At 48.9% G+C, this 284,111-nt stretch overlaps 1 protein-coding gene and 1 long non-coding RNA gene across 3 annotated transcripts; one reads left to right on the top strand and one right to left on the bottom strand.

Moving 5' to 3' along the window:
• The first annotated feature begins 92,709 nt into the window (after positions 1 to 92,709).
• PLXNA2 (plexin A2) lies at positions 92,710 to 282,699 on the top strand. Of its 2 annotated transcripts, none has more exons than XM_068918140.1 (32): positions 92,710 to 92,866; positions 114,554 to 115,809; positions 118,096 to 118,278; positions 178,236 to 178,370; positions 210,643 to 210,743; positions 215,498 to 215,621; positions 215,967 to 216,120; positions 217,381 to 217,477; positions 221,871 to 221,985; positions 231,038 to 231,238; positions 233,768 to 233,864; positions 234,118 to 234,311; positions 240,571 to 240,722; positions 242,724 to 242,841; positions 246,652 to 246,788; positions 251,148 to 251,315; positions 252,676 to 252,769; positions 255,851 to 256,090; positions 256,568 to 256,711; positions 257,883 to 258,117; positions 259,919 to 260,061; positions 261,798 to 262,066; positions 266,931 to 266,997; positions 268,095 to 268,241; positions 268,771 to 268,930; positions 269,486 to 269,589; positions 274,786 to 274,885; positions 277,254 to 277,444; positions 278,114 to 278,283; positions 280,466 to 280,678; positions 280,966 to 281,116; positions 282,249 to 282,699. In XM_068918140.1, the coding sequence occupies exons 2-32, from the start codon at positions 114,622 to 114,624 to the stop codon at positions 282,342 to 282,344; spliced, it is 5,688 nt and encodes a 1,895-aa protein (XP_068774241.1). In that variant the 5' UTR covers positions 92,710 to 92,866; positions 114,554 to 114,621; the 3' UTR covers positions 282,345 to 282,699. The 2 variants fall into 2 exon arrangements, with proteins under 2 accessions (XP_068774241.1, XP_068774242.1); XM_068918141.1 differs by lacking the exon at positions 92,710 to 92,866 and adding an exon at positions 98,769 to 99,169.
• LOC138062103 (uncharacterized) lies at positions 260,923 to 263,102 on the bottom strand. The gene is made up of 3 exons (XR_011136116.1): positions 262,951 to 263,102; positions 262,121 to 262,296; positions 260,923 to 262,028 (listed from the first exon to the last, which is right to left on the bottom strand). It is a non-coding gene; the product is annotated as an uncharacterized lncRNA (long non-coding RNA).
• Positions 282,700 to 284,111: the final 1,412 nt, after the last annotated feature.

The following is a 284,111-nucleotide window of genomic DNA, read 5'->3' as shown; positions in this document are numbered from 1 at the left end:
CCGTCACGTCATCTTTGCATCTGTCTTTGGGCCTGTGCTGTTTGGGAGAGGCACTCCGTTGGAAAGGAGATTGCCACCTCTGGTGTCAGGCCCAGGTCTCTGCTGCTGGCCAGGCACTTCTAGCCATAGCATTTCAAGGGCTCTTACAGTGTTAAGAAGCTCTAAAATTCAAGCACACACATGCTCCCGGCAGCAAGTTGGAGCCTGAGCGTGCCGAAGTGCTTTGATAAATAGGAACGTTTTCTCGTGCGTTTGTGTCGGCGGCTTGGCGATGACTTCTGCGTTGCTGTCTTTGAGGAGTAAAAGCTTGGCTTATGGGGCTGTGCATCTGGAAAGGAGAGATGGCTGGAAAATATATAACATTAGACTTAGACAATTTACCATTTTTCTGTGTTCTGCTTTGTAAAAGCAAACAAAAACAGGTTTGAAAGATTGAACCCATACGTATAAACACTAACCAAATGAGTAGTGAAAGGAGGCACCTTTCCCCTTCCCGGCATCTCGGGGGGTCCCTTCTCCAAAGCATTGCAACGAGCCAAGCCCACGAGTGCAGCGTGAGTGAGGGACCGGAGGGAGGCATGAAAGGGAAAGGACTGTTTGTGGTTTTGTAATATACCTAATCTTTCTCTAAAAATATCATTTATTAAAAAGAATAAGACTTTAACAATCTTGTCTGTCAGAAACAAATTGTTACCACAACATCAATGTTCCCTAGCTTAGTTAATGTTTATTTAAATGACCATTTTATAGAGGCAGATAAAAGATTGAACCGTTTTGCTGCTATTGTTGTTTTTTAAAGTCTTTGACTATGAAGGCGCCCGAAGCCAGCATTTGATTCTCATTATGTTATGACATTTTTTCCCCTGCATGATTTGAATAACACTCTGTTTAACTCAACAGCTGGAGGGATATGGCCTTTCCTTTACATTTTAGAAAGTGGAGCTAGTTCTGTAAAAACCTCCAGTCTTCAATGTGACAAAAAATAAAAGGTCTAGTGTGGGTAGCAGCGTGCTCATTTTCCCTAAACGCCCCTACAAGGTTCTGGGAATTATCACCTAGGGTTTTTATTTACTGCAGTGATGAGTATAGCATAACCACTCAGCCAGGAGAAAAGTGGCTAGCACTGCGGGCATTTTAATGGCATGCACACCTTCCCATTAGAGAACACACTGGTAGTTACCCACTCTTAGATTTCAACCTCTTAAGGGATCATTATGATCAATTAGCCTTTCCCCGCCCAACATGGGCGATAGGGTTAAAGCTAGTGAGTGTGCAGCACCCTCAACCTCATCCTAGATTCCGTGTTTCGAAAGAACTTCAGGTCGGTAACAAAGCCCAAATGCCTGCAATGACAGGCCTTTTAACCTCCCAAAGACAGCACGACTTTAAAAATGGCATTTCTAGGGCAATGTAGATATTTTTACCAGCGTTTTTGTACCATAGCACGAAGCCCTCCTTCCTCCTTGACCGTATGCAAATTGAAATGAAAATCAGAATTGATACAAGTTTTCTTAAATTTTACTTCCTACTCTTCCTCTGGGCACATTATTGAAACTCGCGACACTCTTCCCCATTTCAGGAGTTAATGAGACTCGTTTTAAACCCTTGCAACATACTCATGGTTTACCCGCTATTTAGAAAGGTATTTCCAATATCTCTCAAATAGATTTGCTCTATAACATAGTTTTAAGGAGCACTTAAGTGTGGCATCTTGCTAAATGACTACACTGCAAATCCTGGCATTCCTACATCATACTTTGCCTCTATGCAAAATACGTGTGTCTCAAAGTTCATGTGGTCCTTAAGAAGATCACTCCAGACTGCCTTCAGCCACATTAAGATTGCTAATTGGAACTGGTCACCTTAAAGTCAAGGTCAATATGCAATGATTTACTTTAATTTTGCCTAACCTTGTGTCTCTTTGCTGGCTTGTGTTTTCTCCTATAAAGGCCAAGTCTGTTTTGTTTTGTTAAGAACTCTGACAACCCGTAGCAATAGCGTTGATTCCAGATCAAGCCTGTTCCGTGTTTAATAACTCTTCCCCTACGCAGCGGCAGGCTGCCAGGCGTTGCAGGGGAGGCTCTCGCTCCGCACCGCACCCGGCTCCATGCCCGGCTGCAGCCAGGGTGCAGCTGGGTGAAGGGCTGCCGAACCGCTGCTCCTGCGTTACTATCTGGTTCTTTTCTTTATGTCACCGTTATCCAAAAGCCACGTAAACATGTCAGTAGAAAGAAAAAATTACTGTAACGCTTCATGATTTTATTTACTTTCACACTAAGTCTCACTTCACAAGTCGTGGAGCACTCAACAGCTATCACAAAAGTCAGTGGGAGCTTTATTTAATTTAAGTAATTAATCTATCAGCTGAAATGTTTGAAGAGAAATGGAAGAATACAGCTAAAATATAGGATCTAATCATTGCTCTGTTATGGCATACAACCAATAGCAATTTTGCTCAGGAAATGATTTACGGATAGGGTGTAAGGTACCAGGAACAAGTGCCCTAAAGCTGTAAAATAAGGTTGCTTACTGGCACGGCTGTGCTTCAGACTGACAGCAGTTCACGTTGTCTTAAAACACAGAAGTCGGTGTTAAAAGGAGCTGCAGCCACTAAGAAGCTAGTCCAAAACTGCCCAGCATCACTGCAGCGCAGAGGAGACGGGCACCGCTTCCGAGGCACGCGCCGCGAGAGGGCTACGAGCAAGAGAGCTGGTAGAGCTGTCCTCTCTCTCCTGCACTGACACGTTTCCTTATCTTACCAGCTAGTGGAATTTGTCACGTTAGAGGTTTATTATTAGGACTTGCATACCTAAATTCCGCTGAGAAATGGTGAGGGAAAACCTGCTTTTTTAAAGCTTAAGTCAAAGCCAGGAGAAATTCCCTGGTCTCATTTTCGGTTTAGGGACTTCTTTCAACCCAGCAAATACCAGGGCTCCTGACCCACAGAACTGAACCATTTTTTTCATGCCAGGCTTTAGAAAAGCTGCTGTCACTGGGAATGGCTAAGCGTGAGCGTTGCCCGCACCTCGGGCTTTTCCATGAGCCCTGTGGTACGCGGCAAGCGGAGCGCTGTCTTCTAGAGTCCTGTTGTTAAAGTAGAATCTTGTATTTCATTTTATACTTCTTCTAGCAAACCTCAAAAAAGAGGGCTTCACGATTAGAGGAAAATTATAAAGAGTCTATCGGTTTATTTTTAAATGCCGCAATTTCCAGCCAAAGGTATTAATGGGAAGTGTGGGAAAGGGAGATGGGCAATGATTGGTTTTATAATTTTCAGCGTTTAGCAGTGGTATTAGTGCAGTGGACTCAGATTTTGCAGTGGCCCTGTCTCACAAGACTCAGATAATGAACCAAAAGCTCGATTGTTTGTCAGAACCTTATCTGAGCCTGACCATCAAGCTAGAAATCGCACCTTCACAGGGTTTTTGATAAGATTACCAGAACTTCCTTCTGGGGGTCAGCCCCAACACGCTACAGAAAGATCCTTTCTCACATTACTTGGGGTTTTCATTTCCATTTCATTCCATGAGCTCTTGAAGTGTTAGAAGCTGAACGGAAAGTGAAAATTATTTTTATCCAAATTAATCAGAACCTTAAAGTAATGCTGGGATCAGAGTTTGTGTTTATGTTTTCTCCTAAACCACTGGCTCAGAATAAAAAAAGAGGTCAGCAGCCATCATTTCTCTGACCTCTGAATTGCTAAAACTCTTTACTTCTGACTGTCTCTTGCCAGCTCCGGAAAAAGTAAAAGGTTCGCTAGTAAATCCTTTGCAGGGCAAGAAAAATATCTATTCCCCAGAGGAGGAAAGGCAGCAAAGGAGAAAATAAACTCCCAGATTAAATTTAAAAATTGCTTTATTAACATTTTTTTCTTTTTACACCTTGATTCTCCTATGACCATACCCATCTTGAAACCTTTCTATTTCTTAATAGCTCTCTCTCATTTAAACCACAATGAAAAGATAAACGTTGAGGGAAGAAGAATGAATGTGTCTGCAATTCCCCCTTAGCCCCTTGCTAAATTGCTATGGAAACAACAAACTTAATATTTCAATGGACATTATGTATTCATATGGACAACACTTTATTTTCAATTGCAAACATACTGAAATTGCTGCACTGGATAGAGTCCACGTAGGAAAACCTCTCTGCAAAGACGCTAACTTGGGACCTTCCCGGGTATCTGATGCTGAGAGTTTGGTTCACATCCACCTTTAGTAGAGTGGCAGACTCTGACTTTTTTGCAAAAAAAGCCTAGTAGCAGTAACTGTCATAGATGTGACAGGCTGTGCTTGCATCTTTTGATAATTTCCTGTGAAATAAAAATAATGAACACAAATTCATTCATAGGTACAGAAGAGCTAATTGCCTGATTTCAGCCCAGAATCTTTAATCAATGCAAATGAGCACACCTTTCTTTTCTTCCTGGCAAGTCACTGGAAATACCTGGAGGTATTTACACGGTGTTGATGGGTCATTTGGATTATGGTGATATTTTCTGCTTTGCCATTCAGGCACCTGAGAAGATTATAGTTATTATAGCACAAAGCCACTCAAATCACTATCTGTTCTGGGTACCGAAGCGGAAGCAAGCCTAATCATACGATGTTCAACTCATATCTCTGCAAATGGACATCATAACTTCATTTATCCTCGTTGGTATGTGAACCTGGGCTCTGAGCGCTGAATGCAGCTGTTCTCCTAGTAGCCGTAGGGAATTCTCCTGGATTCAGCCCCCTTTGCCTGCGAGACCCTGGCTCCGTCAGTGCTTACTAGGGGATGACAACCACCTCCATGTCACTGTCACTAATGAACAGACGCTGTGTCTTGAGCCGTCTGTCTGAGAGTGAGAGACAGTCTTGGATGTCTGCAATAAATCAGCAGCATGAAAAGACACAGCCAATAGGCAGCGCCTGCAATATTTTCTGACAGAACAGGTTTATGAACACAACCACCTGACACTATCCAGTTCTTAACCATCAGAGCTCTCCAATCTTTAAAGCATCATAGTACGTGTATTTATTTATCCTTTCATTTCCATAGGCTGTGTGTGCTCTGCACACATCATTGACAATGATTAATGTCTTTCACAGTTTGATTCCATAGAAATTGCCTGCTCCAAAAAGCTCAATGTACTTCCTTAAACAAATCAAGCTTAATAAATATTAATGCATATTGTCCTCTCTGTATATTAAGTCTGGATCTTCACAGCTAATGATTTGAATGGCTGATAAAATTGTATTTAAATATTTTATGCAGAAAGAAAGCTATAACTAGGACAGCATGTACATAAGACAGTAGGTGCAGGTATGCTCACAGCTATTCATAAATTTGCACTGCGCTCACAAAGACATGCGTGCACGTAGGCCAGTGGATTTTCACGAACAAGTTTGCGAAGCTGCACCAGCGGTGTAGAAGTGTCAGGCATTAGGCAGGAATAAGCGGCTCAGCTTTGCATGAGTTTGTGGGAACAGCTTTTAATTCAAACTAAAGGCATACTCCCATATGCAGTCCAAAGCCTTGGATATGTCTTCACTCCAGGCAGCTGCGCAAATTAAGAGTCCAACGCACACAATATTTGGCACTGACCGGCCTGTGTCTCTTTGTCTAGCAACTAAAGATCTCACTTTGTCTCGGCTCAGGACTTTACAAGAAAGGGGAATGCAGGAAGGATGTTGCAGGCTGCTGCCTCAGCACCCAGGAGCTCAGCTGAAAGCAAGGAGCCTCAAAACCTTAGCTTTGATGTTTGACTGTTTTTTACTGCCTAAGGCCTAGATCATCATCCTATCCTAAAGCCCCCAAGCTCTCCGAAGGCTGGCCCTCCCTCCTGCCCTGCCTTTCATTTGTTTAGGCTACCTGTGCTAGACAGCGAGTATTATGCAGGTACCAGCACCAGGTCACTGTACTTTGAAAGAACAAAATGCGTTTGCCTTGTAGGCAAGGAAATCTGTGGTGGAGCCATACGATGAGGTGGAACTAGCTTTCTCTAGATCTTCCTTTCCCTGCCTCCAGGCTTGTCTTCCAGCTAGTCATGGTAGCCCTGGAGTCACGCGCTAAGCCAAACAGCATGTCACCTAGGCTGGTAGCGTTAGCATCTTCCAGTATGTCTTTGACTTTGCCATTTTTACCTTCTCTTTTGTGACATCTGGAAAGGAGCATTTTAACAGGGCCGGGGGATTGGAAACAGTGTGCTGGAAGGCTGGTTTAAATCTTGCTCTGACGGTTCTGCAGTCAGCAGTGACAACGCCTTGCAGAGCGATCACATGTTAAGCCTCGGACTTGTCCCTGGACACAGCTGCAGGGTGCTGGTTTGCCTTCTTCTGGGGTAGGTTTGTGTCCTTCCCAGTTATTTTTGTACTGTTTTTGTGCCAGCTAGAGACAAAACAGCACAGCAGCCAACGTCCTCTTTGTGCGACCTGCAGCGTGAGCCGCAGGAAGGCAACGCTTGGGCACGTCCTTTCCAGCACTGCTCCCGCCTGCCAGGCCCTCTCCGGCCGTGGGAGCAGGGTGGCACCAAGGCTGCCCACCCGGCTGCTCGTGGCCCTGCCAGGCTGCAGCGGAGCGGGCGGCTCGCCGTCCCGGCTGTTTGGGACTCCACCAGCCTCCCCTGCATGGGAGCCAGTGGCTGTTTCCTCTGCCATTCCCAGGTGTCTTAATCACTGAGTTAATTTGGGGCCTTTGCTGGGTGCTGCCTAGCCAGACACTGCGCAAAATTGGTGATGCTTTAATGCAGCCTGCTTGGCCTAGATGGGGATGTGGGTTGTAGCTCAGCTGGTGCTTTTGCTCGGTATTTGCAAAGGTGCTAAATGCACAGAAGACGTGTGCGTGTGGAATACAAATCAAGCACACCGGCGCCAGTATTGGTGCTTTTTGGTATGAGCTTGCTGCTTTCTTCTTTCTTACGTATTTTCATGGTCAGTCAATTTGCAATGAACATTTAAGACCTGAAGAAAGGAGGAGAAAAACTGTATTTAAGTCGTAATAACTGAATATCACTATGGGAAACATACGCCAAACACTACTTTTTGCTGTACTTTTTTATGCATTGGGAAACCACTAGATGGCTTTCGGTTCAAACTTCAGAATAAAATGAAATACTAGCTACGGAGAGAGGTGAAGTAAGTGGAATAGTCTTGGGAAATTTCACCTGGCAAATAATTTCAGAGGCTTAAATCCCTCTGATTTCCTTGGCTTCTCAGAGTTACAGGCTTAGCTGCAGCTTTAGTACTAGTTCTTGATATCCTGAAAATCCACCATGAGGCTTTCAAATGAGTCAGAGCATGGAGCATATCCATGTGTTGGAACGGGACATATGCGGAGATGCACTCATGTTAGCTCTCAGCTACGCTTATCAAAGTGTCCTGCCCTGATGCAATCCCTCTCTCCTTTTTGAATTTCAGATCTGGGTTGAGAATTTTTTCCCTGTGATATATCCATTTCAAATATTGACCCACCAGATTCTGTGATTGATAGGCCTTGAACATATTAATCCTGTTACATGCTATGTATTTTAATTAACTTCAGCAGGTGATGTTAATCAACTTTAATGCTAAAGTATAAAGCAGCTAAATAAATGGAAGGAAGATAGAAAAATATCCCTGTACTTTATTTGTGTATATGGCTCCTACTACCAAGTCAGACAGAACATAATTTTTTGAACCAAAACCTGTACATAGAACACTTGATGTCAGGTTACCTCAGTTTAAATTACTAGAGATGTTCCAAGGGTACAATAGTTTTGTCAAGTTAATAGTAACATTGAAGAGAAGTGCTAGTTAAAGCAATGATGTGTCTAAGAAAGGGTCCAAACTGCCAGGAAATTCGGTGCGGGGCTGTGCTTTTGTAAGGCAGTACGTAAACCCATACTTAAGCCTCATATACTAGTGTTTGTGAGGTCAGCAGCTGATGGGAAAAAAGAGATCATTCTGGTGTCCTCAGTAGCCAGTGTCCTAACTTTATAATCACCATCAGAGATGCTTAAAAGGAAGATAGACGATACCCCCCAGCTTTGGGGTGCACATGCGTTCCCCCGCATGCACTCACAGGAAATATATTTTAATATTTTGAGGTTGCTTTACGTCCTTGCAATCTGCCTTAATGTCATTACCATACCTTTGCATATTCCTCCTAGCCATATAAATATCCAATCAGTATTTGAAGTTGTGCTAAACTTTGACCTTTGGTAATAAAAGAGGTCAGGATTGCTATGTCAAGAAGAAGAGTCTCACAGTGGTCTAGTATACGAAACATTTTCAGCAGGTGATTCATCTCTCTTGTTGAGGGACTCATTGGTTCATTAGTTGATGTACCTGGTTCAGTAGATGGCACATTTGATTAAATCAGTGATGTATTTATCATTTTGGTTTTAAATGAATCATTCATTTTTCCACTGGATAATTTACCCACTGCTGAGTAGCCTGTGTTCAGTTCATCAGACAGCGGGTCTATGATTTTTTCAGTGAGCCTTATATAAGTATTAGCACTAACTGTACCTGCTTGAATGGCCAATATATCCACAATATTATCAAATTCTGCACTAAGAAGCCCTTTATATGCAAAATGTGATGTGAAAAATGTCCAATATGTTATGCAAATAGGATTTGCTGTTTCTGAACTTGTAAAATGCACAAACATGAAAACATTGGCAATTTATTTCAAAAATTCTTATTTCTGCTTTGAAGTGCGTGCCTGGAAGATACGGTTGTTGTAGGACTGTTGCACAAAGCCATTCATCCCTGAGGTCAGGATGTTCCTGGTACATGTGGAGGAGCCTCCAAGGACAAAAATGTGATGATAAAAAGAGGAAAATATTACAGAAGTCACTAGAAGCCAACATGGCTGATTTCCTTTGCAGAGGCCAGTGTGTGCCGATTATGAAGTGTGCCATTCTGTAACCCAGGGAATAGTCAGTCCCTCTACTGCTGCTACTGCCATTCTGGCCGCCTAAAACGTAGCCATTTCTGAACGTGGGAAGTAGAAAAATTCAAGAGCACAGAGCGATGCCCAGCTCCGGTTAGGACAGGCAGGGAGCACAGCGGGCCCAGCTGGAAGGCAGACGGCAGGGAAATTGCCTGTGCTGGCATTTGGCCAGGATCCCAGGGCCAGCCAAAAAACATCACTTCCAATGTAGTTTGGTCTAGCGTAGCCAACTGCACCAAGCCTAGTAACAGCATCGCCTCGTCTTGCAGCTGTATAAATCATTCTGTCTTTAATTAACTGAAACATGGTATTACATACATACAGCATAGAGTAATCTCGGATAAATGGAACTTTGCCCTGAAATTAATACTTAATCTCCAGTTTTGCTGAGTTTTTTCACACACTGAATACTGTGACCTTGTAGTTCATGCTGTTCCTGGGACTCCGTTCCACATTAGAAGCTGTTTTCAGGAGCAGAAATTGTGTGAGAAACCCAGGATTTTACAGCAGGGAGATTTAATTTAGATAACAGAGGCTGATCATTGAGACGTCTTTTGTACGATACTAAACTTTCCATATTAACAGCTAACAAGCAAGCAGCAACCTTGGAGCAGAGCGAATGCAGAGCGCGGTACCAGGCTGCTCCCACGGACGCGCTTGACGCTTCCTAACGGGAGCCGTAGCTGTTCCTCAGCGCTGGCCGACGGTCCCCGGGGCCGCTGGGCTCCTGCGAGCCCTCGCCCCTCTCCGTGCCCCGAGCGTCTGCTCCAGCCCGCAGGCAGCGGCAGACTCCCAGCACGGGGACGCAGCCTTCGCCTTTCGTCGCCTGGCCGTAATGCACGAACCTTGCCTTTGAAAGGCTCGCTCCAAGTTAGGCTGCCCACTTGGGGAAGGAAAGGCTCAGGGTAAATTAAGCCCAGTCTGCCCAGCCCTGGAAATCTGGGCTCCGTTCCTAGCTCTGCCACGGACTCTTTGTACAATTTCAAGCAAGTTACTTAATCTCTCGCTGGCACCTTTATCAAATAAGGATCCCATCTTTCTCACTTCCTCAGCCATTGTCTGTCTTTTTTTTTAGAATATAAATTTATCAAAGCAAGGACTGTCTTTTCCTATGTGTATTGAGAGCATCTGGCACCAATTAGGAATCAGGCTTCTAAGTGCTTAAATACTATAGATGCGAACCAAAACTGCCAAAATCTTTCTTTCTCTATGCAGCTGGGTGAATTTCTGCCATCTTGTTTTCATAAATGACCTTGGTTTTGACTTTGTGATTTATTTGACACAAATTTAGTGGGTGCAAAAATCAAGTTAACTCCTTTGATACTGCCATATGAAGTGCTCAGCACTGCATATAAAACACTTGCACTTATTTCTCCTGATCAATTTGCTTGGCAGCCTCGAAGCTGTCAGTATTCCGATAGGTTTAACTTCAGACCCAGAGATATAACTATTTCTCAAGTTTAGCCAAACTTTCTTTTCTTTTCTTAATCTCAGTAATCAATAAAATGCAATTGATTTTTACGGGCATAAATCGTAAGTGGCTCTTAGTGCTCAGAGAGTTCCTTCAGTCTCAGCAATGAGCCTGAGCGATCTACCCTTTGTTTTGCTCTGTGAGCTGTTTGTCATGGTGAAGAGGCTGCTGTGAATGACTCACTTCACTTTGAACAGAGATGTATTTTTATAAATGATTATTTCTTTTCTTGCAAAAAACATCTCTTTCCCACTTTGGAGGTATAATTTAAATTTGTGTTCCTGTGAAGACTGCAGAGGGTATGACTGCAAGGGGGTTGTCCCCACAGTCCTTGCTTGTTTTGCTGAGGAAGGATTCGGCTGTGAAGAGGCTGTAGTGGCCATTTGCTCGGAGCAGCCACACGGCGCAGGCTGGGCGTCACGGGCCGGGCGACTGCAAGCGCTTCACCACCACGTAAATGCTGGCATCACTTTTGGGGGTGTGCACACATGCACACACGGTCCCTCTTTGTCCCTGAAAGCGCTGATGTAAATTATTCCCAAATGAAAAGAAGGATAGGCGATACCAGTGCAGAGTATAGTATGTAGCAATATAATCTTTCTACCACTCTAGCAATACGGCTTATTTCATTTGAAATAATTTACAGCAGCCTTTAGAGAGCCATGGGGTCGGTTGCTTTTTTAAAGCTTTGTACATCAAAACCATCTGACTGATGTAAGTCCTTGGAGGTGGCTGGAGAGCGCATAGTCTTGGACGCCAAAAGCTGAAGTTGCCCATGTGCTCTTCCCCTCGCTGAGCTCTCCTCCATGGAAAACAGCCCAGCTGCTGCTGTTATTTTATAATAAAATTAAGTATCTAGTTATTTCAGGAATCTGTTCATTCGCAATTTGTTCATCACTATCATAGGACTTTTGTCCTAGTGAGAGCTGTAGAAGCAGGCTCTTCCTTTGAAATCCATTGATATAAAAAGTAATATCTACCTTGTCTGGGATCTTCTCCCTGACAGTGACTTATAACTGATGTTTCAAAAAATATGCAAAAATTCCTGCAATGTCTCTAGCCTGTCAGCAATATATGCAAGAAAATTGCTTCCTGACCTCCATCATTTCATAACCTGAAGCATGAGGACTCATAATCTCAGCAACTGTGTATGCTACAGTTCCTGAAGCTGCAGATTCTCATCTTATTATTATGGACAGATTGGACTCCAAATAGTTATAGCTTAATTTAAATGTCCATTCTAATCTTTACTCTTTACGTCCTCTCTATCGTTTATTGAAGTAAACAATTTATTTGCAAAATGAAATGCTTAAAACAAAATAGGACGGTTTTTCTGTGGGGACATTTAGATTTAGAGATATTTATATTAACTGATGAGAAAGTGGTAGCTGTGTTTGGGAAGGTAGAACCTTTGAATTTGGGAAGTTAGAACCTTTTTAGTCAGCTTCTTTCTTTTCCTTCAGAACATGAATAGAAGAACAGAGCAAAGTTTGTCTTAATGTTTCATTGACAGAAACTAACAATCTTACAGCTTTATGCTAATGAGTAGTGTGTTAGAGGTTTACATTTCGTTTTAGATGGCTGTTTGCTTGGATTTTTATGTTTGACTCCCCTGCCCATGTCATTCACAGCAACGTATCAGCTCCAGTCGTCAGGTTTTGAGCGAACTCTTATAAGCCGTTCTTCCAAGTTTTGTTCAGTTTTAACTGCCGTCTTGCTTCCAGGTTTGTTAATTTTGCTGAGCCCTGTGGATTTTGCTACGCCTGTCCTTTCTGTGTTGGGCGGTTGAGGGCACGCTGCCAGGTACTGCAGGACACTGTCCCTGTTCCAGTGAGCAGGGAATGTACAAATTAATTTCCATGTCTGCTCTGATCAATATTTATATACGTTAATATTTTGTTTCCAGCACCTAGCCAATAAGGACGTGAATCTTCAGTGATTTCTCCTATACTCTCCCTTTTGGGTGGCATTTTAATGCACAGGCACCACCTATTAGGGAACATTTACTTAATATTAGGTAAATGTTTGCAAACTATTGGATGAACAGGGATTCATCCCTGGTTTAACAGGGATGAATAAATCTACCAAAAGCCTAGCTTCTTTTCTGTTTTCCTAAGCGGAAATGTTGTCATCCTCTTCGACAAATTATTAATGCTACACACAAGCATTTAATAGAGATTGTGTTTTTTCATTCAGGAATTTTGTCCTGATAAATGAACTAGCACATACAAGTTACCCATATCATTGCAGAAATGTTTGCCTTTAAACTCAGCCAAATTCTTGAGAGCCACTGGCCTTCGTCCAGAAGACCCCTGTCATCACTCCTGGCTCCTCCTCTGCTATCCATCATCAGTGACCCACCACCTCCGCGCCTACCGAAGAAGTCGGGCATCTGGCACATGTAGCTGTCTGAGCCCAGCTCCTCCTGTCTTGCCTTTATCTTCATGCCTAGCTCAAAGCTGCTGAAGCAAATGGGGTGCTTTCTGTTGAATTCAACAGGCTTTAGATTATGCTTTTCTTTCCTAAATATGTCCTCTTTCTAGGTAATTTTTCATGTTGCTTTAGGCTAAGTGTAAGGGAACAAAAATTAACCTTCTCTCTATGTTTACTTTATGTCTTTACTTCATCTAGGCTATACATTGTTTTTACTGATTATTTATTTATAGCTGTTTATTTTAGATATTCCTTATCCTCAGCATTTTCCTTATAATGAGATGGCTTGTGAGGGCTGGTAATTTATGAGATACAGAGCATTTCACAGCTAGGTCAGCAGTTCAGATTTAACCTCGTTCAGTGGTGACTAGAAGTTATGAAAACCTGCGTTGCTGGCTGGTCCCGTGAAGCAGGGCGCTGCGCCAGCCCGTGACTCCTCCGCGTGCACCCGGCTCCCGCGCCTCCTTGCCGTCCGCCTTGCCCGGCTGTACGGATCCCCCTCTGCTGCTGGGGATTGCTCTCGCGGCACGCAGGGAGGAGAAGCTGGATATTTTTTGGCACCCTCGACAGCTGTGTGATACGGACAGCGGGAAAGGTTATGCTTCGCGGCACAGGGTGGCAGCCCGGGTGACCGAACACGTAATGGCTTGCAGACCCTCTGGTCACCCTGTTTGACCTGGCAGGCCAGGAGCAATCTCATTCATCACCATGTGCTTTTTGCTCAGGAGACAGAGCCAGCATTACCATGCAATTATATATCATGCAGCCCCGTTGGAAAGGAGAGCACCCCTTGGCAGACACCACGCTTGGAGCCCAGGACACAGCCCAGCATCCTCCCTGGCTGGTGTCACGCTCCCAGCTGGAGCTCACTTCTTCGCCTGGCACCTCCCTCCCAGGTGCAGATGACCAGCAGCTGCTTCTGCCCTGAAATACTGCCCTGGGGGCAGTGCCTCCTCTTCCTCTAGCCCAGCTCAGGGTCATTACCTCTATGGGGAGGTGCTGGGAGGTCTCTTGTGGTAGCATCCTCTCTCCCACTCTAGCTGTGGGTGATGCAAGCTGAGGGGAGGCAGGTCTTGCCCTGAGGAATTTATGGTTTGGGGCCTTTGTGTGAGCTCTGGGGTTGCTTTGGGCCATCTAGATAGTGGAAGGAGGAGATAGATAGACTGCAGGATGTGAGAAAATGACAAAATACACGTGAAACGAAGGGAGTCAAATGCCTACCTAGGTGCACACGTTGCTCCTGCCGGTGCTGTGCTTGCCCTGGCCGAGGAGCCTAGGGCTGGCTGCCTCCTTCCAACAGTGCAAAAACTGCCAGGAAGAAAGAAAAGTGTGTGCTGCCTCGATGCCCGCAGCGGGCTCTGCGTGCGAGGAAGCCGGCTCTGTGCAGGAGCCCGGCTCCACGTGCGAGGGGACAGCCCCGAGTGCAGCAGCGCCAGGCACCGTGGCTGTGCTCCCTGATGCCATGTGTAAGTAGCAGCTTTAAATAATTCATTCTTTTGTCGTAGTTTGTTTTGTATTTAGTTTGACATGATCTAGGGGTTGGAGTAATTTTCTATCTCACTGAATGATCTGTTTTTACTCTCTTAAGCACCTTCTCTGTCACATGAAAACAATTTTCAATCAAGAGTACAAAGCACCCACTTGCAGCTGATGGACTTTATTTCCTGTGAATGTAATTTAGCAGCCTTCGATACATTTCATTTAAATACATTTGCATGGTGAGGCCAAGTTAGCCTTTGACTTAGGGTGAACCAAACTCCTTTCCATGCAAATACTTACAGAAGGGAGCGACCTCTGTCGTGTCTAGGTTAAATACACTTCTGCATAATGGTTTGGGCTATGAAATGCAATTAGAATATTTCTTTTCTTCTTATTCCTCTTTTTTTCTTTTGGGTGGGGGGGAAGGTCATTTAAGTAAAGTGTCTGAGTGTGGGGTTCCCCCCCCCCCCCCCCTCAAGCCATGCTGTACGACTAGCGTTGCAGTGGAAATTGCCCTGCTGGCAGTGCTAGTCAGTGAGCCTGCTCGGAGCTCCTTCCCCGGGTCAGCTTGACGAAATGAAACGCTCGCAGTGTCGCTTTCCTCAGATTCTCTTCCACTGAGTAATTTATTAATTACTGCATGTCCACTGGAGAACAAAACTTTGGCCTACTTTTGTTTTATGTCGTGGGATGAGACCTCCCGTAGTAGTTAGCAGAAAGTGTAAAGACCAGGCTGTAGCTGGACAAATGAGGTTTGGGAGAGCAGTATTTGCTAATTTTCATTTAGAGATTTCAAGGCAACTTACTGAAGTGTGAAAGGGCCATTTTACAGATTGGAAAACTGAGGCACAGAGAGCAGAAATGATCCAGTGAAGGTCACAGAGGAGGCGAGAGTCATTGTCCAGAGCCCTGGGGTTATCCCCTAGAGAGCTTTGTTTCCCGTGCTCATCTGCTCTTCTGGCTATAGGTTATTACCTCAAAAAAATGAGGAGAGGGATGAAAATATACAGTCAGTGTTACATAGAAGGGTAGACGTTGTCACAGATTTTTGGCCTCAACGTTTACAGATTAATGAAATATCACCTGGGCTGTGGTGAGGTTCAGAGATGCTTGATCTGTCTATCATGTAATCAAACTTGCTAGATTTGCATGTTTCTTTCCGAAGTTGTGTTTAGATGTTTTCAAGAAAAATTAGTTTTTAATCTTGTTATTTGCACTGGTAGCACTTTTACCCAGCCATAGGGCTAAAACGAGATCATAAATTTGAAGTAGAAATGAAACAATTTATACTCATGGAAAGCCCTGAATGGCTGAACCACTAGTTTAATTAGAAATAAATAAAATAAAAACCTGTCAAAAAGTGTGAGAGAGTGGGCGTATCTGAGAAAATCGAGACTTGCTCTTGCAGAGCCTGAGAGAAGATGGAAACTGAATTTGGTCAGTTACCTTTTCAAATAAATTTCTGAGCTGACAACTGTCCGTGTTGCTCAGATAAGCACTTAGAGGCAGTGGCCGTCCTTTAAAACAGTTTCTGTGTTCGGCACCTTCTACCGAAGAGATTTGAACTTTTGTCTGTAAGCACTAAATAAATAATGATTAAGAACCTGTCACATTCTATGAAGGCTTTAACTTGCTCCACGACAGCAGCTGTTGTGGACAGCAGTATTTGGCTATGGCTTTATGAACCTGCGTACCGAGGACTTGGGACGTGCTGGTGGGTGAAGCCCCGCGAGACGTGCACCGCGCCAGGGCGCAGTGGGAAGCACGCTCCGCTTGAACCCCTTCACAGCCAGCAGGAGAGACGATCTGGCTCCTACAAGCATTTGTTTCCCGTTCCCATTCGTTTTACCAGGTGGTAGGCACCCAAATACCTTGAAATACCTTGAACATAGCACTTTCATTTTGCTTCCTGTAACGTGGAACGCTTCCAGTTCCTGTTGTTTCCAAAATCACTGCGGATAAATCCATCTAGCTGTCTTTATAAGCCTGGAAGGTGCTCAGAGTCGCCAAAGTGTTCATCACTTAAGGGAGCGCCTTCCTTGTGCGTGGGGAAAAATAAATTGATGTTTTCAGAAGCACCCAGTGAGCAGACTGTGCTCTGAGCTAGCGTTGCAATTGCAGTCTCGTCTCTACTCGGTGATGCCAGCCATCAGTTTTGATTTCATAATCCATGTTCTTTCAGTGGGTCAACTGCGTGACCCTAAAGCTCAGGAGGGACACCATAGCGTAAGTTTAATCTACCTAAAACTGGCCAGGTCTGAAATACTGAGTGAAAACTGAAGTACAACTAGTCTAATATGTATTGGTTTTCTTTTATTATTATTATTTTTAAATGAAAGTTGTCTAGGAAATGCTGCAGATTAGGGCAAAAATAACCAATTCTTTTGTTTGTCGGAAAACATGAATGATATTCTGCTATAATTTCACAGTGTTACGTTCTTTCCATAAGTTTGGAAAATGTGGGAGTGTTTTAAACCCAAGTTAGATGGCTCCAAACAACTACTTTCTCAGGTCTGCTTGTTTTTTTTCTTGTCTCTTTGAAGAAAATGTATGTGGGTAACTGAAATCATCAGGATTTGGTAGCTCCCCTGAAACAAAAGTAACCAATTTCTAATTTTACTCTACTGCAAAAGGACAAATTCGTTGATGTTGCTCCTATCATCTAGTTGTAGCTAAAGATCTGCTCATGTGAGGGCGTTCAAGTCTATAGGTAAAATTTTTGAAAGTTGCTTCTTGAAAATAGGGTGAAATTTGGGCTCCTAAACTACAGCTCTGAAAATGTTCCCTTCAGGAATGAAGCTAGGACAGACTCTGTTTACCTCAAGTGCTATTTGGAGAGTTAAGCACTAAGTTTTATGACATGTCACTTTTTTATAATCGTAAATCAGAATAAATGAAATTCCCTGCGGGTACAGGCTTTGCATTAGTCAAGTCCTAGGGAAAATCCTCCTGCAGTCGGGAAACGTTTCTGACAAATGCTGCATGATTTTTTTTCCCCTCTCTTATGCTTATCTGAGTTAACAAAACTTTTTTTTTTTTTTGCACTTTTCCCAGTCAGCTTTCACTGTAGCTACATCTAGTAACTCCAGATAGAGCTAGAAACATGAGCTCTAAAGGCATGTGAAAAGCAGTGAATGCTGCTTTCTGCATGTAGCCACAAACCTGAGCTCAGTCCCAACTGTACAAAAGGTGGAAGAGCTGGTCTGAAGTTCATAGAAATCCCTGCAGCGTTTTAAAATGCAGAGTGATGTGCTAGTTCACACCCAATAAGATTTAATCTGGGGTATTAGCCATTGTCCTTCCTGCCAAGCCTATACAGAAACTCTACCCGGAGATGTTTTCCTAAAGAATGCTTCTAATAATTGGATTTCTGCATGGTAAGATAAAACCTCTGAGAATATTTTGCAGTATGTTCCCATGGAAGATGGGAAGTGGTGTAGCTATTGTGTTTAATTAATCTTGTACCTGCAAGAGGTTCTTATCCTCTCACCTTTGTAATGCAGTTCAGGTCATTGTACTGGGATTTTCCCCCATGTCTAGTATTAATACCAATTCAGGGCATCAGTTCAGATGAGAAGATGGAGGAGTTCAGCCTGAAGGTGAGCTGAGGTTATGCTGTTCGGAAATGCAGGAGGTCTTTTGCTGAATATAAATACTACCTCCTGATTAAAAGTCATGCAGAAGCCCTGGCCCATTCATCCTGCGAAAGGGTCCCCTTCATCATGCTAACCTTTCCAAAGCTGCTTCTGCTCCCCTGCAGGGTATGTGCTCGTGATGTCTTGGGTATGATATATTTCTTCCAAATGCATTACAATGCACAAAAGCAGAACAAATGGTAAAAGATTTTCTTGGTCTTTTGTATTTCTTTTCCCATTTTTTTCTTCTGTGCTCTGTTTTCTCATTTCTTCAAGACCCCCTCGTCTTAGCCCCTACCTCTGTCTTATATGCAGTTCAGGCAGAAGTTTTCAATGGAGTGCATGATCATGCCAGTGATGTATCTTCCTTTTTTGGGCCATCATCCATTAAATACTTGCATTCTAATATACTGTGCCTAGTCTAAATCAGAAGCCCATTAGAGTGATGGGGATCAAATGCAGAATTTGGATTTGATTCAAATTCTGAACCATGCTAAACAGAGGCTATTATTTTCTGAGCTTTTAGTTAATGTATTTAACTGAAGAAAAAATTCTGCTACTGTGGTTGCTTTACACGTAACAATGAGATTTGCGGCAATACAGACACATCTCCTTGAGTCACCTGCTGTAACCAAGTCTCTTACTCTCTGTTCTGAATTTTCCCATCACTGAAAAGACATGAATTCAGCACTTAGCTCCTATATCTTCCAGGTCAGAGCTGTCCAGCTAGCCATCAAACAGCATATTTAAAGAACTACTAAATTAAAGACTTCTAGACTGATTTCTTGTCCTTAGCCTGAGGCAGTATTTCTAGGTTCGTGTACAGCTTGCCTTTTCCAAATTATCCTCTTGCAGAAGCTGGACGTTTCGTTCTCCAAAAAGGAGCCTCTTCACCATTAGGTAAAAATCTTTAATTTAGCCTTTTTGTATGCTATTTTTCTTGTTTACCATAAACCCCAGGACTGGAAGAAGGCAGCCTGGGTGCGTGTGCAAGCCCCGCTGTGTGCGGGGGCCGCAGACGGTGTGGGCTGGCCGCGCTGGTGTGACTGAAGCCAGCCCTTGGCAGCCCCAGCTTCTTCTGCAGAGCTGCTCTGCTTCAGAGGGGACCTCTGACAGATTCAAATCTAGATTTATTTGCTGAGCTCTCAATAAATTATCATGGCATTGGCAAACCAGCTGAACTGAGAACACTTGGGGAAATAAACAAATACGCAGTAAGGAATTTATGCCGCTACATAAACCGTATGGATGATTTATGTCTATCTAAATATGGCCATTAATTGTTAACTTCTATTAGGTTTTCCTTGCGTTGGTGGTGGGATAGCATAGCCCCTAAAGCGGGTGTGTACCTGGAGATCAGCTTGTAGATTTTACGGGGTAAATGGAAATTTCCTCTGCTAGGATGGAGGCAAAGAAGCGAAAGTCAACTACGAGCTGTTAACGGAGAACCTAAAAGTTGCTTTACCTCTTTGTGCTTTAGTTCCCCTGTTTGGAAGAGAAGGATAACTTGTTCTTTTCTCTGACTCTCTGTCCATCTTGTGATCTTGACTTTAAGATATTTGAGCCTTTACCTCCCTTTCTCTTTTTCTTCTCTCTCTCTCTCTCTCTCTCTCTCTCCCCCTCTGTATAACAACTAGGGCAGTAGATTATCTACCTAAAGCTACTGTGATACAAATATTAAGAGGGCTGCCCCTTAGAACAGCAAATGGGAGAGCATGTAAGATTAGGCATGCAAGCATGTCCAAAATTGACCAGAAGTTGTCTGGAAATAAATCAAACACAACAAATCTGTTCCTGGGACCACTTTCTCCCCTACGACAAAGGGTTAAAACCACAACCATCTACTGAAAAGAAGCCTTTTTCTGGGTAGATTGGCCAAGGAATACGTAATTTAAACAAACCTCCTATTTTCCAAAGATAACTGAGCCAGCAAAATTCTCTGAGAACCCTATGTGCTGTGTCAAGTAGACATCTCATCAATTTTAAAGCATAATTTTAATTTTTTTTCTGGGAGTAAAGAATGCCCTTACCCACCCTCCTTCTGCAGAAACAAACACCTCTTAAAACCAGAGGAGCTTAGCAAACTAAGAAAATCAATGAACTTTCTTTTCCCTACCATATCTAAATAGACATTTTTATGTGTGTTTTACATTGCTAGCTGATGAACAAAAGGTCACTAGTGATTTGAAGTCAGACTTTATAACCCAGATGGTTTTCAAAGGAAAAAATTTTTCTTTGGCTTTTCTTTCATCAGAGGACAAGTAAAAAGATAAAAGAAACAAATGTGCATATCACTGTGCAATGTGATTGCAACAGCTCTGTAGGAAAAGTCACGCTGTTGACAGATACTCAAGGTCCAGCCCCAGCAGTGAACTTGCGTCTTGGGCAGCAGCACAATCTTCCCAGGAAACAGAAACCTGACTGATAACAGTCATGAGTGGCATCGGTCCATAGATCCGAGATTTATAGGGAAATATTATAAAACCAAGAATCTTTTTTACCTCCCCATGTTCACGTCTTGGTTTATGTGACAGCAGTGGATTTTATCTTAAGCTATTCCTTGGAAATGTATCCTACCAAAACCAATCTGCTAAAAGTGCAATCTAGATCTGAGCCAAAATTAAGGAGAATCAGGCTTACACTGAAAGAGGAAGCAAAATTTAGTGCAGTTAAACTGAACGTACCATATAATAAAGTAGAATTGCCTGTAGCTGTCTTACGTATATGAACCAAAACTACCATGTTACTGCAATGTAAAGGCTTATTTTTAGTTACAAGCAAAGGCGTTATAGCACAAACAGGAAAAACTCCCTGGAAGCGGTTAAATTGAAGAGTGATTTGTGCAAATTATGTTTCTCCTTTTGTCACTCTGAGCAGTTCCTAGGCTTTTATACCTGGTAACCGTTTTACATATTTATCTCCAGCAGCAAAGTTATGATGTGTTTCCAAAATAATGTTTGATGGTCAAACAAATAGGAATGCTTTCCAGCAAGCTGTTTGTCTGAGGCATTTCAGTTTCCATCCTCCTGAGCCATGTGACTTGGGGCTGTTTCGGAGGGTGGTTCTGCTCCGGGTTAAGGCACTCGTCCGGTTCGTGCTCGGATGGGCGCTGCGGGAGGGGGGTGCAGGGTGACCGCCTCGGGGCTCGCTGCTGGCCCCGCGTGGGGGCCTCCGCTCGCTGCTCCTGTTCACAGGCACCTGAAATCAAGAAGCTTTGCTGCCTGACAGCAATAAAAATAAACGAGCATTTAGACCAGAGCTGTTTGCGATGTAACAAATGCATCCTTTATAAAAGTGAACAACTGCCTGGCAGGAGGAGAGACGAGTGCAAGTGACAAAGGTGAAATTCTGGCACAGCTGCAGAAAATGATAGGTTCTTTCCCCCCCGCTAATTTCAAAAGGGCCAGAGTAATGCCTTAGGATTTTTAAGGGTGGCACGTCCCTTGGCGGAAATGCAACAGAAGACCTAGCTTTGTTGACAGCATCTCTCCTACGTGACAGTCAATCATACAGCAAAAGCACCGGCTGCCAATTGCGCGGGACCTGTTCCTTGCTCAGTCCCCCGACGAGGCCGCGGGAGCCCCGAGAGGTCTCTTGGCGTGTCTCCTTGTCCCGGGCAGGACCAAATCCCAGGGAACGTTTCTGACAAATCTTTGTCTAACCAGCATTTAAAGGCCCCCAGGGATGCATATTTCATAGGCTCCACAAACAATCCCTTAATAACCTGCTACAAAATGAAAAGCAAATTTAATGAGGACTCCAGCAGCTCTCAATTCAAATATCACTTTAGAAAGACAAAGAAGTAAAAGAATTGAGTCAATTTGCATATTTTGGCAGGAAGTGTAAGTCACTGGAAGGAAAGAACGGCATCTAGTAAAATACGCTCTTAGTATGTAGCAGGGAAGGCAAATCGGCACAGCAGCAGCTGCATTTACCAGCTGAAACACGAAAACCCCTACTAAGTATGGATCTCCCAGTCAAATGGTATTTTAAACCTATATGGATATGAGAGCTAGAAATGCGTCAAAGATATCTAGAAAGAGATCTTAATTTCTTTAAAAAGAAAGCATATAGGAAAATGCATACGACTGTATCAGAGTAAATTCTTCTGTCAAAGTTTATCCAGAAGAGGAAAATATTTATACTTAGGATATTTGGGAATATTTGTGATGTTTGTAATGAAGCCAGTGCATAGGGGAAGGGGGGGGGGGGGGGAAGAATCCTGTGGAAAATAAGAAATACAGATAATAATACCAGACACAGAAAATCTAAAATGCTAAGCATCAAAGAGGTTGTACAAAATGCAGTCCAGGATATACTGGGATGGTACATCCATGTCCAGTTTCTAGGTGGATTCGGATGGCATGGGGAGGGCACAGATTCTCTGTAGCCAACCTGAGCTACAGTTAGCATAGGAAAAAAAACACATATTTCTTCCAGGAGAGAAAATCCATGAATTTTTTTATTGCTATTATTTAAATTAAAAAAATCTGCAAAAAGGCATAACATAAGAGATGAATTAAATCATTCCTTTCAAAAAAAAAAAATCCTGTTGTGACATCTTAATGTGCCTTAAATATAGTAGGCTCTGAGCTGCTTGCTGTGGCTTACCCATAGAATCGATGATATTAATCACACTCGTGATGGGCATGCTGCAGCTACGCTCGGGACTAGTTCACTCCAATATGATTGCTCTGTCTGGTGGAAAAAAACAAGTTTAATGTGACATCATCAATCTAAGACCAAGAATGGGATAGATTTTCTGATTACGAGGTTAAGTGATGCATCAAGAAAAAGCAAAGTGTGGTCATTGCTAATCATTTAAATTTAAGAAGACTGAGGACCATGACATTATCTGGCTGGCATTAAAGGGCAGCTCTTTGATACCAGCCATTTATATGTGTCCTTTCTTCATGATTATATTTATTATCTAAGCAAAAGGATAAATAAGCTTAGGGAAGCCATTCTGTTTAGTCTTTTGGTCCTTAGTTCTGTGTGGTTGGTATCAGCAACATGGTGTAATCCAAAAATTCAAGAAATACTTGTGAACGGACAGGCCTGAACACAACACAGATTTTTCTCTCAGTTAGATCAGTGCAATCTCATACTTCCCTCTTGGTTTCAATATCAGGCATAAGAGGAAATTTGGCAATAGATTTGCAAAGAATTCTTAACATGATTATCGTTTTAAATATGGCTCGCAGACTACAAGAGGGCTTTCCGATTCCTACCACCACCCCTGTGTATACTAATGTCTTTGGTATTTTAGGACGAGATGTTCTAGTCCTCATGACATGACTGTACCTGGGTGAGCTGGTGCCCTTTGCAGCTGTGCTAACCCCAGCGTTGCTTTTTGAAAGACCAAGACGAGCCCCAGATCAACTGTTAGAATTTTGTCTTATTGCTGAGCAGAGAGCAGCTTGGGAGTGAGCGATCCTCTGAAGATGGATTGCCCCCACGTTCCTTCTCCGTTACAGAACTTTCTTCAGGCCAGTCCAACAATTATTGCATTAATGTGCTTCACTTCATATTTTCTTAAATGACCTACCTGAGCTGAGGAAAGCCCTCAGCCCTCAAAATTCAACGAAGGGAGTAGCTGAATCAAGGCAGACTGTGTTTAGCTGAGGTGCTGTCTCTGTTTCCTCTGGCAATAATCCTATCATTAAACCACTGCTTCCCCAGTTCAGAATGTCATATCTTAGTGGAAAATGAGATTCCTCTTTCATAAAAGAAAAAAGATAGACATGGTTGGACCCTCCAGAGTGGTTTTTAATTATTTTCAGATCTTCTGGATCATTAGGAAGATGAAAGATGGCATCAGTTAAGATGCAGGGCACACTGATATAATTGATTTTTACATATATTTAACTGATGATTCATAAAATGTGATATGGCTGAAGCAGCACAGCTTAAGTGCAATATGAATGAAAGGTCCAAGCTCGTAATGCAGAGATTACTGGGTCTTTCACTTCGGAAGGCGAGAGCCTGAGGACTGGATTCTTGACCTGGGACATCAGCCATGGAGTCTAATCCTGACTCTCGCAATACGTGCGGCCCAGCCTTTGTTAGATCAGTTTGGTTTTCCGTAACTTTTTCTCCCCCTTCTATAAAAACATTATAAAAGGACTTGCCACCCCCATCAAAATATCATGAAATCTTTAGATAAAAGACACTGTTCAGCTAGAAGGCGTTACAGGAAAAATTACCCAAAGGTGTTATGTGTTTTGGAAAGTCAAACCTAAATTTCAGGGGCTCTGGCTTCCTGGTGGTGGATGCTGCCACAATCGGAATGAGGGCGCCGGCTGCACCGCGCGGCCCCGGGGAGCACCACGAGCTGCTCCGGCAAGAAACTGCACCTCTTGCCAAGCTCAGAGCATTCCTGGGCAGCAACCTGGAGGCCATTAATGGAAACAAGGCTCCTTTGCTATCTAGCAGCCTTTTTTTTTTTTTCCTTTCTGTTTTTCCTCACTATGAAACTGTGCTGTTTCACAGCACCAGCTGAACTGAGAACATGTTCAATATGCAGAAAGGTAGCTTTACTCGTTACAAGAGTACAGCCCGCGCTCGGGGTGAGACGAGTTTTTACTTAGCAGCTCTGCTTGGAGGATCAGGGAAAGTGATGAAAATGACACAACACAAACCAGAACTGATATGAGGAAATACGATTTCATCTGAGTTTTAATTTGCCATGATGTAAGCGTCAAAAACTGTCGGGCTATGCTTTCCCTACTCTGAATATCTCATGTTAAGGAGGGGGTCACAAGACTGTTTCCAGTTAAGCACATATTGGAGCGCTGGTAGCCTGCACAGTGCGTGCCCTAGAGGCGCTGGCTCCTCGGCGTGGCCGAGGGTCTCCCCCCGGACGAGGGTCACCGTGTCGGTGACCGCGGGTGGAGCGCAGCGGCAGTCTGTCTGGCAGCCGGCGTTTGTCTGGCTGAGGAGCCGGAGGATTAGATCTGACAGTCAGCCTAGAAAACCCGTGCAAACATTTCTCATCTCTGAGATGTTCCTGGCTTTGATAGCTTCAATTTTTCATTTCAGGGACTTGTATTGATTGGTTTAAGAATTACACACGTACCCACACACACACACACATTCACTTTTCGCACAGTACAGGAAAATCAGAGCAAACTTTCCCAAACAGTTGCATCCCAAAGGACTGGGAAGGATTGATTCTTTTTTTTTCTTTTTTTTTTTTGACATGGTCAGCTTTTAGGCTATTCACATCTCAATCCAGACAATTTTCTTTCAAGAGAGTCCACTACAGTCCACTTAATTGTATTTTCTAACCAAGCAATGGAGAGAGATTTGTTGGCTTTACTGTCCAAAGAAGACACAAATCTTTTCTTCCAATTTGTTCCCTTGAGTTGATAATATAGCGAGTGAATTTCTGACCCTAAAAGCAATAAAACAACAAATTGTTGAGTCCAACACCGTAGGGAAAAAGATTAGTTGATGGAGGAATTTAAAGACTTGGAAAGGAGTACCTAGTTGTATATTTTCTATTTTTTATTGGATAGCAATTACTCTTCGTACAGCTTTTGAGGTTGGTCAGGAGAGTGCGTTAGGTCTGTGCTTCGTGAAGTATCTTAAACCCAGCTGCAGTCGGGGAGGCTCTGCTCGGCGCTGGTGTGTTTTAGAGGGGCCGGAGGGAGCAGCGGGGATGCTTTGGCTCGGCTTGGCTCGCCGCGCCGTCCCTTCCCGGCGCGGCCGGGAGCGAGTGGGCAGGGGCGCCGAGCCCTGCGCGCGTCTCTGCACGCAGCGTTGTGGCAGCTAATGGTAGGTGAGATTAATCCAGTCCAAGAGATGGCAAGATGCCTCCTTACACTTCTGTGCCAGTTCTGACCCGATTTTGACAAATTCAAAAATACGTATTTTGTTTTCTGGAGCTCCAGTTAAAATCAAACTTTTTTGAATATAATTTTATGACAACAGAAGGTCATTTTGGTTAAAATATTTTACTAGTTAACAAATACAATTCCTAGCAAGTTCTCCCAGCTTTCCTAGAAAAAGACCCTGCAAGTGAACCAAGCGTACAGTTTCAGCCCAGTTCACTTCTTGAAACAGACACGTTAGATCCCGTGGGGGAAGAAAGTGGGGTGCAGTGAGCGAAGGGCATTGCCCCTTGAACGTAATGTTATGAGCATGAAGTTGTACTAGCGGTTACTGCGAATAGTTGTTTATTCCATTCCAGCAAAACAAGCAAGTAAACTGCCGATGGTGGCTGGAAACTTCATACAGCGTAATATTCCTGTAATGGAGTGCTTTTAGAGAGGAGTAATAAAAATAAATTGAAAACTGCTTTTCTGCTGGATACAGCTGGCATAAGCACCATCTGAACAAACAGGATAACACCAAGCTTAACTTAACATCTCTGTTTTTTATTACTCAGAAGCGACAGGTCTTATAATAGCATAAATTCACTTAAAAAATTGACTTTTTAAAAAGCCTTCTGTGTTAATTTTGAGCAGTATAATTACAGGTCTTTTTATGATTTAGGTTAGAGACCAATTAGCTTGCTGCTGAGACTCTTGAACGACTGTTCTTCCCGTTCCTGTGCAGGCCCTACTCTGCTCTGAATTCATACACGTGAAGTAGCAAAGTGAAGTTGTTCATAACCAAGGGAAATAACTGTATCTGTTGGCTTGGCTTGGCTTTAAGTGCATTTGCTGCAAGATGGGTGTCATTAGAAGTGCAAGTCAGAGGCACTTGCTTCTGCGAGCAGGCGTGCGCAGCACCGTTGTTCGGTCCTGGGAAAGCAGCAGCTTTTTGCAGCCTTCTCAGTTGTCCCTGTGTCATTCCTCCCTGTTCGGGAGCTGGGTCTTCTGTACCACATTTCCACCCCAGGCTGAGGGTCTGCCCAGTCTGAGCCATCAGCGCTACCTGGCCCCATCAGTGTCGCCTCAAAGCATGCCCATTTTGAATAGCTAAGGTCTCTCAAGGCTTGCATGCGGGACACTATACATGAACACATACTGTCCTTTGGAAAAGATGATCCAATTCTTTCCCAGTTTCTGCGTATAAGAAAGATGGCATGTCTTGTAAGTGGTTATATAAGGAGTTGCTCGAGTTCGTGTATCTGCTTGCTTTTATGTTGTTTTGCATCTCTCATCAAAGAACCCAAATGTGAATGTAAGTAGGTTGTATGTGGGTTGCAGAATGGTCTTATCTAGCAGTTGCAGAGCTAGTTCAATTTATCTTTGTCAAAACTGAGAAGCATGTCATATTATGTGATTATAGAAAGATAGAGTGGAATTCTAATTGTTGATCAAACTACTTAGCTTTGAAGCCAGGTCTTTAGCTGGTATAAGTTAGTGGTATTCTTTTCCTGCTCTGTTTCCTTGCATTTCCTGCCATCCTTACTGTCACCTGTTAACTGCTATTCTGCCATAACGTGGACTCATCTTAATGAATCCAAAATGGGATTTTCACTTCAGCTTTCACATAAAAGTAAGAGCATGACCTCATTGCTTAAAGTTGCTCTTTCAAATAGGGCTCTAGTCTTCAAATTTCCCTTCAGAAGGTCATAAAGAATAAAAGCTGTGATATAGCCCAAGGAAACTACAGCTCTATGACCAAATCTTTTGCTGCTTTTTTTGCTAACCAGTGCATTACACTTTATTTTCTTTGCCTCGTGCTCAATAGTATTTGATGATAATTTTTATAGTTCTTTGAATTCTAGCTAAAGACTTTTACATGTCCATTAAGGGAGTTGCTTCATCACTGCAATGCAGTGTTCTCTGGGACAGACTTTGTTAGCTGTTTAATAGTACCTACACACAACAATTCTAAACAAGAGGCAACAATTCTGTTATTAATATATGACTAAGTAGCCCAAGGGATCAATAATGTCTTTCTCTTCAAGGTCATCAGTTCAAATACAACGCAAGCTGGAAGTGGAAGTTAATACCATTTGATGGCTTTTTGTTAATCTGTATAAAATTAAGATCGCACATCTTGCACTTCAATGGACTTTCTTCAGGACGTGCTTAATGTCTTACATGTGGAAGAAGTATCAGACATCCAGAATGATGTGTCGCTTGGTCCCTTAGCAGTGAACAGACACACTTCACTCGCACACAGCCACTTGCTGCGGTGCAGAACTGATGTCAATTATTTGCTCTTTTCCGAGGCATAATCATGATCTCTGTTCTGCTCTTCTTTCTAACTTTTGCAGCTTCTGCATACCAAGTAGGTTATCGTGGATATATTGACAAAGATTTTATGGGGAAATGCAAGCTTACTCTGCCTTTCTCTCCACACTGAACTGGCGGCTGTGTTGTCACTGTTAGTGGACTATCGAGCCCGAACTAATAATTCCAGTGAGATTTTGAGTTCAGTGCCATGCCAAGGCACAGCTTCTGGTCATCTGGAAACGCAGACAACTTTTACCTGCCCGTGAAAGACTGTGAGTGCACAGCTGGCAGGGACCAAAAATCCAAACCCTGCATCATTGAGACATGACATTTTCTCCAAGCAGTTAGCGATGCATCAGAACAAACGGTTACAACTAAACAAGGGCATCGAAAGGGAAGCGCATCATACAGCTGAGGTGGGGATGTAACATGGCTGCTTCCAGCCCGTAGTCGTGGGAACAAAATTCTTGTGATAGGACTGCTGTGCTTAGTCAGACCAGGCTTGCCAAGGGCATGCTGCAAAGCAAAGCAAATCTCTCCTCCCTGCAAGCTCTGGGAGCGAGTAGCAGAGCAGAAATGCCTTCACGTCTTTGTGAAGCGACATCCCATGGCCCCTGTGCAAACACAAGCTGAAGGGAGCTACAGCAGAGAGCCTGCCTGTTTCTCTTTATTACTTTTAATCGGCCATGCAACTCGGGTGATTGGGTCTTTAATATGTGACAAACATCTGATCTGTTCCCCATTCCTCAGGCCTGTCTTGTTTCCTTTCTTGTTACAGCAGAGTGATTACAGAGCACTTTGTCAATAAGCCCACAAAGCTCGCGTAGAGCCGATCAATGGCAGCAGGTTTTGCCCAAACTTGCCTTAGCTGTGCGTCTGGAGAATGCCAAAGGGAGGGGTATTGCTTCGCCACTTATCAGAAGACATTACCCTTAAAGATATTCCTTCCTGTCTCTTTTGTCTCTATAAAACCTATTGCTACTGATTGGAGTCTAAGGGCTCTGCATAAGAAAAGTCCCCTGAGGCCACTCCTGCTATCCATCAAGTTGTTACGTGGTTGGAGCATGGGCCCACAGGAATTCTGGACGCGACCGTCCCTTCGCTTTCACGTGGTGCTGGCGGGTAGCAGAGACAGCCGCTCCCCCACAAAGCTTGCCATCAAAGCACTCGGGGCACAAACAGCAGGATAAAATGCAGACGATGATCTTTTTCATGGTAGAGGAATTGGAGGGCCAAGAGGAAGTGGGTGGTCCAAGATCACAGGTGGGATCAGCGGCAGAGCAGGAGACGCAGTGCAGGTCAGGCCTGCTCTGCCCCCACCAGTGGGGCAGGGCTCTGCGTGTGTCACTTTCTGAGACTGCACCGTTGGCGAGATTTAAAATGATGAGGAATATTAAGCTGTGAGGTGTGCCTCCTGCAAGCATCCTGCCTCGGGCTTTTCTGGCTTAGTGGGAGGCAGTTGCCGGGCGCAGAGCTGCCCTTGCAGAGGAAGAGTGAGGCGCTCACAGAAGTAACTCAACTGTTTGGATCTAAAGAGCCTTCCAGGTTCACTCGCTGACGACTGCTCAGTGACTATTAGCCGTTAGATTTCTAACTTGGAAACCTCAGTTAAGTGCTTAAAGCTTGACAGGATGACTTCGAGCCCTTATGTTTCTGTTTTTACTCTTTTTAATCTTTTTATGATTCGGGGATGCTAATCTGTCCTCTTGGTGGCAGGGAGCGAAGGCCCAGGGAGGTGATGCTGCAGCATTTCTGTGTGCTGGTACCACTGTGCCGCTGTCCCCTCAGTGAGCAAAGCTGTGACCCGTGTTCACTAAGCCTCTCTGTGCTGCAGCCTTCCCATCTACAAATCAGGAGATGAAAGTGGTGATAATATCTCTGGTGTACATGCTTGTTGTTTAACTTAAGAGACATTTTAAAAACGTGGATGGAAAATGCAGGGGGAAAATAAGTATTTTTATTAGCTGTTTGGAAATCTATAGAGGATGGGGCAAAAAGGTCCAGCTGACAAGGTTGTTAGGAGTAAGCGGATGCTTCTCCAAAGGAGAGGGCAGAAAGGAACTTGTATAAAAGAAGGATGTGCTGAATTTAAGATCCAGGGATATGGTGTCCAAGGACAAAGCAGTTTGACCTAAATTCTTCCATGTAATGGCAGCGCTTGCAGTAATGAATTCTGTCTTATCTGTGTGATGGGGTGATGATTTGCAGACATCAAAATCTGTAATTCAGTGAATGCTTCTCTAAACTTGGGAGGGCTGCTAAATAAATAAATAAAAATTGTCAATGCAGAATAATGTACTTGCACATGGTTAGCAATAGCCAGGAAACTCTATATCACAGCAAAGAATAATGTCAGGTTTTGGAATCAGATAAATTGCAAATAACAATGGAGAAAGCAACTGAACCTTGAGGAATATCAGCAGCTGAACTGTATGAGGTGGCTGTAAAGAGCCGTTGTTGGGAAAAGAGGAATAGAGACCAGTAAGAGAGGGAAAAAAAATGGGGAGGGAACAGCAGGCCATAAAGCTCTGATCTGCTGCAGGGGAGTTGATAAAGGGCCATGGACAGCCCAGAAAAATATTAAGAAGCAATAAAATGCAGCATCAGTGGAGATAAGATGATAATTTGTTATTCTCGGCAGAGCCGTTTGTGCGCTGGGTCGTCTCCTAGCCTGAAAAGGCAAGCTCAGTTCTGCTTGCACCTTGTGCAGTGATTTACACCTTAACAACGCAGGTGTTCACCAGCAAGAAAGAGTGGATATGTTTGTGTGTGGGTGTGTGTATGTTTTGAGGGGTGCAATTTAATTTTGATAGTGCTTAAATTTAGCCCCGAAAGGCATTGAAGGGGGCTTCTTTGGCCAGTAGAGTGTTGTGTAGTTGCAACCTCAGTACAAATGAAAATCAGACCCACTTTTCCCTGGGAAAAATGACTTAGTAGGGCAAATGGAGATGTGAAAACCAAATGCATCATGATAGCTAATAGGAGAGGTAGTACTGACTCACACACACGTGAGGAACAACATATTGCACACCTGTGACAGCCTTTAAGTCAGGTAAAGGATTTGGAGGGATCCTTGAGCAGTGTGACACCAGGCAGAGCTGGCCGTTTCGGGGAATGGTGGAAAGCTGTGGAGTCTGCCCAGGCCCAGCAATGTGCACGCGTTCACTGTACGCCCACCTCGTTTGTTCCCAATTGCAAAGGTGCTACAGTTAAAGTTCAGCCACGCTAGAACTTGGTAGTTTGAGAGAATTTTGACTCAAAGTTAGGTAAAATATAATTGGGTTTGGCTGACTGTTTGAGACGTAAGGTTAGTCTCAACATTAAACCAGGCACACAGAAACAGATTGGTGCAGATCCACGTCTACCAGAATGCAGAACCACCTTGAGGACTGTAAGAAGCAGACTGAAAGACGAAGACACTCTCGTTACAGCAAATGCATCTAGGACCTGGATGGAGGAAAAACGCATGGAGCTATCTCTCAGCCCCATCTCTGCGTCCTCCAAATGGCACAGGCATTGTTCAGCAGTTTTCAAAGATGCTGATAACAAAGATACAGATCCCTGGTACTTATTAAGCTGATGGCTTTTAAACATTAATTCCCAGCTATAATTAAATTAACTGAAACTGGTTTTTTAAAAAAAAAAAAAAAAAAGAATTCTAAGCACTCCCTAGTAACATTTAAAAGGTGAGGGAATTGCCTGCAGGCCTAAATAAGCACTGCTGCAGATTGCATCCAAGACTAATTCCATAGCTAATGACTGAAGTAGTAGTCAGGGCACTGTGGAGGAGAGGGGGAAGAGGGAGGAGGGACAACCTTCATGATTGGGGAGGGTTTGGTGGTGGTGGGTTTTTTTCGGGGAATGGGATTCCAGTGCAGCCTCTTGCAATTCCAGTGAATGATCTGCAAAATGACATGATCATCCTGTTAATCAGAAAGTTGTTTTTTTACAGATCTGAACAGTTTTATATAATCCTCTGGTACAGATCTTTCCAGCCTACTCTCCTTTGCAAAGATAGCCTGATTGCGGGGTAGTTGTCCACCACAGAACAAAAACAATTAATCATTCCAGCGTTTTTAATACCTTCAAGAATTTCTTTTCTTCTCAGCCCTGCAGGTGGCATTTGGGAGAGGAGGAGGGGGCATAGAAAAGATAGGGAGCAAAGAGCTTGGTTGGGTACGCTGGAGTCGTGCAATGGGGTCTGGTAGGTGGAGAGCAAAAAGGCAGGGTCCTGGGCGGCGTGGGCTCTGCCAGCACCACGCTGCCTCTTTGGGCTTGGTGTCCTGTGGGCTGGAGACGCCTCTGATGGTGGCCCCAGGTCACAGCCGCACATCAGTATCGAATGCCTCATGGTTGGAGTCCCTGGAGATGGTCAAATTTTGAATGAGGAGGGGATTTCCCTTTCATGCTAGCGTGGCGAGACTGCCTGGAGTGGGTTTCCAAAGGATGTGGGGCAGGGAGAGCTGTGCACGAATCTCTGATGACCTTAATTTGAGCGTAGCCAAGCATCAGATTCCCGAACAGTCAGCCTGGGAACCCTCGTGAGCGCAGAAATCCATTTTTAGAGAGAAGGGCTGAAGGAAATGACAAACTAAGTTACATAGACTCTAACCCGGCTTGCTGTTCTGTATTTAAATCCATTGTTATAGCCTCAGGCGACCCTGAATAATTACTTCTGACGACTGTCTGTGACGTGCTGCGTTCGGGTTTGGATGATGCTGCACACTGGCGGAGTTTAATAATGCAGCCGAGGGCCGGAGCCGGCTGCGCGGAGCCTGGTCCCGTTTGGGCAGTCCTAACCGGCGAGGAAAGCGCAGCCGCGGGTTGGCTTTCACAGGCGAAGCCCCAGAGCTCCGGCTCCTTGTCTGTTCGCGTGAGCGTCTCCCCGCGCCCGGCCTTGTCTCTTCTCCCTGCGTACGTGTTTTACATGCGCGCGTCCTACTCGGTGCCTCACCGGATGCAGTGCTCTTCGCGCTGGCAGCCCAATGCCAGGCCTGACGTGCCGTCAGCCAGCCCCGCCGACAACCCCAGGCTCCTCTGCTGCAAGTTACTATACCTTTTTTTTTTTTTTTTTTTAAATCAGTTTTCTGTGAAGGCCTCTGTGCTGATTCAGCCAGTTTCCACTGCAGCAGCACTGCGAGGCCGAGCGGCCCTGCAACGGGACAAATGAGGAGCATGTTCCTTACCGGGAAAATTAAGCTTTGGAGTCAGCAGGCCTGAGAAACACCTCCCGTCCTGGTTAATCCTCATGCTGACGAACAAGCCGATCTCTGGTTCTTGTTTATGGCCCTGGTAGGGGAGGATCCGGCGGGAGCGCGCTCCCCGTGGGGGATTTGGCCCAGCGAAGCTCCGCGGGACGCGCTCGGCCGCGCGAGCTGTCGGTGGCGCTGCCCCGAGGAGGTCGCGCTGGGAGGGCAGCCACCAAATTAAACAGATCATGTCACGGACTGGAATTTCCCCTTCGCTGTACAGACGACACGCAGTAACGCAGAGCAAAGACACGGGTGCCTTGCCAATTCCTTACGCGCTAAAAAGCCTATTTTCCACAATTTAACGTGCTGAAAAAGACTTATTGTGTCATTACAGTCTGACACAAACTCGAAGGAGTTGTACCCAACTAAGAAAATGCTGGGCAGGAACCTCAGGGTACAGCTTGTAGACCGGGGTAGCTACGTCTAAATCTGAGTAATCGCCAGGGAAGGGGAAGCGCGTTCTGGACTGAACTTCTTTTAAGCTCAGCTGGGACTTGTGTGGTGGATGAGCCTCACGCTTGTACCTCGGCACAGGGGGGCATTTGACCTTTGTAGTTGGCTTGGAGAGGTGAGAATAAAAGTGAACGTAAATGGAGACTTTGCCCTTGGCTTTGTAGCAGAGGTTCTGAGCTACTGCAAATGCTTTTGTCAGATCATCTTCACCGGGGTCACCTCTGCAGAAATCACTTCTGAAAGACATTTAACATTTCTGTTCTGCCTTTGAAGCTCCAATTAGATTGCATTCTGTTTCGAAGGAATCGAAAATATACTTGTTAATATAATAGATGACTGCCTTTGGCTGCAGGATTTGTCTCTGTTAGGCACATCATTCAAGAATTATCTATTGTGGTTAAGAAATAATTTCAGGACATCTGGATTTGTGCTAATGTCTGTGAGCAGTAAGTCTTAGATTTTCTTCATTCTTCATTACTGGCGATCCCCAAAAAGCAATCCTTTCTAAATCAGGGCTTGTTTTCTGCTGTCAGGTTATTGTTCATCATGATGTATGAAGCAACAAGAGGGCATTTTCTTTATTTTTATGAGTTAAGCTAACCATCCACTGCTGACAACCCCATTAAAACAGAGCAAGTTGAATGCTTAAGTCATAGAGTTTTATATCAAATCTATCATTTTGACAAAGAGGACGTTTTTCCTTTCCTCTCTCCCTCTGAATTCTTCTGCAGGTTGAATATTGTAACCAGCGGTTAGGGAGGGGGCGATAGACACATAGAAGAGCAATAGACTGACAGGGTCATCCTGGCCCCCGTTCTGTGTTATGGGTATATGATTCTCTGATCCCTAATGAAAGACAAAAGGGCTGCAACCTTGGAAATCACGTTCCTCTGTGTCCCGTTTCATCTGCCTCTGACCCTCTGTGAGATAATGACCTTCTAATTCATCTCGAGGAAGGCACTGTGAGGATTAATCATTTAACATTAGCACAGCAGTTTGGGTAGCTGAAGTGCTACATACCTGCTAATTAACAATGTTTGGACCATGGAAAATTAATGCATATTTTATTGCCCAATGTGAGTTTGACAACACTGGCAAGAAAAGGATGGCTGCATTATGAGAAAAGGGACAGAGAACACAAATTCCTCTCCTATGAAATGGCCTCGGGCGTCTGAAACTCTCCAGGCTTTCTTTTTTCCCTTCCTGCTGTTGCTTTTTCAGATTATCCTCTCTGCTCTACTTTGGCTAAATAGATTAATGCTGCAACATAAAGGTGAAAAGCAAAAAATCTCTGTTGAGGCACTAGGTGAAAATGCACTGAAGTCAATGAAGATGCGCCCATATAAATCTGAAAATTTAACTCAATAAATCCAAAGTGAGACTTTTTTCCCCTTATCAGACAAGTTGCTTTCGTTCTTCGGATCTGAGTGTCTTTGCACTTCCATTTTGTAAGTAGGCATAACCTACTAAACCTACTAACAAGAGCAACATCCAGCGATTTGATATGAGACGCAAGGCAGTGGGGGGCTGCAGCATACCTCTGTGCTAACATAGCGCTGTTTTGAATTGAGTCGTTTTGGTTTTCTTATCTGGAAACCTGTGTCCTCACATCTGAGTTTTATGCGCTGATGTAGCATGCCAGAAAAAAAATATTTAATGAAATGTTAACTAAAAGTGAAAAGATCGTATCTCTTGTAGCCACCAAGCAGTGGTTCCTTCTGTGCTCCTGACCAGTTAATGCCGTAAAGTTTATTTCCATTAGTTATATTATTGCCCTTTATCTGCTTTTCCCCAGGGCATTTACTGTAATGTCAAAGCACCAAATGTATTTTTATGAAATTGCCCTGTAAAAAAAAATTAAAAAGCAAGCAAGAAAAAAGGTGATGGATTGGATGTTAAGCCTTAGAACTGCTCCTTAGACTCCTCTCTGCCGCTGGCTTCGTTTCTGTTTCAAAATGTTTTGTTCCTTTGTTCCCCTGCTTTTCCGTGCTCTGTTTTATTATCACTTTTGTTACAGCATTCATCTAACACTATATAAAGTGTGTGGCTCTTGAAGTGCACTTTGCAGAAAAGATGGCGAGGAAATTACATAACTCCCCATCGCCGGTAAACAGGCGTGCGTGGGGATTACTGAGTCAGTCTTTCACATTCGCGTTTAGTTTTGCCAATTGAGGTTTGCCATTCAACTCTCAGTCCTTGTGCTGGAACAGAAGGTCAAGTGCTGCCAAACAGATCGAGATCTAGGAGTGCAGAGCTTCCTCAGAAGAATGGCTTTTTATAGTGGTCCCTTGGCTATTTCATAACCAACACACTGTCCGCAGCTGAAAAACAAAGATACACTATTAAATTTCCACATAACACCTTAAAATTTACTGCACATTCCCAGACAATAAACTGTGTTAAGTTATAAATTAAAACAAATATTCCTTTAAAACATCAGTAGTAGAATAGCATGGTGGGTGCTTTAGAAGGAGAAGCAGGTAATATTCTGTTTTCTAGCTACATACAGAAGCAGCCACTCAGCTCTCCAGTTGTATTTCACACGCAGAATCACCAGCGGAGAGGCAAGAGTTTGGAACAAAAGTTTCAGACTGTGATCACATGGTTTATTTTCCCCCCAAAACTTGTTTATTTAGATATTCATTCACCAGCCAAAGGTCACATTATCATGGCATCCCAAGAAATAATCTCATCCAAGAGGCAGAGCTGCAATTCCTTCCAGCTCTTGGACAGGTTAAATGCCAGGGGATGTAATAAATGGGGCCAGTGAACATGTGGATGTTGAGAGCTTTTTTCACAGATCGGTGTAACTTAGTTTTCTTTTGGACTGTGAGGTTTATCTACCACAGTTAAAAAAAAAAAAAAACCATAAAAACATTTCTCTTGCAAAACGCAGTAGTATATGTGGTTTTTCATTTATCCACGTTTAGGAGGTGTTAAATGTACTGGAACATGGCAATAACTACAGACTGCAGCTGTATCCCAGGCTGAATTCATTAAGGCAATAGGTGCTAACACCAGAGACTCCAGCTCCTCTCTTTGTGTCATGCCCAGAGGGAGGGGATTGTTTAATCCCAGCAAAGGGCTACACTTTAATCTGAAACTAATGCTCCTTTCCTTGCCAGAGGTATCCAACATGGAAAGACTCCAAACCACAAAATGGTCTCAGTCTTCCCACTCTCTGACACAGGCCTGCCAAGTCTTGGTCTGTTTGGACCATCTTTATCTGAAAAAGGAATATCTCTGTGCAATTTCAAAGGGGCATTCAGAGCCTTGATAGGATCTTTGAAACAGGTTACTCATTCTAGATGCTTTAAACTTGGCAGTCCAAGCCCTACTCTACATCCCTCTTTGATGTCCTTCTGCTGCCTTGGCTCCAAAAGAGCATTAGTGTATTTCTGTATAAAATTATATATGCCAAAACTTGTATGAAACTGATTTTATTGCGTTAGTTGGCAATCTTGAAGCGGTTCAGTGTTACGTATCAGTACTGTTTATGCACTTTAAAACAGAAATGGCGACTATCTTCTAATTCTGCATGCAACCTGGTGAAAACTTTGCGCTTTCTTGGAAATGGAAGTTTTTTGTTACGTTTGGAGCTCCCAAGCGTCTTCCAAAATTATGATGATTTCTTTTGAAACCCTGAGAAGCTTTAAATTCCAAGCGTAACTTATGCCTGGTTTTTCCTTCCTCCTCACTTTAGCGCATGACTAAGAGCAGAAGTGACTTTGGGCGAAACTTGCTGGGATACAGAAATGCAGGCTTTCCCCAGAGCAGGATGAAACCACCCCTTATTCTTTGGAACAGCTTGTTCCTACATAAGGCTCTCCAGCTTATATGTCAGGCTGTCAGGAATGGGGGAAGCAAAGGAAATACAGGCTGTATCACTGAATTAGAGCTGAAAGCTGATGTTGACATTTGGCCTTGTTTAGGAGCTTCAGAGCAGGGATTCTGAAAAGAGATGGAGAAAGAGGCCTTCAGTCTTTCTTCAAGCAGGATAAACCATCTTAAAGACACTATTAAGAAAAGAGCTATTGATGATAAAGGCCAATAAAAATGTAGCTGAATCTTTATTCAGCTGGAGAGCTACTGAGCCAGGAGAACCAACAAAGTTGATTTTTTTTTGAACCTTTCTGTTTCATCTGAAAGTGCTGGATTTGTGTTAAGTTTGGCTGGAAAGCTTGGTCCCACGTTGCTCCTTTGGGAAATGGATAAAATTTGTTTTAACAAGGAGGAGTAACCCAGCTGATGAGAGGATATTTTAAATGGACATGCTGGGATGTAATTAATCAGATAATCAAATCCTGCCATCTACAACTCTCTTAACGATGGAGACAAAAGTTCAGCCAGCCGTATTAACCCCTTAATTAATAATCCTGACACTTAACTACTCTGCTGTTACCCATTAAGGTTCTGTTGACATTGATGGAGTATCAAGACACACTGTCTGTGGTAGGTTCGGTAGCACTAGTGGATGGTGCCTAGGTATCGCTGGCGCATGACAGATGCTCTGTCTAGGGTGTTCACCTCCCGTAGTAATTTCCCTAAATGTCAGAGTTATCCTGTGCTTCTTTTGCGACTTCGACTGAAATAATAAAGCAGGGTCTGTTACTTGACTCCTGCGTATATAAACCCTCGAACTGTCTTCCAGTTATGCCGATGCTGACTTCTCCATGCCCTTGTAGGATAGCAGCAAAGTCTGTCTCAGTCCCCAGAGAGGTGGCATGTCATGATGAGGGAATCTCCATTTTATCAGTGATCTGTGATTCTCTGAGGTTGAAGTGAGAAGACGGTCTGCCATCCAGATGAAATCTCTGCAAGGGGAATTGAAGAAGGCCATGTGTTCAGAAGGGGTCATTGTGGTAAGTGGAACTGTCTTGTCACTAAAGGGACACCAAAAAATGAAATAGCCCATTCTGAAAAATTATGTCCTATGCACGATGCAGTAAAAATACAATATACAAATTCCAGATGAGCTGAAGCGTGAGCAATTTGATCACTGATTTGGCTCATGACCTTTAATTGCTTCTAAATTTTTAGATACTGCAGCGTGTAATGTGACACCCTGAATATGACAAAAATGCAGTGTTTCATCTTGTAAATGGTCCAGATTATAGACCGTCTTTTGTATTAGAACAATCCTACTATGTACTTCTTTTCAAGTATTTCTAAGTAAAATTGAGTCGATTCAAAACTTACAAATCAGCTAGCTACTACTCACCTGAAATTTTAGGGCAAGAGTCAGAAGGGAAGAGATAAGAATTTCGTAGTTTTGACTGAAGCATAGAAATATTCAGTAAGGTTGAAAGCACCCTGCAAGGCATCTGCACAGCACTCAATTCCAGCTTAGCACTAGGCTGACTCTCTCATTAGTATTGCAGAGCTGATGGCACCAAAAGCAGTGAGGTATTCATGAGTAAGTTTTTACTTAACAGAGGGGGGTGTGGTCACTTGATATTTGCTATCTTATACTTGACACGGTTGGGACTTAAGCAGCACTTAGGCCCCGTGCAATATTTTTTCAGATACACCATTTCCACTTAGCATTCTTTGATAAGTATTTTTGTTTAAACTCTCCTGCCGTTACTTTTCCAAAGTGCAGTAAGGTACAGAGAGTTGTTGCTAAACAGCAGAACTGTGTCTCTGTTAGTACACAATGTCAGTAAGTGGTGCACATCGGTGTAGCACAGAACCAAGAAAATTCATTGCACGTTATAATGAGGATGTCTTCCTCTGCTCTTAAGAGTTATAACAGATACAGCTTTCCAGAAGAGTGCTGAGATGCAAATGCAAATTCCTACCAAAACTGCATTTTCCTACTGTATCTTGTCATCTTTTGTGTAACTTGTAGTTTCTATCCCTCTGAGAAACTAATCCTCTCTACTATGCACTAATACAGAGAAAGTCAAGAAGACAATAAAGGAAATCTTTTGTTGTCTCTAAAAAGACAGTCAAAAGCCTGAAAGAGTCACTGGTGCTCTTTTTCACTAGGTCTAAAAAACATATAGATTCCTTACTCAGAAAAATCCATGGAGACGATGAAAGCTTTCTACAGACCGAACGCTGTCTCCCATTAAGGTGTTTATAAATAACCATAAATATCTTGACCTCATCGCTAAGCAGACTATGGGCTTGTCCACAATGTATAATTCAGTAAATAACCTTGAGCAGAAAAATGAGATTCTACTCCAGAAAACTCTTTAATCTCCCTTGTTTTCATGGATCAGCAAAGGTGTCAGACGCTTGACACTCTAGATAATTGAGCTCTTGCATTTAGAGCACAGCCTACAAATAATGGCAACTTTGCTTTGAAATAGTCTTTCTAAACTTTGGTTTGACAATTAGCATTTCAAAAGGTTGCATCTATGTAGCTGCCATCACCTAATGCACAGTTTGAATCAAATGTAAGGATTAATAGCACAGCACTAAAAACAGCCATAAAATCTACCTTCCTTGGAAGTATTCCTGCTAGCTCTCTAATAGATGAAAATCCCAAGTCACATAGCCGTGAAGCAGAGCTGCAATTGGCCGTGCTGTGTGTGGGGTGAGAGGAAAGTGCCATTCACCTTCCTGCACAGACCAAAGCTCACTGCGTAGGACTGTTCTCCATCCCAGAGAAGCGCTGCTTAGACATGGACTAATTTGCATGAAAAAAGCATCAAGAGGTTTCTATTCAAAAGACCTCTTTGAGTATTTCAAGGCATAGATGGTAAAACAGCAGCTCTGTCCTGGAGAGCAATGTTCTCACTTGTGTGCATGTGTTGCACATGGATATCCTGCACGGAAGCTGAACTTGGGAGCTGCCAGGTTGGGGGGGGGGGGGCGCTGCTCAGCAGTCCCCAACTTTCTGCACTGCTGGTCGCTGGGGTCAGGGATAATGATAATATCCCTTTTGGCCAGTACAAAAACAGAGCTAAGTCAAGGCCACAAACTTTGATCAACCACTCTGAAGCTGTCAAGTATTTAAGATATAATCTCAGCAGTGGAAGTTGTACATATGTAGAGAACAGCAAAAGGCTAATGTGGCAAACAAGCTCCTCTTAGTCCTGCTTTGAAACTAGCCAGGAATTCAAGGGTTTATCTTCAAGGGTATTCGCAAATTCATCACTAAAATATGAATTTAGATGACAAGAGTGACATATGATCAAGGCTAAAGCCAACGCATGTTCATGCTTGGAGTGCGCAGTTACAAGAAGCCGTGTGTGTAGTACACTCAAGTGTGCCAGGCAGCTTAAATCCAAAAAGGTCCTGCTCCCACTCATACGCAAATGCAAAGCAGGCATCAAGCTAGCTTCTGTGCTTGCAAACCACCAGGAGGAGAATCTGTTTGCTGCTTTTCTGGATTGCCTAATGCTAGGTGGAAATGTTATTATTAGGGGCTTTTTTTCTCTTCTTTAAATGAATGCAAACAACAGGGGTTTTCTTTCCAGCTCATTCTTTAATAATTTGGGGCAGTCATAATAAATCTGTTCTTAGGGTAGGATTAATATAAGATAGTAATGGTGATTAGGTAATTAGCAAGTATCAAGAGTATTTAACCTTCCTGGTGACAGCATGTCTGACATCACCAGAGCTCGCGCAGATTCTCTGGAAAGAATTAACAATTTTAAATTACCCCATTTAAGTTATTAATTATGAAATATAAATGGACCAGAAATGACGCCAGTCTTGCCCAGGATCCTGGTGATTTTACACCTCTGCATATCTTATATCTATGTATTTTCTGTGTTCCATTTCATTATAAATTGAAATATGATTGCAAGCCTCTAAAGACATCTGCACTGTCAGCCATTGGCTATTCACAAATATCCTTGCTCCCATGAATGACCAGGAAGGAAAAAGGTTTCCTTTTCTGCTCCGCTTGATTTGAAAATTCAATTAATACTGAAATGTTATAGTGGCCAAATATTTTGATTATTTTTATTTTAGTGCTAACATTTTCATTTGGAGCAATATTCCTTTTATTCTATAATGTTGTTCTTTCTTCCTCACACATGTCACCGCAGTAAGTTATTGAGCTGCAGTGATATATGAATTGATTTCTTTGCATTGCAGTGTACCATCTCCCAAAGTGTCCACCTGGACAGGGGCAAACAAGAACCTTTATTCCTGTCTCCAGCAAACAACACTAAACCAAACACCCTCCAAACCAGCTCTGCCAACAAAAAGATTTTTTTAGAAAGTAACTCTTGTTGAGAGGTTTCACAAGCTACTTGCCTGAGGTATTTATATACAGACATGAAATCCTGTTCCAAAGGAAGTTTGCCGAAGTCTTCCTCCCATAATATATGTTTACAACTTTGGAGTTTGCTTTCATAAATTTTCTGTTTAGTTATTTCATGGATTGTAAATGTGCACGCGTGATTGCATAAATCTGTCTGTGTACGCCCAGACATATCTATAGGTATCTATCTATCCCATTCAGGTTGACGCTCTTTCTTTAATGCAGTTATAGCTCTTCTCCAAGTTCCTCACGCTGCATTACAGTTTCTCTTTATTAGCAGCCAATAATGTATTAATACATTCCTCGGTGGGAAGTGTGCTCCTAACTATTACCTTGGACACTCATTTAGTTGAATTTGATAGTGACAACACATTGACATTGGTAAGGTTAATGATCCAATACTTTATTGCACTGAACAAGTTGAACAACATTTAGTACATTGTTCCAAAATGTCCTAGAGAGCTGTCTGCTATTGCTTTAATAGTACTATGGCATCTTTGCCCTTTAAGTAATTGGTGCCATGAAAATTTTCTCTAGATCCTGTCACAATTGATTAGTATTGCACTGAATTACAAAAAAATTACTTTTATTTTCCTTTTTCAATCTCTTTTCATGGAAGGAGGGCAGAATTTGATCTTCATAGATGTGAAGGGCTGACAGCACTGCAAGTAGAGCGAAGAGAAAAAGTACCAGGGCTACTCTGATTTTTTGGATCTGGAGCCAAAACAAAATTCTCCCATTTCCTTCTCATCCTGCCCTGCAGAGTTCATCCTTTCTGGATTTCACAGGAGCTAGTGCTGTCTCTGCTTTTCTGGCCAAGGTAAGCAATACTCAGTAATTTTGAGCACGTTCTGTATTATTCTGTGCCCCAGTGTGGTTGGAGGGACATCCAAGGCTTAACCACATTGAACAGTGTAGCTGCAGAAGAGCAACTTTTTTGAGTTTTGTTGGCAGAAGGCTGGTCACCTGCAGCGAACCATGGAGCAGACCTTGCTCCAATCAAAATTCTTCCCCGTTTACTGCTTATATTACCCCAAACAAGGTCCTTTTCTACCCTTGATTTAAGCCACACAGAGAACTTAAGTCATTGATGTTGCACAGCATCCTTGCTGGTTCATCTGTAAGACCGTCTTTCATAGGAGATGAGTATTTGTGCTTGAACGTTCTAGCAGGGAGGAGAAAACAAATATGGGTATTAATTTAGCTAGGTGCTGGATTAAAACATGCTTGACTGCCATTTTGTCTCTCCTGCTGGATTTGGTGGTGTGATCCAGGAGCACTTTGCATTCTTTTTGCCAGCCTTACAGAGTCTGGAGTCGTAGCTCAAAAGCACGGAATTTCTTCATCCTCAAAAATAGTTAGAAGATTAAAGGGAACATGCACCAAAGTCTCTGTTTAGTGCAAAAACCAATAGCACAGCTCTGCAATTACAATACCTGAAAAGAGAATGGTGGCATTTGGTGGCAGTGACCTGGAAGGCAAGCAGAGTTTTATCATTGGGGCTTGAAGGTACAAAGTAGAACATCATTTTTGTGTATGTACCAACAACTACAGATTTCTTAATGTTGCATTCATTTTGTCCTTCTATCACCTTCCCCCCTCTCTTTTAAATTACCCTTGATTGTACAACATCTGTTCCCTTCATGCTTGCATATGCCTCTCTCCTTAAATCTGCATTTCTGTCTAGGGGCTGCATACAAATAGCCAACTGAAAGTGGTCTGTTGAAGATCCACAGTTAATCAAGCAGGCAAGTTCTGTTAACAGTGAGGCAGAGTTTGTAACTGAAGTGACCAGCTCATCTGTTGTTGGGCTGGTTACTGATACTGCTTCTAGCAGTAGAGTATCGCCAGCTGCCAACTCATATGTGCACGTACCATTTTGTTTAGGCAGTTTTTCCTTCAGTTGCCTCAGAAAACAGGCAGGGAGGGTGTAAAAGAGTTCTTGGCCCTGCCACCTCACAGCCTGGACAAGGCTGTGAGGAACAGGTCTTCCTGAGCTGTACGTGGGACGCCCCTGCCTTTTTCAAGTAGCTTTCTAGAGGTGCTGTACCTGCAGCTGTGATCGTGCAGACCTTGTCTGCCGGGACCTCCAAGCTGTGCCTGCCCACAGCCTTTCCGTCCCCGTGCCGGGTGGGTTGCTACCCAAAGGACAAACCGTTGCCCGCGTGGGGCTGGCAGGTGGGTAGGACAGAAATCTCTGCTGCGCTGCAAATCTGCTCAGCCTAACTATAATTCACCTTGGATCACAAATGAAATGACTCAATCTATAGCTATTATATACACGGACCATCTTACTCTGGAAAAAAAAAAAATTAATATCGGCAGAACTGTAAAAGCTAACAGCATGCGGGAAGGGAAGTAACCGTGCAAAGGAATTGTAATGACGAGTGTCAAACAGCGACACTGGCAAGAACCAAAGATGAAGCGAACTATGGATCAAACCCCACATCTTCAGACAGGTGATTGTATTTCATTCTGGTATTCGAAAAATAAAATCCTCACAGATGTAAAATACTGAAACATGAAAGGAATGTAATTTTTTTTATGCTCATGAGAAAAATTCCTACAATTAATATGCTCAAATGTCTTCTCAACAGACATTTGCTACCCAGAACGCTAACCAAAGATTTTTGACAAAGCTCAGGATTGCAAGCGTATAAGATGGCAAGATAAAGGCATATTTGCCTGTGAGCCTTATTTAATAAAAAGTTATCCCTCTTTTGATTTCAAACTTTAAAAAATAACTATAAAAAATGCAGCACTGTCTTCTGATCATCTATATCTGCTTACAAGGTAGTTATATTGTATTTTCTGCTCTCGTTATAGGTTGCATGAGGTGGCTTCTGTTGTCATGGTGGAGGAGATAGATTCATGTATGGTTGAACAAGGCTGACTTTCAAGGGTTAAAACATAGAAACTTCAGAGTCCTTATTGACTTACAGTATGACTGTAGACCACTGATTTAACTTCTCAGTGCATTGATCTCCTGAGTGGTGAGTAGCTTGTTTATCTCGTAATCAAGCCCTTATTTTATGCCCATCGCCATGCATCTGATTGACTTCTATCACCTGTACTCCATGGCCTGGAGGTCTGAATTGCCCAAGAGCGTAGCCTGGATCCCCTAGCAATAGCACACAGGGGATACTCAGGAATAATTGTAGATAAAACAGTGACAGTATCACAAATACTGTGATGGAAAATTAATTCTTTTTCAGTTGTCTGGTCATAATATTTTTTCTGCTTCAAGGGAGGGGCGTTCCTGCATCATTTTTTGGATGCAAGATTCTTTGATATTCTTCAAAAATCTTACAAGTTGGAACATGATTTGCTGACAACTTTCTATGTTCCTGCCATAGATTATGATTTATATTGTGTTGCTTAACCTGGATTGATTTCCCAGACTTCTTCCCACCATGTGTGGTAGCTGAGATGCCTCCAAGGAGAGGTCTCCATGCAGGAAGCCCAGGGCAGCTCTGAGCCCAGCCCTCTCTGGACGGCACTTGCCTCAGCGTGGGAAACAGATGTGAATGCTTCCCCACATCACTTACATTTAACTTTCTTCCTGTCAAGAATATGCTTAATGGTGGTACTTTGAAGTCAATATTGCCCTATCCTGCAAGACACTTGATGCTTCATGAGACATTTTCAGCATCCCAAATATCAAGTAAGATGATTGGGGAAAAGGATGTACAGGATGTCCTCGGACCTGGACTGGGGACAGCTGCGTCCTGCATGCTCCGAGGGAGCAAAAGCTGGTGTGAGAGGTGTGCAAGATGTGGGCTTGTCATTGGGGCGGGTTCCCCAGCCTCTCCTTCTGCTGGTAAACCTTGATGCAGGGGCTGAAGAAGCTCTTGTCAGTCCACTCAGCTCCAAAGCCTGCTGTTGGACAACAAAATCCAGTGTCACAAGGTGAGAGAGAAATATTTATCTAATGCTGCAAGAAAAAGGCCTAGTTAATTTATGAACATGGTTATTCAGTTTTTTTGCTAACCTTCTTCCCTTCTGTCTTTCTTCCCTGCAACGCACCCCCTGGCCCTTTGCCTCCATTCCCCAGCTGAGCCTTTCTGGAATATACTCTGTATTTGTCTCTTGCTTCCCTGAACACCCATTACTAGGTAGAATAATAACGCAGGAGCTCTGCTCAGCACCTCTGCTCAGTGGCTCCAAGTGGGCTGAACTGTAGCCGGCGGCGGGGGGTGATAAATGCAGCGTAAGATGCCTTTTCCACAGCAAACTGCAAATTGCCTCAGCAGCACGGCCCACAAAAGGTTCCTGCGGAGCAAATTTATCTCCCATTGTCGGCCCAAGGAGGAGAGCCGAGAGGGCCCAGGCGTTCTATTTTTAAAAAGTCACATTTGATCTTGTTCAGGCTCAGAGTCCAGAGTGTTTTAAAGGACTTTTCATGGAAAATGCAGGCCTGAGAACGCTGCACAGATAAAGGGATTTATTTTTAACAGCAGCCGGGGTTCATGACCATGTAAGCATTTCAATTTTAAGCCACTCAGTTTGAATAATATATTTTGCCCAAGTGAATGTTATGTCATCTAATAACTCATGGGTGGGAGGAGGGATGGTGACTGGGGAAGGGGAGAATAAGACTGTTAGAGAGAAATTACCCTCTAAAGATTATCATACGCTCACTAAAAAGGGAGGGGGGGTGGAGAGATACTGTAGAGTTTATCTATCCATTCAGGAGTTTATACTACACTTCCTCCCATATGGTTCAGCCCTGAGATAGCAGCATGATGGACACTGTAGAAGAATAGGAGGTGATTGATATATAGTTGGAAGCCTACAGTGATGGATGATAGAAAAAGAGAGAGGGGAACATTTGGTAGTTGATTGATGGCAGCACCACAGCTGAAGTATCCACAATTAATGGTATGAGTCACCCTGATATATTATAATGTTAAATACCTTTGTATTTGATGCTCGCTTGTCATGTTTCTACTATACTGTCCTTCAAATGCCAGGTAATAAATTAGAGGTGGATATTTAGTATTAGTTTGTTGAACTTATCCACAGGGCCAGCTGCTAAGGTACACGGGGCAACCAGGGATGGAGGAGCCCTCTGCGCCTCTCCTGAGCATTTGCTGCTGCCAACCTGCCTCGGGATTCTCGCCTGGATCTCAGCTGGGATGACTGAATTTATGAGTATGTTTCCAGAAATATATGCTCTACTGCCCTTAATTGTGTCCTTCATTAGCACCCTGGAGTTATTATTTGCTTTATATTAATTGTTAGTATCCTCTGCAATCAAAGCTCTGCTTTGCTGAAGAAGGGCCAAGCAGAGCAGAACAGCTCACAGTCATCTTCGACTGAAAGAAAAAGGGTAAGAGGTAAAAGCCAAGGTCCTAGGCAGTTACCGCGAAGTGCTTGGGAATACCCAGAGGCAAAAGAAAAAGGCAAGACTCAAATCCCAGCATCCTCACGCTGTTCTATGCCTTCCGTATGTGCCAAATCCCACTTTGAAAATTCGTTTTGGTTGTGTTCACTCAACGTTAAAATTAGATTAGTCATTTCTAAATCTGATGTGCGCTTGCTGTCTGCATTTCCAAAGCAAATTAGTAACTGCAATGGAATTATTCTGGATTTAGGAGTGTGTAAATGAAAGTGGATTAGCTCTCTTTGCCTCAGTGTACCTATTTGTGATATAATGTTAAGTAAATACTTTAATGCTGGTGTGAAGTCAGGCTTAATTTATTAATGTCTTGCCTAATTAACATTTAAAGATCCTTCCTCAGAAAGAGGATTATTATTAACAATAATATTATTATTCCACTAGTGTTGATTTTAGCTGAATTCACATGAATAGGCGATTAGTACCTTTAAGCCAAGAATTTATTAGTGGAGCCTGACGGCAGCCTGACCAGCATCAGGTTGCTGATAACAGCTAGACAAGACACTGGGGCCAATTACAGAGAAGGCACGTGATTGTTTTTAGAGGCAAACAGTCAAAGGAGCTAATAAGAAAACAAGATCTAAAACAACTTGCACTGTATGTTCATTTTCCCCTAGCTTAGTTGAAAACAGACCAACCTATTTACAATTCAGAGTTGAATTTGAGGGCTTAGAACCTATTTTTCTGTGTTAACATAATGAAAAATAAATATAAAGTTGTTTTCTTTTTTTCAAATGGCCTTTAAAGTTAAGGTTTATTTATACACTGTATGTTTCCCAAGGACAGAATTAAAAAAAAAAAAAAATCACTCCTCATCTTTATATAAGATATCTTCATATCTTTTCCCATGAAAATAGTTCATGTCACTGAGAAAAAAATCTTCTATGAATCACTGATGAGTCTTTGATGCTTAATGTGCTGTCCAGCATATGCATGGAGTTCTCTTGAAATTTAGTTTAACAAGAGAATCTGATTTTCTTCCTAACATCATTAAAGTTTCCCCTTCAAATTTCACTTAACAAGCAAATGAATGTTCTCCTAGCATAATTATAGATTCTTATTTGAATTCCATTAAAAAAAAGTCAGCCTCATCCATTCTGTGTTTTTACACAACAAGGAACCAAGCCAGCTGAACCATGCTGTGAATTATTCCAAATATGGCCTGTAACATAGTTTAAAACATAAGTATGGCAGGGCTCTCAGGGAGACAACCTTCCCAGTGCTCAACGAAACCACGGCAAAAACAGTCATATATGAAGTTGGCTGCTTTCTCAACAGCTCTGTATAGAAAGCCATATTCTGCTAAGTCAGCTTTCATGTAAATTTATTTGAAATTTGCATGGTTGCTTTTTGGAAAGTCTTTGCCATGGCCAGTGAGTGTTTGGCCATGGGGAGGTTTGGGCATGACGGCTCTTTGTTCAAACTTCCATGTTTGCTTCCCAGCAACCCCATGCAAGCCTCAGGAAGCTTCCTCATTATTAATATATGTTATTCTCTGTCCACCAGTAATTGCTTTTGTTTGTTGAAAGTTTTGCCAGTTTTCACTGCATTGTTAATCTTTATCAAATGTCACGAGATTTTTTTGATACAATGCTGAAAGTCTCGATGGTTTATAGAGAGTCAATCAAAACTGACCAAAAAAACCTCTGGAAGTCATTCACATGTTTGAAAACTGCCAGTGTGGAAGCTCAAATTCGGCAGCACAATCCTGAGCAGCATTTTAGGGCTCTGAGAAGGTCACCGTACAGAAATGCAGGGTTTGTCACATCTGCTCCATTTCCTCCTCAGTTATTTTCCTCCAGAGTGGCTGATGTGGCCTCAGCCTCTGCCGTCGCAGGGAGAAGGGAAGGAGATTTTCCCGCTCGGACCTGACAAATGAGCCAGGAAGCCTGAGATCTGCCACTGCCGCTGTCCTCACATGTGTACCTACATGTGTTGCAGCAGACGTTATTACCCTGATTATTTTCCCCATGTCAAGTTCTTCCTTGCTTATTATTTTCCCAGTCCCTCATACCTTTCTGCCTTGCTGGCAGTTTCTCTCCACCGTGTTTAAGGCCCTGCTTTTCTGTTTTTTTCTGCTGTGGGTTTGCAAATCATTTTCCTTCAGAATAAATGGCATATATCCCTAACATCTGAACTGGTAGAACGTGAATAATTAGAGTCGAGTGCAAGTAATTTTTGAGTCAAGGCCTTAGTGTGTCATGGGTTGTAAAATTTAATCTGCCAGCAGCTCCTGGCCTCATATCAATTACATACAGTAAAATGAGGGAAAGTGTCCCATATTTCTGTGCAGTTATGGGAAATGCCATGCTTGCGTTTCAACATCACATATTATCTCTGTTCTTATCTGTATTGCTAGGTCACTTAGCCAGAAGTGTTAGGAATTGTTTCTGTTATATGCAAGTGTGGAGTTATTTTTTTTAAAAGCACCCAAGAGGGCTTCCTCTTCCTCCTCTGTGCCCGTGTGCATTCAGTATTTATTTTTGTACTCCTTTGTTACTGATAATAGGAATTGCAGATCGGTAGAGACCTAACCCCCATGTGCAGAGCACCCAGGTCCCAGAGCAGCGATTCTGTCCCATTTGCTGCATAGACAACTGGACTATAAGTCATTACCAGTGAGTAAATTACTGGAAGGGGCAGTCAGCAATTCAAATGAAGGCAATGGGCGATAATGTGGTCACCTTTTGACTTCTATCCTGCTTTGTTGAAGGTGTGATGCAATCCAAACAAAAAAATCAAGCATTAGAAATGGAGGCAGATGAAATAGATGAAGTGATCCAACTGGCAACACGCCGCAGGAAGACAGTGCCGGGTTTCCAGCTCTCACGCTGCCACGCAGTAAAATAACCAAGTGGCTCCAGGCATCTCTCCAGCCTGGGATCTGCTCCTGCCCCAGGATGGGTTTTTGGAGCAGCCTTTGAGTACGGCCGTCATGTACAGCTGCATGAGCAAGACAAGGTAGGAGGTGAACTCAGGTGCCTCAGCTGCTCCCTACTAACTGTATATATGCATGCTATTACCCCATTAAACATAAAGGAACTGAGTCCTCATTCCCCGTGGGGTCTGCTCCCTCTCATTAGCTTACGTTCCCCAACAGTTCAGTTTGCACGTGAACTTTTGCCTTGGAGTAGCTCTAAATCCAAACCCACTGTTGCCCTGTGTTTGCTCAGGCTGCAAACCTAGCTCTTGCTGTGTGTTTGCAGAATGGTTGCTACAGTACAAACAATAATAAAACATACAATGCATCTCAAAGTGCCAGAGAGGGAATGAATAATTAACCATATAATAGAATATATATATATAAACAGAAACTGCATTAAGACCAGATGAAAGTACGTCGGGAACAACGTATTGTTCCAAAGCTCTTTTTTCTCCCCTCTCTCTCTCCATCTGAATATGTCTGGGGATGCTTAAAACTTACTCTTGAGGAAAAAAAAAATCTTCTCATTTCTACTCTATTTGTATGCTACCATAACAGTTTTGAGAAATTAAAAATAATTGATACATTTGAGAAAGCACAAGCAGTAACTACTTCATATTTTAAAAGCCTTGCAAATATCCAGGAAAAAGTGCTGTGCATGCAAAACACTAAAGTCTGTTCAAAGTGATGCAATGAAGTCCTCTTTTATGGAAATAGCTACGACTGCATATAATAAACCAGTAGATGGAGGTTTTCTGTTGTAATTGTGCAGAACCTGGAATGATCCGTCTTTGTAAGTACTTGAGCTCTTTTTCCCGGGCTGGGAATTGGTTTTTCCTTCAGTAGGTAGAAGTAATTTCAGAAGAGCTCCTGGCCATCACCCATTCTGCTAAATATGGACTCATTCTGTAATGACAAATGCATTAATTACCAGTAATTTTGAAAAAGACTTGATGGCTGTGCGTGTATTAAATGGAACAGATTAAACCTGATACTAGGCATTTCTGTGTGATACCATGGCAGCAATTTCATACAACGTTTTTGATGAATATGTAACACGCAAGTGCCCTCAGCTCTATACAGTACTCTGCATTAGGAGCAATCACGCAGAGTGGACCTCTAAAGGAGACTGTTTTATTAGGTAAAAGGGAATGAAGCACAGAAAATAGAATTAAAGATGAACAAAAGCCTCCATTATTTGGCAAAATTAAATGCACTTTTCCAAGTAAAGAAGGCAAAAGTCAGTCATTATCTGTCTGTAATACATCACAGCAGATAATAAAGAGAGATTTATGATCTCTGAAAGCAAATTAGAGGATATTTAAACAACACATCTTTCTGTGAAGGAGAGATAATTACAAAATCAGGTCAAAATGCAGAGCAATCTAACCCTGCCCCATGCTAATGTTACTTGAATAAGCTGAAATCTCCCATATTCTCTCTCGAAAGAAGGATTCATTTGGGATGCAGCTGTTCTCATTGTTGTTTGTCATCTGGACTCTCAAACCCTTGTTAGTGTGTGGTGGTGCTTGTCAAAGACGCACGCAGCCTTGCATCGTGCCTCACCGGTCAGGCCCGCGCTGCTGCCTGCCTGCTCACGCCTGTCCTGTCCTGCTGAGCTGGCATACAGCACAGCATCTTCCACTGTCACCTCTTCCAGCATTTTTGGGTGGGAACTTCTCTTCCTCTACCTTATAAAGCAATGTGGATCCCACTACCAATATACACGTAATCCGTGAGTTTAGGATTTGTTTAAATGAGGAGACGTGATCTTCCATGAACTTGAGTAAACTTTGGATCTTTTCCAGTGTTGTATCCATATCAATTTCCTTTTTTCTTTCATACCTTTTTCTTCATATCCTTGGGTGGTATCTCTGGAAGCCCTAGGAGTTACAGCAGTTGCTGAGGATGTAGTAAGTTCTCAGTATAGACATAATTCTGCTCCCACTGAAGTCAGTGGGATTTTTAACCTTAATTGTCAATATTGGTGAGAATGCCAACACGGAGCACATTTGGAGGCTAGATCCCATCTTCACACGTGACAGATTCTGTATGATTTTGAAAGGCGAAAGGAGCCGGATTCTAAATCCTTTAAGTCTCTTTTGCTATGTTACTTGTAGTCCACCCTGCAGTGATCTGCCTGACGCCGCGGGGCCAGGGCGACGTGCTCGCGTGGCAGCAGCTCCACGGGGTAAGTCTGCCTGCAACCCTCAACCAAACACGCAAAGTGATCAGTTCGTCTTGCTGATAGGCATAATGTTCGACCGAAACAAGCATTCAGATGCAAGGCAGCTCTTTTCTATCTCCCCAGCATACAAACCCTGAATTTGCAAGCATTCAGCAAAATTCTTCAAGTTCCTCTCTGGTTTAGCTGGGAACAGAATTTTGCTGATCATGACAAAGGATGAGCCGAGTCCCTAGACTTTGCTCTTGACTAATCCTCTGTGACCCCCAGTATGAAAATTAAACTGATGGCAGCGTACTGTGGGAATCCCACCTGCATCTGCCCCCCAGGGAAGAACGGAACAGCCAAAAAGGTCTTTTCCCTGTTCTAATTTCAGTGATTTTTTTGATTCACTTTGCTCTGCTATGAGAAGAAAAAGGAAAAGGCAAAGCACCTGGACAAATTGTTTCTAGCCCTGGATGCTAATGAAAAGAAAAATGTCAGAGTAGATGAAAATGAGGTCGTTCTTGCTGAAGGAGGGCAGCAGATGAGATCAGAGCAGAGCCGTCAGCTCTGTCTGGCCCTTCATTAGCGCCACAAGAACACCCAGGCTAATGGGAAAGGCCACAAGTGGCATCACTTGACAAACTGAGATACACTCAGCAGAGGGAAAAAAACACCCTCTCCTCCTCCCTGGGGAAATCCTGGCTTGTTTTTCCTTATAGCCAAGAACTGGGAAAATCAGAAGCTTCCAACCAGCTCTCAGACCAGGTTTTTATGTTATATTGCTGCCCAGAGTCTGCAAACACCACATTTCAGCTCTATGTTGCCTGCCAGTTTGGCTCTGGCAGCACGTCCACATGAGAGTCGGGAGCAGATCGGATGGTGATAACTGTGTAGGGGTGTTTGTAACTCCTGAGACTCTTTGCCTGTGTTACAGAAAAAATAATTGTAGCAGCTAGCATTAAATAATGAGATATGTTTGTGCTGCATATATATTTTTCTGTTACTTTTATGGCACCTGACACTCAGTACATGTGTTGGACAAGAAAACATTATTGAAGAGTCATTCATAATTCACCGTATGTGAGAAATTCTGATTAAAGTTGAGCTGAACCTGAAACTGTGAAGTGTAATCCTCTGGATTATACCAAATCAGTATTACTGACAAAGCAGTTCTGGAAGAGCGGTGATGGAAGCCAGTGGACAGCCCAGCCAAACCCGTGCTGAAAACAAACCAAAGCCCAGAACTTCCGGGAGGATTTGTTTAGATTTGGAATTTTTCCTAGTAAAGATAATGGGAACACATTAACTTGAGGCTCATAGTCCTTCAGAATTGTCCAAAGAGAAGCAACTTTAAAAAAAAAAAAAAAGTAAGTGTTAAGGCTAGGTTGCATCTACAAAAGGGTGTATGTTGTAATAATGCCAAGCAAATGTACACTCAAATTTAAGGTCAAAGATGACTCTAGAAGATCCTTGCTCCCGGTCACAAAGAGGTTGGCATATTTCTTCCTTTTGTTGTTGAATAAAGGGGAGAACGAAAGGCAACACAAGGTAGACAGCTAGACAAAAAGTATTTTTTTCTTTCCTTTTTCACATTCCTGTGTCCCGGCCGTCGGCACTGCCGGGCGCTCCCCGGTGGGCTGTGAGGGGCCGATCGTGCCCGCTGCAGATTTGCCGTTGCCCCGAGCCTCGTAGCAGCTCTGCGGCGGCTGCCCCACTTATTCTCACGGCGGGCGTGTTCCTGTCTCTGGGACAAGGGGTTTTTCTACAGGGATTTTTTCTGCTGCTCTTTAAACAACTCTAGCCAGGTTGAGGAATCAAGCAAGAAAATAAAAAAGCCTAGAAAATTCCTAAATACTTCTGCAGCGTTTAATCGAAGGGCTTCCTTTCTAGGTAACAGCCAGAGCAGGGAACCATTTTCTCCATTAAACAGTGTCATTTGTTTGTGATTATTTGTATAGGTCTTATCAGGTGCATGCACACTGGTTATTTACTTTTGCAGCCTATTCTGTTAGACATAGTTTTTAATGGATTTCCATAGGAGTAAAGGGAGGAGAAGAGACTGACCGCTTGACGCTCCTGAGTTCCTCTAATAAAAACTCCACAGACTGGTGTTGTCACTAGGGGCTGTGGCCCAAAGTTTAAAGCCTGGGTGCCTGCCAATGTGCAGTACTTAGTTATTTTAATAACAGTAGCTTCAATTTTGGAGGTACCAAGGAATCGCTGGAATTATTGGGATGCTTAAATCAGAATTACCTATAGCCTCATCTTGGGAAGAATATCCTTGTGATTGTACTTGTCTGGCCTAATAAAATGCGATTGATTTCAAACCAAATCTCCCTTGAGATGATGGAGAAAGCACCTCAATTTGCATTTCTCAGGATGAAACTTAAAACTGCCAGCAGTTTGCAGAGAAGAGCAAGGGAGCAGGACGTGGCCACTCACCTGCCCTCCAATGGACAGAGCTGGATCCCAGCAACCGATCCCCAAGATAAAAAGAATTATCTGAAGTCACAGTGCTTTTCTGTAACCTCATATTTCCTTATGTGTCTCTCCAGTTAATTAGTGATGCTCTTCTTCCTGTTAATTAGCTCAAAGAAAAACAGCCCTTTGTACTTAGCCTTATAAATTACAGTCTTTTACTGTCTTATATTTTACAAGAGATGACACTTTCTGCATTTTCTTAGCAGGGTCACATTTACAATTCTTAAAGGTTTGGAAAGAAACTCACTTAGCCATGCGGTGGGGAAAGGCATTTCAAAGTTACCTTGATTTCTGTAAAAAAAATAATCAGAGAGACTAGGAGAAAAATTTGTGAGGATCAAAGAAGATGAATTCCGTTTAAAAAAGACTAATGGAAAAAAAGTTACTGAAAAAAACTGCATGAAAGTGGCAAAAAGAATTTCAGATGTTCCTAAGACGCCATCTGAAAAACTGGCCAATATTCAGTTAACAGGTTGTGGGATGACAGCAGGTTGCTACAGTCATTTTTATGGTTGCAAGCACATGGGAAAAGCTCAGATGCATCTTATTAAAATAAATAAATAAAAGGGATTGCTGCTTTTTAGCCCCATGCTGGGCAAGCGGGAACCGTGAAGCCGAGTCAGGTTTGCAGCAAATCTCGGCAGCTTGGGGAAACGCAGCCCACCCAGGGAAAGGTGCAGAAAGTCGCTCTGCCGGTGCATTACCTCTGTTTAACAAGAAGTTAAAGGCTGGCCACATCCAGCATCATGCCAGAGCCCAGGGACTGAAAACCTCGTCCTTGTCGGGGCTTGGTGGGTCTGGGCAGCGTTAGGAGGAGGCTCTGTGGCAGCAGCCATCTCTGCTTGCCCATCTCCCCGAGCGGCCACCTCTCGTGCAGCGACTGACGTCTCTTCTCCCTGCCCCTGTGCACAGGAAGGGGGGAGATACTGCGTCATTTCATTTCGCGAGTTTAAGAGAAAAATGATAAAGTTGGTCCCAGTGACAGCAGGAAGAAATACTCAAGGAAATTTAATGATTTTTTTAACTGTAAACAACAATAAGTTATCAGTATTAACATTTGGAGCAAGAGATTTCAGAGAACGAGATCAATTCCCCAGCAGTCAATAGTGTTTATTCCTGATTTACGCCAGGGCACGGCTGCCCGCAGCTGACCCGGAGCGCGTTGCCGCTGGACTCGCCATCCGTCAGCCGCCGCTCCCTGCTCCTGCAGAGCTGCGTGATCGGAGATGGGCTGCGCACCTTCTCCCCGTGCTGCCTCCCGCTCTGCCCCATGCCGCCGTGGAGCACACACCAGCAGCTTATATGGGCATCTTTCCGCTACGGAGACACCCGGTCACATGCATACACAAGAAGTACACGCAGAAAATGCTGTGTTAACATTGTGTCACTGAAAGGATAAACAAGAACGTAGCTTTTTGCAAACTCCATCTCAACGTTACTGACTGATTTTTTTTGCAGCACTCCAGCCAGAAGTGGTGCTAAGCACAAAGTCTCCCTGAACTGTGCTTGCTGTTACAGAAAATAGTTCATGTGCTTTATCATCTGTTTGGACCTTTCAGGCTCATTTTGTAGAATGGACATTGATTTCCTCAAATAGCAGTCAGAATGCATTTCTTCTCTTCCTTATGCCATGACCTTCTCAGAGGTTATCGTGTCACATTACAACATGAAGTTTAGGCTTGTTCTTTTTGCCCTTACAGCCAAGCCACTCCATGTCAAATAGCTGTCAGGGATTGAATTCAGGGCAGAGTCGTATATCAGCCCGGCACTGATGCTGCTGGCAGTTAGCCTTGCACTGCTGTTAACTGACGGAAAACAGGCAGAATCTGCCCAAGAGGGGGACAGCAGAGCTATGGTTTGTCTTTCTTACTGATTGGTCCATCCCCCAAAAGTGAAAGAATGTAAAAGGAGAGTTTAGATAATATGAAGGTGCTCCTTTTCAAACCAAACTTAGTGTCACAAGAAATCCTGTAATCGTTAGTTTAACTCTTCCATGTCACTAAAGTTTCACAGCATCAGATAATATACTACGCATCGGTCAGAAACTTCGGCACTAAGCCGGACGGTAGCTTGAAAGCTGTGCCCTTGTAATGTTGTTCCGCTCAGAAACAGGGGAAAATCAAATCATAATGTAGTAAATTTATCTAGCGCTAGTATTTGTGCTCCATCCTCAGTTGTTAGGAGAACAGAGAAACCCTACTGGATGGAGCAAAGCTAAGGTTTACCATGACAAATTCACAGACCAGCTGATCTCACCTTAATGTCATCTGTGGATAAAGCTACATAAATCTCAGTGGCTGTTTAGTGCTCAGCTGCAGGACCAGCATGTATTGAGAGATTAGATCAGAGTGAGGGAGAGGGGGGGAGAGAGAGAGAGAGAGAGGAGGAAAAAAGATTCAAAAGCAATCAAGATCTAAATCCTACCAGCAGAAAGCTGGAAGAGTTTTCAAAACAACCGCACAGCTACACAGTTTTATGAGGAATGAGCGTGTTTCTGATTTTGGTTGCGGTCGGATGAGCTGGAACCGACGCGCTGAGGTGAGCAGCCAGTGCTGCCAGGGGCTGGGTGTTCATGATGGAAAAAGGCTGCTACTGTCCAAATAGACACCAGCTGCTCTCCTAGATCTTCCCCACTTATGGGACTCCGCTCCAAGCAAAGTCTTAGTGTTTGGAGATTTGGAACCAAAAGATCTGAAAAAAATCTGATCTTACTTGAAGTGTCTCTAGGAGTCCAGTAGGGAAAAAAAATTTTCCTCTCCCATCCTGGATTGTGAACCAGCTCAAACATAGGTCTCTGGCAGAGAAATAATAATTCTCCGGGAGTAATTCTACGGACAATTTTTAGGTTGTAGCCTGTCCTTTAATTATTTTGCAGGTTCACCCACAGACATCTCGTTCCTCTCCAGCTCCTCCCCCTCCGTACCATCTGCTGAGGCTTTTGGGGTGGTCCTCCCAGCAAGGCTTCTGCAGGGCTTGGAGCAGGGGAATGCCCGGCTTTGCAGAAACAGGTTTTGTTCAGGTCATTTTGTCATGCAGCACTGGAATTCTGGAACCAGGTAAAAAAATCTCAGCCTTGTATTTTTGGAAATGAGCCTAAACTCCAAAATCCACACGGTTCCATCTCCCCTAATTACAACCTGTCTAAGGCTCTAATGGGTCCCAGCAGTACCATATTAATAGTAGAGAATTATTACATTGTACATACTTTACATTTAATCTAGTTGTCTAGGTTATTGGACAAAAAGGCTCCATAAAAGGACATCAGCCTGCTGCTGTTGGATTGAATTTTTCTGGATTATGGATTGATTTTTTAAGTTTAATGCAAGGAGATGGTTACATGGTACAATATGTATTGTAAGCATCTATTTATTAAAGCTGAATTGCACTAGAACAAGTTCAAAAGTATACATGGTATCTAAATGAATAGCAAATTAATTCCCCACTCTCTCTGCTATTGGCTGTTGTTTCCTGTGCTGTGAGATCCAGCAGGTGCAGTAGGTTAAAAGAATTCTCAACCTTCTATTTAATACAATAAACTTTGTTAGCTGTTACTGTTTTCGCTGAACGCTGTATCTGAGTGCAATATTTGCACAAAAGCCTCACTGATTCCTTGATCAGTCTAAGTTGGGTGGAAACAGGCTAGAGTAGTACGGAGAAACTGAGCAAGGTAGCTTTTATTTAATTTAGTTAAGTCAGTGCATAATGATAGGCATTAAAAGTGCCAGCGAATTGAGTAAAACAACATTTTTTGCATGCACTGTGTCACCAAGGGCAGTCTTGGCCAGTCTGTCGGAGGCGTGGGAAGCGGGGAGCGCGCAGGCCCCGCTCCGGCCACGCGCCTGCTCTGGGAACAGCTGAGCTCCTCCGTTCACACCCGCAGCCCTCCAGGGAGAAACGCATGTGCATCGCCCTGCGGCCGGCTGTTGAACGGGTCAGACTCAGGGAGAGTTACGTGAGCACAAATAACTGCATTTTTTTTGCCGAACATCTATATTTCATACAGCTGGGTTTCAGAAAGTGGCTGCAGCGTTGGGGTTTGGGGGAAGCACCGCCGAGCCCCTTGGGAAGCAATGGGCACCCGGGCCCTGGCAGCGCGGGGCGGCAGCAGCGGGGCCCTCCCAGCCACGGGCGTAGAGCACATCGCCTTGCAGCTGCTACGAGGCGGGACGTATGAAAGGTCACCGCGTACCGGTTGCTTTAAAAGGACTGAACAAAAGAGTGGAGTGAAGCGAAGATCCTTTTATCTTGTTTCTAAACCATCCCCACTCTGCCATTTTTCAGTTTTCTCCTTGAAAACACTGACAAAGGCAGCAAATCTGCAGTGACTTCAGCTAGGGCGGAGGTTCTCCAGGAGGTGGGAAGCTGCTGGGGTAGCTGAAGAGCTGGGTGGCATCTTCGGCAATCCAGCTGGATCGTTATTCATACCGAATCATCTGCCAGAGGCTGTAGCATACCTCATCCATAGAAATGATAACCACCGTTGCAATGTCTAATGGCCTGAGCACCCAACAAATGAGGCGCCCCTCTGCTTGCCAAGGAAAGAGTTAACAAAACGCAGTTGGCCAAGAGTTTCCCAGCTGTGGTCCTCGCTGCTGCCGGGTTCGCCAGCCAGCAGGGCTGAGCCCAGCTGGAAGACGTTAATGAATCCAGCCGGACTGTCAAAAGGTGCGGGAGCAAAGGGTGCTGGCCCTTTGCCCTGCCCTGCCGGCTGGCCTGTGTCCTGAAGGTCTGCTGAGTTTCTGGCAGAGGGTTATGCTTCACAAAGAGATTTTTTTGAAAGGAGAGGTAGAGACTCAGCGTTGGCTTACTGAAGAGCAGGCTGCAGCAGCAGCGTACCTCCTTCACCAAGGAAAAGGTATGGCAAATACAAATATGAAAAAAAATCTTTATACGGTGAATCACTGCAAGAGTACAACAGTTCATTTTTAGGTTCAACTGGCAAGAAATCAGTGCTGTGTGCAGCCTTGAATTGTTTAAAGCAAATATTTGGTCTTTCACTCAACCTGGAAAGTTTTGAGGGGGCTTATTGGAGTCAGCCGTTGTGAGGGGTACCTGCCAGGCTGCCTGGAAACAGGCTGGAGGTGACTCGGTCGCTAGCAACTAGTGGAGGGTGTGTCACAGCAGGTCTGGGTTAGGGGAAAAGTTAGGAAAAGGAGTTTTACCGGACAACTGGTATAAGGTGTCAGTCACCCTGTCCTTGCCGCGACCCTGGTTAGCCCGCGAAAACCTCCCGTTGCCATGATTTAAACCCCTTGGTGGAGGGCTAACGTGTGCCCTGAGAGCGGTTCCTGTCAATCACGGGGAATGTTCCAGAAGGAAGGCGGGTCTGCAAGCAGGTCCGCATGATGAGTAGGGGTTGAAAACGGGCCAATGAGAGTGGGGGGGGAGGGCCTAGACAAACTCGACCAATCACCCGCCTGCGGGCCCAAGGCGGATAGGTATAAAAGCGGCAGGTGGCCGAGCAGCGAGGAGTCACTGTGTGGTTGAGGCTGGAAGGGGCTTCTGGAGGGCACCTGGCCCGCTTGAGCAGGGTTGCGTCCAGCTGAAGTGACTCGGGGGGAAGCAGCCGTTCTCGAGGCTTGAAGGCGCCAGGCAGCCATTTTCAAGCCTTTCTGCCCTGAGCGGAGCTCTCCTCCCCAGCAGGCCGCGGGACAGCCGTGCTCCCGCCGTGCCCCTGGCCTGGGACGCTGGGCCGGGCAGGTTGGGACCCCCTGCCCCTAAGGTCGGTGGGCGCGTGAGCATGCCCCCAGCCCCGGCAGCAGCGACTGAAGCGGCACGCCGAGGCGAGCGGACCTCGTGGAGCACCCGTGGTGGCGTGCCTGTAGGTACCGCAAACGCTCTCGCGCGTGGAGTTTGGCTGTATACTTACTGATCCGTTAATTACATGCTGTTATTACTACTTCTTAATTGTTATTACTACTGGTGATGCATGCTGAATTTTGTTACTTGTTCTGGGCTGTTACTCGTGAACGTGCTCATCAGTGACAAGGACACCAATGCCGCCCCTGCGAACCCTTTCCTGCAGCGTGGAGCGCTGTGGGGACCAAAACATCGGGATGCTCCCTGGTGGGCTCAGCCGACCCCCCCTCCCCGCCTCCCGCAGCAGGGTCGTGCTTTTCCTCTGGGTGCGCCTAGTTATTTCAACAACAACAACAAAAAATACGGTTCTTTATTTTTGGGATTTTTCACTGTATTTCTTAACACAAGTTAGCCTGCTCTGTAAAATGCACCTTGTAGGGCAGGGGAGGTATTTTCCACAGCTTAAGTGCTCAGGGCGGGAGGAGTGAAGGGCAGTTGCTGCTTAGGTTGGAAAAAGTGGCTGCGCGTGCTCTGTGCAGAGCCCGTGGGCCTGCCCGTGCCACCCCTCGGCCTGCCGGAGAGCTCTGCCCCAACCCCTTCCGAAACAATACTCCCTTTTTTTTAAATTCATGGTGTTTAGAAACTGCTAGGGGTGGCTGGGAATGTTATGTGAGGTGGGTGGGAAAGTTAGTTCCAAAGTTTGACCTGACTTACTCTTCTGGGAATAATAATAATTCTTTGAGTTGAAAGTCTGTGTGTCAAAGTTCCGGCTCCGCTTGAGATGCCTGAAAGACAAATTCCAGGGGAAAAGTAACACTGGTTGTGTAATGGACACGCTGATAGTCTTTAAGGAGAACAGTTTTCTCTACCTTAGCACCCACTAACCGAAATTATAGGCTGGTAAAAAGCTGCGTTTTGTGTGATCAGGGATTGTTTGCATTAGTGTCCATTAGGAAGTAGAAAGGAAAAAAGAATTGGTGGATTTTGTTAGCTTTTTAAAGCTTAGACTGAAAGGATTTCAATCTGGAGTGAGCGAGCTATGTGCAAAAATAATAGCTTTGACGGCGTGACCACTTAAACAAGTGGAAATCAGTACTAGAAGAGTTTGGGATGCTAATGTTAGAGCAGGGATACCTGGAAAATTACATGCGTGATTTAATATTTTTTCTCTGAAACCAAGCCTTTAAAAAAATAATTTTGGCTCTTATTTTCCTTGTCATAGGACCTTTGAAAATCAAATGTACTAGTTCACTTGCTCTTGACTGTTCTCTGTGCCTTGGTGTAATTTATCACATAGGAGTAAAATGTCCTGTGTAAGTCACGGCTGAATATCTAAAGAAGCTGTCCAAAAAATTATGGAGATCATCAAACATTTTTTTATGACAAAACATCCATTTGAGAGCTGTTTCTGATAGTATGCTGGGTGTTTTTTTATTGAAGATTTAATTTCAGAAGCTTTAGATGATTGGATATTGAGGGTCTCTGAGGGTTAGTTTGTGAGAATAAGAACAATCGATGAAACCTGGATGCCATGGTAACTTTTTGCTGGCGCTAATCAGTATGGGCAGTTGGCACGGGACATGGTCTGAGGCTGCACGTTGGACTCCAGCCGGCAGTGGTTTGCTCAGCCCGGCACAGACTGTTGGCCATTATGCCGTGCAGCGTAACACGGTTCATATACTGTGCAAAGGCTGCATGTAGCTTCTAGGCTCAGATCTAAAAACGTTTATGTAGGTATTTAACGGCATCTCTTAAAATGGGCCCATTGGCTTCAATGGGGAGACTGGCACATAAAAGTTGAGCATGTGCTTGACTGGAGATCAGAGTTGCAGGTCTCCACTGAAAGATCCTGGTGTGTCTGTCCTGCAGCACCCAGGTGGAAGATGGGGACCTTGGATAATGAGAGTTTCTGCGCCGTATAGGTAGTGTCCAGGTCTGAGCCCAAACAACGTGCTCCTAGTTGGCACTGAATTTGCTTATTTAGGAGATCCAGTTTGGCTGTGGTTTTTTGATTTCTTTGCTTTTTTAAGAAAAACTAAGATATGCAGAGTCCATATTCCACTTTCCATTAATGTAAGTGTAAATCGGGAAAGTAGCCTGCCTTATGCCGTAAAAACTCAATGTTCTTCTCTGCAGCTGCCCATTAAGCTCCCCAAATGGCTAAATAAGAAACTGAAACATGTCATTTAGTCATGGCACTTGTAAGATGGGGAGGAGCACTATAAATTCATGGGCACCTCAGGCTTTCGATGCCTCACTAGGTGACCTGGAGCTTCATGGTGGCTGTGCTGGGCCACGGATCCTGTTGCTTGAACAGCCCAAGCCCCTTCCTCAAACCGGAGGAGCACTGCCCTTCACCCTCTGCCATCCAGTGCCTGAGCAGCTTGGGGAGTCGCATGCTCTCGGCTCGCTTCCATCGCTCCTGTTCTGTAATCTCACTTTTGCAGAACCTGTGCCCCTTAACTTCTCTCTATCTTACTGCTTTGAACTCCGTAGGTGTGTTTCTTTACTATTGCAGTATGGACTGCAGGAATGAACAACACAGTAAATAGGTCATATAGCAGTAATCCTAAAAGTAACAGGAAATAAATGAGAAGGAGTAGTTACTTAATTTTCCCTGTGTGCACTGTGTATGTGGAAGGGAAGGGGCTGGTAAGGGTTAGCGGAAATGCACTAGGAATAATAATAATTAAACTTGCAGCTCATCATTATTGTAATGGAGCTAGGGGAGTGATCTCTGGCCTTTAGGATTATCTGTCCAGCCTCATCACAGCTTTATGTAAAGCTGAAGGCTTGGAGAGAACAAAATCTGCAATAGCACCAGCATACATCTCGGTCTCTGGATAACAAAAAAACGGGTGATTTGGTGATTTGAAGGGGTTGATGTATGACAGAAGTGCCTTATGTGCTCTGCAGCAGAGCCCAGTACTGAGGGGACAAATGCAGAGGTACATTTCACAAAGAAAATGATGCAAATGGGAAAAGAATCCCTCCGGTTAGTGAAGTTATTCCAGCAAGTGGCTATATAAATGTCTTTATATTGTTATTTCCGATATTAGTTTGTTGTTCCTCCATGAAAGCTGATTTATTTGAAATGTTATTACTCGAAACACCCTAATCTTTTTGTAATAATTCATATACTGGAGATTACAGTTTTGGAAGGCAGCCCAGCTCTGGCTGGAATCCTATTTATGGATTAAAGGATTTGAACAGCATTGCAAGCTAGATCGCCGAATAGCAGGATAATGTAAACCTGGTTCCATATAAAATGCTTTACCTCTGCAATAGTAACACCATTAAAGGCAGATTGTTGGAGGACGTTGGACAAGAGGACTTTCATTACAGTAAAGCAGCGTATCTTGCACCCCTGAAGAGCAAGGATTTTTCGGAGCTGAGTCTTCCCCTTGTTAAGATGCCCTGAGCTGCATTTTGTATCTCTTCCCTTCCTCTGGAAGCCATCGTGCCAGCTAATTACAGGGTCTTTGTGGTAGACTTGAACAGACTTCTTGTGTGACTCTTCATGAAAGCAGTATTGTTTCTGGTGGGAACTGAGCTACCACAAAAGGCAAATAATGTCCTCAGCAAAGTGCTGCTCCCCTGCCCCACGATGGAAGGAGGCAGTTGGAAGCTGTAGTACTTTGGCATGAAAAGTGCCACAAGGGCCCACCCCATAATTCGTAAGGTTAGAGGGATGGTCCAACCCCAGGCAACTGTCAGCTCTTGGAAATGTTGTCAGTTTACTGCTTGCTGCAATAGCATATGGGGAACCCATCACCAGCTAGAGTGCAGTTGTGTTAATAAGTGCTGCACAAATTCGAACTAAAGGATGGCCAGTGACATAATTTCAAGTGTGCTTGTAATGTGTGAGAAGATAAGAACTAGTCTAGAAAATAATAACAGTATCACTCAACACTTAAAATTAATGGTTTCAGGACACAGGCAGTCTATTCTCAGGCCTCTTCCCGCATTGCAGGCAGCGAGTCCTGAGACATGGTTTGAAGGAGACAACTGAAATGCTTTGTGGGCATTTACAGGCAGCTCTTCCTGTAATCCTCGACTGAGGGAACAAGGTAGGGTGAGGACAGTGGTGGGGAGCGAGAGGTGGTAAAGGGAGGGCAGGCTACAAAGGGCTCTGAAAGCTGGAAAAAACAATGATGCAGTTAGGAGGGATGAGCCAACATAGAGGTGCACAGAGAAGGCTGCTGTAAGTAAAATCAGCTCATGCTCTACCAAAGATGAGGATGATGTGCTTGTTGCAATAGTTAGGACACAAGATGATGAAAACCTGGAGGCTAGCTGCATGTCCTGGAGAAGGCTGGGACAGACGACGCAGGGAATCTGCAAGAGTTCTCCATGCTGTGGACGTAAAGCCCCCAGGAGTTACACTTGATGCTTAGCTTTTTGGTATTAAATATTGCCTATAGAAATTGAGAAGAACGTTTGGGGCACATGCTTAGGAGAACAGTAATTTTTTTGGGGGGGGGGGGGAGGATTTTTTTTAACCTGTAGGTGCAATGCTAACATGGAGAGGAGATGGGGAGAGTCTTTTTTGGTTAGGATTGTAGGGCGGATTAGAGGGGGAAAAAGATAAATATCGCCCTTTCCAGAAAATCACCCTTTCATATTGTGAAAATACTAATCTGTGAACGCAAAGTGAATGTCAGGTTGCAATAAACAGTTAAAAATGGGGCACTAAATATGTTGTGTATTTGTAGGCATTTCTTTATATCCGTCCATTGGAGTGTGGTTTAAAAGAAGTGGCATGGTTTGTGGAAGTGGAAATAATTACAGGCTCCCCTCAACTACAGCATTGCCCTGGGCAAAAATCACTTCATTGCTCTGGATCTCAGCTTCCTCTCCAATGGAATGGGATAATATCATGTGCATCCCAGAGGATTTGAGCATTAGTTATTATTTCTATAGGGATTTGAAGGTTAATAGCGTTACACAAGCCTAATTAATTGCTATTATTTAGTTTAATATTCTAGCTGGGTGGTTTGTCCACACAGCTAGCTCTACCATCCTGCCTGTAAAAAGACTTTGGAGCTGCGTGGTTCACCTATGCATCCACAAATGATAGTAAACAGTAACATTTACGTGTATGTAGCATGCCACGTTGCTTGCTGCTCAAAACATGTTGATGCAGGCAGTGGCAGAGCAGCTCCTTAGTGGAGAGTGCAAACTCGGATAACAAAATAAACAAGAATAACTAATTAACTAACGCTTCCTCCTCAGATGTAAATCATCTTAACCCCGTTGACCTCACTGGCTGTTGGTTGACTCCTCCTAACTGAGGATAGGACTGAGAAATTGGTAGCTCTAGAGTTGGCTTACTTTTGCAAGGGTAAAATTTCATGTCTCTTCTGCTCTGTGTTTCTGGTGAGCCCAAACAAATTTTTGCAAGAAAACTGTTCTGTTAATGCTTTTGAAATAATTCATGAAGGCTTTTGATGTGGTCATGTTCTGGCTGACAGCCCTACTGCTTAATGGAGTCTGAGACTGAGCTTTGATGGATGCTTGTACAACTCTGGATGCTTTTGCATGTAAACAGAACCAGCATGATTCCTGCTGTAAACTACTTCACTTAGGCCTGGGCTAGGAAAAGCTTTTCAAGCTGCTGTGTTGGATTCGGCTTTCCAGCCCCTGTGTCCGTTTAGCCAGGGAAGTCAAGGCACGGGGGGCTGCAGGCTAGTTCTGCCATTTCGGTCATACTTGTGGGCGTTTGCTACCAGTAGCACCTCAGTGAGGACCGAAGGTGATAAGTCTCATCTACAGTGAGGTAGTTTTCCAGAGGGGAGGCATCATGTGAGGTTAGAAGTGGGTGGTGTGTGGGACTTCCTACAGCTCCCGGAGAAAAGCACCCGTGGTGTCACGGCCCTCCATTGCAGTGGTGTGGCGCAATGAAAAAGGAGGCTTGACAGTGAGGAAAGAAATAAAGTAGTCCCAGCCTGCGCATGGGATTTCAGAGGATTTGGCTGTTCTCTGCATCATTCCTGCTAAACAAAGTGGGAACATTCTGTTCTTGCAGAGCCCAGAATTGTGGCAGGAGCTACGTGCTGTAAAGGGACTCACTTGCCAAGGAGGAAATCAAAGCCATTCTTTTCAGTATCGGAACAGGATCCATGGACCAGTCTTGATAAATAAAACGTGACATCCTTAACAAACAAAAAAGAGAGCTTTAATGTTAGTGCTTGAAAACCTTGTGATAACAAATAAAGAATACTGTAATGTAATCCCATTTGAGGGGGGACACAGCATGTCTGAGAAGAAAGATGGCATGCATTGTATGCCTGACAGTAAAACTAATAGCTCTTGGATGAGGTGTTAAGTATATCATAAAATCGGTGTTAGCCATGTTCCAGAAGACTCATTTGAACTGAGTTTCAACATCCTGTATTGAGTGTCCTGACAGCACTAAATGGACCCTTGTAGGCTGCATTCATCAGGAGCAGCAAGCAAGGTCACTTAAAGACCTGCTCTCCAGAGTGCTGACCTGAAATAGCTGGGGATGTATCTAGATGTCCACAGTGCTCCAGGAAAGGAAGGGCTTATTGCTGTGGCCCTCCCAAGATGTGTGCCAGGAAACGTCAGCCAGCAGCTCCCAAGTGCAGATGCCTCCCATAAAGTCAAAGCGGAGTATACTTCTTCCTAAAGGCACCTGTTTTTTCTAGCGACAGGGAAGCCGTGAAAACTCTTCATGTTGTTAATGACCACTGCTGTTTTCTTGTTGACAGCTTTATTTTAACCGTTTTCAGGTCCTTTCGCTTCTCTTAAGGGTCTGTGTTCAGCAGACCTGCAGACAAATTGGGAATTACCTAGGTTTACATAGGCTGATGTGCAAAAGGCAGCCTTGTGTAAGGGCCAGATGTGCCCCTACTAACCCCAGGGGGATATTCCCCATTGCTAGCAGCATTAGATCCTCTTGGTGACTCTTCCCCTGTACAAAGAGCTTGCTATGAAATAGCAGTTTAAAAGAGAGGTTTCATGACAGCAAGCGTTAGATGTCTCTGTCACCTTCAGCTGGAGAGACGTCACATTCCTAAAATGTCTGTCTCGTTGAAATACGAAGTACATGAAGCAAAAACACTTCCCTCTCTGAAGCTTCTGGTGGTTGCCAGGTGAAGTGAACTTTTTTTATTCCAGGAAGAGGTAATTAAGCAGGAACAATTAACTGAGGGTTATCTGCTGCTGGGCAAGCAAGAAGGGGAGAAAAAGGAGCAGCTCTATGAACAGTGACTTCTTTAACCATTACCAGCCCTTTCTTGCAGTTTAGGATTCAGCTTTGACTTCCTTCATTACAGCTATTTCTGTGTGCAGCTTTCTCACGGTCTTGCGACTTGCCCTGGTTGTGAGTGTGGAGCGCACAGCTGGGAGAGGTGAGGCCAGGGCAGCCCACCTGGCTGCGGAGGCTGGACGACGCAGTGCATGGTGAGCCAGATGTTAGGCAATGCACAGAAAGATGTAACCTGTTCAGCAAGCAGATCATCGTTCTGGGAGATAGCCCGATGGACTCGGCTGTAGCCTTTTGCATTCACGTGGGCTCTGGGGCTTTGCGGGACTATATCGCTGGCATGCTAATACTATTTGATAGAATTTCTGTTACAGATAGGAGCTCGAAAACAGTGAGATGAGGAATGCTGCTTGTTTTTTGTTGATTCATTCCCCCCAAGCCACATGAACACTAGTGCTAAGAAGATACTGTAAAACCTTGAATGCAGTTTTTTCTCCCTCTTACTCGTCTGTTAATGACCCCAGACCCTCCCTCTTCTTGGGTAGCCAGTAGCTGCTATCGATCATTCAGCTGCCCCTGAGGAGGCCTGGGGTCTGCTCTCCTGGCCGCAACTGACTTTTGCTGCGGAACTGAATCCCCCACTGGAGCAAGGGGATGCGATTGCAAAAGCTGCCAAGGGCTTCCAGTAGCGCAATTTCCCCAAAATAACTGCCTTCACTACTTTAGTTCTTGACTCAGTTTCTTTCTCCTTCACTCCATGGCTCCCAGCAGGTCAAACAAGTACAGCTGCGCTGCAGATTTCTTCTCCTTTGCTTTGATTTGAGGGAAGGTGACTTAGGTTTTTCTTGCAGCAGCTTGCTGGAGAATTTAGGCACGTTCGTCACGGCAAAGGGCTGTATCAACACAACATGCCACCAGGCTGAGCTCTGTGGAGAGGCAGAATTTTTCTCCTTGTGCTCTTGGGCACAGAAATGTGCTTCAGCTGATCTTTCTTTGGAGCCACCACTTCCAAATGTCTGCCAGGAGCTGTCGCAGGGTGTATGAGAAGGAAAGTGTGTCTGTGCTTGTACCGTGTCAGGGCAAAGCCGGGCATTTCGGCTTTTGCCAAGGGAGTGAGTGGAGCTGGCCGGCGTGGGTGCCCACGGACTGTCCTGACCCCTGCCGGTGCAGGGGTTTCGGCAGTGTTGCGTGCGGGGCAGACGCGCCCTGCTCCAACCTGGAGAGCCAATGTGCTGCTGGACTTCAGCCGCAGACGGCGTCTCTGTGCCAGCCTCTGGTGCGGTCGAGCAGACGGGGACAGCTTGGGGGTCTTGTCATCTGCCCAAATCAGGGCATTGCTGTCCCAGCAAATGCAATCTGTGACAGTAACAGTGGGAAGAAATCTCTATAATGCAAGACCTAATGGATGTGCAGGGAATAGATTGCTCTGAACTGTCCAGGGAACTGGCCGCTCAGCTGCGACAGGGAGGGCTGTTCCTCACCTGTGCCTCTCTTCCTTTCCAGATTTGGCACCCAGATGGTGCTGGGGTATGGTGCTGCAGAGCTGTGCAGCACGGCGCGAAGGCAGGCAGTGCTGCAAAGTCACTGCTGGCAGCAATACTGTAGACTGAGACACCTACTTAGCATAGGCAGTGCGAGTTCCTCACTCCTTAAAAAATTAATTTGGGAATGCATCCCAGATTCTGCATCTGTCCCCTAGGCTCACATTTCACGCGACGATAGGAGAAGGTTATGCGAGGGGGAGGGATGTACTAATGCCTTGAACGTGCTCTATGGGAGAGATGAAAAAGATGAGGAGGAGGGGGGGAAAAAAAAATCTGTCTCTGCCTTCAGCTGCTGCTTGGATCAATGCTGAATCCAACCCCCACACCCCAGCAGACATGCTGTGCTGCTAACGCAGCTCCAATGCTTCTACGTTGACTTTGTGTTCCTGTGTTAACGTGATGGACGCTGCCCTCCCCAGTGCACCTCCTCCATCTCCTGGGGTGCTTGGGCACCATTGAGTCACCAGATCTTGAAGATCCATCTCCAAGAGTTTCTTGGCTTACTATAACTCATTTCCAAGTAGGTGTGATAGTCAAATGAGGGGTGCATGCAGCGCTCAGCCTACCTGCCCCTCTCTCTCACAGAGCAATAAGCAACAGGCTCATGTAGATGTTGACTCACTCGACACTGTTAGTCCTTTCTGAGAAAAGTGTTGCAGATCTGGGACTTCTGAAATCTGCAGCTGCCTGCACTGCCCTCTGAGACCCTACTTAGATGGGCTGGCACCTTGGCTTGGGGCTGCTGGCTGGCTAAGTGCAGGATCAGCACCGCTGGGGCCCTGTCTAGATTGCAAGGGGGTCAGGAGAAATACATGCTTAGAAAAAGCTAGGCTGTCTTAGCAAGGCCTCCTGCTTTCAGCTGGAGTCTCCTTGCTGGGTAGGGAAATGCAAATATTACTTAATCTAGTGCATCCCTACAATTCACAAAGCTGCTGTTGAAAGGGCTGGGAGCAAATTTCGATCCATTTCTGTCCTACAGCAGAATCTGTTTGCACTGGTACAACCTCCGTAACATCTGTGTGGTTCTTCCTGTCCTGTGTTGGCAGAAGGAAAAAAGAGTACCTGAAACATAAAGATATAATTTAAAAGTGTACCTGGCTGTGTAAATTTTTTATGACAAATTAAAAGCCTGATTATAGAAGCTTTGGGAAGGAGATGGATAAATATTTAATATTTATTGAAATATTCATATGCTACATGTTTTTAATCTTGAATAAATATTTTTGGATAATCAGTTGCACTTTTGTTATGCTGCAAGTTTGCATTGTATATTCAACCACGATTGATTAAAAAGGAAGTATTGGAATTCTATTAATTATGTAAATAACACATGCTGCTCAGGACATGGGAGAAATACATATATGTTTTTCATAACTAGAAGAGTTTTATCAAGGTAGTTTTCTTACTGCAACTGAATGAAAGCTTTGATTCATGTAATTAGAGCGAGATCTCTGCCTCCATCTCTGAAAATGCAACTTTCAGGATTCGTGCGCAAACCCGGCTTTCAAACAAGACACGAGAAGCAAGGAACGACCCTCATAGGGGACTGGGAACGCCTCAGAGCTGGGTGCAATAAGGAAATGCTCTATTTCATTTGTCATGAATGTTTAATCAACCAAGATGCCTAACTTAACCTTCCTGTTGAAGGCTGGGATGCTGCAGATGTTTACATCTGTCCAAACATCTATGCACAAGGAAGGTCTCCCGGGCATTGAGGCATTGCGGTCACAGCCTTGCCCAAAGGCTTAGTTTCCACTCCAGCCATTAGTTATTCACACTTGTCACCAAAGGGAGTGGTTACTATGAAGTAACTAACTTACCAGTGTTATTTTCAGGATTTTAAGGCTGTTCTTGGTACTTGTTGGACTCGTATGTTCTCTGAATGACTTGCAGAAGCAGTTTCAAAGTGAACGGTGCTCAGAGCATGTTTTTTGTAATGAGCCCTGATGCAAGCAGCAGGGCTTGCTGACCCTGCCTCTGTGGCCTTATTTATAAGCTGCTTCGTACTCTGTCACTGAAGCTTAAGGATCCCTTAAGTCCCTCCCCTTTTCCCCCCTCTGTGAGACAAATAAAAGGCTGTTATTGGAAATTAGAATGAAAGCCAGAGCTGCTAAAGACACCAAAAACAAAACAAACCAACCAAACAAAAGGATCGTTTGGTTTTTTCATTATTATTCTCAGTAGAAGGGTTATTGTGTGTGTGTGTTTGTTTGTTTTTTTTAATGAAAAGTTCATCCTGCAGGCATAGGCGGTTGCATTAGTTTAGCAAGATTGAGCTGTTTAAAATTTCAGGGTTGTCCGCCAAAAAAATAATAATAGGAAGTTGTATAGAGAGGAATGTGCTGACAGCAGTGATGTTTGGGTAATAATTCATGTGTTGTAGAGGATGCTCTGGAAAGCTGCCCAGCTGGCTGGTGCAGACTGGGGAGGCTCGTGCTGATGGCTGTACAAGTGATTGGCATTTCTGCTCGATCATGAAATCAGTTTGCAAATGAAATGGAGAGAAAAGCCCATTTCAGGCACAGGTTGTCTGTTCCAGACTCAGGCTCACCTTCAGGCCCAGATCATCTGGTAGCACAAAAAAGGGCAGAAAATTCTTGTTTCTCCCATTGTGGGAGCCTGTTCATGTGTTTCTCCACAGCCCCACAATGGGGATTGACCTTTATGAGCAATTTGGTGTATAATAAACTCTATCAGGGGGACTTAATACCAGGCACGTCATTGGCAATCTGTCACTCTTGTCGTTAATACCATGATAGTTGTAATTATCGTTTCTCATGAATTCTTATCTCCAGAAAAGGTTGAAGTGCCAAACAGCTAACTATTGTGTTATCTTGGTTCAGCGAATGACGCTTAAGTCCCGTACGCCTGAAGTGCATGTTATAGAGCACCGGCAACTCTATTGCGTCGCTGAGCTCCGAACCACCCAGCGGGTGAGCGCTGAGAGGGGCAGCGCTGTCCTCAGCAGCTCCGGGGCGCCGGCCATGCTGCGGAACGGGCTGTGGGGCGTTTACTGGCGCTGTATGAAGCATCTTCAGAAATAATTAAAAAATAAACACCAGCTGAGGAATAACTATGTTTCTGGACACAACTACCTTGCTCTTTACTGCATTTTATTGGCATAATCTCTGCTTGATGGCAGTCGCTGAGAAAGGGGCTCCCGGCTACCGTGACCGCTCCTGCACGAGCCATCACAACTCTGGGGATTAAAAATAAGCATTTACTGAAGTGCTGGGTTAAGGAGGGCCTCGCTCCTTCTGCAGTGACCGAAACAGGTTCATTTAATAGCCTGCTCCCAGGGTGGTTTCTGAGGGATGCTCCTTGGGCCGGAGGTCCTAAAAACACAGGCTCTGTGGCCAGAAGCTCGCTGTAATGATTGCACCGACCTCAGCCTCTGGGTGAGATCCCCCACCTTGGGCAAAAGCTTTAGCTGTTAATACTCCAATTTGGTGCCTGAATGCAGCGCATGCAAGTAATTTGGAGGTTAATATTTTTCTTGGCAGTTATTTGGAAGCACAATTGAGATCACTGGGGTGTCTGACTGCCTAATTACCCCCTGTAAATCTCCCCTCTGAAGTCTAAATAACTTTATTCTGGCATTTGCTGGTTTCCAGGAATTACAGGCACAAAGTGTATGGTCCTTCAAAGCCTGACTGAAAATTTAGACTTAAGCCCCTAGAAATAATAAGAAGAAAGCGAAGAGCATAGGAAAGGTGCTGAAAAGAGTTAAGGAGGAAAAAAAAGCCAGCGGGGGTGAGTAATTGTGGCTGTACGTGATGCGGCGATGTAACGCTTGCGCTACCAAAGGAGGCGGGGAGCTACTTTTAGGTGGGCACAGCCGTTTTTGTGTGTTCAGTCCGTAGCCGTTCTCCTGTTGTTTATGCTGATGGTGCGCGGGGGAATTGGGAACGGCCCCTCGTGACGCCTGTGGGCGCTGGCCCCAGCCTCTCCCTGCGCGGCAAGTTTTCTAAGTTGATGTTTGAGAGGATGCGGCACCGGAGAGCTGAGTGGAACCTCTGAAACATTACAGACAAACAAACAAAACGTGACTTTCATTGAAAATGCTGACTTTTAAGTGAAAGTAGCAATAGCGTGTTTTCCAAACAGTCCGTTCTGTTTCTTTGCCAGCCCCCTGGGAGGGCAGTGCTCTCCGCCAGCTTGGCTGCTGCGGGGGGGACCAGGGCCCTGGGGCGGCTGGCGTGTCGTCCCCCACCCCAGCATCGCCACCTGGTCCCCTGGTAGGCGCCTGAGCGGCGGGGCATATTAAAAGGGTTATAAACTCATCTGGCCGGGGTCTGTGTTTTGGAATTGATGAGTGTGATCAGCAAACTGCTCAAATGAGCACTGTTACTGCTCCAGCCCCGCTAGGAGCAGGGTGACACGCAGAGAAACTAATGCAAAGCAATTTCTCCTTTGTCTGAGTCCTACCCAGTTTTAGCGTAAGCTAAGGACGTTAGCGTTTTTAATCGTTTCTCTGGGTGGATTGATGGCTTTTGTGTTTATGTTTGTCTGCAAATTGGTATTTGTCAGACTTGGGGGAAGAGGCTGTGCGTGTGCCCAGACGGGCGCGTGGCTGCAGCCGAAGGCATCTGAAACCTGCCCAGGGCCAGGACGGGAAGGCTGCGGTGGAAGACCTAGCCGCTTTCCCATTGTTAATATCTACATTTTTATGAGCTTGGATGTAATATAATTCCCACCTACTGGGACAACTCCTGAGCTGTTTGACTCAAAACCAGATAAATATTGAATAGACAAAGCTCCCAGATTTGTAAGTGATATAAATTACTATAGCTGCAGTGGCTTTGCTGGAGCTATTGGTAACTTTTATCAGCTGAGGCTTGGATAATAGCTGAGTTTTTACCTCACCCATGTGATGGTTACCTGACACCTGGTTGTACTCCATTTGTGTCCAAAAGTTAGAATAGGATTTGGCTTGTGCTTTTGTAAAATCGGTAATGGGTTGCATGGGGTGACTGCAATAGAAGAGCAGCTCCAGGGGACACAGCTGTCCAAAAAAGTTTCTCTAGATATTTCCAGGACATTTCCAATGTCCTTCAGCTTTGCTTCACCCTTTTAAAATAATATATTTGTATTTTCTGAATGGCTTGAGATGATTTTTGTATAATTGCAATAACAGAGAAGCCCCTGACCAACAGCAATTAGCCAGTTGGAGAACAAGGCTCCCAAGTGCCTCATCCCAAGCCTGGTGGTTTCATTGCACATTTGAGAATTTTTGCCTGGCTTTCAACACAGAAATACCCCACAAGGACCACTATACAGGTCACTTTTGATGTAATCAAAAGTAATCATCAGTTTCCGGGGGGGTGGGGGGGGGGAAGCTAGAGAATGAAGGATTGGGGAAGAAAATGCACAACATGGTGTGAGCAAAACTCCCCTGAGCAGCCAAAGGGAGCTTTGGGTTTCACCCTGCACAGCTGCATACAGCTTTCCCACCACCATATAAAGCCAGATTTTATACAATGATACAGAAATATAATTCATTGCTGCTTTAGTTCAAGGGCATTTGAAAATGTAATGTTTAAAATGGGAAAGCCTTATAGCACAGGTTAAGATGCTGGAAGGATGATGTCCAACAGATGCTTTCCAAATGCCACTTCTTAAAGCTGATGGACACTTAACAAAACTCTCTCCGTTTATCTGCAAAACTCATGCAGATCAAGCCCTATGAATTATTAGTGTAATGAGATTAGGCATACATTTATGCTACATGGTTTTAAGTTGTTTTAAATTCTGAAGATGAGGTAGGGTCAAGCATGAAAGGGCAACGCTGCAGGAGCTGTCAGCGGACCATGCGAGTGGCTTGTCTCCCTATTAACGTTGTAGCGTCCTCTTGGGCGCGTTTCCAATTCCCCTCTCTCCCTAAGGGCTGGCTGGAAAACATGAACTCTAAAATTGACAAGGAAAAAAAAAAAGCATGTTTGTAAGCACCCCAACCTGCAGGAAGAAGGGGAAAAAAAGAAATAAGCATCCCCGAACCACTGGGTTTTTGCTGAGCCCTGGTACAAGTCCTTAGTCTCGATTGCACTGGTAAACGAGGATCTGCAAAGTGTTTTTAAAAACAAACCTACCTAAAGTCAGGGAGGAATTTTTAGCCAAGTTCTGGAGAAGGTTCAGTCCCTTCAGGAGAGGGGAAGCTTAACTGATGCTTTCTGCAGGCATTTGTCTATTCCAGCAAACAGTTTGTCTTGGAACTGTAGATCAGGGTGTCCCCTGGGGGGAGGGGGTCATCGCATGGAAAATTGTGTGCCAATTGGCAATCAATAAGTCACGCTTTTTCATACTTAAACTACACGCACAAGCAACTTTTCCATGTACTAGTCTTCCATGAAATAGTCTTTCTTTGGTTTAAAAGAAACCAAAAAACCCAGAAGGTCATGCTCTAACCCAGAGAAAACGGTCACAACGCAGGCTCTGAGGCAGCGGCTGCAAGCTCAAGCTCAAGCTCCTGTAGGAGGGACTCACTGCAACAGGCTTTCTCTGCTGCTGCTTTATCTACTTAACGTTAGCTGCTTTCAGATGTGATTTTGGTTTTTAGCAAGAGTGATTGATTTCCCCATCCTACTGCTTTGCTTTCGGCGAGACCAGGAAGATAAGTGTGCAAAATTTCTCTGTGTACTTCAATTTTCCTGCCCTCCGCTCTTTAAAGCTGTTCACCTTGAAGGTGAATGCTCCTCTCCAGTAACCAATTAAATATGCATGCTGCAGCATTCCTGGTGGGGTGCGTAAGAGGAGTAATGAGGGGAGGAGAAAGTATTTTAAGATGAATTATAGATCGGGATGTTGATAAAAACAAGCATTGCTGTATCCTGTCTGGCTGTGTGGGACTATATTTTCTGCAGCCCTTCCGGGGTTAAAGATCACCATTCGCTGTCTGGCAAACGCATCTTTCCAGAGGGTCTGTGTCCTAAAACAGTGTCCACCAAGAAAAATGAAAAAGGCTTAAAATATAACAGCTCCTAGGATATTTTGGTAAACGATCACGATGTAGAATTGTGTAGAGATGGATGGGTGAATGGACAGACGGCTATAAAGTTAAAGAAATGATGTCTCTGAAACTAAAGTAACGACACCTTGTAGATCTTTACTGCCTTCCGTCTGAAGAACTCAAGCCGACGGAGAGGCACGCATTAATTGGGCTTCGTTTTACAAGAGCGCAAGCTGAGGATGAGACGATCAGCCCATCATAAGTCATATGCCAGTGATGGAGATTGCAATAAAAAACGTGAAGCCCGGTTCTCAGTCGCCTATTTTAGGCACGTGGCAATGCTGATCAGAAAGAAGAAATAAATCCTGCGTGGAGGTGAGAATAGCATGTGGCTCAAACAGGATTTGTTTTGCCCAGAGCTGGAGTCTGTGAGGCACGGCCTGAGGCAGAAAGGTAACAAATTCCTATCGCAGGTAAAGCCCTAAGTAAAACCCCCTGGGCAGGGTAACCCTGCTGCTGCATTAATTACAGCATTGCGCGTTCTGCAGATACACACTGCTTGGTTCGCATTTATCTGAACTACCTCGTAACGACGGTGCTTAATAGATAATGGACTTTTATCACGCTTTCTTTCCTTTCTTCGCCTTCATTTGTACCTATTTCTGGCTTTAATTAAAAACAAAATATTTTAATAGAGGCAAACAGAGAAGAGAAGTGATGAGATGCAGGGAAAAGAAAAGCGACAGCAGCAGAAGGCAGCGATAGGTATGAAGGGGTCTGCAGAGCTCCTGCTGCATTTCATTTAGCTTTGGGGAGCCATCAGGTAAAGTTAATTTTTAACAACTTAGGCTGTATAGAGTAATTTCTGTGCTGGGACCAGACTGGATTCTTTCTTGATCGAGTTCAACAGGAAAGGATTTAAAATGAGGTTCCTGAACTGCGAAGATAGTACGTTAATCTAAACCATTGCACAAGCCAGAAACAAAGTCATTTTTTTTAGTGATGAAGTGGAAGATATCCCCCCCAGACTGACGTGCTGCCTATGACCGAGTCTACATGGAATTAACAAAATCCTATTAGGGGAAAAAATTACAAGTTGACCAAAATTGTGATTAGCTGCTATATGGCCCATGTGCGTGCGATAGCGAGCGGCACCCGGATGCGGTTGCGGGGACGTGGGTGCCTGTAACCGGGACCCGCCGTGCGGCCGATCGGCAGGCCCAGAACGGCCCCACGTGCAGCCTGCCGAGCCGCGCTGTTGGGCGCCGCCGTAATCGTCTTCTGTTTGGGCACTGCGCTCGCCGTGACCGTGTTTGGAGGTGATAACGTGCCACGAGGTAAGGTTTGCTCAGACAGAGCAATAATTCCTGTAGAGCTAGAGCCAAAAATAGAGTCTGCTACCAGAATTATCCTTGCTTTATCACAGATGAAACCTTTCCTGGTAGAGACGGGTTGTTTGCTAGCTCCCCTAGAGCTCCTAGGAAATGCAGCTGACCTGTGTAGCTCTTAGGGGTTCTTACTGTGCTGAATGTTTCAGTGCTCAGTTCATTCTTTCTTGACCAGAGTTTTACTCAGTTAAACAAAAAAACCTCCCTAATCAACCACCTGCCTTGTTCAAACGAGGCAACTATTTAATGGTATGAGAAGGATCAGACAGCGAGCTTGATATATAGCGCTGGCTGAATGGTCTTAAATAGAGTTAACCAGATTCTGGTCGCTTCTGTACTAGCGCGATTCCACCAGCCTCGGCGTTACCCCGACTCCTGGTATCTTCCCAGGTAAACGGGGGCGCGTTCAGCCAGATGCCAACTTCACTATTTAAACGCAATAGAATGGGAGTTAAATATTAGTTTCCCTTCTGACATCCAGTTCCCCTCCACCTTTGAGGAGAGTGACCACCACGTTGGTGGTCTTGCTGCAGGTTTCCCTGCCTTGCCCTTCATATTGCCGAGAGTGGGCAGAAGTGAAACCGGGGAATGCCTCTTCCCCGCTGCAATGGCCGTGCTGTGTCATGTACCAGCATCCTCTGGCCTTTTCTCCCACCGTTGCTTCTACCCTGCCCCTCCAAGGGCAGGAAGCACCTCTCTGTTGGGCTAACATCCCGGGCTCTGCCGTGAGGCTGCCGTGCTGTGGTACTTCCCAACATGTTACCGTCTCCAGGCTGAGAAAGAAAATGATATTTTTTTCCTGACAGTAGCAGGAACTTTGTGAAGCAAAATCACTGCACAATCTAAAAATTTACCAAGACTCCAGTTAACAAGCTGGGAACAGTGCTAGGAAAGCTTGTGGCCAGGACTTGGTTTTAAATCTTACCTGAGCGACAGCTACATACTGTAATGCATAATATTTCATTTTAATGGAGAATCTGTAATACCTGTGTTCCCATCATATACCTCACAGACAGAGTCAGTAGTAAGCCTTTAGCTTAATTTTATATAGCTGGAGAAGGTTGAGTAATGCGAAGCTGCTGTGGCATACAAGGAGGTTTGCTTACACACTCAAACTACTCTTAGAAATGATTGATAGTGTTTAAGTATTGGCATCCAGCTGACGTTCCTGTCTGCTGTTGAAAGCAGACAATATTTTCTAGGTTACTTTCCATTTTCCATATTAGCATACAGAAGGGGAGAGATCATGCTTAAAGGACTTTGTGTAGCTTTTAATAACATTTTTGAACAAACTTAAGAATCACACCAGCACTTTTGGCCCAAAGTGATGTAGTTCAGGTTCTGATTTAAATGTCTCTGCTTTTGTTTGGGGGTCAGATTAGATCATTAGTAGTATGTGCACATAGCCTACCGTTTCCGTCCTAGGTAGAAGTGTTAATAGAAATGAGCTTTGCAATGCGCATCGAGCTTGGGTCCCGTATGGTGATTCACTTGCTAAAACGTGCCTCAGTTCTGTACCGTTCCTCTTTTGGGGATCATTTTACATGTTATGAGTCCCCTAACCAGGTTCATGCATCTTGCAGGTGGGAAGATGCACAGTTCTCTTCTGCTGGTCAGTCCAGAAGGAGTCAAGGGTACAGAGAGGCTCCAGGAATTTCTGCCTTCTGTCACAGATTTAATGGATAAAAGTGGAAGGTGATGAACTCAGAAGTGCAACATCAGAAACTTGACATGGGCATTGCTGATACGATGATTTAACCCATGGAATCATACATAACATGGCTCTCCCGTCCTCACCCGGTGCTGATGACTTCTCACCCGGATTATTCCTCTCTCAGCTCAGCATCTCTTGCTGTGCTATCCTGCTGCAGACATTCACATCTAAGAAATATAGATAATCAATGACTTCATTTCAGTGCTATAGGACTTTCCTACAGAATTCCCCTGCCCAGTCAGTTAATAGGGTTAAATTTCACATTACTTAACATCGAAACTCTTAGAAGGCAGAGTCCAGGATCTCCACCTGTGTTTGCTGGGATTATTGTTTAAAGGTGGCTTAGTTACTAAGCCACTGCTATAAAAGCACCCTTAACTTCTTTACTTGTAGACGCGAGTTGGAATGATTTTGGTACCACAAATAGAATAAAGAAACCCGACACCTTTTCCTCAAGCGATTAGATTTTGTAAAATAAACTATGCATATTTCATTAAGGAAATGGATTCATCAGCACTGGGAATACCGTTTATGAATACTTCCTTGTAATGGAAAAGTGAGCATGTTGACAGGATGAATTATTAGACATATTTACAAACAGCTGTTAAAAAGCTCATGTATAAGTCCCGACTGTATTTTTTTTCTTTTTTATGTGGGGTTTATAGTGGTGATAGTTTCAAAAGCCAGCTTGATTGGCTTTCTAGCAAAGAGAGGCAAGCTTGATTAATTTATTCATATTCCGTGAGACTGCAATCACAACTAGTGGAACAGTCTGTCTGCCGTTCATACATGACTGGAATTAACCCAAGGGTAGACGCCCAGCACGAGGCCTGTGTGCTGTTTAATTACATCTATTGTGTAGCCCTGATACCGAAATCAATGACTTTGAGTCTTCCCCCAATCACACAGACGTCTTGTGGAATTGTTCTCCTTCACCGTAGCCTCCAGGAGAAGCGAGATGAGCTCATCAGGGGGATTTTGACTGCATACAAACCAGAGGAGAAGGTCGTGCTGGGATCGCAATTGCACTGTAATTGATCTGGCGTGGTTCGCTCCAGGTTTGGCATAATTCCCTCTGTGATTACTCTAGGTTTGCATGAACAGGTAGGGAGGAAGGCTGAAGATCGAGGCATTGCCAGCTGAGGTAGTGTTAATGCTATTGCTGAAGTTGGCAACTAGGATATATATATACATATATAGGAAATACAAATACTATGGCACAAGGCAGACTACAAAATATATAATGAGATTACTGCCAAGACTTTCAGATTTTTCTCATCTGCATCCTGCTGTCACTTCACCTACCTGCGTCTTTTGCTTCTTGGTCAATGAAGCAGATACAACAGCTCCTCCTGGCGAGGTGCAGCCAGGGTCTAGGGCTACCCTCAAAGTGCTTTGCAACTGGGGCTTACGTGGCACTGCAGAAGTAAAAGCTTAACCTGAAAATAGCTGCTTTTCCCCAGTTAGGCTTCCCCAAGTCTCTCTGGCCAGCCTCTCGCAGATTCTCCTTTTTCTCCTCGACTAGACGCCATGTGGAAAGTTCCCTGCGTTGTTTCCATCTGACTGCAGCAGCATCTGCTGCCGCTGATAAAACTGCTCGAAGAATTGGGGAAGGAGCAGCTTTAGCGTGTGCGCTTCGCTGTTGGTGGCATCGGCCATTTGGTGCACCCTGACGCAGCCTTTCAGCTGGCAGAAAGTCTTGGGAGCGATTGCCACCCATCTTTGCATGCCTCGGCCTGTTGGTCGCTCCATTTTGACCCTAATTGCAACGCACTCGGGCATGCGCTCAAGTCCATCTCTATTTAGCAAAGCCATGCAGCATCTTCTTGCGATAATGGAGTGCCTGTGCTTAAATGCAAGTGCACGCTTTAGTGTGTTTTCTCTTTAGGGATCCTCTGCAGCATTGGATTTTAACTACCATCCACCCTTCAAGGAGGTACAGGAGTTTTTAATCTCTCTTAGTGTCTTTCTTGTTTTTTGCTTTTGGGACCAGTCTGACCCAGGGAGAGACCTGATGTGGGAGCAGAGCATGGGGAGCCCCCATGAAGGCTTCGCTTCAGAGCTCCTGAGACCTGCCTGGAACAACTTGAACTTTTCCTGAGTTGTTTGCTGCGGTTAGTTTTCAGGCTGACAGAATTCAAATTCTGCCTCAAATTCCCCTCCCCTGGCTCCAGCATTTATTTGTCGCCATAGAGGATTTCAGGAACGATATCGTTCCTGGTTAACACAACAGATGATGTAATACAAGCTGTATGACTCTGTGTATTTATACCCATAGTTTTAACGTACTTCTTTGAGTAAGCTTAGTCTAAAGCCAGCTCCGTTTGTACACCTCATGATTCTCTGAGTATTTCGGTCCTTTTTAAGGTAAACCCGCAAAACCAATATGGTATTTTTTTAAAAAAAATTAGAGCTAATTAAAGAAATGGGAGTATATACCTCTAAAGAAGTTAGATGTGGCATAGTGTCCATATATAACACACCTAATTTCAAAGAAAGTATAATGGAAGGGTGCGTTCTCTCTGGGGTGCTTAGGTTGATGACAAACCTATTTGCAAGGAAGAAAGACTTTTGAAATGGTTGAGAGCAATCTGCTGCTGCTGCTTTTCTTTTTCTTTTTTTTTTAACCAGGTGATTTATTTGGTCTGTGGGTTCATCAGATCATTGCTTCTCAATAATATAATTTTGCTTATCTATTTTACATATGATCAATATGATAAATGTTATGGAAACATGGAAGTGCCAACTAAATCATTTCTGGCCGTAGCAGAACGGCGAGGGGGCATGCTCCAACTTGCACTATGTGCCTTGTGAAGCAGAAAAGCAATTCAGCCAGACTAAAGGCTACAGATGAGGCTGTATGTTCTCTGCAATAAATGCAAATGATTTGAATTCGTTTCACTGGTAAGAGAAGAGAAAAAAATTAAAGCTAAAGATGTTGCAGATCAAGGAATTCAACTTTAAACAGACACAAAATTAACATAAAAGAAAACATGGCGATTAAGAGAGGAGGGAAAAGAGATTTCACTAAAATAATCTATGTTAATGAATAGATCCTGATCTATTTCTGAAGTAGCTCTCTGTGGCAGTGTCTTTTTTTTTTTTTTTTTTAGTTTAAGAGCATGTACAATAGCATTATGGCCTAGCTGCAATCAGTCTGCTGCGAACAGCTTGTATGTATTTGGATGTTCACTGGCCCATGAGAGCAAATCGTCCTCCCTTACCATCAAAGACTTTCTTTCCTAGTTCCTTTATTAGGTAACAAATGGTTCCCATTTGTTTTGTTCTTCAATTTGAAGCACATTCAATTTTTCTTGCTCTGTTTTACTATTTTTGTTTATATTTGTTAATGAGTTAGGTTTCTTTATTGTTTGTAAGGGAAGGTGTTGTGATCTCGTTTTCCACTAAGAAACACTATAAAAATGTCTTATAATGAAGTAAAGCCCAGAGCCTATCAATGCAGAGTATAGACCTAACAAGAATTCTTCCACAAAACATTCACTACAGCATATTGTAGTCATGTTTCTAAAACTTCTTTAACAGAAAGTAAATTCTTACTTAACTTCTTCATGGCAAGTGCTGTAAACGTTAAATAGGTGTACAGGGTCTCCCGCACTTGGTGTATTTCCATTTTTCTCGGAGGCCACAAAGCAATAAATGACAAAATCACCTTAAAATAAGATTTTCAGATTTATGGCTAGTCTGCTTCAGTCTTTTCTTGTTTAAATTTAATACGAATTATTTCTAGGCTAAGGAGTTCTGTGAAGGAGTTGTCTTCCGCATCCCAAGAGGCGAGAGGGGGAAAGGCCAGATCCTGGTGGCAAAGCTCTGGGTGCCACCGTGGGGAGCGCGAGGGCCCCAGAGCGGGCGCCAAGGACGGGAGACACAGGCGAGGACTCTGCTGCCGTGGCAGCTACCCCTGCAAGAAAAAAATGGGATGTGGGACTTGTTTTTGGAGTCACGATGAGTAACTTGAAATGATTGGAGCTCCGAAAACGCCGGGGGAAATGGAAGCCTGAGGATACTGCTGTGCCAGAGTTACTGAGGAATTCAGAGAAGTTGATCGGATACTGGCAGAACTGCATGTATTTGGCTTCCCCCTGCCCCTTTTTGCTTCTCTTTGATTTAGATTTCAGGCCCAGACAACATCAGAAATCACACGACAGAAATATCTAAGCATCTGTAATTGGAAACAGTCCTTCCTCTTTGTCTGAGATGGGTATATTTAACCGGTCAGATTCCATTGCCAATAAATATTTGCCAAGGAAAACTTTCTCATTTAAACCTTCTGCTTATCCAAATAAAGAGAGAGGAGCTGGAAATAGGTCTTGGCACAGCCAGAGAGGGATTTCAGTTGGGAAAAATAATACACTTTGTCTCCTTTTTTTGATCTAGTCCATTCCTATCACTTTGAAATAGTGAGTTGCTTTGCTTAAATATATGGCCAGCAGGTGCACAGCTTGGAAAACACATGGTATTGTTTCTGATGTCAATCACAGAGTAAGAGTAATGCAGTTTTTAGAAGGATGTTTTGTTATTTCTTTTCTTTTCCTGGTACCTCATCGCAAATACATCAACATAGATATGCTTCATTATGGCAGCCCAGGTACCCTGCCCACCAGGTTGGCACTGGTGAGATGCCATCACCAGCACCCTGTGTGACCTTCTAGGAGAAGCAGCATACTGCTTTTTGACCTTCTCCAATGAGAAGGAACCTGTGCTTAAAAAGAAATCAGCTCCCTAAGGCGACACCAGCACTGTCATCAGTGGAGACCCAGCAGCCTCGGAGGACGTTCTGGAGAGCTTTCTCCTGATCTTGGCACGCGTGTCTCTCCTGCTGTTGCAGTGCCTTCCCCCTGTTGTGGGGAATGCTGGTCTCCACCTGTGGGAAAGAACAAAGTGTGGGCAGCTTTGTGCAGCCGGCCAGCATGAGGCTGAGCACCACCAAAGTGCCGGGTAGACTTCCAGACTAGGACAGCAGCTCTCTCTGGGCTTTCTCCACCAGCTCGTCAGTCCATTACTGCATTAAGACCTATTTTTGAATGCTGAAGTGGCACTCCAGTGGCTCGCGATCGTAGGTTTGCTCTTGGTCCAAGCAAACCAGAGCAGAGCGTGGTTTCATCCGTGCCTAGGCCTGAAGGTTGGGCTCAGCATTTGAAAGCCTTCATCCGGACTCCACCGAGGGCAGTAGGTGGCTGTCTTCAGAGCTGCCATCGCTGCCAGCTCTCTTTAATTAAAGCAAAGCAAACTGGCTGCGAGGGAGAAGGTGCCAGTGAATGTAAAAGAAGCTCATGAAAGGGAGCAAGGAAGGGAGAATTATTCACATAGCCCCAAAGTTTACTTTCAAGAGTTTTTTTTTTTTTTCAATTTCATATATTTCCCTTGATCATTTGAGAGAAAAAGATCTGCCTATGAACAGATCTCCAAAGAGATGATTATTTTTTTCAGCATTGCTATTGCTTTAATCTGTGGACTCTTCAGACAGGGAATGTTTAATTGGTGCACTGGTGAAATAAAATGTTTAAATAGATTGAATGGCAGTCTTTTTCCCTCTGTTGTGACATTAATCCCGCAATATTCCCTTGCCCCTTGCTGGGTAGAGAGGCAAAGAAAGGAACCAGAGGAGGTCCCTCTCTATACGTCTGCCTGTGATGTGAAAACTCCCTGGATACACTTATCATACCTAATCCAATACGTCAATTAAACCCAAGACCTTTCTGCAATAATCACTTAACACACACAAAATAAATCACTCTGTGATACGTCTTTTTTGACTCAGGGCAGACTTTTCTGTGGTCACGATGATATGGGGGACGAGGGGGAAGGAGGAGCCGTTTGTTCATGCACAAAGCTCGGGCAGGCTGGTCTCCAGCAGAACGTGTCCTGGGATGCGCTCAGTGTTATTTTCCACACGCAGCCCTGCCAATACATGTATATACATGTATGCTGAGGGAGATGGAGGGAGAGTCTGAAGAAACAGATTAAATTGAAAGCTAATCTTGCCAAATTACAATATAAATTAAAAGGCTAGTGCTCCTGTGGTCTTCGTTTTGTTTTGTTCTTTGTTTTTGGTTTTTCTTCAGAAGACTATTCTTAATGGTTGTCTCAAGGGTGATGTTTAAAATGAACCTGTGCCTTTCCTGCCTCTCTGGCTTTGGCTGAGCTTTCTGAAGAGAAAGGAGCTTCTTTAAACTTCTGAGCTTCTGAGCTTGCATTTGACTATGAATGTCTCCCTCCCCTCCCCTCCCCTTCCTAAGAAATGCCGAAAATCCAATGAAAGAGTATGAAATGATAAGCAGACTTTAGGCTGTGCATTCCTCAGTTGCTTACAAAATGCTTTGCCGAATTCACAGCAGAAGATTAACAATCATATAGCCACAAATCAAAGGATTTGCAGCTTCTTTCCACCCTCCTACCCGTTATGCAGTGAAAAAATCTCAATCTCTTCAGACAGGAGGGAAAAAACAGATGAAATTAGGGTTTCAAATAATTTAGTTTTTCATTGTTAGTAATACACACTGCCTACAGAAAAATTAAAAGAGATAATACTGTAGAATAAAAGGCAGAGCTACAGCATGTTTTGACAATATGCTTCATATTTTATGTTCATTAGGACAGTGAGCCTGAAATACTCATTTCTTTATGACGAAGGAACTAAAGATTTCCGATGAACATGCTGCAATGAACATGCTGGAGCGATTTATTGCTAAAATAGCTTGTTAATCACAGCGGCCACCTTTCAGGCGTGACAATGCAAGTAACTAAGTTGTGTAGATGCTTCTCCCCAAAGATACCCCCTTCGATATACTGTGGAAATAGAAACTCTGTAAACTTCAGCAGACTGAGGAAATTCAGATGCAGATATTTAAACCAGAGCTTCTGGAAAACACCCAGTCACCCATGGTTAAAGCCTTCTGTAGAGAGCTACCACTTTGGATACCTAAATCTTAAATTGGGCCGTTTGTGTCACAATGGGCTCTGCTGCAATTTTGGGGGATTTCTGCAAATCTCCTAGCTGCGGGTACTAGGTGTGCCAGAAGCTGTCTTCTAAGGCTCTCCAGCAACATCCTGGGATGCCGGCAGTGGGAAACGTGACTGTTCAGATGATCAGCTGTTTCCAGTAATGCTGGCACATGCACCCTGGGAAAGCGTAGAGCTCAGTGCAGCGCAGCTGCCTTCCCTTTGAGCCTCTCCCTGTCGCTGGAATAAACCTAGACCGTGAATCTTTGAAGGCAGCCTCAAGCATGGTAGGCTTGTTTGTAACTGAGGTGCTAGTAGATAATTAATAATGTAGCTGACCTAATGATGGAAAAATGCACTTTTTTGGTGCGTTGGCTTCACCCCATGAGCACAAGCAAGTCGAAGCCTGACCAAGATATTCCCTGGTTTCCGGTGGCAAACCAAGGCCAGAGCCATGGAAGAAGAGGGGCCGTTTGAAATGCACTTCCCGTGTTAGTGCTGCTGCACCAATCCCGACACGCAGGTGCAACGCTGTTTCTCCAGATATGTGTTAGTGTTGGCGTGTAGTTCATGACACACTGAAGGACAGCCACGACCAGGAAAATGTTCTTGCCTTGCTCAAGAACTTGCCTTTGATTGACAGCAAAGCAGGCGCGCTCGTGTCAGAACAGGATTTGGCCCTTAGGAAATCATTAAGCTGTAAATTCTTGACATGACAGGCTGGAGGAACGCCGGGCTCCTGTTTCATGTCAAGGGCTGCGTGGAGGCTCCTTAGCGAGATGGTCGATAAGTGGCTCGGTGGCCTGGAAGAGCTCGCTGCGATCAGTCACAGCCTGTCGGGTGGCTGTGGCTGGTCTTGCTCAGCAAGTCGCCTGGCTGAGCTCTTCCAGGGACCCTGCAGCACCCACTGCCTGAGCAGGACCTCTCTGTGCCTTCAGGGTCATCTCAGCAGCTTGTGGGGCTGCTATGGGGCTAAAAGACATGACGGTGCCTGAAGAGGAGGTTGATTCCGGGGGTCAACATCTAGGCTGGGCAATGTGGTCACAAGTGCTTTGAGATTCATGATGTCTCCTGCTTAAGGCTTGCTTTGCAATGCCTAGGCAGGACTGACAAGGCGCACCATTTCTGGAAATTTCTTGTCACCGTGAATTGGTCAGGGGCCCTTTCTTTGGACTATTTGGCACACTTGAAGAGACACGTGCAGCCCCAGCAACGTGAAATACAAGAATGCAACAGAACGTTTATGAAAAAAACGGGGATCTGCGTGTCGTGAAGACCGTAAGTGGTCACATTACTGAGCTGTTTAGGGGGTCAGAGATGCAGAAGACACGGGTGTGATTGCAGGGAAGTTTGGCATGCAGAATCTTCTCTTCGAGATTCAGCCAAAATAAAAGCTGCTCTGATTGAATTTCCTCAAATTGCAGAGTGACAAAGACACCGGGTAGCGCTGGAGTAAACCTGCAGTGATCGCGACAAGGGCCGAGGCAGGTCCGAGGCAAAGGGGAGTTCAGTTGCATCTCTGGACTCCTGGGGATAGACCAATGTGACAACGGTTTCATGTTTTATTCTTTTGCAATAGCTAAGTAAATAAATACTACTAGTGTTTTGCAGGATTTGTGCCTTTTCCTGTAAAATCCCTTTCTGCAGATGCGACAATTTTTAGCTGTAGGAAGCTGACTAAAAATGGCATATTAGCTGCACCTTGAATTTCTGATATACTCTCAGCGCATAAGTTGTTGGCAATTGTGTTTTTGACAGTAACAAGACACCCTATAACTCAAGATTTGGAGACTTCCTGTTCTCCTGTCTTTGGACTTTCTGAATACATAGTTTGTATTAAAAAGAGGAAACCCTTCTGTCTTAATATCAACTCTGTTCAGATCAGGAGATACAGAAGCAGGCACCAAAGCTCACATTTATGAGAAAATGTTAGGAGGAGAAAGGATAAAGTGGGTTAGGAAAAGAAAAATCCTTTCAGTTTTCCAAGAAGATATTATGAACAGGAGAGAGAGAGAGAAAAAAAATTACTTGACAAGGTGCTTCGAAAGGGGAAGAATAGCATAAAATGCTGGTTAAATTCCCATTGATCTTTCACTCAGCTTCCCATATACATGTGGGCTTGACTATTTGATATTTCCTTTCACTGTCATAGGTAATAACTGAGTGGAAACAATCATTTCTAAATAACTGCCTATGATTCTTCTATTGTAGTGATTAGTGTTGAATAATTATTAGCTCTGCTGAATATTGCATGGATAGCTATGATGCTAGTAACTAAAAGCTGTCAGGAGCTGGCGTCTGCGTTATTGACGGAAACTTGGCGGGAGCGAGCGCGGCCGGGTACCCGGTGCCTATAGATGGCGTGCGCTTCTCTTCGCACGATTTTAGCAGCCGTTTTAAATCAGCATCAGCTGCGGACCAGAGGCCTGGCTTGTGTTTTCCTGAACTCAGAGACGTGTCCTAAATGGACACATGGAAGGAAAAAAGCAGATTTTCCTGCTTTGGAAATTAGTGAAGAGCAGAATCCATTTCGTTATCCTTGGAACGGCAAATACAGAGAAAATACCGGCGTCTGCTGCTGCATGCCTCTGCAGACACCTGGCGAGCCGCAAGAGGAAGCGGGTAAAGCCGCGTTTTCCAGGAGTTCGGGGGCATGTGAGACGCTGAGGGCTGGAAGCGCTGAAAGGCTCGTTGTGGCTGTGTAGCCCCTCGGTTGCTCCAGAGCGTGGCTTAGAGTAGAGACAGTGCAAAAGGAGTGGGGCGGCCCTGCAGCGAGTCTTTCCCAGAATATCTTCCTAGCTTCCAGCAGACAGTGATGTAGAGACTTCCTGAGCCAGGGGTGGTATCTAGGTGTCATGTTTGGTAGCTGTTGATGAACTTTTTTTCCCACTGGTTTGTCTTACCCTGCTTTGAACCCATGTTGCTTCTGCTGTCTGCCATAGCCTGTGGCAACGAGTCCCAGAGTTTTAGTGTGTGCCATAGGCAGAGAGCACATTTAACCATCCCCCGTCCTACGGCAGACTGGTGATACGCTCAAAGAAGCAACACAAACAACACTTGGGGCTGTGGCCCCCGAATCCTCCCCTCCGGGCGCTGTGGCATATTCCTAGGTGGAATTCCCTGCTCCAGCCCAAACCGATCTGATACAGCGTGGCTCCAAAGTGGAGATGGCCCCCTTTTGTGTCCACGTCCTGGCTGGAGCAGTGGCCACAGATCTTTGGTCGGGGGCATGGGAAGCCCCCCTGGAACGTGCTTCCTTCCCTGCCCCGTGCCTGGGGGGAGACGTCTGCCCCTGCCCTCGACGCGGTAAGATGTAAAACTCGGGTCTAAGCAAGGGAACGCGAGCAGCAACCTCAGCATCTCTGCGGGGACGCGGGTGCCGGCTGACGTTTCTTCCGTGAAGCCGTGGGTGCGTCGGCGGCTTGAGAGGCGCGTGGCCCTGAGCCCGCAGCAGCGGCGCGCCTCGCTCCCGCGGCCGCCGGGCTGCAGGACTGCGCACTGCTGCATCCGCGTCCGTCCTAGGGCCCTCGCTGTCACACGCAGCCAGCGTCAGGAGCTCAGAGGCGTGAAGCAGTGGGGATTGTCAGGCGTGAACTAGCGTCTGCACTGCTGGCTGTTAAGGCTGTGTGTCTGTGCGGTGACGCTGTGTGTGCATGTGTGCACGTGGGCAGAGGTTGTGTGCACACAGGGTTGCGTGCACACAGGGTTGCATGCTTATGTGCATGCACATCGGCCTAAATTTGCTTAACTTGTTACTACATGTATTTGCTACCATATGTATTTGATTAGAGGCAAGTTCTTTCATCTGTTACGGGTCCCGACTTCGATTCCTTAGGCCTATCACCAGTTGCATGAAAACATGGAAACAAATATCCACAGAAGGATTGTTTAAACAATATTTAGAGCGCACAGACAACTCACTAGGCAAGAAGCACATCCATCACCTGAACAAACCCAGGTGAATCGCCACCTGTTTTGTTTGCTCCCCACACCTGGGAACAGACCTCCATTCCTCGGCACTGAGCGTGAGCTGCTCTGCAAGTCTTGGGGCTGCTCCCCTAGCCAGGCAACCCTGTAATTAGCTGGAGACAGACTCTATACAGGAACATAATTGACCATCAATAAATAATAAACAGAAGGCAGGATGCAGATGGTCCTGCAAAGAGGAGAGAAATGGTTGTTGAGACACTGATCTGCCTTGTATGGCCTTCTGCAAAAGGAGAAATTGCATTAGTGGGATGCGTGCTTAACCAAGGATGGTATTTGTAATAGGATTTAGTGCCGTTCACTGTGAACGTATGACACAGTAAGTGTATTAGGGACAGAACAGTGAAAGGGGAACGCTTGCTAGGGAATGAATGCTGCCATCCACTGAGTGTCTTCTGTTCCCTCTCCTGAGCTAAACAGCTGCATCCTATGTATCTTTTCAGGATGTCAACATATCCTGCCCCAGGGCTTCCAGCGAAGTCAGGGGACCCTTTGCGTGGGAATGGGCCTGGGCTATTGGCTGTGACATACAGGCAGGTATGCCCACGCTCCGCTGAAAGTTATACAGGCAGCGTCTGAAAAGTAAATCCGTCTCTGAAGAACGGCAAACAGGACCAGGATGGGGGGAGATGGGAGAAACACAATCCAACGCGTGGTTTTTCCCAGGGGGGAAGGGGCAGGTTTTAGTTTACAGCCCTCCCAAGAGGGGGAAATCCCTTTGAAAGGAAACCGCAGGAGATGGAGCCGCACAAGTGGGCGCGTAACCGCTCTTGGAGGGCACAGAGACTGGGGAACTCCATGCGCGTCCAGGTACGCGGGCCCCGGCAAACCGCGAACCCAGCGTCGCTCACGTCGCCTCCCCTGCCGTCCCCCCGAACCGCTCCTGCGGGCAAGGGGAGAAAAAGCTCTTCTTTCTGACACGCGCATGGGCCTCTCACCCCTTTGCTTCGCCTGGAAGAGGGGCACAGAAAGAGGTGGCTTTCCTCCTTTCTGGCGGTCCCTGCAGAGCGACCTACCGCCAGAGGGCACTTGGAGAGCCCCCGCCGGGGAGCTGCCGCAGGTGCTCGGCGGTTGGAGCAGGCAGCCCGAGATCAAAACGAGAGAAAAGTGGCTCCCCGGCCTCAACAGTCCGATTTTGGCTTTCACCTGTAGCTGAGAGCCTGCACCTGTGGGAGATGCCCCGGCCCCGCCGCGGCGCGGCTATGAGAGCCGCGGTCCTGGGGTCCGGCCCGGCTGGCAGCAAAGCCGAGCCGGGCCGGGCCGGGCCGGGCCGGGCCGGGCCGGAGCAGCGGGCAGCGGCCGCGTACCCGCCCCGGGAGCCCCGCCGGGCTGAAGCTGCCGCCCGGCTGCTTCGCGCAGCGCCCCAGGTTGATGGTTGTTATTTTCTCCCACAGTTATTCCAGTAAGTTGTGGGTTTTAAAAAAAAAAAAAAAAAAGTCGCGATGGCAAGAAACGCCAAACGCTGGCGGCGTCCGCGGCGTTACCGGCTGCCGGCCGGGGCCGGGGCCGCTCGGCGCCCGCGTGGGAATCTGCCCTGGTGCTGCATTGCAGTGCGCGGGCGCGTTCTCCAGGCCAGCGCTCGCAGCTAAAACTCCTGCGTGGAGGCCGAGTGCAGGTAACCGGCGTGGGTCCGGGGCGGGGGGGGGATAGCGTGCGGCTCGCTCCGCGCGACCGACCGAGCGCTCCCTCCCGGCTGTTCCCCCTTTCCTCCCAGCGCTTCCGCCGGCCGGGCGGCGGAGGCCGGGCTGTTGGCAAAGCGCCTGCAGGGCGGGCGGTGTCGGCGGGGACCCCCGACGCAGGGGGCTCGGGAGCGGGGGCCTCGGGGCGCTGCGACGCGGTGCCTGCTGCGTTAGGGGCTGAGGGGGCTCTGTGCGGGGGGGGGGGAGGGGAAACCTTAGCTGTCGAGCTAACGCCTCTTCGTAAGCGGGGAAACTGAGGCACGGGGTGGGGGGGGCGCGGCGGAGGCTCGAGGTCCAGCAGCGGCTCGAGCGCAGCCCCGGGGCGGCCGCGGCAGCAACGCGCGGCCGGGCTTTGTCTGAGGGCAGAGCGGGGCCGGGGGGGGCGGCGGCGGCGGCGGGGGGGGGGGGGGGGGCGGAGCGGGGCGGAGCGCGGCGCGGCGGCGGCGCAGCGCAGCGCAGCCCGCGGATGCCGGGGGCCGGCGGGGAGGGCGGAGGGGGCATGAGCGGCTGCCGGGGCTGAGCCGCGCCGCGCCGCGCCGGGGGAGGCGGAGAAGTAGCGGGCGGATGTCGGCGGTGTCGGGGCCGCGCGGATCAGCCCGCCGCCAGCCGCGGAGCCGGCGGCACCGGAGCGGCCAGGTCTGGTGAGTGAGCGATTGAGCGAGGGGCTTGCGCCGCCGCCTCCTCCTCCTCCTCCCCGGGCATCCCCGCGGGCCCGGCCAGCCGGAGCTGCCCCCCTTCCCCGGGCTCGGGGCTGTGCGTGGGTGGGTGGGTGAGTGGGCGCGCGGCGGCCAGGGCTGCAGCCCCCCCCGTGGCCCCGCCGGCGGGGCTGCGTCTGCCTGCCCAGACCCCGCGCGCGGGGGGACCTGCGCCGCTGGAAGCGGCTCTGCCTGCCTGCCGGCAGCATCCAGAGGTGTTGCCTGATGCTTGTTGCAGAAGGGGGGGAAGAAATCCCTTTAAAGTCCCTCGTTCCGCGTTCCCTCCCTCCCGCCCCCGCTTCTGTTTTATGTGCATCCAAATATATAGATGTCTGTGTGGGTTCTTCCCTTCTTAAATCTGCGTCTTCATTCGTTGCCGTGGTCTGGAGCAGGCAAGGCTTTGGAATAAAAGAATTGCTTTCTGTAAAAGTTGCCGTTGACAGGGAGAGACTTTTTTGAAAGCGCTCCTGCACCTTCAGAACCCCCCCCGAAACTTTCCCTAAACCTTGCAAGACCCTCTATGAAAGGGGAGGGAGGGCAAACCAGCCTTTGCTCCCCTCAGGGAAATCCGAACTTGTGTGCGACGGTCCAAGTCTTCCCGGCTGGTGGCTGTGCGGATGCGGTGTGCGTGCGCGTTGATCGCAGGAGAGGCTGCTCTGTGTGACGACTCCAAGTGCCACATTGTCCTCTCGGTTCATGACCTCGGTTTAACCTGGCATGGTCAAGCGTTACAGGCTTTGTCTGCGTTCGAGCTATAGCCGATACTTCCACGTTCCTGGAGGTGAAGTGAATGATGTTCAATTAATCTGTGTTCTAGGGGGTATCAGAAAGTCAATAGGTTAGTACTAAGTGAGGTGAATAGCAAGCGATAAAAGAAAAAGCTGTACTTCTGTGACCTGCAGTTCAAGATACTGGCTCAGAGGTGAGAGAATGTGAAGTGAGCAGAGTACCATGACACAAAAACCTATTGCTCACAGGGTTTCCCCTTGATTTGCTGAGCACTTGATGCTTCACTGGTGGTTTGAATCTGTTAAATAGATCTCGGCTGACTTGAGGGAGACGGTCCTGGCTGTCCTTCACTGCATGGCTTCATTGATACAACGTCTCTAAAAGTTAAATCAAATGACCTACTTCCTACAACTGAAAGACTGATGCCTCAGAAGAAATCTGTGCGGTCTTCAGAACAGATGTTTATCTCTTTTTTTTTTTTTTTTTTTCCTTAGACACTGAGGTGTTAGACCCTTTAAAAAGTGATTTGTTTTTCTTTGTTGCAGTCTTTTTGCCATTTGTTGTCAGTTTGAGAGGCCTCGAGACTGAAAGGCAATATATTGAGTTGGTGTAGGGAACCAGATAAAATAGCTTTGATTGAGGAAACTTGGCGCAAGCAATGAGTAGCATGAATGCACAACTGCTGTTGTAAATGACCCGTATAGCAAAACAGTCACCTTACTCAATTTTTTCGAACCATCTCTGTGCTTGTTGGAAGAAGATAAAGTAACCTCATTTAGTCTTCATTGTCTTTATAGTGTTATTTGATGTAATTAATTGTGGAGTTTCCCCCCGGCTTATAACAAAGTTTGCGTGGTGGAAGCAGGTAACAGATGCTGCTGAAGATCTGCACGTAATCTACTGATATGATAGAACCAGCTTTTCCCTGCGCTCTTATCACGCGCTGTCTTGCTCTCCGTGTTAACCCTGAGCTTTCCCCTGCCCCTTAGCAGATGGGAACTTCCCAGATTTCAGTTTGATGCGAAAGAGAAAACAAAGATCCAGGCTGAATATGGGAGCCTAGAAAAGAGGTGACTGCAACTGCCCTGTGCTCTTTAACTCTCTTCAGCAAATTGCATTAGTATGTGACAAATTGGCTTGCAAAGCAGCTAAATGGAAATGGCATTTGGAGCGGTTACTGTGCAGACCCTGTGGTGTCTGGGGGAAACATGTGACTTGCAGTATCTCCCCGAGATCTCCGATTTAACTACTGCTACGAGGCTTTCCAGAACTTACTTTGGGAACTTAGGTTGCAGCTAGACCTGAGGCTCCAGGGCATGTCTCAAAAGAATAGCCCAAAAGCTGGAGCAGATACAAGCACAGACTGTCGCACGCAGTAGGCAACTTGCGTGAAGAACTGAGCGGGAAAGCAAAAAGAAATGCCTGCAAATTGCCTGGGATATGTGGCAAAAGAAGGTTTAAGGAGGAAAACCATGCTTGCTATTTGGTGCCGGCGTGATGCTTCCCGTAGGGAGCTGGGTTGCAGCTCGGCAGTACCTTTGTTCAGCTGAGGCTGTTTTGGTGGCTCTCGGCGGAGCGAGCTGAACTGTGCTGCAACAGGAAAACGTACACCTGCTTCTCTCATCCTGTTCCTCTGAGCGCATACGCGTCTGTTTGAACGCGGCAGTGATCAAGCCGTTTTAATTGGCCCCTCTGCAGTTTGAACAATAAATATGCAATGGGGAGGAGTGTGCCCCCTCCTCCACGCGCTTTTGAGGCTGTCGCCGCTGATGGGGACGGGTGCTCTCTGCTCACCTCCCCCTGCGCGCGGGCACCGCACAGGCCCTCCCGCTCCAGTCCCCGTTGCTTACGGGGGGTGAAAATAGTGTGCCCCCCCCCCAATTTGGCATCCTTAAAAAGAAAAAAAAGATGAACCTTAGCGTGCAACGCTCCTGAGACAGGCCCCTTCACATTTCTAAACACTCCTGATTATTCAGCTAATCTTTATTTCATGCGCATGTTACAAGAAACACAAACGGGGGAGAAAGTGGAAGGCGGTGACACATTTAAAATACACAAGAAAAGCGCTGGCAGGAATATAATCGTTCTTATTCCGGCGATATGAAATATTTATGGGTCTAAGTTGTGGCAAGATTCTCTCCCCGCTCCCACCTGACCCCCTCCCAAGCGCGTTGCCCGGGACGGTAAGGCGTCGGGCCCGGCTCGGTCGCTCGCGGAGCCGTCCTGCCCCAGCTGTCTCCGGGGCGCTGGGGCAGGGGAGACCCTCGCCGAGCCGCCCGGCGCGGAGCGGGACCGGAGCCTCGTCTTGCAGTCTGCTAACCGGACGTAATGCAGAAGGGTCCGTTTGGGGAGCCGGTGACGAGCCCCCGTGGAGGTGCCCGGGTTTCGTGGGAGCCCGCTGCTCCCCTAGGGCCTTCTGCTGCTAATTCATTAGATCTGAGGGTTTTTCCCTCCGTAACCCTCCCCCCCACACTTCTCTTCTGCTTTTTTTCTTCTCTCCCTTTCCCCAGCAATTCAAACAGTGATGAATGGACAAAAATCCCTCAAGGGAAACATTTTTTCACTTAGTTACAAAGATTTCATGGCTAATTAGAGTAAATGTGGTTTTTAGAGTGTTAATCTCTTAACCAGCTTGGCTAGGAGGGCCACCACAAACACGAGCAAGGGGAGGGCAAGAGGGAGCGGAGGGGGAAAAGGTACCGTCGAGTTTTTCTTGGGGCTTAGCCACAAACCCTCCCGGCTGACACTCCGCGCCTTTATGATTACCACCGAGAGCATCCTGTATGTGACCTATTTACAGCCGCTAATTCACTGCCCCCCTCGGATGCCCGCACCTCCTGCCTTGGCGTTCAAGGCTGCTTCCCGCCTTGCGAGAGCAGAGCTCGGCTGTGCAAGACTTTCAGGCGTTTCGGTCTGAGGAGGCCGCAAGTTCTTTGTCTGTGCAGAGTGGTTCAGGGAGCCTGGAGGATGAAAAGAAGGGTGAACAAAAGGAGAATTCAGGGCAGTGTATTGTTCTTGGGAGGCAGAGGCTGCTGCCTTAGGGGGCTTGATGTTCACATTCTTTCTCTGCAGTTGAATTATATAAATGTATTTACTGGTGCGTTTTTAGTGCCAGCGAGGGAGATGGCCGGAGAGCTTTTGGCGCACCCAGCGAAGGGGCAGGCGGCTCGGATGCCGTCCCCGAGCGTGCCGCTGGGCTGAGCTGGTAGCGAGGCTGCCGGACGGGCCGTCCCGCGGCCGGCCGTCAGGCTGGCCGCAGAAGCCTGCGGTCCGACCTGCAGGTTACGATCGAAGGCGGAGGTTTCGGACTGTCCGAGAAGTCGTCCCCGCCTTGCTGTCGGGAGGGTGGTTCGCCGGCAGCGTGCGCTCTGTTCTTCCTCCCTTGTCCCCTGCCTGGTCCGCCCTCCCTGCCTGCGCTTCCTCGCCAGCCCCGGCGCCTGCTTCTCCGGGCCGGCGTAGGCTCGTCCCCGATGGCTCTGGCCAGACGGGACTAGCGGTTCCTGAGCCAGCCCGGCAGCGCGCTCCCCTCTGCGGCCCGCGGCCGAGCGACGGGGTCCGGGCAGGGAGAAGACGGGAGCGAGTGGGATGCGAGCTTGAAATACCTCCTCGTCCCACTAGAGGGGATCCTCCGGATCAGGCTGGAGGAGCCAAACCGGCAGCCTCCACGCACGAATGAAAATAAAAACAGCTCCTGGCAAAGCTGCGCTGAAGCGCGGCCGCTGGTTTGTGTTAGAGCCACTGGTCCCTTGGAGGGGGACAGCGGGCCTTACGTGGCTAGCAGCGGCTGCAGGTGTGACCCATCGGGGCGCTGGGCCCAGCTGGTCACTGGAAACGGCGGCATGATTTTACTGCTTTTCGGAAATCCCTGGCCGAGGCAGGCTGGCTGCCCCCGCTCCGCTGCCCAGGAGAGGGACGTGAAGTTGGGCTCCCCCAGCGCGGCTTGCGAGGGTCTCTGCCCGCTGCGGTCCCGGCGCGGGCAGGGAGAGGGTCCCAGGCGGGGCACGGCCGCTCTAGCGGGACTTGCCCGAGAAAACGCAAGGGCGGCAGCGCATCGGCCGTGCGCTCTCTGCTGGCTCTCCAGTCTGATCTAGAAACCCCCTGCGCGTTTCAGAGGGCCCGAGAGCTGTTTTCGGCCGGACTTGGGCGCCTGTGCGGCGGGGGGTGGCCGGAGGCAGGGTGCGGGGGAAGCGGTGCCCTCCCGTGTTTTGGTGTGATAGATGCCGTCTCGGGCTTCTCGCTGCGGTCTCCGCTTCTCTGGGTGAACCTGACCTGGGAGCTGGGGGGGGTTGGAAGGAAAAGCGAGATAAACTTATCGCGTTACGAAAACTTAATCCTGCTTTGCCTGGGCCAAAATTGCATTGAGAGCAGGAGACGAAAGGCATCAGAGTCGTGGTTTTTTTAACGACAAAGTGGAGACCGTCCTAAAAGGCAGAGCGGCCGGCGGGTGGGAAGGGCACCGCCGCCGGCGCGGGTTGTCCCGCCGCGCAGCTCACGCGCTTCTGCTTCGGTTCTCGTCTGCAGCGAGGTCCCTCGGCCGGCGGGCGTCCGTCCGCCGGCGACCCCGGCGTAGCGCCGCGGCCGCTTCCCAGGCAGAGCAGGATGTCTCTGGCCGCCCTCTTCCCGCTTTGAAGCGACTTCTCTGCTTCATAAAAGTGAAAGGTGCCGTCTGAGTAAATATTGCGCCGACCTCTCACCTCGCCCTCCTGCTGCTGCTCCTTTCTTGTTGCTCGTTGACGGAGCAATCGGTGACCCGGGACCGCGCGGGGGGGGCCGCTCCGAAACGCCGCCTCGAAGCGGGAAGCGAAAGGGGAAGGAAGGTCTCCTTCGCGGGCGCTAGCTGAGGGCCCGCGCCGGCTCTCGCGGCCACTCTGCACGCCGCGCCGCCTCTGCGCCTGCAGCTCGGGCCGCTCCTGACGCCGCTTGGGAGCGAGGGGAGGTGCTGCTTTGTGATGTTTTCATACTAGCAGAAGCCTTTCCGTGGAAACGTTGCAGCAGCAACCCAAAAAAAAAAAAAGATCCGTGTTAGCGGTAGACGGTTCAGGAGCGCCCGGCGCAGGCAGGAAGGGGCTGAGCCCGTGTCCGGCCTCGGCCCCTTCTCGGCGGTCGTCTCCCGCCGGCTGGGGCTCGGCAGCTGGGCTGCACGTCGTAGCCCGTTTGGAGAGGGGCTTTGCTTTTTCCTCGTGAGGAGGTGGCTGCGTGGAGGCTGCTCTCGGAGGGGCCGCTCTCTGTACGTGCCAGGGCAGGTTAAAGGAAACTGCTTGTTTTACTTTCAGCTCTTGGCTGGCTGAAAAACAGCAGTTAAAATTCGCCCGTCAGCAGCGACAGGTCGCGTCGGGCTCTGGAGCGCCGAACGCCCTTTACCTTGGCTCAGGAAGCTGAGCAACGTTAGGGAAAACAGGAAAGCTCTCGGGCGCAGCGTGCGGGGCTGGGAAGGAAGCTGATCCACCTCGGCTGGTCCAGGAGCCTCTGTCAGACCCTGACTCAGCTTGGAGCGAGTTACTCATGTTATTTCCAGGCTCGGTGAGTTTAGATGCCTCCTAGAGACATCTACGAGTAGTTGTTGCTTTGCAGCAGTGTTTCACACCGCTGCTGAGAGGAAGCTAGGACTCGCTCGCGCGCGCCGGGGCGCGCGTCGGGTTGGGGAGGAAAGCCTGCGTGCGGTGCCTGGGGCTCCCGTGGTGAGGCTCAGCATCACCCAATGCCCTACTGCTGGGAGTCTGTCAGGAGAACAGCAGAAACCCGGAGACGTATGGAGGTACGGGGGAAGTTGTCTCAGTGTTTGTGCTTACAGCAGGCTGACTAGTTCGTTAACCTTGAAATAACGGGTGCAAACGTATGAGGAGTCAGAATCAAATTTTAGTTTATAGGACTCTGATCCTGAACGTAGGTCACCCGTTCTGTTGTCTAAGCAGAACTGTCAATTGTAAGCATTCAGAAAATGAGTTTGAGCTCCAAGATTTTGAGGTAATTTATAATACTTAAAACAGAGAGGCTTTGAATTCTTTTTTTTTTTTTTTTTGGCTTCCTGATTTCTGGGCTTTCAGTTTGTCATATCAAGAGTTTCTTCATAACCTAAAGTGACCATTTTTTTCCTCCAAGGGTGGAAGGCTGAGATTCTAGTGGTTATAGGAATGAGCTTTAAGAAAAGCAAGTGCTGTAATGAAATTGTGTGCATCGCTATCATTATTAAAATTTCCCAAGTCATGTCATTGAAGTGCAAGATTTTTCCTCCTCTTTGAGAATACTGCAAAAGCAGCAGTAAGTACCACAAACTACGGCATGCTGGTTGCTTGTCAAGGTAGCCAGATAGGAGGAATTCCTGTGTAGCCAGTTCATATTAAGATCTTTGTTCCCTGTGGCTGAGTAGATTTATTGATGTCAGAGCAGAAAAATGGTAAGTTGGCTGCTTAACAGGGATGTTACAGTTCAACTCCATAAAACATGCAGGCTGTCTCCTTTACTCATTCATTTGCCAAGTACCCAAAAAGTCGCAATGACAGGAGTGGAGGATGGAGCACTGCCCTCATGATCATATTTCCTGCCTTTGCTGGTTTATGTCACAGCCTGTTATTTTATTTAGAAAAAAAAACACTTGAGAATTTCCTCTTCATTTTAGTGGAAGTGCGAAGAGGTGGGGCAGGGGCAGAAAAGGGAGCATGTCAATATGTTTTGTAACCAGCTAAGTTAGTCTTACCCTGAAGACTTGCCATTTTGCAGGTTTTAAATCGGAACTTAAGCTAGAAAATGGGAGTTCCTGCTCTCCCGGGTACTTGAGAGAAGCCTACCGCGGTTGCGGTCCTGGAGCGTTGTCACAGTATGACTTCGTAGCGTAGTGAAGTCCCAGCATCAAAACCTAGATCCAGATTTTTACTTCGGTTACTGAACTGTTACCACTGGGAGACCCCCAAATAACGTGTGTGATTCAGGGGACATCTCGGCACAGCTGTGAATGCTGCAAGTGTCCGAGTCATCTTGGTTTCTGACAAGAAGTGATTGTGTGGGTGGTATGGTCACCTATCTTAACAGCATTCAGATGGACGAATGAAAGCGTTGGTTAGTTAATGTACACAGATACAAACTTTATCTGTGCTAATGCATATTTGCATGGGAAATAAGTTCTCAAAATCTGGAATAAGTAAATTGGGAGTAAGATCTTCCTAATATCCACTTTGGAATGAAAAACATTTTCGTGTTTGCTCTTGAATCTGTTAAATTCTGGCCTTTGTTGTGGGCCCATCTGTCTTTCTGACCACTATATCAGTTTAACATTACGGAGGTATCATCTGTTGTCTTACAGAAGTTGGAAGGGCCAGATGAAGGACATTTGCAAGTAATCTGTTTGGCTGAGATAGGATACAGCAACAAAAGCTTCACCACGGACTATTTCTTTCCAACAAGTTGTTCTGAAGTTTCCTTTGCAGTTAGCAAGGAGTTAATTGCGGGAGCAGTGATGGGCCCTTCTTTGATCAGTGAGCTGCCTTGCGTTTGGCGAGACTGGCAGACGAAGAGCCTAATGGAGCAGGAATTGTGTTAAAGGCCCATTTGGTGGTAACAGGTTTAGGCGGTCTTTAAAATCTCATAGCAACCAGGGAACAGGAACAAGCGCTCCAGAGTTCACGGGAAGAAAGAGGTAGGAGCCCCTCCGCTTGTCCACGGCTATATAATAAGGCGCTGATATAAGTACTTGCATAACTTGGCTTTTCAAGGCGTAAATTGTGTGACAGGGGCAAATCTGTTACATCAGTTCCACCAAATAAATTTTCTGACTTGGAAGTGGTCACAAATTGTCTTGGGCTGAGCTGAGAAGTGCTAGAACTAATTCTCAGAGCCTCTGCTTTTGTTCCTCTCCTTTAAGGGCTTCCAAGCATGTTGTATAACTCCTTTTAAAAAAAGGAAACATGCTCAGGGTATTGGGTCCCTGGAAGGCTTAACTTCAGGAGTAAAAAACTGGGCGGGATCGGACTGATTTTGCAGATGGAAATCACTTCTGAGCGTGAATTCTGCAATATGAATTTTCTTACCATCCATTTCTTTGCGGATTCATATGAAATGACTTGTATGTCAATTCTGTTCTTGGCAAAGGAGACCTATTTTACTTTTAAGAGGAGTAGTGATTTTGATAGTCAAATTAAAAGAGTTAGCTGCTTTTAAAATTTTCTGGGCTGAGCAGCCCAAAGTTGTGCCATGTAGAGTCAGTGTCAATACTGATTTAGAAAACACTAAAGTGTTTCTGAAGTTTCAAAACCATTTTTTAAGAGACGTTTGAGCTCAAAAGTTTGTAGAGATTGATCTTTTGCCATAACAATTGTGGCTGAGATATGCAGGTGATTTCTGATGTTCATGTTAAAAATACTTTATTTTATTCAACATCCACTCTTGGACTACTATTTTTTTTTTCCAAAGCTACTGAATATCTAGAAGCTTACATAATAATGCTTATTGCAAACCTTCTGAGAGCACAGCTGTGTCCCTGTGATGAGAAACCAGTACGTGCACGCTCTGCCCTGGTGAGCAGGTTGAAGTCGGTGGCCCGCGAGAGGAAGCGGCCCACAGTTCCCATGAAGTGGGAAGCAAGTATGTTCTTACTGGGTACGTGAGTGTTGTCAACACGGGGATTTGGGAACCTTGCCTTCCCTGGCTAGCTCCTGCTCTCACATTGTTCTTTATGTGAGCTGCAAATAGCAATTGGAAAACAAACAACTTTGGCTTAATTTCCTTCTCCTTTTAAAATTAACACTTTTTCCCCCCCTTATAAATAGTGCAAATTTAAACCTAAGGAAAAGCAAAATATTGACTCATTTGTTCATCCCTTACAATTCCTGTTACATTCTCTGCAAATTCCCATTATAAGCAACATACATTGCCAGATTATCTACACTAGCCATCTTGTTACTGAAGAGGATATAAAGTTAACTTCCTTGTAGTTTAGTTTTTCTCACGTATTTGAGTTTGGCTAATGGTGTTATGAATCTTAAGGTAGGTCAGTTGGCGTTGGCTTCTGACCTCTAAAAAGATGGTGGAAGCAGCACTGACGTGATCTTAGAAAATCCACAAGTTTTCCTCGGAGCCGCACGGAAACACATCTAGCGTAGAGAGTTTCTTTAGGCCAAGCATCTTGATCCTATAGTTTTAGTGGAAGTTCACCAAGCTCTCAAGCCATGTATAGCTGAAATCATTGAGTTTTGCCTTGTTTTTATCCTCACCAATCCTCCTGAATTTTGCATAAATGCCTCGCGGAAAAAATTGGAAGGACAGTCTGTGCTTGTTTTAAAGGAAATACAACACTGACCCAGGTGAAAGTGGTCCTGCGGAGAGAAACCGCACAGCTTCTCATGCGTGGCTGCCTCTCCTGTATTTCCCAGAGCGAACGGTCCTTTGCAACTGCCACGTTCCTTCAGTGTGCCAGAATATCACTGAAGTCCTGCATCAAGTCCTGCTGCAGCTTATTGCACTCCTGGATCTCCAGATGTTTTATGGGGTCAAGGAAATTTCATTGTAGTTTTTTTAACCCACGGCACTTGGTTGAAATCGGCTCCCCAGTCATGCGTCTGGTCAGGGCAGTGTATGCTGGTGTCCTTCTGTATGGGCTGCGGGTGCTGGTGTGTGCTTGGGCTTCTGCAGTGCCCTAAAAAACTGGACTGGCAGGGACAGGGGGTACTTGTGCTCTCAGATGGGACCGGGGCCAGAACAAGGCAGCTTCCACAGAGGAGTGTTGAATTAAAGGGTGTGCTAGGAATTTTCAAAGTAGGCAGACTTTGCTGCATTCCTGTGAAATATGGCCTTACAAGTCCTTGAAGGATTTATTGTTTTCCGGGCACTGCTGGATCTAGTCCGATAGGCTGGATATAGGAAGGAAATGACTCAGTTGCTCTACAGACAAGTGCAGCTTTGAAATTCAAAGAGGCAGGAGACAGCTGAGAGGCTCCAACTCATTCCCGTCGGGAGTTGGGTTCTTGTGTGTCTACTATTCTTTTGTGCTTAGCACTTCAGGGTCGCAGTCAGCAAACGGGGCAGAGGGTAGAAAGGAAAGAGGCTCTGCTAGGCCATTATCATGCTGGCTAAATGAGCCAAGGCTTCAAAGACCTTCCAGTGTGAGGACACCATGAGAGAGCAGGTGAAGGCAAATGAGGCTGGGGGAGGGACGAGGGGTGCGAGAGAGGTGCCATCGTTGTTGCAAGGTCTGTATTTGGTTTCAGAAGCAGCTGCTAGGCTGTGTCTCTGCCTAACCATTGCTAATTGATTGCTATGCTGGGGGCACCGTGCGGGGCAGAGTTTGAAGACAGATGTGTAACGGCTTTCAGGTTTTCTGAAGATCGTTCTCCCCCCACTCGCAGAAGTTCAGAAGCGCTGATTCTCCCCAGCGATGAGCTGTATGAGGAGTCCAGGCAGTCCTGGGTGGTTTCTACTGCAGCAATTCATTCTGCTTGTCTCTACTCCTGTTCCCTTATCTCCTTTCCACTCACCCGTTCTGTCTGGAGCTGGGCCTTTGCTGGGTGTTTGTGTGCTGAGCTGCGCCGAGATTTGCCACAGAAAGTGGAGAGAAATATTCATGAATTTGCAGGACAGGTTCAGGCTTTTGGAACTTCTTAACCAGCATCAAGCTGCCCAGTCCCTTTTAGCTAGTTTCTGCCTTGTGCTGTAACTTCTGGCTGTTGTCAGATGTGGACCTAAGCAGATGCTTTCTCCATCCTGTTATCAGCTTGGCTGGAGAGAGAGAGATGGTTTTTAAATGACAGTAAGATCCTTACCAAAGAAACAAGAGTCAGTGTTAAAAATAAAGAAAACAAGACAGCTTGTTTCATCTAAACAGAAGGGTTATTAAACAGGCTTGAATTAATCAGTGATCTGCCAGAGCTCTGAAATTGAAAAGCAGGGCTGAGGAGCATGGCGTAGATGGGTGGAAAGGAGACGCTTTCTCAGGTAGACATTTGCATCCAAATGCTGTAGGAGAGGAGACAATGTTCGACTGATGGTGAGGCAGAGCTGGTGGGACTCTGGGCTCCGGAGTGCAAAACCTGGGGGCGTCCGTCCGTCAGCACATCAGCCTCGTGGATGCTAACGAGCGTTAGTGCAGGAGACCTGCTGGGCCCCTGCAAAAGACCAACCACTGTCCCAATGGCTGTGGGCTCTGTAGAGGTTGCTGGCTGTTGTATTCTGCAGCAGACAGGGAAGGAAATGGAAATGCTTTACGTTGCCTGGGATTTAGGCATCTCAAAGCACTTTCAAAAATGCATCAAGCACCTCAGTGATGCACTTTCAAGGGTAGGCCTATAGAGGCAAAGGAACTGATAAAGCTGATGTTGATTATACTTAATAGCATCTACTTGCACTAAGAGACAGACCCAGTGCAATGCTATTTGATGGTTTCTGAAGTGTTCTTTAATGCTAGATGAGTTCTCCCCCATCAGCCTACCTAGTTGAGGTTTGTTGTTCATTTAAGGGCTTTTTGTTGGTTGCATTCTGCCTTCCCAAATTCTTGTGATCTGATGGTGGCATCTGAAAAACAATTTCTTCTGCAGTGGAAACCCCAGCATTTTGACTGGCAGCTGGAATTTGGAACGCAGGAGTGAGCCTTCTGCACGGCCCAGTTCTGACTGCTCTGGTCACGCATAGCAATGAACCCCTCCGCTTACGCGTTCCGCTACTTCTCTCGTCCCTAAACTTCCTCCTCTAGTACGGTGCCATGTGACCTCTACCCTCACAGTGTGATAAGAAAAAGAGCAGTGATGGCCTTCATTTGTGCAGGTTTGACTTGATGCTTACTGCCCGTAAACGGAAAAGATAATTCCATTCCAGAATGAGATTATCATGTAACTGGTAAACACCTCCCAAATGGGGAGAACGTGTCTGAGTGTGCACACAGGCAGTTGCATGTTCTTAATTTCAGTGTGCTACTGGCTGAGTGAAATCTGTAGCTGCACAGTTGGGGATTCAGCATTTCGGAACATAATTTTAACAAATGTACGATTTCCTGGTTTACTTAGGTAACAGCACTGTGGCTACTGTGTAAATACATCTGGCTGCCGTAGGGAGTACTGGGGATAACGAACGCCACTCGCTGTACAGGGCTGGCACAGCCAAAGGAGTTCTGTTTCAGGATTTTTGTTTAATGGAGTGGCTGGGGACCCATTTAATTTGAAGCGGGGGTTCTTCACTTGCCTGTGGTGCGCTTGGAGTGAGGCCAGGAGAAGCTGTGGCTTATTTTTCTCCTCCAGTTCGGTGGCCGCTCTGTGATCTTCCCTCGTGCTGTACGGTAATATTCTCTTGTAATAAACTGCAGCTGGAAGTCACCTGGGGGAGAGAAGGCTGGGCTGAAGCTCAGGAGATAAAATTCCTAGCTTTGCCACTGGGACCTTTTGACTAGCTTTGGGCAAATCATTTAATCTGCTTGCATCTGAGGTCACTAGCCATTAAATTCTGTTTTGCTGGGGATAAAGTCCGTCCATAATCATAAGATGCTCAGATACACAGGTGATGTGGGGCTGTATAAACCTCAGTCCATCAAGACTCAAGTGAGACACTATTAAAAGCATTTTCTAAGAGAAATACTGGCATAGACCGCCTGGAGAGGTTGTGGACTCTATTTTTGGAGGTCTTTAAGGACGAGTTAGACAGCTATCTCTTGGGAATGATAGCTACACGTTACTCTTGCAGCAGGAGGCTGGATTAGACACTCGCAACTTTCTAGCCATGAATTTTATGATTTACTGTTATACAAACCTGTTTATGCAGGTTTGGATGAAATTGAGATTTCCCAAAAATTGAATAAACCGTTTATGAAACTTAAGAAGTGATGAATTTTCCCTTCCCTTTGTATCACATTTCAAGGCAACCAGGAAAACGTGGGTCTGTTCTGCTCTGTGCTCCGATGCATGGTGGTGTTGCCTTCCTGGATTCTGTCCTAAGTGACTGTATGTGAATAAAGTCCTCTTCCCAGCACCTTTTCTATTGATGCAAGATAATTTAGAAGCTATTTTGCAGCAGTCTACTTAAAGCTCAGTAGCTGCCAGCTGTAGTTTCTAAGACAGCAGGTGTAAAGAATCAGCACAGAGAAAGAAAAAGGTATCTGTTTTCTGCCACCTAGGTATTCTAGGTTGATTATGAATTTTGCTGGATGTCTTTTTAGGGTGGTTGGCTAATTGTCTCCAGCTGCAATGAACACCATGCTGGAGGATGCATGAGTCGTGCTGGAGCCCCAGCTGGAATCCTGCTTTAGGCCTGCCAAGGGAGCCATGGCTCCCTTGGAGACGGTTACAGTTTCATCAGTGTTAAGGAAATGTCTGCTTGCTGTGTCACATGGGCATTTAAGCATTCTTGGGTTGCGGGTCACAGAGGAGCCGTGTCCACGTTCGCTTGTCATTGTTATTAGGGGAGAACAGCTTTGCTGTGCTGAACAGTCTCTGCCCAAAGAATCTGTGAACACAAAGGCGCTGAGAGCTGGAGAGGAGCTCTACACTGCTGCCTTACCCATGCTTTACTACCGTAGTTTATGCCTGATAGCTCCCCTTTGATTTCAGAGTATTTCCATCCTTTGAACATTAAATTACATCACGTTTGAAAGCATTATCCCCATTTCACAGGTGAAAAAAATGAGGCTAAGAGTAATATGTCTTGCCCAGGTCTATTCAGCAGGTTTGGGACGAGGCCAGGAATGAAAAGTGAGACTGTCTAGACCACTGGTCAGGTGGCTACACTGTGCTGTCCAAAAAGCAAGTGCTAGGATGAGACTTGCACTGGGTGTCTCTCCGTGGGTTTTTCTGCTGCTTTTTACCCTAGATTTGTTGGTATGTGGATGTCCAGGAGGGAGATGGAGGGGAAGAGGCAGCTCATCCGGTACGTGTTGTATAAACAATATCCAAAGTCTGGACAATATGAACAAATTTTGCGCATAATTCATGCAATCATGTTTGTTATCAGGGAAATGCCTTTTCAGGTCTGGGTTTCATTCTTCCCCTCCTCTTCCTTGTCCCAGGACTGGAGGAAGCAATAATCACAATACTGTATTTTGCCCTCTTAACTCTTTCTCAGAAAGCTGACAACAAGCCTGTAAAATACCGTCCCGGTGAATAAGCAGCTTGGAGGAAGTGGGCGGGCAGTGGGGACGCAGCTCCTAAGGACTTGCAAACTTAGGGATTCTGGCTGCTCGCGTTAGCTGTGCTGGAGCACCGCTGGCAGCCGCCCTGGCTGCTCAAGGGGGAAACGGGTACTGTGGACAGGCAGCCAAATAAAAGGGTGAGGCAAAGAGATTGTTTTTCACCTAAAAACCAAGAGGTTCAGTGTTGCAGATTACGCTTTAAAAAGGCACAGCGTTCATCCTTGCTGTGGTTCGGTAACCTCTGCGTTGGCCTCTCTCGTGGTGGGGAAACCATGGAAAACGCTGGGCTTTGCAGCTGCCACAGTTGTCGGGAGCTATCTGGCTTTAAAAGCACTTGAAGCAACAAACCTGGTGGAAGGTTTTTGCACAAAATCAGAGATGTAAACAGAGTTTTTCCTTTCCATCTGGAGATAGGAGTATTTTCAGGATGAAAGTGCAGAACCAACCTTACCTCTAGCAAAGCCTCTCCTCACTGGGCGCCTGCACAGCAGTGTGGATGAGATGATCACATGTTGATAGTAAGATTTTTCCAGCAGCTGGACGTTTGACCGGTCAGGGACTCGCATGCAGGGGGTTGCCAGACAGCTCACTAAAGTGTTGCAAGTTGCTTTGAGTTTTGTTACAGCTAAAATATTCCAAAAAGCCTCAGCAAAAGACTCTAGGAGCGCTAGTTATTGTTTTGTATTACAAAAACATAATTACTTCACATCAAACTGTGGGTAATTCCAGTTGGTGTCAAATTCTGAGGTAAGTTATTGAGCTGGCTGTTAAACACTATATGCTGCTGCACTTGATTGGTGCTGACGTGAGCCATCCTGCACCAAAATGAACTGCGTCTTCCAGGCCAGCGCCCGCCTGCTGCGGGAAGAGCTTGGTTCCTTGGCTGCTGAGGCAGGTTGTCCCCACAGCCTCTCAGCAGCTTTGCTCCCAGGAATGCATGGAAAAATTGGTTGTTTGTGTGTTAAATGTGCAAACGAGGCATTCATTACTAGAGGAAGAGGTGGTAGCACTCCAGCTAGTGAAGGAGCTTGCTTAAGAGGTTGTGCAGGTTTCAGAAGGACTGTTAGAGGAGAAGGAATTCTGCAGAGTGGTCTTCATCTCCTGACTGCTGTAGCTCAGCCTAGGAGGCAGGGCGAGACAAACTTCAGATCTGGCCTGGAAGGTTCCCAGAGTTCAGAGATGCGTGCATTAGATGGTTTGGCTCAGGTCTTTAGTCCAACTAAAACAAAGCAAAGCCCTATTAATTTTGCTGAGGTCTGTCTCTAGCTGACAAATGGGTCTTGAATATCACTTCCTCAAAGGGGATAAATCGCTACAACAGCTTTAGTGGTTGGAAAGTCATTTCACAGAAGAATTCCTGATCAGCTCCAGGAGGGATGCAGACCAGGCAGATGCTTTCTCACTGACGCCTTAGGAATGGCCAAGCTCTCGACCGTTTTCCAGCATTCCAGTTGGCAGATACTGTGCAGAGTCAATGTAAAGGGAAGGGGTCAGGCTGGTACAAGGGTGAGGTTGTCCAAATGGTTTGTTCTTGTATTTTAGTTTATATAGTGTAGCCTGCCCTTTTGGTGACCCTTTCCATAATTCTGGGGAAATCCTGACAGCCTGATGACCTGCAGAGGAGGTCAGCAGAGTGAGCCAGCCTATCTCCCTGCCCCGGCCTCAGAGCAATGAATCTTATTTGACTATAAAAAGCAAAAAGGGCAGAATGCACTTTCAGCTTAGAAAATAATTATAGGCCAGTTCTCACCCTCTTCTTAGAAGGCTTCAATCTGTGAGACAACTCCCCAAATTGTATCATCACCTTAGGAGAAAAAATATAGTGTGTTTTATTGTCTGCTCTGCTTTTCAGGAGTCTTTGAAGACTCCTTATGGCTTCCAGGCTGTGAGTGCAGCATACTGGGACAACCTGAGGAAAACACATGGTGCTTTGATGATGAAAGCTGAGGCCAAGAGTGCAGAGGTTAGGAGAGGGTTGTTGTCAAAATGCCACTGCATCATTTTCATTCACCCTCTCTGGCTGTGGCCAGGTGGGCAATGTTTATGCGCTCCGGAGTGCCTGTTGTCCCCTGTAACGTGCAAAGGAGCAGAAACAGCAGCAGCTGTGAAATGCGGCGCTTCCCCACTGATACATCTGGACCAAATCTCCTTCGCCCAGCAAAGAGGAAAGGCAGTGCCTCACTTACTCTTGGGAAGCAGGGTAAGGGGAAGAGTGACAAGGAGCCCTAAAAGCAGAAGTCAGAGGGATGGTTGGCAAATGAATGTGCCCCTATCCTAGCATCCTCATTTGCTCTGTTTTACAGAGATGCAGGAATTGGAATACTTTTCCTCTAAAGATGAGAAACGGTACTTGGGTCTGTGGGATGTGACCCTGATCCTCAGTCCCTCCGTTCCAGCTGTTTGCAAGTGAAGGCTATAGACAGTTGTGCCAAGTGGAGCATGGAGCTCGTACAGCAGGGCTCGAGATGAGGGATGAAGCAGATCCTAGCTCTTGCTGTCTTCATCTCTGCCTTGGCCATTTGGACCACAGCGGCGATGCTGGAAAGCCTGGCACAAAATATGCTTGCATGCAGCAGGATAAGAAGGAGCGTGAGCCAAGGTGAACCAAGCCCTGTATGAGTCTAAAAGCAGTTTTAGTTTGGCAGTAAAGAGTCGGGGAAATGCTTTTCCTCCATTTAGTGCCATTGAGAGAGCAAGACAGCGGCCTCCTCGGGAGTACGTTTCCAGCCACTTTGAGCAGGTATAAATGATCCTTCAAGGTGCTGCAGTGTGGTATTTAGGATCTTTATGATCAGTAGGACCCTGGTCATATGATCAGACAGAGCTGGAAAATTAAATGGAAGCTGAACAGAACTGATCTGTGAAGGCAGGGTGGTGATGGCCGGAAGGGAAGGGGGTCTGCATTAATTACTCCTTACAAAACTAACTCTATCCTGAAAGAAATACTAGCTCCATAAAGTGAAACGCAGCTGCTGCACTGATGACATCAAAATTGTTCTTCTGATCCGTCATTTTCCACAGGAGATTCTCCTTTTTTTGCTTTAATTTTCCTCTTTTTTTTTTCTTTTTTTCATGTGCATAAAATAACACTAATGACAAACTGTGGTGCCTGTGAGTGAGTGACAGCTGAAATAAGAGAAATGACTAATCATGCCTGCTGAAGCCCTGTCGCATGGAGATTAAATGAGCCCTTTTTTCTTCCCCCCAAATGAGAATCGTGGGCATTTGAATAATAATATTATAGTCTCCATTAGGATGACAGTGGGGGAAAAAAATCGGCTCAGGCCTGTGATTATTCCTTCAATCTAATAATTATTTAAATACCAGATAACTCCTTTCAGCCTAATTGAGGCCTTTCAGCTGCTTGGGTTTATATTGTGTCCCTGAATTTACTCTCTCTTTCACCTTGCGTTACTAATAGCTTCAGATTGCTTTTAAGGCCATATTTTAAACTCGCTTACAGGAAAAAAAAATTTTAATGGTCAAATAGTATTAAGGATTGGAGTTAAAATCACCCACTCTCTCATTTCCCCTGGTGTTTAACTCCACCAGCTGTACCGAGCCATCCCCAAACTTCTCCTGTAGGTCCTGGCTACCAGGTAGGAAGCAAATTTCCTTTGGTGTTTGACCTCTGTGTTGCTGAGCCCTGTTGAATTCAAAGGTGATCTGCGGTGGCCTGTCTGCCTCCTTGCAACCCCTGGTACGCCCGGCCTCGGGCATCACCTGCCTGGGTTTAGCTCGAGCCGCGTGGCTGAGCGCAGCTGATCGGGCCAGTGCTGCCGCGGGGTGACGATGCGTAGCTGGGGCAGAAGTTCTTCCACTGGCACGTTTGGGTGTGGAAGACGATGTCAGTTCGTGGCCGTGCTCTGTCGTCTTCCAGCGTTATTTGAAGCAAGATTCTTCTTCCTGGGCGATCTTTCTTGCCTTTAGCAATGACTGCTCTCAAATACTCTGCAAAACCCTCATTGTGAGGTACTGCATAAAAGTTGGACCTCAGCTGACAGCTCTGCTTCACAAAGGCTCAAACCTGGCTTTTGGTTTTATACCGTCTTTGAATGAAAGTGCTGTAGGGAAAAAATATAAAATTGCTGAAGTCTAAGTGAAGAGCTCCTGTTGCCCCTTATAGGTGTATATATAAAACATCTTTAATTTCCCGTTTGCACTGTTCTTTTCTCAGTTTGCAATGGCACCACTTTTTCAAAATTTTGGAAGCTGCTGAGCCGGAAAACCATTCTGCACCGGGCTTTATAGCAGAGTCCCCTTAGGTACGAAGCTCCCGGGTAATTTCCTTGCCGAACTTCCCTTGAATGTGAGAGCCCTCTGCCCCAGAAACCTCCCTCCCTTTAAGGGAATATAGAAACTGAGGTAAGCGTTATTTTTGGACGCCTGTTAGAGAAAGAGAGGCTTTGACCTTCGAGGAATTCCCGCTTGTGCTGCTCGGCCCGGAGCGTCTTTTCTCGGCGCCCTTGAGCGGGGCAGCCGTCGGCTCCGCGGCCGGCGAGGGCCGGGGCACGGCGCCCCTCTCGTCCTCCCAGCCTCGGCGAGCGCAGGTGGCGCTTCCTTACCAGCCTAGGCTTCTCTTATTTTATTTATGCTGCTGGGAAAAAAATAAATAAATTAGATTATAAATACCAAAACCAAGATCGGCGTCACTCAAATCGGGCCAGGTGCCGGCCTGCGGGTGGAGAGAGCCGAGCGGGGGAACGGCGTCGTGCGCCTCCCCGCCGCGCCGGCAGCTCTGCCCCCTCCCCGGGGCGCGGGACCCTCGCGCACTGCCCTTCCCTGGGCCCGTTCGCCTGGGGCAAAAGACCTCGCGGCAACGCGCCCGGGAGCGGCGGCGGCAGGTGGGAGAGGGCCAGAAGCTGCCCTGCCGCCTGGGGCCGTGCCCGCCGGAGCCCCTCTAGGCGAGGCGGACGCCGGAGCGCGAGGGTCTTTAATCCGCCCCCTTTGCGGAGGTGCTAAACGATTGGGTAGAGCAGGCAGAGAGGCTATACGTGTCCCCTTAAGCGGCTGTTGGGTCTGTGCGTGCCCGCGCTGACCGGAAGGGCGGATGAAACGCTTTCTGATGTAAACGTGCCTCATGCAGGCAGCGCCTTTCCAAGGCGAGCTCCTGTTTCCTAAGGAAATTCCAGGCTTATGATTCCTAATGCAGCTTGACTGCCGACGGTGCGAGCGTGGATGGAGAGGAACGGGGGGGATGGGGTGTCAGCGCGGCTCCTGCCCCCTCTCCTGCTGCGAGGCCTTCCCTCCGGCTCAGAGGAGACCCAGCTGGTCTGCAAGCACCCACTGCTGAGGTTCAGCAGGTGTTTTCAAGGTGCAGAAGGTCCATGGCTGTGTTTACAAGTCAGCTGCTAAAGAGGAGGGAGGAGTAGGACCCTGCTGGTCCTTCAGCCCTTTATTAAGGGTTACACATAGGTGTATCCTGTTCCTTGAGTGGCCAGAACGGACATAAGGAGACATGCTGTTTTCAAGGTGTTGGAGTCCTGGTGTTTTAAATGCCCTTTTAGCTCTCCCTGCGGTAGCGAGTCCCTCAAATCCATCCCTTACATCATTACCTCCTCTCCTCGTTTGCTGATTTAGTTGTTACTTTTCTGCTCGTTGTGCAGAATTTCCAGTGCTGTTCTCCAGGCCCTGCCTCTTGGTGATCCTGTAAAATGCAAATATGTGTCTGTGCGCTGTGCTTTTCTTGTCTATCTCTTGACTCGCCTCCTCGCTCCACACGTGCTCTCCCTCTTCTTGTCTGAGACCATTTTTTATACTGCTGAGCTGCTATCTGCAAGGATTTCAGGTGGTTTGTGGTAGGAGGGGAATTCAAGGGACCCTATAAAATGCTTCCCCAAATAGACGTTTTCCATTAAAAAAATCAGTCTCTTCCTTTCACGCCTCACTTCCGCATAGATTTTGGCCAGAGCTCTCCGACTCACGGCTGACCTCCATCTCCTTGTCTGTATAGATGAAAGAAAACTTGTCATTCAAAGAAGGCTGTACTTTTGACTTTTATCTGCAGCCCCGTTGAGAGGGGCACGTGGGCAATTTGTTTTGCAGCAGGTCTCTTGGACGCAGTGTCCAAGCTGCTGCTTTGTGTGGGTTTTAATCATCTCCTGGAAGTGTCATTAGAGTAGGACATTTGTACAAGCCTTCTAAATTGGTAGGTTCTCCCTGGCACATTGTGCAGCTGACTGTGTTTTGGTTGCTTATCTAACGGCCGTGTGCCTGCACTGTGTTTTAGCTATAAAGTACCTTGCAAAAGCTGTGAAATATTTCAGACTGAAAAGCACCCGTATGGGTCCCTCTGAGCTTTGGGGAGTGGGAGAAACCAGTTACTGCCAGCTTTGTTGTGTGTATGCTCAGTGCACTTGCCTATGTGAGACTTCTACCTCAGGGTTTTAAATTAAACCGTAGAGGACTTAAAGGTAGCAAACACCTCTTATTTCCTCTGTTGCTTCCAGCAACATACCCTGCAGGAGACATCCTTTTAGCCAAGATTGCAGATTGATGGTTGGGTGTGTGAACTGCAGGCTTTGTCTTGGGTTGACGCTGATTATCCCCTCCCATGGCTGAGCAGAGTGCATTATAAACAGCTAAACCACATAACAAATTAACACGCAGAGGCTGAACCAAGTGGCAAAACATCAAGACTGAACTGTTTACCAATAAGTAAGGAGATCTGCTTAATTCTTGTTGGGCTCAGAGACGTCCTCACTTTATCTCAAGGACTGTATAATTAGATAGCCTGCTTTGAATTCTCTCTGCAGGGCACGCTGGATCTAATCCTTTGCTCTGTATGTTGTTTTTTCCCTTTCCCCCAGAACCATGTGAGGAACATTGCTGGGGCAAAGGACGCACGCGGGGAACACGGACGTTTGCCTTTCCCAGGATGGATCAGAGGAAGAACTGGCCTCGGGTACTGGACTCCGACGGCTGGTCAGTGGCTTTAGTCTGTCTCTTCTTGGCATCGCTTTCCCGGAACGTGTCCAGCAATGCCTTGTTCAGCACCTTCCACTCTGAGAACCGGGACTGGACTTTCAACCACCTGACCGTCCACCAGGGCACTGGAGCAGTCTATGTTGGAGCCATCAACCGGGTTTACAAGCTTTCAGGCAACCTGACCATTTTGGTGGCTCACAAGACTGGTCCTGAGGAGGACAACAAATCTTGCTACCCACCCCTCATTGTCCAGCCATGCAGCGAGATCCTGACCCTCACCAACAACGTCAACAAGCTGCTGATCATTGACTACTCTGAGAACCGGCTGCTGGCTTGCGGGAGCCTCTACCAGGGGGTCTGCAAGTTGCTGCGCCTGGACGACCTCTTCATCTTGGTGGAGCCCTCCCACAAAAAGGAGCACTACCTCTCCAGTGTCAACAAGACGGGCACTATGTACGGCGTGATTGTGCGCTCAGAAGGTGAGGATGGGAAGCTGTTTATTGGCACGGCAGTTGATGGGAAACAGGATTACTTCCCCACTCTGTCCAGCCGCAAACTTCCACGGGACCCAGAGTCATCAGCCATGTTGGATTATGAGCTCCACAGTGACTTTGTCTCATCCCTTATCAAAATCCCCTCAGATACGCTGGCCCTTGTTTCGCACTTTGACATCTTCTATATCTATGGTTTTGCCAGTGGCAATTTTGTCTATTTTTTGACTGTCCAGCCAGAGACCCCAGAGGGAGTCTCCATCAACTCTGCCAGTGACCTCTTTTACACGTCTCGTATTGTCCGTCTCTGCAAAGATGACCCCAAATTCCATTCGTACGTCTCTCTGCCCTTTGGCTGTGTCAAAGGGGACACAGAATACCGCCTCCTGCAAGCTGCTTACCTCTCAAAGCCGGGAGACGTGCTGGCCAAGTCCCTCAATATTACAGCCCAGGAAGATGTCCTCTTTGCCATTTTCTCCAAGGGGCAGAAGCAGTACCACCAGCCACCAGATGATTCTGCGCTCTGCGTCTTCCCCATTCGCACCGTCAATGCTCAGATCAAGGACCGCCTGCAGTCTTGCTATCAAGGGGAAGGCAACCTGGAGCTGAACTGGCTGCTGGGGAAAGATGTTCAGTGCACTAAAGCGGTAAGGACGCTTTCAGCAGTTTGCTGTGATAGCCCTTGAGAAATGCGGCCTATTGGTAGAGGGAGCTCCAGCAGCCCAGAACCTGCTTTGAGCAGAGGGACCGTTTGGGGGTTATGGTGCTGGCTTCAGCAGAACCAGGATCAGCTCCTGACTTTATTGCACATGGGCATGTAGCATCCAATTAATCTCTTAGTGCCTCAGTTTCCCTGAACGTGGAGCAGATATAGTAGTCCTTTTCATCTTTAATCCTTACTGTTATTAGACAGGCAGTTATGACAATGAAAGGAAGAGACAGTATTTAAGTAGATAAATAAGAGGTGTATGCTGCTTGTTGGAAGTGTTCTGCTGTTCTCAACCTCAGGCTCTAAAAATCTGAGGAAGCCAGAGGAAGGCTGTCTCGCCCTTCCCACAGCAGGAGGGTAGTACAAACAAACTAACAAGATAAATATAAATGACAGTTACATCTTTCGTGTTTTTATTCAGCTGATTTCTTTAATCTTGATTCACATGCAGATTGTTCCTGGGCTGACTTGAGAATCCCTGGGGCCTTCTTTTGCCAAGCATATTAAGTTTGGCTGCTAGGAGAAGATAAATGTAGCTTAAACGAAGTAGAAGGAGGAAAGTGGAGAGGAGCTAGAACGCTGGCTGGTACAGGGGAGAGTCATGGGACAGAGACCTTTCCCCATCTCGGCTGCAACTAGATGTGCCTGAATATTTGGTAGCTACTTAACATCCCACATGAAAAATGAGTGAGTGGAATTATTGCCATCATTGGCAAACTGCAACCCATATCACAGCCCTGCTGCCTACTCCGTGTAGGAATTTACTCAAGCAATCTCGGCTAATATGACTTAATAACACTTACCTGTTAATGTAAAGATTTTCCCTTACTGGTGACAAGTGGTGTTCCAGGGAGAAGCCAGTGTCCATATTCCCAGTTTTGTAGAAGGGAAGCTGAGGCACAGTGAGGAGACTTTTTAAAAAAAAAAAAAAAAAAAAGCACATCTGGACAGTGGCAGGAACAAGAATACATCTTGGACCTCTGGACCTCAGCCTAGTGTTCTCCATTACACATTCTGCCTTGATAGCAGAGCTTGGATGGTGGTCGTTCCTCTAGCTTAGGGAATTAAGCTGTGTGGGCAATTACTGTGTGGGTAATTGGATATCCTACCTTTCCAGGGCAGCCCATCTAGCGCTTTCCACCGGCTGCATGTTTGCTTGGGAAAGCTAATCAGGAGTTCCAGAATTTAAAATCTGCCCTGGAGCTGGGCTGTTTGTACAAAAGGGAGGTGGCTGTTTCCAAAAGGAATGAACAGCAGTGAGCAGGAAACAGCAGCTTCCTCTCCACTCTCGCCGTGCAGACTCAGCCCACGCCTGCCTTTCCTCTGGCTGGCGCTGCTGATCCAGACTTGCCCCATGCAGCACGTGGCAAGGCCACCATTGCTGTAAGCTGTCAGCAGCAGCAGGGCAGGCAGCTGGCACGAGCCCTCTCGCTGCTCCCAGCCCCTACCTGCTTGGAACTGGGGTGCTCAAAAAAAAAGCAGGAAGGTGGGTTTTTTTTTGTGACTGGGTGTCAAATGTGATGTGAGCCAGGCTGGGAAAGCATGTTCTTGGCTCAGCAGCACAGGCTATAGAGAAGTTTCTTGCACCCCTATGTGAGAGAAAGTGGTTCACCCCTCAGCTCTTAGGTCAGTTATGCTATGCTGCTGTTGCCTCACGTTCAACTACTGAGATAAGGGACGAAACTGGAGATACAGGGGAAAACAGTTGGAGTTGCTCTGCTGTGATATCTGAAGGGGCTTATGTGGTCTTCGAGGGAAGTCTTTGCTGATGTGGAGATGTTGAGCACCTTTCTGCTTATAGTGCTCAGTACCTCTGGAATTCAGGGCAAGAGGAGGTGAAACACATGGAGGAGACAGCTCCTGCGTGGGCCAGGCATGCACAAGACCTAAATCCATGAGCAAGCTAATGGACTTTGAAAACCAATGGAAATATCTACTGGTGAACTTGGGGTTCTACCTCTACCCTGTCCACACACACTTTTGGAGCGGCCAGTATGTATACACAGTCCATGACCTGGCCCAGGCGGGCTGCAGAGTTTCTTGGCCTTGAGTGGCAAAGATGACATACTGAGGAAGGCGACCGAGCCTGGGCAGGGGGTTGTGTGGCTGTTGCTCCCACCCTGCTGTCAGGACTGGGTGCTCTGTCCTGCATGAGCCTGAATGTGTGTGTGCGCCCTGTGGTCTTGTATTTCACTCATGGTTGCCCCAAACTTTGTCTTTCCAGCCAGTTCCTATTGATGATAATTTTTGTGGGCTCGACATTAACCAGCCTCTAGGAGGCTCTACACCAGTGGACGGAGTGACTCTCTTTACCTCCAGCCGGGACCGGATGACTTCTGTTGCTTCGTACGTCTACAATGGCTACAGCGTGGTGTTTGTGGGGACTAAAAGTGGCAAGCTGAAGAAGGTAAGCTTATTTCTGTGGCTTTGGAGAGCCAGGATCCACTTCTCATTTCCTTTCTCAAGAGTCTGTGATGCATTTGGCGTGCGCCATAGCTGGCGTGTGCCATAGCTCTTGCTCTTTCCGTGGGCTTATGCGTGGGCTTATGTCTCTTTATCCCATCCCATATCTACAGAGGCTGTCTCTGGAGGAAAGACCGAGTGCAAGAACGCTTTGGAGGGGGGGGGTATGCTTTGGTGGTGGCAAAATTGCTCGTTTTGGCAGGACTTGCATGTTTGGTGACTGGAGAGATATGAATGGGTTAACTTGGCTACTCTTGGAAACTGAGCCGCAGGGCAAAGTCCCATTGCTTCTCTCTGCCTCTTACCTCTTGCTCTTCCCCCAGACAACTGGGTGATTGATCAGCCCTGGAAGATAAAATTCCTCACCCTTTACTGGGGCTAGTTGCCCAGGGCAAAGAAACGCTCCCTGTTCGTTTTCCCTCTCAGCAACAAGAGGTGGGGGTGATGGTGCGTGAAGTCAAACTGGACGTTTTCCTCCTTTGTTTCCTCTGCGCCACTCTTTTCAGTAAGTGAGATGCAAAGTGTGGTCAGATCCAGTCACGCTTCTGTTGAGCGTGGCCTACGCTAGTTGTATCTCAGGAGTTCCCAAATTTAAAATGAGCCTGGAGATGGACTTGTGGATGTGTAGCCAGGCACCTTGCACGGACTCCGGAGTACTATGGCCCAGGCATGCTGGAAGGGAAACTCACCTTGCTATTGCTCTTTAGTGTTAGAGCTGCAAATGGAAGTCCTGATTAGGCCCTTCCTCAGGACGAGAAGAGGGGGCTCTTAGATCTAGAAGCTTTGTGTGAAATAAAATGTATGTCAGGAGAACATAGCGTGTTGGAGGGGATGGATGATATGGGAGGTTGAGGTAGTAACACAGACGTTTGTGAGGAGAAGTCAAACCTCATCACTTGTCCTGGGATTACAAGGCAGCAGAGGTGTGCGGGAGTTGCAACAGAGATCTGTTTACTGAAGCTTTCATGTGGCCCTGGCTTTCAGCTTTGCCAGTTCATCAGTGTGTGCCAAAATCTGATCTGTCATTGGCAAAACTAGCCTTATAGCTGCTGCCTTGGAAAACTGAGGTCCTTAAGTTAACCTAAAATGTAAATGACAGCATTAGGCGAGCCCCCTAAATGCAAATCCTACTTCCCAGCACCAGGGAAAGAGTTAACAAATGTAATCAACAGCAGGTTGTTAATTTTTTGTGTCCTTAAGCAGCAGGGAATTTCTTCCTCATCTATCCAGGAAGATACAAGGACAGGCAGATATTACAGTTGAATGTCTGCATCATTTTAATTACATCAGTTCATTAATATTCATTCAGCACTTTACAAGTGCTGAGTAGTAGTAAATTAGGTGCCTCCCTGGTGCCTCTCAAGTTGCAGTGGGGCGGTTTTGAACATTGCAGAGCCTGGGCTCCTAAGCCAGAATCCCTTCTCCTCCCTGCCCGGCCGCACACCCACAGTGGTGCGCGCAGCTCCGTGAGTTTTCTAGCTACGTTGATGGAAGAAGCGCCCTCAGCGTGTTGCAAATGCATATGTTGTCAGGTTTCAAGCCAGCCATGTAACATGCTATGGTACTTGCTGTTCACAGTGTTTGGGGGGGGGGGAGCAGGGGAGGTGCCTCATTTAGACACAGTTAAGGCAAACAGCTTGTGCCTGCACACTAGGTATTTACAGTAGCGAGCAGGATTGAATCCTATTAATTATGCAGGATTACAGAAGCAGCAATCTCTCTGGCATGGTTTAATTCCACGTGTGCTACTCGTACATCGAAGGCCCATTTAAACATCTACCTTTTCCATGCAAAGTAAAGCCATTCATGTCTATCCGTTTCCCTGTGCTAGGAAGGAAGGGATCTGTGTAGGGGTGGGGGAGATGGTGGAAAAGAGGTAAGAGGAATAGTTCAAATTTTACCTGTTTGAGCCAGTGGTAAACAGGTGCTGAGAAAATTGGTTCATGTCTCCAGTGAGTTCATTCTAGGCATCCGCTACAGTCAGCCTTTCATGGCATCTGCCAAGCAACCTTATTTAACATTTATCAGCCTTATCTGCAGCGAACTAGACCTGTGCCTCCTGTTATCGTTAGTGGGAGCTATTACTGTCCCATCCAGTGCTGGGGGGCGCTGGAACTGTTGTTCTTCTCTATCTTGTGGTCCTGTCCACACGTTCAAAAATTCTGTTCTTTTTTTGACATGTTGGGATCCTCTCTTGCATGACCTGAGCGAGGATCAGGAAACAGCTTTCCCCTGAGCTGTGGGGGTGCTCTCAGGACGTTCGTGGCAGAGGAGGCACTGCAGAGCTGGTGGGAAGCGAACAGATTGGCTCGGGGTGGGGAGTGTGATCCAAGACTAGACATGTCTTGAAGTTGGTGCGTAGTCAGGATGCTCAGTACCATAAACGTTTCCGTGTCTCTGCTTCCCCTTTGGTAAAATGAGGACGGTAAAAATGTGCACACCTCTGTAAAGTGCCAGAGATTTACGGACAAGCACCTTGTCTCCCCCGTCTCGCCACCTTGCACATCTACCTACACGATTAACGTCAGAAAGCTCTGTCACACCTATTCCTTCTCCCACGGTTGTTGATTTACTTACTGCGGAAACAAGCTGGTGGGCTCAGCCTGGGGTTTCAAAGATTTTTTTTTTTTTTTTTTTTTCCCCTGCAGCTTCAGGAAAGAAGCCAGGGAGCCAGCTCTGAAATTTTTTAAATTTGCCTGTGCTTCCCCTGTGAGCATTCATTACTGCAAATGCCGTGTTATCGGCCTGATGTCCTCCTTGCCATTAGTCATTCACCTAACGGGCTCAGGTGGAACTCCCAGGAGGGCGTCTGCTGCCTCCTCCGCCCCCCCCTTCCAGGGGACCAGGCTGCCTGCCGTCCCCGAGCCCTCGCAAGCCCTTCCCGGGCTGCCTGCCCAGCTTTCTCCCAGCAGGGTGCGATTAACTCCTCGTCCCCGGGCTTCCTCCGTGGCCGCGGCAGCCTGAAGAGCTCAGCTGGAGGTTTTTTGGTCAACTTAGCCAACTTTTCTCCCTGGGAAAGTTATACTTCTCAGTCTTTAGCAGGACCCTCTGAGATAGCGTGAATAGGTGCCGTGTGCTGTAGGTTGAGTCCCGCTCTTCTGGTTCGGCCCCCGCTTTGCCCAGTCGTACCCCTTGCTCTGTTTCCCGTGGCGTATTTGAAGTCCCTTTTTGGCTCCCCCTCTCCCACCCGCAGCCCGCTCCTTTGAGCAGCCAACACTGACTTTTAAAAGGAGGAGAGAATTTTTTTTTTTTTTTTTTGCTGTCCGCTCTGAAGCGGAGCGCTTAGCGCTGCGTCCCCCGCAATGAGATGGGCGGGCTGCCCGGGCGCCCGCCGGCGAGCTCGCTGCCGGTCGTGCCGGAGCGCGGGCGGCCGCCGGCGGAGCCGGGGTGGAAACGAGGCGGCGGGCGGGCAGGGCCGTCGAAACTCGGCATCTCGTCGTGCTTGTGGCCGTCCGGGACCACGGGCCGCGTAGCTGTTTGGCCAGCTCCTTGCCCCGCTGATGAAAGGCGTGCGCGTGCACCGCTCCGTCCTCTCCTGCCATTGAAGTTCTAAGGGAAAAGGTTTAATCAATAAATCTATTCTCCATTAAAACCCTGTGCTGGAGGTAAAATTCTCTAGCGCAGCACTGATTCAGCCGGCCTGTACATGGGGCATGCCTTACGGAGAGGGACCCGCCGTGCGTTTAGTATGTGAAATGGCTCTTTCCTTAGGCTGGATCCCCTCGCTGCTGGCCTGGGCCCCCCACGCTTCCCACCATGCGCTAGAGCCAACCTGTCATCCATAGCTGGTCCCTGGCCACCTCCTTTTTTTGAGAAGTATTGTTCCTCAGCAGCTTTCTCTAAGAGAGTAAAAAGCAGAAGCGCTGATGAGGCTGTGACCTTCTGGGTCAAGTGCGGGTACTTGAGATTGTGTTCTCCATGCGACTTGGTAGTCTGTTTCTCCTTTCAAAGATCCCCGCCTCCTGACCGGGGCAGGAAGTGGGGCAGGGGGTTGTATTATGGACATAACTATTCAGGATCGTGGATTCCTGGAATAAAGTAATTTTCATGGAGCAAAATTAGAAGAGACATTAATGCAACAGCTAACTGCAACTAACTGCTGGGGGGAGATGTGTCCGCTTGCTTGTTCTGTTTATGGCCTTCATACAATTCCATCAGTATTGATGTGTGATGCCTTTGGTTTTGACACTAATCATTGCTATGAATTAAATTTGCAGCCATATAATTAGGACTGCTATTAATAGGGCCTCAAGCTAAGTACTGCTGTGCTAGTTGTCTTTTTCCTGATGGAAAACGGCATCCGTGGAACTGGGCTCATGTGGTTTGCCTTGTAGATGCTGAGGGTGATGTGAAAATTCCCCTCTCGATATTTAGAGGGGCTCTTCTAAAAGGCGTATGTGTGGGAAGGGTCCGACTCGGAGGTTTCCTGTGAGGGAGAACCACACCGATGTTGCGCTTAAACTTCATAGTAGTTTGCTGCTTGTCTCTTAGGACACATAGTTGTAGCATGAGAGAGAGATGCAGGAAGAAAAGAATAAGCCTCAGTTTTCAGGTCTGAAGGGATGCTATTGCCAGTCTTATTTCCGTGTTAGCTGCCCTTCCTCATGCAAATCTTTCCATTTATTTCTCCTACCCTATGCTATTTCAACTCTTTCTCTATCCCTATGCAGTCCTGGTTTCATCTCCCTTAGCTGAGTAGAGTGGCTAGGATAGCAGTATGGCTCACCACCAAAAATCAATCTTGTATTTCATCCCAAGAGGTGTGTACCTTATTAGATCTAATAAATCAGTGAAGTGCCCTTCATTCAGCTTGTCAATGGAGGACATTGTTTGTGATCAAGAATAAATAAATGTCTCTTCTGTGTCTGACAGTGCACAGTCTATGTATTATTTTACCATCATGCTGTTTATGCCTCCTCTAAGAAAAATGAAGTTTCTGTAGTGGCCTGCAGCCGTGCCATCACCTACCTGTGATCGCAGGAGCTAAGGATGTTTATGGATATACGCATGGGATGTCTCCGAAGGAAAAGCAAGAACAGTGACTTTGTAGCTGGTGGTTTTTGCTCAGCGCTGAGTTGTTCCAGTGGTGACAAGGCTGTGATCTGTAGCGCCCTGTGCTTGAAGGTGCATAGGGATTTGGGGTATGCTTCTCAATGCTGACTGTATTAGAGTTACCCAGGGTACACCTAAAAGCTGGTCTGTCTGCTTCCAGAGATTGCCTGTCCAAAACAAGCTGAAGGTGCTCTGCACTGTCCATCTTCAATGTAAACTTTGGTGCTACAGGCAAGAATTCAGTCCTGGAGGTGTTGGTTATTTCTGACACCTGAAGTGAAGGGTAACGTTTGCATCTTAATTCACTCCCGATCCTCCTAGATAAATGAGTGTCGTTCATTGTTCTGAAGTAGTGCAATGCACTGTCCCAATTGCAGCTGCGTTTGTACGTGGCTTGAATCAGTTTTGGCATGCGAGGTGACCTGTGAAGAACTGTGTGGGATCTCTCTGGGGGAAAAGTGCTACAGGAAAAAACAAAAAAACATATTGCTGTAAGTAGTTTCCGTGATTACAAATGCATTTTTATTTACCTGTTGAATGCCCGAATGCACAGTGCATGGTGCTTTCTGTCCTTGTTTTCAGCGAAGGCTAATACTCCCCTTCTGTAAGGAGCAGCGATAACTGATCGGATTACTCAGTCAAGGGAAAGGCAAACTTTAAATGTGTTGTTACTTCTTGGTATGTGATAGTTTTATTCAGCTTGGCTGATTTAACTTGTTCCATTAGTGGGAATAAAATAGGTCTCCACAATGAAATATACATCAGAACGTGTCCTTATCTGCCTTCATGCTATGGATAGTTATCTTATCCTTTTAATTTACCCTTAATTATCACCCGGGCATATTCTTTAACACTTTAGGAAATAAGTCAGTTGCATCAGCATGTAGAGAGGCCAAGAGGACATCAGACAGTTATTGAACAGGTGAAAATCACCTGCTTGCCAGACCCCTTCCAAAGGAGTCTCCTAGTTTGGGAAATGGGTTGTACCGTTGGATGCATTGCTGACTGTGCCCTTCCCGGTCAATCCGTCGCCCTCGGGAAAGCAGACCTCTGTGTCCCAGCAGAGCTGTCGGATTGCAGATGACACTTGCTCGACTGAAGCAGCTGTTTACTTGTGAAAGCCCTGAGAAACAGGACTCTGTTTCTTGCCCTAAGATGTGGAATAAGTGGGTACTTATATGGTATGATATTGTTCCTGATTTATTCTGTTGTGATGAGGGAAGCTGGAATTTTTTTCCTCCCTAAACAAAGATTTTCCAGCCTCAGACAGCAATTTCCCCTTCACTCCTGTTGTCTAAAAAGTGTACTCTGGAATCATGCACCCAGCAAATGAGGCCCCTGAGCAGTGCCCCCAAACTACCCGATAGTCCCTTGTGCTCGTTAACGTTAGTAGCCAGAACTGGAGTCTTACTTTTTGGCTGGGGTGTGTGCAGGGAAATGTGAGAAGGGCTCGAAGCTGAAGGAAAATGGCGTTTTTCAGGGTAAGTCGTAGCTGACTGATCAGTGCTTAAAAGGAGCCAAATTTGTCCATCAGTACTGATGTAGATGAAATGGGAGCAAGGATGACAGAGGAAATGGAGTGCTTTCAGGAGAAGAAACATTATTAATTTTCTCTTCCTTCAGCTCCTTAGAGACACGTCTACTTAAACGGCCTGATGAGCATTTAAACTAGTCATTGGAAAGCAGGAAAAGGTGAACTGTGTTCGCCGAGGGAGCGGGGCACGGTGCAGCGTGCCAGGGCCGAGGAGGAAGCCCCGGGGCCGACGGGAGGCTCCAGGCCAGGAAGCTGCCAAGGCTCTTCAGGCTCCGCTTTTGACGGAGCCGTTCAAGAACCTCCCGACCACCCTTAAAGGCATGAAATCAGCCTCTTCTCGCGCTACCTGCCACCTAGCAGAATATGTAAAATGAAAAACTGAGAAGTTGTGACGTATTTTTATAGCTGTTGGACAGCTAAGGTGCAGGTTCGCAGGAAATGCTGTGCGAAATCGAGCTGGAAGGGCTCAGAGCTGCTTTCATCTGTTTCTTGGCTCATGACGGGGTGGTGCCTCTCTTGGTTCTGACTCAGATGCAGACACCTTGAAAAATCAACTTGAAATTTTGAGTGCAACAATTACATTTAATTTGTATTATGAATTATATATTTATTCTTGGGTGTTTTAGGCTGAAACCTCTCTCTCTTTTTTTTTTTTTTAATAAACCAATTATCTCCATTTTTTGAGGCAAATAGTTGAGCAAAGTTCAAAGAAATTGTTGGGTTTTTTATGCAGCCAGGAATAAGGTTTGGAGCGCCATGTGTAAGGGTAAAAGGAGTTTCAAGGTGCATCAGCCCTTGTACCCTGTAGAAAAGAAATAACTCGGTTGCTGCGCAGGGCTGCTGTTCCCGGTTGTGTACCTCTGTTTTTTCTTTAAAATATTTAGAAGGTAACTAGTCCTCACACCTTTTATAAGAGGCATTACCTCCTTTATGCAGAGAAGGAAAGTGGGACAAAAGTTGCATTTTCATCGAGTTCATTAACTTATTTCTTGTTGAAGTCTTCTTTTCTGGGTTAAAAAAAAAAAAAAAGAGTATTAGGAAATACCAAACTATTCTATATAAGTTCATGTTAGTTTTTCTGAGTGTAAATCTGAAGTTAAATTCTAGATGTTGTATGATATGGGGGTTAGAGTCCTGCATTTCTATTTGTGAATCAAGAAGTTTATGCTTTTTTAGTATTTTTTTTTTCCTGCAGGCTTTTTAAATTCTCCCAGAGGTCAAAATAGCATGAGTTCTGGTCCGTTCGTAAGACCTTAAATCCCAGGGTGGCAAGAAATACTGTGAGAAGACCATGCTTATAGAAGCAAAATATGCTTCTATAAATGCCTTCTTGAAGCAAAAAGAATGTATGTGGAAAACATAAACATCAAGAGAGCGACTGGGGAGTCTGAAGGGGCCGTGCTGCGTGCCGGCACGTTGCTCCCGGCCCCTGAGCCGCTGGTACAGGACGGTTGGGATTCGGGAACGGGGGAAGAGATTGGAAGGAATATACGGAGCAGCTAATATAGGAAAGGAAGCTCCTTGCACGCAGGCTTGCCTGCGTGAGGATTAATGAGAATTCTTGCTAATTCAGGAGAACAGTGTGAGGTCTTCTGGGATCTGTCCTGGTGTGGACAGAAACAGCCAACCTGATCAGCTGGTAGGAAAGGTGCGCAGGCTTGCAGGAGGTGTGCAAAAGAAATTTACACCTGGATCGGGCTTCTAAAATCCCCACGTTTGGTTGAAGACTGTTACCCTTTTAGCGGTATGAGGGAGCCAAGGAGCTGTATTTTTGGCTTCTGCCCTTGAATACCTTGCGAACCTTTCAGATTGAGAGGAACAGAAAAGCTCACCTCGCCCAGAGCTGCCAAGCGTGTGCCGTGTCGCTGCTTGCGCACGCGTGCGTAGGCGCGTACGCGCTGCCGCGGGTGGCGTGGACCGAGGGCTGCGCAGCTCGGCTTTGGGCCGGGTGCCGCTGAGTTTCCTTCTCTGCAGCGAGACGGACACACGTTACACTCCTTAAGCTGGACTAGAAGGACCCAAGTTGTGTTTCTGCTGTAGCCGTGGACCTTGGGTTGTCCATGCCCCGCAACATAGCGACAACTGTCAGGCGCTGCAGTGCCACCGATTTTTATTGCGGTGTCGGCTGTGTACATCTGGCTTTTTCCAGCTGCCGGTTGGGGAGCCCTTTTATGTACAAACATATCTTGGCACATGGCTGGGGCATGAAAAACCAGCGAATTAAATCCCACACAAAAATAAGCACTACCACCATAATTTGTGACTGGACTTGCAGTTATACTCTACCTTGTTCATCTGACAGAACTGAAAAAAATTAAAGGAGGTATCAGTGATCGAGTTTGCTATCCGTTGTTGTTACGGCTGCTTTTTGCCATTGGCCAGGGCAATGACAGTGTTAGCTATGCTGTAAAATATTGCATGGTTTGAGAAGGCAAATTCATCACTTGAATGTCTGTCCAATATTTATGGGAGTGCTAAACAGGCCTGGATTGGATGCAGCCAGTCTGTATATTAGCATTAGTCCATTACGCCTTTTATGATGCATAGTCTCCCCACCTCCCCCTGCTTTTTATCGCCGTCTTTTCATTTCTGAGGAGACGCTTGGAATGGCAGATGCCTACGTTTCTCAGGTCTTCGGGGAGCTCTTTGTAGGCAGCCCAGCTGAGTAATAAACAAGGGAGATAAACCCCAGCATGTGGTATGAAAGCTCCCAGAGGCTGGAGAGTGCAAAGCTAAGGATGATTGTGCGCTGTAGAAGTCCCACGTGGTATGTGATGGGGTCACGGGACGTTGCTGCCGCAGCCAGCGAGAGGGGAAGTGGAGGAAAGGCTGTGGCTTGAATGAAAAGGGCAACAAAATGCCGTATCTAAATGTGACCACCAGCTACTACCAGCGATGGTGGAAATTCCTTCCTTTCCTCCCAGCTGTCCCAGCACACACTTTCAAATGGCTTACTGACTGGGCGCTCTGCTTCCCTTCTTGAGGTGGAAGCTACGTTTATTTTGTGTCTGGGCTTTTTTTTTTTTCCCTTCCTTCCCCCTCCTGCCATCTTAATCTCCTGACTCAGGGGCGTTATGTGATGTCTCCTCACTCGTTAGGTGTGTCTCAAAGAAATCACAGAGGATGATAATCAACCAGGAAGGGAGCCACATCTAGTGGCTAGGGAAGAAAAACGTGAGGGTGCTGTGAGGGCAAGGGTGCCTGGGTTATTCTCGCTCTATCCACTGGTTTTATTGATCTGACACAGACTATATTACGGAAGCTTTTCATTTTCAGCTCTGTAATCTGCACATTGTGATTTACACGCCCTGCCGTGGCAATAGCGGCGCTTGGTCGTACGCCTGTATCCCGCCCGGCTGTGGAGGCCGCGAGAGCCCTCCGGACGCTGAAGGAGATCTGCGATCGGGTGCGCGGATGTCTGGACTGGGCCTGAGGAGGAGCAGCAGCAGTTCCCACCTCTGTCGCGCGGTTCGCTGGTTATGGGCAGGTTTCCCTGCACGTCCGTTCCCTGTCTGTGAAAGGATAAAACTTTCCGCGCGCCTTCAGCGCCCCGTAGCAGCTGGAGCGGCGAGTTCTTCAGGTCAGGCCTTCTCGCGCGCGGCGTCGAGACGCTGCTGCGCTACAAATAGCACCAGTCACAAACACAGTGCAGTCCTAATGAAATGGGGGCCGGCGGCGGCGGCGAACCCGCCTGGCGCGCGGCTGGAGCGCTGCTCACCCCCAGCTTTCGCCGCCTTCCCCGGTAAGCGTGCCGCTAAGCCAAGGGCGGCCCAAGTGAGGTTCCCGCCATGAAGGGCGCCCTGCTGGGGCCGGCGGGAGGAAGGTGGAGGAATAATTGGCTGAGTGAAGGATTTAAGATTCCTCTGAAGCACACGTGCAAACAGAAGAGCACAGACAGAAACAGCAACCCAGGCAGCCGGGAACGATCAGTAACGGGATTCACCAGGATTTGTCCTATGATCCTTCTGCCTGCGTCTTAGCAAGGGTTCCTTCCCCCGCCACTTTTCCCCTCTTTTTCTTTTTCTTTCTCTTGTTTGGTCTCATGTCTCTGTATCAAATGGATACATGCAGATGAAAGTGATGTGCATTTAAAATGAATGTACACATCATACAGCCTAGCTATCATACAGTGTGGGATTTTTTGTGGTAAGCTGCTAAATTATTTATTGTGTGCTGGGCTTTAATCTCATAAACCTGCCTGCAGGCCTTACGCAAACCAGCCTGAGCGTCCTACAAAGCACAGACGCCAGGCAGCACAAAGCCCGGCAGTGACTCCAGGTGGTAATTGTTCATCTCTCCTCGGCCTTTTCCTCCCCCTCCTCAGCTCGTTAAAAGCAGTGGGGCCTGTTAAGTTGGTCGTTGCCACTAACTTAGAAATTGATTTGCATTTGCTGCTTGGAGAGGATGCCAATCCGGAGAGCCACGTTGGTCGGAAAGAGCAGGAGTCAGTCCCCTGAGCTGCTCAAAGTAAAGAAAAAAGGGTGAGGAAGAGAGACACTCGGGTGAAACGGGGTCTTTCAAATAAACACTGATGTGCCTCCAGCTGGGAGCACTTACCTTCCTGAGTGACTAGCGAGCGTTAGCAGCCCAGCGGCCCCGAGTTAACATTTGGCTGACTAATGCGATGTTTGCTTTTGCTAGTCATCCTGCAGCCAGTGGCTTATTAGTGGGGAAAACAGAGCATCCTTTTTGCTTGCTTTTGGTTTCTGTGCTTCTCGGATGCTTTCTGCTTGATGCTTTTAAAGCTTCCTACTCTGAGAGACTTTGTACCATAAATGCAAGTGGGCATGCAGAAGTGAAGGGGCTAGCCTGGTGTTACACGCTTACATTAGTAAATGGCAGAGTTGTAATGAAAGCAGAGTTTCTCCCCCCCCCCCCCCCCCCCCACAAACACCTTCTCCTTTGCTTTGACTGTCAGGCTGATTGCACCACCTCAGCGTATTTGGGCTAAATCCTACTGCAGAGCTTTGAAGCGAAAGGAAAGCAGGCTGATCCGAAGGTTTTTGCAGGAGGCTGGAACTCGGGATCCCCATGCTGCATCTGGCACTTGAAATTGTTACTGTCCTGGGGAGAGATCTCCTGCTTCTGACAGCACTGTCCAAACCGGTATATGAGTCGGGTACTCGCCCAGCCTCGCTTTATTCGTGCCGTGACAGGTCGCAGTATGAGGCCGCGCGCTGGGGAAGGGATGGAGCGTGTCCTGCCGGCGCTCCGGCCAGCGGGCGCTTTGCTCCTTCGCTGGTCTGCTGGCTGGAGCCAGGTCCTGGGAGCAGGGTCCCCGCCAGTGCCACCGCCCTGATGGAGCTCAGAAGCGAAACCAGTGCTGGGAGCATTGCACCTTCCAGCCCTTTAAGAACAAATAGGCAAATGCTTCTTGCGATGACCTACAAATACATGTGTATCTTCTAGCTCTAAATTTCTCCAATTTTTTTTCATGCCTTCTTTGTCCAGAGCGTTCTGCGTTGGAAACTTGGTCTTATTATTGAGAAATGAATAATTAGAGTTATCTAGAAAATATAGATTGAGGTGTAGGTACAGTCAAAGAATGATAATTTGAATGATGTGGGCAGGCTGCTTTCTGTCTGCAGTTTTCCTATGGGCAAAGGGGTTAACGTTGCTTTCTAACTTTCCAGGGAGCTTGTTTGAAAATTACTTTGCAACCCTAAGTGGAAAAAGAACAATGTAAATGCTGAGTTTCGCTGTTAGTAATCAACTGATAGATATGTTTGAATGTCCTACACTTCAGTACAAAACGCATCCCGCGGCATAGGGCGTAGTTAATATCTGCCCTTGACTTTTTTTTCAAGACTGCCAACTTTAGTGCTTGGCTGTACATAAAATCAACTCATATCAGCCCACCAACTGGTTTGGGTCATCCTCTGTTTTGAGTTTGTGTGCACTGGGTAATTAGTGATGGGGAGTCGGGGAGGTTTGGGGACAGTGGGGGCTTGCAAGATTTGTCATTGTGCTTTGTGACTCTGTCCTCCCCCAGCACCCGCTGTGTTAATAAATTTTACCTAACTTGATGGAGAGAGGAGGGAACACTGATTAAGGGATAAGTTCAATGGATGCATGTGGCTGTTCGGGGGTGTATGATAGTTACAAGTAAAAGATGTTGTACTGTTCCCCTACTCTTGGTGCATGCGTATGGATTCACCTCTCTGCTATGGCAAGTTATAGGGCTTTGGAGTCGGTACGTACCTAAAAATCCCACTGGCTGGTGGCTCAGCCGTGTCTTCAGAAGAGCCTGTCAGTCGAAGGAACTGCTAGCATTTCAAAAAAGCAAAAGGTACCTTCAACTCCAAGGAAAACTCAAGACTTAACCCAGGAGTGAGGCAGTTCTGCTGATTTAGAATGAGCTACGTGATTTTATTGCACTCAATCTGTCCTTTCATCCTTTTAACTCCACTTGTTGAATCGTTACAAAGGCTCTATTCGTTTCCACTAGGACAGGAGAATAAATAAGTTTCCTAAAATGTGCTTGGGGTTGGATGTGATTGTTTGCCTGAGAAGCCTACACCTCCTGGAGAGAGGTGCCTGAGAGTATCCCCAGCTGTTCCCTTTTGGGCTGAGGCTTCCTCGCCCGGCCCCGGGGCGAAGGAGCCCCTCGCCAAGGCTCCCCGCATCTCGGTGCCTCTCATTGCACAACGGGTCAGGGCTCCTGGCTCTAACAACGTCCCTGTGTCCCAGTTTTCCGAGCAGTGGCATTGTACTGGTGTTTTGTCTGTAATGCTGTTTCTCTGCGGAGCCATTAGAGAATTTCTTGCAGCGTTCTTGCTTTCTCCTGGAGACCCGGAGATTTGTCGCTGCAGCTTGCGCTTATTAATGAACAGCTGAAGTGGAAATTCCCTCGGCTTACCTCAGCCCAGCTGCCCTGAGAGCTCACCCTACGTTTCCAGCACTCTTTCCATTGAACTAGTAGGACATTTAATCAAGATACAACAAATATGTTTTCCTGTTTCCCTGCTGCTTATTAGACTCAGCAAGTGGGATGCTGCAGCGTGGGGAAGCTCCTGAGGACTCCTGGGCTCCCTTTCTCCCTCTGGAAAGTTGTTTAGGAATATGACCAGGGAATTGCTAGGTGTAAACTCTAGAGGCTTAACTTGGGACTTATTTTTAGCACAATCTGGACTGGGTTTTCTTGTCCCTGTCGTAGGGAAGCACTGACCTTTAGAAAAGCTATGCGGCTTAAGTGATTATAGCATGATCGGAGAGAAAGGCATCCATATAACTAATAAGGGCAAAGTGTTCGATATTGATAGCTGAGAGATGGCAATCAACTTGTCTGCGTACAGATATATTAGCCAAGTCTGGGAACGCTCCTGGAAGTGGCAGCAGAGGCCGAGGAAGGTAAGAAAGGTGGTTTGTGAAGCTGGAAACCAAGTGTCTCTGGTGTTGCCGGGCCTGTCGCTTACCTAGCTAGGGCAAAACCGTGCTTTCGTCGCCTTTTTGAGAGAGAGGAGAGGAAAAAGCGCTCGTTCTTTCATCTTGCGGCTAGCCTGGGCTAGCAGGGGCGGTTCTGGGGAGGAGGGCCAGCGCGCGGCGGCTCGGCGCGGAGCGGGCTCAGCTCGCAGCCCCTTGCTGTGCCTCCGCTGGCCCGGCCGCGCAGGCTGCGGGGCCGTTTTGGCAATCAGGGCTTCACGTTGCGTTTTCTCCTCCTCTGCCCGTGAAGAAGCGCTCGCTCCCACCGTGGCCGGCAGCGGGTAGTTGCTGGCCAAGAAGGTGGTTTTCCACGAGGGCTTCTCCTGCGGTGTCTCCTTGCCAGGTGGGGAGCTGCCAGGGGGCTGGGGGCCACGCAGCGGCTATCCCCTCCTCGCGCACGGCCCTGCTCTGCAGCAGCTCTCCATCCATGCCTGATAGGAATTTAGGCAAAATGAAACGTGACGCGGGAGAGACCCTATTACAGCCTAAGCGGTGGTAGGCCAGTACCAACAGATTCAGAGGCCAGATTTTCATGGAGATGGGACAGGAACATCTGCAGAAACTGTGTGCAGAGAAACAAGGCAAACAACACAAAATGCCAGTTATGGGCTATGAGAATAGTGGCTCAATATTTGTTTGGGAAAACAAACAAGCTTAATTTTTTTCAAGTGTGCTGCCTCTAGACTGGGGTTGTTAAGAAACCTGTGACCAGAGGCACCGAGTAGCCGAGGTTCAGTGAGATCAATGTGTTATTCCTCTAGGAGCGTTAAAGAACAGCTGATGCCTTCTGGAAAATGTTGATAAAGCTCTCTTTTTAGAATCATTTCTGCTTCCCTAGCACGAATGTAGTATTTCTTGTTTGTATGTATTGCTTTCTTCACTCACTCTTTTATTATTTGGGACATTTACATGAAAACGGCGTTTTTTGCTCTCACAGCATGTTCCCCTATTGCAGCTGCACTTCCTCAGCCCTTGAGATCTCCACCTTCTCCTGAAATCGGGCTGCCCTCTGTCCTGGATGTCATTGTGTTAGCAGTCACTCAGGGACACGTGCGTGCGCACGGTTCGTCTGAGAATTGTCTTGAAGTAGGCTCTGTGCTCCAGGCCCCCCTGCTCCAGAGAGGGAAGTCACAGTTCCTGGTTTATTCCTCGCTCTCTAGTCTCTTTAAGCCATTTTGTAAGTTGGTTGGGATGCTCGGTGCATTCATTTCTCCTGTGGATAGGAGTTATTCTTACTCTTTCAACAGGAGAAGAAATCCCCCAGCAGAAAAGAAGCCTTTCAGGGTCTCCCCAAACGACTAACTTTGGCTCTAGTTCTTTAGGCAGTAGGAGAAGCAATTTTGGAAAGAGCTAATGAAGATCTATGGCTGATAGTAGGTACATGTGATAAGCTCTTTCTTTTTTTAATCTATGTTAGGGCATAAGCGATGACATAAATAACGTGGGTTGGTATATTTATTCATCCGAGACCCTGCTTGCAAAGAGGCAGTGTGAGCCAAGCTCCCTCGGTCCATATGGGTCCCTGGAGAGCGCGGGGTGGCGAGGGCTCGCCGGGACGCCCGGGCAGACCCAGACATGCCAGTTGTGGGAGGGCGGTGTCACTCGTTCAGCACGTGGAAAATGTAAAATCCACCTATGTTAAGCAGCTCTTTAAGTACCTTTGGCGCTCTGTTTCTGCTGTAGCTTTGCTTTGGGGGTTTGGCGTTTAGGTGCGTTTTTGCTGCCATCTTGGAAAGCAAAAGGTAATCAACCGTCTCGGAGCGAAACCCGTAGGCGAGCAGAGAGCTGGGGAGCTGCCGTGCCGTGCGGGGGGGACACCCTCGGCAGGCTGCCGAGAGCCGGGGGGAACGGCCCCCAACGGCGCGCGCCCCGGGGCTGAGTGCTCAGGGCAGGACCGTGGCTAATTCTGGAATTACTCGTGGGTGCAATTTCGTTTCAAACTGTCACTTTTCTGTAGGTTTAATGAACTTTCCTTTAAAAGTGGGACTTCGTAGGATAAAGCCGCTCCAGGTGACGTGGTAGCTTCTCCTATCTGAGAGGCGTTTGGAGCCGGTGCGTTTCCCCCAGGACTGAAGCGGAAGAGCAGAGGTGAGCGCAGGGGCTCAGCGCGCACCGGAGCGCTCGGGCGCAGGAGGTGCCTGGGCCGAGGTTTCGTGCCGGTGGCAGGGCTTCGCCTGCGCAGCAGTTCTCCCCGCCGGGGCTCAGCTGCGGATCTGCGGATTCAGCGAGACCCAAGGCAACGTGGGGAGAGGCCAAGCTGGGCGATACCCGTGCGCCCTTCGGCAGAGCAGCTGAGACGGTCCAGAGCCCAGCACGGGGCAGGTCCCAGCACCCCAACATTGAGAGGAAACTCTTCACGCTGCTGTGCAGACCTTAATTTTGCAAGCTCCTGGCCAAGATTTTGTTTGAGCTGGTGGCGTGACTTTGCCCGGTGTCTGAATGCCGCAGAGCTCCCCATCCGGCTGGCGAGCGAGGGTCTGCTCCCGCCCCGGGGCTGCGTTCGCCCTCCCGCCCCCGCTGCTGGCAGGAGCCCCGCGGCCGCCAGTTCGTGGGAAGCAGACGGTTGGAGAGAGGTGGAATTCCTGCCTTCTCTGCTTCTCTCGCCTCTGACCCTGCTGCATTTCTTCCTTGCGACCCCTGAGTTTCAAAACTGACCTTTCGTATCATGGGGGCAGGAGGGCAAGGAAAGGTCGGGATGAATTTGGCTGTGTTTGGGGGGAGGACATGAGAGGAGTAAACCGAAAGCAGAGGGATGACTGTGAGAGGGCTGCGGGCGCGCGGCTGTGCGCGTGCTGGGAAAGGAGTGGGTGCTGCTGGGAACGCTCCATCGCGCAGCATCGATTTTTAATACTTGCCAGTATGTTTAGTGTCCTGAAATGTAAAATACAAATGAACAGCTGAGCTCTTGTGTTTAATCATCACCACCCTGCGCTTACTCTTACTGCCCTGCCAAGTGGTCTGCCCTTCAGGGAAGTGGCAAAAAGCATTACGGATTACTGTTAGTGTGGGGCAATAGCTGTGGTAGCGCGAGGCAGGCTGAACTTTGCGTGCTTGCTGATGGCGTTTGGCTTTTCATGTGCCGGTTCCTGGCAGTTCGGGTTTCCAAGCTCCTTGGGCAATTAGTGCCAGGGAAGTGGGATATGGCTCACCCTCGATGGGCTGTGACATTTCTATGTCTGAACCTAGAGAAACGTGATCTGCTCGATACGGGCCTCCCTGCCCAACGCAATTCTGTCTTGCTTTTGGCTGCTCCTTCCCTGCTTTGACCATCGCGGTGCTCCTCAGGACCATGCCCTGGTGGCAGCCAGGGCCATACGTGCACAGGACCAAAGGCAAGCGTTTCCCCACTGCTGGGAGAAGGTGCTGGTAGGGCTCAAATGCCTGCAGGTCCGTTCTTTGTTCCTCCTTCTGTGTGTCTTCTCCTGTGGGCTGAAGAGAGGAACAGCCCGTGATGGAAGAAGGCAAGAGGGGGAAGAGTTGGAGCACCCTCCTCTCCTCCCTCTGTGAACGCGGGGCATGGGGCTGTCCAGGCCTCTGTCTCATCCAGTCAACCAGGTGGGTCAGAAAGCAGGCCAAACCTCACCACGTTCCCACCGTGTTCTGCAGGGCAGTTTGCCTGCTGAGAGCTCGCGGACGGACGCTCTGCTCTTCTAATCTTCGTTCTCTGTGGCAGCCTTAATGGCTTTAACCACGCGGCTCCCAGCAGGCTGGTCGAGCCCCCCGAAGCCTGGCTGGGCTGGAGCCCCCGCCGCAGCTCCAGCATGTTTCAGAGTTGTCCCTGGTGGCAGCAGGGGCCAAGGGCTGGTTTCCTTAAAACGTGTTGAAAGGTTTAATGCAAGATAGAGATGGAGCAAGAGTCAGGGATGGTATTAGCTGTTCCTTGTTTGCCCTGTATGAAAGCTTTGTGGCTTTTAGTTTCTCTTTCCTATTCCCTCTAGTAAACCCCTGAGTTCATGTTATGGCTGAGACAGAAGTGGATATTTCAGACTCAGAAAATAAGCAGCTTTTTGCTGGTGTGCTTGAGAAACACTGCAGCCTTTCCTCTACAGCAAAAGAGGTGCTGGGTGAGACCATGGCTGGGCTCCCTGGTCCACCACGTGTGCAACCCTCCGCGCATGCTCTCTGCACCGGTTCTTTTGTTACTTTGCACGGACCAGACTGTACTGAAGGGCAGGATGGGGCTGCGTTGGTCCTGATCAGCGCCCTACCTCTTTGCGGACTGGCAAGCAGCTAATCCGTAACAGCCTGCCCAGAAGCTCCAGGAGGGTCTGAGCGCTGAGTCTGCCTGCCTGCCCCCGTCATGCCCGCAGCAGGCTCTTGCTGGAATACATGCCTGCAGCAGCCACATGCAATTCCAGCTTTGCCTGGGGATTTCCTGTCCTTGGCCCTATCTTTGTATCTGGGTCTTGCAGAGACTTGGGAGCTAATGCTGAGCTGCAAATTCTCACCCTTTTAGAGCAACAAAATCAAAGTGTGCTTTTTCCATCTGGAATAAAAGAGCAGAGGACCAGACTCTGTCTTGGCTGAAGGAAACGTTTTCGGGGCCCTGAGGGTACAAATAGGCCTTAGTTTTCCTGACTGGCCTCATCTGGGACACCTCCACCACCTCTGCTGAGGGTCTCTACTTCAGCTCAGCCCTGGACCCTCGGGCTGAGCTACCTTTTGGGTGAGCTTGCCCCTAGCCCTGTTCTTGAGTCGCTGTTTGGATTCCCGGCATTGACCTCGGAGGTGGCTTGGGCCGTGTCTTTGATGATCTCTGGTCTGTGGGCAGGAGCTGGTGGCACGGGACTGCCCCGCTCGCGGCTCGCCTGCCGAGTACGGGGAGCAGCCCCGCTCTCGCCGCTCCCCGGCACGCGCCACGCTGCCTGCCGCCTTCGGTGGCGTTTGTGCCTGCGTCGGGGAGGCCTGAATTGCAAATCCTTCTCCCAAGGGCTGCTGAGGTCTTCTGTGGCCGGCGTTTGCTGCCGCACAGCTGCCGGTTCATGACTTCTAGCCTCGGACGCGTTGCCTGGGGCAAATAGCCCCCCCAAAAAAAGAAAAGAAGAGGCCCTGCTGTCTCGTGCAGAGGCAGGACCAGCGTTGTGAAATGGCCCAATCCGTCTCCGTCCCCGCCGGCGCGTTGTTTGCTCTCCGAGCCCCTCGGGAAGGCCCCGGTCGATAAGGCGCTGCATCCTGTCGGAGCAGAGGCGAGTCCCCGGGAATGGATGCGGCGGCTGGGAGCGTTCAATATCCTCCCTGACAGGTAGGGCCCCGTTTAATAGGGTCCTGCCGCATTCATTACCGTGGCAAAGCGGCCGTCCGTGAGGAGCGCAGGTGCAGTGCGGAGCCCCCTCGGCTCCCCCCGCCCCGGCCCCTGCCTGCACAAAGGCTCCGGGCGAATAAGTACGCCGTAAACGTCTCCCTCTCTCAGATTTATTCCTTCATTAGGTATTTAAATACATTCGGCTGTACAGGACGCGGCTGCGAGGCTGCGGCTTTTCCTCGCGTAAACGTTGGGAGCAGGGGAAGAGCTCGCTCCCCGCGCGCGGCGGCGGCGGCCCGGGGCTGAGCGCCAGGAGGGGCGCGCGCGGCCCCTCGCCCTCCGGGCCGGCTCAGAGACCAGCTCGGGTCCTGGCACGGCTCCTCCGTCCTGCCTTTCCCGCCGAGGCCCAGCCCGAGGCGGGGAAGAGCAGAGGCACTAAAATTAGCAGGAGTGCCTCAGGCGGAGGGCCACCTGGGGCTCTGCTTGGTTTTACGCTTAACTTTCATCTCTTTTATTTATAATTTGCTGGGGGGGTTTTTTCCCCCCCTCTCTGAAAACAAGGCCCCGTCTAATTCCTGCAGAACGCCAGGCAGCTTTTCCTCCCTTGCTGCCTTTCCTGCCCCTAATTCTGCCGTTTTTCCTCACCCGCGAGCAGCAACGTTTTTTCGCTGGTGCCGTCCTCGCTGAAGACGCGCGCCAGCGGGCCCGAGGCCGGCCCGCCACGTCTGCTCCCCTCGCTGCTCCCTCGCTGCATGCAGGTTTTGCTCGGTGCCGCTCCGTCCCGTTCTGTGCCGCGTCCCGTCGCTCGCGCCTCGGCCTCGCGCGGTGATTTAAGATAGCGTCACCCAGTTGTCTGCCCGTGTCTCAGCTGCTTCAGCTCAAACCTCCATCAGTGATTTAAATTGATGTAACAGGCTTTGTCCTGGGCTGCTGAAACAGATGTATGTTCTTTCCACTGATGCCTCTGGGCTTGTAACCTGGGATTGTAGCTTAAAACGCATCAGCAAAATTTGCTCGTTTGTTAAAGTCCTGATCCGTGGACCCTCCAGGCTTGTGAGGTCTAGCTGCTAATTCAGTAGCAGAATGTTATAATTGGGTTAATATTTTCCAGAACTGGCTTTCATTTGAAATATTTAGGTAGCTGTCTTGGGCAGCTAAAAGGAATCTGATTTTTTTTTTCTTCTTTTTTTTGATGATCTGAAGACCTAAGATTTAAGGGAAGCTGGAGGCGCTAACAAATCTGGTAATGAAGCTCTGAAGTGTGAAAAGTGTCAAATTCCAATGCACCTATTTACCTATATCCAGATAACATTATCAACTGATATTTACTGATGGAAGGACATTGTGCCACGTATAGCTTTCTTTTGAGGTGTCTCTCCTGCTAAGTGGTGCCTGCGCAACCTGTATTCCTCTGCTGTTTCTTCCCTATCTTGGTGTGTTCGGTCTTCCTGTCCTGACGATTTGCCACAGCCTTGTCCCAGAGATGGCAAAGTTGTGGGACGGCAGCTCTGCTGCTGATAGGAGCAGTGTGCCCACAGTAGTCTAGAGAATAAACACGCTCTCGTTCAGCACTGGTCAGCAAGGAGATTTTTGGGTGAATTCCAGTCAAGTAGAAGCTGGAAAGGATTTGAATTGATGACCTAGGGGTATGAGGTTTAATAGTCCCTTGCAGACCCCAAGCAGAGCATCCCCCATCCTATTCATTATGTAGTTTATTCTTCTAATGAGTGTTGCTTCCTCTGAGCTGACCCACTCTGGTTTTTGTTGGTGTGAGGTGGCTTGACCTCTGTCTCACTGAATCGCTGTTATTGCTTTGCTGCCTTCCCAAGGGCTTTCTTCTGACCCTGGCTTTCAGTGCCTTTTGCTGTAGATGAATTCACATACAGGAGCGGGACGCAGCCTGTCCCCTGTTTGTCTCAGCATCTCCTCTACTAAATAGGAGAGTGCAAGACTCAGCCTAAAAACTTTTCAGCTTCTTGCAGAACATGGAGTGAAGCGTGTAATGTCCTGGGGCAGACTGCTATATGGCAAGTCGCAAGCCGGGCCCGACGTGGCAGTCATGCTATAATCTGCCTTTGTATCTGGAAGATACCAGAAAGTTTGTTCACCGCTACGTATCTTGCAATTGGAAACGTGGGTGAGCAGAGGAAAGAGATCCGGAAGCCCAGGGCAGGAGCATGGAAGGCCACAGGCATTGCCAAGGGATCGACCATAGTCGGAGTTATAACGGAGGGATAGCCTAAATGGGAGTCAGAGCCCAGAGTCTAGCTTTAACAGATTTCAGTCTCCAGTCAGTGTGGATCAGAAATTCCTTTCTCCCCTGGGAATGGCTCAGTAAATGAAATATTCATCTTAAAGAAGGGTGAATTTTAAAAGCCTAGAAAATGCAGCACCTTCCACTGATCCATTGTTCTTCCCTACTGTGTCTCTGGCTAAATTAAGACTTTCTTAGAAATGCACAGGTTAAAAGTTTAAAAGCTTAAGGTTTCATTCATAATTCACGTATCAACGAAGCTTTGATTCCTCCTGGGGAAGAAGCAGCCTTTATCTGCAGTGCATGTTGATAGGGTTACCCCTGCGCCGGAGTTAAGGACCTGTTTGGCTTTCCTTTCTAAGCTCTTTTTTTCCGAGGCAAAGCAATGGAGGATGGCTCCAGGGGCTCCTGATGGGGAAAGTGAAACCCCTTCATTTTGGGTCATTGGTTTGAATGTGACCCAAGTCAGTAGTTGCCAAAAGTCATTAACGCCCAATGGCTGCTTAGTGCCCTGTGCAAACTGAGTCACTGGGTCCTGCTCCCATTCCCGGTATAGGCAGGTATATCCCAGGAACTTACTAGCACTGCTATCTCTGGTGGCCTTGAGTAGGTGAGTAAAAGATCAGCTGGGCCCTGTGATAAACACCACCTATTTTTTGGGCTTTAGGCTGGTGCAGCTATTCTTACCAGCACGTCCCAAATTGCTTCAGAGAAGGTGAAGCCTTGCCGTCCTCTTGTTACAGAGGAGGAAACTGGGCTTTCAGGAGGTGCGGTAAGTGGCTGGAGATCATGGTGCAACAACGCAGAACAGCTGCTCTCTGGACTCGGCTTGTACTTCAGGACGAAAGAGTAAGAGACGAGTAAAACCGTATTAGAATAATGCCACTTTTTGCATTTTCTCCTCCTTTAATAAGTGGCCGTGTCCTGATAGGTGCTACTAGAGCCGGCTGGAAGGAAGATCAGGTGGCAGTTTTATGGACTACTGCAAGGAGCATATACCTCATATCTCAAGCAGCAGGACCCAGCCCTGATGCCGGTGCTGGTGTGGCAGACACAGAGCAAGGAGCGAGGCACGCGGCTGCTCATGAGCCGGGTTTGCCATGCAGCTGGGGTGAGACTTTGCCTCCGCGCGGCTGTTGACCTGTTGCGTTTGACCTGCACGCAGGGAATGCTGTGTTTTAGCTGGCGCTGTATCTTTTTGGGTTCACAAAAACATGTCGTGGGAAAACACGAGGATGTTATAATGTCCTTGTCTGAGCGGGGAGTCATGGCTCATTAGCTGCTTTTAACAGGAGGGAAATAATACTGTTAATTTGAAGCAATGATAGAGCATTTGAGAGGGGAGGCCAGCTGCTGTCATCTGGGAGCAAACCTGTACTCCCCATCGGAAACCTTCCCTGGGCGCAGGAAGGGTTGTGTAACGAGCCAGGTCGTCCGTGCCAGGAACCCTGCGAGCCCACCACCTCTCTCTCCTTGAGCCTCAACTTGTTGAGAGGAGGAGGGAGGAGGGAAGGAGATGCTTCCGAACAAGCAGTTGGCAAGACCAGCCTTCCCCCGCGCAGCCCGGCTGCGGCTGAGCGGACGCCCTTTCAAGTAAGGTGCTCTTTCTCTGTGCTTTCCCATGGCTCTCCCTTGGCACCCTGCCCTTGCCTCCCCTCGCCCAGATGGTCTCTGCATCTCCTTGTCAGGCATCCAAAATATTTCCAATGGTCTCTTCCTGATCTTTTCCAGCAGGCTCCTCGCCTGGCTCGGTGCTGTGGCCTCTCGGCCTTTAATCTCCTCTTTGTGTCTCTGAGACACCTCTGCGGTATTTGGCTGGGATACTGCGTTTCAGAAGGCTTCTGCTCTTCTGCCTTTTGGGTGAAGATCATCCCCCTCCCCATACCTACACGCACAGATACGGTACTGACAGTTTTGAGAGGGATTAAAAGAGAAGTGAAGGAGCCTAGCAATTTGGCTTGAAACTTGTCCCTTTTGAGAATCTTTTGCCTTGATTATCTAGTAGATAAATCTGTTTTCATCTGCCTTTCTGTGCTGTGAATGGTAATAGCAGGCAGCAGCCTGCTGAGTTAATCCTGCCCCTCCGCCACAGGTGCGTTGCCTCCTCTGCGATGCCCTCGTCCCCGTTGGGCCGTTCAGCCATTAGTCTAATGCTGCTGGGTGCTGCGTGCTGCAGCCTGTGTGCTGGGCTGCTCGCTGGTGCAGAGTTGGAGAGAAGGGCTGGAAGCTTGTGCTCTATTCCCTTGGCTCCCCAGTTATTTTTCTGCAAAATAAAATTCATCTGAGATACTAATCCCAGGAAGGAGAGAGGGTTTTTTTTCCCCCCCCCTCCTTCTCCCCCCCTCTTTTTTCTTCCCTCTCTCCCCCCGAAACTTCACATAAATATCTATTTGCAACAGCCGCTCTGCACCAGAGGGGCCTGGAAGATGCTTGGCAGGCAGTTCAGCAGAGGGGATTGGGTTGCAGTAGTAGAAATCTCTCCACACTGTGTGCTTGGTTTTATTCTGCCATGTGGCATCTGGCCTCAAAGCGCTGGCTGTTTCCTACCCAGATCAAAGATGATGTCTGTCACACCCTTTGTGTTCGCCTGCCTGTGGCCTCCTCTGCTCCGCACTCTGCTCTTTCAACTCAAGAAAGAGAGTACTGAAGATCTTGTGCGTTAGAGCTGTGGCTATTCAGGTTTCTTTAGGTGTTTTTTTTTTGTTTTTTAACCTCTCCAGATCTTTATTAAAAATCTCTGCTGAAAGATGAACTAAGGCAGCTGCTCTTAGTGCTGAGCCATCTTTGGCTTAAAAGAGCACCAGGATGGGTAGGCAAAGCTGTGTGTTAAACCTAGGACTCGGCAGATTCCGTTTGGGGGATTGAGAGGCCTCAGCAGAGGAGTGTGAGTGCATGTGTTTAAATGAATGCCTGGTCTTCCCCTGCCACAGTCTGCAGGAGCTGTAGCAGGGAAGGAATCGGCATTCAGGAGCGTTGTCGGAGCTGTGTGCGAGAGTCAACCGCGAATAAAGCCCCAAGCATGGCTGTAAGACCGGAAGTGCATTGACTCAGGGAAGGCTTTCAGGTTTCTACTGGGGTTGCATTTGATATTTGATCTTTCCTCCATAAAAACTCCCAAATGGATCACATGCATTTCCTTTCACCTTCCTGGAGGTGCTGCAGCTGGCTCACCTTTCTCTGCTGCCTGCAGGCAGCGCCTTCCAGAGAGCCGAGAGACGTTGCCCTTTCTGTCCTCTCTCATTGCACAAATGACCATCTCCTCATCCAAAGCTCAGCTAATGTTTCGATCTGTACGTAGGTTAACTGCATTAATGCATTTAGTAATATAGCCCATACATTAATATATGCCTATCTATTTCATTTTAAGAGTGCAAGTACCAAGGGCAACAAAAGAAAACCCAGCAAATTTCCCCAAATGGGAAAGGAAATGCACAAATCTGAGCCACCCTAGAGACATGGGGAAAAGTACAAATCCCGCAGCATGCCCTGCTGCTCCAGAGCTTTGGGCTATTTTGTATCTAAGAGGTGATGCAAGTCATTTCCAAAGTCCTCTTGCAGAAAATGCTGCTGCTGAGCTGTGTGTTGCTAGCCGTGCCTTCCCAGTGTGCTTTTCCACTGCAGCCTTGGTCTTCTCTGGGTGGCTCTGCTCTGAATGGCTCCAAGCATGGCACAACATGGGCTCATCCGTATGAATGCCTGATTTCCAGCAGCCTTGAGTGACTCCAGTCCCAGCTGGAATGGTGGAGATTAGAGCAGAACCCGTCTGGGCTGGCAGATGCTGTGTTAGCTGATCTTCTTGGCGTTAATGCTCCACAGTGAACCTTCATAGCCATTCCTTCAGATTTTTCCAGGGGTCAGATTGATAATGAAGGGATTAATTTAATTCCCCCTGCCTTTACCCCAAGCTTCTCATGCAGCTGGTCTATGCCTGTTCATCTGTTAGTGTTTTCATTGGCGTAATTCAGTCTCTGGCTAGTGTTGAAGCTCATGAAGTCACTGGGCCCCTGGTCTTGTTACAGCTCTCCCAGCGGACAAGTTGCTGTGATGTGCAACTGTACTGTGCTGGACGCGGGCTGTGTCGCGCATCGGAAGCTAATCAGTCTCTGAACCAGTCGATCCTTGGGTGCCTCAAACTGGGTGTACTGGCAAAAGCTGTAATTTTGATGCTCTGGGAGGCAGCACTGCACGTTCCCCTGTTGTGATGCTGATGCAGGCCCTGTTGCTGAAGCAGTGGGCAGCTGAAGCGCAGCGGTGTCATCTCTCCACTTGCACCTTCTTTCTCTCCTTTCGCTCTTCACTCAGTTGTTGCTGCAGAGACAGACTGGGGGAAGGAAAGAGGGGGAGGGTAGACAGAAGCAGCCCATACCTCTCTGAGGTTACTCAGAAGCAGGATCCAGCTGGAACTGAAGGAGCAGCTCGCTTGAGAGGCGCCGATTCCTTCGGAGAAAGGCAGAGCTACAAAGCAGCGTCTGCAGTAAACAGCAGGAGCACGTGCAGAGCTCGGCTTCCCACATCTCGGGTTAGGCTCTGGTTGCGGGCTCAGAGCCTCCAAGCAACTCCGGCTCTGCCTCGACACCTTGCTCGGCCCCGGCAGCGGCTTCCCCCAGCAGCGACGGTGCTTGCGCAGAGCCGCGGTGGCTCCGCGCCGCCAGCCCCGGCAGGCGTGGAGGGCGGCAGCCGGAGGCGGTAGCGTGGAAACATGGTGCATGTCCGAAGAGGCAAAGTGCATCGGTCCTAACTGCAGCATGAATTTTTTGTTTGTTCTCAGCAAGCTGAATGTTTAGCAACATATTTTTGGGTAAAAATACAGCTCTTGCAGAAAGTAGCAGTAGTGTCAAAAATGGCCGTTCTGTGGAGCACAGTCCCGGATTGTATCTCTTCCTTCTTTTTTTTTTTTTCCCCCCTCCTCCTGTTGTGGAAAAAAAAAAAATCTCTGAAAATCCTATAATAATTGAGAACATGTTGACGTTTGAAAGCGCTTACCAGTTTAAAAGTTAGCCTCCTCCCTCCAGCGCTGCATGCAGTGGATACAAGCAGGACCTATAACTGAAAGAAGTCTGGAAATGCATATTTCTGTTTTTCCAGCAGCATGACAGCACTTTGTGTAAAACCGGTCCCCTCTGGTATCATTTCAGTTCAATTCAAAGGGACTTATTGGCATTCAGACTACCCTGGAGCTGCCAATGTGAAAAAAGCAGCCCTCCCTCGTGTGTGGGGGTAGTGTGACCCTTTTGAGAAAGGGTTATGCAGAGCTTCTGGATTGTAATCCCCTTCACCGCTGGCATCTGCATGGGGCCTTTCTGAACGTTTCTAAAAATAGGAAAGCATCAATGTAAAAGCAGAACTACAAGGAAGGAGACTGAGCAGCGTTTTGGGCTGAAATGTCTTGGAAGCTAGTCTGGATTGGATTTTTTGCCCCAATTGTTTGTGTCCGTGTTTGTGTAGCAGAAAGCAGGGCAACTGCATTGAGATTCATTAACTTGTGCGAAGGGTGTAAGGAGTAATACACCAGCTCAGCATGAGGTTATTTCAGCTGTTTCTGAGGAGCGGGAGGCTGGACCAGGCTCTGCTTAGCACCGCGGAGGGCCAGTGTGGCACGTCACAGCTTGGCAGGGGATTTCAGCCAGAATTCCTGCGGTTTGGGGTCTCTCGGACATGCTGTGTGGCCCCTAGAGACCACGTCCCTTCTCCTGGATGCTTGGTACCCCTAGCAGCAGAGCAACCCTTCTAACGAACCGGCAGCTCCGTTGGCCGAGCGATGAGGTCTTGTGGCGAGGCTTGAGCGTGGGTGCTGTAGCTTGTGTACAGGAACAGATTCACCCTCACACACCACCGAAGGGGCTGGAAATTCCCAAATTACGGCAGGACTGAGGGGAGCAGCCAGGCACGCTCTTGGTGCTGACCTGTTGGGGACAGCGAGGGCAGCGCTGCATGCCAGCGTCGCTTGTGCTTCACGGCCAGGTGTGTGGTCCCGTCCCCTGGCAGCATCAAGCAGGGTCCTTGGGAAGAGGGGGCGGATTCTCGGTCTGAAGATGGAAGTGGCAATGAGCACTTGAGAATGTCTTTGGGAAGAGGAGTGCGGTGGGTAATGGAGAAATGCACTTTAGTATTGCACGTTGCAGCTTTTCCTCCTCTGAGGAGCTCTTGTCGGTGGGTGGCTGCATTTTTGTTTTAATTCTATCCCAAACCTGTTTCAGATTAAAGCAAACGCTGTTGCATATCAGTTTGTCAGTCTCTCTAAACCTAATCTCTAAAAATAATCTCTTACCGTCCCTCCTTCTCCCTCCTCCCAGGCCCCCGGATGGGTAGTAATTGTTTCAAGACATGTCAGCCTTTGTTTAAAGTTACTTTCACGTTTTCTTGAGATTTGTGGAGAAAATAAAGGTTGTGTTGTTCCTTTAAGGGAAAGAAAAGAGCTACTGAGAAAATATTCGTTGGAGGGAGCTGTAGATAGGGCGAGAAGATAAGAGCAGGCGCTCCATGTGAGAAGAGCACGTTTGACTGGGCCTCTGGCAGCCTGGTAGGGCTGGGAGCAGTTTACCTGCCAGCCCCGAAGGGCCCAGGGAAGCTGGGAAACAAAGCGGCCTCTGTAGAGGGGACGCGGAGGTGCGGGAGGAGGAGAGGCGCTGAGCAGCGGTGCTCCAGCCCTCCCGGCGCGGGAGGAGAGGGCAGAGGAGCCTGCAGCTGGTCCTCAGGGGGTTTCCATGGCTTGCTTTCAGGAACGGGGCTAACCGGAGAAGGTCCTGCTTGTTGCTTGCTAAAGGGTGAAGGAGGGAAGATATGCCTGAAACAACACAGAAATAAGAAAAGTCTCTGCTCTCCTTTGCTGCTGCTCGGTTTCTCCTCAGGAAATTGTTTCTCTGTCTCCTCCCTTACTTGTTTCTGAGCCTCCTCCTTTTTGGCAGACCTCAGTTCACCTTCCTAGACTTTGGGTCCAGCAGGCACGCAGTGGAGATCTGCCCCGGTGCTGTGCTCAAAGAGCATCCCTTTGGCTGGCAGCCCGGAAACCCTCTGAAGAGTCAAGGGCACCCAAAATAGCCAGAAATTTCTCCTAAGGTTGAAATGTTAACACTGCCCCAAATAAAACCCCCATTAGGAGAAAGGCTATTTCGCCTGTGAAAGAGACCTTCCTAAATCACTGCTACTTGGGAATTGTGTCTTTTACAAATAGTAGAGGGACACAGTCCTTAGCGTGTGCAGATGGAGACCGTGAGCAGGAGGAAGAGGAGTAACCTGCCTCTCGTGCTGGGGGAGCACCTGGGTACCTGGTGCGAGGGCTTCCTGGCACGGCTGCCCGGCCGAGGAGGAGCCAAACACACCGTCTGCGAGATGGCCCGTCTCCAGGAAGAAATTCCCAGCCCAAATCTAATCAAGGTACAACAAGGAGCAGCAGTAAAATCCATGAACAAGTCCAGGCTTGATTTCTTACTGAGTATAAGCATAACTCATCGCAGTGAGGGCTGGGCAGACCCGCAGCCAAACGCAACAGATGCCCAAGGGGGCTAGTGCTGCGCAAGGGGTCTGTGACCCCTCTGGGGCCCTGTAATGGTAGCGGATTTACCGACATGCAGAGTTTGGGGAGCAGCAGGTTAGACTGATGTGCAGGCAGCTGTGCTTTTTAGGGATGGCTGCTGTCATCAGGGAAGACCCCGCTCTGTCCTCTGCCATCTCCTGTATTCTGCAGGGCTCCTGTTTGGTTTCTCTTGAATGAATGCTTGCAAGATTCAAACCAACACACACAGAACAGAGGGGGGCCTGATCGTTTTACCCTGCTCTGTTTAAGCTAAATTCAACTTTTGGGTCCCACAGTCTGTTGTCTGTCGCTGTCTTTATGGGAGCGAGGGATCCAAAGGCTTTATATACCGGGGCTGGCACCTGTCTGTAGCAGCGGGCTTTGAGAAGCGCTCTCAAGATAATGCTGAGACAGCACCTTAGCACGTCTGCCTTGTCTGGAGGGAAGCTTATTGTTCCTTTATAAGCAAGAAAGTCTGTTTCGCACCAGCCCTGGAAAATAAACCCTTCCCATGATTTTGATGTGTTCTGCTTAAATATAAGGCTACCCCCTTGGCTCCTTTCACTTTATTTTTTACAGAAGACCTGGACATGCCGTTGCCAGAATGCTTTTCTTGTGCCACTTGTATGTCGCTGCCAGCATACCCTTCCAGTTATGTTTTTCACATGTGCCTGTGTACATTGTACGTGATGCGTTGAAGCCCAAAGCAACCTAAAATTTTGTGCTACTTAGTTCTATTCTGCTGTGAGCGGCAAGGGTGGGGAGTTAGTTGAGGTTTTGTTCTCACGTTGACTTTCCAGCCGTGCTCTTGTCTAAGGTCTGAGAGCAGATGGGAAAGCTTCTTGGGCATGTGTTTTTGAATAGGTGGGAGCTTTTTATCTGAACGTCATTATGGGAAAGAAGGAGTTTATACGCGATTGAATTCATACGCTTTAAGGGAATAGTCTTCCAAACATAAGAAGTAACTTTTTGCGAAGAACAGATTGCTAATTTAATTAGGATAAATAGCTCAGATTCCTGAAGTGTGTAACTCCTGCACTGTTTGATTATTGTTCTCTTAAATTAGTGCTCTCTAGGCATCATCTTAACCTGCCTTAATGGGTGCTTGTGCTCACATGTGTGCAGACGCATGCATTTTTCCATGTGCCCAGGCATATAAATACTGCATACTTGCCCCAGCATGTGGCAATTGCCTGAGGACTATCACGTTCTTACCTGGCTATGTCATTTATACTAGTTTTGTCCGTGAAATATTGACAGTGGTGGGAACTGACCACCAGTTCCAGGAGAAAAGAGTCTGTCGGTTCTTCTGGCAACCTAAACATCTGGGATGCATCAGTCTACAAATGTGGTAAGAGCTGATGAGGGAACTGTGGTTTGGATTACAGTAAAATCTCAGAATGAACAGTTCTGTTTAATCTTAAGTGTTTTGTCAGCCTGAGTGTGATTTTTTTTGAGGGGGAATGATTTTACAGAAGTTTCATGTGCCCCCGGGAACTTTCTCCAAATTCAGGTCCTGTTGTATTGATAAACTAAATATGTGGTTGCTCCCTCTTATTTTCTTTGTCCCTCTGCATTTGCCTTTTCCATTGCTTGTTCTTTCGAGTTACGGTTGGAGAGACCAGTGTTGCTCAGCGCTGGAGCCTTGGCGCTGCTAATCAGTGTCCAGGTTTGGAATGAGAAGTTCCCTGGCCGGCCCAGCTCCACGTCCTACCCACGTGGGTCTGGTCCCATGCAAGAACCGGGAGCGTTAGGAGCGTTCAGCTGTGTCTATGATAACAGTGAATTTCAGCTCCACTTTAAATCAAGGGCTGAGAGGCCTCTGAGCTCTAATGCTCTTGTGAAACTGCCAACTGGACTGCTAAATAGCTGCAGTTTGTGTTGTGAGGAGGACATATTTCTAATGCATGGGCTTGCTATGCTGAATTCTAGTTCGTGTTTGGTAGTGTTCAGGAGAAAAGCAAGTCATGGTTTAGCTTTCTGTACTTCCATCGCCAAGAAGTGTGCTTTAGGAGCTGTGGGCTCCAGCATACGCAGATAAAGGGGATGTGGAAGGGGCAAGTCAGCCTGCTGTCTACTGGCTTGAGACCGCTGGGAGCAGGGTGGCATCCCCAGGGAGCGACACGGCCCAGCGAACCTCGCGCTCCTTATTGCCCTGCCTTATAGCATCTCCCTCTGAGACTCGATGACCAGCTTTTGCAGGAGACGAAATACCAAACTTGATAGTCTGGTCTACTGCAGAGGTTTCTGCATTCCTGTGCTAGCACGGCTATTACAAGGGAAAGTCATTCGCAGCCCTGGTGAGACCATTTGGATATGAAACCCCACAGGGCACCTTTTGACAGGTCCCCAGCAGCTTTAAATATGGGACCTGCAGGAAGCTGGCAGTTTGGATGCTCGAAACAAATTATTTCCCTTGCCCAGCAGCTTCTGAAGCTCTTTGTGTGCCGCTGATGTAACGCGGAGCCACAGTAACCACAAACGCGAGCTAACAGACACCCCACCTTCCTGGATTTTGCCGGCTGCTCTAGTTTGCGTTATTCAGACACAGTGGGATGTGATTTGCATTGCTTATGGCCTTGCAGAGGCCCCCTGGAGTCCGCCACCCCTCTGGGGGAAGATTACCTGAGATTGCAGAGAGACTGGCAGGGAAATTGCTTGAAATTGCACCTATCTCACCACGTACGTGTGTATGAGCACATACGTGCGCGCGCGCGTGTGTGTCTCCTGTGTTCCTCCCCGAGAGGGTAGGGGAGATGGCTCAGAGCAGGATGAGTGCGTGTGTGTGAGAGAGGAATGGGGGTGGATTTATGCAGAAAAGATGCGCCCAAGAGAGGGGTATGTGTGATATGGGGATGTTAGTGAAGAGTCTCAGCGCTCCATCAAAGGGGAGTTAATTTGAGCAGGAGGTGGTGAAATGAAATGCCAGGCTTAATCTTTTCTGGGGGAAGGAAATGGAGGGGAAGATGGAATAGGGAGAGATGGGATTTGACTGTCCAAATCTTGGAGGAAAATTAGCCGGGAAGCACGTAAGATTCTGCTGTGAGACACTTCACCTCACGTCCTAATTAACACGAGCAAATACAGAAACTGTGCTGAGCACAGGATACATGTGTTGATATTTAATTATATAACAAAACCCAGGTCTGTTACAGTAGCTCCTGGGAGTGGGAGCACAGGCGATACAAAGTGTGCTGGAGTTAATTTAAAAATACTTTGATGAATTTATTAAAGAGGTGTTGGATCCTATCTTTGTCAGCAGCATCTGAGACAGCAGGTGGGTCCTGGTCTCTGCGCTGCCGTCGCAGCGAGCTGTCCTAGCGCCCGAGAGGAGCCTGTGCCGCCACCGAGCTGCAGCAGTGTCCTGCCTGCCGCCTCTGTGAAGGCTGGGGACGGACGCGGTGGTGTTCAGGGCTGATCGGGGTGCCCTTGCACAGTCTCTACGCCGAGCGGGAGCAGCAGCCTGGGGCTGTCCTGTTGGTAGGTGATGGATAAGCTGTTGGCTGGTGCAGCAGCGCCCGCTTAGGGGACGTGACTCCCCGCTTGGTACCGGCAGCGCCCGCTCCTCGCGGGCAGCAGAGCAGTGCCTTCAGGGCTCAGCATTTCATCGAGGGGCAGGCTTTCTCTCAGAGCGTTTCTGAAGTACAGAGCTCTTCTGCTTGTCTTCCTCTTAAGCAGATGCTTACAGATGAAAATTGGTACGCTTTAAAAATCATTCCTCGGTTTCCCCTGCACCCAGATTTTGGAGCGCAGAGGTCCCTGGCGGCTGCCCCTTCCACCAGCCCCTGCTCTGTTCACCTCTGTTAACTGGGTGCTCTCCAGACAGCGCTGGTGCCTGAGCGGGTCTGTCCGAGATGGCGTTGTCGTACCCAGGCACGCGTGCTCTGTGGACTCGCAGCAGAGGCTGGTGCCGTAAGGCCAGGATGTCCAGGCTCTCTGGAACAGGCAGCAGCTCGGGAAGGGGCTGCACCCAAGCGCGGACGCTGAGCCCTTGAGGGATTGCTCCCCGCCGTAGGGGCTGCTCCGAGCGCCTCTGGGGCGGGTGCGAGGCAGCCTGGGGCAGGGCAGCGCTGTGGTTGTGCCAGCCGTGGCCCCAGGTCTCCTGCGCGGGCACGTGTGCCTCGTTCGCATGGCTCTGTTTCCAGCCTAGCACACCCCGAGTGCCTTAAATTGTTTCCCAGCAGCATCAACAACAGGATAAAGAGACCGTAACACTGCAGCTATTTAGGCTGGGAACAGCAGGAGAAGCTCAGATGACCTGCTGAAACACTATCTTGGTAATGTGGGAGCTGCACTGCTCTCTGCCTCCTTTATGTTTCCTGTTCAGTTTCCTTTTATTGACCTTCGTGGTTTTAAAGGTGCAGATTTCTCCCTGAATCTTTTAAGTGTTCTCAGACTTGTCGAAACAAAGGTCAGGGCTTGGCCAGTACTACTTCAGTTTTAAAATGCAGTCAGTTCAAGGGACTTCAGCTTTTACTAGAGCATAAATGGCATCTGTGCAAGTTCTTCTTTCACTCCTTCTTTTGCCTTCTTCTCGTCAACCTTTTGGCCCAGAAAACAGCAGAGACCTGTACATTATTTATTCATACTGCAGTAACTCATAGCTGTCTGCTCTTTGTACACAGCCCCAAAGAACATAGAGTAGGATGGAAAACGTGGATTAACTTTATGTTCCGTTTACACCTGGAAAAGAAGGACCCAGTGACTTGCCCAAGGGCACGCAAAGATGACTACTAGAGCTGGGTTATAAGGTTGTATCCCTCAATTTCTTGCCTGTTGCCGTTGGTAAGCTGTTGTGGCCACGGTTCCCCTTCCCAGCCCTAATAAGGCTTCTGTCCTTGATCTGTTGCTGCAACTTCAGGAAGGGCTTTACTGTGATGTGAACCCACCCTGCAATCATGCACGCTGCCAAGCCACTGTCAGAACATGGTCGTCTCCAGTCCGGACTGGATGGGAGCCAGTGGCTTCATGGGCAAAGGCTTTGTGTTGCAATCCACTTGGCGCCGCAGATCCCTACGTTACTCTGGCACCGGCTTCTGTTGCTGCAATGATGTTTCTGCAGATTCCCACAGAATGGTACCTGCTCCAAAAACATGCCTGGCTGTCTTCACCACAGGAATCCAGATGGCTATTTTTCATTCCTCACACAATCTGGTCATGCTAGGCTCAGCTAGAAGTGAGTGCATCAATGCACCAGAGGGGCTGGCAAAAACTTCTGCTGCCTAAGGAAGAGCTGCGAACCTCTGGGGGATTTGGATGGCTTATGGACGCTGCAGAGAGCTTTACTCTAAAGCCAGAGGTTCTGCTGCAGGCCGAGCCATGAGTCGGGGTTAACATCAGATTACAGGAATATGCCATTTCAAGCCAGTTTTCTGTCTTAAAGTGACACAAAACGCAGTGCGGTTATTTTTACCTGGAGACAATGTCAGCATCTGTAGCAAAGAAGCCTTTGACTTAAAAGCACTTTTGAAAGCGGTTGGAACCGCTGACCGGGTGTAGACAAAGCTGGGCCAAGGCAAACTGTGCTCCCTAAGAAATGTCTTCTAAACCTGCTCCTGCTGCCTTCCCATACAGACAGCAAGACAGTTCCCTGTGAGGGAAGCCAGAGACAGGCAGCAACCATATCTGTCCCAACAGCACTGCTTGGTACAGCTCTTCCTGATGCCGCCCGGGGGAGGCGATGCCACCTGGGAGACAAGACAAGGTGCTCTAATGTTTGCCCCACCGAACAATCAAGCCACTGCTGTTTCTCCATTAAAGGAGTGCACTGTGCATTGGGCTAATGATACCTTTCACCTCCCCCTTATCCCTGCTCCTTCCCCGTGTCATTAATATCCCTCTGCAGAACAGGGCACCTTTCCTCACTGCTGAAGAGGTAATTGAAAAAGTCCTGGAGACGTAAATAATTAAGGCTTGTTGTGGCGTATGGGGAACGTCCTCCCAAGTGTCTTGTCAGAGTAGGTTAGCGTCATCTGATTGATAGGCAGTTACCTTGATTGATGTGTCTAACTCAGGGACACTTGCATTAAAGTGACAAAGCTGCTGCTGCTGCTGCACCACATGCCATTTGGGTTGGGTTTGTACTCTGCTGAGGACAGTCCAGCAAACCCTCCAAAGGGGAGATGTAACAGCACAGTGTTGGCCTTACCCGTGTGTCGGGGTGTGCAAATCCCTCACTCATCTCAGGATGAGTGAAGGCAGATTGTACTGATAGGAGGAGCTGATTTAAGGACTTGTTCTTCCATCTGTTTGTCCACTTCTGTGGCCATCTTGGCCCTCTCGAGACAAGTTCACAGACCTAAGGCTGTGTGTCGTTTTGTAGAATGAAACCGTGAGGCTGGAGGTAGTTCTTGTATGGGTGTTAAGGATTTAGGGTGCTTTCTGTGAAAGGAGGAGATGGCCTCACTGCTCTTCACGTTTCCTTTCCCACCCAGCTGTGGGGTGTCTCACGCCACCTTTTTTCTCAGCTGGCTGTTTTTCAGTGTTACTGAGTAGTTAAAACCTCATGCTGCGCTTCTTGAGGATGGCAGTGTTTTAGATAATACAGCGCTCATTTTGCTTTTACTATCCGGCTTGCTTTTAAGCAGGCCCTGGAGGTGAAGGAGGCATTTTCTGGATGAATACTGTCAAGCCTTCCCTGCGGCTTGGCTCGTCAGTGTAGCCCGGCCGCTTGGAGGCCCCGCTCCGTCCTGACCATGGGGCTGCCTGCCTCGTCGTCGGCTTCCGTATCGCTTCTCTAACCTGGGAAGGCCTGGAAGGGTGAGCCCTGAGCAAGAGACGGAGTGAAACCACGCAGTGAACGCGGTGTCTGCCTCCCGCGCCGGGCTCAGAGAACGAAGCACGAGGATGCAGCCTGGATCAATTGAAAGGGCTTTGCCCCTTCCATATATAAAACATCCAGGACAAAAGTAGAGTGACAGGAAAGGGGTCACTGGTCTAGGTCGCCACTGAGGTGGTGGAGGAGATAATCAGACCCTTTTCCTTCTGGCTCAGTGGCTGCCAAAAATGCCAGTGTCTCACAAAAGTGGCCACAGAGTGAAGGCTACCGAGGCGGAAGCGCTCAGCCAGCCTTGCGAGCGTTGTGTGCAGGAGGTTGATCTTCACTGCTGAAGGGTAGCCGTGGAGGGGACGGAGAAGCCCAGCTTCCCCGTCCCAGAGAGCTGCTGCACAGCTCAACGCTGCCCTTTCTGGCATTGCTGTAAGCCCTGGAGCGAGGAAAGTGTGGGGTCTGCAGGTGAGAGCGTGTTGCCTGTGCCCTGCCTTGAATTGCCTGAAAGGGACTGCACTTTATTGGCAAAGTTTTCCTCCTCAGATGCTTTTTGAAGTGTTTTGCAGTCCCTCAGGGACTTAGGGGCATGCTGAAGCATAGCAGCCAGCTTGTATTAGTATTCTTATTAATAAAACTAAATAGCATATATACTCCATATAGACATGAGCAAAAATAGGAAGCGGCGTTATTTTAGAGTGGGCTGCGCTCCATTGGACGCCGCTAGCACTGCTGTGAGGCTTTTTCCATCTACCAGTCTTGCAAGGAACGTATTGATAGTTTGCTGCTGCTTAGTTCAAACCTTCCTCCCCAAATAAGGCTTTGTGATATCATCTTTGAGCAGTCTCCCTGAAGGGGATATTTTGACAGAATGTGTGATAAAATATAATGCAGTGGATAGCGTCCCATTTGCCATTTATGAGGCATTCTGTAACCTAGGGGGATTAATTCTGTATTGTGTTACCGCACCATATATAGGTTCTCTTCTCTTGCTTGCTATTTCTCTGCATACGTAATAAGCAAACCTTCTTAAGATTGCTCTGTTCTCTGAGAAATTTTATGGCAGGGTTTTAGTTAATCAGGTTCCTGTCTCGACTACCTTTTCCTCCTTTTGGATCTCAGAGAACCACAGTTATCCCAACTTCCTCAAAAGCGCGAAATAGAACTGTTTTGTGAAAGTTTCCATTGCTTTTGACAGCTTGATTGCTCTTGTCGGTTGGGAAACCACCAACAGCTCCCACCCTCCCCAGCTCTCCTTGCCAAGCCGCCAGTCCCCCCGCGCGGAGGGCTCTGCTCGGCGCCCCGTTCCCAGCGCTGGCCACGAGCACGGGCTCGCTGTGAGGCGCGAGAGCCTGCTGAGGGGCGCTGGAAACGCGAGCTCCAGTGCGCAGCCCCGGCGAGGGCTTCCCGCGGGACCCCACGCAAATTCCATTCTTCCGGGAGTTTGCTTGGATCGAACAGGAGTCAAATTTTCTATGGCCTTTAACGCGTGCAAGGCTGGGACTTTGCGTTTCCTTTGCCCCTGCTCACAGATGTGCAAACTGGCTGCTGCAGCCAGCAGACCTTGGGGGACGCTCAGCTTACACGGTGCTGAAGGGATCTTGCACCCGTGCAGCCACTTGCCACCTTCTCCAGTCTGTCCAGGCCCGATTCAGCAACAAGCTTCAGCGCAAGCAGTTACATGGCTCGGCAGGGCTGACTGGATTTGGTATGTTAGACGGGGTATTTGTTCAAGGACCGGGTCCTTTCGAATCTGTGCCTTTTCCATCGCGAAGCATGTTGCCTGGGCATAGCAAATAATGACTTTGCTAAATATGCTCATTAGTGATAAGCGAACCTCAAGAGATTGGGACTTTTTGCTCGGATAAACACCCAGGCGCTTGGCTGTGTGACTGGTTACGTGGGACAAGCAGAACTGGGAAGGTGTTGACAGGAGCATGTCCCACCTTGCAACGAGCTCTGTGCTCTCCTGCCTGGCCAGAGGCGCTGTTGGAATAGCGCTCCGTGGCAGGGATGCTCAAATTCCTATTACAAACAATTTATTTATTTTTCTCTAGAGCCAAGGATTAGTCTCCTTTTCTTGAAATTACTTTCCAAAGCTTCCAGGGAAGCTCAGCACTCATTCTCTGCGTTTCCGTAGCTTCTGTTACCACTTCCAGTGGTGCAAAGTGGCCGTGGATGGTGTGAGTGATGCAAAATTCTGGTTTAGTAGCTTTGTGATCCGTGGCTTTCAGAGGCACCTGGGCGATTTAGCAATGAAAATCAGTGGGACTTGAACGTTTTTGAAAATCTGTCTTTACTCGCCGAGCACGTGTGCAAACGATCAACAACTTGAGGTGGGAGACTCATTGCTTGCTACCTCTTTCTGTCAGCTTTTATTTGCCTTCTGTTGCCCTTCTGCACAATCTATAAGCCCTCCTCTTTTGCATGATTGTCTCAATTTGCATTTCCAGCAGATCCACTGACATTTGGCTGGACTCTGGGTGAAACGCTCCTTGAAATTAGCCTGCATGTTGAGTTTGTTCTGGAAAGATAAGAAAGCAAGTGGCAGGGGGGCCTGAGGGGAATTATGCATGTGAAACTGCACTGTGAAATTAGCACCAACAGTCATACTCTAGGCCAGCAATATTTCTCTGGGATTTGTTTTGGAAGTAGAATTTTTTACCACGGGCAATAGACTCGTCTCCCTCACCCCACTGGCTTCCAATCCCAGCACAAGCCCGTCTGAGGAAGCCAAAGGATAAATTGTCTGCTAGCTTAGTCTAAAGTTGCTCTGTAGCGCTGGCAATATGATACTGAAGAGGAATTTTAATTTCATGCTGTGTAAGAAGAGTGCATGCAACAGTAGCAGCCGTATGGATTTTCATATGAATAGGCGTACAGTATTCATAACAGGGTAGCAGTGTTGTCCCGCAGGTTTTCATTCTTCTTGTTTCTTTGCTGTTTTCACATTTCCCTTTGCTGTCCACCATTGTAGCACTTGCTGAAATGGAAAGTATGTCCTTGCCAGATGGATGTGCAAAGTGACGAGCCTGTTTCTCAGTTATATTGCAGTTGGCTTCAGAGACCTTTTGTTGCTTTAATTTCTCTGCAGTCCAAGCGCGAGTCTGTTTTGCTTGAAAGAGAGAACGTTTTTTAGCCTTGTGCCTCTCTTGCGCAGCTTTGTGGGTATCTAAGCAAGAGCAGTTCTGAGACAGTAGAGCCCATTAATACTGCTCTGTCTCAAGGACGTTCTTAAATAATGCTGCTTAAATGACTTTTTTGGTGGGGAAAAGCAGGTCACGTGAATGGCCTGCGGAGGACCTGCGCCAGAGGTGCGTGCTGTGCTGCCTGGGTACTGGTCCCTGCTAGACGTGGGAGGAGAGCTCGTTCTTCTGGAGAAAATAGTCGCGTCCTCCGCCGCGCTGAATTCTGTAGGACAGACGCATCGCGGGCTCGCGCTCGCTCCTCGGCTCTGAGGGTTGCGTTTTTCCTAGAAGCTTGCTCTGGTTTCTGCACCGGTAGGTTCTGCAGAGGGCTCTGAGAAAGCGGCAGGCTCCCTGGCCAGCCCCCTCCTTGCCGTTACGTTTTCCGTGTGCTGCCTTTACTCGCTCGCCCGGAGGGTTTGATGGCAGCTTTGCGTGGGTCACCTGCGGGAAGCGGGCGAACGCAGCTTCGCGGAGGAGCAGCCGTCGAGCCCCCGGCAGCGTTCGCAGCAAAGCGCTGCCGCCGCTCCGCGTCTCGGCGCAGCTTGGCGTTTGACTGCGAGGACTTGAGCAGCGCGGAGAACAGGACTGCCAAAGCGCTAGGTCCCGGCACAGTCCGAGTTTCCCCCTGGGGTAAATGGGATCTGTTTGTAGCTGAGGGTGAGTTTGGCGGCTCCGGGCTCCGCTGCCGCCCGTTCCTGCAGCGCGTGGTCGGGCCGTGGGGGCTGACCGGGCCGTTGCTCCCCCCGAGCTGCATTCGCATGTTCTGGGCAGAATTTAAAAAACAAGTCCAGACGCCTCCGTGAAGTCTCGTGGCACACCTAAAGGCAGGACTCTGTTTCGATGTGTTATTTCAACCCTTTCCAGTTTTGAGTGCCGGTAACCTCTTCAGCTTATACCCAAGAGATGACTTCATCCCAGTGGCAAAGAATTTCATATGTGAAATTATCTGGGTTGAGAGCTGCTCTATAAGCATGTTTTATGATTTTTTGCTGTTATTTATTTATTTGTCAGGAAAGGAACCTGGAGTGATTTTTCTTGAGGTTACTGATCTAATAAATTCGCCACAGCCATAAAATTTGCTTTAAATAAACTTCCCCTAATAACGTCTGTGAGGTGCATTGCTTTGCCAGTTTCCATGCTAAACTGTTCATTAATGCATCTGCACATCCCTGCATGTCCGTCAGAACCAATCAGTTTTGCCAGCTGGGACAGGTGAATAAATCTGCCTGCCTGCAGACGCTGCTCTTTCTAATATTCCTACATGGTAGGGAAGGACATGTATCAGGGAGATCCTTGTCCCGATCGCTCAGGAAGTGCGTATGTGCAACAGGAGAGGAGGGGAGAGAACAGGGGCATCATCAGTGCGGAGCCAGCCAGGACACCAAGGTTAGTAAACGAGGCTGTAGGAAGAGTTTGCAGCAATGCAAATGATTCTCTCTCCCACTCGCATCTCATCTCTTTGACAGCTGCTGGCAACATGCTAAGTTGAAGCCCAGCAGTGTCGGCGCTGGCTCCATGCATTCCTCACCCGTCGGTGTGAAGGATGGAGAAACCCAGCGGCGTCTCCAGATGGACCTGGCTTCGCAATCATTTACAATCCTGATGGGTTTGCCAGGGCACATCCTTTGCTCCATTCCCACAATGTCACTTACTTCCCCCCCGCTAGGTGGAGAAGGGAGATGTTCTCCACAGGTTAGGGGAAAGCAGCTTGGCTGGAGCCCCTCGCACCTCCGTGATGATGAACCCTGGTGATGAATGCATCGCAGCAGAGACGTTACACGCCGAAGGCATTTAGATTTAATGGCTTCCTTCATGGCCATAGATTGATACAGCTGGGAAACACATTAAAGAGTTCAGCAGCAAAGCAGACGCATAATTAATAAAATACAGATTTTCATTTGAAATCATTGCCCAAAATAGCTCACTAATGGAGGGAGAGCTGTCTGCTCAGTTGAAGCAAGTGCTGAGTTTGCCAGTGGCCCATTAGAAACCCTCTGCCTGCTGACACCTTTTGTGCAGGTGTCCTTTCCCTAGCCATCAGTCTGAAACCCATGCTGGCTGCCCGTGACGCTCTCCTGGCACCCAGTGAGCGGGAAATGCCCTAGCAAAACAGCTACAGGGCAGAGAGCGTTAAGAAGTAAGAGCTTTAAAGAACTTACTTTCTTTCAGCAGAGCCTGGCTGAAACCAGCAAAATCCAGCAAGCACGTGAGGGTCAGACGTTTCTCACCAAACGTAACTTAAAAGCAATTTGAAGACGGCGGATTCACGACGGCGTTAAGCCCAGTAACCCTGATCGCTGCTCCCTTTGCTCCGTTGCACCGAGGGAGCTCCGCGGAGCTCTGCTCGGCCTGAGCGGAGGTTCTGGGCGGCCATCGCCTGCCTCCTTGCTAGGGGCTCCTGGTCCTCGGTGCACCCACGTGACGCCCTTCCCAGCCTGCGGCGGAGAGAGGCCTCCTGCCTGTGCCGTCCAGCGGCCTGGGAGAAGCTGGCGCCGCTGCAGGAGGCGTAGCTGCTTCTCTGGCAACGCGATTTGGAGAGGCGGTTAGAAGGGGCAGAGGGCGCTTGGCTGGAAGAAAGCCGTTTCAAGGGCGGAGGAAGGAGGAGGCTACAGCACCTAAGAAAATATCCCTTTAGCACCTGTAGATGCAGGTAGCCCCCAGCTGCAGGAGCACAGAAACCACAAAACAATGGTAACGAGGCACAGTGCATCCTTCCTGATTGCTTCATGAAGGCACCAATGAAGGCAAGTGTGTTTTGTTTCATGGAGCTTGTAACTCTAAGGATGGTGCATGCTCTTCAGGGGGAAAGAGGGGACAGTCTGGGGAAAAAGGCCTTCTGGGCTGGCTTGTTCCCAGGGATGCAGGAGCGTACAAAGCTGCTCATGTTGCTTTGCTGCTAATTGGAGTTGGCTGTAACTGATTTAGAAAGTGATGGCCTTAGGGAGCCAAGATTGTTGTTTGTGTTTTTGTTTGTATTTGTCTGGAATTAAATACAGATGGAATTAAAAAAGCTTGACTCAAGGAGGAAGCTTTGATAGAAATAAATTCAGGCAGGGAAAAAAAGAGACCTCATTGATGCTGCAGTCACCTGGTTTTGGTTTCTTCAGCATTCTGGTAGAAGTATTCAGGGAAAAAATAAAAGGATCGAGACAGAAACAGAAAGCGAAAAGATAAGTGGGCTCTGATGAAAGAAGTCAAATTACTGGCTGTAATAATGAAGCTGGAGTTTTCTCAAGCTGCTTTAGAATGAATTTTCAAGGCATCAACTTGGTTCTGTCCTGAGACGCTTCTACCATCCGCTGGCTGGCTGGCTAAGTGACTGCTGAAAAAATATCCAGGTCCCAGGAATTATCACCTGTTACCTGCTAGCGTAAGCGGTTGCTTATAGCCGGTCTGCACCTCAGTCCCAGCCTTCTGCCAAGACAACCTGGTACACTTTCAGTTGTATACCACTGAAAAGGCAATAGGGAAAATGAGGGGGGGGGGAAAGGAGTCTGCCCCCAGATGAGCTGCATAAAGCTCTTTTCATCAGTTAGCTGTTCTCCATAGACCTCTAAAATGCCTTGCTTTGTGAAGCCATGGGAGAGCGAGAGAAGAATTTGTGCTGGATCTAAGGCAAAGAGACCACGAGCCAGTCAAGACATAACGCTCCTGTGTCCCTGGCATTTGGTGGTGGGGTTTTTGGCAGGAACGATTTCCCCAAAGCTGACTAAAAGCTGGAATAACTATGAGACAGAAAAACGAAACACCCACGTCCCTGTGACCGCTTCAACCACAGCGTGCAAACTTGATATCCCACCCAGAATTCCTTAGCGAGAGTCCCCATCAATGTGTGTGACTTGGTGCAGAAACTGTGGCCCGAAAGGGAAGAGGTGAGGGTTACCGAAGAGTTTGAGTACTTAGAAAAATGCCTCCAGGTATATATGCAGACCTGGTTCACAAAATGCTAGAGATGCCTGTGAAGCAGTTCTAACTGGATCCTTCTAGTCTTTCCATTTCCTAAAATGAGGTGAGTGGAAAGATCTTCCATGGTAGACTCTAGTTTATTAATAGGATTTAGTAAATTAGAGTTGCAGGAAATGGCTACATACTAAGTGAGGCGACTGTGTGTGATCAAAAGCCAAGTTTATTAGCCAAGGTAGATGAAATCTGCAAAACCTCGGGCAGAGAGTCCCCCAGTTCTGATGCTTATGCTAGCTCTGCACGATGATGTCCTGCAGTACAGCTTGCAGCTTAGCAAAAGATACATTTGCTGGTTCTGCAGGACCTTCTGCTCTCAGCCTCGGGTGGGCAGAGTTTCTGAAACGTGGGAAGTGGCAGCTGTGCCCCATCGCCGCGCACCAAAGGAGGCTTCTGAGAAAGCCTTTGAAGTTCTTAATCTACCAGTCATCTCTTGGGTTAGGCAGAGGAGCTCTGATTAACCTCACTGCAGGTACTGAGTACGTTCTTTCCCTCACACTTCTGCTCCTTCTTTCCGTCAGAGGTGATTGTATCTTTGTCGAAGTTGGTGGAAGAGAACGTTCTTGCAAAGTATTGCTGAGCGAGTTAGAGTTGAGATACCCCAAACACGCCCAGGTTTATTCCTGAACACTTTGCTGGAGAAGGGGAAGAAAAAGCTGCAGGGTGGAGCAGAGAAAAAGTGGTCTTATCTGAAACCAGCCCTACCATGGACACGTGAGTCACAGCGATGTGCACGGAGGGTTCTTGAAAGTTCTCAAGTCTGGATCAGCCATCAGAAAACCCAGTTAGGTGCTTACATGCTGCTGTCTGTCTGCTTATTATCCTCACATATGTTTTTTTTCTTGTGGGATTACCGCCAGCTTCCAGCTGGGTTAGAAATGTTCTGAAAACAGCTGTTTCTGCATGGTTTTGGCACTTTTTAGTCAGGATGAGAAATACAGAGGTAGCTGTGGAAATAGCAGGATGGGGTTTGCAGAAAAGGAAAGTAGGCTATGTCCCCTGTCACCCCATTCAAGCAGAGACGAGCATCTGCTGTCCCATAGCTCTTCCTCTGATGAACCTGGATTGTGGGACAGGCTGTCTTTTCTCATGAGACCCTCTGCTCTTACACCTGCTGACCTAGAGCGGAGGGGGAGCGAGAGATGCGTGCAGTTTCTAGCATTTCCTTTGGAAACAGCCCTTGCCGCTGTCGGATACGGGACCCTAGAGAAGATAAGCTGTTGGTCTAATGCCGGTCTGGCAATTCCTCTGGTCCTGTTACTGCGGCAGCCCAGCGGCGATGCTGCTTTGTCAATCAGCGCTCGAGGACTTGCTAAGGACAGAGCCACGAAACCGCGCCGTTTAACGTAGGCTCCCTGTCACCAGCCCACCTGCGAGACTCGTGGGCTCAGTGGCTGGGGGTCCTCTGGGACGCGTTTAAGCGGAAGGTCATTTGCTTGGCTTTAAGGGCTGTTTCTTTGTATGGGGAGTAATGGCGAAGCACCAAACTGTGCCATATCGTTGCGGCTCACTTAAATCCATATTGATGTGTTGCCATCCAACCAGGAATCTCCGTTTGCAGTCGATAGTTCATCTACAGTGCCTTCCACGAAATAAAAAAAAAAAAAAAGCAAGTTTGAAGGGAGGAAGAGGAATTAGCTTACCAGTGCAACGCAATGCAAGCATCTGGGCTTGCTCTCCTTAGGGGCTTCTCTTTAAAAGGAGCTTCTGAGTTGATAAATCATTTTTGTTCTTTTTTATGTAAAGAAATCTCCCTGGCTTTGATACAAAGGAGCAGCTCTGTCTGCTTGCTGCTGGTTTGTTTACAGACCATCCGTGTAACGAGAGAGAGGAGCAGCGCTGGGGAGGGAGTCCAGAGCCTGAAGCCCAAACATGGGCAAAGCGAGGCAAAACCTCACTCATTTCATCAAGCCTTTGGCCTCTGTCAGCATTAAGAGTTATAGCTGCAAAAACATATATGTTTGGCTCTTGCGTCCCGCAGCATGTAAACAACTATTCCTCAGGAATTAGTTCTGCAAAAAAAGAGCAAAGCTGGAGCTGTTAAAGTGAGTTTCAGCTTTCTCTTTATAGAAAGTGGGCCAGTTACGTGGCGCTCTCCTAGACGCAGAAATGTGGCTCCTACAGCAAAGTTAACCAAAACTAGCGAAGTGGAGACTAATACCTTTTTTCCAAAAACAACCAACCAAACCCCCAAACCATTATAATATAGCACAGAGTGAAGATTAAAAGCCTGCTCAGAGACACCCCCAAAAATACCTCCCGGAAGTATCTCTCTTTCCAATGCTGTACTTCAGGAGACTCTCTGATATTAAGGCTGAAAATGAAAGATATAACTGGTCCAGAAGTGGAATAATCTGCAATTTCTGTCACAAAAGGTTTTTAAAAAGCTACTACAAAAATATCTGTCAGTGGCTTAAGTCGTTTAGATCCGACCCTTTTTGCTGGGGGGTGGATTAAATGGTTAAATGAAGGTATCTTCTAGCTTTGCTTTCTTGGTTTCCCTGCCTCCCTTTGGCCTGTACATCTGCGTTCTCCATTCCTGGCCCTTCTGCTTTCACTTCCCAAGTTTCTAACACGTTACTCTTAATTTTTTTTGTCCGTGCATACGATGGGAAAAGGAAAACATCACTGTGAGCTGTAAAGGCTCAGCAGCTCAGAAGAATTGTGGCCTATGACATAAAGCTCTGCGTGAGGGCTGTTATCGCCTCCAGACCCCGTGGGCTGCAGGGACGGTGCCGAGTATGTCTCAGTAGGAGACTGTCTTTCCGTCAGGGCCTGAACTGTGAACTTCAGTCCCCGAGTTTAGGCACTTAGGGGTGAAGTAGTCGATCTTAATGATTTAATGGCGGTCGCTTGAGGATGCAGAGGGGGTACGGGGAACGCTCCAACCTCAGCCGCTGCTGTGGTTCTTGGAGACCTGGTCTGCTTGTTTCTTGACCGGCCCTTCAGGGACGTAACTGGAGACTAGTGGAACAGCAGTTTAAGGGCTTTCAGGCCTATTACAGCCATGAAACCACTTAGTGCTGTTTAGGAAAACAAACCTACAAGGACGGTGGAGGGGGAGTTGTTTCAGTGTTAAATTACTGAACCACACACACAGTATTTGCCTAACCAGCTAGACCTGAATTGCTGTTCAAACAGTGCTTTTCTGCCTGACGTTGGCAATCAGGGAGCTAATTACACTGGATTAGGGTTTTTCTCTTAATTACATGAAAAATTTAGCGCGGCTGATGTTCATGAGGCTGCAGGGGATTAAGGCGGAAGCCATGTGTTTATCTGCAGGTCAATTATGGAAGCAAAAGCAGTGATGTGGTGCAGCTTTGTCTCTCCCAGCTGTGGACCCCACTCCGAATCTATGTCACGATGTTGATTTTGGGCCATGGGCACGATAAGGGATTATCTGTGCTGGCTGGATGTGTATATAGAGGGCAGGCGGCTGGGGCCTGGAGGAAGAAATGCTTGGGTCCTTCTCGCGTGGAGTTCCACAGCTCTAGGAAAGAGCTGCTCCATCTCCTTCTGCAGAGGATGTATAAGCAAAAGCTCTTTCCTCGCCTGCCCAGGGGGTCGTTGCTGCTCGCACTGGAGGTGGGTTTTGCTGCAGGAGGCTGTAGCTTGCCGCTGCTCTGCGAAGCTGCCTTACTCCGGGCTCGCGGTGTGGTCCGCTTCAAGTGCTGTGCTGTGTTTCTGAATACGATTGCAGCACCATTCCAACTGCGTCAGGGCTTACAGGCAGAGCACCGATCTCCTTGAATTTTCTCCTCCTCCCCTAGATGAATTTGAACTTTAACTCTGACCGCGGGCATTTGAGACCTCTGCCACAGGGACAGAAGAGAGCTCATCCGTCAGCATCTTCCTTTACTTCCCCTCTAGGCTGATTCACATCAGGGTATTTCATGCTGCCGCGGTTGTGCCGTGTGTGCCTGCTGGCTACACGGACCCTCTTGGGGACAGGAACGGAAGGGGACAGACATCGTGTTCATTTAGCCCAGCAATCTCCCTGCTGTGTTCATAGCAGTGTTCAATAACATTACATATACAGATTATTCGGTGCCAGTTCATCTGCTTATCGGCTGAGAAATTCTGAGATGCTGGGAAAGAGCACATGCCTAAAGCTTAGGGAGTTAGAGTGCAGAGATGCAAGAGTTTTTTTTTTTTTTTTAAATCCTTGATCTGCCCCAGAATAGAACTTGGGAAGCAGCTCGCGGGGGCAAAAGCGGTCTTCCTGGGCACGTGCCCCGCGTGCTGGGAACACGAGCTGACTCCAGCCTCCGTCCGTGGATAGGCAGGAGATATAAGTGTCAGTGAGCTGATAGAAAAGCATAAGGAGAGATTCAGTTCCCCGTTTTTAGAAGTCTGAATCCTATCAGACTTCTGACGCCGGGTGCTGTATAAGCCAACGTCCTCGAGGAGAGCAGCAGCCCAGCTCTGTGTTGCGCCCCTCGCTTCTGAATTTTGCCTGGCCAGATGAAATTGCACCTGGTCTGGATCCTATAGGTCCAGAGATGAGCGGGGCCCAAACGCAGAACATGTGTCCCCTGGTAGGTAGCTAAAAAAAAGATGAGCAACTGCTGCCCTGTGTATGGGGAGGGGAGAGGCGGCAGGGAGCTGCGTTGACTTTGCTGCCCGCCGTGCCTGTGCCCTGCGCCGAGCCGAGCTGAGCCGCGGTCCGGAGGGGCGGTGAAGTGCCAGCTTGGCTGCGACTGTGCCCTGTCCTTAAGTGACCTCGCTTTGCAAGATGGTTGCTTTAGTAAATTCAGATGCTGTACAAACAGCGTTGTCAGGCTCTCCGACTCGAGTTTTTGACTCTTCCATGCTCTGGGCCATTTCATAACTAAGCTTCATAACTATAACTTTGTAACTGTATAACTGTTTCATATCTGCACCTCTCTCAACTTACAGGGCACTTGCAGCTCTTTTAACCCATGTGAGTGTTGGATCAATCATCCCTAGCAGGTCAGCGCTAGGGACAGAACAGCAGACCGTCTACGGGACAGCCTCGTTTCCTAGGATTCAAAGGAAGGCTTCTGCATGCCGTCGTTTTCTCCCTTCCCCTGACCCAGCAAGCTTAGATCTGATCAGTAACCCACCGCTGGTTCTGCATGCGCAAGTGAAACCCCCAAAGCATGCAAGGCTTAGTTGCTCCCCTGATCACTTTTGTCTGACATAAAGCTTCCCAGGACTTTGAGGCAGGATTTCTCTGCAAGGTTAAAAAAGTGGCTTAAAAATCATGGGGTTTTAAAACAAGAGGATAACAAAAGTAAGACTCTCTCTCTTTCCTTCTAGGTTTTGGCCTTAGGAACATTTAGCCTCTTGCTCTCTCCAAATCTCACTATTTCTGAAAGTGGGAAACTTTAAGCCAGCAACTCAATTTTAAGGGGTTTCCCCCCCACACACACTTTTGACGAGTCTTAAAGCTGAGACTTAAAAATGCCTCCAAATGTTGTGAGAACACAGTAAAATCAGCAGAACTGAGAGGCAGGCTTGATTGATGGCAAACTCTGGGGCCTTGCGTTGCAATGTTCCCCATGAGGTGTTGTGCAGGAAGTCAAAGTCATTTGAAACATATTACTTACATGATGTTTTTGAAGAGGAAAGAGAGTGATATTTCCTGAGAAACTTTCTCATTCCCACCTGACCAGTTGGAAGCTCTGGCTTGGGAGAAAAAGAGTTTCACATGACAATTTTAGACAGTTCTCTAGGCTTTTTCTCTTCTTATGCAGAAAATCACTGCTAGCTACTACTTGTTGAGAACAAACTCCACGTAAGACAGTCTTGTCTGACTGGCTTTTTATTCCATTTAAATGGTCACTCAAGGTCAAGAAACCGAACTAAGCAAGACCAGTCCCTTCAGCTGTGAGATTTACTGCTGTAGTGGGATGATACGTAGGGAGAGAGCTGGATGTGAGTGGTGGAGGATGAGTCAGCTGGAAGGGCACAGGTGAGGTGTGGATAAATAACACAGATACGGTGCTATTTTGGGGACTTTGGGGAAGAGCTGCAAATGGAAGGTGACAAGCGATTCTGAGCAGAGAGCCGGTAGCTCCATCGTCCTGGATAATACCAATCCTGTGCTCCCTCTTGTGTTGTCTTATCAGTCACAGAAGAGTTCAGCGAGGTTAAAGCACGTCTGCAGGCATTAAGCAGAATGAGGCCCAACTCTGGTTTGTTCTTGCTCATGATTTCCTGTTGGATGCCCACTAATTCCTAGCCAGCTATGAGGTGAGAGCAAAGAGGAGAACAAGCCACTCTGTGACCCAGCGTTTGCAATAGCAGCCTGTCCTTATCAGCACAGATAGGGTTCGTAGTTGATCCAGCTTTGTCAGCTGTGTGTCCTTGCTCGACATTGCTGGCACCATGTACAAGAAACTGCTTTAAAAAAAAATCCCTGCCTGTTTTTGGAGCTGTCCTCCTCTTTGCTCGCCTGTACTTTCATTTACTTTCCAGCTCCAAGGGAAGGAACTGGATAAAAGCAGCGCAAAGCATGAGACGCAGGGGTGAGTCAAGGAGAGAATGGCAGAGGCTGAAGGAGAGTATTGCAGAAAGGTTAGCGTGCAGTACCTTGTGATACAGAAACACCTACCTCGTTCCTTTCTCTTGGAGACCAGTTCTTAGTCTTTTTGATGATTTCCTTGTTCGCTGCCAAAACGTAAAGCCTGCGAGCAGCAAAGTGCTGTTACCTTAATGATTCCCATTTCCCAGAGAAGCACTGAGCTGTCTCTTTAAAAATAATACAGGAACGTAAAGGGAGAAGGGTGCTTATTGCTGAACAAAAGAGAAAGAAAGTCATTGCACATTGGGGCTCTTTATTAGGGGACAAATAAGAAGTGAATAGGTTTTGTAACATGCTGCAGATCTGCCCTGAGCTGTCCTCCTTCCCAGGAGTAAATCCACAGGATGCTCTCAAGTGGTTGCACATTTAACAGGTTGTCAGTGACTTTGATGCTGGTGAAAGGTGCAAGACTGATAGCCCTGAGCCCCAGCAATTGTCTCTTTGCAACGAGTGCTCCAAAAAAGAACAGTGCTCCTTTGCAATATCCTGATCTCTGGAGCCCTCTGTCATGAATAGCCTTTGCTGCCTGCTTTTGATTTGCGCCCTGTTCTGTGTATAGGATAGGAGCAAAGGGGATCGTACAGGTGCTTCGTTCAACTGCTTTCTCATGTCTCTGATGTTGTTAGCCAGACTGGGTCTGGTCTGCGCCATGCAGTGGTCTAATCACGACACGGCTTTGCACTGGTTCATTGGCGTGTGCTGAGGCTTCCCAGGAAGGTAGGGGCAGGAAGGAACTTCTCTCTCGAAAGGACTCACCCGAGTGCCGGCACTCAAGGAAAAGGCAATGCTGCTGATTTAAAGCGCAGTCCAAAGAAATATGACCTAGTCAGCCAGTCTACCCAAATTTGATTCTAATGAATCCATCCCCGGAAGAATACTACTTAATTAATTAGCAGTTCATTTGCATGAGGTGTCACATTATTAAAGTTCTGCTGCTGCAAGTAGGGCTGTGACAAGGTGTGAGCTGACAGCTTTTCAAATAAAAAGTCTTTTAAAGGAATGATCTTCCGAACTGGCAGCTTTGTTCTAAACGAGCCTCTCATGAAGTAATAAATTAAAGACATGGGGGCTGCTGATTAGTCTCTGCATGGTGCCTCTGTACCATCCTTGCTTTTTTATCTTGGAAAATCAGCTTTCCAGAAGGGCAGAGGGAGAGGAGAGGATGGAAGAAGGAAATAAAGGCTTAGCAGAGGGACTGACAGACAGACAGAACAGCTTCAGTGGCAATCTTCTCTTAAGGCACTGGCACCTAATACGATGTCTGAGCTGCGGCTTGAACCCGACAACCGGCTTCTTTCACCTCCAGAAGCCAATAGACATTTCGAGGTTCCTCAGTCCAGAGAAAGAAGGATTTGGGCTGTCTTTAATAGACCCTGTGCTCATACCAAACCACCTGCTGTGGCTGTTGCGGGGCATGTTCTTCCCTCCCCATTCAACATGGCACGGCTTGGGTGCCGTCATGGATGGAGTCCTGCTGAAAGCTGATAAAGATGCTCAGGTAACAGGGGTATTTTAGGACTTGCAGACCTGAGTTTCCTGATCTGGCCTATGTACTGTCTGTCCCTGGACAAGGCACTCAAAACTAATCAGGGATTAAGAATATTTGTTGGCGAAGGGAGTGAAATTGTTTGGGTTTTGCTGCTATGAAGCACTGGCAAAAGGTTTGGTGTTAATGCAATTATATACTGGGATAAAGTGCATTATATTAGTAGATACTGATACAGTAGTAGTTGTGTATCGCTAACTCAGATAAGCTGTGTTGGCATCGGCACTTTCGTGACAGCGCAAGTGAGCTTGCAGTAGAAGAGGAAAGCGCCCCGACGTTACTTATGTCAGCCGGTTAAAGTGGCGAAACTTCTCTGCCAGTATTTCACCTTCCTGTCTCTGGACCCAAGTTCTGTGTCTCAGATACTAAAGCAATTGGTGCTAATTAGGTAGCTGTGAGGGAGAGCTAGACCCTTCTTTCTTAACATGAGAGATCTCTGGATTTGCTTCATTGGATAGGAGGAGACCACTGAGGAGGCCTCTTAACCTGCGAAGCCTCAAGAGAGGCAGGCAGAAGTCCCAAGGAGCCTGAAGGGGCAATATAGGAAGCGAAAAATAGGGCCCGCCTTTGTTCTTTTGTGCTTGGTAGCACAGGTGGGTGCCAGTGCTCCGGACTATGAGAACTAAAGCCCTGGCTTCCTCCCGCAGAGCGGCCTGGGGCGGCCAGAAGGTGTTTTCTGGTCCCTTCTCCAATTGGCCCCCCAGTTGCTCTGACTAGCTACCTCTCGAGGGAGCTACGGTTTCCCAGGTTGTGACTTTGAACATTTTGCTGACATTTCCAAAGCAGAAGAGATGGGAAACACGTGTGGGTGTAGAAGACATTCATAGAGTAGAGACGTTTTTGACATGAGTATTGAATTCACAGAAACCTTAGATCTATAAATAATTTGGGTCATGAAGCCTTATCAGAATAAACTCAGGCTTGAACCTACTCTCCCTTCCCGCTGCACTAAGCAGTACTTTACAGCTAAAGACACGTCATTAACTCGACTGTCCCAGCTTACTGGGATCTGCTTCACAGCTCCTTTGCTTCTCTCTCCCTCCCATTCCCTTTTAAAGGTATAAACTCACGCAGGCATTCACACCAACATACAGCGTTAGCAGTTCCTGGAAAGGAGGGATAGTCTGAGTGGTGGGCACTATCAATTTAATCTATAGGGAAACCCAAGATCCTAGTAAGGCCGAGACGGAGGAGGTCTATCTCCTCACACTTGGAGCTTCTCTTAATTACGGGGAGGGGATGGGGGAATAATATGTCTCCAGAAAAAGAAAAATCTGAGCAGAGAGGCTGTCTTGGCTTCGAGCTGGCTTGATGCTTTGTCTATATTGTACCCAGCAGGAGGAGGGAAGAGCTGGGATGCTAGGCTGGATTTGCGTGGTCAAAGCTTTAATGTTTCTTTGATGTTCAAAAGCAACAGTAAAAATTAAGCAGAAGGGCCTTGGAGAGCATCTTCATTCTGTGTTTTGCTGGCACTTAACTGCTAGTCGGGGAGGGAAGGGGAGGATCTTTGGGAAGAATTAAGATGCATTGCATCAAGGTGCCACTGATTTAGCAACCAATTGTTACTGAGTTTTGAAATTGAGTCTCTAAGAATTACTGAGTAACCTCTAGCTGTTGCTCACTGTCCCGTAGCACCATGAAATCCAGTGCTGGACTGATGCCACCGGGCTGTTTGATACTGGCCCAACCTATTTGTTCCCTCCTTGGGTCAAGGGGCTTCCTATTGCTTTGGTAACTAAAGCTGCTCTGATTTAGGCCTCTCTCTGGCACTTTATATGGGAGAGCTCAATGTTTGTGCATAAATTTAATGAACAGACATGGTAGCAGTACACAGTATTCAAGAAAAAATAACCTGATTACAATGCTCCTACAAAGCTTGTGCCCTTCCAGTTGTGCTGTGTAAAGAGCTCTTTACAAAACTGATTTTTCTTCCCAGATCATCCCCTTGAGTTCCCTAAGGGCACCCCAGTGGGGATTAGTGAGTGTATTTAATGTTTAGTCAGACAGCATGATTCTGGAATGGATGGGTTTTCTCGTCCCTTGGAGACCAGACCGTTTTGGTTTGGAAGAGCTGTTTTGCTACAAGCCATTCAGACTGACAGTGCGGTGACCTTCTGGAATGAACCTCTCTATTGAGGCCTCCCAGCGCTATCTTTGAGGGTAAAAATGAAGGTGATGCCCACCTCGACAGACATATTCTATCCTAATTTAGGAAAAATACATGGAGGAAATGTGACAGGAGAGAAAGAGACTGGGATATGAGAGGGCCTCCAGGTAATGAAGTTAATTGGATATGCTGATTTGAAATGAATGTGCATGTAAGGGTTGTCATTAATTTCCTCATGGACATATCCATGATTTAAAGGAAAGATACTTAGTGGGATTACCATTTCACTTTAATTTCAAGAGGGAGACTTCCCACGCAGAGAACAGTGTACTGAATCACACTACTAGCGCTCCTGCATGTGAAGGTGCGTACAGGGAAATGCAGTTCTTTGGAGTTGGGTTTTTCCTCCCTGAGATGGACCCGTGGGGAAGGATGTTATCCAGTGGTTCAAACAGGGCCCCAGGGTGTCTGTGTTAGCAGATTCAGATCCCAGATCCGGTGTGGACTCATTGTACAACCCGCAGCAAATCACTCAACTTCTCTGCAGTGTATTAACGGCCTAGCTCCCAGGAGCATCAGAAAATTAGTTGATGTTAGCAATTCTCTGAGGGAATTTAAATGAGAAGGGGTACTTTACTCACAGAAGAATTTCATATAGGGTCTGAAGGGCTCTTGAAAACTTCTTGTACAGAGAGTTGCAGTTTCCATTCCGTTTCTCCCCTCCTTGAGGATGCTGTACTTGTTTCTCAGTGGGTGTCATAGAGGCAGACAGTGTAGGACCATTAGCAGCGCGCAAACTGCAGCACAGGTTACCATGTCACATGAGATCCATGAGAGGGATGGAGAAAGTGCTTGATCCTCACATGCGTCTTTGCCTCCTTTTTAGTTTTATCGTGGAATAGCCCAGTTTACTTCAATTGGATTGGCAAATGTAAATGCCTTCTGCAAAGATTATTTAATAGAAGCACACACAGAAAGCCTGGACTCATTTATTCATCTCATCTTGTCTTTGGGAAGCTTTTGCATTGCTGAATCTCTTGCTTGTGGAAACTGCCTTTAGTAGAAACTGCTATTAGGAAACTGCCTGTAGTCTAGGTAGGAGAAACCCCCAGAATCATTGCTAAAAAGGGTAGGGAAAGGCTGTCGAAGCCATACTCTGCTCCAGCCTGATTCAGAAACCTGCTAGATTTCCAGCACTGAAGCAAGAAATCCATCTTACAGCTTTACAGGAAGCTTTACTGGGAAACGCCCCAAAGCTGATGCTTGCAGCCTTAAATGGCAAAAAATGTGTTAATTCTACAAAGATGCATCTTGGTAGTAAAGGGTGTTTCTTGTGTTGCTCTCAGTTTCTAGTGTAGGCCACAGATGCAGCGATGCTCTGGTGTGCGCTGCGAGAGCTGCGGGCGTTCTATTAGAAATGTCCATTTTGCACAAATGCAATGTTATTTGATAGTATTCACCCTGAAGGGCTAAAAATCCTAGCATGAAAGGAGCAATCTTAAGGCTCTAGGGTTGACTGAGCTTTTCACTTTGCCACTGTTACATACAAAGAGCCAAAGAGAAACGTGTAGAGCCAGTGCCTCTCACCTCGCGGCGCAGGGAGTCGTTTCAGGAGGCCCCCCGTTGCGCTCGTGGGAAGCCCCCACAAGCCATTTCACGTGGGCAGGTGCCGGAGTACATGGGAAAAAGCTGCAGTTCCTGAGGAGTTAACGAGGAGTGGCCTTGCATTGCTCTTAGGATCTGGGCTAGGGAATCAGTCCCTTCATGCGTAGACTTATTCAGCTGTTTTTCTGGCACCAAGCATTTCATCATAAGAGTCAGTCTCGTTGAAACACTAATAATGAGAACAGACAGGTAATTTAATCATGGAAAGTTCCTACAAAGGGATTCAGTGTCGTCTAATGGGAACCTGCTGGGACGAACTGGAAAGGAATCCAGATGTATCTTAGATCTAATACAGGCTGGGCAAAATACATAACAGAAACTTTAATACAATAGGTATGTTGGAGCTTCGCATCATATTAGATCCTTGAATGGCTCATGCGCTTATCACCGTGGGTGCTGCGCTGCAACATATACATGACACAATATGGTATTTTGCTAATCTCTTAAGATAATGCGGAGCTTATGCCTGCAGTCTGTATTGTGGGGGTATTAGACACACAAATCTCTGCAGTGCCTTTGAAGAACTGTGATTTCCTGAACTGAAGAGCCTTCTGTTTCATCACGTGCGGAGTTCTGCTGGCCCTGGGTACTCTGAGCCAGTGCTGATATTTGGATTTGCAGATTATGTTGTTAGGCACTTTTCAGGCTGTATTTGTAAACATACATCAAGAGCGATTGCGGAAAGTGCTGCATCTGTCCCAAATGATTTCTCCAAAGTAGGTGCAAACCTAAGAGCCTGTGCTCTGTCCTCCCTGGCTCTGCTCTCTTCCACGTTGCTGAATGTATCCCTTGTCCCGAACCCCTTAGACTTAGTTAGGTGGGAGAGTTAGGGGGATGAAGAAGCGTGACCGTCAGTACCCCAGCCCCGTCCTGCTCCTTCTCTCTCCTGCATCGCTGTGCTTGGAGCCTGCGCTCAGAAGCAAACGCAGAGCTTTTGGGGTTGCTATCACACAGGTGAAATAACGATGGTTCAGTACTGCTGACCCAAGCAGTCAGAAACGAGGCCTCCCCTCAGCCCCCAAGAGGGGCTTAAAGCCTCACACCTTTGAAAATGATAAACTTTGATGTCAGTCTCTTCGTCTCCCTCCCCCATCTTCATGGCGTCAGTGGTACCATATTTTATCTGCCTAGTTGGCTGGCACTGGAAGGACTCGTGCTATACCATGGCACCCATAAATTAGAGGAATTATTTCTCTCCCCAAACGTCAACAACAAGCTTCCTGCTGTGAAGATGATCCCTTTTTTCTTCTTTCCTGGAGTCATCATTCTCCTGTTCTGACATCATCATTTGTTGTCCTGGAAACCAGACTTTCAGGCAGGGATGTGGTGAACCTTCTTGGTGTGAATGGCTGCAGCTTCTCCCCCACTGGGCAGGGCACCGTGGAGCGGGGCCTCTGTCGTGGCGTTATCCGGGTGGCCAGGTGGAGGAGGACTGCGGGATGGCAGTGGCTCCCCATCCGCCGTTGTGCCGGGGCTCCTCGTCACGGTGTTTCCGCAGGCAGGAGTCCCTGCGGGCAGCCGCGGCGCGTGGCCCGGAGGACTGGGCCCTGCCGCCGTCCCAAGGCCTCGCAGAGGGTGCGTGGCAGAGGAGTCTCCATCGTTTGAGGAGATGGGACATGGCGGAGTGTCCTCGCCAGGGTCCTCCCCGCTGCATCCCTGCGAGTGGGAAACCCCGGCAGCTGCCCCAGCCCACCCCGGCCTGCGAGGAATAATTAAATAATTAAATCACAATAAGACTTCTCAATGGAAGGACTTCCGAGAGCGTTGCCATGGCAACGGCTTTAAACAGCTGGCTTAATGATGGGTGAGCGGAGGCGAGAGACGGAGGCTGAGGGGGTCTGCAGGGCTTGGAGGCGGCAGCCAGCATGGCTTGGCTGTGCCCTTGCCCGGTCCTCCCCCACCAAGGCCTGGCTTAGCCTCGGTGCTGCCTCGCTGCTTGAAACCTTTCCCCATCCTGGGGGACCGGGAGGTCCAGGTTTTGCTGCCGCTGTCTCAGTGGGAGCCAACACGCGGCAGGGCTGATGGGCAAGGCCGGAGCTGTCTCTCCACCCGTCGCTGCTGATGCCTCGCCAGGGCGCCTGGCCACGGCGAGGTGCGAGGAACCTCGCAGCAGGGCAGCGCTAGAGTTGCCCCAGCCCAGCAGCCCACCCGGCAGGAGCGAGCGGTAGCTACGGGGCACGCGTGCAGCATCCGGACTGCAACGAGGTCTTTGGTGGGTCTGCTCCCCTTCCCTCCTGCGGCCGCTGCACCGTGTCCCTGGGAAGCCTTCCAAGGGACCCTGGTGTCTTAACCAGCTGTGTAGGGATAAGGTGCGGGAAGGGATGCAGTAGCTCAGCGCCCCGTGCACAAGCCAATCCCGTGGGAGGGCAGGAGCCTGGGATGCCGCTTCCGGCCATGGCTCTGGCCTGGCGGCGCTCTGTCCGGGTTTGAAGAGCAGGGGGGTTTTTATGCTTGCGGTATTAGATCCAGCCCATAGATGCAACATGATTGCCAGAGTTGGAATTGGCCAGCAGAAGCCTTGTCCAGTGGTATCTCTCTTTATTAGCCCTGTCTGACCTCATTACCGGAGAAAGGCTCAGTTTAACGAGCTGCTGGTGCCCCTGGGGGAACTCTGGAAAACAGTTGATTTTTTTACAAAGGCGGCTGATCCTTCATGTCCGGCATTTCCGTCCCCTTTTGGTCATTAATCACACATTTGCATGGAAGCAGTTGTTTGTCTCTGACAACTCGTCCCTGCTATTTATTCCTCAGGTGACTTTGCAGAGTCTCCCCGTGACCTCGGAGCGGGCGGTAGGGAGGGGATTGGGATGGCGCACACGTAGGCGGTGGCTCCGGCGCCAGGGGAGGCTCTAGCTCAGCTCCCAGCTGCTTGGGCTTTGGAAAGCCAAGGAAGCCACTAGCCTCATACTGCGTCACTGAGAAACATCAGGTGGAAACCTGCCTCTGCTTCTCACTATTTCATGAAGTCAGTGAAGCATCCAGATTTACATGGGTGACCCCAAAGACAGGATTTGATCATCTGTCTTTCTTTAGATTTTTCTTCCTGTAAATTCAGGACTTCTGAGTCAGCTTTGGGCTGCCTGCTTAATGTGTTAGAGGATCCCTGGATCTGGCCATGGATTTTACGCTAGCTCTTCCTTTACTCAAATTCACGTCTACTGTTCTTTTTATAACTCAATAAATACAGATTAAAAGGTAAGGAAGAAAGAGGAATTCAGAGAATGAATGTGTTTGGATGCCAAACATGTCTTTACGTGGCAGGAGGCATCAGGGCTCTTGCAAAGAAGTGGATATATTTGGAAGCAGGGGTAGGATTCTGTGAAAGTAAGAACATTCTTGTATTTCCAGCAGGGCTGATGCATTTCTCAAACAAATCTTAAGCCGCTTAACAAACTGTTCTCTTGACTCCTGGGGTTGTGAACCAAAGAAAACAGATATCGCTCTTAGCTGCTCTGTCCTGCCTTTTCTGAAGGTTTAGACTTGTCCAAAGCTGGTTCTTGAGGCCTCTGCCTCCATACAGCAGTCAGGCATGGAGTAATTGAGCAGCAAAACGGGATCCGGCAAGACAGCTCGGCATGAGACTGCAGCAGATGGCATCTTTGTGATAAGAGGTTTTTCCAGGAACTGGCAGTCCCCCGTGCTTCCCTCTCCTAGCAGGGCAGCGTGCACGTGCTGCGAAACGCCCAGCATGCACGGTGCTTTCCTGGCCAGCATGTAACAGTATCTCTGTCGCTATGAGCCACTGGGCCTTCAGTGGGCTCCATGGAGTCGTTGGCTCGCGTGACTGGTCTAATCTCCCTGCCTGACGTTTGCCAGTGTTTTCTGCTTGATGTTATGTAGACACCACGCTGCAATCAAATGGCTATTCAAACATGCAAATCCTGGTAGGAAAGACAATGTAAATTGTTTGTTTATCCTCCTCCCTCCCCCTTGCACAGCTCCCAAGGCTATAAATTATTAACTTTTGGAAGAGACGATATGTTCTAAACATCAGCAGCTCCTGGTGGCAATGGGATTTGTCACATCTTGGGCAGGTTTTCCTGCAGGAGCAGGGAGTTGTCTTTTGGCGTGGTAGATTTATACTAGGAGTCCGTCAAACTGAACAAGCCATATGGCCGCTGTGTTAGGTACTTGCTTGCTCAGCAGTATGAGCTGGACTAATCTTGCTGTGCTGAATCTTGCATATTTCAAAGTAATGGGATGACAAAATCATCTGAGAATTTTTAAGTGGAGGTGCTGTTTTGAGGGGGCGTAAGTGGCAGCAGGAGGAGATGGTGTTTGTTGCAAGCCGGTCGCCTCTTCAGATGGTGCTACTGCATGAGAGTAGCCTGCAGCAGGCTGTAATAGTGGTGGAAAGGGGTGATTTTCATCAACATGTGAGTACTTAAGGACACGCTATTCTCTCACTGCACCAAAAAAGCTCAGCTTCCATGTAGTTTTGAATAAACAGCACATACTCAGAGTGCAGCACAAGGGTGAAAGTCTGAGGAACTGCTCGGAGAAATTAGTTTTAGTTACAGGTCTGGAGTACTTGGGAACGTGGTCCTAAGCGTGCAGAAGTAACTGAGTTCTTCGTGAGTGTGCTCAGGACACGTTGTTGCTCATCCGTTGCTCAGTGGAGGAGTTACCTGCAAAGCTTTGTAAGTCTCATTCTTTATCCATCTGGAAAAAAAGAATTCTGCTGTAATTCGTCCTAGTTCTGCTCTTTGTGGAGTCTTGTGGTCTTGTTTCCAGGTTTATTTTGGGGAGGATCTGTAAAGTTTTCTTACGGTCATTTTAGTTTTGGATGCCTATGATTGGTCATAGCACACTGGCTGGCTGTAAGCTCTCCTCCCAGCAGAAAACTTTCCCGTTGCTTCTCAGGGACTGGGGAAATAATGTTTACCTCAGTGCAGAAAGAATCTCTGCTTTAGCTCTTGCACGTTCACGGTACGTGCTAGCTGTCTTTGCTTCATATCTCCAAGTTGCAAACTGCAATTTTAAATCTGATTCTTTTTCTTACCTTTTCCTCCCCCTCTCCCTTCTACCAGGTTTCCTCCCTGAAAAAAAATCTGCATTTGGCTGCTGTGAAGTCACCTGTAATCTGTTTGTGCTTCTTCCAGATCCGAGCAGATGGTCCTCCCCACGGTGGAATTCAATATGAAATGGTCACAGTTTTCAAGGACGGGAGCCCTGTCCTTCGAGACATGGCCTTCTCCATTGATCAGAAGTATCTATATGTCATGTCGGAAAGACAGGTAAGACATGTTCTTCTGTACCTCCATAGCTGCAGCTTCCTTCCGTACGGAGGATGGGGTCAGTGCACATTGAGCTAAGGCCATCTGTTGAGCTCCACAGTGCAGGGATCAATATGGGTAGGAAGAATGCTGGAGGAAGTTTAGTTTTATCTGCCCTTTGTGCGCAGGGGAGAAAGAGTTGTCTGAGCTTACTGTTATCTGCAAGTATTGAAACAGAATGGAGCTGCTGCGGAGGGAACGGAGCTGCAGAATGGAGGGAAACGTGGTTCAGGGATTTGAACTTTCACTGATTAGGAAAGATATCCGCAACCGCAAGCATGACCTATTCATCCTCTGCAGTGAGTTTGTCAGGTTGCAGTTTTGCATAGCTTTGTTTGAGCGTTCTTTATGATGTATTTATTTATTTATTTGTGAATATATTGAAGTGTTTGCAATGAGTGATCTGAGTTCACAGAGCTGGAACCAAGCATGGTGTGGGCAGGTGCAGTAGGACTGTCTTCACGGTGCCACTCGTTGCCGTGCCGGTTCTGCTCTCCCCGACCGCGGTACATCCCCTGCTCCTGCCCGGTCCTGCCTGCTCCTCCTGTCCTGCACGCACGTGCACCCTGGTAGGACAGCAGTACGGGTCTGCTAGACGAGCCTTGCTCCTAGGATTGTGAACGTCCCTTCTTGGCTCTGCGTAATCATGAGCAAACCAAGTAGTCTTTGTCTTCCTCATCTTTAAAATTAGAGTATTTTTTTCCTATATTTTACCATGGTCTTGTGAGGAAAAATCCATTGGTTATACAGCTTATAAGACAGGGGTGATGTGAATACATTGATACGGACGCAGTCCTTTCACTGTGGGAGACCAGTTAACGTACATCAGTCCTGACCGGCCAAATGCTGCAGAGCTTAGAAGCAGCTTCTTGTTCCCTGGAGGCGATTTCTTTGGAGACTGTTTCACCATACTAAATCTTCCTGGAGGATGTCAAAATTGTAAGGCAGGTCTCAGCAGAAAGACTCCTAACTCGCTCCCAACCTAAAGGAGACTTTATGTAGATGCAGAGAGAGGGAGAGCGTGTAACCAAGATGCTGCCTCCCGGACTGTGTCAGCATCTCTGAGACACCCGGCTATTTACTGTCCGCCTGGCCCTTCCTCTGAACCTGTTTATGAGCATGATAAACTGCCGCTGTGCAATGGGGGACCAGACTGTACAAAATGAAACCAAATGATTATGATGGAAATTTGTGGCCTGCAGTCCACTGGAGTCTGTTGCCTAAGAGAGCACCATGTAAATAAAGCAGGACCTCAGCTGTAACAGATCTGGGATCTTCCATTCTTCTCTGAGACAGGAAAACACAAGAAGTCCCAACCATTAAGCTAGACTTTTGGGTTCACTGACTCAAAGCATTTTAGCGGCTATTACTCATGACTGTGTAATTCAGATTAATAGAGCTGGTGCCTTGTGGGTGGTAGAGACAGGAGAAGGGTTACAACTGAAGAAGTCAGCAAATTGCTCTGTATTGAGTTCACCCTCTAGTCACTAAGAGCTTTCCACATCTGCTGGTAAAGAAATCTCTATTCTCCCTCCCACCTCCTCCGAGAGGCGCTGCAGAGAGGTATCCGTGTAAAGCGCTCCAGGATCTACTGATAGGCAGTAGAGAACGAGCAGCTACTAAACAATTCTAATTGCACTATAGAGTTGATAGGTCCTTCCAAAACTAGCACGAATCCCTGTGGTTAGAGACGAGATTTTGTGCTTGTTTTGGCAACTTAGTGAAAGACACTGCCATGAGCAGCCATAACATCCCAGCTTGGACTTGGTTTAGACACTAAAAATGAGGATCTCTGCAAACTTTTGAAAAATAATGGTTTCATTAAAATGTTAATGTCACGGTCATTTTCACAGGCAGCCTTTCATGTGCTCATACCAGAGACAAAGCAACCAGAGCGGATGTGAAACGATTTTTTAGCAAAATCCAGTGGGGATGCCTCCAACTCATCTTTTATGAGGCGAGAGAGTCTTAATATTCATCAAAGTGCTAATTTGCTTAATTGTGAAACAAAATGATGTGAAGAGAATTAGCAAATAATGCAATATTCCTGGAATGTTAATTCCATTTCAAGCTATGGATCAGGTAAAGTACTCGCTCCTTGGGTGAGACTCCAGAAGCGAAGCCTTCTCTTGCCATCCCTTGTTTCCTTACGGGATTTACTTTAGGGCTTGTGCCTTTTGCCCTTGGGAAGACGTGTGCGGGCATGCTGTCACGTGTGGAATTGGTTAGCTCCTGCGACCCTCGCTGCCCTAATCCTGGCAATGTGATAGTTTAGCAGAATAGAGGGGAGAGTATTTCCCCCCCCCCCCAAATGCTTCATGTTAAAGCTGCCTGATCATTTAAAAGTGGTCAGTACCAAGAAAAGGTGAAAGGTCTACCAACTTCAGAGATCTGAGGCTGTAAATACTGGGAAGTGACCTTGAAAGTACTGAAAATAAACAGTAAAAATATCTGCAGAAGTCTTGACATCTAGAAGAAAATGGAATTCTGCCCACAGCAAAATGACATAGACAGTAGCTTTTCTTAAACTTGATCTCTTGCATATTAACGTAGTAGGGGATGATTGTCTGGAGCCTGTGATGTTAAATACCTGCTGAGAAAGGAATAGGATGCATGCCTATGCCGAAACTCACCTTTCTAAAAAGGCAGACTTTGAGGGATTCGGGAAGGAACCACGTGCTCCCCTAACACGCATCAGGAGCAGGTCTTCCTTGAGCTTTTTGTGTTGGCTGTGAAGCTAGGTACAAACCAACGGGTGAGAAGCCATCTTCTTTGTTGGGCTGTGCTTGTGCACGGTATGCACAGTAAACTGTGTTGACTTATAGGTGCTTCCCAACAAAAACTTGATGTATCGTTTCTGTATCAAACCCATCTTGCTCAGTTAGCAGCTGCTGGGATCAGCTTTAAGCCGAAATGAGTTAGGGAAAGTAGTTGCTTCATCCTAAAATCTGGAGTTCTGGTTAGGCGTACAGTCCTTCCACACTCGCGCTGGCGCCCGTCCCAGCCCTGTCTGTGCTTCGCTCCAATTTACGTGCAGTTTCTTTGAGCTCTCCATGAGCCTTTCATGTTTCATTGCCAACTTCTTCCAAAGCAGAATATTTGACATTTGATTTCACTCCCACAAAGCACAGAAGCAACAGTTGCACAGCCCGGTTCAGGGGAGAGGAGGAAGAGGAAACTTCGCTTCCAGCCGCTTGCTCTGAGTTCTTCAAGCGCGTGATTTAAGAGTGCTTATTAGGAGCTTTTACAGGCTCGCTTCCCACCGCACCTGGTTTCACGTAGCTCTTACGGCAAAAGAGAAACGGTTCTGACCCCGACTATTTAAAGAAGAAGTTCGTTTCTCAGCATTGCTCTAGCAAACACACACCATTTCTGCCCACAAGCTGAGCGAGGCTCGAACAGCGCGAGATGCCGCTGAGAGGGAGACGCGTTGCAGTAGCTGGGCGACGTGGGGTGCCGGGACAGGAACGAGAGCAGCGGGTGCCGGCGGGGACTGGGAGGCGTGGGCAGAGTTACGCGGTGCCCTGCGACTGAAATAGCGGCAGGTGCCTTCAGAGCCGCGGGCAGGGGTGCTGCCCGAGGGAGTCCGCAGGGATTAAGCGGCAGGCGAGGGGTTAATGTCAGTGCAGAAGGAAAACGGCGATGAACGTCTTGGGGCCACCGTGAGCCCTCAGATTAAGGACGTTCTCGTTCTAATGGTCAATCTGTCGTGAAACCCACATCAGCAACCTCTGCCGGCGCAGAAAAGCTGCTGAGATTTCTGGCTTTCAGAGAGAAAGCCTGACTGAGGCTTACAGGAAAAAATGCTGGTTATATTCAGAAAAAGTGGCTTTATAATAATTCAGTCCTGAAGCATTAATTGTCTGTGCGTCAGGAAGACTGTAGCTTTTTTTAATGTGTGAAAGCTCCGTGCATTTCAATTATATCAGCCCTGCAGGACAAGTGCAATTTTATGACTCCAAGGCTGTAACCCCTTTTTAGTCAATATATCTGCCGCCTGTGCGAGTTCAAGCCGTAACGCTGGTTTCACAGGCAGCAGTCTTGATTTTGCTCCCGCTTGCACCTTCAGCAAACGAGAGCTGTCTCTGCTCGAACCGGCGGGCATACTTCAGCGCGGGGATTATATAAGCACCGGAGGAATTGGGCCAAAGATTTTTGCAGCTCTTGATAGAAGAACAAATTTTGCTATTTTTAGTCAAGGAGCGAGTAGAGGTCCAATCCAAAAACGCGGTAGGGCCGGAATTGCCTTCTCTTAAGGATTTCACCATCTAGTCAAGGGCTATAAAAAAGAGGTTTAAAACAGCGCGATCGGAGTACCGCAGGCTTTGTTGGAGAGGCGTATTCCTGCGCTCGTCCGGAGAAGCATGGTCCAACAGGTCTTTCCCCTCCCTGAGTTTTGTCGGAGCGGTGAATCGGGACGGCCGAGTCCCCTGGCGATGGCGGGGCCGGGGGCTTCGGGCGCAGCCCGGGGGGGCCGGCAGAGGGGCCGTAGCCCCGCGCGGTGCTTCCCCCCCCCCGCCGGCACCCGCCGCTACGGCCTGGTTTTTCCTCCTCCGCTTTCTAACGTTTTTTGGGTTACTGGTCTGTAACGCGTTTGTTGTGATCGCGGGCCGCGCGCCGAGTGCTCGGGTCGCAAGAGGCCGCGCGGCTCCCTGAGGCGGGGGGGGGGGGGGGGGGGGGAAGCGCCACTTTGCTGGTCAGATATCTGCTCTGAAGGTGGCAAAGGCAAAATTGGCCTTCTGTCCGCCTTCTCCAAGCGCCCCTGCGGGCCCCCTTGCCTCCTCGCCCTCGCTTCCCCGGGTGCCGGCCTCTGGTGTGGCGCGGCGCGTGCCTCCACGGTGGCCGCCGGCGGCCCAGAGCGCCTGCTCGCGGGCAGGGGAGCCCGGCCGGCCGCTGCGGCGCCAGGCTGGGACCCTGCGGCTCCTCCATAGGTGAAGAAAGTGCCTTTTTGCCTGCTCTGTCGGCAGTGACAGGAGCTGCTGGCCTGTCCTGCCCCCCCCCCCCCCCGAGGCGCCCGTCCGGCGCCCGCTGCCCGGCTTTGGGCTGAATTTTCCGGATGCGGATTGAGAGGGAGCCAGGCCGAGGCTGCCGGATGCTTTAAAAAATTGGGGTGAGGGCTGAGAAAAACCAAGTCCATCGGTTCGGAAGCGGCAAGGCTGCAAATACCGTTGGCGCCCTGAGAAGAACTGAGGAAACGTAATGAAAAACGCCCGAGGACGCGCGTGGATAAAAGGGGCTGGAGGCATCAGGAGGGAAAAAAAATGAACTGATTAAATTTTTAACTACGTTATCTGCTAGTTGAACAGCCAGTTAGCTGGACGTAATCTCAGCAAAGGGAAAACGGCTGAACTCCGGCAGAGGGGTTGGAAAGCCCGGGGCCCCGCGCGTGCGCGCGCCGCCGGCCCGGACGCGCTCACGCCCGGATGCTGCACCGTCCTCGGCCTAAAGTTCATGAGGTGCTTCTGGGTTTTTTTCCTTTTTCCATTTGTAGTCAATTAGGAGTAATTAAGAAATTCAGCTAAAAAGTAGTCTGAGGGGTTACTGCTATCCACCTGAGAAGAAGGATGTGTTAATTAACATTAATTGACCAGAGGAAGCCGACCCAGCCAGGTGGGACGCTTGCTGCCTCATTTCTCTGCCCTGCCGGCAGGGAAGTTGCCACGCGTGCGGCGCGCCGGCCGCGGTGGGTTTCCCCGTCCGTGTCCGGTGGGTTCCAGGACGTTCCCGCGTCCTGCCGAGGGTTACGCCCGGACACAAAAGGTTCGTGCGGTCAGGGATGGGGGGTTGCAGGCAGAGGTCTTTGAAGGAACGAGTGCTGAGGAGTAACCGCCCGTGGAAGAAGTAGTTAAAAAAAAAAAAAAATGCCCTGATGTAAAAATGAAGCGTCAGGGGGTCAGTGAGTTTGTTTATCTAAATGAGACATATTTTACACATTGCTCATGTGCGTCTTTCTTTTAAGTGCGTGCTAGGTTTGCTTTCTGCGTTTGTTTGTTTTGTTTTGTTTTTCCTTTGCATTAATCTGTTTTTTCCCCCTGCTGCTCGCAGCCACAGGGTTCCCCTGTATTTGTTCCAGCGTTTTCTTCCCTTTCCAATGCCGCCTGTTGCACAGACCTATTGTTTAATTTTCAGGCAACCACAGTCCTGAAGTATTTCCAGCATTTCCACACACCCGCTCCTCCCCAGAGCACCAATGCATAAGAAGCTGACAGGGGGACAAATGACAAGTATTCAGTAGTTTCAGTAAGGTCTAAAGTCGCTGAAGATTTGCTGTTAGCCAACTGGAAACGTGCCCGCTCCGTTGTTTAACTTCTCGCGCTCCTTTGGTCCGTTGCCTTCCCGAGGAGCACGGGGCAGCTCCGTCTGACGCCGCGGGCTGCGGCTCAGGTTGCCCCCGCAGCTCTATCAAACGGCAAAACGTTATTATCCCTAGCTTGAGAAACGTTGCATTTTCTGGGCGCTTTGGCTTGCGTGCGCCCTCGTGGCTTCGGCAGCGCAGGGCTAAGGGCTGACCGACAGGCAAAGCATTAGGACACCCTCTTCCGTATGCTTTAAAAGCAACCTGGCGTTTCTGGTGCATGACGGTAAAGCTTGTGGCCGAGTTTGAGCAACACAAGGAACGCTGCTGAGGCCTTAGTCAACTTTTTCCCTGATTGACTCAGATTATTTTCACTAGTTGTAATGAGCCTTTCATCGTTCTCTTTCTGTGCCCGCCCTGGGCTCAGGGCTTTGCAGTTTGTCCAGCCGAGACTAGTGGCTGACATAAGGGCCTGGGAGTTGCAATACTTTTCTCCTCTCAGCTCTGCTATTGCCGTGCATGGCCTGGGGTGGTACGCTGGCTTAGGGGGTCTTGGTATATCCTGCCTGTGAAATATGTCTGTTGGCTTCCTTGCGGGCAGACAGATATGGCTGTGATCCTGTGGGATGAAGACGACGTGTGCAAACTGGGTGGCGCTTGCCCCAGTCAGCTCTCCGTGGCTGCTTCGGGTCCATCCCTGCTCTTCCTGTCCTGGCCCCTCCCTTGCAATAAGGATGCTTTGGACAAGGCAGAGATGTACTCACTTGCAGATGCTTGACTGATCGTGTCTCAGTCATGACTAGAAATCTGAGGGATTGGGTCTGCAGAGCTGTAATAGGACCTGTAAGGGGACCTCCTTCCAGCTGGAGCTCTGCGGACTGGAAGGTCAGACCTCCCCGGGACCCTTTAGGTTGGATCACTGCAAGGAGAAACTCTGGAAACGGTGAATTACATCTAGAAATCTTGACTTTTGTACTCTGAAGAGGGCTGCTGGGTTTGTGGGTTTGGACAGACAGACAGACGCAGATCTCTTATCTGTGCTTTATAATAAGAGTAATGAGAGAACTCTATTCCCAAAACAGATAATTACTCCAAGGAGAAGTCTGAAATTTTACACTGCCCATTTCAGAAAGTGCTCAGCTATGAAATTCAAAAGAAAACCTCAGATTCCTCTTTCTGTCTCCAGCAGAGCTTTTTTTTAACTCTTTTTCTCCCCCCCCCCCCCCCATGCTGCTGTAATAGTTAGTCTTCTCAGCAAATGAGTTTGGCGGCTATTCAGCCGGTGAGGAGGGGAATTGTTCACACCGGGCGCTAACAGAAAAGAAACATAACTCACAATATGGTGAGGAGAGCTCTGAAATTGCACAAATTATTCTATTTTATACTCTAATTAGTTTGAATTAGCAATGGGAATAGATGCATAAAATGATCCAGTGAAGGGTGAAATGGAAAAAGGGATACGGTATAGAGTATCACTTCATTATTATGAAGTTTGCAGGAAGTAAGCAGAGATGATGTGCAGACACTTGCCCAGCTGAATCTCTTCCTGATGAGCTCAGACCTGAGGACTTTGCAGGGAAGGATGGCGGGTTGTCTCCTGCGGCGCGGGCCTTGGACGCCCGCGAGAGCGGGGGGCTGCGAGCCTGGGCCGGCTCAGCACGACGCGGCACCTTTTCCGCCGCCGCGGGCGAGATGGGGAGCAGCTCCCAGCCCAGCCGTGGTTCCTGGCTCTGTCTTGAAACCTCAGTGTCAGCGTTGGACTGAATCCTGTAGCTCAGAGGGACAGAAAGATTTGAAAAGAGTTCAGATCCACCCTGAATCTTAACCTAAACATCCTAAGTCATCTTCGTTCTTCCCCTCAGGATATTGGAAAGTTCTGCAAATCAGATTGGCTGGGTTTTGACTTTCAGTATCTCTGGTTTTTTTGGTTTCAGTCCAGATCAGATGGGGAAAATATAAACACAGTTTCCTGCAGTAAGTCTGAAATGAACAGGTCTTTAAAAAAAAAAAAAAAAAAAAAAAATCAGTCTGCATTCCAGCCCAGGCCTCTGAATTCACTAACCTGGCAAGATCCTTGGGTCCTGCTGCAGAAGGAAACTCTGGAAGGAGATGCAATCTCAGCTGAGATGATTCTTGCCCAAAATGAGTTGGGTATTTTTGCTTTTGCTGACTGGTTATGTTGCAGGTGCCTTTGAAATGTGTGTGTCCTCTGCAGGAGGATGTTAAACGATGTAACTGTGCTCCGTGCTGGGTTGCAGGGGGCACGGGTTCAGACCTGAGCTCTAGGTCTTGCTGTGCCGCTTGCCTGCTGTTGAGTGTCCCAAGATCAGCCGTGCCGACGTGTTTTGTGTGCATCCCCCCTGCACGGAGGTGGTGAGAATTGCTGCAGATGCCTACGGGACCGCGCGGGGTGAATATAGTGGAGTGCAGAGGCATAAACATCTCTAGCTGCAAAATATAGCTGAATTTCAAAATAAGAGTTTTTAACTTTCACAGTTTGGTTTTGCACTCTCTGGGCAAGAAGTGGCTTGCTGTGAGCACGTACGGCATCGAGCGCTGGAGGGCCCCAGGCCCACTGGCACCGTAGGAACACAAACAAGTACTCAGCATTAAAACCGGATTCCCACAAACTATCTGAAATGTTCAGGGAAAGGCTTCGGCAGATGCCAGGCAGGTTGAAAATGATGGATGTGCCCCAGGAGAAATGGTTGTGATGGTGTTTCAAGGTGGGACTAAATATGAAAGCTAAGGATGGCTGCAGAGCCGAAGAAGGACCGTTTGTGGCTTTTGTTCCCCGTTTCCCTCTGCCTTCCCCAGCAAGATGTTCCCCCTGTTAAAACTTGGCCGTAGCGGAAACGTTCGGCCTCTTTCCGGAGCGTGCCGGTGCGCGTGTCCGGAGCGAGGTGCCGAGGTTTCCTTGGGAAGCCTGGGAAGGTCTCCGGAGAGCAGGCGAGCTCGGCCCCCGGGCGCTGTGCCCGGCGGCGTCTCCAGCGCTCCCCGGGAGCCGCCGGATAGCGCTGGCGTTTCTGGCCCGTGCTGGTGAGGGAAAGTAGCTCTGTGAATAATCTCGTATTTATTTTAGCAGCGCGCAGGAATGTGCCGGGCAGACTAAACACCGCGGCCGCCGGGCGCGAGGCAGGAGGGGGCCGGCGCCCGGCCGAGCCGGGGCTGCCAACCTGCCGCGCTGGGGCGAACCCGGCGTCCGGCGGAGCCGGAGGGGGAAATAAACAGTGGGGTCCTGGGTGTTTCGGGGTGGGGGGACGGGGGACGCTTCATCTGTAACGTGAACCGCGCTTTGAAAGCGCTCCTTGCCCCGGGGGTGGCTGCTTTCCCTCCCCCTTTCTGCTCTCAGCGCTGCCCGGCCCGACCGCCCCGCTTCTGCTGCGGCAAACGCCACCAAAGCGTCTGAACACCTTGCTCTCCGCTAACAGATTTATCCTCCCCAAAGCGCTGTGAGATAGAGGAGCAATATCCCATTTTAGATGAGAAACTGAAGTGCAGAGATGCTAAGTGACCTCTCCTAAGTCACGCAGGAAATCTGTAGCACGGGAAGAGATTGAACTGAAACCTGCCCAATCTTTGGTCCCGTAGCAAGGGACCACTCTTCATTTCATCACTAGTAAGTTCAGTGCTCCGTAGTCGCAGCAAGCTGAGTACAGGAAGGGAAGGCAGAGGCTGTGGTGTGCGGTGAGAAATGCTTTACAAAGTGTTTGTTAGGTGTGAGCATCACCTTCCTGCTGCAATCAGTTGTATACTGACAGTTAGAAACCTGCCTTTAAGAAAATCTTCATGAACAGGTGATTTCAATACACAAAATCACTTTGAGCATTTAACCTTGTTTGGTAAACCCCAAAGTGCATGGCACAACAGGACAGGGCTCCTTGAACACGGGGCCGCTGGTGGAGAGCGCTGCGCTGCACAGCTGGCCAGGTCCTCCAGAGCTACAGGCGCTTGTTCCCTTCCCTGTGAAACATCTGGAAGTGGCCGTAGCCGGCGGCATGTTATCAGGCTTGACTGAGCAATACTCTGATCCATCATGGCAGCCCTAGCATTTCGGCTGAGATTTCGTATGCATTGTTGGTGCCAAGTTACAGCTTTGAATATTAATATATTCTGGGTTTTCTTTGTGCCCCGACCGGGACCCTTTTTTTTTTCTCCAAACCTCCTTGAACTTTGGCAGGGCCTATAACCAAATAACTGCTAGTTTGAAGGCAAAAACAAAGCTAAAGTGGGAGTTTGCTGTTCCTGACGTAATGTGTCTGTTATATAGAGCATCTCCATAGCTCTGTTATTCCAAAGTGCATGCAAACAATGCAGTTGAGTTTAGATGCTCGTTGAGCGTACAGACAAATGTGTCAGTATATCTTGTGTTTAACCCTAACCTGAGCAGGGCCTCAACCAGGAGATATTTGCTGTATTTGTAAAGGACTGTACAGGGAGGCAGGGCCACTCTCTAAAATCCAGTCTTCCTGCCGTGACTGCTCACCTTTCTTTGTTAGACAAAAATGGAAGTGGTGGGTTTTTTAATCTAAGAGGTAGCAGGAAAATATGCTTCAGACTATTTTAATACTCAGCGGACTGCAGCCAAAGGGCTGCTCAGTTGCAGAGGAGTTGGCATGGACGTTTCAGAGCATGCTAGAAGCTGGCATGAAAATACTGCTTTACCCAGTCTTCAGATGGAGCAAAATATTGTTTCATATCTGTATCACTGAGGTCAGAGTAGTCATCTATGTTGGGGTGAAGGAGGAGGAAGGCTTTAAGAGGGGGTAAAGGAAGTCCAGCACGCTCATCTAACGGCTGGTTTGGTTACGTGAGTATTAAGAGGTGGTGAGCACTGTTCTGAAGTTCTGCCACCAAAAACAATGACACATTCCCTCCTCCTCTCTCTGGCTATACTCTGGAGTTTGTCTATCCAGTTTCTCTTGCAACACACGTTTATCTGCTCTGTGCCCTTATTGCTGTTTAACTAGTATTTGTGGTTCCTTTCAAATAGAAATCAAGCTGAGCGTTAAGAAAGCTAGAGTGACTTGCATTGCTAGCACATCACGTGGGCAGGATGGTGCCTGCTGCTCCCTTGCGCGTGGCGTCAAAAGACTTATTTGGAAAGCATCTTAGATATCTTGAAAACCTAATTGAATTAAAGGAAGCATTTGGAATCGCATACCAACGGTGGAGAAATGTGAAGATTTGATAGTCCAGAGGGCCCTGAAACAAGACCCAGGTGTGGAAGATCTTTTAGCAACTGAGACAGGCGTGAGTGTTGGAGGCTGCGGGTTGTCTGAACTCTGGGCTCTCAATGGCGCGGATGACTGGTGGAGGCAAGGGTGATCCTTTTGCTCTGTTAGCGATGCGCTTAACATTTCTGGTCAGCGCTTTGGACACCAGAGTGCCACAGTGATACCAAAAAAAGGAAAAGTAATAACACAAAATGACCAAGGTCAACTGACATTTGAGGTAGCAGTTTGGTAAAGGCTTGCGACCTGCCTTTGTTGCTGTCAGCTTCTTCTCCTTGCCAAATGTCTGGGAAAACAGTATGTTTTGTAGCATGACTAGGAGCTTATCAAATTTGGTCAATGGTCGACCCAACTGCATGGATATGTGCCGCATGGCATAGTGAGCATCTCTTACCTACCACCCCAATATGGGTGATGTTTAGCACTACAGTTCATGAATGATATTTTCATTGTTTCCTCCTAACAAGCCCCAGTTGCAGGCTTTTTCCCATCCCTTTATGAAGTGACTCATGGGCAGGCAACTGTCAGCATCTTGGGTGCTATTAATATCTCCATAAGAACAGGATGATAAGGTTTTTTTTATTTTTTGTTGCTTTTGGGGGAGAAAGTAGAGGGGAGGATAGGTGTTAAAAAGAACTCCTCGTCGGGTGGCCAGGCCTTTGTGCAAGCCAGCAGACGTTCCTACCCACAGAAAGAATGTGCTTAAAATGCTTCCATGTAAAAAGAGCTGACCACATTGGTGTATCGTTACTGGAGACCGGGTGCCAGAAACAGCATTCCTCTGACTGCGGGAGGAGTGTATCGGCTCCAGTTATTAACCAAAGACATACTAGATTTTTTTCCATTTTAGGTCTGAGCTCTAAATGCTAGTGGCCTGGGAAGAAGCTCGGTTCCTACCATCTTATCCAAGCAGGATGTTGGGTGAATTGTTGAACTTCTGGAAAAAGTGTCCCTGTAAAGTAGCAGGGGGTCTGAGTTTTAGTCTTTGTATGGGTTAGCTTTAGCAGAGAATATGATGTTCCAGGAAAAACTGCACCACAGTCCAATCTAATGCCTCCATCCAGCCAACGTTTAAATGAGTGTTTAGCTGGGGAGTTGTGATGCAGCTCAGGAACGAGGCTGCAGACTGCAACCCACCCCGCGTGCAGAGTCCCATCAAGTAACACGCTGGTCCCATCCTGTGACTGGGGAGGAATTTGAGGGCCTCAGCACCGCACAGAAGCAGCGCGGTGCTCCCGAGCCTGGGCTCCGCACTAGTGGAAGGAGGTGAGAATGTCGTTTGGATCCCAGCTGGCAATTTCAAATCCTTTCTTAATGGACTGAATGTGGTCCCCATAGCTATAAATTTTCTTGGCTTGGGTCAGTTGAAATTGGAGACTTAATGCTATAGAAGGGCAGGTTTTTATTTTATTTCTTCACTCTGTGTAATCATATTGATGGCAGCAGTGTAACAGTCTTGAATTATGGGTGACCAGAGAAAGAAAGCATCTCCTTAGCTCCCTGTTGTTATTGTCTCTGGGTGCAGAGCAAAATGTGTAGGCTCCAGGCTAGATTGTGTAAATCTCGTTAGAAAGCCATTCCCAGCTAATGAAACCCTGGGAGAGAGGGATTTGGCTTCCCAGCCTTCTGCCTTATAGCAAAGGCTGGAATAAATCCATCTTCAGTTATGTGTAGGCTGTTCTCCCTTCTCCCCCATTGCACGTCTGTGTTTATCAGTGGAGTTGGATACTGTCGTTGCTCTTCGAGATCAGCCTCAGGTCAGTAATTTGTTGCCTCTGCACCTGAGTGATTTCAAGTGGCAATTACCTTCTCTTTAAAAAAAATAAATATGAACTGGTGTGCAAAATCTCACCTGGTCTTAAATCCTTACATGGAAACAGCAAACAGACATGTAAATAATTATACCTCCCCCACCGTGTGCCTGCTCCGCAGCTTGCTTGGCAACGTGTATTAATTCAAGAGACCAGAGCTGTTAAGGAAAGCTGTTGAAACAAAGTGCCCGAGATAAATGCATCTCATCTCTGGCTGTTCGTGGAGGCTGAGAACGTGCCTGCCAGAGCCATAGATCCCACTTGGGTCGTGTTTGTTTGGCTGCGACTGTATTGCTCTAAGCGCTGGTTTCCCAGCTCCTACTGCGTGAAATACGAGTGTCTTTGTCCTTCTTTGCTTGATGGCCACTATGTTGTTTGCTGAAGTTTTTGGTGCATCTGTTGTATTATCGGCCTCACGGATACAAAGATAGACTAGACGCCTGTTAACAACACAGTCTTTGGCTTCCAGATCCAGAACGTGTGCGTAGACATGTTCCTTCTCCGCAGGCTGCGGGGACGGTTTGGAGTCCTGGTGTTGATATCTAGGGGCACGCTGCCATCCCAGGGCCTGCAGAGAGGTTTCTAATCCCTTGTATTGAAGCCTATCATGTAATGTGCCTTTTCTTCTTTTTGCCGCATCTCGTTGTAGGCACCGCAGTAGGAGCGTTTATTGCTCTGTTCTCTGCTCTTTCTTCTTTTGTTTATTTTTTTCCTTATCCTCTTTGCCTAGCGTCTACAGACGCAGGGGTCCTTTTTCCCCGTCTCTGTTTAACTGGTCTAGGCTTCGCTCTGAGTTTGCTGTCCTTGCTCCGTGCCTCTGTCAGTGCTTGCTGCTGGGCACCACGCTCTGCTCGAGCCTGGTGCGCGGCACAGGGGCCCCGTGCGGGCCGGCGCGCCGCGGCCGCTGGGGCAGCGCGCAGCAGGGGATCGCTCGAGGTCCCCATCGCGGTGGTCAGACGCAGAGGCTGGCAGTTGAGCTGGGGGAGCGTTTTGGACCCTCAGTGTTTAATAAGGGAGCATTTATCCTGATGAAAGGAACTTGCTCTAGTTGAATACAACGTGGGAAATGTGCATGAGTAACAAAAGGTGCCAGTGGGGGCAAAATCAGCATTGCTTCCAAGTCACGTAAGTGGGAAAACCTGTAACTCTCAATGTGTCGCAGTGAGAAACCCTGTGCAACAGTTCAGCTAAAAATCCACTCGCGCAAAAGCATGCAGGCTGTCCTGGGACAAGGTGGACTGCTGAAAAACGTTTGCGTTGTTTGGCGTTCTCTGTAGCTCCTGCCTGTCCCAGAGAACATAGGCTATCCGGCGCGTACAGTGAAGTCTCTGAAGGCTGGAATGCTTTTTTTCTGCTCTAACTAATCTTTCTTAATGCTTTACAGCCTTGTGTTCTGTAATTGAATGCATTTTATTTAGAAAATAACGTTTAGTGCCACTTTGGATTTCCAATTATTCTTCAATTGGACTTTGAGGGCCTGATGTCTTTGTCATTTTGATATGCACAAAAGATGGCAACATCAGAGCAGCCAAACAGCAAATTATTTCCACTACTGATTACTAGGCTTGTGAGTAAAATATGCAGGGCCAAATTTAGTCTTGGCATAAGGCTATTGAAATGAATTAAAGTATTACACCAGCAGCAAATTTGTCCCACAGCTTCCAAGGATGCTAGAAGAAATTACGGCACCCATAGCTGTCAGCGGAAAACAATGTGAATGTGTCCTTGCTATGGCTAACGGTAACAGCTCTGTTTTTTCATATAAAATGTCTGAAGTAGATTTGTGCTGTGGCATTGACAGCACTGACGCCTAACCTACTCTCTGCTGTGCTTGCACTGAAAGGAGAAGTTTCTCCCACACGTTTTTGGGCATCAAAAGCTGCCAGGAGTGGGAAGAGCAGGAAGCTTACCGCTGCCTGTGATCATCCAAGGCACCTCCTCCTTGCTAGGTGACATGACACAGTCTGATCATCCCAGCAAAATGCGGTTCCCGGTCCACGCCCAGTGCTCCCAGGCAGGCTCTTTGCTAAATGAGGGTAGAAACAGCCATCGTGTCTTCACCCTGTCGCTGGCAGATTTCTCTAACAAGCAGCAAGCCTCTCGGATGAAGGGAAGAGGGAGACTCATTTACCTGTGGAAAAGCTTCAAAAAATAGAAGCTGCGGCAACGTTGACCGTATTTGTTTGCTAGCACTTGTGATGGACTTGGTGATGCTTTGCTGCGGGAGTGGAAATTAGCATTATACAGTAGTAAATGGGGTATAATAATCACAAACTTTCTTGTAAGTCATTGCTAAAGGACAGAGCCGCCTGCCTGCATGTCCTTGCTGCTCTGGGAAGACACAGAGGTTTGATCTGCGTCTTAGCGAGCTCTTTGTTTCTAGCTTTGATTCTGGCCTGCGATGAAATAGCTAATTAATGGCACATGCTGCACTGCAAGGAGTGTGTGTGCGCGTCCAGAAAGGGAAGGAGGGAGGATCTGTACAGGAGCAGTTTCCCCGAGACTGAACGGCCTTGGAGACTGCACCGTGGCTGGCACCTTGGGGACAGCGCTTGCCAGGAGAGCTGATGATTTCCTGGAGCCTGAGGTTGTGCTGCAGCAGCACAGCTCTCGCGCAGGACCCCAACCTGCTCTGGGACTGGTTTCATTTTTACAGGAGACAGAGTTGACCTGAGCCTTGCCTCGTGCCATGACCCACCTCCTCTCCTAGCCTCGTGCAGCTTTCTCAACAGACTCACTCAACTTGTGCCATCATCTTTCTCTTTCTGCTAGGTGTGTAGATGAGCAGAAGCGTGTCTGCCATGCAGTCCGTCCGTTCCCTGCCTGTCTGAGCTACCTGCGTGGCTCTCGCTCCCCTGCTTTCTGCAGTGTTTCTCCTTCCCTGCAGCCCTCTGAGACAGGGCAGTCCCAGGGCCTTTGTTTCACGGGCTGGGAGTCGAGACAAATAGGAGGGGTGGTGTTCCTGGTCGTCTAACTTTGCTCTGCGAGTCTAAACTGTGTCTATAGGACTCCTCTCTAGCCTTGAGAGAGCAAGTCAGCCCCCCGGTTGTAGGACGGGATATGCAAGGCTGCAAGTAACTCGACACGAGCAGAGTCAGCGCGGGAGGGCACGCAGCGCTCGCTCCGTATACGTTCCCTCCAGGAGAAGTAAAATGTCCTGTTAATAGCAGTAACGTGAGATCATTCGCACACGCGTTATCTTGGGGTTTCAATGAAAACAAGATGTTGAGCTCCAACACGTTCCCTGATTCAGTCCTGTTGGCGCGGAGGCGTACAAGTGACCCCGCGTGCTGCCTGCGGCAGGAGCAGGCTGCGCGTTCGTGGCTAGGAGCAGACGTAACGCCGGGCGTGCGTACGGCGCACAGACCGTGTTTCAGCCGTGCTCTGATTTCTTCCGTTTTGATGTGCTCCCCTGAAGCTTTGTGCTGGGTTGTCTCCTGGGATGTTCTTTGGGGCTGAATTGTGCGTTGACGGTCGTCTCTGGCGTGCTGCAATCCAACATCCCCTCCTCTGGGCGCCCGCGTGCGGTGGCCGCCGCGGGACGGCGATCCCCTTCTTTGGGGGAAAGGGCGTAAAGCTCATTTTCTTTCAGAATTAGCGATATACTTAGGAGGCTTCGTTTCTCACACTGGTGGTCAGGTTCCTAAATTGTATTTTTTGACAGCTGTATGAGGTGATGGACAAATGGGAAAGTGATAGACAGGGCAGCAGACCATTGTGACTAGCAAGGACAGCGTAACCCGGTTAGAGAGCAACACCCGCTAAAGAGGGATTGAGATGGCGGCGGCGGCCTTCTGGAGCAAGCAAGGAGCAGGACCGCAGTCGGACTGCGAAAGCAGTAATGATATGACTCTGTGACCTTTAAATGCTTTGGGTTTTAAAGGCTCTGTACGATTACACACACTGGTCGTGCCTGCGAGTTTCCTCATAAGTTTCCGTAGTAATTTAAACATTGTGAAGAACCCTGAAACGGTTCACGACATCGGGAACCGGGCACGTTGCATTGCGCGCACGCCTGTCCTGCAGCGTCCGGGAGCCCTTCGGGACCGCGTGGAGCGAGCTAGAAGGACGAGGCTGGAGGGGGACTTGGGTGGCGGTAGGGGAGCGCGGTCCGGCAGCGCACGATCTCCTCGGCGCGCTCCGCGGTGCCCGAAGCGCTGGGGCAGGGCGCTGGAGGCTGTCGCTTGCGGCTCCGGGCAGAGCTGCTGTTGAATAATAATGGCAGTCACGAGCGAGGTGCAGGGCAGAGCCGAGGTCGGGTTGTTTAAATGGTATTGGTGTCTGCCAAGAAAACAAACAGAAAGGGCCAGTCAAACCTTTTCAGTGTCACTGACACCCTGGGATGTGCCAGCCCCGGGGACAAAGCCCGCGTTGTTGCGGAGCACAGCGCGCCCGTCTGTGCTGGAAAGGCAGATGTAGGGTCCCCCACCCTGCCGCGCCGTGGCCACGTGGGATCGCTTTCGAGGTGGGTGGCAGGACGCTTCCTCCCCTGCAGCCCTGGGCTCCCTCCCGGGCAAGGAGGGTAAACAAAACGCGGCCGCGGTGCCTGCGTGCGTGCCAGGGGTGGCAAGCGGCCAGGCGCTCGGCGGGGGGCCTGGGAAGACAGGGACGGGGGGAAGAGCCTCGTGTCCCTGCGCCTGGGGCAGGCAGGAGGAGCAGGAGACGGGTGGCTGTGCTGCGCAGGCGGCCGGTGTCTGGACAGACCGGCAGATGCTGCGTGCCTCGAGCCGCTTTGGGCAAGTTGCTGCAGGCTTTGACTTCACCATCCAAGAAACTGCAGTGCAGGGGACCATCAGCTGAGCAAGGTCTGGCTGAGGAGCACCTAGAGGTGCCTCAGCACAGTGCCGAGGAGCTTGACCAGGCGCGTGCTACGCCGCTCTGACCAGGGCTGGAGCCGGCACGCCGTGCCCCGCTGCGCAGTGCAAACCTGCCCTGTTCCCAGCTCTGGTCCCTTGGCTGTAAAACAAGGATGATGTTTCATCCGCTCCCGGGAGCAGCTGCGGTCTGTTGTTTTCTGTATGTACGTGTTGCCCGTTACAGCAGGGCTCCAGCTTCTCATAAGGCTTCTAGATATGTCAGTAATGCAGATAAGGCGCTGCCGCTTGGGTGTTTGCGGTCATCGCGTGCAACATCCAGCCCCGGCGAGGGGTTGCCAATTTACTCCCATGCAGCGATGAAGCGAAGAAAGAGTTAAGCCCCGTGCGCCGGTGGAGACAGGGAGATAAGCGGCCTGAGAAGAGCTTGGAGATGGCCGGGGAAGGGTGGGAGGGCCAGGGTCCCTCGCGCGGCGGAGCGCTCCGGGCTCCAGCTGCCTCCAATGCATTTGCTGCTCATTTTTCATACTGAACACAGCTGCCGCCAGCATCTCGCTCCTACCCCTGTTCCTGCCAGTTTTATGAGAGACGAATAAAGAGGGGAAACAGATAACTGCAGAGGTTCATTTGCCAATTGTCAGGCTGCCGCTGCATCAGAAATAGAGTCATCGGTCTGCTTCCTCCACGTCGCGGTAGCTGTGCAGGCGTCTTTTCATTAGCAGCATTATTTATTCATGGCCTCCCCAAGCTACTCTCCTTTTTGGAGGAAGGGACCTGCTGATGCTCCCATTTTTCCAGGACGTTTTTGGCCTTGATTAGCTTGCTGCGTGTTTGAGTGGAGAGTGAGACGCTGGCTTTCCCGGAGCCCTAAGGCTCAACCCATGGGAGAAGCTATCCCTTTAGCCCAGCGGGTTGCGATCGATGGATCAGCAAGGGCAGGGCTTGGCCGGCGGGGTCCGGCCGACTCTGCGGGCTGCCCTGCTTTCTGTTTGTTGCCTGGTAATTAGAAGCCCCTCGGCGAGAGGGAAGAGAGGTCACACATGGAGTGGGCCTATTAACCCTGTCCCTTGCCAGCTATCCCGCAGAGAAGAGCGCTTCCAGCAGCTGCTCTTGTCCAGGCTTCCAGCAGGAAGGCAGCTGAGGAGAGGAGCGATCCCCTTCCACCTCTGTTGCCCATTAAACAGATGGGGATTTGCCACCTGCAGGAGATTCTCTTCTCAATCCGGCTGAAAAACAATGCTAGCAAGTACATTTTGCTTAGAAATATTAACAGAAGCAAGTTTGCCGTAAGAGCCGAAGAACCCCTGTTTGGGTTCCCTGCAGCCTCTCGGGAGCAGGTTTCCCAGGAAGAGCAGAAGCAGCAGGGCGCACACGTAGCAGTGCCGCCCTTGCGCATCCTTGCGCACTTGGGCGTTCCGGAGTCCGAGATTGGTGCCAATGAACCCATCTTCCAGAGCGTGTCCCAGTACTGCCAACGCTTTTTGCCTTTTGTAGCAACGAGTTCTACGATTTTATTGAGAGAGTTATGAGGATCCGCCCTGTGGTTTTGAGTCTCATTGGAAATTGAGTGCTACCGATTTTCATGCAAGCTAGTTTATTTTGTGATTTCAGTCAGAGTCCATTCACCCCCATAGTCTTTCCTAGAGCTGTTGTGTAGGTAGTCTCAGCAGCAGTCTGCAGGATCTTTGTTTCAGTTTGTAGAGTCTATTATTATGCTGATGCCAATTACATTTACGGAAGTACATGCAGATGCTTCTCAGGCTCTGATGGAGCAGAGAGGAGTTTCCTTGCCCAGAATGACACTGTTTCGAGTGCTGTATCCGGATGGTGAGATACTGATGTCAAAGATAGTGTTCACAACAGGGCCTGATGCGGCTTCTAGGGACAAGTGACTTAACATTGCAGCACTGTGAACGTTAATGCAGCAGTTCTGAAGTTTATATATAAAGCTCGGAGCTATAACTACAGCCCGTTGCCTCTGCCTCTCATCGAAGCAATGCCATGGCTTCAGAGCTGCTCTTTGATTCTGCTTCTCCCAGGCAGTAAAACAGCAGCCTGAGGAAAAGCAGGTAAAGATGACAACGAAATTCTTTGCTCAACCTTTTCTGGCCACAAAAGCTATTCCGGCTTTTATTTCAGATTATGGGAGGTCCTTGGTTAGTCTCCCTAGTTTCCCAGGGGCGCTTCCAAGCCACAGTGTTTGCTCTGCGGTGTGTGAGGGGAGGGGAAGTGGATATTTAAAGTGCTGACTTGGGTGGTGGCACTGAAAATTGAAGTTGGGTCCCAAAGGATGGGAGTGTTGTAGGGAAGCTTTGAAGGGCGAAAACCACCATGTTGTGACTTGTGACCTACCGAAACCCCTAATTGTGTGTTTAAAGTAAACCCCAGAGGAGCGCTATTTCATTGCCTCCATCTTGGCAACTGGCCATTGGTTTCAAGGGCTCCTATCACTCATCTTGTGGTTAGCTGGTCAGGAGTCACCCTAGTATTTAGGAAAGGAATGTTAAAGGGCTGTTATGTAAACCAACCGCTGTCTGAACAGACTTTGTTTTCAATGTAAATCTGCTGCAGGGAATGATTAAACCTTCATGTAGTCTTTTTTTTTTTTTTTATTATTTCATTAAATAAGATTTATACAGGTGTAGCATTGGAAAGGTCATCCATCCCCTGAGCTGTGGGAAGAGCTCGGCACATTCTTCCCTTTTCACTTTCCTGCTTCACCAGCCGTTTCAGGGTGGGAAAGCACAAGGACTTGGTATTGCTGCCTTTCCTGAGAGTTAATTTATATCTGCTTACCGCACACATCCCCCTTGCCCCTCCTGCCCTCCCGCTTTCTCACCCTTCGTAACTCCTCCGCGCTCAGCGCTATTTCAGACGGAGCAACAGGCGTTCTGTTCAGCCAGCATACGACATTTCCCCAAAAGAGTTCATCCCGGCTGAGGGGAAGGAGGTGGGCTGTTTCAGTTTTCTTTCTAAGAAAACATGAGATGATGTATCTGATGACTGGAGCAAGGACCTGGGGTCCTACGGCTTGCTATACCTCTAGCAATTTGCAATTGGCTTTGCATTCTTTCTGCAAGCCGCTCTTCCTCGTAGCTCTAAACTGAGACATTTTATAATACTTTTCTAGTTCGCTGATAAGTTATGAGACTGAATAAGTTTTTGCAAAGCCATTTAAGATCCCGTAATGACAAAATATCAGTGACTTGTGGCACCTAAGTATGTGTGCTTACAATCAATCTCGTGCTGTTTATCATCTCAAATAGGTTGGCCATCCAGCTCTGAGCACATCCTTTGCCAAGGGGTGGCCCTAATCACATAGAGAAGACTTCCATTCAGGTGCCTAGCTCCAGCAACCGAAAAGGTTCAAAATCCAGGGCAGCAGAGCTGGAAACAGTGTTTTGCAGCTTTCCTAGCAGCAACCTATCCTCTGGGGGCTTCCTGAACCCGAAAAACAGATGACTGGCCTCAGTTCTGCAAGGGCTGGACGCCGGGATGCAAGGGTGAGGGTCTCTTGTTGCCGTTGCCTTTACCAGCATCAGCTTTCATCATTAATAAGTAAATGCCACCAAACACCCAGGAGCTACCCATCTGTGATGTCCTCATTAGAAGAGGCCTCTGATCAGGTTAATCTCGCGTTCCTTGTGTGGTGAGGAGGGCTCCGAGCAGCTGTAACCATCAGCCAGCGTAGGTAGAGGGGGTTCCTGAGGCAGGCGGATGCCGTGAGCATCCTGCTCGCTGGGGCATAAAGGGGCATAAATGCAGGGACTGAAGTGATGGTGTCGATAGTAGTAGTGGAGGCTAACGGGACCAGCCCTCTGCAGCAGGTGCCCGAGAACAGGCGTGCTGTTAACGCTGGCCACTTTGGGTCTCCTTTGGAAAGGAGGGAATGGAGGAAGCTTGCAGCCCTGATGCCTTTTTTTCAGCCTCTAAATGATCTCTTCTCCCTCCTGGGAAAGAAAAGCCAAAGCAAGCCAGGGGGAGGGGGAGGATGTGTTTTAACAGTAAATATAGCCTTGTTATTTATCGATGTAGAGTAATTGAAGTAATTTCATGTCGTCTTTAAATGCAGTGCCTAGGGATCTAATCTATCCGTCTAATATTAATGGGTAATATTTGGTTGCCTCATTCATTCATTACTGTTTTCATTAAGACTCTAATCCCATTTAGGAGTCTGTTTGTCATTTTAAACTCCTCTGTTTTATCTTAGTATGCCATAATCCTTTTTAACAACTTAGCTGAATTCATGAGTTCTAGGCTAGCAGTTTGGGGGAAGGGGCCTCTGCTGTCTAGCATGTGGTTTCATGGGGAGAGAGGAGAAACAGAAGGCTGAAGGCAATCGCAAGCAGCAGGCGCTGAGCATCCTGTGACACACATCGCTTGGATTCAGGTCTTTCACAGCAGATCTCGAAGTCGACGTTTCAGATCATGGAGTTCACTTCCCTGACGCACAGAGTTCATTGACATCTGCTCTGAGGCCTCCAGCATTGCCAAAACAGTATAAAAAGCTGCTCGGCTGGTGGGTGTTTAGCAGTGCTCTGGGTGTTTCCAGACAGGCGCTGCCGGGCCTTCCGAGGTTTGCACGCTTCCAGGCGTTACCCCATCACAGGGCTCTTTGGGTCTTTATTCTGGAAACCTTCCTCATGGCGCAGGGATGCCGCTCCTAACTGATGCGGTGGGGCAGGGATGTGCAGCGGGGCGCTGACCGAGCGTCTCTTCTGGTGCACGCGCTTAGCACAGGCTTTGATTTCAAGATGGAGCGAGTTGCGTTGGTGTGGCTGGGCTCTGCAATAGTGGGATTTGTCTCGGTGCCACTAGCCTGGGAGCAGAAAGCCCCAGAGGGGGCAAGACTGCGGGGATGGCCTTGCCGCTGGAGGCAGCGGGAGGGGAGGTTTGCCCTGCTGTAGCTCAGGCTGCAGATGTTCACAGCTGTGCCTCTCTTGACCATACCAGCGTCAGTGCTAAAGACAGCACGGCCGGTTCCTGTTCAGATTTGCGTGCACTGTGCAGCAGAACTGAGAGAAACCTAGATTTTTCTCTGCCTCGAGCCTTGCAGAGCGTTGCATGGCACAAAGGAGGAAATTTCCATAAAGTGCACAGAGACCCTTCCTCCTAGAAGGAAGCGACAGAGCCAAAGATGCCTTTGCCTCCCCCAACCTTTGCCGTCCCACCAGAGAGACCCCTGCAGACCAGCAAACACCTGAGTCCGCGCGTTGAACCCGACCCCCCGCTGCGGGGAAGGGGCCGGGGTGTTTCGCACCGCGGAGCCGCCTGTTCCACCCCTCCGGGGCTCGGAGGCGTTGTCGGCCGTGCCCAGGCTTTCCCCGGCGCGCATCGGCGCTTCCTCCGGCCGCGAAACACCGAGGAAGCGCCGGCTGGGCCATCGCGACGCGGGCACCTGCGGTGCCGAGCGCACGGCTGAGGTGCGCCGGAGTCGGGGATCCCCGGAGCTGTGGGGAGTCCGAGTCTAATTAGCGTTCCCGGGAATCAAACCATTGTGCTGTTAATGATTCTCTGGCAACGTTCTGACTAAAACAGTAATTTTAATAAGCGCAGCCCAATTGTAAGCGTTTGCCGAACACCTAATTACATCGGTTATAACTCGAGTTATTCGGAATTCTATTTTTGCCACTTACCTACAAAACAGAGAGGGAGAGAAGTGCGCTCTTTATAATTATTCACCTTAATTAATTTTCTAAGCTTCTGTTAAAACTTTTAAATGGCTGCAGGGAGCATGTTGTAAGTTACATGGCAGCAAAGCGAAGCGGTGAACGAAGAGGCCGTGAACTGATGTGAGATAAAAGTTTGCGGTGTCGGATTGATCCCCACCTGAGCCCAGAAATTTTGGAAAGCTGCTCCCCTTTTATCCGTATTAATTAGTTCCCCCGAGGCCCGGACTAATCAGTGCAGCACAAAGGAAGTGCCGCGTTGGCTGGGTGGCCGTTGCAGGGTGGTCGTGCTGTGCTACTTGCCGTTTGTCAGAAGACTGTGCCAACGTTTTGAGAAAGCCTCTTCTAATGAAAACGGCAACGTATTCTGGCAGGAGCGATGGCGTTTGAAACGCAGCCGCTTCAGGAGCGCGGAGGAAAGGCTTCCCGTGCCATCTTAAGTTCAGGTATCCCAACCAGATCTTTGCATCGTTGTGAAGTAAAATTCATGCTTGTTTCCATGAAAATACTGGAAGGCCCAACCCTGCAAACCGTGAAGCAGGTGTGTTTCTGCTCCCTTGGAAGGGATTGAAGGCACCTTTTCTGGAAAGGGACTAGAAGTGCTGTAGCTGTAACCAAAAATGGAGATCCACAGAGGCATGGTTATTTCTTCAGAGGAGAAAATGCATGGATGTGTTGTGGCACAACCTAGTTTTCTTCATGGAGACCCCATCTTAGCACCTCATTCCTTGTTATTAATTTGTTTAAATATTTCTCACGTTACCTCCTCTTCTTGCCAGGAAAGTAGAGTTTCTTTGGATCGATAAATCCGATACTCTGGAAGTAATAGAGCAGCTTAGTGTCTCCAAACTACATGGATGCTCTGCTAAGGATCTCCTTGTCGGCAGTTGAGGTGCGTGCAGGTGGGCACACAGGGATCTCTAACCAGGGACGTGCTCGGCAGAACCAGCGCGTCGGCAGCAGCGTCCCGGGCGAATCTGGTGTGAGCGAGTGCTGGCGTGCGGCTCTGAGGACCGTGCGTTTGCGGTCAGGTTTGACCTCGGTATTGACTCCGTGTATTTTGCTGCATTTGCTGATTCCAGAAGCCTATGTAAATATTTCAGCCAATATTCCAGTTTTTATTTCTACAGTGGACACAGGAAAAAATTGCTTCCTGACCTTGTATGTCACATACGTGAACTTCTCCTGCTGGCTTGTTCCCTAGTCACATCTGACGTGTGTAGCGGGTGCACGTGGCCGCTCTGCTGCCCGTCCCCTGCCCCTCGCCTTCCAGATGCAGACGGTCTGTGCAAAGCACGAGGGAGAGCGGCTGCTGCCGAGCCACTTTCTAGCAGTAGTTGTCATATGTATGCTCACGCGTGCTTGCTGGGGGCTAACTTTGAGCAGCTGGTGGGCATATGAATGACAGTGTGCGATCCAAAATGTTGTATGTGACACTGCATCACTTGGCTGTGCGCAGAGACACCGGCGGCAGGGCGGGAGCCTGCTGCTCTTGGTGGGCCGCTGATGGTTTCCAGACTGCTGGCCGGCTACACGGAGCCGGGGCAGCTCTGGCGGGCCCGGGCTCTCGGGGAAAACAGCACGAGGTTTGGCCCGGGTGGCAGGCAGCCACTCAAATTTGGCTGAAATTGGGGCCCTCCGGGGGATGTAATGTGTGTTCTGGACTACGGTACGTACCTGGGATACACTTATCCTCCAGGTTTGCACCATCCTGTGCTTCTCCTGGGGGCAGGAATGTGCTCTCCACCAGGCATGGTGTTACACCAACAGCTCTTGCTCAGACGTTTCATACTGATCTAGCGATTAACTTGGGTTGTGGTGAACCACAGGAAAGCATTTGTCTGCGTGGGTCCGTCTGCCAGAACGCGAGTCTGCTCCAAGCGCCAGTCCTGCCCGCTGGCCCTGCATTCGGTGGAGGAACCTCTGGCCTGAGGATGATTTTACAGCCTGATGAAGCCACGCTCTGGGACACGCGCTATTTTTCCACTCTCCCTTCCTTCCCACAGGAGGCTGCGGTTACTTTTCATTACTTCCTGTGGGAGTCTAGCCCTGTACACGGAGGGCAGTGAGAGGGCAGTCGGGAGCCAAGGAGAGAGGGATGCTTTGAGAAGGTCTGATTACTAGCTGAAAAAGCTCTCCAGTCTCCTGTGCTTAAACACAGCTTGTCCTGGTAAGATGCTAATGAGGTTCTTACAGCAGTAAAGCCAAGCTCATTGAAAAGGTTGCTTGGATCAGAGTTTAAGGGACTTTCTCTGCATGCTTCTGCAGCGCTGTAATTAAATAATCCCTTTGTAGTCATGGAAACGTCGTCTCTGTGCCCTCTCCCACTCACTGTTTTGCTGCCAAAAGTTATAGGCGTTGATTTGATTCTGACAACCCTTCGGTAACTCTGATAATCCTTCCTCCGCTGAGCTGAGTGGGAGAGAAGAGCTGGGTCTTGCAGTAGCTGCTTCACCTGTCAGCGAGGACTCCCCCTCCTCTGCGCCTCGCCTGCCAGCGTAGTTTCATCCTTTGCGGTGACTAATGGCTTCGTCCCCGTCGGGTTACGTGTTCCTGTATCCAGGCTTGAGTTGCGCTAGCAGATGCTGGGTGGAGTTTTGTCCTGAGCGTTTTCAACAACCCGGACGACCGCCCTGAAAGTAGCGTGCTCGCTGTCGCGGCTGCCGCAGCGGAGGAGGGAAGCGGATGCGTTGCCTTGTGTCTCGCGTCTCTCTCAGCCAGGTCGTTCCTTCGTGCGCTTGCAGGTGCTTTGTTCAGTGCCATTTCAAATGGGCGCGTTGCCTGAGCAGGCTGCTCAGCAAGCAGAGCAGCTGCGTTTCTGGGAAGTCCCCCGATGCTCTTCAGTTAAAACGTGTCTCCTTTGCTCTCTTCCCGCGTGTCCTGGCGATTGCCCCGTGCGATGCGCTGGCTGCTGCCCTCTCGTTGCTGGAGCGTCGGCCACGCTTGCGGCCGACACCAGCTTTGTGCGCGTCCGGCTCCCTCCCTCGGGAGTCTGCCCGAGGCAATGAGTCACTTCCAGCTAGGACTTCTCATACGGTTGAGGACTGATTGGACCCACAGCGCTTTGGCTTTTTCACCTGAAAAATAAGCGCTTCTCAGGCCTGCGTGCTTGTTTTTAATTTGGCTGGATCCCTGTCCCAAAAGGGCTTAAGCTCAGAACAATACTGTTTGACGAGGTGGGAGACAAAGCAGTGGGAAGAAGAGTCTGTCAGACTCTTACAAACCTCTGAGAAAGTTTGACTGTATTCTCGCCAGCCCTGTCACCTGCTGGCACCCTGGCACATTAGCAGCTGGAACAGATGAGTCCTCCTTGCTCCTTCCCACACTTTTTCACGTCTCCTGCGGCAGCACAAAATGGAGCTCTTTCACGAATGGAGGAAAGAAAAAAGTCTCATCGGAAAGTTCATCAACTCTGGGCTCCTGCTCACTGAGTGATAGATAGCTTTAATTACGTTGAACTAGTTGGCATCTCTACCGCACTCCCTGAAGTCATTAAAGATAGATTTTCTGTTTGAACTGCGCTGCCCCAGTGGGTCTCCAGGCAGCGTGCCGTACCGACGGGACGCCCTGCGGGCCAGCTCCTAGTCACAGAGGTCAGGGACCTGTACCGGCAGCAGGCGTAACCTGCAGAAACTGTTTTGTTTGTTTATGTATGTACTTATTTATTTGGAACCAGATTCTTGCACTTGTGTTTTAATTTTCTCTGGGGTCTTGCGAAGTTTTAGTTCACGTATTTTGTTCTAAGAAATTTGGAGAGTCTGTATTGATTTTTGTTGTTGTTGCTAATGTCCCGTAGGTCAGGCAGTCAAGGAAAGCAGTAGTGAGACTTTATAATTTAATTATTGAGAAGTAGGTTCTTGAACAGGGAGGTGAAAAGCTCAGCAGCAGTGCTTGCGCGCGGACAGGAGGAGGAGAAGTAGCCGCCAGGCTGGCGGAGCGGGGCACCGCTGGTGGGCGGAAGACAACTGCCCGGGGGCTGGTTTCTTGGCCGTTGTCCTTCGCACGCGTGGGTCTTTGGCTCCGCCAAATCCCTTTGGCGCCCTGCACATGCTGCAACAGCACCAGCATGGAGCGTGGGATGTCCTTGTCATCCCTGAACTGAGTCGCTGCCTGGTTCAGCGGAGGTACCCCCGCGTGGCCCCGTTGGTGCAGGGAGGCAGGAGTCCATCGTGCACGCGTGCGGCTGCAGGATTTGAGTTGGCATTCGGGAAAGCAGCCGTGAGTTCGGCGTGCCTCTGCTTGGCTTCAGGACCTCTGGCCCCGTGTTTCTGATAGCTGGAACAGAGGTCTCAGGGCATCGAAAATTAGCATCCACTTGAGAAAGCTCAAGCTTTGCTCCGAGATTTGCTTGTGCCGCGAGATGAGGGCGGAGGTCGAGACCTCTGCTCTCGGGATGCAGCACAGCTTCGTGCTCGGTGAATAAGTTCGTCGGTTTAGACAACAGAGCTTTCTTGGGGCTTAGTCTGGGGTTGCAAAAATACACTCCTGAAATGATGATAGACCTTCTCAGATGTTTATTTGGAGTGCCAGGAGCACTTCTGTGACCTGTCTTCTGTAATGTAAATAAAGAGAAGCATTTGCATTTAAAAACTAAATAGTGAAAACCAAAGCCCTTTTTAAATAAACTGCTTTGCTTGGCGCAGAGTTGTCCCGGGGCTGGTGAAGATGAGAGCACAAATAGACCAGAGCAAGGAGCGTTAGTTGCATCGGTCTTGCGGAGCTGGAAGGCGCTCGTGCCCCACGCGCTCGGTCGGTCGGGGTGCCCCACGCGCTCGGTCGGTCGGGGTGCCCCACGCGCTCGGTCGGTCGGGGTGCCCCACGCGCTCGGTCGGTCGGGGTGCCCCACGCGCTCGGTCGGTCGGGGTGCCCGAGTGCCTCTCATTCTCTTACCATTTCTTTTCAGCTGCTTTTTAGCAGGCACCCTCTGCTTTTGCTTTCGCCTGACAATTGTGGTGAAAGGGGGTGGTGGGGGAAAAGCTCTCAAGCTTCAAGTCTGCTGTCTCCTAGCCTGTCTGTGCTGAAAATGAATGAAGAAATCAAGCCTTGGTCTCCGGCAAGGCACGGAGCCTCCAGCTGCCACCGTCCAGGGTTTATGGCTGGAGCTTCTGACCCCCTTGGGGGCTTTGCCAGGCTGCTGCTGTATCCTTTTGCCCCACGTTTAGTTTTTAACGTTCCCTGGAATCCTTCATTTCTCTGTCTGATCTCGTTGGCTCTTGGCGAGCTTTTTTTCCCCGAGTCGGCAGTGATCCATGGTGTTTTTCCTTCCGTCTGCAGACAGCCACATGTCTGCAGCGTGGTGTGCCTTATCTTCTGCTCTCTCCTAGCGCAGTGTTTCACATACACAAATGCTTTAGTCTCGCCATGATAATTAGGCTGGCAGAGAAGAGTTTGAAAAAACTTAAAGCCAAGAGTTTTTCCACCCTGCCCTCCGAACGAGGAAGGGAATCTGAGCTTTCCCACTATGTGATCTCTGATGGAAACAGCTTTCAGTCTTGTGTGTTCACAATAGGTATGCGATAGACATGGAAATATCCTACTATTAGTGGGATTTCTCTTGTTTTTTCCATTAAAATGAAATGGAGTGATGGAATCTTTTAGATATTTAGGTTGTAGGGATGGTTGATAACATTAGTATTGTGAAAGCTGGGCAAATACTGCAAACAAAAAACCCAACGTTTTTCTTGCATTTGAATGTTTAAATGACTTCTGTTCATAATCTTTCTGCAGCTTCCTCGTGTGAAAGTGGCCTTGGTATTGAAGCAATACAGGTTTTCTGGCATTAATTTTTATGAAGAATGCCTGCGACTTTGAAATTCGTAAGTGGGCAGAGGGAGACGCTCCGGCTCCCCGATAGGATTAAATCCGTGGCTCCCTGGTGGTTCCCCGCTTCGGAAGATGTTCTCCCTGCTTGCTGGGCAGCCAAGAGCCAGGTTGTTCATAACCCTCGCCTGCAAACTGGTGCAGACTCCTCTGCCTGCCGTTTTCACCAGCCTCTCCCCGCGGCAAGGGTAGTCCTTCAAGCGGCGGTCTTTGCCTCCAGCACAGCCCAAAACACAAAACTTGTATTGTTAAGCCGTTAGTTGGCTCTGGCACCCAGCACCCTACCCTTGTCCTGTTTATAGCTGGGCTGATTTTGCTTGATAACGAACGTGTGTTGTATGTAGTGCTATATTTTCTATTATGTTTATAGTAAAAGCACCTTAAGAGCCGCATCCCTAGCGTAGCAGGTTCTGCAGAAATAAATCTTTCCCGAGAGGCTGTTCCTGCCCTCAGCGCTTGCCCTCTCCGTAGACCGAACGGGTAAACGCATGTTAGAGGTGGCCGCGCGAGGTGCAGAGACCGGAAGCCTTTTGCAGCCAAGAATGAGGCGCAGCGCTCTCGAGCCCTTTCTTTGCACCTCCGCGCTATTCCTTCATCCTGCGTTTCTCTCTTCCGTTTCTAAGCTCGAGCTCCCCGCGGAGCCGTCCCGCGCTGAAGGCGTGCAAACGGACCTGGCTCTGCCCCGCGTCCGACAGGTACCCTGCGCTGCGCTTCAGGCGCCGGGGCCCCTTTGCTGTTACGTTTTCTCCGGGCTTAGCTGCGTGCGTCCCATGGACTTTGGCCCCGCTAAAAAAAAAAAATCTATATCCCTGCAGATGCACGCAATTTTTGTAGTAGGAAAAGCTGTTGAGTAGGGCTCAGGAAACAAGAAGAATAGCAGCCCTATTGGTGTCGTGTTTAGAGAGGAACTGGGTTCTCACTATATCAACAGCACTTGGCGTGAAAGTGGCCTTTGTCGGCGGAGACACTGCTGCCTTTCAGGCCCGCGCGCCCCAGCTGCTGCGGGCCGCGCGCCGCTGTGACGGGCAGAGCGAGTGCAAGGCAGCGGGCGGCTTCGTTCTCGGCCAGTTGCAGGCATCACTCACGGGGGGCCCGAAAGGCTGGTCCCGCTGCGCGGGGGCGCTGCGGGGACGGAGGGCGGAGGGAGCCCCGCGGGCGGACGTCCCGGGGAGAGGCCAGCTGCAACGGGAATCAGAGACGTTCTGCTCGGGCCTGCTTGGGCATGCAGGGTTTTTTGCTGTTTCCTTAAAAGATAAAAGCTGCTTTTTTTCTGCTCACTGTCATCTCTAACACAAGGACTCCTTTTTCCTTGAATATTTGCCTTTCCGTTTTTCCTCCTTTTTGCTAAAGCCTTAAACGTACAACCAAGTGGTTTGCGGGTTCCCAAACCAGGCGGGAAGTGGGTTGCTTTCAGGTTTGCATTTTGCTTCTTAAGTACAGAGGGTCTCTTTAATTCCTGATGCGTAAAGCCCCAGCTCCACGGCGTTTTGCCCGAGTGTTAAGTTACCGCTAGAGCTGCGGCCACGTGGACTCCTGCAGATTCACTGTTGCTGACACCTTGCATCACCGTAAAACCAATGCAGAGTTGTCACAACAAACTGCTGGTTTAGGACTTCCCATTCTGTCGTAGTGGTGGCAAGTGTCTTTGTGCAGACGCTCGAGGCAGCAGCCGGCGCAAGGCAGGGTCGCTCCTGCGCGCTCGGTAGAGGCGGATCCTTGGGGAAGGGGGGAGAATAGCGTATGTTAGCGAGCTCCTTCGCCGGCGTTGCGGTGTCGTGCAGGGCCGTCCCGCCGGCCTCGGGGGCGCTCAGCCCTGGCTGCGCGTCGGCGTTTAGTGTAAAGAGCACATCTGCGTCTCTGCTGGCGTGATAGGCAGTGATAATTATTGCAGTATTTGATAACAGGAATGCAAGTGCGTCAAAGCACTTGACAGTATGCGTGTAAAACCGTGCTGACCATGGTTACCTGCTTAGGGGTAGGGTGCTCCTGCAAACGTGCCAGGCGCGCCACGTCAGACCGTCTAAACCCAAGCGCGGCCTCGGCGCAGGTGGGCCGCCGAGCCCGCGAACGGGCGCGGGAGGCCGTGCCCCTAACGGAGGTTTCCTTCAGTCCCTGTTACCTGGGGTTTGGCTGCTGGGAGAGCGAATGATGAGTGCTAGATTGCTCGCTGCCGGCTGTCCTCGCTGCAGCAGCTCTCCCCAGTCTGCGTGTACCACGGCAAGCCGTAAACCGGGGGGAGAGGACTCTGCCCCCCTCCGGCAACGTCGCTGGGCAAAGCGGCCAGGAGGATTTTTTCGAGTGAGAGTAGAGTGCAGCGTGGGGATTCAAGCCTCCGAGATCGTACCCTCAGATGTACCTTTGAGTCACTGTAGCTTTGCCGAAGCGACAGGATGGCTTTGTGACTCAGTCTGTAATATTTCCTATCGTTGGCTGACTTCTGCACAGGTGTTAAAATTAATTCATTAAACTCTGAATTGCTTTTGTATTACTCAAATAACACTTGCTCTGTAGGTCCTGTAGCTGCTCTTTGTTTTATGCTCTCATTGTGCAGTGACAAGGCGCTGAACATGTGTGTTTGCTTCCTTTCCAGGTGTCCCGGGTGCCTGTTGAGTCCTGCGAGCAATACACGACCTGCGGGGAGTGCCTGAGCTCGGGGGACCCGCACTGCGGCTGGTGCACGCTTCACCACGCGTAAGTCCAGCCTTGGCTGTTTGGTTTAAATTGGTGGTGGCAAGGATGAAAGCAGCCCCGAAGCCTACCTAGCACCTCCCACGTAATCTTTGCAAAAACAAATTAGACTGAGGTTCCTTAAATCCATTCTTCTCTTCCTGGGCCATGTCCCGCATTGCTGTGCGAATGCCACTGAAAATCCCTGAGCTCCTGTAAATAAGTAATAGAGGACGAAGCCCGTCCTTAGGAGAGGAGGAATGCACGGGGCACGGAGAGAGGGTGTCATGGGACACAACAGAAAGGCAGAACATAGACCGGTGGGAGCAGGGACCTCGCCTGGTGCGCGCTCCTACCAGTCACCCAAGTCGCTGGTCTCTCCTGATTAACGGGCTATTTCCAGAGGCACAAGCAGATTGATACGAGTGGGACTTCATTTACAGTGAGGTTACAGCACGGTAACGGAGCAGAGCACAAAACCCTATTAAACGTAGCTGGAAGAGATATTTAACTTCTGCATGGAAAGGTCAGAGAATATCTGCTCCAGCCGAGCCCGGTGGCTCGCGGGGCTGTGGGCGAGCTCGATGCCGGCCGCCCCGCAGCACGTAACGGGCACAAAGGGCTCCGGGTTTTCTTCTGGGAGCTCTGGGAAACGCGCTCTGAATTCAAGAGGTGTTTGTGTTCCTTCTTTTTCTCCCCTGCAATCCTAACGATCACTTCCTAAAGCGGAAGGGGGACGAGGCGACCCCGGCTCGGGGAGGAGGGGCAAACCTAGCGGATCCTGGAGCAGAGGAATAGAAATCCCTCCGGCCTCGTGCCAGCTAGCAAAGCGGCTCCGCTAAATGCATGGAAATCGGGGCGGAGGCAGAGGCAGAGTTCAGGGCGCCGCACAATAGCGCTTGGCCACATGCCGAAGCAGCAGGTGTTGGGAGGGTGAGAAGCAAGAAAGGAAGGCTCGGCTGCAAAATCTGGCCTGGATTAGGGACCTCTGCGCTTGGGGTGTAAATGGGCTTCCCGCGCTCGTCGGGGTTCGTGTGATCCGCGAGGGGTCCTTGCGGCATCTGGGGGGGCTCAGCGAAGCGCTGGCACGAAGCACCCGGCTCGCTTTCCCGGGCCCGGCGCTGCGCGGGCGCTGAGAGCGGCTGCACCGGGCGCCCGTGGCGGCTCGCAGCACGACGGGGCAGAGGCGCTGGGCTTTCCTGCGCTCGGGCAAGCCTGTCCTGCAGCTAAGCGCCGTCCGTGCTGTCGTGGTCTGAACATCTTCCCTGCCGCTCTGCCTTGTCCGAGGGAGCCTGGTCCGTTTGGATTCGCAGCCCTTTGCCCTGTCCTGCAGGGCCGCCGCTGCCCCGCCTGACCTTGAGCAAAGCACGTCCCCTTCCCTTGCCTCCCCGTCCCCTCGCTTTAACAAAAGGCCCCAGCGGCGTTTGTGGCGAACGCTGCAGTCCGACCTGAGTCGCACGCCTGTAGGTGCTCTGGTGAGTTGTGCTGTAAGGGTACAAAAGCATCAGCTCGCCAAGGGCCGGATGTGGATGCAGCAGAAACGGGGATTTTTTCAGGAATCCCTAGATACCTTGGTGCAGCAGTTTGGACATGGTGGCACTACTGGTGCCCAAGGCAGGTTTACGAGCGGGTCACACTGGAAAAGCAGCTGCGCGGAGCATCCATCAGCACGTGCCTTCGGCGCCGCTCCGTAGCGCCCTCCCGCAGCTCCTCTGCCAGGATCACCGAGCGCTTTCCCAGCGCTAATGAACTGAATCTCATAAACCACCTGGGAAGCAGGTAAAGGTTGTTATCTTCATTTTGCAGAGAGAAAACCCTCAATGTCGAGAGGAGAGAAAAGCATCGTTTCCTCTGCCCTTTTGGCCATGACATTTCGGCATTAGCCTCTTCCCAGCGAGAGTTTCTTCCCTGATGGTATTTCCTCAACCCTCCTTTGAGTTTCTCCACTTTCCTGGCCTGCTTGGAGCAATGATCGTTTTTTAGCTGTAAATAATTGAGTTTATTTCACTGTTCCTGAGGCCTCTGTCGTGTTTGTGTGGAGGCCTGAAGTGCTGGAGTGTTTGTACTTATTTGTCATCTCTCTCCTCTAATGCTTGCGTTTTGCTCCTGCCAGGTGGCCCAGCCGCCTCTCTGCGCAGTGGAGAGCTTGCAGGTCAGGCTGTGCTGCCGCGCGGTGTTCCTGAGCCCTGACGAAAGGGTGGGGGCAGAGGAGAGCTCGTGCGGCTGCTGAGCTACCGGGGAGCCAGAAAAGTTTTCAGAACTCTTCAGCCAGTAAGGAAGGAAAAGTAAAAGTATCTGAGTTGTCCTGGAATAAACTGTTCATTATGTTTTATTATGTAAACCTCTCGTTAGATGATCGTTATTTATTATTGCATCTAAAGGCCTGAGTTGGTGATTGAGGCTCTGCTGTACGGCGGTGCACTTACACATCTCCATACTTGCAATTTAAGAGTAACGATGCTCATGAATGAGCCATCTGTGAGGATTAAATTAGTAAGCTCTGGAGGTAAAAGCAGGAGTCGGTCATGCCTGCGGTAAAGGCCTGTCTGGATCGGGTTAGCTTTAGTGGTGTCCGTAAACACGAGCAATGCGCTGGCAGCAGGCCAAGGACTTCAGCAGCGGAGCAGCAGGTAACACCAGTCCTAACACAGGAGCTTGGTTAGGTGGTAGCTGTGGGCAGCACGTGTGTTGCACCAAGTTTTAAGGAATCCAGGGCACCGGAAATTTTAGAAGGTGCTAAAGAAACCCGGGAAGGGGAAAGTACTTGTCTTTTTGCAAAATTGCTTTGTTCACGCCGTGGCCTCCTGAGCAGCAATGAGAGAGAAGCTGAGCAGCTTGTCCCGTGCCCTGCGCCTCTCGTGTGTCCCTCCAGCCTGGGTTTTGCCCTCCTTGCCAATTCTCTTTCTCTGTATTAGAGAACGAGAGACTTTTAGCTCCTGCTCTTTTAAAGCCAGTGCTCTTTGGGAGCAGGCAGAGGCCTCGAGGAGATTGTTAAAGAGTCTCTTCAGCCCAGTGGGATTTGAAACCTGCAAGACGCTTCCATATGCTGCTCGCTGCAAGTATGTTATTGTCTATAGACCTATTTATCTCCGTTAGGGCTGTTGCCATAAATAGTATGATAAAAAAGAACCATTCCAGCAAGTCAATGAGATAAAGGCTCTAGTCAAGAGCTCACTTTCAAGCTATCTTATAGATTCACTTAAACCTCAATAATTCTTCCTTTGGCAGCATTCATATTTAGCTCCATTATATTCCAAAAAAAGAAAAGGAAGAGGGTGAGGAGAACACCCTGGAACAAGAAGATTGTTTGCAGGGTATCGTAGCGGCTGTTTGGAAGCAGAAAGCGTAAACTCCGCTTTTCTTTTCCAGAAGCAAATAGCCTCTCGCTAAGGATGACAGTTCCCCACGTCAGTGCTCGGAGAAGTGATTTTGCAAGGCACTTGTCAGCTGATCCTAGATAGATCTGGCATGGCAAAAGTAAGACTTTGAGCGGGCGGTTGGTGTTTCTGCTAATGTATGTGTTTGTGTGAGACTGGCCGAGCCTCGAAGGGAACTAGGGAAGCAAGGTCTGCCCGCGGCACCTGGTTAACGTGAGTAACGTACGCCTTCAAGTGAACGTCAGAAAAGAACTTACTGGTGGCAGCGTCTTCGTCCCCTAACCCTTGCGCCGCAATTATAACTAGGGTCAAGACGAATAGCGAGTGAAAAGAGACAAAGTTTGCTGATGGTTCATTAAACGCCTTGAAAACACCAATATTTGTTGCGCGCTCCCAGGGAGCGGAGCTGGAAGAAGATGATTTTCCCCAAATGACATCAGATAGAAAATCACCGAGGGCTCCCGCTGCCGTGCTGCGTTGTCCGCTACCCGATGCGCAACACTTCAATAATTCTTGGTTTCCTAGCGGGCGCTGGTCGGCCTCGGCGTGATCGACTCAAGCTCGCGTCCTCCCTTCCGCGCTTGGGCCTGCGGCTAGGCTGCCGGGCGGGATGTCGTTCCCGTCATTTAATCATTGGGTTTCAGTGGCCTTTTTGTCCCCGTACGGGCCTTGTGCAGGGGTGAGCGGGTGCCTCTGGCCGTGCCGTGGGGCGAAACGTACCCTGGCACCGTGGCGGCAGCGGGCTGCGGCAGTGCGCAGGCGTCCGTCTCCTGTTCCTCCACGTTTTCGATATCTTCGCTGGTTCTAGGTCAGAATTTCAATCTGCCCTTGGGATGCCTGCAAGGGAAAGACTGGGATAACGAGGCAGCGCGACATGCTAGCAGCGGTCTTAGTCGCTTCGTTTGGCAGGCTTAATGGTCCCGTTCTGGAAAGTTGGAATGGGAGAGAGCCAGGGAGACGGAGGCAGGAGAACGGGCAAAACGCGCGGCCGCGGCAGGGAACGGCCGGTTTCCGGCTCTACCGCGGCCGGGAAGAGAGCACAAACGAGCTATGCGGTTCGGTGTTAATTAAAGTGGAGGCGGCCTCTCGTTACCGCCTTTTGTTGCGTTACGTTGTAGTTCTGGTGCAGATGACGGGTTTATGGCGCGCAGAAACGAGGCAGGGAGGGCGCTGAGCGGACGCGGTGCGCCCCTTTGGCTAGCGCCCGCAACGCCGGGTGCGCGGACGCCTGTCCCGGTGCAGCCGGGGCCGGGAGCTGTTCCCGGGCTGCTTGGGGTTTCCTCTCCTCCCATCCCAGTACGCTCGTCGGGGCCTGTCGGCGCCTGGCGCAGAGCGTCGCCCAGGCCGGCGGCGCTCCCCGGGGGTTCGGGGCGCGCTGACGCCCGCGTTCGTGTGCGCCAGGTGCTCCCCGAGGGACAGCTGCGAACGGGCGGACGAGCCGAACCGATTTGCCGCCAGCATCGGCCAGTGCATGAGCGTCACCGTGCAGCCCAGCAGCATCTCCGTGTCCGAGCACAGCCTCCCGGTAGGTGCTGCTGGCGGGACGGGAAGGGGCGTTCGGCGCACGAGGAGCGGTTCCAGCGCGCCGCAGGTTCACCGCGACCAGTCCCCTGGTTCGCAGTGCCCAGCGGCTCGGCGAGGCGCTCGTGTGTCGCTAAGGAAGCCGCGTCCTTGGCTTTCTGTTTCCCCCTTGCTCCCTGTGAAGGGGCAGCTGGCCGCCTCCTGCGTGGGACGGCTGCTTTAAGGGGCCGCTGTTCAGTGGGAAACAGCTGGTGCTGGAAACGCGAAGGCGACTTGAGCAGCTCTGCCTGCGGACAGGTTGCTGGCTGCGTTTCATTTCCTCCCTGCCTCTCCTTTCCCCGTGCTCCAGCTCAGCCTGCTGGTGAGCGATGCTCCAGACCTGTCAGCCGGGATCACCTGCCTGTTTGGAAACCTCACTGAGGTGGAAGGTCGGGTCGCGGGCAGCCAGGTTGTGTGCGTTTCGCCAGCAGCTAAAGATGTCCCTGCCATACCTGTGGATCAAGGTGAGCGACTGGCTTCTCGATAGCAATATGTCATCTACAGCACCAGAGCGCGCGGTGCAGGCCTGGAAGTATCTGCCAGGCGGAGCAGAGCCCTCTGGGGCTGCTGCTGGAGAAACTCATGATTCTGTCCAAGGCCACTGAACGCACGGAGGTGAATGTGCCTCTTGCTTAAAAAATCCATCCCACACAAGGTAAGGTGGTCTGGGAGCTGTAGCACCACGGGCTCGGCCTGTTCTTCCACCTTCCCCAGTGTCCGCTGCCGCAGAGGTTGGGGCAGCGTCTGGGGCTGCAGGAGCCCTCTGCCTGCCCCGTGGCCGCTGCGGAGCCAGGCGGCGGCTCGCAGCTGTGCTGCGCTGGGTGGCTCTGGAAAGTAGGAGCCGCTACGCTAGGCTGACTCAGCACCCACGAGTAGGTGGTACAGTTTCTATTTTTTGGTCCTGCTCTTTGGGTTGTTTCTTCATTAATGTCACTGCTGTCATAGATTCTCTTCCTGTATCCAAAATGCTACTTGCTGAAAACTCGTTTTCTCCTTGGCGTCCTTCCAGGTGTCAACTGCGCTTCCCTCCTGATATCTTTGCGTTTCTAAAACGTTGTGTGGAGCCTGAGTACGGGGAACGGGAGGGCTGAGAGCCACAGGGGTAGCAGGGCCAGTGCAGACTTACCCCACAGCAGCTCTGGGAGAGCAGTCTGCCCTTAATTAATCCGGTGCCAAGTCTGCTAAAAAGCTCCATTAATGCCCTTGTTTCCAAAATTGTCTCCTGTTCTAGTCTTGGACTGGTTTTCAAGGTAGACTGACATACTAATTGTATGTTTTTGTGCTGAGGACAGAAGTTGCTTAAGGAATGGGATGAGATCCCAAACTCATTTCGAATGTGACCTAAGGCAGTGTTCAGACCCTGCATCTCCAATGTATTTTGCCATCAAATCTGATTTGGTTTAGGGGGATTGCTGGAGACAGCTAGCTCAGCTCCCCGGGGGGTGCTTGGGAGAGGCAGCCGGGGGCAGGCGACTGCCGGGTGCGAGCGTCTGCACGGGCTGCTCAGGTCTGAACTTCGGGAACCGCTGCAGACGCACAGCGGAGGGGGCAGCCTGGCTCTTCCTTCGAGAGCAGGAAGGAAAAAGCAACCTGCTTTCCACCTTCTGCCCCAAAACAGATGGCTCAGGAAACTGTCAGACAGGCCTGGAGAGGATGCCCCCACGTCTTCTGTTGCTTCCTCCGTTGTTGCTAGAGTGACTGTCTGGCTCTTTTTTGCTCTCTAGACTGGTTTGGCGTCGTGTTGCAGCTGAAATCTAGGGAGACCGGGCAGACGTTTGTCAGCACGGAGTTCAAGTTCTACAACTGCAGCGCCCACCAGCTGTAAGTACTCGCTCCCTTCTCCCCGCTGGCCTAAGCAGGGGGAGGAGAGTTCTTTTTTTTTCCACTTGCTTTTTGAACGGTATAGTCAACTGTTTTTCCCGGAAGCCACCTTTTCTCCAGGCTACCTAGCAAATCCATGCCACTCTGAAATAGTCCATGTAAAGCCCCAAAGCCATTTTTGTGCCCCTGAGATGCACGAGGGAGGAATGTGTGGAGGGAAGCACCAGACTGAAAAAGAGAAAGGGCTCTGAAATGAGTGCTGGACTCTGGGCCCAACAGGAGGAGTTTATCATGCTGTCAGGCTCGGCGCCGGGAGAGAGGTGCCCTGAGCTAGCAATCAAAGGGGAGCCTGCGGGCCCCTGCTTGTGTGAACCTTCCTGAATCTGTGTGTAGGTTTCTCTGCCTTGAGAGACAGAGTGAGCCTGAAAAAACCTTAACCTGCTGGTGCCCCCAAGCTGCATGATCCTGCAACTGTGAACTCAGCTAGATCTTCCCAGGCAGCTGGCAAAGGAAGAGCAAAGTGTCTCTGAGCCTCCAGGAAAGCAGGCCGTGAGCTTCCCCGGAGGGAGGAGATGGGCGCTTTCTCCTCCGCACCCAGCCGGGGGTACGTAGTGCTGGGTCCTGCCTGCATCCTCCACAAGATCAAGGGGGGCACTGTAGCAGGAGGCAACCTCAGGAGGGCAGCAGCAGGGAAGTCTCCAGCACAGCTGGAGAGGGTTTGAGCACAGCTGATGTGCTCTAGAAGGAGTGAGCAAAAGCGCTCCTAGCAGAGAGGCTGCCTGCCTCCCCCTGATCCAGGTAGAGAGGCCCCCCCCCCCCCCCCCCGGAGGCCATTGCAGCTGCACAAGTGTCAGCCTGAGCGCGTGACCGTGGGCGCTGTGAGCTGCCCTGGAGAGGGCAGGCAGTGCAAGGCCTCCGCGCTGCTGAGCGTTGTACAAACATATCCCCCATGGCCACGTCTTCCACTCTTGGCCCTGGAAGGCAGCACGCAGCTGGCTGGCCTTAAAAACGTGCTTACAGATCTGAAGTGTTTATAGATTTCTCTCTGGAAACAAAGCAAGCCTCAAACGCCAAAGTGAAATGCAGGCAGGACTTGCCAGAAGTCAGATAACGAAAGGCAGGCCTGACCTGCAAGGCTGGATGGCATCTCCTGCTGCAGGGGTCAGCTGTTAGCTCTGCTTTTGGAGCATGATTTGCTGCTCTAGCTGGATTTTAGGGGTCAAGAAGCACCAACACAGGGTCGTTCCCAACCTTTCTGAACTAGGTTTGAGTCTCAAACTGTGGGGCCTTCCCTGATGCACTTGGAAGGCTGTTGTGTGTTCTGATGAGCTTGGCTTGCAGGGAGTTTTTCTAGGCATGCATTCAAACATTTTTTCTTTTTCTGGGCCATAGTACATAGCAGGGGTACCAGGATGAAAGGAGACCTGTGACTCCTTCAGTCCCCGCACGTTATCTCACGTGGTAGACAGTGTCCGTTTCCCAAATGATCCCTGCCTCCCGGCAGGTTAACACTCGTACACAACTCTGTCCTTACTGCACCGTGCCTCAGTCAAGCTTTCTAGCATCAGCCTCTGCCTCTCCCCCGCTGTCGGCACGTGCAGTCCTTTCAGCAGTTTCACTGGATTCTCCTGGCTTTGGGTTTGCTTGAGGGATGACATTGCAGGGAACCCTTACTTTCCCTTAGGAGTGGAGGTTTGAAGCAGGAGTGGCAATACATCTCTTCTGTCCAGTCGTGTGGCTTCACCTGACCGTGCCTTTCTAACAGCCAGTGTTTGGAGACACAGTGCTAGCACCGTTGTAAATTCTGTAGCGCTTAACGTCGTCCTGGGCTCGTTATCAGTAAGTTCAACGAGGGCGTGAGCCAGTCTAGCGGGAATGAATCACACACAAAAGAGAGAAAGGAAGACAGGTTTCAGCCACTGTAGAAGATAGGCCTATTGATGTCTGAGACTGCTAGGGTATTTAAAGACAGAGCAGGGGAGCAGCTGAGCCGTTTCTGGCTGCATGGTAGCAAAAGAAATGATTTTGTGCTGTGTACGAAGCACGTACCCTTTGGGAGTTTGCTTTGGGCTAAGAAGGGCGGAAGATGTTTGTGGCTGGCATTGACAAGAACAGGTTGTTTTTGCAGATGGATTCCGTTAAACCTCATACGCTGATCTAAATGTGAGTGCACAAGCTGAGATGGCTCAGCTCTCAGTTACGTGAATTCCTCTGTCCCCAGGGGTTCCAGGAGGGCTTAGGGAACTGGGTAGCGGTTGCAGTTTTAAGTCCATTTTAACAGGATACGGAATGGATAAGGTGGAGAGATGCACCTTCATTGAGAAGTGAGGGAGAGACAAGTGGTCCCTAAGAAAGCAGAGTCAGGATGAAAGAGCAAAGGTGGTGACCCTCTGCGAGTCTGTGAGAGCTCAGGATCCTGCAGGGAGCCCTCGCCCTGCTCAGCTGGGGCCGAGCAGAGCTGAAAGCAGCAGCCAGAAAACCACAGGACAGGGAGAGGTGCCAAATCAAACTGTTGGCCTGGATAATCACAGAGGTCGTCCTTCCTCAATCCCAGCAGTGCTAAGAGCAGCTGAGAGCTCCATCAGCACCAGCTGGGAAAGCTAAAGGCCAGGTCCGGGTCAGGTGAGGGAGGGTAGGAGAAGTGCTACAAACAGAAATGGAGACAGAAATGGGTCAAATAAATGAGTAATTAAATAAGCTTGCAGCACTTGATATTTCTCCCCAGATTTGCATTTGCATGATTAGAATAAGCGTCCTTGGCTATTAGGGTCACTATGAATGCATCAGAAGGAAAATACAATTAAGTTATTAATTATGCATTCAAGTGGCAGCAGCTTGAAAGAAGAAATACCAGGCGGTGGCACCTCTGCCCAGCTGGTTCAACGCAATGCAAGGAGGGTTAAAGAGGCAGTGCGGTGACATCCTGCTTTCCTCCCTCGGCAGCAACGTTTGCCCAGAACGCGCTTCACAGCCTGAGGATCCGGGTGGCTGTGCTGTGTCCATTCTCCGTGTCCTCCCCAGGAAGAGGTGGAAGTCCAAGAATAACTCCTACAGCTTTCCATCAACCTTCCTGCTCTGGCTTTTGCCACTGCAAGTGGCATTTGTACCCTCTGTACAAATTGAATTGCTTGAGCCGCAGTGACGTTGGGTTTATGTAGATGGCTGATTTTCGGTGAAGATTGTTTTTATCCAGATTGCCCCTACTGCTGGTTTTTTAGAGAGGAAAAAAAATTGTTCCATGCAGAGGAGCAGATTAGCTTGTAAGTCAGATGTTTTTCAAATCTTTCCCTTTGGGATCTAGTACAGCTTAAATAAAATGCCAAAACCAACTAGAACTGATGTTCTTGTGGGAAAGCTGCACGGAGCTGACAGCCAGCACCTGGACTCTGAGCGTCGCTGACGGAGCAGAGCGCTCAGGCTCTTGCTGCTCTCGTTCTGCCTCACCCTCTAGATTTCTGCTGCCACGTTCCCCGCGTTGTGCCAATATGCTGAGGTGTCAATCCGGTGGGGTGGCTGCAGGGCCCCCTGCGCTGTTCCCTCTCTTGCCTGTCTGCTACCTGGGCTGAATCAAATCCAGTGGGGATGGCTTATGCCAACAGACAGTCAGCAAAACGCTGTCATGTAACATCGAGGACCAGCCTCGGAGGTGGAGCAGGTTCCTCCTGCAGATACTAACGGCTGTCATGAACCTTTTGTCTAATTGGCAGCCAATTGGAAAGCGTGGGATGAAAAATATCCAGCCAAATCCTTGGCACCTGGGCACACCCATGTCTGAAAGGGATCTCTAGTCTTTCCAAAAGGTTTCCTAAACAGTTAATTTCTTCCAATATAAATCACAAGTGCTTGCTGGACACTGTGCCCTCCAGGGCCAAGCAGGAGTGTTACCGTTGACTTTAAGCATTCCTAACTTGTGAAAAATAAAAAAAATAAAAAAAAAAAACCACTCATCCAGTTTTGCCAAGCTTCCCTTGTTTTCCAGATTCTCCTTGGACTGAAACTTAAGTCCAGAGACTGTACAATGCTGTGTTTTGTTGTACCGCAGTGTAATCACTTGTCATAAATCCAAGCTTGTAATGTATTAGTGAATGAATTCACAGGTGGTGTAAAGACTATATTTTGAGTAGTTTCCCAAACCTAAGATTGCACCATGTTTGTTCCTTTTGTTGTATCAAAACATCCCTTTCTAGGCGAGTAGCCGTTTATATAGTTCAAATAGAAGCAGAGTTTGAACAAATAACTGAGGTGGTTCTAGCTGTAGGTCAGACTATGTAATTTTGTGTTAGTTTTCTCCGAAGAAGTTGTTATCCCATGAATGAACCTGAGCCCATCTATGACTGTATGGGCTCTGCACCCTGAGAGCCAGCTCTGAAACTCGTCCTTCTTCCACTCGCAGGTGCCTGTCCTGTGTGAACAGCGCCTTCCGCTGCCACTGGTGCAAGTACCGGAACCTCTGCACCCACGATCCCACCACGTGTTCCTTTCAGGAAGGACGGATCAACATCTCTGAGGTACTGGGACTGTTTTGAGTACTTCTGAGCTCTTTCTGGTTTGCTTTTCCTGTGGCACAAGTAGCATGACTAATGCTAATATAAGGCTTTTTGACTTTCCGAAGGGTGGAGGTGTATTCCTGTACTTCTCTCTTGGCTGCCATCTAAAAGTGCAGAAAGCAGCTTTTACGGAGCATAGCAAGAAAGTGTCAGTCTAGCAAAAGCAATATGTCTCAACCTGAACACCGAAGCTGATCCCACCTCTTATAAGTGGGTATGCTTAAATTCAGTATAACTATGATTTCTGTAGTACTTCCCTTCAAGGATCGCAAAGACTTCTCAAAGACCAGCGCGTTTCAGTAACTCTGAAGTTACTGAACAAGGCATGCAGTGATTTTTCCCAGCAGCAAGCAGCCAGTCAGGTGCAGAGCTCTTGCCAACACAACCCACTGAATATGACACCAGGAGTCCCAGCAGGTCTGAAATTTGTGACTGTAGCCTGGCTGTAAACAGATTAGGAAGGGAATCACAAATGTGAACAGCCCCAAACGTTGAAAAAGAGAATTGATTCAGGTTCCAATGCTGTGGACCAGGAGCCATCTCTGTTAAGAGCCTATAAAAGGCGTAAGGCTCAGTTTCAAAAATGCTGAGAGGAGGAGGCGCTTCTGCAGCAACCTCAATGCACTGCATCGCTCAGCAAAGGTGCGGATGCCCAGGGAGAAGCACCTGCCCTGGGGAAAGCCAAAAGTTTTCTCAGTTCAGTTCAAAACCACCTAAACCTTGCTACAGATGTGTAGGGGACTTCCTTTTAAGATAGCAGGACCTTTGCTCTTCCTTCTCTCTAGTGGTGTGGGGTTTTTTTTCCCTTCGCGCTCAAAGCATTATCTGTCTTCCCAGGCTTTACAATTAGAGTCCTCATTTCTGTAGCTCTTCAACCCTATGATATCAAAAATGTTTTTTAAAGCTTGACAACTCCCTGATAAAGTAGGACAATTCCATTATCTTCATTTTACTCTTGGGTGAGCACAGGAGATCGTTACCTGAGATCACACAGAGTGAATGGAAGAGTTGGTGTCTGTCTGCCAGTTCCCGCTGTGATCTGCAGAGCCACGAGACTCTTATTTCTCCGAAGTACTCCTCCTTCCTCTGTCGTCCTCATCTTGTAGAGCTTCCATTAGTTTGTTTCTTACCAGCGGATATTATGTGTTGTCTAATGCCTTTCTGGTGATTACTTTTGATAAGGGCTAATGATAACATTACAGATAGTTTCTTGTTCATCTTGACTTCTCTGCACCTCTGAACACCCATGTAAACCCAGCCCTAATTTGTTTGCTTACTTAAAGTAAATTAGTTGCCACTTGTGTACACAATGCAGTTCTAATGCCTTTATTATGGGTATTTCGCTCCTGCTAAAACATCAAATAAATGCCTCATAAAAGTTTCCTCACTTAAAACAATTCAGATCGCAATGTTCTCATTGTGTCATGGCCTGATATATTGGCAAAATGTTTTTGCTTATCAGCATCATTCCCTGAATAGCAGAAAGTCTATTGTGTTGGGAATCAAAACATTAATAAGAGCACTTCAGCCAGAATTGCCTCCGTCAAGGAGGATTCAGAGAGAGCAGCACACAGATACATGTTGGCCGACTTTCAGTCCCACGTGCATGTTCTCACATAAGATTTGCACGCGTGTTCACATGGAGTTGGAAATTTTCTTGTGACTATATTTACTAGAAAATACCCTGAATATGCACTTTTGTTTCTGGCTCATCATAACTTGTGTCCCAACAGGATTCAAATGTATAACTTACTCCCTTTTATGCTGCTAGCAATCATGTGTTTGCCTTAGCGAAAGGAGCTCAAAGCCTGAGCCATGCCTCAAGGTGATGGTGGAAAGCAAGCCCCTTTCCGCGATCTGTATGCTTGCTCCTTGCCGTTTTCCGAATGTATTGACTAAACTAAATGCTGCTTTTTTTTTTCTTGCTTTCCATGAAAATACAAGTGAGAGAACACGCTTTTTCTGTCTCTGTGCCCTGTTGGGAGGAGTTGGTTCCTAAGCTGCAGTGCCCGAGTTCAGCAGTAGGTGCAGGGGACTCGGAGGGCTGAGTCTGGGGGTAGGTTGATGCATTGCCTCTGGGGGTAAAGTCCACCGGTACTGGGAAGCGATAGTCACGGGCATTTATGCTGCTTTGAAAAGGACACACCTTGCCAGTCAGATCTGTGTTTTATATCACGCTTTTGCCTTTTTAAAAGTTAAAGTATATTGTTTGTAAACAAGGCACGTCCAGTTTGGAGTCATTGGTGAATAGGAACAGAACCCTTCGATGCCTTTAAAGCAGAGCTGTCTTCCAGGATAGCGTTGACCGTTTGTGATGTCTTCCAGCTGGTGGGAAGTTCCTGACATGGTGTAAAACCAGACTCCTTTGAGGCCTTTGTTTCCAGGTGACCGGTTCTCTAAGCGTTAATAACATAAGCGCTCTGTTTTCTCAGCCTTTTCTTAGCCCGAGGCTTCATTATCTGCAGAAGGCGCATGGTTAGACATTGCTACCTAAGGAGCGATGAGAGGACAGAGGCCTGGGGCTGACTCGCAGCCCCAAAAGCGAGGTCTCTGCAGGAAGAGGTCTCGTGGATGTTTAGCACTGATCGTCTCACTTTACAGAGCTTCAGTCCCAAGGTGGAGCAGATGGCGCCTTGAGACCTCTGCTGCCTCAGATCAGGCCTATAATATCATTTTAATGTGTGTGAGGGGGTTGCGTTTGTGTGTGTGTAAGGCTTAGGGCTACAAAATATGTCTCTGTAAATGTATAAAACATGCAGATGAAGAGGAGTGTAGAAACACAGATATATTCTTACACCCCTTCCCAATGGAGAGCTAGAGCCAAATAAATCCTATTAGTTTCCCAGAATGTGGGATCCATTCCCTCTTTGATGTCCACTGCGTACAGATAATGTAATTTCCACGTGTGAGATGCTGAATCGGGGGATGGAGTGTTTCAGATGCTTAAAGTTTTGCACAGAGCCAGATTTCAGCTCTGTTCCGAGTCCCCCCGTCACCTGTCCCTGCTCAGGTGAGCAGAGGTTTTGCCAGAGCTCGCCCTTATCGTCACGTCTGGTCCACGAGGGGTTATTGATGGGGGAGAGAGAAGCTGCTCTGGACTTTTGTGTCTGTATTTACATGGCTGTAAATACCATGGTGCTTTATAAAATACAGACCAAGAGGCGGGTTACAGCCCATTCATACCGCACGAAACATAGGACAAAAGGTCGTTTGACATGAATTTTCTGGTGAGAAAAGTCTAGTTTCAGTGGACTTTCTTCTTTATATGTGTGGTTGCTAAGGGGCAAGATCTGCTCTCCTTTCCAGTAGCATAAATGAAGAGTAATGTGTTTCCATGAGTAATGGAGACTATAATTTATATCACTGGGAATACAACTAAGAGCCAAGGGTTTATATTCATGTGCCAAGTTCATTTATGTCTCTAACTTTAAAATGTGTGTAATTAGGTAACGTTTGTAGAGGTGTTTTTTTAAGATGACAAGTACAAAAATCTTGTATTTGCTTCCATTTGGGCTAAATGGCACGCTCAAAAGAAATACCCCCCCATTTCTAGGGGTTTTTTTCCCAAATAAGAGGTAGAAGATTTGACCTACTGAAACTGTTCTGTCTAGCCCAAATAATAACCCTGGGTGCTCTGCTCTGCTCCAGAGGTAGATGCAGATCTCTGGTGTTGGAGATGTTCGTAGACCTCAGAACCTCTGAGGCTGAAAGGCGCTGGAGGAGCGTAAGATACCTTTGTAAATGATGTGTGGTGATATTTCATTCATAGCATATTTTTAAAAGTCTGTACCACTCATGTGTTGGAGTCTTGTCTTTCTCCAGCAGATCTCCTGATTTGTGTTTGTTCTGGTTTACAGAAGTCAAGAAAGATAATGAGAGAATTGAGCGTGTTTGTTTAGCCAGAGGAGGTAATAACGGCCTTTCTAACTCACTGCAGGATTTACTTCTCGTGAATTAAAAAACAAATTAAACTGATTAGAGAACAAATTGCATATTCCACTGCCTGCAATTCTCTCTTTTATTCTGTATTTTCTGGCCACTCAGATCTTCCTGGCGGTAGCAACGGTGAAAAGCAGAACCAGGCGCGCGGAGCTGTGCCGCGCCAGCCGGGGGCCGGTGGCCTTGGTTGCTCGCCGAAGGGCCCTGGCCCGCGGGCAGGGGTGCGGTGCCAGCCCCTTTCCCCTTTATCGTGCACCTTCTGTAAAGGGAACAAGCACGGGGAGAGGCGTTGATAAGGTTGCCGATGTTGCCCCTAAGAAAATGTTTTGTTAGCACCTCTTTTAGAGCAGGCAGCGTGCAGAGGAGGTAGCGAGCGGACGAAGACGCGTACCGCGCACAAACGCGCCGTGCAGGTTTCCGCAGACCCTCTCGGTGCTGGGCGCAGGCTGGGCGCGCCTGACTATGGCTGTACACCACCGCGGCGGCAATTTTTTTTTTTAAAAAAAAAAAGGAGAGAGACCTGAAAGCTGAACGCTGAGCTTGGATTGGAAGCGGCACAAACAGGGGCGCGAGGGCCCCCAGCGGCGCTGTCGGCGGGGCCGCGGCGGCTGAGCAAGCCCGGCACCCTCCGCCAGCCCCTGCAGGTTTTTGGAGCTTCGTTCGCTCGTCTGATAAATTCACTAGCAACCGCCAGCAGCGATGCGGCTCCCCGCGAGTGCCTTGTGCTTTGGGTAACGTGGCATCTTCCTGCGTATCCCTCCCTTCCTAAACGTATGTCCCTTATTAACGTGATCGCTGTAGCTGTCAGGCAGCACGGAGGGGCTGCAATTCTTGGCTTTTCCCCAGCGTGGAGGACACTCAGTCAGACTGGCTTTCTTTTCACCAGAGCCCCAATGTGCCATTTTTCTCCTAGTGAAACCCCTGCTCGAAGAAAAGGAAAAAAAAAAAATCTATTGTGTCCTGCTCATCTCTAACGACAGTAGAACAGTTTTTCCTACCTGCGTTTCCGGCACTACAGAGCAGGTTTGAAAATGTAAGTCCCCTCCTATGTCGCTGTAGGAAAAAGCATTTCTTAACAGTCGCCTCACGAATGGCAGTGGCCAGAAAGGATAATGGTCCATAACATATTCATTTTTCTCAGGACTGTGCACTGAGATTCTCCCACTGGTGATATGGTTAGAGATTTTTATTTTTTATCACAATGTGATAAAAAGGTTTTACAATTCCAGGACAGCTTTCCTCCCGAACATAGGCTTCTCGAAGAGCTGGGACCCTCCAGGGACCCATTCGCCTCCTGTTGGTCCTCTATACCGCTTTGCGGTTAAATGCAAAAACTTCAAATGCAGTAAGATCTTGAGCGTGAGATGGTGCAGGTGTGCCAAGATATAGCAAGGAGGAAGAAGAGTGTGTGCAAAGACAGCAGGGATTTGGGGAGGGAATATGCCATGTATCTTAGTAGTGGGCTGGGAGTAGGATAAAGACCGAGCTGGGATGTGAATCCGCGATACCCGGCTCTCGGGGAGCCTCACACGTGAGGCTCGTGGTGACGTTCCCTTCCAGCCCCCAAACCTGCTCTGCTGGAGGAAAGGGCTTTTCTCCCCTTCCCAGCGTAGCCAGCTTCCCTGCTGTTGGAGTTCAAAATCACTCCTGGCTGTTAATCCGTGAAAGTCCCTATTAGAAATAAAATGAAAAATACATAAGGAAAAGCGCCACTAAAAAGGTTTACGAGGCAGCCGTTTAAGCTACTGGCTCCTGCGAACGAGGGTTGCATCTGTTTCTCATTTACGACTGGCCTGAGCCTGCAGTGAAACAGCATCCCGCCGGCCCGGCTGCGAGCGGGGCGGTCAGGAGACACGGGGGTTTCTCCCTGCGCGCCCGCTCCTCGCGGGAGTTCCCGTCCCCGTGATTTAGTTTAACTGCTGGGCAGGGTGGCGGAGGGCTTGGCGTGCCGGGATGGCGTTTGGCAGAGGAAAGGGAGACGTTGCCCTGATTTTTTTCCTACAAGCTTCTACTTGAACTTGGGATTAATCATTTAGTACCAGATACTTACAGGTATTTAGGTTCCTGTTTCCGTTAGATCAAAGGGAGTTAGAGCTCAACAGAATTTAAATACTTTTGACAGTCAGGACCTTCCTCTCTGCAGTTCCTGGCGTCTAAAGTGAGGAAAACCCGCTCCCAGGAGGGTGTGAAGGGAGCGTTCAGGGCGGTGAGATCCTATGGGAGGCATGCCATGTAACTATCACATATGGTTGGGTCTTTTTAGACTTAGATTATCATTTGGACATCCAGTTTTTTCTGGTGGCTCATGTGGAACTAACTGGTGATCTGCTCCTCTGTAGAGTGCTGTTTGCAGGGACGGTTTCATTTCATTTGGGATATGACATCTTGCATGGCGAAGTCCTGAGCCTACTGCAGTATAAATTCTTGTCGTTAATTAACAATTGCATTATTTTGGCCAGACAGTGGCAGAAGTGGAACCAAAAGCACAGCAGTCGTCTGTACTTAATGTTTAAAGTGCTGTGCTTAGTGTTTTAAGAGCCCAAGACCACCTACTGCCATGTTTTTAGAACACATAGTCTGGGAGGCAGCAGCGTTTTGCTCTTTTCTCCTTTACTGCAGTCACATAGACGTTTGAAATGTTTTCATATTGTTTTCACTGGGAAATGTAATAGACGACTTCCAGTTTCATGGTATTTTGTACGCTCAAAAATCGGGCAGTTTTCAGGGATTGAATAACTGCAAATCTTTACCAGCTCTGGCTGAGAACTCCTTAATTTGTGTACGAAATTGCCATCAAGGACTAAGCATCACCCGTTACTAAATGCCAGCTGTTCACCTGCGCTTGGGTCAGTTTTGGGAGCCTCCGTGATTCAGAAAGTCCCTGTCAGCCCCCCAGGGGGTCCTGAAGCTCCCGTCGGGCTGGACTCGCACCGCGGGAGGGTTCAGCTCCAGCTCTGCTGGCTGCTGTTAGCAAACCTGGTGTCTCGTGTTGCGGGAAGAGGACCTGGTTAACCTCCTCTTTCGTCCAAGAGGCTTCAGCTCTTCCCCAGAACTTGCTGTGGTGTGTTGGTTCTGAAGGAGCCGGGGCACGGAGAGCCCCTCAGCCTCTCTTTCCTTGTCCTTTCCATGCCTGTTTCTCCAGACTGGAGCAGGAAGGGCCTGAAGTGACATTTCTTTGTGCTGTTTTGTTTCAGTCCCTCCTCCTCCAGCCAAACAGCCTCTCGCCTCTCCTGGTTGTCTTTTTCTGGTGTCCCCCCTCACAGCGTTAGCTGTGGCCTGGCAGGATGATGGCACTTTAAGGCTGTAGCTGTAGCATGCTTCCAAATTTGCATTTGACTCAGAAAAATGTATTCCTGGAGCAGCCCCAGCTTCCATCCCCTAGGTGGACAAAGACTTTGATCTGAAGCAAGGGCTGCTGCCGCTGCCCGTTTGCTTGGATCACTGAGCTTCCCTGGAAAACCCCCTTCCCTCCTGCCCAGCAGCTTCTGGGGTTCCAGATAAACCAGGAAGGCCTCTGCATGCTGACAGTCGCCTTTGCAAAAAAGCCTATAAGGTGCCCACAGGGACTATTTCCAGAAGAGTTAGAGGCTTATGTTTGCGCAGCCCAAAGGGTGCGTTGTGAAGAAGGCAGAGAATTAGTGTCTCAGATTCAAGGGGCATCAGCGTTCATCTGCGCGGAGGTGTGGCACCTTCTGGGCTAGCCTCTGTCCTTGGCCAGCGCGATGCCATGTCTGCAGCCAACACCCCGTCGCAGGAGATCGGGAGCCGCAATCGCCTGCGGGTAGTTCTGCTACGCTGCGCAGGAGGGGACAGGCGGCGTTCCCCGTCACTGTGCGGTGTCTCCTGCCCCACTGATACGTACTAAGATCGAGTCGTATGCAAACCAGTTCAGTTTGGTTTAGGTCTCCCTCCTCTGCAAGAGGTCCCTCCTCAGATCAAGAACAGCCTCCTGTTTGCTGAGAACATCACACAAGAAAGCGCTGCAGGGCCTTTACCAATGCCATTTGCTGGAGGAGGCTTTGAGTTTATTGCACACGCCAAACGCTTCCTGCGGTTCCTAGAGAAAAGGCCGGTTTAGCAGACTAGCAGCTTTGCCCAGGGGAATCAGGATCGAGGTGCTTAACCTTGTCTGAGAAAACCCTAACCCTGTACTTTCTGGATACTTGCTGCAACCAAATCCTCCCGTCCTTGGACGTCCTCCACTTCGCAGCAGCACAGAGGAGGGATGAGCGTCGCTTCACAGAAACGAAACGGGTGGTTCGGCCCGGGATGCCCGGCAGGCCCAGCTGGAGGAAGCACGTGTCCCACCCCAGCACCTCGCAGCTAAGAAAATATCAGTGCAGATAGCAGCGTGGGAGCGCTGCTGTGAGCTCGCTGCGGGTTCGGGAAGGCCAGAGGTTTCAGAACAGTAAGAGGTGAGAGCAGATAGAGCAGAAATTAATGCAGCCTCTGAAACTAATGGCATATTGGCATAATTTTGCTCAGATAGAGCAGAACAGTACCTGGTAGCAAGAGGCAAGCGCTTCCCATGCAGATCAGCCTCCTTTTGAAGCGACACGCGTTCACGTGGTGTAAGTAATGACATGAGATTAAAAAAACCCAGAAGGAGTGTGGAGCACGTGGCTAGGAGCAGCCGGTCCACCCGCTAGAGACGCGGGGCTGCGGCGGCACCGGGGAGCCGGCAGGTGCAAACGTGCCGCCCCTCGCTTCCGGAGGGGCAGCAGGAGCCGGGGGGTGGGAGGCCTCGTGGCTCCGGAGATAAAAACCCATCGCCCGCAGCAAGCTCGGAGGAAGGAGGCTGCCTTGGCTTCGTTCCCTGGATGGCAGCGCTCCTTCTTGTGTCACTGCTGTGACAAAATCGGCACCGCTCCCCGAGCGGGGAAATTGTAACGAGGGGCTCTTTATTTCTGCACTTGACCTGCCGGTTTGTGGCAGACCGAGGGATGCGGAGGGACTGTGCTGGTCCCGCTTCTTGGGGCTTTGGGTGGCTGTCCCGAGTGCCGCGGGGCTGCGAGGTGGCCAGACCTGTTGACTGAGCAACGCTGTAACCTCTGCTCTCTTGTATGTGCCCCAGGACTGCCCGCAGCTCTTACCCACAGAGGAGATCCTGATCCCGGTGGGAGAGGTGAAACCCATCACGCTGAAGGCCCGAAACCTCCCGCAGCCGCAGTCGGGCCAGCGCGGGTACGAGTGTGTCCTCAGCATCCAGGGGGTGATCCATCGCGTGCCCGCCCTGCGCTTCAACAGCTCCAGCGTCCAGTGCCAGAACAGCTCGGTGAGGCTCGGGGCTCGCCAGGCCGACGGCGGGGCGGCCCTACGAGGAGATAAATGGAGAGAGCAAGGGAAAGGGCGAGATGGGGCACGGGCGGGAAGGGCTACGGTGGTGGGAGAGGGAAGAGGGCGAAGCTGCGTCCGTGCCGCGGTGGTCGCAGGAGCCTGGCCCCAGCCACCAGACGCCTCCGCGGCCCGAGGAGGCCTCGCGTCGCCTCCTCCGGCGACCCGCAGACGCGGCCCCTTGCAGGCACAGCAGTTACTGTTCTGGGTACTGACAAATGCAATCGTTGGAATAGCAAACCCGAGGTGCCTGCAAGTTCGCTGCGCTGACACGTAAACCCGTGGCAAAAGATGCATCTGCAAGCTGCAGCTTTCACTGCTGTGAGGCCAGCCAGCGCTCCTGTCCCAGAGAGCAGAAAGGGTGAGACCGCGAAGGTTGGCCAAGGCAGCAGATGCAGCCGGTGTCAGGGCCCAGGAGCGCTGGTAGCTCCTGTTGCGTGACCGCTGCGCCCAGCTTCCAGCCGCAGGTAGGAGAGCGGAGCTGCCGCCTGCCTTGAGCTGAACCAAGCACCTCTGTTAGCATGCAGCAGCTACCCAAACTGGGGGTCAGCTCAGAAGTGCTGTGAAAGAGGCAGGTTAAACCTCAGGAAAAGGGAGAAGAAACTGTTTAGGGGGAAGGAAAGAGTGAAAAATTCCAGGTGGGACTCCGCCGTAGGCGTGCAAGGTGTTTAATTATAACAGTGGCCCAGAGAAGATCCTTTATCTGGCAGTCCCTTGTCTGACTGCAGGGGGTCAGCAGAGGGAAGAGGAGGAGGAGGGGATGCCACAAAGGTGTTAAGGCAAGCTAATTCACAGAGGAGAGATAAAGAGAATCACAGACCCCTTATCAGGGAGCTGTCAAATCCCAGGTCACGGCAGCTTGACAGAACACAGTAATGCTGAAAAGCTGCGCGGCGCAGGGAAGGAGGGGAGAGGAATACCGCCGGAGAGAGGATACGGCGCAACAGAGAGATGGAAATTACCCGAACGATGCTGCTGAAGAAGCAGGTAGGGGGAGATAGCTCTGCCTCAGTCTGCAGCAGGATGTGGCAGCCCTGGCGAATGGACCTGGAAGGGTTTTACTGCAACCTCCCAGCAGTGCCGCTGGGAACGCTCAGTATTAATAGTGTAGCAGTTCTCGCAGGGAGGGCTTTCGCTTTTCAGAGTCGCTGTGGCACCTGCTTGGGAACGCTGAACTGCCTAAGGCAAACACAGCCTTGCCTCTGTCCACAGGGCACCCTCCACCTGCACCGCGTGCGCCTGTCACCTAGCCCGCTTCAGCGGGACGAAGGGCAGGGAAGACCTTGCTTCTCTGGCTCCTCACTGTGCACTCGGAGAGGTCCGTGGGCAAAGAGGACACATTCAGTTTGTTTTAGGCAGCAGAACGAAGAACTTCAGGGTCTACTTTAATGTTCAGCAAAGATGGTCTTAAATTGTTAATGAAGTTTTGAATTTTTAAAAATTTCACCGGATATTTATACATCACTGGCTGTCTTTGGGCCTTGCAGCTTGGTGGCTAATAAATGTCTTAATACTGTATAGTACTTTTCCTATCCAAAGTGATTTATGAATATTAGAAAAGCACTTTTATTACTGTTAGGCAAATAGGAAATAGTACGTAGAAAATTTAAGGACAACTCTGTGCTCACTGTTCTCTCAGTTGAGTAGAAGGTCTGGTTTTATACAAACTTTGTAAAATCCACGCTGGGTAAATCAGTATAACTAAATGTAATAAGTTAAAACAGCGCAGTTTTTGGACGTGGACAAGCTCTAAGCGGCCTGCCTTGGCCGAGACTTCATTGCCTTATCCCACAGATGAAGGCAATGCTCTGTTACCCAAGACTTTTTAGCAGGTCTTGGTTGGTTTAAAGAGAACAGCTGTATGTGGGGCCTTATTGGTGCTAATTGTGATAATGGGGATTACAAAGTACAGTAGGAATTCATCTGAAGTGTCCAATCCACGCTGCTGTGGCCTGCAGGATGTCCATGAGAAGGTGAATAATTGAAGTGAGTGCTACCATAGACTAGACTGAAGCAGAGCCTTGGAAAGGACTTCTCTGCACCATCTCTTTCTCCCTCCGTTATTGCCTGTTTTCTCAGCCTGAGCCGTACAGCTTGATTTCTAAGCTCCAGTCACACTGGGGTGCGTGGTGCCTACAGAAGAAGATGGCCTGCAGGCAGCAGTCTTTCTAGCTTGATTAACTGGAGGGGCTGTATTGATAAGCTAGCGACTGAGTGACAAGAGCAGCCTACGTGAGTGGAATAATTAATCTCTTGCCTCTCTCAGGGACCAGATCTGATTTAATTATCTTAGTGGTGAGCAGAAGTGAGCCAAAACAGGACCCTGGAGATGAAGTGTAAACCTAGTGGTCGTTCAGATATCAGCACAGGTTTTTAAGCAGAGAATTGACATCATTTTAAAAATCCTCTTTTTGTGTTACCGACTCGGATGCATCCTCCCAAGCGTTTCATTCTCAATCTTCTTCTTTAGTATCTCTATGATGGGATGGACATAAGCAACTTAGCAGTGGACTTCGCTGTGGTTTGGAACGGGAACTTTGTTATCGACAACCCAGAGGATTTGAAAGGTAATGCCTGTTCGGTTTTGCTTTCGAGCCGTGGGAAGGAAGGCTTGTTGAGGGCTGGGAAGTGGGTTTTAAGGCAGAGCAGCGTTAGCTACAGTCACTGTTACTGCAGCCGGGGACGTCGCGTACCTGGTAGATGCCGGGAGATCGACTCCTCCCGGCCCTGGGGAGCTGGGGACCGGCGTAAGCGGTGTAAGGCTCGAGGGGCCGCGCTCCGCCGCGGCGCTCAGCCTGTGCTCGTCCCCCCTCTCCGCAGTTCACCTGTACAAGTGCGCGGCCCAGCGGGAGAGCTGCGGCCTGTGCCTAAAGGCCGACCAGAAGTTCGAGTGCGGCTGGTGCCGCGGCGAGGCCAAGTGCACGCTGCGCCAGCATTGCAGCTCCCCCGCCGTTCAGCCCTGGCTCGACTGGTCCAGCAGAAACGTCAAGTGCTCGAATCCACGTATCACCGAGGTAAGCGAGGGTACCTGGAGCCTGCCCAGCTCTGGCCCGTTCTCCTTAATTCTATCAAAATTGATTTGCGTCTGTTTCCGTCTAGTCTGAAAATACATCGTCATCTGTCCTGCGCTGAGGAAGAGAGAAGAAAACGCTCCACTACTTTCCGTGAAATTAATTTGCGGATTCTTGAGCACACGAGCAGAGTTTGCAACCCCGGTGCCCCCGCTCGGCATCTGTCACTTGCCAGGCATCGCTGTCACCGGTGGGGTGACCGCTATGGACTGTTGCATGAATGCTAATTAAACTAGGGAGCTAATTAGTCTATAGTTGATGTTTCTGATGTTTCTGCTCAGACCACTGAGGGATGCAAAATGTCTCCCAGGAGCATTTTTACCAGTAAAACTGCTCCTGGTCTGTTAACGTTACTATTAGGAGTGACACGTCAGGTGGGGATGAAAGAAGGTTTTGGTTTCTCACCTAATTAACTCCCCCCAGTAGCCTCCCTTGTCCCGAGCGTGCGTCCGTGCTGCCGAAGGAGTAGTAGGGCACAGGTGTAAAACAATGTTGTAGCCAAGTGGCCTCTTGCACCGATGTTTGTGGCTACTCCGGGCACGGCAGGGAAGGGAGCAGGGCTTTTCCACGTACTTGTGCCAGCTTAATAAAGACCCTGTTACAATATGGAAGTTTCCTCTTAACGCAAATTGGTTTCTAAACCAGCCTAGTTAAACTAGCTCGTGCTCAAACCCCCTGGCAGGCAGGCCTGAGCCTCCTTTTCCTCAAGGAGAGGAGAAAACCGTAGAGGCTTGTAGCGTTGTGATGGGGCTGGGCTTGACTGATGGAGCATACCGCTGAGGGGACTCCGTCCGTCCCACAGGGACGTTATCAGGCCTCTGGCGTTTCTTTCCTGCACCTTCTGCCTGGCCAGATCATGCTAATAACGGGCAGGCGTTTCTCTTGTGCAGAGCTTGGTAGACACCGAAACGCCGAGCGGAGCTGGTGCGACTGCAGAGCGGAGGTCGGTGTGGTTTTGATTGTGTGGAGAGGTGAAAATGTTGAAAACTGTTGAGAGTCTGCCCCTTCCTTAGTTCTTTTTGCTTATCTAGCAGGTCGTAGCTATCTATGTAGAGATAAAATGAGCCTTATGGGCATGCCGGGATGTTCACCTTGTCCTGCCGGTTACAAGAAACCAAAGTTACCGAGCTCCAAATCGAAAGGGGGCTGGCTGCTCATCGCCAGAGGGAGGTCTGCTCTCGATTTTAGACTCAGGTGCTTGAGGGGCCGCTTACCTGGGCCCAAGGTCGTCTGGCTTTTGCGTTAACAAGCAGGAAGCCCTGCCAGCACTGGCGCTTCCCAAGTCACAGCCTTTCCAGGAAGAGGGGCCTGGCAGCAATGTTTCTGGGTGCCCATTGCCATTAACTTTTTAAAAGTTATAGAGGAAGTTAATGAAAACGTTGCAGTGCACTGACAGCATTCACTTTCCACCTGAAATGCGCTCTGAGCAGAAAGCTGGCTGCTGCGGTGTCAAAGTCCTACTTGAAGCCTGCTTTAAGCTCCCTGTATTTGCTTACCTCCTGATTCAGGAGCGTGCTGAGGCGCTCGCTCAGCTCTGGCCGGAGCTGATCCCAGCGGTGATGGGTTGGCACGCGGCAGCGAGCGCTACCCAGGCTGTGCTGCCCTGGGAGCTCCCCTTCCCGTCCTGCCTGACAGCAGGAGCCTATCGAAGATGTTGGCTCAAAGGGGCTTCGTTCCCTTCCTCCCCAGAACTCCTTAAGGGAAGGAGTAAGCTCTCCCCCGTGGTCCCTTTCAGCAGTAGGCAGCTCCTCTTTTCCTTATCTGAGTGTTCTGCGTGCGCAGGGTTATGTTACAAGATGCCGGAAGCAAAATAGCCTCTGCCTGGGATTTTCTTCATCATAAACTGTCCAGACAGTTGTAACATTTCAGAAGTCTTAGATTTATTTACCCCTCCTTGAGCTAGGCAAAGAAGGGGAAAAAAATACTCTGCTCCAGCCACTGAATAATTTGCATCTGAGCATTTTTTCAGGCTGGCTCTCATTGCTGGCTGCAGGCATGGCACTGCCACGGAGTATTTTATCACTGTCCAACTTGAAAGCAATATTTTTGGTCTCTGTCCAAAGAGAAAAGAGCAGAGCTTTGCTGTTGCACGTTTCTTGTCTGCATACCCAGGTCTGTCTCGGCTGTCAAAGCGGGAGGCACGTGTGCCTCGCCAGGGGATGTTCTGAGTCTCGGAAGATTGCCCTGGGTGGGTTTGGAGCTGAGACAATGAGTAGGAAACGTTGTCTGTGCTTTTGTTGGCAGATCGGCCGATTCCACGGTGAGGGTCAGCAATAGAAAACATAAGTTTTAGGGGAATCTGTCTCGTGTGCTCAGCTGACTCTGGCAGTGCTGTGAGCTGCTGTGATTTTATCGTAAGTCTTGCAGCGTTTGGTGTTTTTCCTTGAGCTTCACCTCCCACACTTGTTATGAATTTACCTTTTGGGGTTTTTTTTTTTTTTTTTTTTTCAAGTCAGGTTTCCACTATTGTGGAAAAAGAAGGGGAAAACTAGAAAGAACTATAGCCGCCTTTGTGTACTTTGAGATCTGCTGATGGGGAAAGGCACTCTAGCGGACTAAGTTCTATTACTGAATTGTGCAAGTTCTCGGGCAGTCAGGCCTATAGGCAAAGGCAGAGCCTCAGCAGAAACCCTGCAGTTTTGGGTATTCCTAAACTCAAACCTCTCAATGTCCCAGGATACCTTCTGTTATAGCTCCTAGGTTCCACTCCCTCTGGGGGAAGCGTAACTAGCAAAAAGAGATCATGCTTTAATAGTCATAAAAGTAAACAAACGGTATATACACTGTCCTTTTCTTTGCATGGTCTGACTATGGGGCCAAGCCATCACTGCTGGTGTCCCTTTAACAGCACCAAACTTCCACGCAGTCTGTGGTCTCAGCAATAAATAAATAAAAATCAGTTTTCTTGCGAACAAGCGGCACTCTGATCTCCTATTCATTTATTTGCAGGCCTCATTAATATAACATCAGCGCAACAAACAGCTGAAGGGGGGGTGGTGTCAGGCTGAATAATGGAGTTGCTCTGCTGAGATAACAATTAGGTTCTGAATGTGCTATCAGCTAAGGCAGAGACAAGGAGGGATCATGCCGGGATGACAATGCTTATGTGCTGCTTCCCTGCTGGGCTCATCAGCTGGGGCCCACAGAGCTTTGGGGGGGGGGGGGAAGACAAAGAGATAAGGATGAAGGTGGATGACATTTGGAGGAGGGGGTGGCGGTTATGCCATTTATTCTGCAACCAGGACGCTCTCTCTGCACCCTAATGGATGCCAACTGGTTATACTGCACAACTGTCTTGGGCTCCCAGCTTGTCTCCAGCTCAGCAGAAGGAAAGGTCTGTCTGTGACTTGCAACCAGTCCTACTTCTCCCTGGCTTTTGCAGACACTTCTGGTTTAATATTGCTGTATTTCAGAACTGGCAAGCCATAAGGTGAAAACGTTGATCTTACATTACAGGAGCGTCTTCTGCAGGCTGGGGGGGAGCATGCTAGCACTGTATTGGGCTCAGGGATCCTTTTCCAGCCCCGGCACTGCTGGTGCTTCCTGTTCAGAGCAGGACGGCTGGGCACCAGCACTCCCCAGCTCTGCTCCTGCCTCAGCCACTGAATTTCTGGGTCCCAAGGCAAATACTTGCTCCTTTTTGCATCTGAAGATGCCCTCACTGAGGGTTTGATACAGTAATAACCTATCACCAATTTAATATTCACAAAGTGCTGTGAGATCCTCAAACAGGAGGATAAGAAGGAGGAGGAAAACATTTTTGGGTAGATGAGGGGGAAGCAAGCTGGCCCACAAGTTGCCACCTCCCAAATTTCTGCCTTTCTCCTCTTCCCATCTTCTCCGCTGTGTATTCCCAGCTCTCCAGCACAGGGAACGTCCTGAAGGATGGCTAGGCAGGATATAAGAAGCAGCACAAGGTTATGAGCCTGGGAGGAGAATGCATCTTTCACTGGCTTGGTGGGAACTGCATGTAGATGGTTTATGAAGAGCAAGCAGAATGGAGGGACATGAAGCTCATGTCCAGAAAGAAGCCTTCAGAGGGGCTTATTCTTCAGGGATACAGATGCTTTGCTTCACAGCTGCGGCGCTCTATCGTACCAACTACATTAAAGCTCAGGTGTGGCCTCTGTGGAGGGTTATTGGCACCTTGCTGCCACATGGATGCAAAACCCTTAAGATGAACAAGCAAAGCTGAGTTGATTTGTATTGGTACAACCTACCTTGGTTTGAGGTAAGAAGCTGCACCAGCAGAAGTGTGCTGGTGCGTCTGTGTCCCGTAGGTGACATAAGGGCAGAGCAGAGCGCAAGGGTAAGCAAGCTCATCTCTCCGTCCGTTTCGTCTGTGTGTCTGCAGCCTCTGTAGTGATAATCCAGTGCTTTGCACTTGCATATATCCTTTCACTGAGCAGCACGGAACATGCTTTGTAGGAAGGCGAGTTGCTTATTTGTCTCACGCAAGGAGAAACTGAGACAGAGAGGAGAAGGGTCCTGCGAGAGTAATTTAGGAGATCAGCAAAACCAAAGGCTGTGCATGCCAGCCCCCGCTTCAGATCTTAGTCAGTGATTTTTCAGACTGTTTCAGTTTTGCAGATGTCCTAAAAAGTTTCCAGCAGAGGTACAGAGCCTTACGCAGTAAATGTAAAACCCCGATAACAGCCTTGTTTTTCCTTGCTCCCCGCTGCAGATTCTTTTGATCCTGCAAGGCTGAAAACCTCTGTGCTAAACGCATTACTGCTGGTCGCAGTACACGAGTAACTCTAACAACGTGATGAGCCCTTTTTAGGGCAGATAGGAAGCAAATAGGCCTAACGTTGCTTGGGGAATATTTCTTCCTAATCCTTTCTGTCTCAGAGCAGAAATGCAGCCTGTTGTTACGGCGAGCTCTGCAGTCTGTGCAGCTTCCCGCCCTGACCGGGTTTAGGGGGGCTTAAGATAGACCCGGACGGCGGCAGCAGCCGCCACAGGTTAGATCTGCTGAGCGGCGGTTGTGCGTCTACGTAAAAACAGGGCCTCAGAAATCTGTGTGAAAAGCAACCCGAGGTCCAGATGCTGCTGACGGCGAGCGCGCCGCGGGGCGCTGCCCGGGCCGGTGGCCGTCGCCGCCGCTCGAGGGGTCCCCGCCTTGGGGGCCGCTGGACCTCTAAGACTCCCCTTCTTTCCGGGGTTGCGGCTGAATCTCCCCAGCTGTAATTAATTGAACGCATCTGTTGTGACCCTGGGGCTGCTGTATGGCACAGTTACTTCAAAACTGTTCAATTAGCGGCCACTAAAATCTAGGTCGAGCGGAGCTCCGTGCTGGGGCTTTTCCAGGTCAGGGCGTTTTTCGGGCCGGGCGGCTTGGCGGGGCCGAGAGCGGCAAACCGCGGCCCTTTTTGAACAGGGGGGAGGGAGCAGCGTGCCCGCCGCAGCGCGGAGCGTTTTAACGCGCTCTAGAGCCGCCAGGGCCGGCGGTGGCCGGCAGCCGCTGAGGCCGGGGGGCTTGCGGCTGGCAGCGTGGGCCGCGCGGCTCGCCTTCCCAGAGCGCCGGGAACCGGGGGCAGAGGCAGGACGTACGTTGCGGAGTCTGGGGTCCTCCTCTCGTCGCGATACGTTGTTGTGATTTATGTTGCTAATGGAAGGTGGTATCGTCCTTCATGAAAGCGTATGAGAGCAGAGATGATTATGGCTGAGGTAGGCTATAAACAGGCAGCTTTAAAGCACGCATCTCGCACTTTAACGTTTCTAAGTCATTCGAGGTGCCAACTTACTAATAAAACGTGATGTTAACGTTCAGAGAGCAGCCAAGGCTGAAGGTAGCAAAGTTCTCCAGAGCAGCAGGCAGCTTGGGGAAGGTTACTACCTTTTCTGTAGTCGATAAAAAGGGAGTGAGGTTTATCCTTCCGGAAGGCTTTTGGGGGCATGGTGGGGTTCAAGGCCCTGCCCAGCTCGCTGTCCTGCGTCAGGGCGCCGCACACCTGGACTTGGCCTCCGGGGCCTCTCCAGCACCTCCGGAGGGGTCAGGAGGAGCGCGGCGGAGCCCGTGCTGGCCCGAGGGCAGGAGCCTGGGGACACGCAGGGCGGAGGAGGGCTTGCAGCTCGCGGCTTCGGGGGCAGCTTGCAAAGCCAGAGCTCGTTGGCAAGCCGGTCAACGAAGCAGGGGTGCGGCGGGGAAACCTGCTAAGTCTTCCTCCCGCGGCCTGAACTGTGGTTTGTTCCCCTCTAGATCCTGACGGTGTCAGGCCCCCCGGAAGGCGGGACGAGAGTGACCATCCGCGGCGTCAACCTGGGCCTGGATTTCTCCGAGATTGCCCACAACGTGCAGGTGGCCGGGGTGCAGTGCACGCCGCTGCCGGAGCAGTACGTCGTCGCCGAACAGTGAGTGCTCTGGGCCGCCGGGCGCCCCGAAACGCCTCTTCCCCAGCGCGCGGGAGGCCAGTGGGTCACCCGGGCTCTGCTCCCTGTTTTCCAACCCTTTCCAGCTCTGTGAGCTGCGGAAACGGGTCTGGAGGTGCACCGAGCCTGGGACAGGGCATGCCCTTTTCACAGCAGAGGAGGAGTCGGTGCTTGGGGGTTGTCTGGAGGGGGTAAACACCCCTTTAAACTGCCATTCAGGGTTTGGTTTCCTTCTGTGCTGCCCTTCCTGCTTTGCTAGGCAACTTTTCCGCCGAGCACCTTGCCGTGGGCTCGCCCCCCTCGCCGCTTGGCATTCATCCCGTGCCACTGCCGGCCAGCCGCCGTTTGTTAGGCACGCGAGGTGCTGACAGCAGTTTAATCCGGATAGGCCTCCGCTGCAGTCATTGCATTTATTTCACTAAGGAAAACGTCCACCGAAAATTAGAAAATAGGTATGTAGCAGAGGACAGGCAAATAAACCTCCCAAAGTGACACACGCGTCCCTGCTGCTGGCTTGAGGGGGATTTCACCCGAATTTAGCCAAGGTGCTGCCGTGCGGGTCGGGAGGGCAGGAGAGCTGGGGTGGGCTCGGTCGCTGCTGTGTCCTGCGACCTCGGCTCCCCGGAAGCAGAAGTCAGGAAGCGCTTTACGCTCGCGCTGTGGAAGCGCAAAGCGCCGTTAGCGTCGTCGCAGCGGCCGCAGCGCGCTAGGAGTGCTGCAGGTGATGGTGGTGGTTTGGGCTATTCTGCTGAGCCGCGTTTTGTTTTGTTTTATTTTTCAAATAAAAGACGGAAGATTATAAAATTATCTGCCTTTGATGGTATGAAACCCTGGTTTTATAATCATGACTCTAATTACTGTTCTTGAGCTTTCAAAGTTTGTTAGCATCATTAAAACATTTACCCTGGGCAGATAACAGCAAGCTAGCACGAGAGCTGCCTTTTAAAGATGACTGCAGATGAAAGGACCCTCTTAAGGGTTCTGGGGGCAGACTGAATTCCAGGGCTGTAATGACTCACCATATGCTCCAGCCATGCAATCTATCAGCCAGCAATTAGGTTAATGTTGGTGAAAGGACCGCTTAGCCCAGCAATCAGCACCCTACTGCTCTGCCGAATGCCTCGTTTGGTAACAAGGTACCTGCTGGGAATTTGGCTTTTATTAGGAATCGGGATCAGGTGTGCCACGGTCACTTGTGCCACTGCCCCTGGCTCCGTGGCACCTGGTTGGGCACAGGACATGGGCCCTGTGCTGGGGGCTGCTGCGGGACTGGCAAGGAGTTGAGTTGCCCCCGTCTTGGTGTCTCCTTGCCCGTCTGGGAGAAACCCTCTGCGGTCCCCTCCTCCCGCGGCGGGTCAGGAACCGCTTGCTGCTGCTGTGTTGGCCCGACGGCTGGCAGGAGGCGAGGCGAGACCAGCGGGGCAACAGCGGCGCAGAAAGACTCTCGCTGCCCTTGTGGCTCCAGCTCTAAACGTCGTCGTCGCGTGCGCGCTCTCTGCCTCGGGCCGCGCCGCGGTGGGCGACGGGAGCGGCGCCGTATCCCTGCGTTTCAGTTCCTCCAGCTCCCCGTGCCGGTGGGCTCCCTGCTAGGCAGCCGCTCCCCGCGTCCGCCTCCGTCACCCCCTAGCAGGCTTCTCCGTTCTTGATTAACTGGGAGGCCGCCACGCGAGCTGTTCGCTTAATGAACTCATCTGTTACTCCGAGGACTTCGCACTCACTTTGCTACTGGCTAATATATTGCCATTAGTGCTCTGCTTTGCTCTGGAGTTTACAGCTTGTAATAATTATGTCTAATTTTGATTTTTTTTTTTCTTTAAGTTACTGCACGAGATAAAAATAGACTCAGTAATTAACTTCTTCCAAAGAGGAAAGAGGCAGATATCAAAGTTAAAGGGTTGGGGAGACCCACACCCCCGTGTCGAGGCTGGCGGGGCGCTGCTGGCCCCTGCGGCCAGAGCCTCACTGCGGCCTTTCTGTTTGCAGGATCGTGTGCGAGATGGGGCAGGCGCTGCCGGGGATCAGCTCCGGCCCCGCGCTCCTCTGCATCGGCGAGTGCGAGCCCGAGTTCACGGCCAAGTCGGCGCAGCACTACGTGTTCGTGGTGAGTATCCCGACGGGGCCGGGCCGGGCCCCCGCCGCAAGGTCTGCTCTGCAGGTGTTCGTGTCAAGGGGACAGGGTTCAGCACCAGGCGAAAATCCCAAATTTGCCCTCTGTTTCAGTGCTTTCCCTGTGGTGTTGCACCAGCCGTTCGTTGCTGGCCCAGCCGGCTAGCCCCACCTTCGCGCGGGCTGAGGAGGTCTGCAGCCCATAAAGAGGATTTAGGAGCCAGAGTTCCCACGACTTTTGGCCCAGCTTTGCACCTGTAATATAGTGATAATCTTCTTCGTATTGTTAGGCTCAGTTACTGCTTGCAAAGTGTATTACTGTTCTCTGAGCAGGAGCATTACGTCGAGCATAAGTTAGTGCTGTACTGTGAACTTAATGTGCATGGCCTTGTCCAAGAATTGGAGTCTATGCTCAAGATGTTCCTCTATCTTGAGAAGGGAAGAGTAATAAAGGAATATTGTTACTTTGGACCTAGTTAATTGAGAGAAAGCTGCTGTGTTGCTTCTTGCTGATTTTGAAGATGTTTTCTTTGCGTACGTGTACGTGCAAGCAGACGCTTAATGTGTCTCTATGCAAGAGCACAAAAATGCACACCAAAGGAGAGCGAGCAGCAGAGACGATCTTCCTGCAGTTCGGATATTGAGGCCAGACTAGAACCTTATTATTAATCAAGTGCTTGTGAATCCTAAACGTATCTGAGTTAGTTTCTGTGTCTCTAAATTTAATTTTTTCCCCATGATGCACTTTGGGATGGAAGGGTAGTTCTGCATCCAAATATTCCCTAATTTTTTTTTTCCCCCCCGAAGGATGCCAATTCATTGTAGGCTTTATCTGTCTGCTTAATGAAGAGTTGCTCTTTGAGTTGGTGGATTTCCATTGCTTGAGTGATTGAAACTTCCTTCTGTTATTTAATTAGCAGCCTTTTGATTCATAAACTTAAAAGCCGCAGCTGGAGTTTCTCGTATCTCCGGTTTTGCCTAAACAGGGCACTTCATCCAGTCGCATTGATTTTGTGCTTAGTGGAATCTGTGTATGCAGTGAAATGCCAGCACTTAGCAATTGTCCGCAATTTGTAAACTAATTGAGAGATAAATCAGGCTAGCCCCTGCTGTCCTATCAGCGTTGTAAGCACCACCCTCCCCTGGGATTTCATTTTTTCAACAACGTAGCAATGGTGCAAAATAATGGGACGCCGTAAGGCTGTTAGCAGAGTCCAAACTTGAAAGTAACGTCTGGTTCCTGCATACGGTAGGCAGTCAGGGCACTCCTCTGCTCTCTGTCACATATCCTACTCGAGGAAAGCCCTTGGCAAATGCTGAATAGAGTTCACAGGTGCAAGTTTTTAATGTTTATTAACTTTTAGGTTGTGAAATTTTCGTTTTCCATGAAAAAGCCATGTCTTAAGAAACTGCTGTTATAATCCCCTTTCCATAGGCAAATAAAATGAATGGCCTAGCTGTGACGTGGCAAGGCACCTGATCAGGCAGTTGATTGAAGTTAAGTGTATGCCTGAGCGTGCTAGCAAGTAAAAGTAGACGCCAGGTGAATAAACAAATCCTTGAGATAGTCACTGTTGTAAAAGGGAGGTGATTTGCTAATGGCATATGATGAGTTGCTGCAAAGCCAGGACCAGACCTCAGGTGTCACCATTAGGATTGGGTGAAAAACGAAGGGGACCTGGGCTGGCTGATCTGGAGCCTTCGCAGGCCCGTTGCCTAGCTCCCAGAGTCATGCAGACCATGTTGCAGGCCAAATGCTATGTTGATCTGAAAATCCTATTTTGTATACCATAGTCACCAGATTGGCTGTTATTTAAAGATTCTCATGCTACACGAAAGAGAATGCTCTCATGGTTTGTGTTAAGTAATAATCAGGAGCCAGTGGAAGGTAATTGCAGAGATTAATCTTGGAGTAGTACCTTGCAGCAGCCCGCTAAACATATGTTGAGCATTATCATTCTCTGCAATGTTGCTCCTTGTTTTCAGCACTTACCCGTGTTATCGTTTCTTTTTCTCAGGCATCTAAAACTTCTAGTACATCATTTCCTTTTTTATTTGGCCTCTATTTTTCTCTTTGGCGCCGCCACAAATTCCATTACGGCTGGTTTATGCCATTAAAGTCAGTAGTAAAATTGATTGGTACCTTAAAGCAGAGCTCTGCTCTGACCCTGAGAGGGTTCATGCCTTAGTGAGCTCATCTGATGGCTGACACCACGCAGGATCTATGCTGTCGCCTTAATTACACCCATTTTATCTGGAGAGGTGGAACCTTGGAGTTACTTCAGATCTGTAAATCTGTCATAATTATCACCAAATCATAAGCTGAAGATGGAAAAGTCTTATTTAGCTATCATATCCTCATCCAGCGCAGGCCTCATCCCAGCCTTGGGGCTTTTGTAGGTCTCTAGTATGGACCCTCAGCTCTTCTCTCATTCCCTTGTTTACAAGAAAGACTGCTTGGGGTTACAGTCAGATTTTGTATTTTTGGCAGTGCCTTGAATTTCCAAGGATTGTCATGCTTAGACAAGGTGATACTCAGTTCAGTCGTCCACACCAGAAACGTCAGGTGCTTGTAGCCAGGAGGCGCTAATAATTTCCTTTGAATGCAGAGGAGGACCCCGCTTTTCAGGGTGCGTGCAGCCCTGTTCACTGGTTTGTGTATGTGAATGTGCTGGACCTAATGGATGTGCTGAATAAATGCTCCTTTCGGTTGCTGGGCTCCTCGGGACAGACTGTCACCGGTGCCAGGACGTCAAGGAGGAGGGAGGCTGGCAGTGGGCTCTTGCCCCCCGGACAATTCACAGTACTGCAGCTTGTTCCTGATTTCGCCCTGGGAAGGGTCACCGGGATGGGGCTGTAGGCTAACAGAGCTTTTTGATGAGCAGGCATGTACTGAACATCCTTTGGAGTTTTTTTCTGTCTCGGAATCACTTCTCTTTGTTGTATCAAATGCTCCCAAGCCTGTATAACGTAAACATCGCCGCTAACGTTCACATTGTCTAGGTATTGCTGGTGTAACAACGAGGGTAAGGGCTATGAGCTGACCACAGGCAGCTGAAGGAGGAATTTTTCCCTCTTGCAACATTATTCCATAATTATCCACAACAGGGTGGATTGTGTGCTTTGCTCTGCTCTGTTCAGGCCAGCATAGGAATAAGGAGTCAGAGTGAAACAGGCTTTTGGTCTAAACCACTTTGGCAAATGCTGTGACACCCAGAAAAACACGTGTTGCATTTTGAAAGCAGTAGAGAAAACAGCACAAAGTCACTAAGCTGCCAAGCAGGTGGTACCGAGGGAGCGGAGCTGGGAAGCGGCCAGCTTGCAGATGAGAATCATAAGGAGGGTAATGTGAAAGCATTAGTAAAACAACTTGGTTATATCCACTGATTGAAAACAAATGAAAAGGTACCTGCATTTTGCAAAACGTATTAAGGGGGATAAATAGTTATCGCAGCTGCAAGGCAGGATAAAGAGGTGGCATTTCTGCAATAATATCACTGATAACGTGTCAAAAGGGGTCTAAGTGCACACACCAGAGGTGTCTTTCCATCAGCAATGGGACATAGACTCTGCCCTCAAAATATTATTGGGAAGCGTGGTTTGGAAATTTAGCCTGTTTGCAAGATTTGCAGGACCCATCTCCATTTTGTTTTTCCTTTATGAAAAGGGTGTTCCTGCTTAGTGCACGTACTCAGTGGGATGGTATTTCTCCTGCTGTCCCCGGCTGTGACCCGTGCGTAGCTGTTCGCGGAGAGCTCCGCTCCGAGCAGACAGGAGCGCTGAGTTTGTTCTTTTCTTTCTCAAGAATCCATCAATAAGTTTTCTGAATCCCAGTCGCGGCCCGGAGTCGGGAGGCACCATGGTGACCATCACTGGCCATTACCTGGGAGCGGGCAGCAGCGTGTCGGTGTCCCTGGGAAACCAGACCTGCGAGTTCTACGGGTAAGAGGAGCCAAGCGTGCCTGGGGGCGGGTTGGATTTAAGTACCGGGCTGTGCTTGATCCCTTTGCCTGCGCTGTATCCTGGGACTTTAAGCCAGCTATTCCTACGTGCGGACGCTATGTGAACGCACGCTTCCGTTACTCGGGTATCTGACTGACTGAACTGCAGCCATCATGTATTTGCTGTGGCTGAACGTGCAGCCCCAGCAAAAATTCATTTAGGAACCCCTGCAAGCTCCCATTTTGTTATTTATTCCTTTAGGTCATCTTCTGTCTTACTGTGACTGAACCTTGCTTGGCAAGGAATTGGTTGCATCTATGTTAATACTGTCCGTTATTTCATTTTAATGCATTATAATTTCGACTGTTCCAAAAATCTCAGGCAAGCATCAGTGCAATTGTAAAATCTTTATATTAGTCATCCGAGCCTTCCCCCCAGACCAGGTGTGCTCTGAAGAAAACGTAACATTTATGAGAAGTCCAGTGACTTCTGACTGTGAAAAGTTCCTCTTTTCACAGATCAACAGCTTACGCTACCTTTATTGCAGCCACTGCTGCAGGTATCTCAAAAAATTAAAATTGTATGAGCAAGAGGTGGGCTTTTGAGTGATGGGAGCTGAGCAAGGATCTTCACACTTGCTAAGAAACTTACACCACCATAAATCTCCCCTGGGATTTCTATGGCAAATTTGCTTTTTACCCAGCAGTGTGAATGTAGAGTTGACATTTGTAGGGTTAATGGTTTGGGGGGGGGGGGCTTAGTTTAAAAACAAACAAAAAAAAAGATAAATGCACTATACATCTATATGTATCACATAGACATCCATGTGCTATAACAGTCCATAGGCGCACCTGATGCACTGAGGGTTACACACTTCCCACTGCAGATGCGGGTGCGTAGCTGAGCACGACCCACGCACAGATCATGCCAGGAATGATCTCTGTATGTCCCGCGCAGAATAAATGGGCGTTTCAGGAGTGTCAAGAGACTCCAGCTGGGAGGAGGGCCAGAGCAGAGCTGGGGAAGAGAGATGGGGCACCAAAGCAGCACGATGTGTGAAGAGATGCTGCCTTTTTAAATTGTAGATTAGGCCTCCCAGAAGGAACAGAGGCGGTTTCTGGGCGTGCAGAGACCCATGGAGATGCATTTCTCGTCTGGAAGACTGAGGCACTCACAGATAAGGGAACTGTGAATGTTTGAACAGGGGAGCATGTTCAAATATTAGCGATGATAGTTCTGTGTCCATCTTCAGCCCTTGGTTAATCCGAGTCTCAGGGTTCTCTCATTCATTAACCTCTCCGCTGCAGTCAGGAGAGAGACCGTTTCGGGGAGGGCAAGCGTGGCAGAGAACTGAAGTTGCTGTGCTAGTCTTTGCCGAGATTTGATGTCAAGTGAGCTGTACCCTGCAGCTCTCGCGCTGACCTGCCGCCGTTCCCCCGAGCACTGCAGGACTGGGCCGGGACTTGACTCTCCCGGCACTTGTCATGGGACCAGATAAACCCAGAATGTGATATGGAGGCTGGTGAAAATGCTGAATATCAGCAATTATTTCTCCTATCAGCCTCAGAATAGCTAAAATGGCTAAAACTTGATTCCCATTTTATGGTGTAGCTGGAAAGGGATGGATTATGAAGAGCCTGTTAATAAAGAGGAAGGATTTAATGGACTTCCTCAGCTCTCCTGCTATATCTCTAGTGTCTGGCTGTGGAGCTGACAAAATAGGAACTGAAGAACATTCGATATGGTGATTACTTCTGTTGCTTCTTTTATACTTCCTTTTCTGTGCTTGATTCCCCCTCCTGAGTCCTCTGCGCTCAGGAGTCCTTGAACATCCCTGGGAGCTGGAGAAGCCCAAGGCGGATGGTGGCACAGGTTTGGGGCTGGGGTAGAAATGCTCCGCAGTGGAACCCAGGCTTCCCACGCTGGATAACGCGGATGAGGGTGAATCACAGCTGAGAGCGTAGAAAGGCATCAACCATCATACTGCTCTCAGGTCCCAGCCCGGCTTCATAAATCCCAGGCATGTTACTGGCCTGCCTCATATCCCATTTCCCCATCTCAGGAATGGGAGGGTGATTTGGACTTGCCTAGAGTGCTTCAGGAGATGGTCTTTGAGGTCTTCACATGTGAGTGAGCTCTCAGGTGCTAATTGTTATAACTAATTTGTCAATATTTCCGTATCCAGAGCAAAGATGCCAGATTGCATCCTTGGATGCACACAGGTAACTGTTACCATCAGTGGAAGCAGCTTGCAAGCCTGCCTGAGGGCAGAATTAGTCCTCTAATATAATCTCTTAAATATATGATTATATTCAGGCAACCTGGAGACAGTGACCTGCGAAACTGGGAACGCTTTTGAGTTCTCTGTATGTTCTAATTACACCAGGCAAGCAGAAGCTTAAACAAAGAAGTGGCGGTATATAAATGACACCATCGTTCATGTGGGGTCATACTGTGCACTTTGCTTTGCTTGGACTGTTTTGAGGCGATGAACTTCAGTTGTATAGAGGGTGTGGGGGAGCCTGATTAGATGAAGCAGTTTCTAATGAGATTCACTCTAATTACAGCTTCCCCTATTCTCCTGTCTCTGATCGGAGGAGTGGGTAGATTCACCATGACGACATAATAATAGCACAGAAAGCTAATTAGCTGATCACAGGGAGCTCGGAGTAACTCTGCCAGCAGTGAGGCGTCACTTCGCATCTCACGCCAGAGCTAAGCAGAGCCCGCGATGCCTGGCAGCGAGCGGGGCCAGAGTGCCGGCGATGCTCCGGCGGGGAGGCAAGGAGCTCCGGCCGTGCCGACAGGCACGGCAGCACTCCGCGAGTCGGTGGGCGCGATGGGGAGAAGCGTTCCTCACGCAAGGACGCCTCCTTGCTTAAACGAAACCTGGGTGGAGAGCAAGGATAAGATGAGGAAGGGAGAAGTGGAGCAATGGAGATGAAAGGAGAGTGAGAAGGTGGGAAGGGTTAGACACACAATTGCTTCCGTTCAAGCAGTCAGCCCAGTTTGTTTCAAATATTTTGGAAGTTTGTTTCTGTTCTCTCTGTTGTGCTGGGTTGGTGTGCAGAGGTGGGTGGCTATGAGCATCGTGGTACCTACCATTAGATACCCTCCTAAAACCACAGTGCTGCAATGTGCCCCGACTCCTTGGGAAGGCGGGGAGTGCGTAAGGATGCACACAGCATTCACGTTGCTCCCATGGAGAAACTTGCCGGAAGCAGAGCAGTAGTCACGGTTGAGCTTGCGTGTCAGATGTTCAGGTGCTTCTAGAGTTACGCAGCCTCTGAAGAGGGTGGGGAAGTTGAAGACTGAATGTGCACAGATGTCGATTTGGGGTGCGAGTACCAAAATGGCAGCTAGATATTGAAGATCTGCCTGTTGTCTTCGCTGTGTGGTAGAAGAGAAGCCACAAACTAAATGAGCCAGGGAAACAGCATGGCCTTTCTGCCCCCAAGATGTGGGCTGAGATGCAGATTTGGGCAGGTGAGACTTGAACTGCCAATGCCGTGCATATCCGCACAAGCAGAGAAACTGGGTTTCCAGGGATGTCAGTCTGGCACTGTCATGGATGCGCTGTGGAGCGATGCAGTTATGGGTGGCTCTGTCCTTGCAGCGAGCGGAAGCAGCGCAAATGGTGACTCTGAAGTGGGAACCTCAGCGCTGCTCATCCACTTCTCCATCCAGCGACTGAGTTTTCTGCGCTTTGAAAGCGCATGGCTAACCTGCCACCTAGACGGTCTCTGGGGCTCTGATGGAGGAACATGGTCTGTCGTGTTCAGCCACCCAGCACCAAGAGCTGGGGTGGTTCCTGCTCTTGCAGGGAGATGGGGGAACAAAGCCAGGAAGCCGCGGCGGTGACGGTGGGAAGCGCTCCGCGAGTGAGGCTGGCCCCTTCCCTGGGTCTGCCGCGCTGCTCGCGAGGACCTGTGTGCGCGGTGGGCGGGGAGGGCAAGGTTTGGCTTTTGAATGAGCTTATGCGTCCCATTTAAAAAGCAGCCATCTGTTTTCACACGCCCAACAGAAGGCAGCGGGTTCACAAAGAGATGCAGGAGGCTTTAATTTGGCAAAGAAGTGTAATTTCAGGGAGCCTGAGTTTCTCTGGATAGGCAGGAGGAGTCTCGGCTCGCACGAGGCTCCAGTCCTCCTTGCATGTGAGTGAATCCCCCCACAGACCGGTCCCTGGCACTCGTCCTCTTGGCGGGTTTTGGAGCAGTGACCCTAACTGAGCATTCGGTCTGTTTGTGAGCTGCACCTGACCCCCACCGCAGTGGCAGCTCGGTGCGGGGACCTGGGGTTGCTTTCCGTCCCCGTGCTGTGGCTGCCTGCTAACGCTTGCCCTGTCTCTCTCTCACGCAGGCGATCCATGAGTGAGATTGTGTGTGTATCTGCCCCGTCCGCGCACGGCCTGGGGTCTGTTCACGTCTCAGTGAGTGTTGATCGGGCTCAGCTCGAGAGGACCTTGCTGTTTGAGTACATCGACGATCCAAAAGTGCAGCACATCGAGCCTGAGTGGAGCATTGTCAGGTAATACCAAGCTCTATAACAACAGCTCCTCTTCCAGCAGGAGAGGAGCTAACTCACCAGACCTGACACGGTCTTGTCTCTCAGGGTGCGCTCAATAAGGACAAAAGAGGGTCTATTTTGAAACGCACAGCCTACCCAGGGTCCTGGATTTGTCGTCGCTAGACGTCTGCAGCGTTTGCGTTTACAGAGATGGAAAATCAGGTCCAGAGTTATTAAAGTAGTTGTAATTACCAAGGCAATTACAGCAATAGCAGTCTGCACCGAGATTTTGGGAGCACGAATAAAGCCCCAAGATCACTTCCATCTGCTGAAGAAGTGCACAATTGCTCATTAAAGGCTCCTTCTTGTAGTTCTGGAATAAAACAAAAACAGCCACCACCAAGAAAGGAAAAAGCTGATGCTAATCAAAATGTGCTGTTTATCCAAGATTCACTGCTAAGGACAGGGTGGCAGGCACTGTCACATCACCCTGACGTAGGCAGCGCTGAAAACTCTGGGCCGGATTCATCCCTTGGTGTTACTTCAATGGTTGCGCTTGCAAAGGGATGTAACGCAGCTATTCATTTCACTTTCAATTATTTTTTAAAATTGCCCATGAAAGAAGTATGTGTCTCTCTACAGGCTCTACGACATTTGCGCTTTGAGCCCAAATTCAAAATCACTTCATGTTTTGGGTAAGATGGGTTTGATGGGCTTGTCAGAGTTGCTAGTAGAGATGATCTGAAAGAAACGGCTGGGCTCTGCTGTGGCGGGGCTGGAGATTTCTGTGAGCTTGGGGTGTGCTGCTGCAATTAACACATGAAAGAGGAAGCCAAGTTTGAAAGCCTTTGCTCAGAGGCCGGATCCAGGCTCGTGGTCTCCCCAGCCCTGACGGGAAGGGTGCTCCTCGCTCCCCTGCCGCTGCGCACAGCCGCAGCGTGCTGCCTCGGCAGTTCAGCGCAGGGCAATGACAGGCCCCTTCCTGCGCGTACCATTTGTCATGCAGCACCTTGTTGCTTAAAAAAGGTCACCGTGTAAATCAGTAAACACCGTGACTAATTTATTGTTCTTATGTATTGAGTTTCAACTCGGTTGGTTTCCTTGGTCCCATTTCCTCGTCCCAGCGCTTTGCAGTGTAGTTGTGTAGGAGGGGACACAGTTGAGAGTAGAAAATGCAACAGAGCGTGGGAGTGGTGTGGGACACCGCTCCCCGCAGCTCAGCGCGGGGCATTAATCCACCGTGTCGCCTGGTTCCTGTAGTGTCCGCAGGAAACATCTTCCTGCGATCAACAAGCATCCTTATTGTCAAGCCCGGTCTCTGCATGTCGCCTCAGCTCCTCCTGCCTAACGCGTTAATCCGGTGTCTCCTCGTTCTCTGCAGCGGACACACGCCTCTGACGGTCACCGGGTCCAACCTGGATGTGATCCAGGAGCCAAGGATTCGTGTCAAGTACAACGGCAAGGAGTCTGTCAACGTAAGTAGCCGCTGTCACCGCGGTGCAGCTGGCTTCCCCGCTCCCCTGTGCGAGAGTGGGCCGCCCGCAGCGCGTGCCCCTGCACGGCTCTGGCAGCGCAGCGGCCAGCGGTGCACCTGGAGGAACCCCCCGTGCTCTGCAGCGCAGCAAGTGCCCTCCACCTGGGTTTAGCATGCACGTTTCCTGGCTCATCCCACGCCCACGTGTCAAGACAGCCCCACAGATGCTCTGCCTGGTGAGACTTGCCGTGACAGATGGTGCTCCGGGCGTATCTCACCTAGACTTAGCCAGGCTCCAGCAGCAAAGCCCGTACACGTCCTGTGGGCTTGGACAAATCTGAGTCATGCTTGCTGTCCCCTGCCCAGGAGCTTCTCCCAAGGTGCATGTTACCTTAAATGTGCCTTTTTTGGATGTTCTTAGGAACATCTCTCAGCTAATCCTTGCTCTGCTTGGAGAAACGCTGTGCTGTTGCAGTACCAGGTGATGAGAACTACTCTGCTAATCACTTGCTAAATCTGATTTTCATTAAAAAATCCGCACTTTTTGAATTGTCAGAGTACTTAAACAAGAGCATCTCAGGTTTCATAAAGATGCTCTGGGTATTTAAGCTTCTGTCATTTATAATTGTCCTAGCAGTTTTGTTCTTTTGGTTTAACTAGATGGCTGTAAGGAGCTCTGGTTACAAAGTGAGGTAGGATATGCCACTGTGCCCTCCACCAAATTCGTTTACCCAGGGAAGATAGACGCCTAAGCACATGTAAGTGCTGACAGAGGACTTGTCTCATGGCTTGCCATAGTAAGGAGGGTGGATAGGGCAGGTTGTTATCCTGCTCCTGCGCAGGAGCAGGTGCATGTGGCCCAAGGGGCGCTGGTTAGGAAGGAGCTGCGAGGAGGGATGCAGCAGGGACCTGGTTCATGTGGTGCTTGTGGCTGTCTGGACCTGGCTGTCTGTCCTCGGAGGGACACAGAAGGTGACGGTGGGGAGGGATGGGGATGGGGACCCCACTGGGAGAGAGAGTGTAACACAGACAGTGGGAAATGACTTCTTCAGCAACCAAGGGACTGCCTTGCGGACAGGTTAGGCCTGTCAAGGAGTCTTCAAAGCTAGAAGTTGAAAAGTCCACTTTAGGTTGTGTCCATCCCCTCATATTCTCCCCGATCTGGCCCTTGAGTCATATGAATTTGATTTGCTCTTGCAATTCCCTTTGTCAGAGCCCCTGAGCCCGTTCCAGCTGAGCGCGCTCTGTCTCCTGAGGATGTCCCCCTCCCTGGCGCCTAGCTCTACTCAGCGGGCTGGAAGGGGACGGAAAGACCGAAGTGTCTGTCTGTCTGTCCCCATCATTGCCAGCTGCTTTACAGTTCCCATTTTAGTCCTGCTCTTTTTGTAAAAGCCCAGAGCTAGGCATTAAGACGCTGCCAGTTAGGAGGCTGCTATGTTTTAGTAGTCCCTCTTTAGCTGCCTGTCTATAAATAAACCCATTGCAGCAGCTCTGGGATGGCAATCGCCTACCAGTCTGGGGGAGGGAAGGAGGAGAGATGGGAACCACTTCAGAAGCAGCAGCATTCAAGGCCACTTTTGCTCTTGCAGCTCGCTCGCAGCAGCAAGGCAAGGTGCTGTCTCCCTGCTAAGCACCTTCCTCATTGAGAGACATACAGCTGCGGTCACCTTCATGGTCCTCAAACAAGGAGTTGGTAGCAAACCTGTGGGTTGCTCTTACACTTTGAGTCCCAGTGCAATGCCAGCTCCTTCCTCCATCTGTGGGAATTTGTATTTTTCCAGTCCAAGAGTAGGAAACTGAAATGAATCTTTGCTTAAGCAGAACCAAGTGATGTTCTTGTACGTCGCAAATCAGAATTGTACCTCCACTTTACCTGGAATTTATTTTGACCAGGTAAACTGAAAAATACTGTTTCTGTGCAGTGAACTTACTGACTAAGTCTATATTATCTTGGAAAGGGCAAATCACTTAGCAGTCTTTTTCCTATTCCCTTTCTCCCTTTTCCTCTGAAACTTTTCAACTGAGCTTTTTTTAAAAAGATATATAATTTTGATGTGAGCAGTTACAGCGTTACAAAAATAATTCCGAAGACACAAAATTGAGTGAAATTATATCTTCCACTTATGGAGGGAGGCCAAACGGTTGGTCTCTTGCTGCATTATAAGTCAAGAGTCTAATAAATCAGCAAGCTCCCTGCTTCCAGGGACTAGAGGAGCTGTGGATATCCTCAGCCCAGCAGGAGATGACCTTCGTGCTACCTCCCGTCCTTGACTGTCAGATGATCGTTCCTCTTTCTCACTGGTATTAGAGAATTGCCTCTAATCACCAATTTGTAGCAGAGACCAGATATTCATTATAGGTCTATTTCAAAGCTAGCATTGCCCAAGAGAATGCAGCTGGAAAGAAAAATAAGAAAAAAAAGGCTAAGTGACCTGGTATGCAATCCTTCAGCTTCTTTAAAACACTTTTCATTTTGAAGCTCTACCTCCACCTCTTCTCCAGAGCTTTTGTACTGGCTGGAGAGGAAGCACGTTTTCCCAAACTATGAGTGTAGTGGTTCAAGCTTGGATTAATTATTTCCAGATAAACACCAGTCCACTGGACTCTTCAGGGAGCATTTAAGGAACTGGAACATCATTGTCCAAGCCAGAATTTAACAGCACATTGGGATAAGTTTTTCCCTGCCCCTTCTCTGTAATTTCTAAAAACTGTCCTCAAAACGCGAATGGGTCAGGACCCCAGCTTCATCGGTGCCTTGGCCACTTCGTAGTGCAGCTCAAAGGCAGGATGCTAAATCAAAGCTGATTTGGAAGGGAAAATGCAGCACGTGTGTCTGGATGCTGGGGCAGCGTTCAGGCATGATGTGCCAGATCTCGACCTGGCACACAGTGCATGAGGATTGTTGTTACGCTTTGGAGCGCAAAAAGTGTTTGTTTAGGCTGCTCCTCCCCCTGCAGCGCTCGGAGAAGGGTAGCTAAACGCGGCTGCGGCGCTCCTGCTCCCGAGTGCAGCTCCCCAGCCGGCAGTTCATGTCCCAGCCCGTCCTACACGGTGCCTGTCCAACTGCCACCTTCCCCCGCAGGTCTGCAAGGTGGTGAACGCCACCGCCCTGACGTGCCTGGCACCCGCGCTCACCCCCGAATACCGGCCCGGCCTGGATGCCGTCGAGCGCCCGGACGAGTTTGGGTTTATCTTTAACAACGTGCAGGCTCTGCTGGTCTATAATGACACGAAATTTATATACTACCCAAACCCAACGTTTGAACTCCTGAGCCCTACGGGGGTGCTGGAGCAGAAACCCGGATCGCCCATCATCCTCAAGGTAAGGACACCTTTACGCAGCAGCGTGAGGGGCAAAAGCCCTCCGGCGTGCTGCAGTTTAGCACACGAGCGATCGTTATCAGCAGCTGATCCGAGTTCAGCAGAACAAAACAGGCTTTACTGCTTTATATCTGTATAACTGTGTATAGCCTACAGCTTTTACCAGTATAGCTGTGTAAGATAAAAATCACATCCAGTACTCTGTAGTTACCTACTGTATCTACAGTTACTGTCAGCAAAGCTTTTAAAGCTCCACTTGCAGTGGCCATGCAAAAATCATAGCTCCAGGAAGAACCAGATCTTCGGTTTAGGGAGATCCAGAAAGCAATGTGTGATGGAGAATCTTTATACCGCTCCTTGGCGGGGGGGGGGAAGGGGGGGCACTAGGAAGAGGTCCTTTTGCACAAGCTGTGAATGAGAATGAAAATCAGAGAAATATGCTGCATCTTTGTACAGTCTTCTCTACCTCTGTTACTAGGGCAAAAATCTGTGCCCACCCGCTCCGGGAGGAGCAAAGCTGAACTATACCGTCCTGATCGGCGAAACGCCCTGCGCCGTCACAGTGTCGGAGACCCAGCTGCTTTGTGAGCCCCCGAATCTCACCGGCCAGCACAAAGTGATGGTGAGGGGTCGTACAGCGCCTGTCTACGCCGCTTCCCTCCTTTCCGCCTTCCCTCCCTCCTTCTCCATCTCTCCCTGAGATGTGTGTGTGCCGTTTCTTGTCTGAGGATAGGTAGGGTTTTAGATCTTTATGGTTGTCTGACTGGAAGTTTAAAGCATTGATTAGCCTGGAGAAAGTTCTTATTACCTCCTTGGAGACTCACCAGCTACTGCCAGGCCCTTCCAGAAAGAACAAATATTTATGGCGGTGACTTCAGCACCAGATACCATCTTTTATTTGGCGTTGCTGATTCTTTCTGCCCTAATGGGTGAGACAATTTGCAGTATGCTGTATTCCCCCTCCTGTACAGGAGAAAGGGATTTTAGCTGTCCTTATAGCCAGACACAATTTGCTGAGTGGATACAAAGAAGGTTTTGCCTTTTTCTGAAGCAAAAGTAGCCAGGGACACCTGAACCTTGGTTTGATTTGAGCAGCAGCCTCATCGAGGACGATGGTCCCTGTGTCTCCCTTTGCTTTGATTTTTGTTGCTTTCCTCTGGTCTAGTCGCAGGCCAAGCAGGCAGTTGCTAAAGTGCTTCAGTAGAGCCCAAATGAGATTGTATTTGTGCTTTATTTCTCTTTAAATTCAGCATCCAAAACGTATTTGATTCATCGCAGTATGATTCACGTAAGAGCAACCTGGCTGATAGCCGCTTGCATCTGCGGCCTGGGCCCATGCACGCAGACCCTGTGCTGCTGTTAACCTCCAGCCTCTTTGTTCTGTAACCTCCCTATAAAGCTTGTCCTTCCCTTCTCCTCCTTTCTCTGTGAAAAGACTGTTTCCTGTCAGTGAAATTGTCACCAGGTTGCTAATGTCCACAGTTTACAAAAGGGAGTTGAAAGCTTATAAAATGGAAGTCAAATGGAGCCATCAGATAATAAGAACAAAGCCCAGATAGCGAAGGGCTGACACATTTGTCATGACTTGAAGCCTCTCTGCACTCACGTAAGCTGTGCCCTGTGTTTTTTGAAGACGGTCAGTGTTGCTGTAGTCATGGCTGAGGCTTGCTACGTCTTCCCGAGGCATCTGCACAGCACGCGGGGTGCTTGCCCTAACCTGCAAAGAAGGGGGCTTTGGGACGGGTTCACCCCCTCGCCAGGGGCTGCTTTTCACCTGCCCTTGTGTTTGGTAGGTGCGCGTTGGTGGCATCATCTTCTCCCCCGGTTCGGTGAGCGTCGTCTCGGACAGCCTGCTGACCCTGCCGGCCATTGTCAGCATCGCAGCTGGAGGCAGCCTGCTCCTCATCATCGTCATCATCGTGCTCATCGCCTACAAGCGCAAGTCCCGCGAGAATGACCTCACCCTCAAGAGGCTCCAGATGCAGATGGACAACCTGGAGTCGCGGGTGGCCCTGGAGTGCAAGGAGGGTCAGTGCCAGAGCACTTCTGCGCGTTTGGGGGGGCGGGAGCAGGTGTGCTGAGGCTGCCACGGGGGGACTGTGCTTCCTCACGTGCTGCAGCGTTCGCCCCCGTTTCCTGCGGTGCAGCCGTAGGACCACGTGCTCCCTGTGTGCTGGGGCCCTGTGCTCCTTCCATGGTCTCATAGCGGTTGCATCACAAGATCGTTCGGGCAGGACACGTGTTCAGGCACATGTTCTTCCGTGTAGCAGCCCCATCTGCCCAGCAGAGCTTCCCTGGGGCGTTCCCCTGGCTTTAACCGGCAGCAGCAAACCCCGCCGCGGGTCAGCCCCAGAGCACGTCCCCGCAGGGCAATCCCTGGGTTATGGCCGCTGCGTCGGTGCAACGGCTCTGTGAGAGACGAGGCCTTGATAAGCACCCTGGAAAATGCCTGCACAAACACGTTCACCTCTCCATGTGCCGTCCCGTGCCCGCTCATTCGCACGTAGAGACACTTAGGTGCAGCGCTGGCATGCTGGACGCCACGTGCCGAGAGAGCATAGGTCAGGGTGTAGGTCAGCATGAGAGAGGTGTGCGTTTTCCGGGTGCGCGGGAGAGGCTGCGAGGGGGGTGAGCAGGCACGCGGGATGTACGCTGTCTTCCGAACTGAACCTTTTACAGCAGAGAGACCGAGTCCAACTGAGTGGTTGCTCTCCAGATGAAGACCTGCACTGTAAATCGAAACATTTCTCTTTTGGCAGTATGCCTATGAAAAAAGTAAGCTCTCCCCAGCTATACCCACAGGGCTAACAAGAGCAGATCTTCTGAGGTAGCTTGTGTGTTATTGTAACTACTTAGGACTGTCGCCTGCAGATCTCAACATGCACAAGGCTTGTCCCTAGCAACCAGGCGAGTGAGCTCAGCCTCTCTGCAGGGAAGCAAAGATGGGAGGCGAACTGTAATTTCTGCAGCTGGTAAGCTGGGACAGAGAGCGTTCAGAGGAGGGTTTTGTTGTTGTTGTTTTATGCATCCTAGGGAATGTCTTATGGAGCTGGAAAGGAGCTTAGTGAGTCAAAGAAAAGTAAATAGAGAGCTGCAAATTTCGTAGTGTGACCTCTGTATATATGGATAGTTGCATTGAGTTTATGCAGCTGCTTTTAAAAGGATATCCTTGAAAGTGTAAGGCAAAAAATGAGACCTATTCAGGAGAGACCACAACTTATGTATGGGCACAACCTGGCTGGGGACACGGAGTCCTTACTGAAGCTAACGTTTTATGGTTTTAGAGAAGAAACACAAGCGCACACAGATACAGCTGTAATATCCCTGTTGATGTTATGTTAGAAAAGGAAGAATAAACTCCTTCCTCACCCTTGCAGCAGGCCGTTTCTGCACAGAAGCATCCCATTTGATTAGTTTGGCTACTGTAGATAGAGAAGAAAAAGAAAGGAAAATATGGGCGGCACCAATTATGAAAATAGATCCTCATTTCTATCTGCAGCCTTTAAAGGTGTTTTAGGTGTGTATACACAGGTGTGAACTGCATACAAATTAATAAGCATCTTTTGTTCTCAGCATCTGTTCTTTGCAGCGCCTGCTCGCTTGCTCACTCTCGGCTGCTGTGAAAGGGTCTCCAAGCATGGAGGTCCATCTAAGCTACATGGCAAGATCTTCACTAAAGCAGTTTCCTGTGCCGGTCCGTTTACTTTTGTTGATGTGCCTCCAAGAAGAGCAGGCAGCTAGCCGTTCCCGGAGCCCCTGCCCTGCAGCTGAGTTTCTTGAGCTCACATTTGATTGCATTTCTCTTTCTTGTTCTTTTCTTCCTGAACAGCTTTTGCAGAGCTGCAGACAGATATCAATGAACTGACCAGCGACCTGGATCGTTCAGGGATCCCGTACCTTGACTATCGGACTTATGCAATGAGGGTGCTTTTCCCAGGCATTGAGGACCATCCCGTCCTACGGGAGCTGGAGGTAATGAACAGACTGGGTAAATGCCTCCCCCATCCAACGCACGTGGCTCCTTCCCTGGGGTGCCTCGGACTGTTGCTGGCCCCTCTGGGAAACCTGAATGAAACCCACGCAGCGGGGAAGCACCTTTATGCCCTTCACGCTGAGTCTTATTAGAAGCGCTGGGGTTAGCAAAATGAGCCCAGAGTTCATTTGAACAAAGAGCCTGGTGTTTTATCTTCGTAGCGCGCTGCTTGCTTCCTCTTGGCTTCTTCCACGCTGCTGCTGTTTTAGTTTTATTGGTTTTTTTATATTGCTATAGACCAGCAGCAAAGCATGCCACATAAGTTAGCGATGTCCTTTTAAAGTCCTCTTTAGTCGCCTTACGGCATAGGGAAAACCTGTGCACCGTGCGGGAGCATCCTGCTGCTGCTATTTCATGGCGTGTCCACAGGAGGGCAAGTGCTTTGCCTAGGCATGGCCTGCTGCTAGGTTTGCTGTAAGCAAGCATTTTAATTTGCCTCTTATTTTTTCCCCGGTATGTGCATAAGAATCCCTGTGCCTCACCCGGATGCAGCTTCTTTTAGGTGGTGAATTAAGGGAGTCCCTATAAATTAGTTCCATCAAGTTTCTTCTGAAGATAAAGGCTTTACTGAAGGATCAGAAGTGGTCATTGTCCTAACACAAGTGCTAGGTAGTGTTAATGCATTGAATTAGATTCTTTTCCAACAGGCCGCCAACACTGAGCAGTTGTCGTGGTGTTGGTGAAACTCGTGCCAGCTGTCCTCGAACCAGCCTCTCCCAGCTGCATTCCCAGGCCCTGAGTTTTCCAGTTCCCCACATCATGTTCACTGTTTAAATTGCCAAATAAGCTGACCCTCTAAGAAACAAATATGAATGCTTTTTATTTGTTTTACCCGTGAAAAACAGAACTGCAGAAGTGATAAATGTGTTGCCAATTACACAGTTGCTTAATTATGTAACATTAGTAAAACCAATACATAAGTCTCCAAGATGTTTGTTAAAGAGTTGCTTAATGTAGTTCATCATTTTCACTCATAATGAATTACTCGAATCTGGGACTGGCTGAAAGCCTCAATTAATTTTTTACACTCGTCTCATAATAAAGCAATAGTCTAAATTAGTATTTAATTTACTTATAGGAGTGTCACTCTTTATGCAGAACAAGCAAAATTGTATGTCATTTATAGGGCTGTTAGCCTCAAAGCAACAGCTTTATGACATGCAGGGGGTCCAGTGCAGAGCAATGATTGAGGCAAGTTGTGCTGGAAATGCTTAAAGAGTACAAAAAGCGTGATGTTTGTTCAAGACTGGCCGCAGCTCGAGAGCGCGTTTTGGGCTGAGGAGCCCCTGGGAGGCCTGGTGCTTGCTGGTGTCCCCAGGGCTGAAGCAAGGACCAGCTCTGCAGTCCTGGAGGCGTGTCTCAGCGGGGTGCGGAGCGGCGCTTGCCTGCGCTCCCCCGAGATCAGCCGGCCGTTCCTGCCCAGGGAGCGCACTGCTGGTGCAGGGCTGCAGGATGCTGGCGGTGCCCCAGTCTCCCCTACCCTTTTCCTGGGGAACATGGTAGTTCCTGGTGCCTTGGTCTGAAATGAAAAGGCTTGAGCATTGCAGTTGTCCTGCTGTTTGTTGGTCGCGGGGCTGGCCAAAATGAGGAAGCGGAGGACTCTGTGGTGTCCGCAGGTCTGGTCCCTTGTCCTCTGGTTCCCTTGGCTGATGGGGCACGCTCTCGTCCGCTGCAGGTCCAAGGGAACGGGCAGCAGAACGTGGAGAAGGCCTTGAAGCTCTTTGCGCAGCTGATCAACAACAAAGTGTTTCTGCTGACGTTCATCCGAACGCTGGAGCTGCAGCGCAGCTTCTCCATGCGCGACCGTGGCAACGTGGCCTCCCTCATCATGACGGGCCTGCAAGGCAAGCTGGAGTACGCCACCGACGTGCTGAAGCATCTGCTCTCCGACCTAATCGAGAAGAACCTGGAAAACAAGAACCACCCCAAACTGCTCCTGCGCAGGTACAGCGTGAGCGTGGGGCAGGGGTGGGGAAGGAGATGATCGGCCAGCGTTACCTCTTGGGTCCCGTGGCAGCAGCAGGGCTGGCGGCAGTGCCAGCGCGTCTCCCAGTCGTGGCGGAGCTGGCAGCACTGCTGGCCCCGTCAGCAGGTCCTGGGACCTGCTGCGTGTCCAGGGGCCTCTCCTGGGCCCGGCACTGACGTGCTGCAGATCTCCAGCCGTGCTGCGCAGGCTGGTGTCAGAAAGAAAAATGCAGTTCTCCGTGGGGGGCTCGGAGTAACCCATCCATTTCCTCGCCCGTCTCCAGGAATACGGGGTTAGCTATACTGTATGATTTCACAGATGGCTGAGCAGGGTCTTAAATTGCATCCAAGACAACTATTACCTCCAATACTTCTACCTTTCACTCACGAGCTCGTAGCTCGCCCCCAGCGCCAGCAGCCTCCCTCCCTTGGCTTCGCTGCGAGCAGGGTGCGATGACGAACCGGCCAGCGCTGCTGCCGGCACTGTACTCTGTGAAGCGGTAACTGGGGCTGGCGAGACCAGGGTCCTGGTCCTCTCCTGCGTTTCTCCGAGCAAAGGAGCACAAGTGGTTCAGGCAAAGGGCACCCCGCGCACCGCAGCGGGGTGCAGGCGCCGCTGCGGGTCCCGTGCCGGCAGGGGGGCGAAGGGTGCGGAGCCGGGAGCTGCCCGTCACCACCACGCTGCCTCTGCCGGCTCGCACGCGGGCATCGGGGCCGGGGCGAGCGGCTTCGGCTCAGACGCCGCAGCGTGCGGGGGAGCAGACGCACAGCTCTAAGTCGTCTTACTAGATTTCAGCCTCTGCAGGGCAGGGGCCTGGTTTCTTGCCTATCAGCAAAGTACCGGCGGTTCCTGTCTCACCCACCTTTGATATCCTCATGATGAGCAGAGGATTAAAAACGGAGCCGAACAAGCACAGCCCGCGGAGCCGGCAGTGCCGGGTTGGCTCTGCGGCCGCCGGCAGCCTTTGTTCGAGGAACCGCCATGGTGCTTACGTGACCTTCGCCCCGAGCGCCTGAGCCACCTCGCGGGTATTTATGGGTTTTATCCTCGCAGCGTCCGTGTCTGTCCGGATAGAGAAGTAGCATTTGTGTTTCACAGCTGGGGAAAAGAGCTGAAGAATGGAGTAAGCAACTCACCCCCGATCATGCAGGGAAACGTCAGGAAAAAGGGGGGAAAAAACCAGTGTTTATTAACGTAGACCGGCTCGGCAGCCGTGAATAGAAAGAAGCAGGTGCCCCCTGTCCCGCGTGGCCTCGTGGCCCTGCTCCCGCTGAGTTGCGGCCAGCCAGCCCGTGCGTCGGCCGAGCGTCGTCGCTCCGCAGCCGCCGGCCAGGAGAGAACTTCACGGCTCCAGGAACATGTCAGAGGTTCCTCCAGCCTTAATAACTCTCCTTGCCAGGAAACCGCTTGAAATCTGCGCTGTGTTTGCGGAGGCAATAACTCATCTCCGAAAAGGAAGCGGGGTTAATTTCCCCCGTGGTTTGACGAGCCGCGGTGAAGGCGTCGTCTGCCTCAGCCGCCCGTAATGACTTTCCGCAGCGCTCTAGGAAGGCCAGGCGGCCGGGCCCCCCGGCGCCCCGCTCACCGCCAGCGCCGTGGCTGTCCCGGGGGCCGTGCCCCCATCAGCGCCTGGCAAGGCCCAGCTCGGGGTTGCTCCTTGCCTGCGCGCGCGGGTTTCTCCTCGTTTTGCGAAGCCGGAGGCTGGAGGGGTCGTGTTGGAGCCAGCTCCGACAGGAGAAGGCTTCAGCCCTGGTCTCGCAGGACCAGGGGGCCGAGGAGTTAAGCCAGAAACCAACGTTCTGCCGCTTTAAAGGCGGCTCGGAGGAGAGAAACCCAGGCAGGCTCGACGCGGCCGTGGCGTTGGCAGTCGAAGCCGGGGAGCGGTGCCTGCTGTGCCGGGAGGAGCCGACATCTGCCCGCAGGTTTACACCGGGCCGGATCCAGACTGAGCCATGGATCTCAGTATGGAGGGCCCCGATCCTGCAGCGACCGGGCACCAGCCGGCAGCCCTGCCGCTAGGGCCCCTGACAGCCACACGCGGGGTCAAGGCAGGTTTTGAACATCACGGATCACAAACGGCCTCCTGGAGGAAGGCTTCTGCCCGGGGACAGAAAACCTCCCCATCCCCGGAGCGGCCAGGACCACCGGCCACCAGCAAAGCCCTTGGGGGCTGCAAACGCGTTTGGAAGAGGAGGTGACGAACTGAGCTATTTGCTGCCCCAGGTCTGTCTTTGCGTTTGGAACACAAAACGGTTGTCTCCCCTTTAAAGACCGGGCTTCCCGGGGCGTTTCCTGCTCTGCCCTGCGCCGGCAGCGAGGGAAAGGCTGGCGCTAGGAGGGCGCCCGGCTCCCTTCCCGACGGGGCGCCTTTGCGCACGCCGCCGTACGTTCAGCTGCTTCCCTGAAAGATCACCGATGGCCCAAGGGGGGAGGAAGGGAAGGGTAAATCCCACAGTAATCTCCCGGCACGGCTGAAGCCAATTCCTGCTCAAGAAATAATTACGTGCTCTGTTGTTTCGATTACAAGCGGCCGGGCGAGGGCTGAGCGGCTCGGCTCCCAGCAGCGCGGGCGCCGGGGCCGGGAAGCGTCGCCCCTGCGGCAGCGGGCGCGCGGGGTCGGGCGGCTCGCCACCGTGTCCGGTCGGAAACGGTGAGCGGGGGATTAGTTCTGTGGATTGTCCTCCGAAAACTCGGGGACGGAGCAAAGGAACCCAAGGAGCTTTCGTTATCACCTGCTTGCGTTTGCTTTCGATGCGGTGGTTCGCCCCGGCCGGGCGTCGCTGAGGATGGTGTTCACGGAGGCCGGCAGCGGCGGGGCAGCCGAGACGGCCGGGCTGGGACGCAGCGGAGATGTCCCGGCTCCGAAGCAGCCTCTTCCCTCCGGGGCGCCCGACGGACGCGCGCCGGCAGCAGCCGTGACGGCTGGGTGCTGCCTCCCCGTTGGCCTGGTCCGTAGTGCTGGAAACGGGGGATCCCAACCGAGAAGGTTTGATTTCGTAGAGCAGGAGGAACTACTGCGCCTGCGGACGCGGCGCCCGAGCCCCGCTCGCCGGAGCGAGCCTTTCCCTGGCCCTGCCGGTGCTCGGCTCTGTTTCCTTTCCTCTCTCTTTCTTCCACCTGTGAGAGACGGCAGAAAAGTTGACGTTAAATCAAAGAGGTGTTCTGGTGCCTGGCATGGAGAGCACGCAGCGGTTCAGGGACCTGGATAAAGCAAGGGAAAGCTAATAAAACACATATTTACGTGGCGGTTCTGTCAGCTCTTCTTGTTTAGTTTTGCTTTACTGCCGGGGCCTCAGTAAGTCGGAGGAGCAGCCGGGGCTGTGGCTGCTGGCGTCAGGCTCCCTCGGAGAGCCGTTGCGGGAGCGTGCTTTGCCCTCGTTTCGTGGGCGGTACGAGAAGGGTTTCCTCCGCGCCTCGGGACTGTGCCCTGCAGCCCCAGCTCCTCTGTTGTCAAGCTCCGCGTTTCAGAGCTGTTTTCGTAGTGCAGCGCCAGGCTGCCTGGGAGGCCGCGTGCAGCTAATAGGAACTGGACACAGTATTAGTTCATTAGTAGTGTTAATTAGGAGGATTGCCATTCTTAATTTAATACTCTATTAACAAGGTAGAGTATTAAATTAACGTTGACCCTGACGTCTGGAATGCATCATTTTCACATAGCGAGTTTTTCTCCAGTTCTTTAATTTGACTGTGTAACTGGCTCCTCGCTTCCTGCGGTCTGTGGCTCGCTGGCTAGCTTGAATGCTACTATTTCTTCTCCTTGACTGGATGACCAAAATATTTTGAGCAGGAGACCAATAAGTGTGTAAACTGTAGGATGAATTTTTGGGCAGTTAATCAGTTCAGGCTTAAATTCTTTGGGGAGCTGCAGACGTTTTCACAAATTCCTGGCAGATGTTGCGATCCTTATAGATGATAGCTAACGTAACCCCAGGTCTCTTTGCAGGCTGGGGTCAGGTTTTATTTGCTGAAATCTGTAGGTCCTGTTTATAGTTGGTCATGTTAAACATTGTGATGAAACCCTGTTGCTTCTATAGTATGTGTTTTCCATTAAACGGTAAGAGTTTCCAAATGTGCTAGAAGCCGTATAAACGTATACGAAGAGGCAGTCCCTAATTCAGGTCAGTGGTGTGGATGGGGGAGAATGGGGAAGGCGGCTCAGGAGAGGGACGGTGACTTGCTTCAGCTTGGTGGCAAGAGCAGAAAGGGTCTCGGTGCCGCCCTGCAGCTGCTCGGCCTCCGACGTGGACCGTGGGACCTCCTGCCACGGCCTGTCCCTGCCCTGGAGAAAGGGGCTGTGGTGCTCTAAAGAAAGTCTCCCCGTCCTGCAGTGCCAGCATTAAAAACTGTCATTAGGAGCCATTACATTTAAATTAGAGATAATCCCGGGCACAATGTGCAGCGGGTGCGAGGTGGGGCTGGGCAGAGAGCTGCAATTTCCCCACGATTGTCACTCCTCAGCGGTCCCTGATTGCCAGCAACGCTGCAAATCCCAGCGATTTACCAGCCAGGCTGTAATTTGCACCACGTGCAGAGAGCCCAGTGTCACCAGGCTCCCTGTCACCAGCGCTGTCAGGGCTGCCAGCCCGGCAGGCTGCATGCCGTCACCTCTGCGTCCTGCCCAGAGCCGAGGGACCAAGCTCCTGGGAGCCTGCAACAGGTGCAGGCTGCGGGTCGTGTCTCCCCGTGTCCCACTGCACCCACCTCTCCTGTCACCGGCCGTTCCCCCTCCCTGGGTTCCTTTGTTCTCCCCTCCTTGTATGAGGGAGGTTTGAGGCCGCTGATACTCGGGTTGATTTTGTGTGTTAACACGTGTATGATGGTGTGTTCTCCTGGCTTCCCTAGGACAGAGTCAGTGGCTGAGAAGATGCTGACCAACTGGTTTGCCTTCCTCCTCCACAAGTTCCTCAAGGTAAGGGAGGGATGGAGCTGAGACCTTCGTACGCCCCTTTGCTGTTGTCTTTTCCTGTTTCCAGAGCTCTCATCCAGCCATCCACCGGGTGAATCTAGGCTGGAAACTGTTCAGTGAGGCTCAAAGTAAAATGACTTATTAGCAAGGCAGGGGAGCTGGAGACCTTGATCAAGGACGCCTACATCTGGCGCTGCTGTTAAATAGGCTGAATTTAGGCGAACCGCCTCCATGCACGACGTTGGTCAGCCCTGAGGCTGCCTGCTGAGTGTTTGCAATGCGGCATGCACGGCAAAGCTGCAGCGGGGCGTGCCTGGCGAGTGGCAGTCTCCAGCCACCAGAAGGCCATCAGCCCAGTTCTTCTAGAGGTTTATGCAAGCAGAAGAGAGCTTTACTGAGAGCTTTGCAGAGAGCAGTGGTTGGGGCAGTTAGACTGCCTCCTAGCCAGTGCAGCACGGTACCCTTTTTGCCCATTTTGTTCAATGTAGCCTGAAAAATTTCATGTGAGGGAGTTTCCGCCGCTTCCCCTGAGCCCTGTTTAGAAGTTAATGGATCTCCCTCCTTGGGAGCGTGCTTTCTGCTGCTCAGTTTAACTTTCCTTGGCTTTGGTTTCACCTCTTTTCACCTAGCTATATCCCCCAGAGCACTCCAAACGAATCACCCTCTTGAGTGCTTACACCTCCTTAGTGCTTAGGGGCAATTATCACTTAGACCTCTATGCCTGGGCTTCTGTGTGTGGTTTTTTTTTTTATTTAACTTTTTTTTTTTTGCTTTTGGAAGCACCACGGGACTAGCCTCATGAGGGTGAACAATGAGAACTAGATCTCAAATTCCCTTTTTTTCAGCCAGATAGGTTCAATAAAGGTTTAGCAAGTCAAGGACAACATCCCCACTGAGCAATGGAGCTCATGGTTTTGTCTGTCCTCTCCAGGCACTGCTGGAGACTGCAAGCCTGGATTACACATGTGCTAAAGATTAAGTGAAGGGGACTATGCATCCACTGAAATTAATCACGAGCAAAATCTGTCGGCAGGCAAGTGGCCCTGGAGGAGATGCACCTTCACCTCTGTGTTAGTTTTGCTGTCTGTCTCGTTGTGCAGGAATGTGCTGGAGAGCCCCTCTTCATGCTCTACTGTGCCATCAAGCAGCAGATGGAGAAAGGTCCAATTGATGCCATCACAGGAGAAGCTCGTTACTCCCTGAGCGAGGATAAGTTGATCCGGCAGCAAATCGAGTACAAAACTCTGGTGAGTGGTCGCTGTAGAGGCTGCAGTTGAATTGCTTGTTTCCTCCCCTTTTGGGTGTGAGCTATTCTGACTTTTAGGCCAGTGATTTGGGCACTGCCGTGGAGCTCCCACCGAGTCTCCAGTATAAACCACAGCACTGAAGACAGTGCAATAATCTGTAATGTTCACAGAGCCACAAATCTGAGGCAAAGCCTTTGGCTGCTAGAGCCATGCCCAAGTTAGGTATATCCCTAATTTGCATGTACAGATAGCCTCAGCTAAAGTTTTGAAAGGCAGAGTTTGAGGGGAGCATTTTATCTCCCCATGCATTGACCATTATCCTCTCTCTAGCAAAGGACAATGGACTCATATTTTAATAATCTTTTTAAAGCTATAATAAATGCAACAGCCGTGAGGCAAATAGGGATGCAGCGTTTTTTTTTTTTTTTTTTAATGAGAATTGGCTGTTGTGTGATGGGTGTTGTTACTGTTCTGCAAAATGCTTGTCTGAAGCCCTTTAGAGAATGGTCTGGCTCTCCTTCCTTTCCAGATCCTGAACTGTGTGAACCCGGATAATGAGAACAGTCCAGAGATCCCTGTGAAGGTGCTGAACTGTGATACCATCACTCAAGTCAAAGAGAAGATCCTAGATGCAGTATACAAAAATGTCCCATATTCTCAAAGACCAAGAGCTGTTGACATGGACTTGGGTAGGAGCCTCCCTACCTCATGAGAGAGATTGTTATTATCAGTGATTTTAGTGGGATTTGCAGAGCTTGAAGGCTAGAATTGAGACTCGGGTTACCTGTGCAACTATACGCACGTTTCTGCCTCAAGCAAGTGTGGCTGCTGCTCCTGCCAGATAGGTTTTGATCTCAGTGGGATCAGCTAATTCTCCATTGCCCAGTGAGCAAATAATTCCTTAAGTCTCCTTGACTCTGCTGAGCAAAGCCTCTCTGCAAGGCTGAGTATCTTCCGAGAGCTGAGGGATCAGATGGTCTGGAAAGGTTCTGCACCTTAGCTTAGCTTAGCTCAACACCACTGACTTCTCCAGGAGGGGGATTACGATGCTGCACTGAGCTGCAAGAAAGCTATCTGTGCAAACTTCATAATAGTTGCAGGATTTAAGAACAGAGTTTAGCTTTCTCTAAATGCCTCTTACTGGGAGACAGGCTTTTCTATAGGCTCATCTGTCAAGTAGTTACTTGATAGTATCTCTTGCCTCTCTGACCATCACGTCTGCCTGGCTTTTGTCTCTCCTGTAGAGTGGCGCCAGGGCAGGATAGCTCGTGTGGTCCTGCAGGATGAAGACATCACCACCAAGATCGAAGGAGACTGGAAGCGACTGAACACCTTGATGCATTATCAGGTAAGAAACCAGCCCCAGCAGAGAAGTCCCAGAAAGCTGCCAACTAGAAGGAAAAGAAAAGCAGAAACTTAGTTCCCAAGTGTCTCATCTACCAAGGCAGGCAGGGAGATCACATTTGTATGATAAACCAGAATGGCTCAGTGTGCTCATGCATTAAAGAGGAAAACAACGTTGACGTGGATCTTAAAGAAACTAGCAGAGTTGAAAATTGGCTAAATTAAAAAAGCCAGCAGTGCTTGTGAGATAGACGGAGCATTGGAGAGGGCTGAGCTGCCGCTGCTGGAGATGCGGGGCCGGGGAGGGTGGCGTGTGTGGGTGAGCCTGGGCCCTACGAGGAGGTCTCAGGCAAACAGGGACACAACCAGGGAAGGACCAGGAGTTGCTGCCTTCCTTTGAAGCCTCGTACACATTATGATCAGACAGGCAATCTGGTCCAAAGCACCAGGCTGCAGTGGCAACTGCTCTGTCACGCTCATGATCTTCCTACACGTTGATTCCTGATCATCATACAGGAAGCAAAGGAGGGAAAGGGAAGATTTACTTCAAATACTGTCACGTAGGAGGCTCGAGGGAACGTTGCTGTGAGTTACAGGACGAAGCTAAGTCAAGTAAGGGTGAATATCAGGAGCTACTTCTTGACAGAGTAACATCGAGTCTCCTCAATTTCAGATCCAGTCTTCCAGGGCAAATAACAGGAGTTTTGCCGCTGAAATAGTATACAATTAGGCTGGACGGTGAAGATGCTTTATTTTGCACTGGCCAGGGTGGACTGGGTGACCTCAGAAAATTTTTCGATCTTTAACTTTTGCAGCCTGAGTGCCCAGTGCAGCCCGGGCTGTTCTGGATAGGCGTGTCTTGGTTGGAAAGGGCTTCTAACAGTGTGTGAAAAATGCAAAAAGAGGTGAAGAAAGAGCTGAAGAGAATTTGGATAAGAGGAATCAAAGGCCTGTCTGCAGCAGAAGATAACTGCGTTAATTGGGGCCTGTAACCTACTACTGTCCATCACTATCTACACCAAAGTGTTTAGTATTTAATCTGGCATCTTTCACTGTTTATGCACCGTCTCGAGTCCATCAGCGTGACTCCTGCTGTGTAAGTTGAATGCGAGCCAGTATTGACAGCAGCCATATAATCAGGGAGTGAGGCAGAGAGAATGGCATAAATATGCAAAGTGCGTGTAAAAAAGCTGCTCTAGAGGCAACTTTTCCAAGCAGCCTGAAGGATTTAAACACAGATTACCTTAAAAATCTCGTGGGAGCTGGGCATATGAATTCCATTGTTGGTTTTTAAAATCTCTTTTACCTGACAGTTGCAAGGGATTACCCAACATGCAGGGAAGCAGTAAGACTTTATTATGCCTTGATCTTTAAAAGTCATCTAAGGAAATCAGAAGTGAAATTCAGATTTGCCTGATGTGTGTGGGGTGCTAGGGGAGGCAGTACTTTCATGTTAGTGCCTGTGGGAAATCTGAGCCATAACTTTACCCTTAAAATAAACGAAATTCTTACAGCGCTCAAGACGCAGCAGCTATTCCTACCATTTAAATGTCAGTTTTGCTCCGGAACAAAGTAAAAGTTTGCTGCCAAATATCTAAGTAGGTAGCAGTTGCACATGTCTCTCCTAGCTCGGGCCAGAACTCTGAGCAGCGGGAATAGAAGCGTTGAAGCCATAAAAAGAAGCCAAGTTCTCTGCATTGCAACAGAAATCTTGTCAAGGCAGGGCTTTTGCCAAATACAAATAGCAGTTTTTTTCCTGTTCCTACTGGTTTTTTTTCCTGTTTGAGTAATGAATGTTTTTATTAGGTATCAGAAATACAGATGCTCCAGAACTACACAGTAAAACAAATATGCGGGCGAAGGCATAGCTTAGAAGAGGGTATAAAAGCATTTGGGCTTCAAGCGCTGCTCTTCCACCATTTTAACCATTTAAGAGCGTCCGAGTAAAGAGACGGGGCCGGGCAAAGGAGTAGCCAGGGAATCTTGTCACCAGCAGGAACTCGGAGAAGGGAAAACTAGCTGCTATAAAGCAAGTGTGGTTCAAGCCAGGAAAATGAAATCCAGATTCCTCCGACTTTTGGAGGACCAATGAAGTTGGTATCCACCCATTTCTAGAAACAATAAATCCTTGCTCTGCAAAGCTATCTCCATCTTTTATTCAGAACTGTTTTTTCCTTTGCTTGGTCAGATGTCTCTCCCCTTGCCATATACTGTTATGCACCATTACCTAGGAGTAAGCATTGGAGCAAGAACCAGGAAGTCCATGAGCGGCGTAGTCTTGCGTCTGATGATTTCTGGGCTTTGTTCGCTTGGCAGCCCTGTTCCCTGCTGCTCCTCCAGGATTGGGGGCCAACTCTTGCCATGGACTGGACCAGCCTGCCTCCTACCGTGCTCCATGTCAGGCTGATGAGGTTGATCATAGGACAATTATTTAATTCCAAGACTGTCTTCACTCCACATTTCTCTGCTAGATTTTTACACCGTATCTTTATTTTCTACATGTTTAGAGTGATAAAAGTATACCATATATCTGCATCGACTGATAAAATGTTTTTTTCGTGGGAGACCTTAACATGTAAAAGCCAGACTGGATTTAAAAAGAAATATTAGTCTTTCTGTAATATTTTTGAACAGCCTTATAGAACTATATGCCTGCTGCTATTTCTTCATTTATAAAAATAGATTTATAGGTTAAATAGGTATAATTCTTTGTTAAAGTCTCTGGAGCTTTTCCACGAAGTTGTAAAGAATCGTATTTCATTTGTGTAGTATCCTTTTGGTTTCGTGCCTATTAAATTTGATGGGAGAGTCTCGGCCCCATGTGGCTTTACTCAAGGAAAACGAATCACTGAATTTAATATCAAATGATTTACAGTGGCTCACGCAGGGTTAACTCAGAGGCAGCAAAGCATGAATACCTGTCGGCCACTGGGAGTCTGGAAGGGCTCAGAGATTAGAAAACTGTTCTAAATGAAGAATTAGAAGCAGGGAGGGAAGATTTGTGTAGAAAATGAGATCCAGGAACCAACTTGGCCGTGGAGCCTCTGCCTGGGGCTGGGTCGCGTTGCTTGTGTCCGTGCGGGCAGTGTCAGCTGGACTCCTGGACTGTCGCTCTCCCCAGCCTCGTTTTTTTCCTTTCTTTAAGGTGTTTTGTGCAGCACATTTCCAGATAGTGGAGGAATCGGAATATTTATAAAGTTGTAAAACAGTCAGCCAGCTTCTTGAGCGTCTCTAGGGTTTTATGGGATTGTGGCAACAGCAGAGTAAGTTGGGGAAGGAATGTGTGTTACATCTGATGCTAATTTGCACGCTGGTGTTTTTTAGCTGACAAGAGTCATTCGACCCAACGTTTAGAGAGCGAGAGTGCTCTGTGTGCGCGGAGTTTGTAATACCTCTCTGCTAGTTAACCACAGCGCTGATGAAATTGTACCCCGGCACGGCAGCCTGGGAATTCCTGCCTCCGTGCGAGAAGCCAGGGCTGCCTTTGCATCCCGCGCGCTGGAGCGCTCAGGTTTCTCCAGGGTGAAACTGAACTGAAGTGGCAGCTAATAACAGCCTAAGAAAATAATATCACCGCTGATCGTTTCTTCCATTGACTTAATAAATTGGATGAAGTGAGGCAGGAATAGAAAAGGAAATAACAGAGGTGTTTGAAGTGTTTTGCTTAGAAATATCTCACTTTTGCACTGTGAAGTGCAAGTGACTATTATTTGCACTCTCACTAGCAATAATAATAGCTCTCATTTATGTTAAACCTTTCATTTTAACAGAACCCAAGCCTTGCAGGGAGCATTATGCATTAAAGCTTGTTCTGTTGCTAAGTGGAGCACGCAGCTTGTGTTGCAGTGGCGGGAGTCGTACAAACGCCCCTTCTCTTGATGGTATGGGGAGACTCCCGCGAAGCAACGTGTAGTTCCTACTCTGGAGTTTGCCTGAAACCCCCAGGTGAACTTCCCTGGATCCTGATTTTAAATACCTGACGGAGAGCAGCTTGGTGGAGCACTGGCTTTGGACAGAGCAGTTGCCCCAGGGCATGGCTGGCATTGTGACACTGATTGCGGGAAGGGGAGCGTTGTGAGCAGCGGTCCAGAAACAGGGAGTGAGTTAAGAGGAAGGTGTCTTTGATCACACCAAGCAGAGAGCCAGCCAGCCAGGTGTGGTCGGGCAGGCCACTGCGGAGAGAGGCTCCGTCACCGGTGGCGGGTGATGGACGGGCACGTGCCGCGGTTTGGAAGGGCAGAGGAGGACAAATCCTCGAGGAGCTCTCTTCTCCGGTGCCTGCTCTCACAGGTTTCCATGTATATGGACTAATGCTCCTTCCTAGTAAATAATGGAGGGCTCGATCCCAAAAGCAATTTCTCTGGCAAGAAGAGAAGTTTCTTGCGTGTAGCTCCTCTAAGTAATTCATTGGCCCCATCCCAGGGGTACGTCAACCCGAGGGCGGGTGGCTTTCCCTCCCCTTCCCTTGCCGCGCTGTGCCGTGGGGCTCCGAGGGCAGAACTGAGAGATGCTCAGGGCTGTTCCCTGCAAACCTGCACGTTCCTAATTAACCAAAATAAGTTAAAAAGCTTCCAGTGACTACTAGATTTACAGGGAGGGTAAAATTAAACATGCCTACTAAAATCTGCTATAACAGAATCTTGTTAGCACTAATGTTCATTTATAGTTTGACTTCCCAGCATTTAATTCCTTCTCTGGTGCAACAGAGAGACTGACAATTTAATACCTTAAAGATGGCTTTATGACTTATTCAGCTGCAAATCAAACTTCTAAAGTTCATAAAAATTGTTAAAATAAAAAATGGTTTAATGGGAATGTTTTATGGTCCATAACATTATTATAGCTGTTTTATTCCCTCTGCATTGTTACTTTAATTGGATCACAACAGTTCTTGAGATTCTCCATTTTTATTGGATAAAATGTAATCTTAAATCAGAACGACCCAAAACATCTTCAATATGTCTTTTGATTTATCACCCCTTTCCTTCAGAGTCCCTTGCTGTTGAACTAGCCCTGGCCCACTACAGCGTTCGACTAGATAAGGAGCGCACCTCTCCCTTAAAGAGCATGGGGGAACCAGCAGGACTTTCTCCCCTTGAGCTCCTTGCTGGGCCCTGGGGGTCGCTGCTCGCTGCAGCGGGGTCCTCGGTGCGGAAAGCGGGTCTTGCTGATCTTTCCTTCTCTTGCTTTGCCTCCCCAGGTGTCGGACCGCTCAGTGGTGGCTCTCGTTCCCAAACAGACCTCCTCTTACAATATTCCTGCCTCCGCCAGCATATCCCGAACGTCTATCAGCAGATACGGTGAGATGCGGAGTTAAGTGGCGGGAAATTGTGGTTCACAGACAGCGACCTGCTGTTCTTGTTGCTGCACTTAACAGTGTTGGAGGCAGCCCGGAGCTGTGCAGGAAGCGAGCACGTCGGTGCCGGCCCACAGCGTCCCCTGGTTTTAATGGAGAGCAGCAAATGTCTTGGGGGGGCTGGTATTGAGGCTGCCTTTGGCACGGGAGGGCAGCACCCAAGGGAAGCAGGTGAACAAACAGCAGCGGCTTCCTCCAGGGAGCCACTTCATGTGGCCCAAAACGAAAGTACGTGTGCCGGACCTGCCAGAAAAGCGTCATTGGCTCCTGGTTTTCTGCAAAGGCTTTTTTCTGCCTCGGAGCAGAGCAGCAGAAAGACGAGAGAGGCTGGGAGGAGGGGAGAAGGAAAAGCGAGGCGCGCCGGGGCAGCCTTTGGGCATGCGCCTCTTAGAAAAGGCGAGAGGCAGACTTCTGGCTGACGGGCTGGATATCTGCTGCTGCCCGAGTCTAGCAGCCGGCTTCGCGTCCGTTCACGCGCGCTGGGCTGCAGGAGAGAAATACCCGATTCCCTCATCAGCTTCTCCTCTGAGTGGAAGATCCTGAATTCTTGGCTAATGGGTCAAAAACGGGTAACAACAATTGTCACTCAGCATGCCAGGATTCACACACCTGGGAATATATTATCTGCTTGATAGCATGGCTAGACACTTTACAGATGGTCCCTAAAGAGTTTACACTCTGAATAAATGAGTCTGTTAGGTGCCAGGTGTGCATTTATAGCGCTACATCCACAATAATAGTAATAATATGTTTCCATAAAAGGTAGCAGTGGCAAATTCTCTCGCACGCTGATCTTTCATTATCCTTCATTTTACACAGTGTTTGCAAATGAGAGCTCTCTAGACAAACTTGCCTCCTTGGCTTGTTTATAGCTCCCAGAGTAATTTTCTTCTCAAGCAAGGGTGCTGAGAAGCCATCCAAGTGGTAAGAGAGTCTTTAGGCAAAAGCTGTGTCAGGCTCTGTGTATCAGAGAAAAGGCCGTTTCTCACTGCGGAGTGTAATCCACCCAAGAGCGCCCAGTGCTTCCCACTCTTCAGGTGATGGAAAAATCCAAGCTGGGTCACCCAACGCGAGTCTGAAGTTCTCATTGATCTATGTCAGATGGAGAAGTCTTGGCAAACTACAAATATGAATTATCATCACTCATGTTAAAATTAATACTTCTAATTGTGCAGACAGAATTTAAATGAGATACTTATTTACTTTCCCCACTATATATCAGTAAGGAGCTATGTTTAAAAATAGAATTACTAGATGCTTCCCTAGCTGTCCCCCATCTCTCTCCTTAATTACATCAGCTGGAATACTCATTTATCTAAGCCTTAATCAGGGATGAAAGTCTAGCTAGTTTTGTAATGACTCGCGTATTTCCTTCTGCCGGTTTATGATTGATCCCCTTACCCTTGCTGGGCAGGGTGAGCAGCAAACCGGAAGGCTAAACTGAGAAAATGCATGAGGTTCTCGGGGAACAAAGAAGTTGAGCGAGAGAAGTGAACGATGCGCTGTTATGCGTTGGCCTCGCTGAGCTGTTCTGCCCCTGTGGATGGGATGCAGGGAGGCAAGTTCTTTGGGAAGTTAAATATATCGCACGTCACACCCTGGGTTTCTTGAGCGATTACGGGAAAAGCCTTTGGCTCCTCCACTTGGAACTTGCCCTCCCTGGCTGGCGAGGAGGGCAGGAGCAGGGAGGTCAGCGGGAAGCGCATCCCCTCGGGCCCAGAGGATGAAACAGCCAGGGTGGGATGCGTTGCCAGCCTGCAGCTTGGACTGCAGTCAGCACTTGGCTTGATCTTTTGTTGCTCTGATGAAAGCCTCAGGAACAGAGCTGCTTCTTTCGTGATTCGTGGTTTCTGCCCTTTGTGTTGACTGTGTCTGGCGGCTTGTTATTAGTTACACAATACCCACGTTAAGCCTCTGATGCTGCACGCTTTCATGCGCAGGGTTAATGTCCAGGAGTTGTAACTCGTGGAGGGATCTTCTGTGGAACTGTACTATTTCGGCCCCTGTAAGTAAAGGATGTGAATGAATTAGGACAAGTTCCACATCTGAGTGAGAGAAGAGAAAGGCCTGAGACTAAGGGACTCCGTGTTCAGTGAAGACTAGTGTTTATCTCATTTCAAAGGACGTGGTAGCTTTTGGCAGATGTTTCCATTTTGTTGGTATCTGTGTTGGATTACATTTTGTTATCCTGCAAAAAAGCCAGTGCAGAGGATTTGGGCATTAATGAGCATAATGGCATCACTGAGGAGGGGCAGGTAAATGCGAAAAATTGCTTCTATTGAGCATGACCAACTTCTCCTCCTGTCTTCCAGACTCTACCTTCCGGTACACGGGCAGCCCAGACAGCCTGCGCTCCAGGGCTCCCATGATCACCCCGGACCTGGAGAGCGGGGTCAAAGTCTGGCACTTGGTCAAAAACCATGATCATGGAGACCAGAAGGAAGGGGACCGGGGCAGTAAGATGGTGTCTGAGATCTACCTGACTAGGTTATTAGCTACAAAGGTAACTGTCATACACTTATATTTGCTTGCGAAATGAGTGGAGAGGTGTGTCTCGATGCCCTGCTGGCCCTTGACTAGTCTTATACATTCATTAGCGAAGCTCATCTCCCAGTCAAGGATCGTTCCTGCTCTGCAGTCCTGGCCTCCCCGGGGCCCTGCACCGGAGCACACTGGTACGGAGACAGAAACTGCCCTGATTTCCTAATACTGCAACCTTACGGTTACAGTTATACGTTAATGTTACAGCTGTAATACTTCATTCTTTTCCAAGGTATTAAAACTCTAAGAGTTGGAAAGACACCACAGTGCCTGTAAACACTTAACCAGCTTCCTCTGCCAGGGATCGTCTTCCTGCCGTTCACTGTGCGTTCATCGCTGTAGATAGCACAGATTTGATTGGGAAAGCACAAGAAACTGTATTTCACCTTAGAAATAGAGAGTAAGTGCAGCCATGAGCAACTGCAGCCCAGAATATTACCCCAGAGCCCTTGCACAGTGCAGTCACTGTTGCTAAAGAAGTAGACCTCACCGATTCCTGCGGGATCCATAGCTATAGGTCTGTGGGGCTGTGCCGAGCTAGTAACACCATCTGGAGTCCCTCCTGCCGTTGCCGGTTAACCAAGCGTGTGTACATCCTGCCCTTCACCTTGTTGGCTGCTGCTCCCATTAGGGTACACTGCAGAAATTTGTGGACGACTTGTTTGAGACGTTGTTCAGCACTGTGCACCGAGGCAGCGCGCTCCCCCTGGCCATAAAGTACATGTTCGATTTCTTGGATGAGCAAGCAGATAAGCACGGCATCCATGACACAGATGTGCGGCACACATGGAAGAGCAATTGGTAAGCGTGGAGGAGGGAGCGGAGAGGGGACAGAGGTGGCTGTTGAGCAGTTATCCCTGCCCTGGTACAGAAGAGATGGGGGCAGAGCTTTTGGAAGGGCTGGGGACAAGAGTCCTGTAGCTTCACAGAATGAAACGTACCTCAGAAAACAGATCGGTGCCCTGAGGTCCCTTTGTTTGTTCCTGAAGACGACGCGGCCCGAGCGCACCCCGCGAGCCCCCCGTGCGAGTCGTGCTAACGCTCCTCAGGCAGCAGCGGCGCTGCCCTAGTGCCCGTGCGGACGCCACGTGGGGCTCGAGTCTGGTTTGCGCCATCCCCTGGCACGCGCGGGCTGGGCTGGGGCACCGGTGCTGGGCAGCCGCAGAGCCCCCGCGGGCTCTCCACCTCGGGCGGTGGAGGAGCAGAGACGGTGTGGGTCAGCGCGGGGAGCCGAGCTCGGTTTCTGAGTCCCCGTCCATGGCTTCCAGCCACGAGGGCATGCCGGACTCTGGAAATCCCTGGCTGTACAGAGCTGCTCGCTGCCCGCCTTTCCACGCGTGCACCGTGCCGCTGCGGGGGCAGCCAGCGCGTGCTCGGGGGGACGGCGCAGCTAGCTGCCCCTTCCCAAACGCTCCTGGCAGCTGCTGGAGCCGCTGGGCAGGGAGAGGAGGCGGCGGGAGGGGGAAAGGAGCCGGCGCCATGCGCGACCCACCCAACGGCAGCTCGGTTCAGCGAACAATGGGAGCCGTTACGTCTCTGCCGCTGCCGTTATTTTAGGATTAAAAGCTCCGTGGGTTAGAAATTTACCTCTGTGAGGCAGGAAAAAAAAAAAAGCACAACAAATGGCTGCTCCCTGAAGACTTTTGTATTCCCCCCTCCCCAGTCCCTTGCGGTTTAAAAAGCCTCTAATCATCACGTCTGCAAAAGCTGGATATCCTGCTAAGGCTGTACAAAGCTAAAAAAACAATTTATTGAAAGCTTTTTAGAAGGAGGAGTTATTAGGATAGAAATGCCTGAATCACAAATAAAGATGACACTTAAAGCTATAGAAAAGAACGTGCCAAACGGCAGAGATTGTTCTGCCCGAGCCGCCGAAGCGGATGGAGCCGCCGGCGTTGCCCGTCTCTGCCTGGGGCAAGGACGGCGCCAGGAGAAGGGGAAGACATCAGGCTCCAAGCTAACCGCTGCGCGGAGCCCTTTGGTAGGGTTTCACCTCGTCCTCCGGAGACCGGCAGGTGCCTGCGTGTCCCGGGAGGCCCCCGAGTCTGGGGAAGGGAAGTGGTGGGAGCGCAGCGACTTTCCCCAGGTATTCACGGGAGCGAGCGGGAAGAGGCTCCCTGGCTTCTAGCTCCTGCATGGGAAAACGCCGCTGTGCGTGCCCCGTGTTGAGCAGTGGCGTTACAGCCGCCGACCTGCTAGAGACGGAGACGCGGACGAGTGCCTCGAGCTTGGACTGCTGCGTCCTGGGGTCACCACTGCGGGGCAGCCAGCAGGAAAGCTCGGGAGCCGGGAAGGGGCATGTTTCGGGGCTGGGGAGCAGGGAGCGGGGTCGTGCAGCACCCCCGGAAAGGGAAGCGTTTGCTGGGAAGCAGAAGGCAGGTGGGACCAGCGCTGGTGGGAGTGCAGGAGGTGGCAGGGCTGGCGCTGAGGAGGGGATATGGTGAGCTGTTGGCTTGCGGTGTTGCAGGAGTTAAGGCTGAAGCCTTCAGTGCGGCTCGCTGGATAGAGAGAGTTGAGACTTGAAAGGTAATAGAAAGCAGCAGCTGTTTTTTTGATCCTGCTATACAGCCAAAGGAAAAAGGAATAATAATTCCCCTTTGATTGCAAAGGCCTCGGGATTTGGGGACAAAGCCTCTGATGCCTGCTGCACTGCTCCGCCGTGATGGACCGCGGTACGGCCGGGCAGCAGATGATTAGCGTGGACTCCGGCAGCCTCTCTGCCCCGGGCTCAGCCCTGCGCAACAGACTCTCATGTTAATGAACTCCGTTTAATGGACTCCTGGTGGAGCCTCTCACCAGCACCAGCGCACGCTGCTCCGCACAGCCTTGAAAGGACAGCCTGCCCTGTGCGTGGTGGAGCCGGCCCCGCTCCTGCCTGGCCGCCTCTGCTGCCCGCCGCTCCGCCTGGGCACGTAAAACACCCGAAGTGACCGCTCTTATTCTTTCACTTAACGTTTCATTTTGTTTCTTGATTTCCCTGCAGCCTCCCTCTCCGTTTCTGGGTGAATGTAATCAAAAACCCACAGTTTGTGTTCGATATCCACAAAGGCAGCATCACAGACGCCTGCCTCTCGGTTGTGGCTCAGACCTTCATGGATTCGTGCTCCACCTCCGAGCACCGCCTGGGCAAGGATTCCCCCTCCAACAAGCTGCTCTACGCCAAGGACATCCCCAGCTACAAGAGCTGGGTGGAGAGGTGAGCGTCAGCACGGGGTGGGAGCCGCGTCTGTGCGTGGCTGGCCAGCGCGCGCTGTTCCTGCCAGCTTTCCTGGGCTGAGTCGCTCCAGAGTAATGGCTTTGCTCTTGGTGGTAGAGGACGTACCGCCGTTGGCTCTTCCAGTGAGCCAGTGGCACAGGTCAGCATTGCCTAGTGTCGCTGCTTATACTTTCAGCACCCAGTCAGAGATTAAATCCCAAGGGCAGGAGGGGTGTTTTGAGCCTCTGTGTGTCTCATGGGCCCTCCTTCGCCTTTTATTCTCGCAGGTATTACGCAGACATTGCCAAGCTCCCAGCCATCAGTGACCAGGATATGAACGCCTACCTCGCGGAGCAGTCACGCCTGCACTCTGCCGAGTTCAACATGCTGAGCGCGCTTAACGAAATCTACTCCTACGTCAGCAAATACAGCGAAGAGGTGAGTGTCTTTCTGGCGACGGGCTGCAGAGTCCCTGCCATCTCCGTGGCGTGTGCGGTGGGAGAGAGCACTCGCGCTACAGTGCGACCATCACTTGCATCCCTGTTGCCCTTATCTGTCTGTTCATGCGCTAAGAGGTATGCCCGTAACATACCTCCTAGGAGACTGGAGAGCTAAAATACTTTGTGAGCAATTGAATTCCTCAGTCTTGGCATTTCCCCAGTGCAGCCCACTCCTAAATGCAGTGGAAAATCATCGTGGCCCAGTGAACCTTCCCAGAAGCATCTATGTCTTTTGGGAACAGTGTGGCACAAATCCCATGTTGCAGTGATGCAGACTCCTGTTTGCAAAAAATTCCTGGCAGCATGAGCTCCTTTAATGAATGCATCGCTTGAAACCAAGTTCTCGCCATCTGTTCCACCCCTTCATTTCACTGGAAGAAGAACCTATTTTGCAATTACATCCATTAAAAGGAAGGTTTTTGTCGTTTAATTGCATGTATGCATTTATGATACAATGCCACAACCATTTTCTGATTAGGGTCTAAAATCTCATAACTTTCATGCTAAATGAGACAGGAAATGTAGAGTCCATGGTACAAGAGTGGGAATGATTGCGTTGTGCTGGTAATGTGCATTGAACAGTCCAACAAATAAATCAGCATGACTGTGCAATGGCACAGCGCTTACTGCTTTGCTTTGCCATTTATTATTTAAGTTTCTTTGTTGGAGCAAAGCTAAGGGAAGGTATTTATTTTAACTGTAAAACCGCAGCAACTGAACGTTGTGTGCACTCTGGCTGGAAGGAAATCTTGAACCTGAGAAAGGTTTGTCAGTACTGCACTGTCCCAAAGTCATTAACTGTCTGTTGCTACTATATTGCCCGGAGAAATACTAGGCATTGCTAGTGCCCATACTGAACGCTGCACCCGTCCTAGAAATCTTTCCCGTGGCGTCATCAAGACCAGATTTATCTGGTGCTTTTTACTGAGTCTCTGTCTGTCCCACTCATCCACGTTTCAAGAAGCTCGCATCTTTCTGAATGCACGCCCAGCTCTATCCGCCCCCTCTCTCGCGCACTGACTTCTTTTTTCTTTTTTTCTCCCCCCCTCCCTCCTCTTTTTTTGTACCAGCTCATTGGGGCTTTGGAGCAGGATGAACAGGCACGTAGGCAGCGTCTGGCATACAAAGTAGAGCAACTTATTGGTGCCATGTCTATTGAGAGCTGAAGAAAGCTTGTGATGCTCGCGGAGAAGAGCAGGGTATTGCAAAGACTCTCGGGAGTTAAGAGCAAGAACAAGCAAGAAAGGCACTGGACACAAATAAATACCGAGGTGTTTTCTAGAGGGAGCAGACGCTGGCCCAAGGACTTGCTATGTTCAAAATCACATAGAATGCCGTTTGAAAAGACAGAAAAAAAATAGACAAAGCATCTCAATCAGAATCAAATCAAGATGGATCAATTTTTCAAGTATACATGGAAAGGAGGAACCTGGAAAGTCTGGATATCTCCATGACTGCTGCTTTGCATGAAAATTGTTTGATGTATATTAGGAAATAAAACTTTATTTAAAGGTTTTTTTTAAAAAAAAAAGGAAAAAAAAGGAAAAAAAAAAAAGAAGTAGAACAAAAAACCACAGAGGCCACAGAGATAATGCTGGCAACACAGTTCAGTTCTGATTTCTGTCTTCGTGAGATTCCCGAAGTACGTGGCTCAGACATTCTGCGAATGGATACTTATGCCAATAGGAAAGTTTGGAAAATGGAAATTTTCCGCATTCTGGGATCTTATAACAATATGAGCACAAGTTTGCACCCAGCCTTTTTACACAAGGTAACAGTTTAGCCAGGAAAAGGTTCAGTGGCTGAGTAAATTATAGGCACTAGAAGGAACTTTACCTGAACTGCAAAACCATCAGATCATCCAACCTGTCTTGAAATCCAGCTTTATCTATGTATTTATATAGTGTCTCTCTCTCTCTCTATATATATATATTTTTTTTAAATCCCATTTACTGTTGAATGAGGAAGGATCTGATTTTAAACACTTTCCCCTTTTCCGTTTCCATTCCACCCCAGCGGGTCGCTGGCCCGGCGCAGCGGTATTCCTGAAGAACGTCCTGTCTGCCGCGGCGCTGTCGCCAAGGCAGTTGCGTTAAGTTGATACTGGTGCATTGTAGTTTTCTGCAGGTACAGTTGGAGCGAAACCAGTCGGCTGACTTTTCCCAGCCGAGGAAAGCTAGGGCGGACTGTTCTTTGTTGCGTTTTGGTGGGCTGGTGGTGTCTTGTGGCAGCCACGTCTGCTTTCTTGCAGTAAAAAAAACAAAAAAAACCCATGTTTACAGTGAGTGATACTTGAAAAGACTAGACTTAGTGAGATGACATATTTATTGTTTTTCTGTGGGACTCGCAGACAAGATCAGAACAGACTTTGTTTGAGTTTTTCCGTCAGCGTACGCGATGTCGCCCGTGGGTCGGGCATAGGACTTTTATTTCCACCAGAAGGAAACCTTTGCTCGAGGCGGGAGGAAATCCCGACCAGCGCCCGCGTGCCCGTGAACGGGCTGTCTGTGTGTCCGTCTCAGCGTCTCGTTGTTGCATTCGGTCCCCGCTGGCCGTGATGGCCCGTGCTCGCGCGGCCAGCGAAAGAGAAACGTTTGTGAGTGTTATTTCTTTAAAAGACGCCAAAGCTTTCGTGTCCCTTTGGAGAGCGCCAGGAGGGGAAGGACCACTGTAAATATTTCCTCTGTAATAAATACAGATGCGTGTGCAGGCTGCAGCGGGGAGGACACGGTGATTAGGCCTAATGGCAAGCGCAGCGTGGACCGCGTGAGCCGGCGGTTGCAGGACTCGACGCCGCCCGGGAGAAGCGGTGCGGAGGGGCCGGGGCTGGAGCTGTCGCGTCTCGGCGGCTCTTCCTCCTGCGGCGCTGCTGCCGCTCGGGCTGCGAGCTGAGCGGCCGTCGGGGCTCGGACCCGCGGCGCCGGCGCTGTGCA

Source organism: Struthio camelus, chromosome 24 (assembly GCF_040807025.1).
Source record: "Struthio camelus isolate bStrCam1 chromosome 24, bStrCam1.hap1, whole genome shotgun sequence".
NCBI lineage: Eukaryota > Metazoa > Chordata > Aves > Struthioniformes > Struthionidae > Struthio > Struthio camelus.
This window is presented reverse-complemented; position numbering and strand designations above follow the sequence as displayed.

Coding starts and splice junctions, on each gene's coding strand:
- PLXNA2 (XM_068918140.1), top strand. CDS start 114,622: ATGGATCAGAGGAAGAACTGGCCTCGGGTACTGGACTCCGACGGCTGG. Junction 258,118..259,918: donor GGCCCTGGAGTGCAAGGAGG/GTCAGTGCCAGA, acceptor CTTCCTGAACAG/CTTTTGCAGAGCTGCAGACA. Junction 277,445..278,113: donor CTAGGTTATTAGCTACAAAG/GTAACTGTCATA, acceptor TGCTCCCATTAG/GGTACACTGCAGAAATTTGT.